This window comes from Podarcis gaigeae, assembly GCF_964106915.1.
Source record: "Podarcis gaigeae genome assembly, chromosome: 6".
In the NCBI taxonomy this organism is placed as follows: domain Eukaryota; kingdom Metazoa; phylum Chordata; class Lepidosauria; order Squamata; family Lacertidae; genus Podarcis; species Podarcis gaigeae.
In genome coordinates this window covers 22,137,346-22,425,703 of record NC_139682.1, presented here as the reverse complement: position 1 = coordinate 22,425,703, position 288,358 = coordinate 22,137,346, and the positions used below count along the sequence as shown (strand labels likewise).

General features: G+C 43.5%; 8 protein-coding genes and 4 long non-coding RNA genes across 26 annotated transcripts in view; 6 read left to right on the top strand and 6 right to left on the bottom strand.

Annotated features, from left to right (window-relative positions):
* The first annotated feature begins 44,184 nt into the window (after positions 1-44,184).
* ADA (adenosine deaminase) lies at positions 44,185-75,037 on the top strand. Of its 2 annotated transcripts, none has more exons than XM_083746310.1 (11): positions 44,185-45,168; positions 52,143-52,204; positions 53,515-53,637; positions 55,716-55,859; positions 58,171-58,286; positions 64,951-65,075; positions 66,405-66,476; positions 67,604-67,705; positions 67,934-68,001; positions 68,882-69,011; positions 71,524-75,037. In XM_083746310.1, exons 1-11 carry the CDS (start codon positions 45,133-45,135, stop codon positions 71,626-71,628), a joined length of 1,083 nt encoding a protein of 360 aa, XP_083602436.1. In that variant the 5' UTR covers positions 44,185-45,132; the 3' UTR covers positions 71,629-75,037. The 2 variants fall into 2 exon arrangements, with proteins under 2 accessions (XP_083602436.1, XP_083602437.1); XM_083746311.1 differs by lacking the exon at positions 44,185-45,168 and adding an exon at positions 47,035-47,074 and having other exon boundaries at positions 52,147-52,204.
* Positions 75,038-81,499: 6,462 nt separating this feature from the next.
* On the bottom strand, positions 81,500-106,538 carry PKIG (cAMP-dependent protein kinase inhibitor gamma). 4 transcript variants are annotated; one of them, XM_083746371.1, is made up of 5 exons: positions 106,217-106,538; positions 100,243-100,313; positions 90,861-91,040; positions 82,798-82,976; positions 81,500-82,463 (listed from the first exon to the last, which is right to left on the bottom strand). In XM_083746371.1, exons 3-5 carry the CDS (start codon positions 90,998-91,000, stop codon positions 82,384-82,386), a joined length of 399 nt encoding a protein of 132 aa, XP_083602497.1. In that variant the 5' UTR covers positions 91,001-91,040; positions 100,243-100,313; positions 106,217-106,538; the 3' UTR covers positions 81,500-82,383. The 4 variants fall into 4 exon arrangements, with proteins under 4 accessions (XP_083602497.1, XP_083602496.1, XP_083602498.1 ...); XM_083746370.1 differs by lacking the exons at positions 100,243-100,313; positions 106,217-106,538 and adding an exon at positions 91,811-91,860; XM_083746372.1 differs by lacking the exons at positions 100,243-100,313; positions 106,217-106,538 and adding an exon at positions 91,574-91,694.
* Positions 106,539-118,839: 12,301 nt separating this feature from the next.
* On the top strand, positions 118,840-131,251 carry SERINC3 (serine incorporator 3). Of its 3 annotated transcripts, none has more exons than XM_083746283.1 (11): positions 119,139-119,350; positions 121,725-121,777; positions 123,935-124,096; positions 124,951-125,111; positions 125,796-125,875; positions 126,473-126,610; positions 127,200-127,369; positions 128,058-128,148; positions 128,512-128,695; positions 129,174-129,398; positions 130,434-131,251. In XM_083746283.1, exons 2-11 carry the CDS (start codon positions 121,769-121,771, stop codon positions 130,570-130,572), a joined length of 1,359 nt encoding a protein of 452 aa, XP_083602409.1. In that variant the 5' UTR covers positions 119,139-119,350; positions 121,725-121,768; the 3' UTR covers positions 130,573-131,251. The 3 variants fall into 3 exon arrangements, with proteins under 3 accessions (XP_083602408.1, XP_083602409.1, XP_083602410.1); XM_083746284.1 differs by having other exon boundaries at positions 119,157-119,350; positions 121,728-121,777; XM_083746282.1 differs by lacking the exon at positions 121,725-121,777 and having other exon boundaries at positions 118,840-119,350.
* Positions 119,991-121,224, top strand: LOC310848008. The gene is made up of 2 exons (XR_014566127.1): positions 119,991-120,485; positions 120,554-121,224. It is a non-coding gene; the product is annotated as an uncharacterized lncRNA (long non-coding RNA).
* A 308-nt stretch (positions 131,252-131,559) lies between the features above and the next one.
* Positions 131,560-141,349, bottom strand: TTPAL (alpha tocopherol transfer protein like). 4 transcript variants are annotated; one of them, XM_083746315.1, is made up of 5 exons: positions 141,203-141,349; positions 138,097-138,551; positions 135,965-136,158; positions 135,329-135,439; positions 131,560-134,247 (listed from the first exon to the last, which is right to left on the bottom strand). In XM_083746315.1, the coding sequence occupies exons 2-5, from the start codon at positions 138,533-138,535 to the stop codon at positions 133,972-133,974; spliced, it is 1,020 nt and encodes a 339-aa protein (XP_083602441.1). In that variant the 5' UTR covers positions 138,536-138,551; positions 141,203-141,349; the 3' UTR covers positions 131,560-133,971. The 4 variants fall into 4 exon arrangements, with proteins under 4 accessions (XP_083602441.1, XP_083602444.1, XP_083602443.1 ...); XM_083746318.1 differs by having other exon boundaries at positions 141,133-141,230; XM_083746317.1 differs by having other exon boundaries at positions 140,530-141,222.
* A 14,306-nt stretch (positions 141,350-155,655) lies between these two features.
* Positions 155,656-225,752, bottom strand: HNF4A (hepatocyte nuclear factor 4 alpha). 2 transcript variants are annotated; one of them, XM_083746278.1, is made up of 10 exons: positions 225,622-225,752; positions 177,981-178,155; positions 175,397-175,491; positions 172,361-172,467; positions 169,074-169,232; positions 166,819-166,906; positions 165,454-165,609; positions 164,509-164,745; positions 163,309-163,434; positions 155,656-162,743 (listed from the first exon to the last, which is right to left on the bottom strand). In XM_083746278.1, exons 1-10 carry the CDS (start codon positions 225,668-225,670, stop codon positions 162,601-162,603), a joined length of 1,335 nt encoding a protein of 444 aa, XP_083602404.1. In that variant the 5' UTR covers positions 225,671-225,752; the 3' UTR covers positions 155,656-162,600. The 2 variants fall into 2 exon arrangements, with proteins under 2 accessions (XP_083602404.1, XP_083602403.1); XM_083746277.1 differs by lacking the exon at positions 225,622-225,752 and adding an exon at positions 186,170-186,404.
* Positions 196,309-214,657, top strand: LOC310847990. 3 transcript variants are annotated; one of them, XR_014566094.1, is made up of 5 exons: positions 196,309-196,482; positions 205,861-205,949; positions 206,962-207,025; positions 213,118-213,320; positions 214,169-214,657. It is a non-coding gene; the product is annotated as an uncharacterized lncRNA (long non-coding RNA). The 3 variants fall into 3 exon arrangements; XR_014566092.1 differs by lacking the exon at positions 205,861-205,949 and having other exon boundaries at positions 206,962-207,021; XR_014566093.1 differs by lacking the exon at positions 205,861-205,949.
* Positions 225,753-231,735: 5,983 nt separating the features above from the next.
* R3HDML (R3H domain containing like) lies at positions 231,736-245,566 on the bottom strand. Of its 2 annotated transcripts, XM_083746351.1 has the most exons (6): positions 245,271-245,566; positions 244,312-244,660; positions 241,327-241,445; positions 238,948-239,050; positions 235,068-235,183; positions 231,736-233,406 (listed from the first exon to the last, which is right to left on the bottom strand). In XM_083746351.1, the coding sequence occupies exons 2-6, from the start codon at positions 244,570-244,572 to the stop codon at positions 233,274-233,276; spliced, it is 732 nt and encodes a 243-aa protein (XP_083602477.1). In that variant the 5' UTR covers positions 244,573-244,660; positions 245,271-245,566; the 3' UTR covers positions 231,736-233,273. The 2 variants fall into 2 exon arrangements, with proteins under 2 accessions (XP_083602477.1, XP_083602476.1); XM_083746350.1 differs by lacking the exon at positions 245,271-245,566 and having other exon boundaries at positions 244,312-245,189.
* On the top strand, positions 236,109-245,331 carry LOC310847996. Of its 2 annotated transcripts, XR_014566111.1 has the most exons (4): positions 237,273-238,371; positions 238,935-239,137; positions 243,785-243,913; positions 245,207-245,331. It is a non-coding gene; the product is annotated as an uncharacterized lncRNA (long non-coding RNA). The 2 variants fall into 2 exon arrangements; XR_014566112.1 differs by lacking the exons at positions 243,785-243,913; positions 245,207-245,331 and adding an exon at positions 236,109-236,209 and having other exon boundaries at positions 237,668-238,371; positions 238,935-239,505.
* A 26,310-nt stretch (positions 245,567-271,876) lies between the features above and the next one.
* On the top strand, positions 271,877-279,120 carry FITM2 (fat storage inducing transmembrane protein 2). Its single transcript, XM_083746345.1, has 2 exons — positions 271,877-272,224; positions 273,443-279,120. The coding sequence occupies exons 1-2, from the start codon at positions 272,052-272,054 to the stop codon at positions 274,056-274,058; spliced, it is 789 nt and encodes a 262-aa protein (XP_083602471.1). The 5' UTR covers positions 271,877-272,051; the 3' UTR covers positions 274,059-279,120.
* A 4,581-nt stretch (positions 279,121-283,701) lies between these two features.
* LOC310848003 overlaps positions 283,702-288,358 on the bottom strand; it is a 222,727-nt gene continuing 218,070 nt past the window's right edge. Inside the window, exon 2 of the long non-coding RNA XR_014566123.1 lies at positions 283,702-283,865. This is a non-coding gene — a long non-coding RNA (uncharacterized lncRNA). The remainder of the gene's footprint in view (positions 283,866-288,358) is intronic.
* GDAP1L1 (ganglioside induced differentiation associated protein 1 like 1) overlaps positions 285,443-288,358 on the bottom strand; it is a 56,221-nt gene continuing 53,305 nt past the window's right edge. The window contains exon 6 of the mRNA XM_083746309.1: positions 285,443-286,913. Within this exon, the coding sequence (XP_083602435.1) occupies positions 286,570-286,913 (344 nt within the window). The 3' untranslated portion in view covers positions 285,443-286,569. The remainder of the gene's footprint in view (positions 286,914-288,358) is intronic.

The following is a 288,358-nucleotide window of genomic DNA, read 5'->3' as shown; positions in this document are numbered from 1 at the left end:
GAAATCAACAACTATCTGACTTTTAGAAGTCAGATGTTTTATCGTGTTTTTAATATTCCATTGGGAACCGCTCAGAGTGGCTGGGGAAACCCAACCAGATGCGCAGGGTATAAATATATTAATAATAATAATAATAATAATAATAATAAATAATAATAATAATAATTTATTATTTGTACCCCACCCATCTGGCTGGGTTTCCCCAGCCACACTGGGCTGCTTCCAACAAAGATGAAAGATACACTAAAATGTCACATATTAAAAACCTCCCTGAACAGGGCTGCCTTCAGATGTCTTCTGAATGTCAGGTAGATGTTTATTGCTTTGACATCTGATGGGAGGGCGTTCCACAGGGCGGGCGCCACTACCGAGAAGGCCCTCTGCCTGGTTCCCTGTAACCTGGCCTCTCGCAGTGAGGGAACCGCCAGAAGGCCCTCGGAGCTGAACCTCAGTGTCCGGGCAGAACGATGGGGGAGGAGACGCTCCTTCAGATATACTGGACCGAGGCCGTTTAGGGCTTTAAAGGTCAGCACCAACACTTTGAATTGTGCTTGGAAACGTACTGGGAGCCATTATTATTATTATTATTATTATTATTATTATTATTATTATCTGGTCAGGGAAAGCCTGGGTGAAAAAGATGTCTTTTAGTAGAACTGGGCCCAGAGCGTGGTGGGGAGCATGGGGACTCTCTTCCTAATAATATTATCGGTTAAGATGGGAATTAGGAAAAAAGAAATCCATGTGGATAAACTCAGCATCAAGAATTTCTGAAAATTCCATCCCTATTCCAAGCTTCCCCCACAATCATTGAGGCGGCAGACTTTAAAAAGAGAAAATCATGGTGTACACATTGCTCCGCAGTTCGCCCTGCTTTCACTTTCCTCTCCTTCCTCTGTTGTTCCTGTATGGATTTCTTGACTTGGAAGCACCTTGGGAAAGGGACCTATTCTCTTGTGCTCTGTAAAATACCATGCATTCCACTGAGGATATATTATAATAACAGCAATACTGTAATGGCTTTTGCATCATGATTGGTCTTAAGGCCAAACCTGATGTAAACTGTGTTTTAGCATTTAATGTGGAGATTTTAAAAAGAAGAAATAGAATCAGCTGGGGGGAGAGCTTGGAGCATGTGAGTTTGTGTGTGAATGGAGTAGGAAATTAACCCCTTCTTCCCCTGCAGTAGTCCTAAGGAAACTCCTTCATCTGAAGCTGATACTTGCTTTGAGGCAGGAGGACACCTGCTATAGTTCCAGGCAATATCATCCCCTCCCAGCTGATACTATTTGCATTTTGCAAAACCTGCTATGGGCCATGTCGCCAGACCTTCCAAATGTCCCTATTTTCCAGGGACAGTCCCGGATTTCCAGAAACTGCCTTGGTTTCTGATTTGATCTCGGAATGTCCTGCTTTTCCTTAGGCTGTTCCTATTGTCATTGGACAAATGTTGGAGGGTGTGGAGTTATGTGACCCCTGAGCTACGGAGATAAGTAACTATACAACGTTTAGAAGACATCTGAAGGCAGCCCTGTATAGGGAAGTTTTTTTTAATGTTTAATGTTTTATTATGTTTTGATATATGTTGGGGCAATCCAGTCAGATGCATGGGGTATAAATGCTGTTGTTGTTGTTGAATAGAAGATCCCTATTTTCATCCAAGAAATGTTGGAGGGTATTTGTCTCCTCCTGACTCTCCACGTCTCCTCATGCAGTTACTCCTGTACCACACTCTCAGTTCAATAAGGAGTATGTATGATCTACTTGTTGCATCTTAAACCCATTATTCTGCCAAGGAAGGAGTGGTGTACATGCTCCTTTCCTACCCCCATTTGATCTTCACAATAACACTGTGAGCTAGGTTAGGCTGAAATAATGGCAGCTGGCCCAAGGTTAACAGTGGGTGAGGGGCGCCCACAGGGCAGGCTGCGTGGGAAACACAGGTCTGTCCTCCGACAAGCTGCTGCTGTCTTCCAGTATCTGATGCCTGAGGCAGCCAGCTCACTCTACCTAATGGTAGGGCTGGGCCAGAAACATAGAGAGAAACCCAAGAGTTTCTGTCTGGAGTTAGCTCAAACTGGGGTGCATCCTTAAGAGTGGCCAAGTTGCTCTCTGAGGATCTACTTTGCAGGAGTGTCTATTTTGGCTCTGCTTATCCTCTGCTTAAATACTTACACATAAAACAAACATTGCAAAGACCACATGAGTCTTTCTCTCTCTCTCTCTCTCTCTCCAGTGTTCTCGCTTCCAAAGGAAACGATATTCCGTCACACTGCCCTGAGAACACCTCACCACGTGGGGAAGGACCATGTAACAATACAGAGAAGCATTGCCCCATATTGTATAACTCGCAGAGTTGAGGGAAAGCAAGTCTGAAATCATTGAAGAAACTCATATTATAAACCTTATGCCAACAGCCACCCTGCTGAGCTCAGGAAGCAGAAGGAAGCGGCTGTAATTTTCTGGAAATACCAAGGAAGAAAAGAGGCCAAAACCACAAATGTGAAAATAGCCAATGGCCCATACTTAAGATTTTATCAAGGCTGTTCACTGACTAAGTGTCCCCCAGAGGGATTTGCTCCCGCCTCATTAGATTTCATAGCTGCTCCGGGGAAGGCAGCCTGGGAACCAGGCAGCTTCACCACAGAATTGCCATGGCTGCTGATATCAGTTCCTTTGTGCCCTACGCTAGGTGTCATTTAATGAGGTCCCAAAACCCAGTATGGGCCAGGCTGATTCCATGTGCAGTTGCAAATCAATGAGCTTCTAGGGGGGCTCGATCATCCATTGGAAAAAGCAGTGGAGAAGAAAAGATGGGAGGTGGTACAACAGCCAACTTCGAATGTCTGAAGAGTTGTTGCTGACCAAGGTTGTGGGTTTCCTTTGAATCTTATTGCTCACCCTGGTGATGTACTTTCTGAATGTCTTCACTGTTTCGCTTTTCTCCTTAGAAAGTACACAACACAGTCCCTCAAGAAGTCACCCAGAAAAAATAGTATGTTCTTATTTTTTCCCTTGAGAGGGAACATAAAGTGGAACATATACATCACTGCAGATTACATCTAGCACCCTGGTGATTCTCTTTTCGGTGCATGGAGGCAAAGAAGACTCCACACTTTTCTCAGTGATGCAACTTGCACACTTGGTTGTGCCATATCTGACATACAATTTCATTAGATGCCTAATGAAATCACGATGTCAGTCTCTACATTTTCCATGGTGTGAAACAGTTGGACTCTCTTTCTGTAGCCAGTTGTGTAAGACAAGAGTTGACATAAGGACGAGAATCACATTCCTTTGCATCTGGAACTGGCAGTCGTCCTCCTGTGTTACTATAGAAATGAGGAAACCAGTGCAAGCAATTCAGATTCTGTGCAGTTGGCTGGCAAGCCTGTGCCCTTGGATGACGATGCCAGTTGCATCTCAAAAAGATTTTCAGCATACCCTCCGATATTTGCCAGATGGAAACGGATACACTTGCTTTACATTAAAGGAGGAGAGTATTTATTGAATGTAAGCAAGCAGTATGAAAAACAGCTTTGTGATTGCCACGTCCCTCCAAACCATTCGGGAAACCTTGACTTCAGAATTTACATTTCCCTCCCACTTAGAAAATGCAAATATTGTTCCCAAGGAAACTAAACAACATCTAGAGTTTCAAGTAAGCTTTATGAACTAGTAAGATTATTAGTTCTGGCATCGTAAACAAATAAAGGAAGATGATACTGTAATTATACTTAATGTATGTGACAGAAGCAATGGAAGCATCAACCTTGTGAGATGGTCTGGCTGCCAAGCAATCTCCTTTCTTTCCATCTGTTTCTACAGCCATCGTGGCTTGTGAGATGCAGGGAGTCCCACAACCTATGGTCTACTAACTTGGGAAAAAGTCACTGCCAGCTAACTTCCAGCTTGATACCCTTATTCTGTCTCTTGCCACCTCAAGACCCTTTGCTGCCTAGTATGAAGCACAACAAAGTGTTTCCTCACCCCCAACCCCATCCATGTACAGACAGTGATTGGGACAGTCCTATTCAGAATTCTCTTCCTCCCTTGTGGCAGCAATATGCAGAGAAAACAAGGTAGAGTCCTTTTTAATGAGCTTACTCATTCATGCTAGCGAGAGACAAAAGGATGCAACAAACCCTGACAATGGTGTTGCTCCAACTGAGCGCCTCCTCCTTCTTCCTAGCAACAGCATTTCCCTTTACGGTGGCCGCTTGTGCCCAAGTGCCTCTGCGTCCTTTGTTCCTGCACCCTTAGCGAACACTGAGTTCTAGGAGAAGGGGGGTCAGAAATACTCTCCACTGACAGCGTGTCAGCTGGCTGCTCGGCCTCCCCTCCCCTTGTCCCTAACACTTCCCAACTCCTTTGTTCTTCTGCCACTGAGCTGTGATCTTCCTCAAACCCCTGCTGACTCTGGAAGAGTCAGGAGAAAAGGGTGGGCAATCTCCACCATTCCTCCTCAATCTCGTCCCCTTCAGTCCAGTCCAGTCTCTGACAAGTGATGGGACAGCATCATCCATCGAACCCCAATGCAGCAAGCTAGCTTAGGGGACACAGGGCACACTTCTTCCCATAGTACAGCCCTCCAGTTGTTTTTGGCCTACAACTCCCATGATCCCTAGCTAGCAGGACCAGTGGTCAGGGATGATGGGAATTGTAGTCTCAAAACATCTGGAGGGCCGAGTCTGAGGAAGCCTGCCATAGTGCATAGTAATAGTAGTAGCAGCAGTAATTATTATTATTATTATTATTATTATTATTATTATACCCCACCTGTCTGGGTTTCCCCAGCCACTCTGGGCAGCTTGCAGAATATATAAAACATATTAAAGCATTAAACATTTAAAACTTCTCAATACAGGACTGCCTTCAGATGTCTTCTAAAAGTTGTTTAGTGCTTTATCTCCTTGACATCTGAAGGAAGGGTGTTCCACAGAGAGGATGCCACTACCAAGAAGGCCCTCTGCCTGGTTCCCTGCAACCTCACTTCTCGCTGGGAGGGAACCACCAGAAGGCCCTCAGAGCTGGACCTCAGTGTCTGGGCAGAATAATGGGGGTGGAGACGCTCTTCCAGGTATACTGGGTTGAGGCCCTTTAGGGCTTTAAAGGTCAGCAGCAACACTTTGAATTGTGCTTGGAAACACACTGGGAGCCAATGAAGATCCTTTAGGATGGGTGTTATACAGTGGACACTCGGGTTGCGAACATGATCTGTGCAGGAGGCACGTTCGCAACCTGCAGCATTCGCAACCCGCAGCGCTGCATCTGCGCACGCACAGGTTGTGATTCGGCACTTCTGTGCATGTGCAAAACACGATTTAGCACTTCTGTGCATGCGCGAGTGCCAAAACCCAAAAGTAACCTGTTCCAGTACTTCTGGGTTCGGCGCAGTGCACAACCCAAAAACGCACAACCCAAAGCGTCTGTAACCCGAGGTATGACTGTAGTTAAAACAGCCTTCAAGGAGGATTGGAAAATATTTGTTGACTATTAAAAAAGTTATTGTGAACATGTTAGTACACTAGCAGGCTTGGAGTAAGTTCAGCCATTAAAAGTTACTTTGAGAATAAAGTTAAGAAAAGAAGCCAAATGAGATTAGCAACTGCTTCCAGAGTTATTTCAGAAGACTTTATGCACAAGGGCCAGAAAATGAAGGAGAAATAGAAGATTTCCTTAAGAAATATGGATTACAAAAAATTTCGCAACAGAGTGTGCAGATCTTGAATGAGAAAATAACTGAGCAAGAAATAGAGGGTGCCATTCAGAATATGAAATTAGGGAAATCTCCAGGACCAGATGGACTAACCTCCAGATACTACAAAGCGTTAAAGGAATGGTTAATACAGCCGCTTAAGGAGGTTTGTAATGAAATATTAGAGGGGAGGAAGGCACCTGAATCGTGGGAAGAAGCTTTTATTACACTTATACCAAAGACTGAGGTTGATAAAAAACAGATCAAGAACTACCGCCCTATATCTTTATTGAATGTGGATTACAAAATATTTGCAGACATTTTGGCAAAAAGATTGAAGAAAGTGTTGGTGGAGGAGATTCATAAGGACCAGGCAGGCTTTCTCCCAGGTAGACACCTATCGGATAATGTAAGGAACATAATTGACATAATAGAAATGCTGACAGTTAATAGCAATACAAAGGCAGTCTTGATTTTTGTGGATGCGGAGAAAGCCTTTGACAATATTTCTTGGAATTTTATGAAGAAGAATCTCCATGGGATGGGGGTAGGCCAAAGATTTGAAAATGGTATAGGTGCAATATATTCGGAACAAAAGGCAAAATTAATTGTAAATAATGTGGTTACGAATGAACTTCTTATAGAAAAAGGGACACGGCAGGGATGCCCAATCTCCCCGTTACTTTTTATATTAGTCCTGGAGGTTTTGTTAAACATGATAAGGGGAGACCAGCTGGTTAAAGGGGTTCAGGTCGGAGCCAGAGAGTATAAATTGAAGGCGTTTGCAGATGACTTAGTTTTGACCCTACAGAAGCCAGATACTAGTACAAAAAGAGTGTTAGAATTAATTCGAGTCTTTGGTCAGGTTGCAGGATTTAAGTTGAATAAACAAAAAACCAAGGTTTTGGAAAAAAATTTAACAAATGTGGAAAGAGAGAGGTTTCAAGAAGAAACTGGACTAATTATGGCAAAAAAGTGAAATATCTGGGAATTAATATGACATCTAAAAATGTGAATCTATTTAAAGACAATTATGATAAATGCTGGAATGAGATTAAGAAAGATCTAGAAATATGGTCGAACCTGAAGCTTACCTTGCTAGGACGAATTGCAGTGATTAAAATGAATGTATTGCCTAGAATGTTATTTTTGTTTCAGACATTACAAATTGTAGATAAACTGAATTGTTTCAAGAGGTGGCAGAAAGATATATCTAAATTTGTCTGGCAGGGCAAAAAGCCCAGAATAAACTTTAAGATACTTACTGATTCAAAAGAAAGAGGGGGATTTGCCCTGCCAGACTTAAGACTGTATTATGAATCAGCAGCCTTCTGCTGGTTGAAAGACTGGCTACTACTTGAAAATGCAGACATTCTGGATTTGGAAGGTTTTAATAACATGTTTGGTTGGCATGCATATATCTGGTATGGCAAGGTTAAAGTGCATAAGGGTTTCAAAAACCATATTGTTAGGAAAGCACTGTATAATGTTTGGACTCGGTATAAGGATTTGTTGGAAAACAAAACTCCCAGGTGGCTATCACCAATGGAGGCTAAAGAGGTGAAGAAACTTAATATGAGAACTAATTGGCCAAAATATTTTGAGATTTTAGAAATAGAAAGTGGCGAACTTAAATTACAGAGCTTTGAGAAGATAAAGTCCAAGGTACGAGATTGGCTCCATTATTATCAAATAATGGAGGCCTTTAAACAAGACAGGAAAATTGGGTTCCAGGTGGAAAAATCGAAATTAGAAACTGAATTGTTAGAATCCAATACTAAGAACCTATCAAAGATGTATAGCTTGCTGTTGAAGTGGAATACAATTGACGAAACTGTTAAATCAGCAATGGTTAGATGGGCACAGGACTTAGGACATGATATTATGTTTGCTGATTGGGAACAGTTGTGGACCACAGGTATAAAATTTACGGCTTGTAATGCCTTAAGAGAAAACATTATGAAAATGATTTATAGGTGGTACATGACCCCAGTCAAGCTTGCTAAGATTTATCATTTGCCCAATAACAAATGCTGGAAATGTAATGAAACTGAAGGAACCTTCTATCACCTTTGGTGGACCTGCCCGAAGATTAAGGCCTTCTGGGAAATGATTTATAATGAAATTAAGAAAGTACTTAAGTGTACTTTTCACAAGAAACCAGAGGCATTTCTTTTGGGTATGGTGGGCCAACTGGTGCCAAGAAGGGACAGGACCTTTTTTATGTACGCCACAACGGCAGCAAGGATTCTACTAGCAAAATATTGGAAGACACAAGAGCTACCCACGCTGGAAGAATGGCAGGCGAAAGTGATCGACTTTATGGAACTGGCAGAAATGACTGGCAGAATCCGTGACCAGGAGAAAGAAACTGTGGAGGAAGATTGGAAGAAGTTTAAAGCATATCTGAAAAACCGCTACAAAATTGAGGAGTGTTAAAGTGTTAAGGGAAAGGAAGATGTATAATTACAGCTATATTTATTCTTTTTGATTTAATGCGATATTGAAAAGGAGAATAAGATAAATTTTAATTGGCTAAAAAAGTTGCTGAAAAATTCTAAAACTAGGATGCAAAAAGGGGAAGGTATGGGGAAGTCCGTGAAAAGAGGCTTACGAAAATGAGGTTAAGAAATCAAAATTTATGTTTTTGTTTGTGTTTGTTGTTGTTTGTATTGTTTGGTGTTGTTTTGTTGATAAAATTGGAAAACCAATAAAAAATTATTAAAAAAGAAAAAAGAAAAGAAGGTATAGATAAATTATGATATGCAGTAGCAAAAGATAATCATGAGAAAACCATGGAAAGGTGGGAGGGAAGTCAATTGTTTAAGTGACTGTATATAGGATAATGTTTGATTAACCATTTTATTTATGAAAAATATACAAATAAAATCTTTTTCAAAAGGAAAAAGATTTCATCTCAGAGTGCTTCTTGCTATGCAAGTTTTCTACATGGGGATATGTTTATCCATAGGAGCATTCAAAAATGTGATCCCTTCCTGTAGACTCACTTTAGTATATTGCATTGTGTTTCACCTCAAAACTTTACTGTAATATTCTAATGCATATGTAAATCTGTGTTGTTGTTGTTGTTGTTTAGTCGTTTAGTCATGTCCGACTCTCCGTGACCCCATGGACCAGAGCACGCCAGGCACTCCTGTCTTCCACTGCCTCCCACAGTTTGGTCAAACTCATGCTGGTAGCTTCGAGAACACTGTCCAACCATCTTGTCCTCTGTCGTTCCCTTCTCCTTGTGCCCTCCTTCTTTCCCAACATCAGGGTCTTTTCTAGGGAGTCTTCTCTTCTCATGAGGTGGCCAAAGTATTGGAGCCTCAGCTTCAGGATCTGTCCTTCCAGTGAGCACTCAGGGCTGATTTCCTTCAGAATGGATCGGTTGGATCTTCTTGCAGTCCATGGGACTCTCAAGAGTCTCCTCCAGCACCATAATTCAAAAGCATCAATTTTTTGGTGATCAGCCTTCTTTATGGTCCAGCTCTCACTTCCATACATCACTACTGGGAAAACCATAGCTTTGACTATACGGACCTTTGTTGGCAAGGTGAATACACTGCTTTTTAGGATGATGTCTAGGTTTGTCATTGCTTTTCTTCCAAGAAGCAGGTTTCTTTTAATTTCGTGGCTGCTGTCACCATTCCCTATTATTAACATCCCTGAATTTGGGGGTGGTGTGGACTGACAGGTTGTCCCAAGACCATTTGATTATTCAGGCAAAGGACCCCATTTATTTTTTCTAGCCAATGAAAAGAAATCTATTTGGATAATGCTAAGTGTCAGCTGGCTCTGTGGAGCATCCTGATCTCCACTTTGCTCAAAGCCCCCCCCCCCCCCAAAAAAAATGGAAACTGGTTTTGGGCTCTTATTCAGACTCAGCATTCAAAGAGATCTTTAGGAATAACTGGAGAGCAAACATTTCGGCAGCAGGTGTGTCAAAATGCAGCCTGCCTTTCATGGGGCTTATTGCACAGCTCTTGCCATAAGGTCTGTGTGCATCGTGCATCTTCCTTGCTGCCTGCAGGCAAGATACATACTGAAGACGGATGGATGTACAACTGGATTCCCTGTAACTCTCTGTTCCCAGACAGCCAGGAAGAAGCAAGGAATTAAAGCAAGGAGGTTAAATTCAATATTGCTAGCAGGAAAGCCAACAGTAAAGAATAAGTCAGCCAAAGACAAGAAAGAATTCATAATCCAGGCCCGCAGGGATAATTATTTTAATATCAGCGTATCCACCTCCTCATTCATTGCGAGACGTGCTTTCTAAAGGCTATCTCAAATCCTGTGCAGTAATTGTCTGTCCTTCTTTGCTATACCATGCCGTCACTGGAAGTCTGGACAAGAGCGAATTCCTGAACCTTGCCATCAATTAAACCTCATCATTTGATAAGCTCTGTCTGATATCATAAAGCATCAAGCAGCACAGTTGGGTTTATTATTATTATTCCTGCAAAATGTTAAAGCACGCTATTCTCATTCTGTGACTGTTTAGTCTTTTTGCATGATTGTAAAAACCAAGAGTCTGATCGCTGTGATCCCACGAGGCTTGTGTGAAGGAGCTGAATTGTTAAACACGCTCTGATCAGAGTGCAGTTCTGTCTGCCTTTGTTCCCCTTGGCAAACTTTGCTTTGAGAAAGAGCTCAGCTCCTCTCCTAAATTATTTATAGTTGTGTAGTGAATGTTGTGAGCTGGTACAGGCAGACCTCCTGTGCACCTCCTCCCCACACAGTGATGGATATTTTTTCCAGGCACCCTGTTTATATAGAGCTTTTAAACATAGCAGTGAGTCTATAATCGTAATTCATGTCTGCACTGGAAGTTATCCTTAATTCCCAGCTCAGGTGGCACCGAACTGAGCTATTTATAGAGCTAATCTGTTTCCTTATCTGCCATCTCCACAGCCTGGCCCTACAAAAAAATACTTCCTTTGTGTATCAATTGCACTAGGTTAATCCAAGGCAGGGGTCAGCAACCCGCGGCTCTGGAGCCGCATGTGGCTCTTTTACACCTTTGCCGCGGCTCCGGGGCGGATACTAGCGAGGGGAGGAGGCGCATTGTGCGCCCCGACATTCCCCACTGTGGCGGGCGCTGTACTGGCTGTGACGTCGCATGGGGGCGATGCGTGCGTTAGTCATGCACCGTCCTGACGTCACCTTCCTGCCCGCCCACCCGCTACATTGTAAGGGGCATGTACGCTGGTCACTGTTTTGAAGGGGAGTGAAGAACACACACACACAAAAAGGTGTGTTAATTTAACGTTTATTTCCATGAGGAGGAGTAATTCTGAGGAGTCAAACAAAGAAATAATAAAAAAGTGACAAAAAAGTTATTTTTATAATGATGAGTTTTGCGGCTCCCAGTTTTTTTTTTCTTTGGAAACGGGTCCAAATGGCTCTTTTTGTCTTAAAGGTTGCAGACCCCTGATCCAAGGAAATGGGTAGCACTCACTGAAAGTGCTGCGGCAAAGTGCCTTTGGAGCAATAGGGGTAGGTGATTTTAGTGAGACAGGCTAGGTCACATTGGTGTAAAATGCCCTCTATAGACAACCTTGGCTAATAAATGAAGCACAGTGTTTTGAGAAAGTCCTGTGTACATGTCCCATTAGAAAGACCATATGTGGGCAAACAGTAAAATGGGATTTACTGGTAGATCTCTGAGTCATTTGCAGTAGACCAGCAAGAATTCTGTTTAGCAACAGCTTAGCAACAGCAGAAAGACCTCCCCTCGCATTTGAAATTATGATGCTGAGATGAAGAAAGCTGAGAGGGGCAGACCTTTGTGTGCAACAAGTTCTGGTACTGCATCCAAATTTCTTGGCTGAGTTACGTGCTCACAGGCACCCTGTTTCTTAATGCTGAGAGCGTCGTCCTCCCCAGGCCACAATTTTTCACCTTGGTCTGACTGGTGTATTTCAACGTTCTATTTAAAAAGATAAAAGTAGATCTCACAACCCTGAAGCCTTCCTGCCCCTGAAAAAGACTATTCAGGCTATTCTAGGGAACTAAAATTAAATAATAAATTCTCCTCCCAAAGGAGCCCAGGGTGGGAAGCAGAAACCTAACAGCTAAATAAAACATTCTAAAAACAATTACAAGTACAGTGGTACCTTGGGTTACAGACGCTTCAGGTTACATACGCTTCAGGTTACAGACTCTGCTAACCCAGAAATAGTACCTCGGGTTAAGAACTTTGCTTCAGGATAAGAACAGAAATCGTGTTCCCGCCATGCAGCGGCAGCAGTAGGCCCCATTAGCTAAAGTGGTGCTTCAGGTTAAGAACTGTTTCAGGTTAAGAACGGACCTCCAGAACGAATTAAGTACTTAACCCGAGGTACCACTGTAAAAACGTCTAAAAGCAGATAGTTCAAAACATTATTTCATGCAGTACCCTCAGGGTTGCCCAGAACAGCATTCTTCAGGTGCCAAGTGCCTAGATAAACAGGAATGTTTTCAAATTCCTCCTAAAAGCTTAAAAATGATGGATGGAGACAGGCGCACCTCACTAGAAAGGGCATTCCACAGCCAGGAAGCCAGCACTGGAAAGGCCCTGCCATGGGTCAGCAGCACCGACCAGGGAGCCCACCCCAAGGCCTCACCTGCTGATCATAGGGTCTGTGATGACTGATATTGCCTCTTTTAGGTACTTGGGTCCCATGCAATTTCGGGCTTTATATGCTAGTACTAACACCTTGAATTGGACCCAGTAGCTCACTGGCAGTCAGTGCGGTGCTCTCAGGACTAGTGTCACAGGGCCTCACTGGGCTGCCCCGCTTACCAACCAATCAGTTGCCTTCTGCACCAGCGGCAGCCTGCAGATCATCTTCAAGGGCAGCCCCACATTGAGTGCATTGCAGTAGTCCAAGCTGGAGGTCACTAGAGCATGGACAACTGAGGTTAGGATATCCCAGTCCAGGAGCAACTAGAGCTGGCAAACCAGCCTAAAGCTAGGCAGAAGCATTATTAGCCATGGAAGCTACTTGAGACTCCAGTGTCAAGTTGGAATCTAGGAGTGCTCCTACACTTTGACCCTGATGCTTCAGGGAGACTGTTGGTCCTCCCAGAACAGGGCACACACCTAATTCCCAGACACAGGAACCTCCTGCCCACAACACTTCAGTCCTTCAGGGTTCAGCCTCAGTTTATTGGCCCTCATCCAATCCATCACTGCCTCCAGACACCTTCAAAGAATAAATCACGCCTGAACAAACTTTATTCTTGATAAACCCCATGTTGGTTAGTAGTAATCTAGATTATGAGAATCTTTACTAGATTCTCATAAACTACCGCTTTAATCATCTGTTAGGTTGCAAAGGAAGCTCTCTGCATTAATTGAGTTGCAAGGTAGAACGGTGACTATGCTCATAGTGAAATGGAGGCTGAGGCTTGCCAATTGACATTGTAGAAGCAATATCTGAACCAGGAACATTGCAGTTCATAGTTGGAGATGTAGGGAAGTGCCTTGTTCACAATAGGGATGGGCAAATCCATCCATTTCAGTTTCTTTCAGTTCCTCATTTTTCCGATCTTAAATTCAGTTATTCACATTTTCTCATTGGTTTTTGATTTTCTTTTTTAAAGTCCTCATGAATGAATTTATCCTAACATAAACATTTGCATTTTTGCCAAATATATACATTTTTACAAAGCGTATTTCCCTTAACATGTATACATTTTCTAGCAGAATGCATTCTTTTATGCAATTTTCACTAATATAAGAATTCCATGCACAGTTTGCCTTGGTGTAAATATGGTCTGAAGCTCAACATCAAAAAAGCAAAGATCATGGCCACTGGTCCCATCACCTCCTTGCAAATAGAAGTGGACGAAACGGAGGCAGTGAGAGATTTTACTTTCTTGGGCTCCATGATCACTGCAGATGGTGACAGCAGCCACGAAATTTAAAGACGCCTGCTTCTTGGGAGAAAAGCAATGACAAACCTAGATAGCATCTTAAAAAGTAGAGACATCACCTTTCCAACAAAGGTCTGTATAGTAAAAGCTATGGTTTTCCCAGTAGTGATGTATGGAAGTGAGAGCTGAACCATAAAGAAGGCTGATCGCCGAAGAATTGATGCTGGAGGAGACTCTTGAGAGTCCCATCAACTGCAAGATCAAACCTCTCCATTCTTAAGGAAATCAGCCCTGAGTGCTCACTGGAAGGACAGATCGTGAAGCTAAGGCTCCAATACTTTGGCCACCTCGTGAGAAGACTCCCTGGAAAAGACTCTGATGTTGGGAAAGATGGAGGGCACAAGGAGAAGGGGACGACAGAGGACGAGATGGTTTGACAGTGTTCTCGAAGCTACAAACATGAGCCTGACCAAATTGCAGGAGGCAGTGGAAGACAGAAGTGCCTGGAGTGTTCTGGTCCATGGGGTCACAAAGAGTTGGACACGACTAAACGACTAAACAACAACAAATGATTTTTTGGTAGACATTGCCTGGCTGGAAAACCGCTTTGCAAAATTCATTGAGGTGTGAATGAGGTAGATTTGCCTTTAAATACTAAATCAATCCCTAATACCAAGTGAGACTATTTGTCTATATAGCCCAGGATTGTCTACTTTGAGTACCAGTACCTCTCCTGCGTCTCAGGCAGAGTTCTATCCCACCACCAACTAACTGATCCTTTTAAGTGGAGAACTTGGGGATTGAATCTGGGATCTTATGCACGCAAAGCATTTGCTCTGCCACTGAGCTGTGATTCATCCCCATAGCTCTTTAGCCATTAGAGTAGCTCATTCCATGGTCTTGAGACTCAGACAATGCTTTAGCTCTTAACAGCTGCAGCCAACACAATGAATTCCATCAGAGGCATTTCAGGTGCAAAGGTATCCCTTCTTTCTATCGGCTAGCAATGGACTAGTCTGGTTCCTGGCATTGTATGCCATCTAGTGGAAGCATTGCAAAAGAAGATTTTGTTGACGTGCAAAGCATGATTGCATTTCCTCTGCTCATACTTTGAAACGTATACAAGGGAGGGAGGAGAAAGGGTAGATGCAAAACAGGTAATAAATGTGTTTCATTATTTCCTGGATGAAGAATTTAATTTATTTTCACAAACATCTTTTCCAGCTACACTAATATCATAGTAGCGCATGGTCTGGAGGAAATGAGTTTTCCTAGTTCGAAGGGATGCTATTCTGCACCTAAACTCAATTTAATTTCTTTCCCTGCCCATAAAGCTACAGTTCTTGAACCAACCTACATAGCATGGCCTTTCATGTAGAAATTCTTCTCCCCTAATCACAATTAGCTGAATTTGGTTGTTGCTCTGCAGAGAAGAGGAGAATGTGCAACATGAGTTTGAGGCAACTCCTGGGTTGGAGGGCTAGATGTGGAATCAGGGAGTGTGCTGGCTGGCATTTCATTCTGGGCAATAGCCAATCCACAGCAATGCACACAAGGAGGACCCTGCTAGCCCCTTAACAAATCCCTCAGTACATGTGTGTGTGGCTACAGGCACACTGAGGAGGAATGTGGCCAACACATGTCTCTCTTTCTTACCCATTTTTGGCTGACATTTTAAACAGATTCCTCCCATCTTTGAGCTTTTGCCTCAGGAATATCAGATTCCCAATAATGAATGCATGGTTTTGCATCTCAAAAAGACACACAACACAACACATTCATATTGAGATTGCCATGTGGTAGTGGCTGCGCGATTATCATGAGCACCTATTGGCTAGCAGGTCATGAATGATGGGCATTAGATCTGCCCCTGTCTGTGTGGCACTTTGCAACCTCTCTTCTTCTCTTGCTCTTTCAGAAGCTTTTAACTTGGCGTTTTTAAAGAACGAATCGTGCCTAATGTTATAGTTAACAGTTAAGAGCCAAGATCTGAACCAGAAGGTCTTTGAGCACATTTTGAGGGGGAGGGGATGAAGAATTACCAGTATCTCCACCAGGATTTGTTGAAGAAAATCACAAATGTGCATAAATGTGCACAAAACTGATACAAAAGGGTAGCGAATATCTTTCCTAACAGTTGTTTTTGCAGTGGTGCCGCCATATATCACGCCATTGTGCACATTAGCGGCTCAAAATGCAGCTAGGTCATTCTTTTTCTCAATTTGGATCAAAGCTGGTTTGAGAAAAGAAGTGTTAAAAGGCAGTATTTCATAAGAATAGGCAACAATAGATGCAAGATAAACATTGTCACGCGACACAGGGAACCACTGCCTGCTAAGCCCCCTTACAAAAGAAATGTTGCCATCCTGGCACCCCAAACAGCAGGCCCAGTTCCCATTTAAATTTCCCCAAGTGTTCCAGAGTGACTCTACATCATAGGCATTGTGGGAAATTAAAATGGCAGCTGGGTTCAGCTGCCCAGTGCTGTTTAGAGCATTGCTTGGAGGACAGTTTGAAGCCTACTAGAGTCCACCAAAGGAGGAGACGGCCTCCGGTTGGCCCAGGAGCCCTGCCCAATAGTGTATCAATCTTCCCACTTTAGCGTAGAACAAAAAGAAGTTCTTTATGACCTTTGTATACAACAGAGGTGAGGAAAGGTTGCCAGACTCCTTAACTCCCATCAGTCCAGAGCTAGCATGGCCAGCGGTTAGGGATGATAGTAGTTGTAAAGGTAAAGGTAAAGGGACCGCTAACCGTTAGGTCCAGTCGTGACCGACTCTGGGGTTCAGGTGCTCATCTTGCTTTATTGGCTGAGGGAGCCAGCGTACAGATTCTGGGTTATGTGGCCAGCATGACTAAGCCACTTCTGGCGAACCAGCGCAGCGCACTGAAATGCCGTTTACCTTCCCGCCAGAGCGGTACCTATTTATCTACTTGCACTTTAACGTTTTTTCAAACTGCTAGGTTGGCAGGAGCAGGGATCGAGCAACGGGAGCTCACCCCGTTGCGGGGATTCGAACTGTAGACTTTCTGATTGGCAAGTCCTAGGCTCTGTGGTTTAACCCACAGCGCCACCCGTGCCCCAGGTAGTAGCTGTGGATGTTACTAAACATCTGGGAGGCCACTGGTTCTCCATCCCTGCTGTGGTGGTTCCTTTGGAGATGTTCTTCCTTTGCCCTCCATCCTGAACATATCTGGTGGCCTCTCACTCATATACAATTTATATAAGCCAGTCCAAGAAGGGTCTTCCTTCCTCAGCATCCTGAGCCAACTCAGTAAAGATGCAGCTGCAACCTGTGTGCGAGAGTGTGTCTTGTGTTATGTGTTTGTACGATTCAGCCGAGAAAAATAAACTTTTGGTCTAGTCTGGTTATGAAAGCAACGATGTCGCCTGGAAACTATGCAAGGCCAAGAGAACATCCTGTATTGGGAGGCGGACGGGAAGGGGAGGACGGCGGCTCAGATTGAATTCAAAATCAGTGGGAAATATAATTACTCCGGCTCCAGCCACGATCAATCTGAGTAACTGAAGTGCCTGTAAAGAGGCTGAGAATGCAAAGCATGCGAAGTAATTTGTAAAAGGTGTTTGGCTTAAACGCAAAGACATGTTGTTGTTGCGTTTGCTGTGTAAGGCTGGATGGGCCTGGCTTCTAGTAGGTGGCAGCTTCTGAACCATAAAGCAGTGTTTCAAGGGTAGGAAAAGATGATGGGACTCCAGCTTGCCTGGGCACAGCATTCTCTGATCTGGAAGCCGTTTCCTGTAATCCTTGATTGTGAAAACTCTCTGTTGTCATTCAGTGGGGGACCGAAATTCACATCCACATTAAACACTTGAAACACAAAGAATCCTGGGAACTGTAGTTTATTAAGGGTGCTGGGAATTGTAGCTCTGTGGGGGTAAACTGCACCCCCAGGATTTTTTGGGGGAAGCAATGTGCTTAACCTGTGTAGTACAGGGTGAATCTGGCCACACTGCACCTGATTGGGGCACTTTTGTCTATTCCCAGTGTCCCTACACAAATTAAGCCCTAGGGTGAAGAAATATTCAGCATAGCCCAACGAATGTCTATTTATATGATGCTGCCCTTGGCATTGACATTGTCCAGTCAAGAAAACCCATAGGGTCTCCACCACTGTGCAAGGAGAGATCACACCTACAGGAAGCAGGTGGGACAAAACATATCACTCAAAACAACTGAAGAAGATGTGTCTGATTGGCACAATTTCTTCCACTTAGAACAGAAGAGCTCACATAGACATTTAGGTCTCCTGATTAACATGCCTCTGCCGAAAAGCTCCTTGTCCTGTCACTGATTTTCAGTTCTGTTTCAAATCTAGTCCTCTGTTTTCAGATCAGTTTCCAGATGGGAATAATACAATGTGAAATAACTAAGGCAGGACCCCGGGGAGGCTGGGGAATTTGAAGAATTTCTTAGTGGAATGCGGCAGCAGCTGAAGTTTCCATTGCCTGCGTCTCCAAATATGAGAAGGAGAAAGAACTCAGCACCAAGCAGACATGGCTAATGTGGAAAGCAGAAGTCTGTCTCCTGCTCCCTGGACCTTCTGAGAGGAGGGTACCTATAGAATTCAAGTGGGGAGTCTGAAGCTTGGGGGGGAGCTGAACTCACCCAACAACTTCTCTCTCTCTCTCTCTCTCTCTCTCTCTGTGTGTGTGTGTGGTTTGTTATTTTTTAAACACACACCAAAGTTGTGAAGTGGCTGCAATGGCAGGAGATGATGGGGAGGAGGATGGGTGAAGGTTGCTTGGAATTTGCTGGGGCCAAATGACACATTGCAGCAGAGATGCTGTCTCTTTCATGCATCTCTGTCTTTTTCATACCTTCACATACAACACCCAGAGAATATCCCATTCTGGACCATATCCACAGCATAGGGGCTGGAAGGAAAAAACTGCCACCCTGAGCTCCTTCAAGAGGAAAGCTGGGATAGAAATCACACGAACTATAGTAAATTGGGGAGAGCCTATATCCACCTCTAGATCCCGCTCTGGAACACCTGGTTAGCATTATGCTGATTTCCTAAAAGGGATGCTGAGAGCTAGATCAGGGGAGGAACCATGCTGCATTGGACAGGGTTGTACTAGATGACCCTTAGAGTCCCTATAATTATGTGGTTCATGTGCATGGTGCTTGGGCCAGAATTTGAATTACTTCAGCTTCAAACCCTGAGCACAGGGAGCTCTTGGAACAGACACATCACTTTCAGGTGGCTCAGAATATGATCATTTAAGCATATGAGTGACAAATAAGGTTGCCAGATCAGGAGCCTCCCAGAACCTGAGATTCTGGGAAGCTCCTGAGATCTAAGGGTGGCCCAGTGATGTCACAGGGGGAGAGCCTCTTTCACCTCAACCGCCATGTCCTTTTGTGACATCACAGGAGGCCCACAAACAACGGCAACACCTGGAGAGGCATCAGCCTGGTCTCCCTGGGCCTGGCAATTGTGGGGCACTTTGGCCTTATTGGCCATGTTAGCGATGGAGCCTGGAAACTTCTGCAAAAAGTGTGTTGTCCAACCTGAAAGTGTGCTTCCAGACTGCACATTATTTAGCAAAGCAAAGTATAGCACACCTGGAAGAAGAAGGGGCAGCTATTGGTTTGAGGCTGAAGATGGACCCTAACAGGCACTAGAATGTGATATCCAGGTGTTTATGACAAGGCTCTTTCATAGCCTGCTCTACTAACTTTGATGGATGGATGGCAAGGATGCGGCTGGGTGTTCATTTGCCAATGAAGTGCATTCCTCTGTCCTCTCTCTCTCCCCTCTTCCCATTGGACCATAAAAACACATGCTGGGAAATAGCTGAAAGGAAAGGGAGGAAGCCCTCTGTTTTCCTTTCTAAATTTGGGCCAGCTGGAGCTGTTTGAAGCATTTAAAAATAGCCATGAAGGGAACCTGCCTAGTTCCTGTTTGCTTCTATCTTCCACCTTTTTTGCCCCTCTTTGCACTCCTTGCAGCTACAAGAAATAAACTTCGGCACATAAAGCAAATACTACCAGATCTGGGTCATATTCTGAGCCACCTGAAAGGGGTTGGGCTGCTCCAATGGCTCCCTGTGCTCAGGGCTGAGTATGCTGCATGCCTGAGGAACTTTTGGAGCCAAAGTAACTCAAATTCTGGCACAAGCACCATGCACATGGTTCCTGCCCTGATCTAGCTGCCAGGATCCCTTTTAGGAAATCAGCAGAATGCCAACCAGGTGTTCCAGAGAGGGATCCAGAGGCGAATTTAGTCCTTTCACCCCTGCCCTGTTTTCATCTCCCCACCAAAAAGCTGAGGGGTGCAATTTCAAGTTCTATAACATGCATGTTTAGGGTAGCCCCATTCAGACTAGCAATAGGTTATAAAGCCCACTAGGCATAGTGATTCATAAAGACCACTATAAAGGTAATGGTAAAGAGACCCCTGACCATTAGGTCCAGTCGTGGCTGACTCTTGGGTTGCGGCGCTCATCTTGCTTTATTGGCCAAGGGAGCGGTGTATAGCATGTGGCTAGCATGACTAAGCTGCTTCTGGCAAACCAGAGCAGCACACAGAAACGCTGCTTACTTTCCCACTGGAATGGTACCTACTTGCACTTTGACGTGCTTTCAAACTGCTAGGTTGGCAGGAGCAGGGACCGAGCAATGGGAGCTTACCCCGTCGCGGGGATTTGAACCGCTGACCTTCTGATCGGCAAGTCCTGGGCTCTGTAGTTTAACTCACAGTGCCACCCGCGTTCCTATAAAGACCCATTTTGCCAATAATGACTACAATAATACCAGGCCGGCCCACTCATGATGTAAGATGAGGCAACCATCTCAGGCGGCAAGATTCACAGGGGCAGCAGATCCGGCCTTCAAGGAATGATTGGCAGCAATAGTTGAGGCATGTTCCTTGGAGGCCAGATCTTCTGCCTCCTTAGCAGCCTCCCCCAAGGCCACCTCTATAGTATAGGAGGCACTGCTGGTCTCCTGCCACCCTTGTTCCCAATATAGATCTTTATTTCCCCACTTGTTCAGTGTAGATCTTCACTCACCCCTTCTTCCCTGGGTGGAAGGGGACACCATTTTGTGGTTTGCCTCAGGTGCCAAAATGTCTTGGGCTGGCCCTGCCTAATGCTAATGGTTACACAGCAAACGCTTCTCCCTGATCCAGTGAAATAGTTGGGCTGCCCATACCAAGCCAGGTTGCATGCTGAAATAAGGGAGAGTGATGTTCCTCCTTCGGCTTCAAGCTCTTCCCACCACCACCACTCAAGTTATTTAGGAGCACATTTTCACCCCCATGAATGGTTTATCTGACCTCAAGTACATAACCAGACTCTAGCATTGCAAGAGTTATGCCTGCCAACAACCTACCCTAGAGCCTAAAATAACAGTCTTGTGTGATGCGATGTTATTAATCCTGGTGTGTTTATACGACCAAGTACCAAAGAGGTCATAAAGCAGTTACAATAAGTGCTGACCGATGGCTCATAAACCGACCCCTGTAAAAACACTGGGTGGCAACACTCTGAAATGTTTAGGTCTTTATGTGGTTTGCCACTTTGGCCTCTCTGCATGCCCTGAATGCTATCCCCGTAAAATAGTTGAAGAGATCCTGCAGCCCTGTTGGCTCTGAAGTGCAGTTAGCAGCTCATCAGAGAGACCTGGGAGTCCAGCTGACTTTCCACTCTTCAGAGATTGTTGTTGACAGTGCTTCAAATGCCCTGTGAATGATGACTATGAGCAGCAAAGCTATGAGACTGTAATATCATACTGGGAAAGCTTAGTCTTACAGGTTGCGATTATAGAAAACCATAGAATTATAGAGTTGGGGGTAATCTAGTCTAATCCTTTGCAGTGAAACAGGAGAAATAGGCATGCGGATCATTGGCTCGTGATATGCTTTTGTACTCTAGATCCTATCAGTCCCAGCGAGCATGGCTAATGGTCAGGGACACTGGGAGTTGATAGGACCTAGAGTCCAAAAGCATCTCACGAGCCACAGGTTCCCCATGCCTATTTTAAACCCATATTTCAGGTATACCTATAACATTGTTATACGCTCCCCACTTCCCCCAAGCAGTAAGAAGTTCCATGGCACAGCTATCAGGGCATGGCTCCTGCTTGGAGGAGCGATCACTAGAGACATATTGCTTTTTAACTATATTTGATTTATTTACAAATATGGAAGCAGAGCACAGGTGGAAGTCAGAATATAGGAATTCAAGAAGGGAGCAGATCCAGTGCCACACTTCAGATCTCTAGAGAGGGATCTGGCACTCCAAGATTCTTCCAGACCTCACAGGTTCCCATGGCCGGCCCAAGATATTTTGCAGCCTGAGGCAAAGGACAAGATGACACCTCACTCTATTCCCATTCCATGCAGAGAAGCAGACTAGACTGCCAGTTGAATCTTACTTGTAGCCTTATCCTACGGCACACCTGAGGAAAGCAATCTAGTTACAGGGGTGCAGGAAAGACTGCCCGGCACACACAATTCTATGCTCCCACAGGGGAGAATGCCTGGGGGCTCAGGAGGAACAGCTAGCAGACCGCTGCTGCTGCTGCTGCTGCTATCGCTTAGCACCTATCATCAGAGACAATTGTCCCACTCTACCTAATGGTAGGGCTGGCCCTGCAGCTTGCAATGAGCATGCTTGCTGTCTAAAAAGCTGGTTTTTCACACAGAGAGACCTCGGATCAGTTCCTGAGGCAGTGTGTTACTTTCACGTAGCCTTTCCCTTTGCATAAACATCCTGAGCAATTAGCCAGCAATCTTCCTAATAAAAGGAAGCTGCAGCCAGGAGTAGTTACCCATAGCACTGTGTTGTGTGTGCATATATAAATGTGGCAAATGCACCCTGCATATGAACATAGAAAGCTGTCTTATACTGAGTCTTGGTCCAGCTAGCTCAGTATTGTCCACACTGACTGTCAGTGGATCTGCAGGATTTCAGGCAAGTCGACATTCCCAGCCATACCTGGAGAAGCTGGGGTGTGCTGGTCCCGGGGGGAAGGTACTGTTACCGTAGTCAGAGTTCACAAGATGTGAGGTGAGGTCCGAAACAGGGAGCCGGGCGGGGACAGGAACTCACGAGGATCAGAAGCAGGAAGCTGGGCAGGGAACAAGAACGCTGGAAGGTCAGAAGCAGGAGGCCGGGCAGGGAACAGGAACACTGGAGGAACAGGACTGGATGCTGGCCGATACAGCTCTTCAATTATGACGTTGCTCCCGCACCCTGGGACCGGGCTGACTGACCTTTATCTTCTCTAAGGCCAGGGGCGGTCCCGGCCCCCAGGAGCCCCGCCTCTCCTGGCCTTAAGGCGAGCACTCCTCCTGGGAGAAACCAGTTCCCTTCGCCTCTCTGCCCTAAGCCTCTGCAGTTCAGGAGAGGCTGAAGGGTTACTGGGCCCCGGGGGAGGCTCACCTGTAGGCACTGAGTCCTCAAGCACCTCTGGGGCCAGAATGGTTTCACCTGGTGCCAGCTCCTGAGGATCTGACACAGGTGCAGGCTCCTCAGAATCTAGGCCTTGCCCCAGTTCAGCCGGCCCTGGAGGCGGGGACTCCTGTGCAGGCTGGGATTCCTCTGGTTTAGCCTCTGAATCTGAATCCCAGGCCATCACATGGGGTTGAACATGGGACTTTCTGCATGCAAAGCAATCTGTACAGCCAGATATAAATGTCACGAGGATCACAGTAACCTTAGATCCTTAGGAATGTACACTCTGTGACAAATGCACACTCTGAGTTCCTCCGGCTGCTTCACATGGGTTTGGAACGGGAAGTTACTCTAATCCTAATAAAATGTTGCCAATGGCTGCCAAAACCCACTTTCAGCCCCAGAGAGGTTGGTCATCAATGGAAATTTAAAATTCTGTGTCCACAAGTTGAGGTTTCCTTAACTCTTAATGTTTTCGCCCAATAAACTATGTGTCATTCAGGATGTGCTGCAAACTTGACCCCAGTGGATTCATTCATTTCCAAAAATGAAGGAACATTGGCGTTGAAACAGCACTGTTCCCAGTCATTTACCTTTTCTCTGAACCCAAGTTTTCTTGTGGACCCTGGGGAAAAACTTATTTTAGCCTAGACTTGCATCATGGTTGAGGAATGATCAAGAGGAGTGCCAACTTCATGAGAGACAGCCAGTCGTCCACAAACCGAGGTAGCTGACTCCCTAATGATCTCTTTCCAGATTCTCGACAGTTGACTCTTTTGCCAACATCCACACACAAGACAAACACTTTTAGAGTTTTGACACAGCAACAGCCAACAATTCAAGGAGTGAGAAAATATCAGCTGCAAGAAATAGGTATCATTGCCTTTCAAAGCAAAACAAAATACACACCAAAAAAATTGTCTTATTTTCTGCAGTTGTGGGGATAATAAAGGTAAAGGGACCCCTGACCATTAGGTCCAGTCATGACCGACTCTGGGGTTGCGGCGCTCATCTCGCTTTATTGGCCGAGGAAGCCGGCGTACAGCTTCCGGGTCATGTGGCCAGCATGACTAAGCCGCTTCTGGCGAACCAGAGCAGTGCACGGAAACACCGTTTACCTTCCCGCCGGAGCGGTACCTATTTATCTACTTGCACTTTGATGTGCTTTTGAACTGCTAGGTTGGGATGACAATCCTGGCTTAATTTACAGAGTTCTTGTACTATGAAAAGCACATTGAAACAGGTTTGTCTGAGTGCTTTGTCTGGTTGTTTTGTGACATTTCATATGTCATGTAAGAGCTGAAAAAAAGATTTGAACATGCAGTCCTCTGAGATTGATGCTTTTTCGCACTGCACTCCTCTGATGCTGAACTGGCTTGTTACAGGCGGCAGCATTCAGTAGTAGTCTGCTAAGCATAGCAATTGCTATGGCAGCTATCTGTATTGACCACTTTAAGACTACAATCCAAACCCCCTTTGCAATGGGCTGCAAGGGAGTTGGACTGGCTAGAGATGTCCCTGCGCTTTGCCCTGCTGACTTCAGCCCAGTGAGTGGTACCAGCATCACCCTGCAGGTGTAGAAATCCCCATTCTGCCCAACAAACTCACTGACAGGTGAGAGCACCACCCAAGTGGGGCATTCTGGCGATGGGTAGCGTTGAAGCCTGCCTGTGATGGACTGGATCCTGCAACAGCAGTCTCAAATCCAGACTCATGCAACAATTTGCCTCTCCCCCCACCTTCTACCCTGGGCAGTGTGAGCAACAGGATTGAAGACGCAGCAGTGTTTTTGACACTCTGCCATGCCCTGTTGGGTTTGGATTGCTCTGCCCACAGTCAAAGTGAGTCCATGCATCATGTCCAACGAAAAGACAATGGCACTGTACTTTTTAAAGCAGAAAACATAATGGCAGCAATCTGTCTCCTCTGGAACCTCAAGTCAGCAGGAGAAGTCAAGCATCTGTGATTTTTACAAGTTAACCACCTCCCCTGAAGTAGCCCCTGCAGCTGACATGGGTGATGAAATCTCACACACAGGTTTTGTGACACACACACACACACACACCCTCCGGAACACCCCTCTCCATTGGTGGAAAGGTGAGCACAGAACATCCACACTAACACTGGGGGGATAGCCGCAATCGCACTCTGTGCACCAACTTTATTTTCTAGAATCATAGTGCTATATATATTTGTGCTAGCAAAGCAAGGAGGGTTATTTTACAAGTGAAATATTCTGTCTATGACAGCAAGAAGAGAACACAATCTCACATAAGCAAACATATGCATGTCATCTCACAGACCACACTTGCAACACAATCATGGACATTACTGGGATTTCAAAGGTGGAATTGATGTTCGAGAGGAATTTCTGAAATGTGATGCTTTGTCCTAGATCTTAGACAAGTCAATCAAAAAATTGTGTTTTGGGTTTTTTAAAAAAAGTTTTTAGGTTTTCCTAAAAGCTCAACAATTTTGGTGGTTTCCTAAAGAAAAGCTCAACAATTCTGAGGTCTTCCTGAAAAAAGCACAACATTCAGGGTGCCCTGGTTTTTACTTTTTGAAATATGGCAACCCTATAATGCAGCCAATATAAAGTAGCAAAATATGCAAGAAGGTAAAACTGAAGTAAGCCCATGCAAAGATAAAACAGTTATATTTATAAGAATATTTATTTACAAGAACGTTTATAAGCTCATGAAAAATACCAAGGCAGTATGCAATAAATTTAGTGTAAAAAAAGGTAAAGGTAAAGGACTCCTGACAGTTAAGTCCAGTCGCAGACGACTCTGGGGTTGCAGCACTCATCTCGCTTTACAGGCCGAGGAAGCTGGTGTTTGCCAGCAGACAGTTTTTCTGGATCATGTGGCAAGCATGACTAAGCCACTTCTGGCGCAACGGAACACCGAAACCAGAGCAGCACACAGAAACGCCGTTTACCTTCCCGCCGGAGCAGTACCTATTTATCTACTTGCACTTTTGGCGTCCTTTCAAACTGCTAGGTTAACAGGAGCTGGGACCAAGCAATGGGAGCTCACCCCATCGCGGGGATTCAAACTGCCGACATTCTGATCAGCAAGCCCAAGAGGCTAGGTGGTTTAGACCACAGCTCCACCTGTGTCCCTTAGTGTAGTTAGAGTACTAGTCAATAAAACTGTTCTCATCTATCATTCCTTTTATTTATTTATTTTTAACTTCTTTTTATTCATTTTCTATAACCAAACAACAGCAAAGAAAGAAAAAGAAAAATAGCCAACACATACCAAAAAAAGAAAAAGAAAAGAAAAGAAAACATCAACCAAATCAAAACACCTAAACCAACCAAAAAACAAACATTAATTAACAATCAATAACGTTTGACTTCCCTCCATCTCGGTTTTGGGTTATGTGAATATTAAATCCATTCTGCAGTTTTTCATTTTTTAGCGTAAACACATCACAAGGGTTATATTAAACCTACTGTGATTTTTATATCTCTAGAATTTGTTTCCATATATGTTATGAATTTAGACCAATTGTCAATAAACCTTGACCCTTTTTGCTGTCTAATGTTCTGCGTCATTTTTGCCAGATCCATATACTCAAATAATTTAATTTGCCAATCTTTAACGGTCGGGGTATTTGGGGTTTTCCAATTTTGTGCTAACAGAATCCTGGCAGCTACAGTTGCATATTGAAACATTATATAATCTTCTTTCTTAATCTCCTCTCCGATCATTCCCAGAAGGAAGGCTTCGGGCTTTTTGACAAAGGTGTATTTAAGTATTTTCTTTAGTTCATTGTAGATGGAATCCCAATTTTTTTAAAGATTCCTTTTAAGTCTGTTTGAGCTGAAATCTGTGGGGAAAGATAGCTGGGGGTTGGATGGGATGACCTTCAAGGTTCCCTGCAGCTCCACAGTTCTTATGGGACCAGCCACAGCATGGCATTATGCCATGCTGCGCCTCCACAAGCCCGTAGAACAGTCAGCAATGTGCCGAATTTCTTGTGCTGTATTCCAGAATGTATACGGCACCTTGGCTACACAGAGCTTGCCTTAAAGACCCATGCAATTCCCAAAAGAGGTCGGAACATTTATTTGAACAAGAAAGCCAGAGAGCCTCCCGTGGAGAATAAAATATGACTATATGATGGCAAAAAGGACTGGCCTGTGTGGAACATGCCTGATTTGCAGCCAGTTCAGCAAGCGCATAGTGCCCTCTAATGGCTGCTTGGCACAGATACCGACAGATTCATTAGAAATGCAGGAAGTTACACTATAAGGAGACAAACCTTTGGTCCCTAGAAGAACCACTGGGAAGTGGGCCAGGTGGAGCTTCCCCATCCAGCCCAAAGCTTCTCCTCCACCCACCACTGTGAATAGGCTAGAAAAAGACCTCCTATTGTGGCCAATAAGGGAGGGTTAACCCTGCTGAAAATGCCCCACAATGGTATATTTAGGCTTGGGGAAAGACTCCAGTTACTTCCAATAGGAGTCTTTTTCAAGCCTGGTAAAGTGAAAAATGTACTGTGTGTGAGAGAGAGAGAGCGAGTAGGGGGAAGGAGACTGAGGGCTATGTGTGGCAGCATGCATACGCAGGACAATTTAGTTTGGACAAAAAGCGAGGTGACACGACAGAAGTTGACAGAATTAAGCATGGCCTAGAGAAAGTGGGCAGGGAAATTGCTTTTCTCCCTCTCTCATTACACCAAAACACGCAGACATCCGGCGAAGCCAAATGTCGGAGAATTCAAGCCAGATAAAAGAAAGCATTTTTTTTAATGCAGCACATAGTTAAAACTCCAGGTGTTGCTGCCGCAGGAGGTGGTGGTGGCCTTTAAAAGTGGATGGGACAAATTCAAGGAGGATAAGGTTACTAGCTGCAATGGAACTACTCTGCCTCCACGGTACGGGCAGTAGTGCTTCTGAATACCAGCTGCTGGAAACCACCGCATGAGGGATACGTGAAGGAGCATCTCTACCCCCATTGTTCAGCCCGGACACAGAGGTCCAGCTCCGAGGGCCTTCTGGCGGTTCCCTCCCTGCAGTGGTGGAGGACCCCTCTCCAGCACCCGGGGCGGCGCAGCCCGTATGGACTGTGCATTTGAGACATCCTGTGTGTGCACACTCCATACGGAATGCCGCACATGCGCAGTCCGTACGGGCTGCCACTCGTGCGTGGTGGCCATATGGGCTGCCGCTTGCATGGCGACTGTACAGGCTGCTGTGCGAGCGGCATCCCATACAGACGGCGCACAAGAGCGGCAGCCCGTACGATAGCGCACGCCCTCGGCTGCTCTACAGCTGGGGGGAGGCAGGGGCCATCTTGTCACCCCTCCCCGAATGGCACCTGGGGTGGCCCACCCCCTCCGCTCCCCCTACACACCTGCCTCCCTGCGAGAAGTGAGTTTACAGGGAACCAGGCAAAGGGTCTTCTCGGTAGTGGCGCCTGCCCTGTGGAATGCCCTCCCATCAGACGTCAAGGAAATCAACAACTATCTGACTTTTAGAAGACAACTGAAGGCAGCCCTGTTTTAATGTTTGATGTTTTATTGTGTTTTTAATATTCTGTTGGGAGCCGCCCAGAGGGGCTGGGGAAACCCAGCCCCATGGGCAGGTTATACATTATTCTTATTCTTATTCTTATTCTTATTCTTACTTGTTGTGCTCAGGTCCTGCTTGAAGGCATCTGCCAGCCACTGTGAAAGCAGAATCGGAGATTAGATGGACCATTGGCCTGGCCCCGCAGGCTCTTCTTATGTGAATGTGTATGCAAGCGATATGTTGCAGTGCGTGTGTGTGTGGTATGTGCTGGTTCCATTCAGTACGAGATACAACCATGCCATAGGCGCCGACTCCATGGGGCCTGAGGGGGCCTGAGCCCCCTCAAAAATTCATTTGGGGGGGCTCTGCCCCCCCAATAATTTAAGAAAATTATTACCGTAAATTTCGCTCTATAACACGCAGATTTTTTCTCCTAAAAAGTAAGGGGAAATGTCTGTGCGTGTTATTGAGCGAATGTGTGGTCCCTGGAGCCGGAGCGCAGGGGCAAAAATAGGCAAAAATCAGGCAAAAATAAGATCGGGCGGTCGGGGCGGAGGGAAGGCGGAAGCTGCTGCTTTCCTGCATTCTGCCTCAGGGTCTTACTGCCCACCCGCTTCTGTTGCTGCGTTTGCTCAAACTCAACAAAGAGCAGGGAATCCCCTGCCCTCCTGGCAAGCAGAGGGTTAAGGAAAGGATCGAGTCCTTCCTTCTAATTCTTTCCTAGTCACACTGCATGCAGGCTCCAGCCCACCACCTCCTCCTCTCCGTGCTCTAGGGACTCGCAGGCAGCCGAAAAACAGGTGGGAGAGAGAGAGAGGGCTGGCTTGGGGGGGGACTTTTGCCTTCCTTTCCTCCCCCCCACCCTGTTAAACTCCTCCCCTGCATTCTTAGGCAGCTGCTTCTCCGCACACCCCTCTTGTGCTTCTTGTCCCTTCTGTGTTTTTCCTTCCCTCCCCATTTAAAACGTGGTGACAAAGCACGGATCCACATGGATCCTCAGGATCTTTGCATTGGGTCACCCCAAATTCACCATCAGATCACATAGCATGTCCATGGCTCCATATTGCACCAAAAAAATCACGCACCCACTGTTGCCTAGGGTCACAGTGGTGCAAAAACGTGGTTCCAAAGCATGGATCCACATGGATCCTCAGGATGTTTGCATTGGGCTACTCCAAACTCACTGTCAGATATTAAAAATCTTTATAAAATAGAGAATTAAATACATACAGAATGTTAATTTTTCAGTTTCGAAATATTAGTACTAGTTTAGTACTGTATTTCTATATTACTATAGTACTGTATTAGTTATTTTCAAATACTTAAATATTTTTAGGGTGTAAGACCCAATTAAAGCCCGTTATTTACATACAGTATTACAGTATTTACATACAGTATTAGGCATACTGTATTAACTTTATTAATTGTATTAAAGCATTAACTTTGAGATATTATTTTTATTTAATGAACCCTCAGCCTTATTCAAAGTAAGCTTAAATTAGCTATTTCACTTATTAATCAAAGTGCTATTAGTGTGCGACAGCAATATTTTATGTTTTATTCTTTTAATGATAGTTTAGGATTTATTTAAATATCATTTCAGTCTTTTCAGAGCTATATATTCACTGCTCTGTAATAGTCTATAAGCATAATTGTTACTGTAAATTAAATTAGCTTTTTACGAAAATACCGTGCGTGTTTATGTTTTGTTTCTTTTTTCAAAGCCAAAAAGTGTTTCAGGCTTGTCGAGTTTCCCGGAGTGTGGAGTTATAGAGAGTCGAGTTTTCGGGGTTCTAATGTTGATCATATGACTCTAAAATACTTTTAAAAAACTTTAAAACTCACTAATTTTCATGTAAAAATTAGAAAACTTCCCGGGGCAGGACCCCGGTATGGGCCCCCCCAATATTTTTTATAAGTCGGCGCCCCTGAACCATGCCCATTTTGGACATGCCCACTTTTGTTTTGGCCATGTCCACCACATGTTGTTGTTGTCATTTAGTCGTGTCTGACTCTTCATGATCCCATGGACCAGAGCACGCCAGGCACTCCTGTCTTCCACTGCCTCCCGCAGTTTGGTCAGCTTCGAGAACACTGTCCAACCATCTCATCCTCTGTCGTCCCCTTCTCCTTGTGCCATCAATCTTTCCCAGCATCAGGGTCTTTTTCCAGGGAGTCTTCTCTTCTCATGAAGAGAAGACTCATGAAGAGAAGTCCACCACATGAGCCCTTTGCAAAAGGCTGTCAACAAGGAAATGTGGTCCCTGGTCTAACTGGCGGATGCCCCAGCGGTGTAGTGGTAAATATAGGAGTGCAGACTCCCGTCACAAGTCCTTATACCTGCCCACCCTCATTAAGACCAAACAACAGAAGTGAACTTTAAATTTCTTAATTTACAAAATTCATTGGGCCCAATCCACCCAACTAACCTGAGGCAGAGTGCAGGTGAGAGAGGAAGAGAATGAGAAACTCTCTACAGTGCACTGCGCAGAAAGAGGTCAAGTGTGCAGAGGCGGTTGCTTAGTGTGTCATCTGTACCCAGGCTTGGCTTTAAGTTCTTTCCTCACTAACCGAGAGCATTTTCTGATTGCTGAATTGATAAGCTTGTTTATCTGGTAGGCAGAGGATTGCCCAAGAGTGCTCTAGAAGATGGCATCAGTTTTCCCTGCTGTGGAAAAAAAGAAAGGGCCATGTCATGACCATAGGTATGGGTGGGAAGTACTGAGATACAAACACAGGAAAAGCACAATATTTGCTGACTGCAAATGCACCTTTGTTGTTTAGTTGTTTAGTCGTGTCCGACTTTTCATGACCCCATGGACCAGAGCACGCCAGGCACTCCTGTCTTCCACTGCCTCCCGCAGATTGGTCAAACTCATGCTGGTAGCTTCGAGAACACTGTCCAACCATCTCATCCTCTGTCGTCCCCTTCTCCTTGTGCCCTCCATCTTTCCCAACATCAGGGTCTTTTCCAGGGAGTCTTCTCTTCTCATGAGGTGGCCAAAGTATTGGAGCCTCAGCTTCACGATCTGTCCTTCCAGTGAGCACTCAGAGCTGATTTCCTTAAGAATGGATAGGTTTGATCTTCTTGCAGTCCATGGGACTCTCAAGAGTCTCCTCCAGCACCATAATTCAAAAGCATCAATTCTTCAGCGATCAGCCTTCTTTATGGTCCAGCTCTCACTTCCGTACATCACTACTGGGAAAACCATAGCTTTAACTATACGGGCCTTTGTTGGCAAGGTGATGTCTCTGCCTTTATAATGCACCTTTAGCTTATAGCAAAAAACCAATGATTAGCAGTGCTGGGATCTACCAGGCTAGAAGCATCCAAGATGGCCATATGCTACCACCAGAATCAGAGACAACATGCATCTGAATACTACCAGTTCCTGGGTGATCGAAAGCTAGAGAAAAATATGGCCCTTATTGTGCTGCTTGTGATCTTCACATGTGGGCCTGTGGGAAACAGGATATTGGATTAAATAGGCCTTTGGGCTAATCCACCAGGGGCCGCCTTCTATTCTTGTTTTTAAGACTCACATATGAAAGTACACACAGATTATGAAAGCCTATCTGACTCTGAGAGGTGTATGTTTCATGAAGAAGAGACTTTACCAATGGATGAACCCTTTATCAGTTTTGAGCCTCCATATGCCTGGTGCAGGTTAACTTTCTGACCCCAGGAAAAGCATACATCTAACAAGCATGTTGCAGGAAACAAATTGTGTGGGTTTAAGCCAGGCTATTTTGTACTTATTTTTTTATCTTAAAATAAATTAAATTGGAGGCAACCTAATGCAGAAGGTAGGCTGCCAAACAGAGTCTGACTGTTTCTGCCAACGTTGTTATAACATTTTCAAGTTTACCTGAACAGGAGCAGGGTGGGAATTCCTTTTGTTTTGTTCTGTTCCCAACTTCTCTTTGGGAAACTGCAGCCAGCATGGAATGACAGTATTTACTTTAAAAATATATTTAATACTTTGTGTGTATATGTATGTATGTGTGTATATATATATATATTAGTACAAACAACAAGAAACTGTGTTTAAGTGTTTTATTTTAGAATTGTTTTTTGGGTGGGGATGGTACAACTACAAAACTTTGAGTTTCTGCAGTCCCATTAATAGCACTGATACTTTTGTGTGTGAATTATGCCATTTAATGCTACACAGGAAAATAGGAGGCTGCCTTCTACCAAGTCAGACCATTGGTTCATTTAGATTTAGCTCCTCCCAATAAGGAGCAGGACTCAGAGAACTGATTTTGCTATTAGCACATATGATGACTTTCTTGGAAAGCAGCACTGCAGCTGCACGTTAAATGCATTTGTTCTGCTGAGCCAGCATAGTGTGTGCTACATTCCCAAAGGATGCCATTGTTTATAGCACACACAATCCTCTTGTGCAAAGCTTTGTAGTTAGGGTCAGGGTGATTTTAATTGGCCTGACCTTGATCCAAGGTATCTATTTTTATCCTTAATCAGATGTTGCTATGGCTTTGAAGGCCAGGTTGTTTTCTAAGCAAGGTTTCCTCATCTTGCTTTTTGATTCAAAGCAGAAGTGTGTGTCCACCTTACCAGAAAACCATTGATGAACAGTTCCCAGAACTCTGTTATCTGATCACAATGAATGAGTTTAAGTATGCATAGAAGAGATATGATGACTAACTAGGGAAATAGAAGCTGGATTGCATTTTTTTAAAAAAGGAGAGATTTACCATTTAACTTTTCTTCTTTCCAGCAGATCAGTGCAATCAGAAAGCTGCATAGCACCTAATGAAATCCACATCTGAATGTCTGCTACCTCCTTCCAAATTCCATCTTAAGACTGTGACTAATACAGTACAATGTCAGCCGATTTTTGTGCTCTCTCTGAACCTTGCCTTGCTTACTAAATTGAACTGTTCTGCAAAACTTAAAAGCTTGCACACACTTTTGTGACATCTTGGTTGACCTAATAGAGGAATTACCCTAATGGGGATTTTGCATTCTTTACAGAAACTAGTTAGAGCACGGGTCACCAATGTTGTGGCGGGCACTATGTACATTTGAAATTTTGAAGAAAGTGTTGTGGGTGCCAGTCATAAAACGGCTGTCATAGGTGGCATGACGTTAACACCAAATTCTCATATCCTCCAACAGGCTGTGATGAAAAACTGGGACAGCATCTTCCAGGCCACACTCCTGCAAGTGGCAAGATCACGGCCCTGAAAAAATCACTTTGTCAGGGTGAGATGGTGGTGCCCAAAATGACTGCTGTCCTCTCATAGGGAAAAACAGGATGTCCCGGTCCAGGACAGTTGATGGGTATGGGGTTTGGTATCAGACAAAATGGCTGCTGCACATGGGAGTAGCCAGGATTTTTGTGGGGGTGGATAGGCCTTTTGTTAGGAGGGGGGACCAAGCCTCAATTTGCTATGTATTTTTATTGATTGGTGGGGGGGAGCTGCCCCTCCCTGCCCCCTCCCTTGGCTATGTCCATTCTGCTGCATCTAAAAGAGCAGAAAAAGAGGCAGGACCACAAAAAGGTCCACCATCAATGTGGACAAGACTCCTACTTCAGCCACACTCACAGAGAGAAGCTCTTTACACCTCTCCCCTGTTCAGATGGAAGTGAGGGTGGGTACACAGTCCTTGAATCCAATGAAATGTGGGCATATCTGAAGGGGTATGTTGAATGCAGGAGAGGCAAAGCCAGTGCAAACAGGAGCTGATCAGGAAGAGAAAGCAGACCACTGTGCATTTTTTATTTTTGAGGGGATATTTACTGAGAACTTTCAGAGGCACCAGTTGGAGCTACTGGCGGGCACATTGACACCTATGGGTGCAATGTTGGTGACTCCTGTGTTAGGTGACAGATTGGAATGTGAAGTCCATCATAGCCCAGGAAGGTGACAGAACTGGGAGAATACTACAATGTTCCAATACCTCTGGCCTTTGGAATCTCTACTTACCAGTTATGTTGGTAATTCGTTTATTATTCTTTCTTGAGGCAATAATGTAAATAATGTGCTACTTTTAAAGCGATTGTTTTTAATTGTTATTATCTTGTAATTAACAATAACAGGAAGGTCTTGCAAAATTAGCATTTGAAAGCTTCAACAATGCGCAAAAGAAAACACCAATGAGGAGGCGAAATTGAATGCCCTTTTTTGTTCTCAAAAAATGGATTGCAGTACAGTGGTACCTTGGGTTAAGTACTTACTTCGTTCTGGAGGTCCGTACTTAACCTGAAACTGTTCTTAACCTGAAGCACCACTTTAGCTAATGGGGCCTCCTGCTGCCGCCACGCTGCCAGAGCACAATTTCTGTTCTCATCCTGAAGCAAAGTTCTTAACCTGAAGCACTATTTCTGGGTCAGCGGAGTCTATAACCTGAAGCGTATGTAACCTGAAGCGTATGTAACCCGAGGTACCACTGTATCCTCATTTAGTGCAATCTTAGAACATTGTAAAACCATAGATTAAATATGGCATCAGATGATTTCTTTTACAGTATTCAATAAAATTATTCCTTCGTATTAAAAAGATCACGGGGGGGGGGGGGGTGTACTCTAAATCCAAGAAAATGTGTTATTTTAGCCACAATGGCAAATTCCTATATTTTGCCCTGCCATTATTTGATGGAAGGTATCATAAACAATTTCAGCTTCCTTGCAAATCATGTTCTAGCAGCTGCTAACATATGTGAGATCTTTCCACATAATTTAGCAAGAAAAATACCAGATGGAGGGGAATTTCATACCGTCATTAGTATTTATTTGGCTTTTGAGTTTCCTCAAGCGTTGGTCAAATTAGAATCCCACCACCTGTGAAAGAAGTCTCCGCTTTGTTTTTGACACTTGCATCATACATATGGATCATTCTTAATAATTTTATGTATCATGGCTGGGGGGGGTGTACTATGTATTCATAATTTTGAATTGGAATCTCTGATTGCCAGGTATATTGGTGATTAGTTTATTATTCTTTGTTGTACAGCAGTAACATAAATAACATGTTAACATTTTAATCATCTCAGTTTTATTTTAAAATTATTGATTTTATATCACTGAGAGTAAAGCAGCAAAATGTTTTTGCATTATATTGTTGTTCCTGACTCTTAAATGGTTTTATAGTTTTGTTGGGTCAGGGATTATTCCCCTTTGTTGTCTTGGTTACTGCTGCAGCAAAAACAACAAGAGTTCTGCATGTGATGTTTCTATGCAAAGCTCGAATGTATACAGGATGAAAACAGTGACCTGATCATTCACAGCAACCATTAACTGGTGATCATAACAGCTTCTTTCTAGATCTGCCATCTATTGGTTTTAATAATTTGTATTACCTATAAATACACCTTTTCTCCAATAAGTCCTGACCATGGATACATGCTTCTCTCCCTCCCAACTTTATCCTCACAACCCTGTGAGATATGTGAGGCTGAGAAACAGTGACTGACCCAAGGCCACTCAGTAAGTTTCATGGCTGAGTGAGGATTTGAACCCTGGCCTCTGAGCTCCTAGGCTAGGCATAGGCAAACTCGGCCCGCCAGATGTTTTGGGACTACAATTCCCATCATCCCTGACCACTGGTCCTGTTAGCTAGGGATGATGGAAAGGCATATCAGTTTTTTGTTTTTGCACTGTCATAGACATATGCAATAACCCTTGCAGAGTTAGCCATCTACCAACCAAGGAGAAGCCCGTACCACTCCCTGAAGAATGTTTCTAGAGCAGCCTTTCTCAACCTGTGGGTCCCCAGATGTTGCTGAACTACAACTCCCATCACTCCTAGCTAGCAAAGCCAGAGCTCAGGGATGATGGGAGTTGTAGTCCAACAACATCTGGGGACCCACAGGTTGTGAACCGGTTCTAGAGCAAGAATAGTGAATATGGTGGCATCCAGGTTCTGTTGGACTCCAACTACCATCAGCCTCATAGCCTATGGTCAAAGATGGTGAGAGTTGTATAGTTCATCAACATCTGGAGGGCACCACATTGACCAACCCTGTTCTGGAGTGTCTTGTATCAAGATGTGTCATACTGTGGTATATATTCTGTAATGTTAGCATCACAGATCATTACACCAGCACTTCCAAAACGAGTTTCTATTTTAAATTAAAATTAGAGGCACACTTCACACTTTCACCTCCAACAGTTTGCTTCCCTGGAGTAAAAGTGTAACAATCCTCAGAGGAGCCTCCCCTCTACCTCCCAACACCATTTCTGTATGAATTTTGGAGGGGTAGCAATGTAACTAGGTTGTAGTGGGGAGAGGTATTAGAGTGAGGTCAGAGAAATACAATGCAATAAGAACAAGGCAATAAGAACAAGGCAAAATAATCACAGTGAGCAATTAACAAGGCACATTTGCAAGCATATTTATAGGTCCCTATAGGTTTATAGTTTCCCTATAGGTGCTACTTGAAAGCATTTGTGGCTGCTATGGGATAAAGTGGTATGGTTTTTCAGTGGGTGGCAGGATTCTGTGCTCAGGTAGGTGAAAAGCAAATAAATGTACATGACTAGAAGTCAAAAAAAAAAAATTCCTTCCAGTAGCACCTTAAAGACCAACTAAGTCAGTTCTTGGTATGAGCTTTCGTGTGGTATCTGAAGAAGTGTGCATGCACACGAAAGCTCATACCAAGAACTGACTTAGTTGGTCTTTAAGGTGCTACTGGAAGGAAGTTTTTTTGTTTGTTTGTTTGTTTTTTTGACTATGGCAGACCAACACGGCTACCTATCTGTAACATGACTAGAAGTGTGTAAGAGACTCAGTGCATGTTTCTGGGCTTGTGTTTGAAAAAGAGATGGACAGAACAAAGCCTGGAAGTAAAGTAGGAAGTGTGATAGCACTTAGCAGATCTAAGTATGTGTACCTAAGTATATGCATGCACATTTGATTACATTTACCCTTTATTGCCCCTTTTTTTCTTCCCTTCCTTTTGCTGTCTCTTTCCTGACCACAGTTAAAGTGCAGGTTGTAAATTACTCAGAGTCAGTAGGAACCTGTTCATTATTTGCTTATGCTCCAATCATGTGCATAGGCCTGCATAAATAAATAAATGCAGCAGGACAATGATTACTCACTCAGTGAAGAAGGGAGAGAGCAATTGGAACCAAACGCACAGCATAATGGAAAGGCAATCTTTTTATTTCAAGAACATGACTTCTAGTCTACAAAAGAGTGAATCTGATTCTACTCTCGGGTAGCTAATTCACTAGTTCTGGGGTCCCCAAGGTGGCAATGGTGGGACCACGGCAAACCATCCAACTTTTGGAAACCCAAAACTGGGATGCACGTCTTTCAGGATGCGTTCCCAAGTGAGTCATGTGATCTGCCCCTCACTCTCCCGTGCCCCCCAAAAGAACTTTTTCAGGATGAGAGCACAGTGCAAGATCGCAACACCCAAATGGCTGCCATGATCTCACCCGAAAAAACGGGATGTCCTGTTTTTTCCGGGCACTTGGCAGATATGCCATGGCACTCCCAGACACCCTCCCAGGTGCCCATCTATGAGAGTTTATTGTTCACTTGGTTGTTTGGGGATGGTGGCCTGTTTATTTTCTTATCTGTATATTATTTGTTTTAGGGTCTGCATAGGTGTGTTCCCTGTTGTTGTTGTTGTTTGAAGGCGGGTAGTGAGCATTGCCACCTTTTCTTCAGTTAGATGGCTATTTTGTGGTACACATTACAATTTCTTAGATTTCCAAATGTGATCCCAGGTCCAAAATGACTGGGGATCCCTGCCCTATTACTACAATACCACATGTGCCTATTCAGAAGTATGTTCCATGTGTTGAATGGGGCTTTGTTCCCTAGAAAGTGTGTATAGAATTGCAGGCCAGTAGGCATTTATACCCCACTGAAAAAGACAGCAAGGTTGAGAAGCATCTAGCAACTAGAATCACTACTCACTATTTGATGACAAGAACCAAATAGGCAAAATGAACAACGCAGATGTAGTGTTTCTTACTGTGGGGGTAGAATCATAAAGGAGATACAAAATAGTGTGGTTTGGCAGTTTGTAATACTATGCACAGCATGCTGAAGCAGTGCAGCTGAAGCAGCATGGGAAAAAACCACCATAGCAACCCTTTTAAGTTAATCATGTAACAAAATCTAGGGACTTCCTTGTCAACCTTTCAGTGCCCACTTGTGGTTTCCCCAAAAAGGCGAACTGAAACCACATCTATTTACCCAGCTTTGCCGGAACCTGCCTGTTCCTGCCTGTCCTATGCACCATCAGTCATCAGTCATCTGTGAACTGTAAACAGGTTTCACATGAGTTTGTTTTAAGCATTCACAAGAATTAGATACAAGCGCCCCATACAGCAAGGTTAAAAACTTAGTCAGATGACAAAAGCTTCAAAGCAGCCATGCACACATTTAGTCCTAGAGCACACTCTCCAGAATGGCTGCACCTTTCACTTGACAAATTGGGCCCCGCAAAGGCTTATGCCACAGTGGATGTGTAGATCTTCATGGTGCTGCAAGTAGAGCTGTCACTTATGCACCCCCACCCTCAAAAAAGGGGGTGGGGAGAGGAAAGGGAAAAGCAAGCACAAACTTGCATAAAAATTGCACACTATTTTAGAATTTAAAAGGAAACGCGTCTCGTCATAGTGTGGAAGATCTTTGTGCCTGCTTAGTCTGCTGTCCAGGTACAAATTGCTGACAGATAACTTCAAGGTCCCTTCTGTTCTCTCTTCTGATGTTTCTTTAATCTTTAAATTGGACATGGACTACTAGGCATCCCTTCAAACAGAGAATGCCTTCAGATAAAGGGCCGTTATCTGACAGTTCCTCAAACAGAGGCACATCATCTGTAATACAGCTTGTACGCCCAGCAACAGACTAATAAGGCTTCCCTTCTAGATCCCCCCCCCCCCGCCAGCAATTGTGACATCAACAAAAACAAAAATGCCAATGTTTTCAATACAAAATTGGATAAATGTGTGTATTTAAAGCACTGACATCCTTGTGAGCCTGAAACACCATCCAAAACCATTAACGAAGGGAATAATTGAAAATACAGACTAGGCTAGATGAGAAATGTGTAACCAAATTTCTTTAATTTTTGAACTTCTTGTTAAAATGGCAGCTGCTAATTTTTATTCATTTAATTTTTTTTTAAAAAAATGCTTAGTCTGTCCCTCAAAGCAAGGCTAGATACACTAACTCAATTTTAAAATAACACGTCAGCATTATAATATAAAACAATAGCAGATAAATGCAAAACAAAAATAACATCTTAAAACTATAGCTCTATTACTTCCTGCTACTCAATATCAAGTTAACATCCTGCCCAAGTCTACACTGAGCTCTGTGCAAGGCTGCCTTTGAAAGAACTGGAAAATTTATGCTGGTACAAAATGCAGCAGCAAAAGTGCCGGCTAGAATCTGGTAGAGCAATCACATAACACTAACGTTGCATCAGATTCATTGGCTGGCTCCCTATTTGCTTTTGGGCCCAATTCAAATGGTAATGATTTTTAAAAAGCCTAGGACCAAACCACCATCTTCAATTGAAGCCAGCCTCCTATCTCAGATCTTCACAGTGCTAATCCTGTTATAATTTTTTTTAAGAATATTTTTTTATTAACCGACCAATCACATCAAATCAAACCAAATTACATAAATTCCAAATTACACAGCCGAATTTTAAATTTTTGTTGGGAGTACCCATATTTCAAGTTCCGAAGGGGATCCAATCAACTTCTTGCTTCTTGCTGCTGTTTTAATGTCCACAAATCTAACCATATGATGTTCACAGTACTACCCAGTCCTTTCTTATTGTTTTTCCACATCTCTTGTTGTTATTTTCATATATTTTTCCTTTCTCTCTGTGACCTCTGATAGTCTCCACAAGCTGGTTAAAACAGTTTGTAATCCTGCATGGATTTTTTTTTTATCCAGTAGCTATATCCAGACGGTTTCCATATAACATCACTTCCATACAGCAAAACAGACTTAGCGTCATTAATCTTCACCAATCTGCCTCCTTTCTCAAACCTCTGAGGAAATTCACCAGGAATGCAGTCTGAAAACAAGTCCGTTCCTCCTCCCGGCTATAAATGGCAAGATGGCGACTCTGAATTAATTGCTGCGCCATTCCAAAAGCTCTTATTCCTTCTCGATCTCCATAAAGCATACTTTTGGTTAAAGTTTATTTCCACACAGACTTTAATCATCCTGCTTGGGTCAGTTAAACCAACGGGTCTAATGAGGAGGGGTTCTTAGTAAATCACATAGAAGAAAAGTAAAAAAGGTTCCCCCCCCCCATTCAGTCCCGTTGCCGACATACCCAGCCTTTGATGTATCTTCATCGTAAAATATTCCTGTTGCTCCAACCCGTTGTCTTCTTTCGCAGAGGTCCCTTCAATTAGCAGTCTTCACTCCCCTTCTTTACTTGAAATATGTGCATTTGCTTCTTTTGTGATTAATTATTCCAAATTGCTGCAGCTAGTGCGCTATCGGAGACAGCGTCCAGGAGAGCCGAGGCCCACACGGGGGCATTCTGCCTAGTGCCCTCACCCCCTTCTTTTGAATTTGGGGGTGATTTGTGGGGATAGCAGGCAAGGGCAGTGTTCCCCATTCCCTTGGGGCAACAAGGGAGGCTGCCTACTCCCATAACAGCCTCTTAATTACCCCGTGTGGGTCGGAGAGATGGTATTGTCGGCCATCTTCCACTGCGCCCTAGTGGCCCCCAATCCTGTTATAAATTCTTAATGTTAGAGATTTAATGGGCAGATATGCTTTTGACCCTTTCCCCCTCTTTTCTATCTCCCTGCTTTTCCCCTTCTTGTCTATGGCTTCCCCAAACAATTTTATTTCCAAAGTACACACCTTTACTCAGTGGGGTCACTTTGAAAAGGGGCCTCGAAATAAGGCAGATGTAGGTACTGTACAGTCAGTGGCGTAGCGGAGGGGGGGACACAAGGGCAGTTGCCCTGGGTGCAAAATTGTTAGGGGCGCAAAGTTTCAACACCCGGTGCTGCCTCAATACAGCTGTGCACTTTTACCACTGCATTCTGTTGAAAACCATTTCTCCATGTGAACCAGGAAATGACCTCTCCAGACAATGGAACAACTTTCCTTTTCTCATCTCTGCAGCTGCGATTCCCTGGGTGACACAGATGCCGTTAGGCAGTTGAATGTGCATGCAGGCTCCAGGAATGGCTGTAGCTGCTGAGCAAGTCATAGTTGGTAAAAGACCCTTCTAGCCACTGAGGCTACCTGAGCCTCCAGTGACAGAGCTGGATTCAGAAGCATCCCCAAACTGCAAGCCCGCTCCTTCACAGGGAGTGCAACCCCATCCAATTACACGAAACTCATCCTTAGATCTAAGTGCTCTTTGCAATTCTTGTTTGTAAAGTATGCTCAAACCACAGTTCCATCGTTCAGAAACTGTAATTAAACTGTAGTTTAACAAACCTGAAAGTCTGAAGTTTATTTGAGTTTACAAGGGAAGAAAGGAAAGGAATCATGTATGCATTCCTGATCATAATTTGCTGGACCAAGGATGCGATGTATGAACAGGGTCTTTGTATTATTTGTTTAATTTGTATTCCTGACATTTGCGGGAGGTGGGGATCTCATCTTAATTCTTGAAAACGAGGAACAAATCTAGAAAACTGATATTTACATTTAGCAGAGAAAAACTCAGAAAAAGCTTTTAATAATTTGAACTAATCTGAAGTTTAGTTTTATTCAAATCCCTTATGTTAAACATCAGAAACAAACTACTATGTGGGTAATAATAATAATAATAATAATAATAAATTTATTTATACCCCGCCCTTCCCAGCCAAGAGCGGCTAACACCGGATATAAATACAGTAAAAACATTAAAAACAAAACAAAAAACAAAACAAAACAGTTGATTAAAATATAAATTAGAATATAGTTTACAATGCAGCTTAAAATGCAGTCTCGTTTTAGTGGTAGCCCATAGATCAAAATGGGACGCAGGTGGCGCTGTGGGTTAAAGCCTCAGCGCCTAGGACTTGCCGATCGAAAGGTCGTCGGTTCGAATCCCTGCGGCGGGGTGCGCTCCCGCTGCTCGGTCCCAGCGCCTGCCAACCTAGCAGTTCGAAAGCACCTCCGGGTGCAAGTAGATAAATAGGGACCGCTTACCAGCGGGAAGGTAAACGGCGTTTCCGTGTGCGGCTCTGGCTCGCCAGAGCAGCGATGTCACGCTGGCCACGTGACCCGGAAGTGTCTCTGGACAGCGCTGGCCCCTGGCCTCTTAAGTGAGATGGGCGCACAACCCCAGAGTCTGTCAAGACTGGCCCGTACGGGCAGGGGTACCTTTACCTTTACCATAGATCAAAGCCGTAAGGGGAGAAAACGTCAAATATTCACCGGGGCCAACTATACATGGGCCAGCAAGAAGAGCCGAGGGAAAATTTATATACAAAATCCCATATAAGGGGTTCCATCAAAAAATAAATAAATCAAGAATTAATCAAGCTTGACATTTTTAGCACTCACTTAAATTGTAACTGCTACTTTTTGTGTTGTTGAATGTGCAGCATCAAACCTAAGTCAAATACCTCATTGTACATTTGTGTACAGAGATTAGTTCAAACCTGCTCATCTAGTATCATGGCAGGTGATATTTGCAGAATGTTGTCAGTGCCATCAGTATCTTACAGTCTTTTCTTCTATATGAACTCATGGAAAGCTTGTTTTGGATTTAAGACAGTATCAACAGTTATAGGAGTTCCGTTTTAAGCTTCCTTACCTATTGCAGAAAGGAATGCCACCTGTTTTTCAGACAGGGGTCATGTGGCTCATTTAAATTGGAACCATTGATGGTGATGAATGCCCTATGTAATTGTTTAGAGGCGACTGGAGGGTAGATGGCAGTTAATGGATTGAGGTTGAATCCTGACAAGACAGAAGTACTGTTTTGGGAAAAGAGGGCGAGCAGGTGGGGGGGGGACTCCCTGGTCTTGAATGGGGTAACTGTGCCCCTGAAGGACCAGGTGCACAGCCTGGAGGTCATTTTGGACTCACAGCTATCCATGGAGGTGCAGGTCAAGGCTGTGTCCAGGATGGCTGCTTACCAGCTCCATCTGGTATGCAGGCTGAGACCCTACCTGCCCACAGACTGTCTCACCATAGTGGTGCATGCTCTAGTTATTGCCCGCTTGGACTACTGCAATGCGCTCTATGTGGGGCTACCTTTGAAGGTGACCCGGAAACTACAATTAATCCAGAAAGCAGCTGCTAGACTGGTGACTGGGAGTGGCAGCCGGGACAGCGTAACACCGGTCCTGAAAGACCTACATTGACTCCTAGTAAATTTCCGAGCACAATTCAAAGTGCTGGTGCTTACCTTTAAAGCCCTAAACAGCTTCACCCTGTATACATTGTGGAGGAGTGTCTCCACGCCATTGTTCAGCCTAGACACTGAAGCCATTCTTCTGGCGATTCCCTCACTGCAAAACGAGAAGTTACAGAGAACCAGGCAGAGGGCCTTCTCGTTAGCAGTACTTCCGATCAGATGTCAAAGAGATAAACAATATTTATTATTATTATTATTATGAGTCTCTTGCTCTACCAGCTGAGCTATCCCAATTTTGCAAATTACAGTTGTAAATTTCTTAGGGATAGTTTTTGCTTTTTTTGTAAACTTCTTTTGGGGGGGGGGTTCCCTGCAATCAAGCAATACAGTCATACCTCGGGTTACAGACACTTCAGTTTGTGTTTTTTCAGGTTACGGACGCACCAAAACCCGGAAGTAACCTATTCCCGTTACTTCCGGGTTTTGGTGGTCACGCATGAACAGAAGCACTGAATTGCAACCCGCGTTTGTGCAGACATGCCGCTGCGGGTTGCGAACGTGCATCCAGCAAGGATCATGTTCATAACCCGAGCGTCCACTGTATATGTATAACAATCAATCAACCAATCAGTCAAGTCTGTTCCAGATGAGGCTAGGAGAGACCCCGTCCCCAACCCTGGAGAGCTGCTGCTGCCAGTCAGTGCAGACAATCCTGAGCTAAGGCCTCAAGGCAGGCTTGCATGTTCCTAACCGAACTCTGCACATGCTCAAGAATGGCGGAAGTATTAACCTGATTTTGTGTGCCTCTCTGGCTGGGCCTGCCCACCCTTGCAAAGGTAAGGTGAGGAGACCGCCTCAGGCGTCAGGACCCGCAGGGGCAGGAGATCCTGATGTAGATCTTTAGTCCCTCCTGGTCGCTGGTGCAACTGTTCATCATTCACCCTTTGACTGGTAGGATGGGGGCGCCATTTTGTGGCGCCAAAATGCCTTGGGCCGGCCCTGCTGTCTGGCATTCATAACCTGCACTGAACCCTAGAGGTGTTGGTGGTGAGGGTAGGGGGCGGGGGGATAAACTCTGTACAGGTATGTGTGTCAGAGATGAGCCGGCTTCGTAACCCTCGAAGCCCTGACAGCCCTGGCCGCGACCGGCAGCGTCTGTTACTGGCAGGGAAGGGTTGTTGTTTTTTCCCCGTCGCCTCAGCCGCCCTTCTCGCTGCCTCACACACCGGGCGGGCCGGTCCCAGAAGAGACCGCTGGGCGGAGCCAGCCCTGCAGGAGAGCAACAGGCCGGGCCGGCGGCCACTGAAGCCCGGACTGGCGGAGGAGCAGGAGGCGGAAGCAGCATGGAGAACAGCCCGCGGGTTTTCGACAAGCCCAAGGTGAGAGAGCTGGGCGTCCCAGAGCTCGCCGTCAGCTCAGGCGGCTTTCCCGGGCCGCTGAGGGGGCGACCACCCGCCGCCGGGCTCGCCCTGCCCAGGCACCTCCGCGGACCTGCCGGCTTCGCCAGGGGCGCTTGCTCGGCAGGGAGCGCCGCGGTGCCTCAGCGGGACTTACTCCCAGGGAAGCGCGCCTGGCGGGAGGATCCCTGCCCGTGCTTCCCTCTCCTGCCCGAGCAACTCCTCCCCACCTTCATTCCCCCCTCAACGTTATTTCTGTTTTTCTTGCCTCTTTAACGCCTCGGGGAGGTGCGCGCTTCACCTCTCCCTCAGACACCCGTTCCCAGTGGCGTAGCGTGGGTTATCAGCACCCGGGGCAAGGCAAGTAATTTGCGCCCCCTAACCCATGGATGTGCGCCCCCTAACCCGTGGATGTGCGCCCCCTAACCCATGGATTTCCCTAACCCCCAGATGTTGCGCCCGGTGCGTCCGCCCCCCCCTGCACCCCCCACGCTACGCCCTTGCCCGTTCCCAGAAACGGGGTCTCTGAAACAGATGACCCAACTCCCCCCCCCCCCCAGAAAAAAACCCGGTGGTATTTTGTTGTTTCGTTACTATTTGCTGCTTTATAAAGGTAGGTGGGCTTCCCCGCTCTGCCTTATATGGGGAAACCCCAGCCAGATGGGCGGGGTATCATGATTATTATTATTACCTGCCCCCTTCGCTTACCTCTGTATAACCACCTCTTTTTATTTCGTCTTTCCCCACTTTATTTGCACCCCACTCCCAAAACCCCAGTTCCTTTTCAATTCCTGCCTCTCCCTCCCATCACCCTATTAACTTTAATGTTACCTGCCTTACTGCTCCTGCCTGATATACCTAGGCTCCCCTGAGAAAACGACGGAATAGAAATTTAATACATATATATATATACATACAGTATAGCAAATAACTGCCTATTGCCCCCACTTGCTTCCTATCTCTTGCATTTTATCTACCGTTGCAAATGTTCCTGCCTCACCTTGCCTGTTCCTGGCCTAAGTGTCCTCTTGTCTTATCCATCAAATGATAACATTAGCGTTGCTACTCCTATGACCTTTAGCCCCACTTTGGGCATCCCGTTTGTAGGTCTGCCCAGTTTCTATCACCGAGCGTTACACAGAAAACAAGATTTTGCTTATCGGTTACAGCATTTATTTTCCGCCAAGGAGCTCAAGGATGCATAGGGTTGTCTTCCCTCCTCATTTTAACATTCCAACAACCCTGTGGGGTAGTCTAGAATGAGAGATAGTGACTGGCCCAATAACACCCAGTGAAACTTGTGGCTGAGTTACTCATCATTCAGAGCTTCCTGATACTCTACTTCTGTCTTGCTCATAGATAAGTGCTGTTTTGGCCACGTCAGGATAGGCACTCAGATTTAAGTACTGATACAGAGAGTGAGCAAACAGTATCTGGTTCATCAAAGTGTTTTTATGGTGCGACTTCTGCTTTTGTCAGTAATTCAACGAATGTAGTCTGAATCTGATTGCAATCTAGACAAGTGTGCTCTCTCTCTCTCTCTCTCTTACTACCCTTTGGGTAGTAACATGATCTTAATGTATGTTAAGACATTCATGAGTACTGTCTCCACATGGATGCATACATCCACATTTTATAGGGGGAAGTTAATGGGTGAAAATTTTGCTAAATTGCAGTGTGCTTTTTTGGGGGGGGGTGTATTTTAGCAGCTCCTGCAACCTGAACTGCACACACCAACTTTAAGCATATAACTTTGCACAAATCGTTTAGTAAAACAGCACTTTATTCTTTATTTATATCCCACCTTTTTTCTTCAAGAAGCTCAAGGTGGTAGTAGACATGGTTCTCCCTCTCCTCATTTGATCACCACAACAACTCTCTGAGGTAGGTTAGACTGAGAGGCACTGACTGGCCCAAGATCATCCAGTGAGCATCATGGCAGAGCAGGGATTTGAACCCTGGCCTCTGAGCTCGTAGTCCAACAGTCTTATCGACTAATAATATATAGATCTAATCCATTCAGCATTGATGAAACTTGCATCAGTTGCTGATGGCACTACAACTTTTTGCTGGAACCAGCTTATTTATCTTCAACAAGGCTCAGCAGAAAGAAGTAGGAGTGTTTAACAAACAAAAACCTTGGAAAGTACTTCAATCTATGCAGTAATCATATGGGTTGTATCTCTGACACTCGCCTTGTTTAACATTCAGTGACAGCACATTCTTGCTAGTGAGTAAAGTTCCAAACAGCAGGGAAGTTCCAAATGATGAGGAAGTTAAATATGCAATGCTGAATTGCAATAATAAGACATGAAGTAAGTTTAAAAATAGCTTTTCTTTTATGATTCATTGCCGTTTTGAGACACAATATCTTCACATTTTTGCAGAAATCTGATAAAACAAGATTTTACATATTTACGAAATAAGTTGTGCCATTAGTCATTACTCAGTGGGAGTAGTTAAACTTAGATCCAGATATTATGGTTAAAATGAGTTGGGGTAGTTTTGTGTTGTGCCAACTCATTTCATCCCTTTGTGGGTTTCTTCACTGCTCAAACTCAACTTAATTCATTAAATAATAAAGTTCACACAAATTCAGTGAAACACAACCTCTTTTAAAAAAAATATTGGTAGCAGTGATATTACTGCATCCCTAAAACAACATTAATTTAATTTGATTTATTAGATTTATATACCACCCTTCATTACAAGATCTCAGGGCAGTTCACAAGATAAAAACACAGGTTAAAAACAGAAATACAGGGTTAAAATAAAAACTATAAAACAATAACCCCCTCCCACAAACACATTTTAAATACTAGAATATTAATCAGCCAAAGGCCTGGTTGAGGAGAAAGGTTTTTGCCTGGTGCCTGAATATATATAATAAAGGCGCCAAGTGAACCTCCTTAGGGAGAACATCCCACAAACGGAGCCACTACAGAAAAGGTCCATTTTTGTGTTGCCACTCTCCATACCTCCTATGAAGGAGGCACATGAACATCTGGTAATCTTTTGTAACACTTTTGAAATAAGCTGAAACATTGACAACCCTTAGGAAACTGACTTTTACTGCAATGGTGCAATTGTCTGGACTGCCTTTCTCTGATGCTTCAGACTCCAAATAATATTATAATGATGACACTCATGATTGATTACAAATTTCAATAGGATATTGGAAGAGGACAGTGCCATAAGTTTGTCAGCCCTGGTTCTAAATCATAAGATAAACCTTATTGTATGAGATCAAAGGTCCATGTAGTTCAGCATCTTGGTTTATGTTAGTGACCAGCCAGATGCCTTTGGGAAATCCAGAAGCAGGGACTACAGTATTCTCTAAGCAGTTTATTATAATAAAAATGTTGACCCTAGTTTCTTAAGAGCACTTTGCCCTCCCTAAGCAGTCTCATTGACGTCACAGACTGAGGAGGAGTCATCTGCTTTCTTCTGATAAGTGGGATCAGCTGGAAGAGTTTTGGTAGTTACGTTCAGTATGCATACTGAAGAATTTGCAGTATCAGGCATCAGTGCTCCTTGTTTTATTTATATATAACATCTAAGTGAGTTCTTGGTCTTTGGCTCTGAATTTGTTTATGAAAAGATAAACAACAGAGGCATAATAATCATATGGTGAGGCTTTCAGACTTGCACTGAAGATAGACAATTGTTTGGTTACAGCTAGGAGAATTTCAACAATACTGCTTTTGATCCTCTTGATCCTTAACAATATTGCTCTTGAGCCTATTCAGAATTAGATACGTTCAATGGAACACAGTTTGTGAAATTTTATTTCGGGAATGCATCATCTAGAAACAAGCAAAAGTTTATTCTTGCTTCAGGAGTATTGTTTTTACCCCTAAATAAATTTAGTTGGTGGATTAATTAACTACCCAGCTGCATTTCTAACCCCATTTACCTGGAAATAAGACCAGCAGAGGGACACGGGTGGCGCTGTGGGTTAAACCACAGAGCCTAGGACTTGCTGATCATAAGGTCGGCGGTTTGAATCCCCTCGACGGGGTGAGCTCCCGTTGCTCGGTCCCTGCTCCTGCCAACCTAGCAGTTCGAAAGCATGCCAGTGCAAGTAGATAAATAGGTACCGCTCCGGCGGGAAGGTAAACGGCGTTTCCTTTCGCTGCTCTGGTTCGCCAGAAGCGGCTTAGTCATGCTGGCCACATGACCCGGAAGCTGTACGCAGGATCCCTCGGCCTATAGAGCGAGATGAGCGTCACAACCCCAGAGTCGGTCACGATTGGACCTAATGGTCAGGGGTCCCTTTACCTTTTTACCTAAGACCAGCAGAATTCTGTATGACTTATTCTGAGTTGCCATGGTTATGATTACACTGCAAGATTTCTTTAATTGGATGACAGCCATCTATCATGCTTACATTTTTATTGTTAGAAAATACAGCGTGTCATAGATTTGCAGTGCAATGAGCCAAATTTTATTAATGAAATAATTATAAAAGCAAAGCAATGTAATTAGAATAATTCCACTAAATATGTTTAGTCTGAAAAAGTTATGAAACAACATTTTGGGATCAAACCTAAAATCATATGCATGTTTCCAAGTATCTGATAAGAATAATTTATTAAAATTCAATGTAGCAAATTAGATTGTAAATAATAAACATGTAATTAATAAATTAGATAAAATAATAAACTGAGCTGTACCGCATTTCTCTCCCAATTTTGAACCATCCATTTATTCCATAGAGATATGTGGTAGCTGGGACAGGGCAGTTCATTTGCCATTTTCTCCCTGCTGAGATGTGTTGATAGTGGTTCCAGAAAGTAATTTCTGAACAGGCTTCATTTCATTGGGTGGAGGGCATTTTTTTCAAGCTTTGCGGTGCTCCTTTATACCATTGAGACACCCAGTCATTGTATCAATGTAAGTATGTGGTACAGTGAGTCAGTGAGCCTGGCTGTTAACCAGAAGATAGTTGGTTTGAGCCCGCACAGGGACAGCTGTGAGCAGGATTCCTGCATTGCAGGGTGTTGGAATAGATGACCCTCAGGGTCCCTTCCAACTCTACAATTTTAAGATTCTACCAGGTCATTAACAATGCACTGCTCTTCCCAGTATAAAAGGTTTGAAAAGAAGTCTATATGTATTTGTCAAGCTGTAATTAATGAAACTGGTTGAGTGGGAAGAAGTATTCTAGAGTAATGATAGTGTTGTGGACTTGCTGTGAACTTATTCATCTACTAAAACCCTTGAGGCGTTGCAACAGCTTGTTGAACACTAGCATTGCTATGATTTCACTTGGTTGCATGAGTGTCTTGAGATCACTTTGATACTTTCCCAGAGAGTGTAGTACAATTTTATCCATGCCCTATAAATACCATACCTCAGCTTGTACCAGTTTCTTTTGTTAGGAAGGGAAATGAGAGTAATGACTATGTTTACGTCTCATAAATTAGAGGCTTTCTTTGCTACTAATCTGAAAATACACTTATTAGTGAGGGGCAATTCAGTACAATAGATGTCAGGGAATCAGAGTAGTCCCCCATTGGGCAGAAACATATTAGAGAAGTCAAGAATTGGTTTAACCTACTTTATATAATTAGGTTTTAGTAATAAAGTTACTAGTAATAAAAGAATTTAATAACATGAAATTAAAACACATCTAAAATTTGTGCAAATTTTTACAAGGAACTATAAGAAAATAAATTCTTAATGTAACATAGAAATCTTATGTACTGTGCAATCCTAATGATTTGTCAGAACTCTCACAATGTGCAGCTTGGTTTGTATGAAGTTTGAGCAGTTTTCCTTTTCGTGTACAGCAGTTGAAGCATTGCATTGTGGACTTATCAGATCTAGACCAGATCAGGAAGTCTGATAGATTATACCTTCCATCTCTAGCAGCTTTTGCTATGTCAGAGGAAGGCATTGGAATTTTGAATACAGTATATCTTAATATGAGCCTTCTGCAGACTCACTGACTTACAGACAGGGTTATTGTCATGTACATAAGGAGCCACTCTGGGTTCTTTTGGGAGGAAGAAATTTCAGAAATAATACGTTGGGAACAAAGTCTGCTACTTGTTGCTGAAGTGTACCACTATTCTTAAACTAGCTGAATACATTCTATTTTCAACTCACAACCCTGAGCTGCCTGGATTGGGCATATTATAGTGAATAGTGTTCTGTTCTCTCCACTTCTCTGAGTGGTGAGAATTTCAGCATATACTAGGTTTAGTTTTCTTTGGAAAGGGGTCACTGGAAGTGTATGGTGTTCTGTAATATTTTGAGTCTATTTACAAATATATAGGTTGGGTGTAGGGGAAGGCAGGGCTTAAACATTCCAAGATCAACTGCTCTCATATCAGATCTCCAGAGGGAGAATGCCAGCACTCCAAAATGCTGTTAGCTTGCAAAACCCAAAACTCACAGACATCTCTTTACCACAAAAGGAAATTACTAGTGCACTCATGATGAGCTATGCTGCTTTTTACAAACAGGTTCAAAAGAGCGTCCATAATAGGCGTTTTCATTGGGAGCAGGCAAATGAAGCAAATCTTTGAATCTGATATGTTTGTGGCTTCTTCCTTCATAAGAAGCTGCTACGCAACCATCAGCCAAATTACTATCCTCATTTTATTTGTTTAGATTGTGTTGTGTAAGCAGAGATCAGAGAGTAAGAATATTTGGTTCTCTTTTTACATCTGAAATTTTGACACTGAGAAGTTGTTGTAATTGCAAAATAAACCAGATGCTTTGGCTAGTAAGTTTCTTTTACAAAAGCTTATCATTTCCCTATGCTGGTTTTAAATGCTACCAACTTTCAAGTTGCTTACATTTTGGAGGATGGGGAGAGAGAGCTGCTGTGCTAAACTAAAAACTATGACTGCATGCATATATCTGTCAGAAATGTCATTTTCCACTCTTAGGTCACAAGGGCTTTAATGTATATTACTATTCACATTCTTTCAACTGTTTTGCAGGTAGAACTTCATGTCCACCTAGATGGAGCCATTAAACCAGAAACCATTTTATACTTTGGCAAGTGAGTGAGTGGCTTTGGGTGGTGTTTTTCCTTTTTATTTTTTCAGAAGCTCATGCTTAGTCTGAATTGTTTGCAAAATGTTCCTTGGTCATTAATGTCTCCAGGATAAAAGCAAATGAAACATCAAAACCTTTGATCAGGCTTCATTACTTGCATTTTGTTAGTTTGATGCAATTTTAGAGAGTAAGATTCCACCTAATTGTTGTAGAACAACTAGTGTGCTTTGGTAAGGGAAATACATCAAAAGCACAGTTTTGTGCATGTGTATGTCCCACTGTGTTCAATAGAGCTTATCCCCAGATAAGGGTGCATAGGATTTCCCCTTCAAAGTTTGCAAGCTGCAGTAGTGGCATGTTTCTTATCAACTATCCCTCTGCAATTATTTTGAAATCCATCCCCAGTCAGGAAGGTGGGGGAATATGGGAGTCAGAGACAGAAAAGAATCAAGCAAGCTAAGAAGTGTGAGAGAGCCTGATTCTCTGCAGAGAACTAAAGAGTCTATTCAGAATCAAGACTATCACTGATTGGTATTGTTGTTTTAAAACTTTTTCCAGATGTGAAAATCTATTTAAAAGTTCAAAGATTTTTGTAAATAATAACCTATTATAAATATACTTCAGACCTAACTATTACAGCAAAATGGGAAGGTCATATAAGGTTACTGAGTTAGGAATTCAGATTTGCAAAGGGGACTGCTTAAGGCCGAAGTCAGATGCTTTTGTTTACAGAGATACCAGTTTCTATGAAAAAAGGAAATTTGACAGAAGAACCAGAAGTAAGGGCCATGAAACATCTGGAGTACAAGAATATCTTACCAGCAATTGTACTCCAAAAGGGGAATTTGCTATTTCATTAGCCAGCACTCAGTTAGTTTGGCTTTTAGCTGAGGATGGAGATTCTACACAAACATTTATTTAATCAGAAAGCCAAGATTCTACAAATGTGTGCTTCATTTACATTTTTTGTTCAATTGGTTTAAGAGAATTGTCCTCAGGCTGTCAACTTTGCCTCCTTCAACATAAGAACAAGAAATTTTATCATCTAAAAATAAAGACATAATTCCATTAATCACATAGAGTCACTTTGTATGTTGTTACATATGTTACAATGTATATTTTTATAGTCTTCCAGAGCATAAGAGAGGAATTATAGACACAGAAAGTGCCATCAGATTAATCAGTGACTACATGAAAAATATCTAGGGCTTTCTGACCATCAGTTTTCTTCACTGACTTACTAAAAGAATTTAGTTCAGAACTTGCCCAAGTAAGCCTACCGCAGTTGATACATGTATTTTGTTTAACATCTAGGAAAAGGGGAAAACAGCTTCCTGCAGATACAGTAGAAGGCCTTCTGCAATGTGTTAGCTACAGCGAACCTATCAGTCTCACAGAGTTCCTAGAAAAATTTTCTGTCTACATGCCAGCAATTGCGTGAGTAAAGTAACTTGCTCTATCTTTACTCTTGTCAAACCTCCCTTCTATCCCTTTGAGTCGCTGTTGATGCGTGTTGCATAGTATATGACCACCAAGCTTTGGTTTGGCCCTGATTATGTTTTCTTGCCATTAAAGCATTAGACCAAAATAGTACAAACCTTTAATTTGTGAGATTGCTTAGAGATCAGTGCCGTTATTCCCGCTGAGAAAGAAACAGCCTGGTGTATGTGACTTGCTGGTGCACAGTGACCCTGTACCCTATCAGTAGTTAATGAGTGGAACAGGTTCATAATCTATCTTCATCCTTGAAGCCCTGTGTGGGCAGTTCTAGAACTGCTGCCAGCAGGATTAGATTGATTGGGACCAGCACAATATGCTTTCAGCATAGCAAAATGATCACCAGACTACTGAACTGGTTGCAGTGCTTACTGATTTTGACACATTGGAGAAATCTCTTCCAGTACATAGATTTTTTGCATTCTGATTCTTGGAATAAATTCTGGTCCACATTAACCATCTAGATCTTAAGCGAACACAGGCTTAATTGTATTGCTGACAGGCCATATTTAGGAAAAGCACAACTACTGCTAACTTGAGAAATATGGCTTTTGGGGGATTTTGATTTGCTCTATACTCTAATAGCAAAAGGGGGAGCTTTTACTTCCCTTCCAACTAGGATCCTAATTTGCAGGGTCGTGGGGAGGGAAATACAGGACCAAGGTCACAGAGGACAACAAACATGACATTCCTTTTCCTTGAACCCTTTAAACTTTTAGTGGGTCACTTAGGGATGATTCAAAATAGAGAGCATACTACTTCCTGAAATCCAAATTAATATCCATTCAGTTGTGAAAGTAGCAACACCCTTAAATCCTTAAATAATCATTGATTAGTATGACATTGGCAGATTTAGGGAAGCGCAACCCATTTGCCCACACTGGGTGCTGAGCAATGACAAACAGTGGAAGGCCAGAAATGGGAAGGCAAATTTTGGTGTTGCACAGGGTACTGCTGAAATTTTAAAGTCTGACACTGATATGTGCCATAAGATACACAATTTGGATGAAAAGGCACACTGTGCTTTGTCAATAGCAGTGATTAAGAAATCAAGAGGAAACAGAGAGATAGTGTGTGAGTTTGAATCTCATGCAACCTCAAACACTAGTTTGTATTACATCTGAACTAGCATGGTGTGTGAATGCTAGTAACTGACTAGGCAAGCCACAATGTCTAAAAACTGGGAAGAACTGGGATGTTTCTTTTGGAACCTACAGGCTTCTTTGGCACCCTTGAAATTTGGCTGCTTAGGAAATGGAAGTGTTGGCTCATATTGTTGTTTTTTCAGATCGTGAGTTAGAACTGACTCATAACTTATGGACACTACCTTAAAATTTAGGCACTCATGAATAACAGAAATGTCACATTTTGATGACTGGTAGGAGGACATTGGCAAGTAGAGAAAGTGCTGGTTCCAAAACAGAATAAGTACACAGCCCTTATCCAGTGAATCCAAAGTACACTTTGCTTTTTATCTGTCTTGAACACTTAGAACTACAACCACTTTCTTCAGCTCCTTATCTGCAACTCTGTGTGAGAGTTAAACTCAATGCCTTACCACTTGGAATGCAAAAAGGATCGAAAAGATTCTTTGCTGCGGCTAATTGGCTACTTAAGCATCCTGAATTTTCCCATTAGCCTATGTAGCTCATGCTGAAATAGGAAAAATGTTTTTCCTGCATTAATGTGACAAACATAGCTTAGCTGCTTCATAATATTTTGGGTTTTAGAATTGGATGAGACCATATTGGCTCCTTTTATATGATTTTGATTATCGTGAGCCATTTTAAATTCGTTTGGGGAAACAGCATATAAATGTACCAAATAAAATTTTATTAATCTGTGGTCAGATCAGGCTTGCAAATTCACAAGGGTTTGAACAGTGTGTTGCTGAAGTGTAGAATTTTGGTCTGCTAAGAAGCATTAACTCCCACAGCACCGCATATCCATGTTTTGTAGAGTTTAGATTGTTAATTGACTACAGCAATTATAGAAATCAACATTTTCTACATCCACAGAGGGGACCGTGAGGCTGTGGAAAGAATTGCTTATGAATTTGTAGAAATGAAAGCAAAGGAAGGTGTAATCTATGTTGAAGCCCGGTACAGCCCTCACCTCCTAGCCAACTGCAAAGTGCATCCTATCCCCTGGAACCAAGAAGAGTGAGTACCTTCTTAAAGGTGTAAGATAACACAATATAAAGTAACCTTCCTAAGAGTGGATGGTGGCATACTACTAACTGGCAGCATGCAGTTAAGGAAAATATGATGAAAATAAGTACATCTTCAAGGGCAATGTGAAATTCCTTCACATGCCTCATTACACTCCACCCTGCACCAGGGATCAGTGCAGTATGCCCAACCAGTATTTTAGAGTCTAAATAATAAAACGTACCGGTCTCTTTGTTTAAAGGATGCTTCCCATGCATTTCTGATACATATGGTTCAACAGTGGATATCTAATTGACTTTCTTTGCATATACTATTGTTATATTTTCCCCAGAGAATGAGAGAAAAGTATGAAAGTGCACTGTTTCTAAAGTTAATATTTTAGGCTATGCTCACTTTCCTGGGAGTAAAACCTGTTGAACTCAGTGTGAATTAGTTCCACGTAAGCATGCATAAGCTTGCAGCATTAAAGTCCAATTGGTGTCATAGACAGGGATTAGGAACTGTTTAACTTTCCCTTAGAAATCAGTCATACTCGGAAATTTCATTCCCTAGTTAAAATACTTCCATGTTTTTGGATCATCCACACAAGCACTCACTCTCTTAATGGAGCAGCACATTTAGATTCTTCAGTTCACATAAAACTCTTTACTGTGCACAATAGAAAAATAACTAAACTTTCAACTATAAAACAGAAAAGGGATATTTAGAAAATTAGCCGTTGCTTGAGGTAGACAGTGAACAGATAATAAAATCCTGCACCTCAAATATGACATAACAGAGTTGAATATTAGGTTACTGTAATTAGTCAGGAGACAAAGATCTCTAGCTACCCTTATGTAGTTGCCACAACTTGCGTGCCCCCACACACCCAAATTTAAAATAGGTTACAATAGGACTATGTTACAACAGGTTGCAAATAAAAGGCACCACATGTGTAGGATAAATAAAATAAGTATTTGTGATGTGCCCACAATTAACAGAATTGTTGAGGCTTGCTTTGTGTTTCTACTTTTTTGACAAGAAAATAACCTTAGTTTTAGAATATGGAATCCACAGCTTTTGTATTTACAGAGCACACGAAGTCCATCTGCCTTTAGCTTTCCATTTTAGAAAGCAGAGCTGGTGATTTATCAAGCCTGTCGTATTTTTCCCTCCATCCCTCCTTTTCTCTGAGAATGCTGCCACGTTAGTGAGACCTCCTGCCCCGAGTACTTCATCCATCTTGCCTGTGTGAAGCAGCTGTAAGAGTTCTTGGCAGAAGTTACTCTTAGCTGAAGAAAAGAACCAGAGCTCAAACACAAGCATTTTTCTTCCCCAGCTCTTATTTAAAAATAAAAAAAATCCTTGCAGTTTTGACTGTTACAGCTACTGGTTTGAAACCCTGCAGGTGATCTTTCTAGCTCTTAATTTGTTTAGAAGAAACCAGAGCTTTGTTTGACAATACATTGCTAATTTGTATAAGGGAGTTTCGGGAGTGAGAATAGAGAAGGGAGAAAAGTTTGCTGCTATTGCCTGCAATTCCTGCCAGGGAAGACTGAAGCTGTGCATGTTAATAGATAGCAGGGAAGATGCTATTCCAGCTGGAAAAAACCCCATTTCCTTATAGAAATACTCAATGATCTACCATGGACATTACCAATATAGATGTAAAATTCGTTTGACTTAATACCAAGAATAGCACCTAGACTTTTTCTGGTATGTTTATAGTGCTTAGAAAATGTTTTGGGAACTGCTGAATCTGAACAGAGGAGACATCCTTAGCCTGATTTGGACCACTGATCCCTTGAGGACCAATATTGTCTGCTGTTGCCAACTCTGCTATCTGAGGGCTCATCCACACTTCCGCTTGCCCTGTCACTTTCTCCCTGGGAAAACCCATTCTTTACCACTGAATTGGAGCTGACATCAGTCAGGTTTTCTGTGAATTGATGTTTGCTCCAATTCAGCTCTAAAGAGCGGGTTTTCTCAGGGAAAGTGGCAGGGCAAATGGAAAACTGCTCAGACCCAAACAGAAAACTTCTCGTACTTTGCAAGTGTGGATGAGCCCTGAGATCCTTTCAAATGGAGATGCTGGGGACTGAACCTGGATCTTCTGCATTCCTGTCATCTGTTCTACCACTGAACTAGGTTTTATCTGGCAGACTTGTTTGCTATTTGTACCCAGATGTTGGTTGTACTGAGTCCTTTATAATTCAGCCTGAGATGCAGGCAGCTCAGTGATAGGATTATGAGCACTTCCTTGAGCACTGATAATAGGAAACAACGATGCCTAACTGATCTCTTTGTATTTTTCTTTGTACAGGGGAGACCTAACTCCAGATGAAGTGGTTAGCCTTGTTAATCGGGGGTTAAAAGCTGGAGAGAAGGCTTTTAACATCAAAGCCAGATCTATTCTATGCTGCATGCGCCACATGCCAAGTAATGTATTACAGGTCATCTGTGGCTCTGATTCTTACTTTATCAAATCTGTCTTGCTCACCTCTCTGCTTCCCCACCCTTTCCCCACATACTGAGGTCAAATCCTTTTGCAATATATCAGTAAGTAATTCATTATGTTTAGATGCTCAATCACAATATAACCTTGTTAACTATTCTCACTTAAGTGTAGGTTCAGGGATAGAAACCGAGGAACAAATAGAGACAGAAGGAAGATAACGTCATATAACAATAGCTAAGAAAACTTGAACAGGTTGCTAACCATTCAGGCATGAGAGAGTGGGCTAATTTTGTAGTAATTAGTTGGGAACTTTTGACAAGTATGAATTAACAGTGCAATTGTTGTGGTTGGTATTGGTAATCTTAGACTTCTTCCACAGTTGTTCTTTTCTCTCTATTTGCCATCATTCATTCACTTTCTACGCATGGTTCTAATGACACAATTAACAAATTATTACATCCTAGTATTTTCTATGTTGGCATTCTATTTTTTTCTCAGATATTAATTTCACATATATGCCGTTTATACAGCTACCTCTCTGCAATCTATTGACTCAGACCTACTGCTTATGAACATATGTTAACTTAACCTAGCCTACCTCACAGCGCTGTTGCAAAAATAAAAGGGGAGGGGGAGGAAAGCCTACACAATCTTGAGTTCCTGGGTAGAAAAGAAAGATACAAATGTATGCATAATTCAGCTATGGAAGGCACTCCCATGGGAAGCAGTGATGACCTCCAACTTAGATGGCTTTAAAAAGAATTCATGAAGGGTAAGGCTATCAGTGGCTACTAGCCACAATGGCTGTGCTCTGCCTCCATGGTCAGAAGCAGTCTGTTTCTGAATACTAGTTGCTTGGAACAGTAGGAAGGGCTATTGCCCTCAGGTCCTGCCTGCTGGCATCTTCTCAGCCACTGAGAACAATATGCTAATCTAATTCTTAACAATATCCTTAAGGCAAATAAGATGCAAGCCCCCCTTCTTTTTAATATTTATTTTATCCATGCAAGAAGTCTCAGTCATACTTTAATGCTTGTGTGTTCATTTGGGTAGACAGTCATTTTAATGATTGCTTTGTATTGGTTTTAAAAGTTGTCACCACCCTGATGTTTTGCAAAACAGAATGTAAATACTTTTATGTATTTATGTAAGTGCAGTCTGTAAATAAATAAATTTCTGAATAAACATCTAGAACTTCATCTCCTGGAGCTATTAAATTGAGGGCATATGGACGTATAATACAGAAATGCTTCTGCGTTATTTTAGGCAGATGTGGTTCTTCGAGTTCGTAATAAAGGTAAAGGGGCCCCTGACCATTAGGTCCAGTCGTGAACGACTCTGGGGTTGCGGCGCTCATCTCACTTTATTGGCCGAGGGAGCCGGCATACAGCTTCCGGGTCATGTGGCCAGCATGACTAAGCCACTTCTGGCAAACCAGAGCAGCGCAGGGAAACGCCGTTTACCTTCCCACCGGAGCAGTACCTATTTATCTACTTGCACTTTGATATGCTTTCGAACTGCTAGCTTGGCAGGAGCAGGACTGAGCAATGGGAGCTCACCCCATCGTGGGGATTCGAACCGCTGACCTTCTGATCGGCAAGTCCTAGGCTCTGTGGTTTAACCCACAGCACCACCCGCGTTAATTTCAAATAGAGTTTATAGTTCACAAGCTAGCAGCAGTGGAACATGTGGCATGTAGAGTGGCAACTGTGCCCTCCCAGTGATGGCAGAGCTGTGTTCACCAGGAAGGGCCAGGTGAGGCAGTGCTGGATCATAGAGTTGTAGAGTTGGAAGAGACCTCAGTGTCATCTGGTCCAACCACCTGCAATGCAGGAATCTTGCCCACAACTGTCCCTGGGTGGACTGGGCTCATGTTCTGCTTTCTGGACTAAACATATTTTGATCTTAGAAGATGTTTGTTGCCAGAATTTTTGGAGAAAATGGCAGGTTGGATATTAATGTCTGCTAAATGTAGCTGAAGTGTCTGAAATGATTACAGTGAGGTTTGATCTTTATTAAATGATGAAACAAATTGCCTTAATGTGTCGGAGCACGACACAGAAGGTAGTTAATTGTTAACAACATGCTAACTTATCTCTGCTCTTTGCTGAAGTATGGTTATGTAATAAATTAAGAGTCCGCATACCATCTTAATCACAGATTGCTGAGCTAACGAGAATTTTCTGTCTTGAGTTTTGTGAAAGCAGCAGTCAATTAAAGTTGGTGTCAGTGAAGCTTTGCCTATGCCTTGAAACTTTGGCAGGTATTCAAGATCTTGCTGAGCTGATTTCAAAATATTGCCTGGAACTTAGAACAGCCTCTTTACAGCCTATATATTTAGGTGCACCTAAGTCCATTCATTTGAGTGGACTATGGCATACCTAACTTTGCATAGAATTAGACTGCAAGTTGAAAGGAAGCTGCAACAGGCAGAAGTTCAGTTCAGATCAGTCAAGCCTCTTGGTTTAAGCTGCTGTTGTCTGTACTATCATCTTTAGCAAACATCTGTTTTTTAAAATAATATTGTAGTTGGAACACCTAAAAACAGGTGCTTTGCTATGTGCAGTACAAACAGCTGTTCTTAATAAAGAGCCATCATTATATCTATTTAGGTACCAGGCAAAAACGTTCCTCTATAACCAAGCCTTTGGGCTTTAACTACCTGTGGCTTTTTAGAAGTGAGTGGGATGTTTTTAATGTCTTTCTCTTTCCTCTTGGTTTCAGTGTATCTATATGGAGTTATTGTCTGTTTGGTTGTAAGTTGCTTAGGGCAAGATAAAGTGACTGCAACTTTAATAAATTAATAAAAAATGTATTTTTTCGTTATAAGATGCCCCCATGTATAAGACAACACCTATTTTTTGAGCCCAAAATTAAGAAATAAAATTATTTACATATTTAGTTGCAACATTCCGTGTATAAGACGAGCCCCAATTTTAAACTTTAAAAAATTGGGGGGAAATATAGTCTTATACACAGAAAAATACAGTAAGTGGAATGTACCATAGGACCCACTCTGTTTCAGTTTTCTACAACCTGGTCCCCTCCTAATGTTGTTACATTGCAGCTCCCATTATCCTTGAAACAGTGGCCTTGTTGGCTGGGGCTGATGGGAGTTGTAGTCTAACAACATCAGGAGGGCACAAGAATGGGTAGGGCTGCCCTATTTCTCCCTTTCATTTGAACCAGGTGCAACCTCTGTAATGGGTGATGGATGGCTGTGGATGAATAAATTTGAAGCTCAGTTTAGACAAGGCAAATATGATAATGGAAGGTTCCGTTGAGATATTTGTGGAATTGACTGTTCCTGCTAGCAGGATTGTTTTACATGGCAGAGCCAGCCAGAAACCCAGGCAACCTCCTCAGGATCACTGGCAGGGCTGGATCTGCTGGAGGGTGATCATCCCTCTGCTCTTCCACATCTGAACCTCAGGTATGGGCAGGATTGAACCCTGAAATGCTTTGGCTGCTTCACCAGATGCTGCTGCTTCTTTGGTGATCACTTGCAGCCGAGTAGGATTGTCTTCCATGAATATGGTCTTAACAGCGTGTCCATAAGTGACTGTTGAGGCCAATTCTGGATCCGTACATCCTTCCATAGTCTGGACATAGGTTTCCAGGTGGGAGTTGATCACAGTGAAGATTTGCCAAACGTGCCTTCCTCTTAGCTCACAGCTGGAAGTCACAGAATTGACTGCTATGGTTATTGTTTAAGTGATTTCCATATTAAGCTTCTGAAAATGTATTGGCATTTATACTGAGACTTGTCAGGACAGAGTTAATCCACTGCTTTATAAGGAAAGGGTCACACTTTCCTGTTAGTGTGTGGAAATCTGACAGCTCTGATATTATGATTGGCATTGTGGTTGGAATGACTCAAGTTCAGGGCCAAGATAATCTGCAGTACAAATATAGTCACTTGCATAACTAACTCCATTGTGACTTCTGTGCTAACCCTGTGCTTACTCAGAACTGTAGTTGAGCAATGAGCAATAATACAGCTTTCAAACCAGCTATGGAATTATCTAGTAACAAGCATGTCTAGAGGAAATTGACTAACAAATGTAAAAAAATAAATAATAGGAAGCAGTTGTGAGTATCTCCTGAAAATATCTTCTTGAGGAGGTCTTCTCCAATAAAGTCTAACCTAAATAGTCAAGTCTCAATTATAAGTTAACTATTGCCTGAAGAAAATATTTGAACTCACTGCTCCTTTATTTTCCTTGTGGTTGGCCCAGGGCAATAATGAAAAGAACCTTTGCAATTACAGATTAGATAATGAGATATCCTTCCCCTTGTTCTTTCAAACACTCTGATATACATGACCTTAATGCAGGGGTAGCGCTTCAGCGTAAGAAAGCATGGAAGCTGTTTAGATTAGACAACAGCAGACATAGTTCGCTATATGGATCTTTGAAGTTGATGTTTAAGATAGAAGACCAACTGTCCTCTATGCCTACGTTAAATTACATGCAAAGAGGTGTTCTTTTTGGGTTAAAAGGCTGTAAACCTCCCATTGCCTTAAAGTCTGTCTCAGCGTGAACGAAGCAATACCTACCTGTTTCAGCTGGTATTCAATAACCAAATAATAAAGGTGGAAAAGATCTAGAGTGACTGTATACTGTTTTTTTAATTAGCTGATTAGTTTTGATGGTTTGCTTTCCTTGAACAGTTGCCTACCCAGAGCACTTAGGAAGTGGTACAATAAAAAGTAAAATATTTAAACAAAACTACATTTGATTCACTAATATAGCAATTACTTGGACGTCTTCAGTTGTAAAAAAGAAAGAAAGAAAGTTTGTTGGTGTTGCTTTTTGAAGTTGGGTGTGTGCGTGAGAGAGAGAATGCAGTACTGTATACCTATAAACAGTGCTTGAAAACAGCTTCTGTCAGAACACTTCCCATTAATTGGCTTTTAGGGAAACCAGTTATATTTTTATTTCTTAAAAATTGTCTGTGTTGCTTTCAAACAAACTCAGCTAACACCCTGGGTGCACCCTGTTTATTGTATTTCAGTTTGAATTCCATAGAATAATACAAGAAAATACAATATATAAGAAATAAAAGACACAATAAATATAGACTTAAAAATCAGTGTGAAATTTTAATGTGATGGGTGTGCCATCTCCCATCTTCAACTGTCTTCAACCACAAATCCAGACATGTCATGGACTGTCTGAATGAAGTTTGGACTTCTGGTGGTCCACAGACCACAGTTTGGGAACCCTTGGCTTGGATCAATGAAATACAGTGTGTCATTTTTCTCCGACTTGTAATCATGCATAAATTATAGTGGTCCATGCACAAAGGAGTGAGTAGAGTAATGCAATAATTGACGGGATTCTAGATTTTTTAAAAAATCATGGTGCATCCAGAGTATTTGCTGAGTTTGGTTGCATGCCAAACTTATAGTTTTCTATGAAATCATAACTAGAGTTGCTGAAAACCAAGAAATGGAAAGCAGCGGCGCAGCGTGGGTTGTCAGCACCCGGGGCAAGGCAAGTAATTTGCGCCCCTAACCCCTAACCTGCCGCCGCTGCCAGCTGCTTCTTGCTGCTGCTTGGGCTGGTTGGGTGTGTTTCTCTCCCGCGCTGAGCGCTGCGCTGGGCGGCTGCTGCACTGTCCCTCCCCCAGATAGTCCCTCCCTCGCTCTCTCTCCGCTCTGCAACGCACACCTGGCACCCTCCCCCTCCACAGTGGGCGGCGACCCGGCAGCTCGGATTGGATTCGCACAGCCAGCACTGTGAGAGAGAGAGAGTGAGCCAGGTAGGGGCAGAGAGCTGCGAGTGCGCCCCCCCAAATGTTGCGCCCAGTGCAGCTGGCACCCCTTGCACCCCCCACGCTACGCCACTGATGGAAAGGGTTCTGGCAGAAACTGCTTTCCAGCAATGTTTGCAGTTATACCGCAAATCTTCCTCCCCATCCTCTCATACACTATTAAGATGTCCTCAGTATTTTAGAAGAGGCTTATCTTTATCTTCCCATCTGCTTTCTATTTTGTCTGGCAGCTGACCCAATTAAATCACACCTAACAAGATGCTTGGCATTCTCTGAACTCCTGACCTCTGGACTTCACAGCTTTTGTAAAAATAGTTATTGTTGCAAGTTTGCTTTTTTCACAGGAGGCCAGTTTTAGGATTTGTATTTTTCTCTGATTCTGGATAGCTTAGTGGCCTGCATAATGTGCTTTCAATAGAACCATGGTGTGTGTTTTTTTAATTGTTCTCTATCAAAGCAAGGTGGGCATTTCCATGCGCTCTGGCTTCCATCACAGTGTTCCATTGTGCCAAAAGCAGTTTAGTCATGCTGGTCACATGACCTGGAAAGCTGTCTGTGGACAAATGCCGGCTCCCTTGGCCTGAAAGCAAGATGAGCGCTGCAACCCCATAGTCACCTTTGACTGGACTTAACCGTCCAGGGGTCCTTTACCTTTTTACCTTACCAACAATTGCCTGATCTTCTCAGAAGGCCTTGTCAAAGGAGGGAAACTCTAGAAAACAAAGTGATGTTTTTGTATGACAAATATTTTCCTATACATGGTGTGTGTGTGTGTGTGTGTGTGTGTGTGTGTGTGTGTGTGTGTGTCATTGGCAGCTGCAGAAACTCAGCTGCATCCTTACAAGATTGTTGTGCTTTTCTTTCCAGGCTGGTCACTGGAAGTGGTGGAACTGTGTAAGAAGTATAAGAATGATACAGTGGTTGCTATAGACTTAGCTGGCGATGAGTTGATAAATGCTGAGACCTACCCAGATCATCGGAAGGCTTATGAGGTTTGTTCAGATGATATGAGTAAGGAGCCAAAAGAACAGGATTAGGGGGAGCTGGGTAGTTCAAAGCCCTCAGTGCCTGCCTTAAGACTCCCATTCCAGGGTTTTATTATCATGCACTCATGTAAAACATGCTACATCTTTTTATTAAAATGGGACTGGTCTACAGGTACGAGAACCTAATCCCAACTGCTAGCAAACCTTCAGTCACAGACTGAGACTAGAGATAAGAAATGTCTGGCTAAAGCTTTCCAAATAGAAGGTTGGTGTAGTTACTCCTCTCTGTAAATTCACTCAGGTATAAATTAATATGCTTTTGCTGGATTTTTTTTTATCAACCATGTGAACAGTTATACATAGGGTTAGAGGGTATACAGGTGCTTCACCAGTTTTAGCCAAGGACTCTTGGGTGCCACCGACTGATGCTAGGCTCTTCTGTGAAAGACTTAAGACTCTTGGGGGTGCGAGAAATACATTTTCCTCCAGACTAAAAGCTTGTCCACGCTTACCCTTTTGCCCTAGTCTTTCTAGGCACAGATCCACGCTTAAAACCTCTTTGTCTGAGCATTTCCCACTGCCCTGCAACCTGCACAGCTTCCTCTGTTTTCCATGTTTTGCCGTTTCCTCCCATTAAGATTTAAAGAGTGGGTTTCTGCAGGCAAAACTTGGAGGGTGTGCGTGTGCGTGTGCTCAGACACAAAGATTTAAAGCACAGACCATGCCTAGAAAGAGTGGAGGAATGGTGCCATAACATGTAAAAGTGGGAAGGAGATAGGGAAGGAAATGTACTGCTGCTAGGCTTATTGAAAAATCTTGGTATCATTGTTACCTTCGGTTACAATAAAGTTATTCCACCAGCATTTGAAGACGTGCCCAAGAACTTTCAAGCAGTCTCCTGTTTTAATCTCCAAGGAGCTTTTTTGCATAGTTTAATTCCACATGTTTATGTTTTAATGGAATGGTTTTATTGTGTATTTTAACAATGCTGTAATTGTGTTTTTTATTGTGTTTTTTTATATTTTGTAAACCACTTTGAAGCCTATTTTGGCATTAAATGGTATTTTGCTACAAATTTTATCATGATTGTTGTGAAGCAAAAAGTGACAATCTTTAGTTTTACATGTATTTTAATAAAATAACAAATTTTCCTCTTCGGGAGAAATACCAATTTTAAGCAGATTTTTCTATTGTGCATATTCCAGTTTTTAGCAGCTCTGCTTAGACTACAGCCAAAGAAAGATAAGGTACCAAATGCTACCTTGAGAAATTCTATGGATCTCTAGCATTTGCCAGTCAGTTTTTATTCTCTTCCTTGTGTTTCCTTTTATTCAGGAAGCTGAAAGATATGGCATTCATCGAACTGTTCATGCTGGTGAGGTTGGGCCACCCAAGGTTGTCAAGGAGGTAAGAAGTTATACTGCAGAACCAAAAAAAAAAAAAAGAAGGATGTTGTGTCATTGGAAAAGCTGACAATTGACACTGAATATACAGCAAACTGTAGAATGTACAATCTGAACAATGGGGGAGAGGGAGAAAGGAGAGCTCTGTTGTGACTGATAGGTCAAGTTTGTAATCAGAGGGGACAATTTTACCTAGACTCTCCATTTCCAGCGTCTTGAGGGTGGAAAGTGAATCCTATTTAGTTCTTTCTCCCTTCCATTCAACTTTAAAGGTGCCTAGTTCAAAAATTGCTAGACCGATTTGTGTGCAATTTTGATACTTTTACCTAGAGCCACCTCTCATATCTGCAATTTTCAGACCACAGGATGCTAAGGGAGACTAAATGATTCCTCTCTTTTTTGTTACACACACCCCAAACTGTAAGAGCTGCCCTTGCAAGAAGACTTCTGCAGCTACCCTTCTGAGATTTGGTGGGATTCGTCTCCTCACAAGGGGCAAACATGCATGTATGTTTCATCTAATTCTTACAAAAAATCAAAACAGTTATAAACTGTTCCTTTTTAAAAAAAAAAAGCCACCATTGTGTGGTGTAATTTCGCAGGAGTAATCCACTCAGGAGAGGCAAACAGAGCTGCACCCACTTCTGTAAAAAGACAAAAAAAGTTATACCAGGTGTTTAATGTCTGTCTTCCACCCACCTCTCGAATTTGATTGTGATTTAAGTGCAAGCTACATAGCTTAATCTTTCAGGTAAGAAAACTATTGCTATTTGCAAAAGACAGTGCATTGGAGATCATAAAGAGAGGAACGAATGTGTGAGCCCAATGCTTGTTCATGTAATGACAAACTAAACCATACTCTCCCACTTTTTTAAATATTACAATCCAAGGGTTTTGGGGGGTCTCCAGAAGGCCTGTGCCATACATAGTATGGCTGTGTTTCTAAATAAGCTTTTAGCAGATTGTGATAAGTATACCTTATATAATAGGAGTAATAGCTCAAAACAATTTATAGAGCTGCTCTCACTTTAATGCTGTGGGCTGTACTTATCGTGAACTGTGCAATCGAGAGTAACCTAATTAGCAAAAAGTTGATTCTACATTCCCACCACCCCCTGTCTTTCATTATAGGCAGTCAACATCCTAAAGGCAGAGCGAATTGGCCATGGCTACCATGTCTTGGAAGATGAAAGTCTATATAAACGGCTGTTGAAAGAAAATATGCATTTCGAGGTAATGGAATGTCTTTCAAGTCTCCAACTCTGTTACGTGAACCAGATAATAGCTGCAGTTGATATTAACAGAGGAAGCTGCCTTGTATCAAGGCAGACCATTAGTCCATCCAGCTCAGTATATTCTCCCTTCACTGACAGCCACTGCCCAGCATTTCTGAGTTATGAACATAGGTATTTTAAAGGGGATGTGTACTGATTCTGTTTTGTTTTTTATATAAATATACAGATCTGCCCTTGGTCTAGTCACCTCACTAGTGCATGCCAAACCAGCTTCAGTAAGCATCCATTAGTAAGGTAAGGATTTGGGTTGGGGTTTTTTTTTATATAATTATTCTGACATTACTTCTCACTTATTGGATCAAAATCACTACCCAGTTATCAGCTCAAATCCTAATACTGAGGCGAGCCATGAGGTTTAAACCTCCCGGTTTGCCATCTAATAATAATAATAATTTTATTATTTATATACTGCCCATCTGGCTGGGTTTTCGCAGCTGCTCTGGGTGGCTTACAGCATATATAGCAACATAATAAAACATCAAGCATTTAAAACTTCCTGATACAGGGCTACTTTCAGAAGTCTTCTAAAAGTTGTGTAGTCCTTTATCTCCTTGGCATCTGAAGGAAGGCTGTTCCACAGGGAGGGTGCCACTTCTGAGAAAGCCGTCTGCCTTCTAGAGCATTCAGTTAGCACTTTATCTAATTTGTCTTTTCTATAACAAAGAAAAGTAACTCAGTATGACAAGAAAATATTCAACAATATACATTGGATCTTATATTATTCTTAAGATCTGAGAAAACTTAATATGATTTGATGTATGATAAAACATTCACAACCTGCAGCACTGCATCTGTGCATGCGCGGGTTGCGATTGAGCGCTTCTGCGCAAGCGCCGAAACCCGGAAGTAACCCGTTCCGGTACTTCTGGGTTCGGTGCGATGCGCAACCTTGAAATCGCGCAACCCAATGCGTCTGTAACCCAAGGTATGACTGTACAGTGAAAAATAAATAAAAAGTATATTTGGTGTTTGGACTGTACTTTAATGGAAATTGTCTAGGAGGTTCAATACAAGTGGGATAGAAAACAGGCTTCACTATATTTTTCCCCATGAGGAAAATGCAAATTATACTCTTAAAAAAAACCTGATGTTCTTTCAATTCTGCTTTTTTCAGGTTTATGAAAGATGAAGCAAATTATTCCTTGAACACGGATGATCCACTCATTTTCAACTCCACAGTTAACACGGATTACAAAATAGCTCGTGATTGCATGGGCTTCACTGAGGAAGAATTCAAGAGGCTGGTAAATTGGTTTCGGTTTTTTGCATTGGTTGTGCTTGATCCTAAACATCTTTGCTTTGAAAAAATAGCTTACTTCCAAGTAAGCTGTGCTTCGATCTGCAGCCAAAGTAAATCTTCTCAAAGTTACTTCTCCAAAACAGAAATGGCCTTATAGGAGCTCACCATAGTGGGCATAGAACCACATCTGCAGCCTGTCCATTTCCGTGAATTGTACCCCACACCTGCACCAAATCACAACTCTAGTTTGTAGAGGTATGGTGAGATTCTTAACTGCCATATAGACAGGCGCAGTAGTCAGCTCACCACATAATTATAAGACCAATGCAGAAAGGTTACTGCTTTGTAAATGGACATCTTAATTCACAATCTGTATCTGCATATGTTCATAAACTTTGTCATTGTGTAAAGCACTGATGCACTTCAACCCATGCTCTGACTGATAGATTTAGCTCCTTACTTCAGATAAAAAAATAACCAGGAAGTGGAGTGCTTCTTAACTCATTAAGGAGTTGTTGAGAAGAGTAATTCTATATAAACTCATTCAAGTGCTTATTACAGGACACAGTGTTCTTTATTGCAGCCATTGGCCTCCTCCCCACTTCATAGCTGGAGTGTTTCCTCACCCATTCTTGAAACCATTTTTAGCTGAATTTCTACGTACCCACCCATTCAGCCCTTCCTTCTTTTCCAGAACTGTCAGTTCTTTGCTTAGTCATTTTTTAAAAAATGGGCACATATCTGCCCATTCACCCCAAGAGCCTTGTTGACTTGGTATGTGGGAGCCTGGATATAATTGTTTATTTTAAATACTGTGCCCATAAAAAGGAAAAACCAAGTAGGAAGAAAGCATGTGGATATGCAGAAAATATATTAGTGTTTGACTTATGAAAACAAAGGCACAAGGCATACAAATGGAGACAAGTGCTCAGTTTCACTACAAGCCAGGAAAAACAATCTCCATTTACAATCTCTCTGGAGAAATGTTGACTCATCTTGGCAGGCACATTACATGTCAGGAAGAAAGAGAGTGCTGAGTCACCACATCATTTAGCCAACAAGCCAGCATATGACATGTTATTTATGTAGCAGCACTACCAACATATCTGGCACTTTACAAAAAATGAGGTGATAGTTTCTTGCTTCCAGAGATCAGCAGTTAAACTGCTTCTGGAAGTCAAAACACAGAACCATCTATTGCTTGCATTGCTGCGCTCTCAGAGCAGTATTTTAGTTTTGAACAATAAGCCCACAAGGCTCCAACGTTTGTGCATCACCATGGTTTGCTGCCAGTGGTTCACACCAGCCTGACAGGTAAGGAGTTTTGGGGGACGAAGGCCACTAACAGGGCACCTCATAGTGTAGTCTGCTTCTCTCACCTACAAAGACTAACCAGGAGATGTGGCAGGTACCACCCAGCCCTTTAAAGAGGTTGAAATGTGAGCCCTTACCGCTAAGGGTCCCCCCATGAGGACAGGTTGGAAGTCCACTTGTTCCTGTCTGGGATCCCTGCATAATGCCCCAGACCAGAAGTCATTTTGACACAGACAGTAATATGAGAACAAAAGAGAAGTATAAACCTTTGTAGTTGCAATGAGGAAGGTATTAAAAACTCTGAACCTTAACACTGACAACTGAGACATGTCCCATAGCATAGGAATGACCAGTAAAGGCATAAAATTGGTCAGGCAAGGAAAACATTTGTTTGATTTTTAATGGGTCCTTAATTTATGAGCCAATGCATTTTCTCCATCCCATCAGGGAGCAGGGCTGTACTGCTTTGTCACACAGCTTTCCCCTGCCGCAGCCCTGACATCCGTATATTAGGCATGGACAACTGAAGGGAGAGAACCATGTGGATTTCTGCACACTTAGGTTTCCCTTGGAGCTGGAGCCCTCTTTTGGTGGCTGTGATGGTGGGCCGCTGGAATGAGAAGTGGGCCAAGTGATTGAAACTTTGATTTTCCCACCAGGAACCTTTCTGATTTCTAATACTCCATGCCTTGAGTGTGATCGTGATTACGGAAGCTTTGTAGTAGTGGTAGAAAAATCTGGTAATAATAATTTGCATGCTGGAGGTCCCAGCTTTAATCCCTGGAATCTCTACTTAAAAGTTCTGTGGTAGGAGCAGCACTGGGGAAATGCTACCTTTGATTCCATAGAGCCCTCACTAGTCCTGATAGATAGATGGATCATTGCTCTCACTTGGCTTAACACAGTGTTGCATCAACTGATTACCAGATCTCTGGAATATGACTGTGTGTGCTTCCTAAAGTGCTCCACTTTGCATGTCTAGTCAGGAGTAGCGGGACTTAATCCTAGCTAAGTGATCAAAGCCTAGAGACAGTCTTAAAAACAAAGGCTGTCATTTCCCCACTTAACAAAAAGCTGAAAAGGTAGGGTTGGAAACTGCATCCATTACTTTCACTTAGACTTCGCTAGTAATGCATACTAAGACACTAGCAGAATATTATACTTGCTGAGCTTCACTTCTGTGTTTGTTCCAATTTTCGCAGAACATAAATGCTGCCAAGTCTAGCTTCTTGCCAGAGAAAGAAAAAAAGGAGCTTCTCTACAAGCTGTATGAAGCCTATGGGATGGTACAAAGCACAGAGTTCTGATCCATATGATGCCGTCTACTCGTGACCTCTTTTCCTGACAACTTGATGGTAGTCAGAGACCTCCATTTTGTTTCTTTGAAGACAACGCACAAACTTAGTACTGTGTTACTATCTTGTTTATTATTACCATCCACAGAGTGGGGGCATACAGTATATATAAAGAACAGTATTCCTACAATGTTTGTGTTATATTTGCCTAGAGCACCCAGATCCCATAAATAAGATGGGTGCTATGAGTTTACATGTTTGTTTTTTTAGGCTAAAGATAATAATCTTTTCAGAGACTGGAAAGTTTGGAGGAGGGGTTGCTTCTTGTAATGGCTGAATTTACCTCTGTTTACCAAAGTGGAAGCAGGTTTTAGAGACTGGATTATTTCAAGAACCTAGTTGACCAGAAGCAACAGAGAGACAAAAGAATCTGTATATACATTGGGAAGCAAAGCATCTCTCAAACCTTTTCCTCTCTCTCTTGAAAGCTATAACTTATCTCTGGCCTTACTGAGATTTCTCTGTAATTTGTCTTCTGTATGCCCATACACTTGAAACAGAGAGAATCACAACTGAGTTTTTTCAGATGCTTAACATCTTTTAGTGGGGAATCTCTGATAGAAATGAGTATTTTACTTTATCCCTGGTTGTCTGATTGTTTGACACAGTCATAGGCTGGGTTTATTCCTTTCTTGATTCTGCTTGGCCTTAATACCAACTGAATGTTCATTTAAATGTCATCAAATTCTTTGGAGCTAATACTTAAAGAATAGTGGTTCTGATCCAAGGATTGTTGAGTGCACCTGGAAGATATTTCAAAAATGCTAGGAGCGTGCATCACTATCCAGAAGACAGTGTCAATGGTGATCACCTTGAATGCCTCTTCTGAGTCACATGCATCTGATCTGTGCATATAGGTCCCAATATAGCAAGGGATCGCTGCCGAATTGGGGCAAATTACTGTAGTCCAGATTCAGCATTATGCCTTTCCCCAAATCAGACTTGTCCAAGATGTCTTAAGCTGTGTATGTTCAAAGAACAACACAGCACTTTAAAAAGGATTGATTTGCAAAAGAAGCAAACTCCTTTATTCCAGTACACTTGCTTTGTCTGCTGCCTGCACTATTGGAACTGCTGCCCTTTCTAACTAGCATTTTTGACTAAGCTCTGTTTTATATAGCATAATGTTTTTTTCTTGTCTGTTACCAACAGTGTGGTAAATTTAGCTAATGGTGCTAAGTTATCTGGTAGATTTTCAACTGCCTGGTACACAAACCAGTTAGGCTGAACTTCTGGAATTGAACTTCATGGTCTTTTGATGCTTGTTCCCCCCGCCCCCCGCTCCATGGGACTGATTTGACTTATGCAAATACTTTGGTTTAACCAAGTTATGGTCAGTCTGTAAGTAAATACCTTAAAAACCACATGTCAGTTGTCTTTTGCAGAAATAGAAAATATAATATCCAAATCAAAGTAATACTGCATCAGCACCATGCCAGGAGGCCTCATCTCACATACATTTGTGGGATTTCTTCTAGTGATTATAATGTTCTATTTTGCACCTTTTAGAAATACTCATTTGTTGGAGAATCTTTTAAAAATATGCACAAAGTCTCCATGTATCTGAGCAGATCCTTTTGTCCTTGTGTTTCATTATAAGGAACCTGGAAATCTTGTACTTGCAAGGATAAGACTAATGTACTACAGAATTTGTCTCCTAGACTCACAGAAATCTTCCATTCTGGAACTTGAAACTCCCAAATACATGTGCTTTGATCTGAACTTCTATTCTTTCCGTGAATAGAACTGAGTTCATAGAACAGGGATTTCTTAATTCTCCCTTCCCTTTGCATATCTGCTCCTAGGGACAGGGGAGCCTTGGATGTGTTGTGAGATACGTTGTGGGGCTGCAGATGGAGGAAGGAGTTGGCAAGATTTGCTCCCCTCTTAAATGAACAGAGCAGCATTTAAAGTGGATCTTTTAAATTATGTAATTTTATCAGATTTCTAGAAAAGTGAACAGCATTTGTGAACCTTTAAAGATGCCTCAAGGTGCTTTCAGTAGTAGAGCATGAATAGTTTGTGCAGTGGCTCAGCATATGTTAAAATACCCAGGTTTTATTTATTTTACCTTTGTGCTTCATTCATAAGGAATAGTTGTTGAGGGCACAAACAGATACTCTAGCAAAAGTGCATCTGCTGCAACCACATGTTTAGCTCCCCTTCCATAATGTTTGATAGAACTTACTGATTTGATCATGACACACCATGTTTCTGCCTCCTTCCAAGCGGCAGCCAACAACATGAAGTGGCATTGTGACATCAGAATGCAGTTGAGTTCTTCTAGATGTCGTGGACAGGAGGATGGTGCCTAAAACCTCAGTTACCATTTTCAGTAACAGCTGTGCACTTAATATAAATCTGGCTTGGTCCATAGACACATGTCTTCAGCCACACAAAAGTGAATTCACACAATCGTGTTTTTTTTCTATTGACAGAGCAGGATTTCTTATCTTAGTTTAACATTTCTGGACTGACGTACTTGCTGGCGCACAATCTGAATGTGTATCAAACTGTTCACAACAAATGGAGGCTTATTGTAGGCTTCTACCCTGAGCTGAAAATGAGACTGAGGCCCTTTATAAAACGAACATATCTTTATGCTTTTTTAAAAAAGGAAAAGAATCTATATCAAGGAGCTGGACTTGCTTTAAACACTGTTTCTTTGTGAAAGGAAAGCTCTTCACAGAGCTCTTTGTCTGTTTGAGCTTATCACCAAGTAGCTCTTGAGATTGCTGGGACTAGTGGTCCTTTTTTGTCTTAAGTGTGGCCGTGAAGTGTTAGTTTTGTAGGACATAGGACATAGGAATGACACACATCTTTGCTTTCATCACAATGCAAGCAGGGCTTATTCCTATCAGGTGTATCTAGCACCAGAGATAACAAGGGGTACAGGCGAACCTGAGTCTGCATGACCCAGAGCCTGTCTATCACTGTATTTCTGATGCTGTACTACTAATTCTTCTATATAATAGTGATATAGGCTTAGGTTTACAATGTTTTTAAAAGTTCATAAACACAGTTGAGGAAATCATACAATGCCATATTTCGGTGGTTATATAGGCTGGTATTACAAAGCTTCAGACACCAAAAATATGCCTCTGATGAATGGCTTTGACGTCACTGGTTCGCATGTGAAAAGGAGACAGCCTTGCATAGCGCTTGTCTCCAAAAATAAGTTCTGAATGTAAACTATAATGTCTTATGTATAACCAGGAATATATATATAGGAATTATTTTGTTATTTTTATAATGTCAATGAAAAGTTATCCTTATAAATTTTTCTTATGTTGTTCACATCCTGAAGAACAAAGGAGAATTTTTATTTTGGTTTAATGAAATAAATTCCATTTTAACTATATGCATATGTCACTGTTGTTGTTGATTTCAAGCCCAAGTCTGCAAGATGTGATTCAATTAAAAAACAAAACTAGAAATGTTGTGCTTTTATCTCAAAGGCAGGTACTGTCACTTGGTGGAACAAGGGGATGGAGGGATGTCCAGTTGGATTCCACCTGGACTGCAGTAGCTATGAAACCTGTTATTAGATAGATAGATAGATAGATAGATAGATAGATAGATAGATAGATAGATTATCTTAAGAAATATTGTAAAATCATTGAATGTTAAGATGATGCTGATTCTGAAATTAAGGGGTTGCTAGCTGTAATCATTATGTAATATGGAAAGAATTGTTAAGAAGTTTAATCTAAACTAAGGGAAGGATTTGTTGAAGACAAACTAATTAGAGATTGGAATGCAGTAAGGAGAGGTATGAGGAGGTCGGGAAAGTTATTTTCACGAATATAAGGGAATGAAATTATACATGTGATTTTTGTTTGTTTTTATTTTTGATTTTCTTTTTTCTTTTTATACTTTTTATGTCTTTTTTGTGTGATTTTTGTGTTTTATAAAACTTGTGAAAATGTTAATAAATATCTTATTAAAAAAGAAACCTGTTAGGGCACCTGGATGGGCAAAATTAACTGTAATGAAGGAACTGTGGGCTAGACATCCGCTTAAGAGTGCCAATGCGTGGCTACATAACACAGAAGAAACGAGAACTTGTATTACTGTTCTTCATGTTTCTCAAGGCCAAATTAGATGTGACACCCAATTGCATGCCTCTTCCCCAGCAGCTGGCTGTTGCAGCTGCTTCTTTTTAAAAAATAGAAATTAAAAGCTGTGAGTTTGAGTATAGGAAAGCAACTGAGGGAGGGAAGAAAGAAAAGGGTTAAGCAGCGCTGCACACACTGTTTCCATGTCATTCTTCCACAACTACAGACTCTCGGGGATTCTTTTTACTTAGAAAGAAACCATAGGTGGATAGCCCTGGCATTTCCAGTGAAAAAGCAGGTGGTGAGGAAGATCCTTCATTGCCTGAGGTCCTAATGGGAGCTGCCATTTCTCTCCCCACACCCCAAAAGAATGATCCTGGGAAGATGCTATATCATGATGTGGTATCATTTCCCTGGGGCATAAACTCCCAACCGAAATGCCAGGCTGCTAAGCCACTGCTTGAAGCAACGGTGAAACTTTGCTTTTTGTTTCTTAAAAATAAATAAATGGGCCACCTCATATTTAATGTAAGCTCAGCCCTGCCTTAAGTTTTGTTTTGTTTTGTTTTTTGCCTGCCCCACTCCCCAATCACTGATACCATCTAACTTTCACCAGGGAATGAAGGGTCCTATGAAAGATGAGTGGGATATTTGGTCCAGCCTTCGTATAAGGCAACTTCCTTTGTTCCCATCTAGATTGGCCTGAAATAATCCCATCGGTTTTGGAATTTGCTTTGAATCTTTTGTCCAAAAAGGACATCAGTCAAAGGGAAACATCTTACAAGGGGGACCAAGTGGTTGCCAATAGACAGAGCAGATAAAACTTAGAAGAGTTTGAATGGTCACTGCATCACCAAATATTCCAGCAGGTAACACAGTACTTTGGAAAGCCAATGTAATTCAGGCCTACAGACAAGTTATTGACAACAGACTGCCTTGGAATGTGGTGGATTCTCCATTGGAGGCTTTTAAGGAAAGGTTGGATGGTCATCCTTCATGTATGCTCTAGTTGAGATTCCTGCATTGCAGGGAATTGGACTAAATAACCCTCAAGGTCCCTTCCCGCTCTACAGTTCTATGATTCTATTAAGTCTGAAACTGAATATTCACATCTTTCTATATAGCTACATATGCAAGATCCATCAACTTTTGGTTGCCAACTTATATAGTAAGGAACTAGGAAATACTATATAATCCGGATATAATAAATGGCTGCATGTCATTCAGTGGGAAATGCCTTTGGAAAACAGGATGTTACATGATTTAAAAGAGCATGATATTTCAGTACCATTGGCAAATGTTCTTCATATGTTAACTCCTCACTCAAACTTCATGCTGAAGTAGCTTGGAACCAGCTCACAGGGGATTTGGCTAAATATAATACTTAACCCAGGCATACTTAACAGGCTAGAAGTACTATGTTTAGCATGTCTCCTGCGATATCACAGTTACTAGTGAATAACCTACTGTCCCTCTTTTTCCCCATTGTGGGTTTGCATAGGAGACTGAAACAGGAAAACTCATTTTGCTGAACAGGGTAATTGCTGTTGGTTATGTCCCAGAAAGCTCTTCCTTATTGACACCACCCTCTAACTCTTCACCCCAATTAAAGGGCAAGGAGAAAGGGCAGAGACTGGTTTCTTATTGAAAGAAGTAACACAAAGCCTCTTGGCTTTCTGGAAGGAGGAGGAATGACTGGCATGTTACTGAGAGAGATTGGATTGAGTAGGCAGTTGTATTAGATGATCTAATAGTCCCACTCCAACTCTTGAGTCATGGAAGAATTGAGGTAGATCAGGTATAGGCAAACTCGGCCCTCCCTATGTTTTGGGACTACAACTCCCATGATCCCTAGCTAATAGGACCAGTGGTCAGGGATGATGGGAATTGTAGTCCCCAAACATCTGGAGGGCCGAGTTTGCCTATGCCTGAGGTAGATAGCCTGATCTGACTTCTTCAGGAAGTAGGTCTGAAGAGCTGACACAAATAGCGTTGGCAATAGATAAAGTTACATAAATGAATTACTGGTCAATTAAAAATTAACACATCGCTGGTATCCACCCAAGTGTTTTTAAAGCATATGTTAATTGGTAATCTTCTAACAGAAATGTGTCATTTGGCCTAATGTACTAGAGGACTGGACAGCTGCCAATGTAACACCAGTTTTACAGTGGATCTGGAGGGTGGTGTGTGTGTGTGTGTGTGTGTGTGTGTGTGTGTGTGTGTGTAAAACATTACATACCCAGTAACTTAATGTCTAAATTACTGGAAGATATGAAAGAAAAAAATTATCAAGCATTTAGGAGAATGTGCCTTGCTGACGAAGAATCAGCAAGGCTTCCGCAACGGTAAGTCCAGCCAGTCTCAGTAAACCTTTACAATTATTTTGAGTGGGTTCATATGGATAGGAGTGAGCCAGTAGACTGTGTGTATTTGACACTGTGTACAGTTTGGGTCTTAGCTCAAAATAATGTAGAAATAATTTCTTATGCTGATGACACCCAACTCTATCTGTTGATGGATGGCCATCCTGACTTGGCCCCAGACACACTGACCAGATGTTTGGAAGCTGTGGCTGGATGGTTACGTGGGAGCCGGTTGAAGCTAAATCCTTCGAAGACAGAGGTCCTGTGGCTGGGACGGGACGATATGGGATTGGGGGGGGCAACTCCCATCTCTTGCGGGGTGCAATTAGTGCCAGCACCGTCCGTTAAGAGTTTGGGTGTAATCTTCAACACCTCCCTTTCCATGGAGGCGCAGATTGCAGCTATAACAAAGGCGGCATTTTTTCATCTCTGCCAGGCTAAGCAGTTGGCTCCTTACCTCTCTCGCCCTGACCTAGCCACTGTGATCCATGCGACGGTCACCTCCAGACTGGATTATTGTAACTCGCTCTACGTGGGGCTGCCCTTGAGACTGACCCAGAAACTCCAGTGGGTGCAGAATGCTGCAGCGAGACTCCTTACGGGGTCCTCACTGCGAGATCACATTCACCCGGTGCTATACCAGCTGCACTGGCTCCCGGTGGAGTACAGGATCAGGTTTAAGGTGCTGGTTTTAACCTTTAAAGCCCTATACGGCCTAGGACCCTCGTACCTACGTAACCGCCTCTCCTGGTATGCCCCACAGAGAAACTTACGGCCTTCAAATAAAAACATCTTGAAGGTCCCAGGCCACAGAGAAGTTAGGCTGGCCTCAACTAGAGCCAGGGCTTTTTCGGCTGTGGCTCCGATCTGGTGGAACGCTCTGTCACTAGAGACTAGGGCCCTGCGGGACTTGATATCTTTCCGCAGGGCCTGCAAGACAGAGCTGTTCCACCAGGCCTTTGGCCAGGGCACAGCCTGACTCCCTCCCTCGGCAATCTTCATGGAGCTCTGGCACAATGGTTGCCAGTGCAGTGGCTTGATTTGAATCAATTTTATAATGAATGATTTTAGAGTGTTGTTTGTGCTGTACTTTTGTACTATTTTATTGTTGTTAGCCGCCCTGAGCCCGGCTTCGGCTGGGGAGGGCGGGATATAAATAAAATTTATTATTATTATTATCATCATCATCATCATCATCATTATCATTATCATTATTATTATTATTATTATTAAATTCATAACTGTAAACATCTCCTTTTATCCCATCCCTTAACAACAGCCATATTTGTCAGATTTTCTGTGTTTTCTTTTTTGTGTGAATGAATGTTGTCCTGTTGACCCCCCCTTTTCCATTTTTTTCTCTTCTGCTCCCTTTCCTCCTTTTATCCCCACCCCAACCCTGTTCCTGTGTTACATATGGCAATGGTGTTTTCTTTGAGAACTGTAAATTTGAAAACTTAATATATATTTTTAGAAAGAAAGAATGTAGAACTGGAACAGGGCAGCCAAAATGATCAGCAACTCTCTTATGATCAGCATCTCTCTTATTATAATGTCCAGAGCTGCTTAGTTTAGAAATGTATGGACAGACATGACACAGTTGTATAAAATTAATGCATGGTGTGGAGAAAATATAGAAATAATTTTTGTGCTCTCCCTGATAATAACCAGAATCCAGGGTTATCCGGTGAAGCTGAATGGGGATAGATTCAGGACACACAAAAGAAAGAACTTCATACAGCACAGAGTTAATCTGTGGTATTCACTTCTACATACCTAGACAGCATCTTAAAAAGCAGAGACATCACCTTGCCAACAAAGGTCTGTATAGTTAAAGCTATGGTTTTCCCAGTAGTGATGTATGGAAGTGAGAGCTGGACCATAAAGAAGGCTGATTGCCAAAGAATTGATGCTTTTGAATTATGGTGCTGGAGGAGACTCTTCAGAGTCCCACGGACTGCAAGAAGATCAAACCTATCCATTCTTAAGGAAATCAGCCCTGAGTGCTCACTGGAAGGACAGATCCTGAAGTTGAGACTCCAATATTTTGGCCACCTCATGAGAAGAGAAGACTCCCTGGAAAAGACCCTGCTGGGAAAGATTGAGGGCACAAGGAGAAGGGGACGACAGAGGACGAGATGGCTGGACAGTGTTCTCGAAGCTACCAGCATGAGTCTGACCAAACTGCGGGAGGCAGTGGAAGACAGGTGTGCCTGGCGTGCTCTGGTCCATGGGGTCACGAAGAGTCGGACACGACTAAACGACTAAACAACAACAATTCACTTCTACAGACTGTGGTGGAGATGGCCAACAATTTAAGATGGCTTTAAAATGAGATTAGACAAATGGATGGAGAACAAGATATTCAGTGGCTAGCACTAGAATATAATCAAGGCAGTATGTCTCTGAATACCAGCAGGAGGAGAGGGCTATGGCTATCATGTCATACTCATTGTCTGCTGGGCAAAACAATGCTGGACTATAGCCTTGGTTTTGATCCAACAAAGTTTTGTTCTTAGATTGCCACACTCACACAGCTAAAATCCTGTTGCTGTGAGGGGGCAGCCAGCTGCCATTTCCACCCCACCCTGCTTGAGGTGTGCACACATAGACCAGTGTTTTAATGCCCCCCAGAGGCCAGTTTGAGAATCCTGCCATATTCCATGGACAGACATGGCTGTCTGTACTCCGATCCGAAGAATTGATGCTTTTGAATTATGGTGCTGGAGGAGACTCTTGAGAGTCCCATGGACTGCAAGAAGATCCAACCTATCCATTCTTAAGGAAATCAGCCCTGAGTGCTCACTGGAAGGACAGATCGTGAAGCTGAGGCTCCAATACTTTGGCCACCTCATGAGAAGAGAAGACTCCCTGGAAAAGACCCTGATGTTGGGAAAGATGGAGGGCACAAGGAGAAGGGGAGGACAGAGGATGAGATGGTTGGACAGTGTTCTCAAATCTACCAGCATGAGTTTGACCAAACTGCGGGACGCAGTGGAAGACAGGAGTGCCTGGCGTGCTCTGGTCCATGGGGTCACGGAGAGTTGGACACGACTAAACAACTAAACAACAACTCCAATCGTAAATATCTGTCCCTGCAGCACTGCAGCAGTAACTTATATTGGCACAGGAATTGGGGTGCTCCAATTAACGCAAACGTTTTCTGGCACACTCATAGTTAAGATTGGGTTATAAGCAGTGCTTTTTCCTGGAGGTACGCATACCCCTAAACATTTTGTGATTCTAAGTTTGGCCTCACTGAGGGGCAGTATTTCAATATGAGTAGGAAAATGAGAGGAAATGTTAAGTATTTATTTTTTTAAAAAGCACTGGTTATAAGACCAAATGAAAACCCTGCAAGTCTGGGGCATAAAGTGCTAGAAAAGAGCAAAACACATGAACGAAGAACTCATTTAGTTTTAATTGCGGGGGCGGGGGGGACAACAGGTTTATGGATCTGCATACAAGTTTCACCACAAGATACAACTCTTAACAGAGGATGCAACAATTTACCAGAGGCATTGGAACTCTAGAACTTGCTTATGAGTTAGCTTGAAGTAGTGCTGCCTTCTCTTTTTAGCACGCACAATTAAACCAATTTTTGAGTCCACTGGTTTGTGCCTCTGAAATCCTATTTTCTGCATACCAGAAAGAAACAGCGACGTAAGCAGAAGTGGTATGTCTGGTGCCTCTTTCATGGAGAACACTTCCTGAACTGAACTGAATTAGTGTTGTGCAAGGCTGCACCTGCCCTTATGCCACAAAAGAACCAAACTTCATTGGTTTCAATGGCGTCCATGTTGGAGAAGTGGCTGGCGGATTATGTCCCATACTTCTCTTCACCAATCTTCACAGCCCAAAAAATATCAGCACTTCTGAGATGCAACATGTGCACAAGGGAGATAGATACCACAAGTCTCCTAACAATCTACAGGGAGATAGGAATAAATAATAGTTTATCGTGTGAGCAAAATGTACCTTGTACGATAAAATCTGAAGTCTATATATTATTACTGAAATTGTGTTTTTCCTATACAGGAAGATAGTTGCCAAAAGGCTCTCTGAGTGGCTCAAGTCACTAAACATCTCTTGGTGTGTAGTGTTGCAGAGTGAGAGAGAGACAGTTCTCTGAAGGTACCAGCTGCCACAGAAAGTGACTGTAAAAGCCAGGTGGCCATGGCAGAAACCTTTAAGTGGGGGCTCCTTATTGCAATTTGGTTTCTTAACAGATGGAAGAGCCGCAGTTGTTGTCGTCCACCCTTCCGCAGCCTAAATCAGAGCTCTCACAAGGTCGGGCTGCCGTCTTCGCTCTTAGGAGTCAGTCCAGATTCCTTCTCGGTAGCATCGGCCGAATCTTGGTTTTCTGTAAAAATAAAGGATCAAACAGAGAGTTGTGTGAATTGGATCCGATGGAAATTGATTTATTTAGCAGATAAAGCTAGTGTGGCTATTGCCAATGGTTCAGTGGTACTAGCAGAATACTAGCTCTTCAGCAACGTGTTAAGAAGTGTGAGAAATTGGATGTTAGTAGCATATACCTATGTCCCATCTGCATTACATGATGCAACTGGTATACATTGTGCAGTGATTTAGATAAGCCCTGTGTGTTTTGCAGAGAACATGTTCATCTGAGCTTCCTGATTAGATCAGCTGCCTGAGAAGCAGCTCAAGTTGGACTTGGGCAAAGAGGGACTCACCATCCCCTGCAATAGCGATATCCTCCATGGTGCTTGCCAGTTTCTCCAGTTTAAGAGCAGCTGCGTCTCCTTGAAGGTCGGGTATTGCGTTTCTCCGGCCACTCCGGTCACAGCTGATGAAGTCAGAATAGGCAGGCTCGGTCTCCATCGTCTCATTCACATTGTATGAGGCAGGATCCCTGTGTAACGGAGATGTGTACGGTTGAGAAAACGTCAAGGGGCACGAGGTCCGTTTTCACTGAACAATTCATAAGCATCATATGAAACCACTGTCACTAGCCAATGTAATCAAGGAGCCATTTTGAAATTATGCCTTTTCACTTTCTCCATATAGCTCAGGAGTTGCAAGGCAGACCCACTGCCTTAAGAGGAAATTCCTATTGGCAGACCATGTGTCCATCTAGCTCAGTAGGAAGTGCCAGATACAATTTGGAAAACAGAAAGCCTCTTAGGATGCTAGTAGAGTAAACCCAGTTCTGTATATTGGGGCCAGGGGTTGGGCACTGCATTGCTACAATTCTTCCTCCTACCTTTTTTTTTTTTTTTTGTATGAAAAGTACCCCCAGAAGACTAAAAGCAGGGGTGGAGGGCTGGCAGGGGAAGAGATTACTTTCACTTCCATTTTCACAAAAATGGGAAGTAGGAATGGGTGACTCAATGTTGATTTCTCATTTTTCTATTCTTAAGCTGAGTTCTCCACATATCCACAACAGGTGGCAATTTTTAAAAGTCCTCATGAAACTTCTTCAATTTAGTACAAATCTCTCCTAATATGCACATTTCTTAAGAAATATGCAACTTTGCCTAATATATACATATTTGCAAAGCAATGTTCCCTAATGCAGTGCATTTTTGTATGCTGTTTTCACCAACACGTGCATATTCTTGACTGGAGAATTGTACTGCAAAATTCAGAGAAGCGCGGCTTTCAAAATATGGCAATGTATTGTTCCAGAAGGCATAAATTAGGTAGATTCACCTTTAAAGGTGAACTGAACTAAATTTCTCTCCTAGTCCTGTGCATCACCTGCTTTTGGGAAAGGAAGGTAACAATTTAAACAGCCCATCTCTGCACTCCAGCCAGGCTGCGATTCCTGATTTCAGTCTCCCATGGCTGAATTTTTAAAAGCAGAGAGAAGGAGAATCGTGAAAGTGCCTGGCTCTTTCAATGTTCTTTGGTGCCCTGCTTCCAGCAGCCCCAAAGATTAGGGCACAGGGCTGGGGTGGCATCGGCACCGAACCTCAAACCTATGAGAACATGCAACACAGAAACTAAAAAAGCTGGCCACCGTTGGGAGGAATGTTCAATACACAGGTTATCGGGAGGGGCCCCACCACCCTACTAAGCTTAGCAGGTTTGGTACAAAAATACTGCCAGACATAACATCCTTTCTCCCCTGCCCTCCTTCCCCTCAAGCTCAGCTGTAAAGTCCATGATTGATGAGGAGCTAAAGGAACACAGAGCTAAAAACTGATTACCCTTGAGAAATGTATTCACCTTCAGCATTACAAAGATGCCCTTTCTCCAACTGGGGCATTCTGCCACCTCAAGAAATATTATCTGTCTGAAGTCCAAAATGGAAAGACCTGAACTGAACTCCTGAAGTCCATAGAATTCACACTGTCTTTCCTCTTGTCCAGATCTGGAATTCTTTTTTCAGGATCTGAGAATACACGCCTACATTCTGAGTTGTGGTGTTGTCCTTTTGGAGCTATTTCCTGAAACAAGCATGCTATAAACTGTGGCAAACCAACTGATCAGGTTGCTACATTGGTATGAGAAGGTGACACAGAGTTGACCTAACAGCTGTATTCAAGAACAGCAATCAGGGACCACTGAGATGGGAAAAGGGCTTTTGGGAAAGGGCAGCGCACATGCACCTAGCATTAAAAGACACCCTCGGGACTCAAATTAAAAACAAATAATTGTCAAAGCTGCAACAATCCCACCATAAAGCCTACGATGAATTGCAAAAATGAGGGAAGTTGTGAGGAGAGGACTAAAGAGAACATGTGTTTCCTTTTATTGTAAGCTTTCACAGCAGCTACTATAGATACTAGTCATTTGCTGGTTGTATTTCTGGCAACTTATATTGAGAATGTCGGGTTGGTTCCAATAACTTAGAAATGCACCATGAAGCAGCTTTCCCCCATCCTAATAATAATAATAATAATAATAACAATAATAATAATATATTATTTAGACTCTGCCCATCTGGCTGGGCTTCCCCAGCCACTCTGGGCCGCTTCCAACAAAATTTTAAAATACCGCAATATATCAAACATTAAAAGCTTCTCTAAACAGGGCTGCCTTCAGATGTCTTCTAAAAGTCTGGTAGTTGTTGTTCTCTTTGACATCTGGTGGGAGGGCGTTCCACAGGGCGGGTGCCACTACAGAGAAGGCCCTCTGCCTGGTTCCCGGTAACTATATGACAAGCTGCACTTTTTCTCTTCTTACAGTCATTTAAAGATGTCCTTTCTTTGCATCTACACACCCTATTGCCTCAGTTCTCAAACTATTCTTTTATCAGAGCACTTGAAAAATGCTGGAGGTCTCAACAAACCACTTATCAACCTTTTTTTTTTGTTTTGCACACCAACCACACACACTCTTCATATGACACTCTGGGTGCCTCCATACACAGCAGCTCACTGTGGTCTTGGTGCTGCTCATGCAAGCATGTTTTGCACCGTGTTTTCCACATGGCATTGTCCTCATCAAAGTCAGGCCCTGTATTATTTTCCTGTTTAATCTGGATTCATCATATCCATGGAAAATACATGGGTTTTGGGGGGTGGGGGTATGGGTGTGCGTGGCATTTTGATGAGGACAACATTGTGTGTACAATGTGAAAGACTTGCAGCACTGGGCCCACAATAAACTGTGATAAGCTTCTCTGACTCCTTCCATTTTTAACTAGATTATCCTCTACCCACCGTGGCTTTCACAAAGAAGTAGCTAATGAAGCTAGTCCCCCTCCCAGAATTCATGCACCATTTCCTATCATTGGTTTTTGTTTAGCATTTGATATGTGTTAAATAACCTTGATTTTAATAAGAAAAAAGGCATGGTAAATAACTTATAAATATATTTGCTGGAAAATGTAAAAGTCCTCTCAGGAGATTACTATTTAAGTAGTTCCAGAGGAACAGAGTCCAATAGCACCTTATAGAATGATAAATTTCTTGTAAGATACACTTTTGTGGGCTGCATCCTATTTTGCTAGATAGATTTTGACAGGACTCATTGCTCATGGAATATCTTTGGGGTTGAAATATTAGAGTTCTAGTTAGGAAATACTGGGGCTCCTGTTAAGAGAAGAGACAAGTCTGGTGTGCTGGACTGAGTACATTGTATGGCCAGCAGATGGAGTCTTTGGGTTATGTTTAACTCCCATTACAGTAAAACATGGGATCTTGACACGGTTCACAGGTTCTGCAGCAGGTTGTGGATGCTCTCAATAAGCAGCATGGCGATTGGCTAAGCTGTATGGGAAGCGGCATTAATCAAACAGGTTCTCACATGAAATGGTGCTTATTTGTTTTTGTTTTCAAGCAGCAAGACTGAAGTCCAAAGGCATGATCCAAAGATACATGATGCATTCATCTTGCTGTAGCTAAGCTTGAGAGTGAGGCCATCAGAATCTGATGGAAGAAATGTAGGACACCAACTAGAAAGAAAAGTTATTTTTTGTAATGTGAGGAGGGAAAGTGGCAATGTATCCCACTCTAATTCATCTGATGTTTCAGTTGATGATCTCCAAAAGCTCTGGAGCGATAGCTATAACTGAGTTTTGCTTTGTTTTTCCCTGAGGCCAGAGGTGGTGATAGAATGGAGATCAAGGTGTGAGGGGTTTTTTCAGGGAGGATTCACATGCTGGCAAATTAAATTGATTTGGAGCTCTTGGGCAACAAACCTACTTCCTCAAGAGATCTAACTTTTTGTGATATGGAAAGTTAGGGGCAAATGCAATGGAAAGGGTAGGATATCACTTGCTTCGATGCAACTTCGTCTAGCCTCCCTGTGAGCAAATTAGGATCAATGCACAATAAACAGGTCATCTGGAAGCACCCATAATGCTAAGTTGGTCCTAGAGAATAAGAGGTGTGAAGCTAGCACAAGGAGTTCTTTCATTGGCTTCACTTCTGAAATTTCAAAATTTGTCAATAGAAGCAGGTGCATATAAGAAGAGGATTGGCCACAGAGGTGTACTAGATCTGATCTGATCAGTTTTGCAACCTCATTTCACCTACTTGGCAGTATCTTGGTAACACGAGCCCAGAACTTTATCTGCAGGATATAAAGGTGTGATCAGTTCCTGCGTGCATATTTCACTGAGTGCAAAGTCACAGCCCCGGTCAATTGAAACTGAGGTGGCATTGAATATTTAAATTTTGAGCACTGGGGTTGGTATCTGCATCTAGAGATGTAGGTACACATGTGGCACTGTAGTCTAAACCACTGAGCCTCTTGGGCTTGCTGATAGGAAGGTCTGAAATTTGAATCCATGTGACGGAGTGAGCTCCTGTTGCTCTGTCCTAGCATCTGCCAACCTAGCAGTTTGAAAGCACACCAGTGCAAGTAGGTAAATAGGTACCACTGCAGCGGGGAGGTAAACAGCGTTTCCGTGCGCTCTGGGACTCGTCACAGAGTCCCGTTGCACCAGAAGTGGTTTAGTCCTACTAGCTACATGACCCAGAAAGCTGTTTGCGGACAAAAGCCAGCTCCCTCAGCCTGAAAAGTGAGATGAGCACCGCACACCATAGTCTCCTTTGACTGGACTTTGACCGTCCAGAGGTCCTTTACCGTTTACCTTATATAGAGATGTGATGCATATTTGATCATAAACAGAAAATGATATAAAACATTGCTACTGCTGCATTTTTTAAAATGAAAGTTAGAAATAAAATTCCAACCAAGCTTGATTTTTTTGTTTAAAAGTGAATTTTGCCAGCAGAATTTTGCCAGCAGAATCTTGGGATTTGGGTAAAGAAGCTAAGAGACGACAGCTTAGAATATGAAGGATCACAGCTTCAGGAGGAAGGGTGAGCAAATATGTCGGTTTCAGTTTCTCATTCAGCTGGGCTGATGATCATTAAAATGGCAACTGTGATTCAACGTGCAAAGAGATAAGCCAGGTAAAAAGTGATGTATTGTATTGCCAAGAATGTATTGCCAAGTGATGTATTGCATTGCCAAGAATGTATTGCCAAGAATGTTGTTTCTGTTCCAAACTTTACAGATTGTTGAGAAGACGGAGTGTTTCCGGAAGTGGCAGAGAGATATTTCTAAATTTGTCTGGCAGGGCAAAAAGCCCAGAATTAAGTTTAAGATATTAACTGATGCGAAAGAAAGAGGGGGCTTTGCCCTGCCAGACTTAAAGTTGTACTATGAAGCCACAGCTTTCTGCTGGCTAAAAGACTGGCTACTTCTCGAGGACACTGATGTCTTGGATTTTGAAGGTTTTAATAACTCTTTTGGTTGGCACGCATATTTATGGTATGATAAGGTTAAGATCAACAAGGCCTTTAAGAACCACATTGTCAGAAAAGCAGTATTCAATGTCTGGACAAAATACAAAGACTTATTGGAAAATAAAACTCCAAGGTGGCTCTCGCCTCTGGAGGCTAAGGCCCGAAAAAGACCCAATATGGAGGCCAAATGGCCAAAGTACTGGGAAATACTAGAAAAAGATGGAGACAATTGGAAATTGCAGAGTTTGGAGAAAATGAAGGATAAAGTGCGAGACTGGTTACATTACGCTCAGATTAAAGAAGTCTTTAAAAATGACAAAAAGTTAGGGTTCCAGGTGGAGAAATCGAAGTTGGAAACAGAACTGTTAGAACCTAAGACTAAGGTACTTTCAAGAATGTATAACTTGCTGTTGAAATGGAACACACAAGACGAAATGGTTAAATCGGCCATGATAAAATGGGCACAGGATATTGGGCATAACATTATGTTTGAGGACTGGGAAAGGTTGTGGACCATTGGGCTGAACTTCACTGCATGTAATGCTCTGAAGGAAAATGTAATGAAAATGATATATAGATGGTACATGACCCCAGTTAAACTTGCCAAAATATATCATGTGTCTGATAATAAATGTTGGAAATGTAAAGAAAATGAAGGGACATTCTTTCACCTCTGGTGGACTTGCCCTAAAGTGAAGGTCTTCTGGGAAATGATATATAACGAGCTGAAAAAGGTATTTAAGTATACCTTTACTAAGAAACCAGAGGCCTTCCTTTTGGGTATTGTCGGCCAGAAGGTGTTAAAGAAGGACCGAACATTCTTTATGTATGCAACAGCGGCAGCAAGGATACTCATCGCTAAGAACTGGAAAACTCAAGATTTACCCACACTGGAAGAGTGGCAGATGCAGCTGATGGACTACATGCAATTGGCCGAGATGACTGGCAGAATCCGAGACCTGGGAGAAGAGAGGGTGGAAGAAGACTGGAAGAAATTTAAGATTTATCTACAAAAATACTGTAATTTGGTTGAATGTTAAGAAGGATGCTAGATCATAAATAATTGACCACCACTAATTTAGATTTAAATTTGATGTTAAGTGAGATTAAGGATAATATAAACTTATTGGAGAAGTGTTAGATTATATTTAAACGAGCGGATACAAGAATGTAAAGATGATGATAATTTGTTTGAAAAAAATTCTCTTTAACGATGTAAGTGGGAGGGGGAGACGTGAGGGAGTCCAAAGAAGTTATGAAACTTTGTTACGACACAAGTAATGTTGTTTATTGCTTATGCTTTATTTTTAAAAAATTTTTAATAAATATTTTATAAAAAAAAAAGTGATGTGCATCCTGAAACTTCATAGATGTGCTAGTGAGGTTTGAAGTGGGGATGATGAGTAAGGCTATCTTGGAATAATAGTAGATAGCTTGGTGGTAACGGTGGCCTAGTATATAGCAGCTGTGAAGAAGGCAAATTCTGTGTTCAGGATCGTTTGGAATAGGTTGCCACACCTCAAAAAGGATACTGCAGAGCTGGAAAGGGTTCAGGAAAGGGAAGCATTTGCAAGACAAAAGACAAGTAAGAGAGGCCATGATAGAGGTCTGTAGAATTATATGTGGTGTGGAGATAGATGGGAGTTTTTCTCCTTCTCCCATAATACCCAAAGTCATTCAGTGAATCTGAATATTCAAAGATTCTGGACAGACGGAATGAAGTACTTCCTCACATAGCACACAAAGTATGGAATTTGTAACCACAAGATGTAGCAAGCAACTTGGATGGCCTTAAGAAGGCCTTGGGAGTTGAGGGTACCGATGGCTACAAGCCATGATGGCTGAGTATTACTCTCAGGCGTTGAGTAACACTCCAGTTGCTGCTCATGCCCTGCTTGTGGACTTCCCATCGACATCTGGCTGGCCATTGGGAGAAGAGGGTGCTGGATGAAATGGGCCTTTGCTCTGATGCAGAAGTGCTCTTCTGATACTCTTGCTAGCCAGCCAAGTCACAGGGTCTTTGAATGAATGCTCTAGCTTCCTCTCTTAACCCCAACCCTAGCCAGACTTAACAAGAACCAAATCAGACCAAAGATCCATCCAGTCCAGCATTCTCTTCCCCATATTGGCCAACCAAGTTGTTACAGGAAGTATATAAGCAGAGCCTGATTTTTTCCGCCCCATTTTCCCCTCCCCATGGCCCTGAGCATGGAAGCTCTGTCTAGTTAACATAGCTAATAGCTATTGATAGATCCATTCTCCAATGGTACTTTTTTTTAAAAAAAAAGCCATCTACAGTGGATGCTTGGGTTGCGAACGTGCTCCGTGCAGGAAGCACATTCGCAACCCTCAGCGCCACATCTGCGCACGCACGGGTTGCGATTTGGCACTTCTGTGCATGCACAAAGTGTGATTTAGTGCTTCTGCGCATGCGCCAAATCTTGGAAGTAACCTGTTCCGGTACTTCCGGGTTCGGCATGGTGCGCAACCCAAAATCGTGCAACCCGAAGTGTCTATAATCCGAGGTATAACTGTAGTTGGTGAGTTCCGTAAATTAATCCAAACCTTGCTGTTCTACCCTGCCTTACCTCTTGCCTTTCTGATTCTTTTGCTGCTCCTCAGCTTTGCAGTGAAGACATATACCCTGTGCATCTAACATGTCTCCATTCATGTCGATGAGGCATTTCTGGCATTGTTTGAGTAAGGTTACCTTTTTTTTCTCGGCCATTCCGAATGTTAAACTGGCAGGCTCAGCAGTCCTGGACTTACTACAGCGAAGGGGAATTGGGAAAAGCATTAACAGCGTAACAGTAGGTTTGCAGCAACCCTGTAATTCAGGCTAACCACCTATTCTCCTTTTTAGAATCAGGAGCTCCTGTCTAGCACAGCCCAGTGTGTTTATGCCCACTGAAATCCCGTTGATAGGGGCAACTGGAGTGTATGGAGATATACTTAGGGAGCTTCTGTTTTCTTGATAAGCGCTCCTGCTCTCTTCAGCTCCACACTGACTCCAACCACCTGTACTATCTACTCCTTGCTTGCTTTCTCCCTTCACTTCAGGTTCTGACTGGCTCAGTGGATGTGAGCCAGAGGCCCTACATCTTGTGCCACGACAGCCATGTGCCAGTGGCCATTTTTAGTTCCAGAGAAGGGTGGCAGCTTAAACTAGGCTTTAAACTCGGCCTATAACTGGCCTAATGGGGAATGAATGTGTGAAGCTGCTCCCCTTTGTTCCCATGCGTACCCCTCACCCGTTATCTAATTCCAGCAACTTCCTTCCCCCATTACTCCTCCCACATACTCGCTTTTTAAATGACCTGGCAGTTAAAGATCTAACAGCCTCAACTGTGAAACAGACATGTGCAATTCTTTCTGCTCTACAAGTTCTGAATGGAATCCTTCGCCCCACTCAGCCTTGTCAGAGCAGAGGACATGGCGGGATGGAGTGAGAAGAATGGGATTATATTGCCCCACCAATATCCAATCGCTTGGGTGGTACAAGCTATTAAAAGTTCTTCTCAACTCTCTCTTTTTTGACCTGTTTCCCCAAGGGAGGCACATGTGGACTGGCATGCGTGCACACCAACCATTTAAAGCAGTGGTTCCCAGTTAGCTAAGTACTGTGTACCCCTTGTTTTTCAAAAGCCAAGCCATGGACCCCCTGCTTTTGAAAATGTTATCCCTCTGGTAGTCTTGTGAATAGTGCCACCATACCCTCCAACACACACCCGGTGCAAAACCAGGATGCACATCTTCCGGGCCATGCTCCCTCCCACATGAGTCATGTGACCTGCGTGAGAGCACAGCCCCCCAAAATGAGATGTCCCAGACAGTTGATGGGTATCTGCCACAGACCCCGTTGGTGGTTGACCACCAATTGGGAGCCACTGATTTAAAGCATTGAAGGGTTGGAAGGCTCACAAGAGAAAGGCTTAAGCACCCCCTTCTTTTCCAATATCTCCAGTCCTACCTGCCATTTCAGGTTGAAAAAGGATGCTGAAGTTGTGGAAGGTTTGCAGGCTGTGAAGGACTTGCTCACAGATTTATTGGCAGCTGCACGAATGATGGTAGCTAGGAATTGGAAGGGGCAAGAAGACTTTAAAATGGAAGGATGGTGTAAAGAGGTGTGGGATATTGCTATTAATGATAAATTAACATGTGCCATTAAGGTAAGATGGGGAATACGCAGGAGAAATAATTTCGAGGCGATATGGACAGTGTTTGTAGAATTTGTACTGTTAAAACGGAAAGGGGCCAAACCATTGCAAGAGGTGTTGAAATTTTGGGAGGCTGGATAGTTAACAATGGAATGGTCCTGGGGGTGGGGTGCACATTTTTATTCTTATTTATTTGTGATTATTACTTTGTAAAAAAATAGAAAAAGAAAAAAAGGGGGAGAAAAGAGATATGCAAAATACAATAGTAACAAAGGGGGGATGCTGAACTGATGAAGTATACTACTTATCTGCATGTAATGCCCAATTTGGCCTTGAGTGTCCTGGGGAGGCCATTTATTTAATTTTTTCCATGCCTAGGTTTTTTGGAGATGTGGATTTCCAATAGATGCTGTTCACTTCACAAGATGCCAAGAAAAAATGGGACAGGTGGCATCCAGATTTTTTAAATATTTATTGTTATTGTATTTTTTAGGCTGCCTTTCAGGCTATAACCCTCACAAGTGGGTCTACAAAATATATGAATTGTGTAATCCATTCATGATTTGACTGTGCATATATTATATCCTTATCTCGGCTTTTTCAGGTGAAACAACAAACGTTTGTGAACTGCCCTCAACAGTCACAGGCATACTGAATCTCCGGTGAAGATACAGTTAGTTTATAAATTTGCACAACTATTTGAAAAGTTGTGAACAGCATTTAAAAATAGCTGCCCTCCTGCCCTTTCCAGCAAGTGTTCAGACCTTCCCCTGGAGCTCTTGAATGATTTAAAGTGTACAGATTACTTACTTCTAAGATCTTATTTGATGCAAGTATTGGATATCAAGAAGACCTCTGGGCTGTTTTTCATTGTGGCTACTGTGACAGTATTATTCGAAAGAGAGGGGGAAATATTAGGGTTGTGGGCCTTTCCCCAAGATACCAAATTTCAAGTAGAATCACTACAAATTTTCCTGTTAACATTTCACTAGCAATAGCAATTAAAGCTATATGGTTATCGTGTTCCCTGGAGATTTTATTAGTAGATGATTATCCAGGTATGGAAGGAATTACTGCATGTCAATCAAGTGGGTAGCACCTGGTTTACATATATGTAAGTACCTGAATATCTGTAATGCAAACCGATGAATATTATTCACATTAACATGAACCACTGAATAATATGACTAAGCTTATGGCGCATATAGACTGAATGCTTTATATCGTATGCCAGAGGCAGGCAGACCTCAGAATTGGGAGGGATCGTGTGTGTGTGTGTGTGTGTGTGTGTGTGTGTTGGGTTTTTTTTTTTACTAGAACCTAAGATCTGCCAACTTGAGACAAGCACAAACTAGCCTCTGAGCACATGCTCAACCCAGGAATTTGCATACAGTTCCAAAACTGAACTCACAGCCCTGCCACACAAAAACCCAGTACTGCAAATGATTCCGAGATCTACTGGTAGATCGCTCCGGAACTACCTTCTGCCCAGTGGCGTAGCGTGGGGGTGCAGGGGGGGCTGGCCGCACCGGGCGCAACATCTGGGGCTTAGGGTTAGGGGGCGCAAATCCATGGGTTAGGGGGCGCAAATTACTTGCCTTGCCCCGGGTGCTGGGAACCCACGCTACGCCACTGCTTCTGCCTACCTCAGCACCCATGGGCTACTCATTGTTAGTGGGTGTTAGGGGCAGCCCATCCTGTTTCACCACCTGAGGCAGAATAGGAAGGTGAGGTCCGCCTTTGCCAAAGCCTTGCATACCCAATAAACACACAAGACGTAACTGGCTGTATGTTTGAAAAAATAATGTATACTATTCATTGTATTGTATTGAATTGTAGATTTCAACAGAAGAAGCTCATAAAGTTCAACGAAGAAAGTAGAAGACCCAGTGGATCAGTTCATTCTCTAATCAGTTTCTGCATAAGGTCCATATATGTGAAAGTGTCTATTCCACCTCTCTGTTCATAGAGTCCAACAATCCACACGAAAGGTTGTTGCAGTTCCACAGAATCCTTTCACAGAGTCTAAGCCTTGTTTCGCCGTCGACTCTATATTGGAGTCTATGAACAGAGAGGTGGAATAGACACTTTCACATATATGGACCTGATGCATAAACTGATTAGAGAATGAAATGCTATGCTATGAGGTTAAATATTAACGTTTATATAGTGCTTTCAAGATGCCAAAAACACTTCAAATGCACTACAAGAGGATTGTTTCACCATTTTATATTCTGTTCTTTATCATAAAAACGGTTGGTTTATGTTTTTCGAGTTGCTTCGATCAGAAGGGGCAAAGGTTCAGCCGAGATGTTTGGCACTAAAGGGGAAAAGGAAACCTAAAGCCTTAAAGGGGACTGGGGGAGTGGGAAGAAACCAAATAAATTATGAGGACGATAAATGCAAATAAAACTGTGCTTCTGATTAGCTGACAGGTTTGGCAAGCGCTGGAAACGAGGTGTATAAGTAGAACGGACAAAGAAGAGAGCTAGCTCTGTTTACCTGTGAGGAAGCCCCATTGAATTCAATAGGACTTGCACCTGAGTAGACATCGTTAGATTGTCTTGTTAGAGTGCTATTGAAGAAAAAAGTACAGAAACCAGAAGGAAAAAGCCAGAGGACTGCAGCAGATTTTCCAGGATCAAAGTTAACACTGAAAAGCCTGGGAGTTGCTTTAACACTTAGTCTAAACTGGGTATCAGGATGTGTTTCCCTGTGTAGTTTGCATTTGTTCTAGTGGTTAAATGTTCGTTTTTATTTTTATTTTACTAACAACTTCACAGCTGTTTAAATTGTTGCCTTATAGAAACCTTTAGTAAAAGCTAAATTTGGTTTGTTTGCAGATATTTTTTGGGGGTGGTGGTGTTGAACATATTGGAAGCATGCAGTACTACGAATAGTGTCTCTCCCCCACCCCCAAAAAGGAACAATTAGGCCCCTAATTGCCTTACCATACTATCCAGTTTAGGGAGCTGGTTGACCCAGGAAAGAAATTAGTCCGGCAGGAGCTAAAGATATCCACTGGGTGGCGGTAGTAAGGACCACAGGAGAAATGACACATATTTCCCCTCCCTCTCGTGGTGCAGCCTGCAGCCTGTGCTTTTCACATCAACCAGCATTATCCCCATATTATCATTATCCGCATATTAGAAATATGGGCAGAGCTCTGACATGGAAGGTGAATGCAGGCATCAAATGTGCGCCCTGCAGTACGGTCCTGGCTTTGCAACTTGGCTTGCGCAGGTAAATACCAACAAGTTATCAGCGTTAAATGTGTCTCTAGGAAAATGCATAATAAGCACGATTCGCACATGAACCCAAAAATGTGAACATGAGAGAGATGAATCTTTTCACGTGAGTCAAAATGTGTGTGGTCCTGAAAATGTGCTTAAGCCCAAAAAATTCATATCCACAAGCAGAGAAATTGTCAAAAGGGGCATTTTATTACAGCGGGGTAGGAAAAATAAAGTTTCAGTCACTACAATCTGATAAATGCAGTACAAATTATGGGTGAGTTTAACCTTAATATGCTAATACATTCATATCCCTTGTTCCCGTTGCCATCCGTCTGTCTCGAGAGACAATGGAGTGCGTCTCCAGGGGTGAAGTCAAACCACGATGTTAGCAGCACCCAAGCGACCTCCCCAGGGCGCAAGCCTGGGCAATGTGTAGGGAGCTCACTCTCAGTGATGTGGTCCAAAGGAAAGCAGAGTGTTATGTACTGAAGTTCTCACCCTGGGCCAGCAGGGGGGATACTGTAGATAGTTTTCACTCAGGTCCACATATGCAAATAAGGGATTGAAAGTGACATTCAGTGATTGGATAGTTACAGCAAGTTGTTACAGTTGCGTTGTAGTGGAGTTCTATATAAGCAGGCTGGCTGAACCCTTCAGTTCAGTTCTGTTCTGGCCTGTGAATAAACAAGAGCTGTTTGAAGAATCACTGTGTCGTCTGATATGTTCACCCACAACAGAGCAATGTGCCTGGCAACAGTTTGGCTTCAGGAGTTGATGGAAGGAGATGCTCAAGGCACCATCCAACCATCTTAGGGACTCCACTCCGAATCTGTGTAGGTGTTACTCCTTAGCCTTTTCTTCTCCCGAAGTTATCCCGAATGGTCATAGAGGTTGAGGATCAGAGTTTTCCTTCTCCTAGATGGGCTACCTCTCACTTCCTCCTACAGCACATGCATAAGCAGAAACTTCCTTTTTGACCATTGGACCCACTATTGGTCTTGTCCACTCAATCCGCCACAGGGGAAATCCCTAACTCACCAAGAGTTTGAGATCTATTAGCTATCCTCAGCTGGTTTAGCCAGCCAGTTGACCCAGGGTGTGGCTGCTGTTGCATGCTGACAGCTTCTAGGAGCTTTAGGTGAGACCCTGGTGCAAGGTGGGGACCAAAGGTGGACAAGCATCCTGGAGAATTGAATGCTGGCGGAGTCATCGGGGTTGCCCCTTCCACATACCTAATGCATCAGGCAGCCCGGCCATCTTTTTAATTTAAAAAAACATTAAAATGGTTTTTTTTTCTTTTTCATTTTAATTCCACATGAATATTCTTGTGTTGCTGTTGGTTTGTGGCCTTATTCGGTTTTCTACAAAAGAAAACTTTTTAAAGTTCATAAATATTCTAGGGATTGTGGAGAAGCTTGGGATAGCATCCTTCTCCCTGTGTGCTCTTCCTGAATTCTGCAGATTTGCAACTTTCCAACAGCACATTTATTTTGCGTAGGAGATGAATTTTAAACCATTGGTAGGGAAATATATATATTTTTTTAAATTCAGCTTTTATAAACATTTTAACAAGAAAAACAAAATCTTTACAAATCTAATTTACCTTCCCGCTCAACTTCCCTCCCCTCCCTTCTGTGGATATTTATTTCATATCTTTTTTTTTTACTGTATATCCAATTCAAATATATTTATAATTTTCCCTTTATGTTCCCCTGAATTGTCTCTTACTGCACATGTTTTTATCAATCCCGCTAATGCTTTTAATTTGTTTCCAATGTGTCTTCAAATAGTCAGTCCATTTCCTCCATTCTATTTTTAAAAGTCTCTCTTCTTGATTTCTTATTCTTCCATTACTGTAATTGCCAATCTTCCTTTGTCAGAACTGTTTCTTGCTTCCATCTTTGGGCATAAATCATTCAAGCAGCTGTGGTAGCATACATAAACTTTTTTTTTCCCCTTTTCGGTAGGTACTTCACCAATTATTCCTAAAAGAAAAGCTTCTGGTTTCCCCCCACAAAAGAAATCGGAATCATCTGTAGAAAGCAGAAAACTTTGTTCTCTCTGCAGCTCTCTGTAAACAGAAATAAAGTAGGACCCAAGAGGGTGTCACTATGGAATGAAGTTATGCTGAATTGCAGCAGGGAGCATTCTCCTCTCCCAAGATGCTGTTGTTTGTCTTCCTCCATCTTCTTGGTTTTTTGTTTTTGTTTTAAAACAATGCTTTCATTTTGTCTGAGCTCCTTTGAAGGCGCTGGAAAATTCCTGATTTTCTCAGGGATGTACAGTAAATACCACATGTCCAAAAAAGACTGTAGTGTTCCTCAACAAAGCAAGGGTGGGTTAGGGTAAATTCCAGCAGTCTTGCCGTACTACATACAGTGGACTATTCATTAGGCAGAGAATTCAGGACTATATTTAGATCCCTTGCTTCAGTCCTAGTGCAGTGCTGCAAATGAGTGGGACAGATGATTTGACTTGGCAAGAACTGTCCGATGCAGCATATAGAACGAATAAGATATGCATGCTTTGTAGCACTCACCACATCGCTAGTGCTGGGTTTTTACTCCCATGTTCACACGACGTTATCCAAAATGCATATGTCTCTTGTAAAAAGGTAAAGGGACCCCTGACCATTAGGTCCAGTCATGGCCGACTCTGGGGTTGCGGCGCTCATCTCGCTTTATTGACCACTTCTGGCAAACCAGAGCAGCGCACGGAAACACCGTTTACCTTCCCACTGGAGTGGTACCTATTTATTTACTTGCACTTTGACGTGCTTTCAAATTGCTAGTTTGGCAGGAGCAGGGACTGAGCAACGGGAGCTCACCCCGTCGCGGGGATTCGAACCGCTGACCTTCTGATCGGCAAGTCCTAGGCTCTGTGGTTTAACCCACAAAATACTACAGTGGTACCTCGGGTTAAGAACTTAATTCGTTCTGGAGGTCTGTTCTTAACCTGAAACTGTTCTTAACCTGAAGCACTACTTTAGCTAATGGGGCCTCCTGCTGCCGCCGCCGTGCCACCGCTGCACAATTTCTGTTCTCATCCTGAAGCAAAGTTCTTAACCAGAGGTACTATTTCTGGGTTAGCAGAGTCTGAAGCATCTGTAACCCGAGGTACCACTGTACTGTTCAATGCAGTTTCTCAAACCAACTTAACACCAAGTGGAGTCCTTAAACCAGAGGTTTTCAACCTTTTTGAGTCCTCGGCTCCCTTGACCAGCTACATTCTTTCTGCGGCACCCCTGTGGGTCTCAGGAGCCCAGTTACGTCACCCCTTGCCCACAGAGCTGGCAGCCTCTCACCCTTTTTCGAACACCCTCCCTTGTGAAGTGTGCCCTCAGTCTCCTCTCCCCTCTCCTTGGGAGTCCGCCAGGCAGCAGCTGTCGTTGCCCCTGATCTCTGAGCTGCTCCCCTGCCCTAAAGAGAGGTGCCTCTCCCCACACTGCCCCCTCTCTGGGGCACAGAGGATGCCCCCAGCCTTTGTGACCCAACGGAGAATGGCCAAAGGGATTTGGCTGGCTGGAAACAGTGTCCGGGCTTCATATTTTTTCCTTTTTTGCACACAAAAAATGCTCAACAGCTGTTATGTCTGGCTGTCACACAGCAAGCACAAGTAAGGCCAGCGCAACACCTGGCTGCCTGCTGGCCCGCCTGCCCTCCCACTTGTTTGTCTATTTGCAATAGCAAGGGCTGGTGGACTGGCTGGATGAGCTCCCCTTACTTGTTTGTTAGCTTGCTTGCTTGCTATAAGGCCACCATCATATGATGCTTTCATTTTGTTTTAAAGACAGTTCTTATGGGCCTTGACAGTGCTTCATTTCCAAAAAGGAGTCAGTTTTTATGCATCCAGTTGCTTCAAACTGCCAAATATGAATATCTGCAATAGTGCAGTGCTTGCACACGCATACAGCCACTGTAATAATAACATTTAAGGTCTTATAAATATCATAAATGTTCATAAATGTACCAACCAAGCACGTACATAGATCAGCACAGGAAGAAAGTCCTGAAACCATTTTGACTCCCAAGCTGACCAAATGTTTCTCTGCAAGGAGGGAGGAGGTGAAAAAAAACCTTCTTTGTTACAGGAATTAAGTATTCACCATATCAAACGAATGGGCAGACTACCAGGAAAGGCAATCAGATAAGGCATTATTGGATAACCTGACAGACAGGAAAAACAACAACATTCAAATTTCTGTTGTAGACCACCTTTTCTGTGATGTATGTATGATGCATGGAGGGGTGGTCTTGAGCTCCAGGGCAAGGAATTAAAAATATCTACATAAGGGCAGGCAAACCTTCGTTCTGGATCCTCCTCCTTTTCTGCATGTGAGGGGAGCACCCTGTTGCAACAGATCAATAAAGATCAGGCTTACTAGCTGCTTTGCTTCTCAATATTCTCTGGTTGGCCTCTGTTATTTTCTCCTACCAAAAGGGAACCGACGTAAGGACTCTATACTGGCTCTTGGATACCCCATAATGTGAAAAGGGGAGATTTTGTTTATAACACCACCAACTCGTGTGTGTGTGTGTGTGTGTGTGTGTGTGTGTGTGTGTGTGTTGGGAACATACCTTACTTAATTCATTTTCCTTCTGCTGAGGACAGGCATCTACCTCCATGCACCAGAAGGCACCAAGTAGTTCTGGAGAGGAAGTAGAAAGGAAAGGAGGATGAATGTAGTCCTTAATCATTAGCAAACACTTATTCTGGACCCTTCTGAGGACTCTGTGACCACAAGTGTGAAGGGAAGGGAAGACTTGAAGGGGAACTGGAAGGGAAATGGAAAATTTGAAAGATACGTCGTGGTTGTATCCAGCACTACAGAATCTCCCCTTCCTCTCCTCCCGCTTCCGCTTCCTAAAATCTGCTCTGGTTAGGATATTTTAGCATTCTTGCTGGGTCAGGGTGGATAAGATACTGTGCAATTGCTGCTACTAGGGCCATATCTGCTTTAGAAAGTTATACTGATTTTATATCATCTTAGCATCCCCTAAGAAATCCCAGGAATAATACTTTGGTGAGATACTGAGACGGGACGCAGGTGGCGCTGTGGGTTAAAGCCTCAGCACCTAGGACTTGCCGATCGAAAGGTCGGCGGTTCGAATCCCTGCGGCGGGGTGCGCTCCCGCTGCTCGGTCCCAGCGCCTGCCAACCTAGCAGTTCGAAAGCACCTCCGGGTACAAGTAGATAAATAGGGACCGCTTACCAGCGGAAAGGTAAACGGCGTTTCCGTGTGCGGCTCTGGCTCGCCAGAGCAGCGATGTCACGCTGGCCACGTGACCCGGAAGTGTCTCCGGACAGCGCTGGCCCCTGGCCTCGAGTGAGATGGGCGCACAACCCCAGAGTCTGTCAAGACTGGCCCGTACGGGCAGGGGTACCTTTACCTTTACCTTTTTGAGATACTGAGAACACTCATGACAATATGTACCCATCTTCCAATTCCAAAGAATCGCGGTTATACTGTATCAGGTAAGTCTGTAATGTAGAGATTCTGTTTATTTAATCATGTGGCAAGATGGTGTAGGAAAACTTTCCCACTAATGTCTTCTCCTTATTTTTAATTCTGGCTTGGAAAAAATGGACTATATATTCACTGATTTGTTTTGTTTTATTTTATTGCCCCCTGGGTTCCTTGCGAAGTATGCAAATAAGCCTGTTTCCAGCTGAGTTGTCATTCTGGAATTTCCCTAGCAGATGGACCGAGATCCGGAAATGTCTTTGGTAAGTTAGCTGAAAATCAACACAGTGAAGTTCATAGAAAAATCCCCGCCCCCTCCACGGTTTTAACGATTTTGGCTTGTATTCAGCACTTTAAAACTTCTCTGGGTTTCCTTGTTTTCAGCTGCTTGTTCCCAATGTTCAGTCAATATATTTTCTTTGGTTTCTGACAAGTACTAGTGTAGTGCAGTCTTCCAGAGCAAGGATGTGATCATCGCCACTTTGTTTTGTTCTTAATCAAAGTTTGATCTCCGGAATCAAAAGAAAGCTGGATATAATCCTTCACATTTCAAAATCTAACAAAGCTGTCCTAAAAAGGACAAACTGGTTTTAGGTCAGCAGGTATCAGAAGTACAACTATATCTGGTTACAAAACAGTGCCAGTTCCATAGGTATAGATGGAGGATGTAACTGTTGTTATCTGAATTTCTACGATGGAACAAATGACCTCAGTACAGATGCTCCAGAAGTACAGCTGTCCAACAAATGCTACGTAGACTAGTTTTTGTTCCAAAGAGGAAATCCTATAAAGATATAAGTCATGGTGATGGCAAGATCTGAAGGTCATCATGACATCTCTTGTTTCATGGAATAAACATTGGAGGAGGTGTAGGCCAGGTCATTAATCTGTTTTGCTATTTCTTTCTCTAGTGGGCATCAATACTTGACACTTCAGAGAAAAGGTATACCTATACCACATACTTTAATAACCAGGCATATTCCCTACGAAAGCACTGGAAACTGCAATCCTATGATGGAGAACTGGAAGCTCTAACAAAGAATCCTCAGGTGCTTCATGGAACTACAATTCCCAGCATTCTTTGAGGAAAACCGTAACAGTTAAAAGTGGGAGGAGATATGGAAGGTGTCTGTAGAATTTGTACCGTTAAAATGGAAAGGGATCAAACCATCGCAAGAGGTGTTGAAATTTTGGGAGGTTGGATAGTTACAGTGGAATGGTCTTGGGGGTGGAGTGCACATTTTTGTTCTTATTTATTTATTATTATTATTTTGTCCAAAAAAAATAAAGTGGGACAGAAGCAATACAGTCATATCTCAGGTTAAATATGCTCCAGGTTGAGCGCTTTCGGGTTGCGCTCCGTGGCGACCTGGAAATAACGGAACGCATTACTTCCGGGTTTCGCCGCTCAACCTGACGTCATGCCGGTCAAAGCGACGTCACGCACATGTGCGGAAACAGCGAATTGTGACCTGCGCACGCGCAGATGCGCAGGCGCGAGTTACGTTCGCTTCTGGATGTGAACGGGGATCCAGAGGTACTACTGTATAAGTGTGGGTATTCCTAAAGAGAGTATTAAAATCCTTCAGAGGCTCATGAAAGAATATTGATTGATTTTATCTATTTATATCCCACCTGTCCTCTAGCTCAAGGTGGCATATATCATTCTCCTCCTCATCCTATCCTCACAACAGTCCTGTTAGGCGGGTTAGGCTGAAAAATGGAGACTGGCCCAAAATTATCTTGTGAGCTCCAAGGCTGAGTGGATATTTGAATCTAGATCTCCCCACTTCTAGAGCTCCTCCCTATTTCTGTCCATCACATGATCTCTGGGCACGGGGGTCCTAGAGGTCCCACCATTTGCCCGGGAAACCCCACTGTTTACTACTGAATAGGAACAAACATCAATTGGGTTTTCTGCAGATTGATTCAGCAGTAAATAGTGGGATCCCCCAGGGAAAAGGCAGGACAAAATAAAAACCTTTCAGACCCATGCCTGGAAACCAGGGCCAGATTTAGGTTTGAGGAGGCCCTAAGCTACTGAAGGTAATGGGTCCCTTTATATGTCCAGCTGTCCTTTGTCAAAAACAAATTGTCACTGTTTTTTTGTGTTGAATATATGCTATATGGTAATTTATGGACCTAATGGGTATCTAAAGCCATTTGCACATGTTGCCATGCAACCAGTCCATGCAGAATGTAGGCACCCTGTATATAGAAATGAGCAAACCAGTGATATTTTAGGGAGCAGGCTAGCAGACGGGGCCCATTACTTGCATCATAGGAGCCTACACAACACAAAACACTGTTGCTGTATGTAGGTTTTATTTTATTTGTTTTTTATCTTATAATTTGGAAATCTACATCTAGGTTGTTGTTTTTTCTTTAATTTTTTTTGGGGGCCCCCAAGAGAGTGGGGCCCTAAGCTATAGCTTGTTTAGCTTATACGTAAATCCGGCACTGCTGGAAACCATGGGACAAATAGAAAATATCATGGGGCAAAGAGAAGCGTGGGTTAGCCCCTACTCTAACACTGGGTTTCATGGTGAAGTTTATTCCAACCTTCCGTTAACCAGTAGCAGCAGCCAATAGACTTCTTTATGAAAATTCGCACCCAAGATTGAAGTCATCCAGTACGTGTCGTGTGGTGTTCTCCATGGACTAGTGGGGATTCAAACCCTGGTCTCCCGAGTCCCAGTCCAACACAGTAAATCTCAGCCCTCACGAGTGGTTCCCGAGGGTAGACATTTTGAGAATTTGGGGCCTGATTTAAGAGTACTGAAGAACTCAAGCTTGCACACTATATTTTTTTTTGTGACATTCTGGTTGGCCCAATGTGGGTTTTTCTCATAGACCAGGGGTCTGCAACCCACGGCTCCGGAGCCGCATGTGGCTCTTTTACACCTTTGCTGCGGCTCCGGGGCAGATACTAGCGAGGAGAGGAGGCGCATTGTGCGCCCCGACACTCCTCACTGTGGCGGGCGCTGTACTGGCTGTGACGTCGCATGGGGGCGGTACGTGCGTTAGTCATGCACTGTCCCGACGTCACCTTCCCGCCCGCCCACCCGCTACATTGTAAGGGGCATGTACGCTGGTCACTGCATTGAAAGGGGGCATGTACGCTGGTCACTGTTTTGAAGGGGAGTGAAGAACACACGCACAAAAAAAGGTAACTTGTTAATTTAACGTTTATTTCTATGAGGAGGAGTAATTCTGAGGGGTCAAACAAATGAATAATAAAAAAGTGACAAATAAGTTATTTTTATAATGACGAGTTTTGCGGCTCCCAGTTTTTTTTCTTCGGAAACAGGTCCAAGTGGCTCTTTTTGTCTTAAAGGTTGCAGACCCCTGTCATAGACCAACAAGGCTACCTTTACTTTTTGACTGTCATGTGTTTGCAATACCATCAACAGGGATCTAGCATAAAGGGTAAAGGTAAAGGGACCCCTCACCATTAGTTCCAGTCGTGGCCAATTCTGGGCGTGTGACGCTCATCTCGCTTTATTAGCCGAGTGAGCCGGCGTACAGCTTCCAGGTCATGTGGTCAGTATGACTAAGCTGCTTCTGGCGAACCCGAGCAGTGCACGGAAATGCCATTTACCTTCCCACCAGAGCGGTACCTGTTTATCTACTTGCACTTCGTGCTTTTGAACTGCTAGGTTGGCAGGAGCAGGGACCGAGCAACGGGAGCTCACCCCGTCGCGGGGATTCGAACTGCCGACCTTCTGATCAGCAAGTCCTAGGCTCTGTGGTTTAACCCACAGCGCCACCTGCATCCCCCAGCATAAAGGGTACTAAGGTGCTTCTCTAATCACAGAAATTATTGAGGCGGCCTAAACTTCAAGGCCAAAGGACCCATTACTTTTTCCTACAGGCATTAAGATGGATATAGAGAAGAGATAAAACTGTTGAAGAGACTCAAATAGGTGAAACACTGGACTGGTCACACCTGGGTCTAATTTGCACAGCCAACAGATCTCTGTAGCAAAGAGCCTGGTTCAGTGACTGAACCCATGATCTGGTGGTCTGTATGAGGAGGGTTCCAGTATTTTGGAGAGCTACTACAAGTCAGCCACTACTGGGCTTGACAAAACAAATATCTAAGTAAGCAGCAATTTATATTCATACATAAGAACTGTATATAAGAACTTATAAGACCTGTAACTTGTTGAATTAATGCTTGAGCTTGCTTTTTCCTCCTCCCTCCCATTCCTATTTCCTTACGTGCCATGTCTTTTTAGATTGTGAACTTTGAAGGCAGGGACTGCCTCAGTACGGACTTTTGTAAGCCACTACTCTGAGAGTCTTTTTGGCAAAGGGGCAGGAATTGAATGCCATAAATAAGAAATTATGATATATAATACATCTTTGCTAGCTTGCTAGCTACCAGGAAGAATTGACTTTTTCAGTTTGAACCTCCACACCAACCATTCCTGCCTCTTAGGCCCAACTTTTTGCCTCCAGTCCATTGTGAACATCACAATGTTCTTTCTCTTCTCAATCACTTGTTAATTGGTGGTGACAGTTGTTAACATTCACAACAGGTGAAGCAGCTTGACAACCAATAGTGTCAATATTCTTAACCATAAAATTGAAAAATTCCTCATTGTCCAACTCCTTCATTGGCAGAATATGGTGGTCATTGTGTAGCATGTAAAATACAATTATTTCCAGAGTCAAAAAAAACTCATGCGCGCACACACAAATACAATACATGCATGAAACTAGTAATTTTAATAATAGTTGAATTTCAGTTTTGTAAAAACTTCACTTTATTTTCCCTCGACTGCAAAATATTTCTCACCTTTCATTTCACTGTTGCTCCCTTCATTTAATCTTTGATAAATCACTAGAACATTGCTTTCTCCCACAGCTGTTATACATTTCGTGGTGAAGACAATTCTGCCACACACCGAAAAGTTCACATGGAAGAAAAGATCTTTTAAACAAATGTGTTCTAGGGAGGACCCCAGCCAATCACTCAACTCACTCCTTCACTATATAACACCATACATTTTGTGGTATAAAAGCGACGGTTTCAACGCAGCTGCTGCCTACCATTGTTCAGAATGCGAAGTTATACTTACAGAAGATGGCTCCAAGCTCCAACAGCTCTCAGTGTGGCGAGTTAGGAACCCCAGCTGTTAAAACTCAAGGCTCGAGTGCAGCTCGGTCACCCACACATTCGCCCAAGCGTGAGTGTGCTGGGAATGTCAAAGGGCCAGAGCAGACAGCTTAGTCACAGTTTCAGACTTCCAGTTTCCTTGCGTTAATAGCTGCTAAATGCAGTCGCACTTCTAGGGCTCAGGAGGCGTTTCCTCACTCCCTTCCCTTGCCAAGTAAGTCCCTGTTTGTTGTAATCCAATGCTCGGCCTCCGTGATGTCAACCAAGCAGCTACTTGCTTGGCTCCCATCTCCCTGCACACAGGAGGGGATCTGTTTCCTTTGCTTTTGTTTAACTTCGCATTGTAACCTCATCTCCCAGCAGCTGTGGGCTGAAACATCCTTCCTTCTGTTTTCTGTTTGTCAAAAGAGGCTTCCTACTTTAATACACCCACTGGCTGTTGTTTAGGTGTAGACAAACGTTTATTCTCAAGGAAGCTATGGGCGAAATCAAGGCATATTGTGGGTGGAATGCATCTCAGACATTTGCCAATTAAATAATTGCTCAGAGTCCTAGCACCGACCCCTCTCACTCTCCAGGCTTCAGCAAGCTATCAGCAAGCCTGGGGAGCCCACGGGAGTTCCCGCAGGGCTCCCTCGGCTGCGGATAGCAGCCTGCTGCCCGGCACGCGGGGTGCCCTGAAGCAGAGTGCCTTGCCGCCGGGCAGATATCTGCAGCCTAGAGAGCCCTGCGGGACCTCCCGCAGGGCTCCCTCGGCTGCGGATAGCAACCTGCTGCCAAGCGCACGGGGCGCCCTAAAGCAGAGCGCCTCACCGCCGGGCAGATATCCGCAGCCGAGGGAGCCCCGCGGGAGGTCCCGCAGGGCTCTCTAGGCTGCGGATAGCAGCCTGCTTCCTGGAGCGCGGGGCGCGCTGAAAGCAGAGCGCCCGGCGCTTCGGGAATACATCTGCAGCCTGCTGCACGGAGCGCGGGGCACGCTGAAGCAGTGTGCCCTGCGCTTCGGGCAGACATTGGGCAGCCCCACAAGCTCGGGGGACAGCGGGGAGGTGCAGCGGCGTCATCCCGCTGTTCCCCGACCTGGTTTGGATTCCCCAACCTGGTTGGGGGGGGGGAAATAAAGGGGATTTCCCCCCTTTATTTCCCCCCCCCAAAAAAAACTAGGTGTGTCCTATGGGCCGGTGCGTCCTATGGGACGAAAAAATACTGTGGGTTTTTTTTAAAAAAATCAATGCAGCAAATGTGGTGATGTCACCTGATGACATCTGATGTCACCTGAATTAGTGGAAATTCTGTCCAGTATCTGCCTAATTTACACTTCCTGAAACAATATGTGAACCGAAGCACAGCCCTCCTTCAAAATTTTCACTTCTCTGAATATTGCAGTGCTATTCTCCAAGCAAAACAGGTGTGCAAGAATGCCTATTTTAGGGGGAAGTATGCATTGAAAAAGCATAAAAATATCATGCATATTAGGGAAAATATCTTGCAAAAAGTGTACATATTAGGGGAGATAATTATCCGTTTTTGTGAGGACTTTTTCAATGCAATATTTTACAAAAATGCAGACTGATGCAGAAATGTGAGGAACTGAACTTAATATTAAAATGAGAAACTGAAATGGCCTGATTTGTACATCCCTAGTTCTCAGACTAGCCTGTTGCCCCTTGGACAGAAGACTCCCTGCTCTCCAAAGTCATCTGCTTTTCTTTCTGGAGAAGTGGCTGCTTTTCCAGAGAAGTGGCTGCTTGAAACCTGTCATGAAATGGAAACTAAACCCTGGATTGCTTTCCAAGCCTAGCAAAGAGGCTGTGTTAAGTGCTGGCTGCACTCCAGCTGTATAATTGGCTTCATACACAGCTAGGATCCAAAGGTAGTGAGATATCCTTTTACACTTAATTGCTCTCAGCTTTTGTGGAGTTAGCTGGTATATTGTAGTGATTATGCGTTACAAAGATGTCGGCTGGCAACATCAACCGTGCCGTTTGGGAATCCCTGGCAGACGACTGCAGTGCCTGGCAACAGACTGTCAGGTCATGTGTCCACAACAGTGACCAGAGGAGAAATGACTGCTGGGAGGAGCGCAGAGAGAAAAAAGGCCATGGCGCACCTGTATCGGCAAAACCAGACGCTTTCATCTGCCCCAGCTGCAACAAAACATGTCTCTCCCTTATTGGTCTCTACAGCCACAGCAGGTGCTGTAACTCTCCAACGGTTTCACCCCCGAAAGATGCGCTTCTGCATTGTCTCCCAAAGCAGACAGATGCCAACTCAACTCAATGTGAGCTGGGCGGTTGCTGTTTAAACTTTCCCCTGAGCAATAGGTGGCTTGAGGTAGGTTATCTATTACAGTGGTACCTCGGGTTAAGTACTTAATTCATTCCGGAGGTCTGTACTTAACCTGACACTGTTCTTAACCTGAAGCACCACTTTAGCTAATGGGGCTTCCTGCTGCCGCTGTGCCACCACTGCATGATTTCTGTTCTCATCCTGCAAAGTTCTTAACTCAAGGTACTATTTCTAGGTTAGTGGAGTGTGTAACCTGAAGCGTATGTAACCTGAGGTACCACTGTATCTCAGCTGTGGGGGATGATAGTAATACTGGCTGCTTTGCGGAGCTGTTCTGTGAAGATCGTTACTGTTAAGTTGTGGGCAAACCTATCAGACGACACAGCAATTCTTCAAACAGCTCTTCTTTATTCAGATGCCAGAACAGAACTAAGTTGAGGAGCTCAGTCAGCCTGCTTATATAGAGCTCCAGTACAGCAGTTACTGTAGCAACTTTCTAAAACTATCCAATCACTGAACATCACTTTTCGATCCTTCATTTGCATAACTATCTACAGTATCCCCCTGCTGGCCCAGGGTGAGAACTTCAGTACATAACAGTTACATTATTATATTGTTACACACATCCTAGTTCCCTGAGTGGTGAGCAGTGCTTAATTGGAATCCATTTCCTTTGGAATGAGGGAACAGGAAGCTATTGCATTTGGTAATTTGGTAATAGGTGTATTTATTTATAAATACAGGCACCCCCCCGACACCCATTAACATGGGGATTGTGTTCCAAAGCACCGCACACGTTGGTAAAATCACATATAATTGAAACTCACTGAAAAATTCTGCAAACACCCCCTTCTGCCCCCACCCTGCTCCCATTCTGCCCTTTTAGTGACTTTTTCACTTGGGGAGTCATAAAGGTAAAGGGGACCCCTGACCATTAGGTCCAGGCGTGACCGACTCTCGGTTTGCAGTGCTCATCTTGCTTTATTGGCCGAGGGAGCCGGCGTACAGCTTCCGGGTCATGTGGCCAGCATCACTAAGCCGCTTCTGGCGAACCAGAGCAGCGCACGGAAACGCCATTTACCTTCCCACCGGAGCGGTACCTATTTATCTACTTGTACTTGGACGTGCTTTCAAACTGCTAGGTTGGCAGGAGCAGGGACCGAGCAACGGGAGCTCACCCCGTCGTGGGGATTCGAACTGCTGACCTTCTGATCGGCAAGTCCTAGGCTCCGTGGTTTAACCCACAGCACCACCCGCGTCCCTGGGGAGTCATAGTTGACCATGATAAATTGATTCAGGGGGCGCTGTTTATGGGTTCCTATAGGGATATTTATTTTGACGGGGATAAATACAATGGTACCTCTGGTTATGTACTTAATTCGTTCCGGAGTTCCATTCTTAACCTGAAACTGTTCTTAACCTGAAGCACCACTTTAGCTAAAGGGGCCTCACGCTGCTGTCATGCTGCCACTGAACGATTTCTGTTCTCATCCTGAAGCAAAGTTCTTAACCTGAGGTACTATTTCTGGGTTAGCGGAGTCTGTAACCTGAAGCGTATGTAACCTGAAACGTATGTAACCCAAGGTACCACTGTATTAGTAAATATGAACTCATTAAAAGTGCAATGCTCCATTCTACATCTTTGCTCTGACGTCCCCTGTCCCCCTTCCTCCAAAACCTCCTGTCACCAACTGGAGTGTCACAGATCTGTCTTCTTCTGGCAGAGAGCGGGGGCAGAGAAAACATTTGTTTTAGCTCAGTCTGTTCTGTTCTTCTGCTCTGCAGAAAGGAATGGACTGTGATAATCTAATACAGACCTCTGTTTAGCCATAGAAATTCTCAGCCAATGCAAGCAGGAAAAGATAATGTTAATCAGATTAGTTGCCAGGAAAACTTCCAATGGAGAAACAGAATTTCCCCACAAGTGTGGTATTTCCACCCAAACCCAAGATACAATGGTACCTCAGGTTACATACGCTTCAGGTTACAGACTCCGCTAACCCACAAATAGTGCTTCAGGTTAAGATCTTTGCTTCAGGATGAGAACAGAAATTGCACTCTGGCGGCATGGCAGCAGCAGAAGGCCCCATTAGCTAAAGTGGTGCTTCAGGTTAAGAACAGTTTCAGGTTAAGAATGGACCTCCAGAACAAATTAAGTACTTAACCCAAGGTACCACTGTAATGATATTTTAAAATTAACAATACGGGAGATGACTCAAGTCATTTTTTGTGCCTGGGTCAAACAAATCTCAGTGTCACACACAAACACCGGTGACAACTAACAACAGGTTATCTCTTAATGGTATCCCACAATCTGTTCTATCCTGTGCTAAGCCTGGCCCTACACAGTAGAACTATAGAACTATTGTCCTTTAAGATGTATTTATTTAAAAGACTTATGAGCCACACTTCAGGGAAAAAGTGCACGAACTGAGCTCCTGCAAGTATCATATGATGTTCACTCCACATCTGGTCAGAGTCAAAGCTTTCAGTGTGGCAGCACCTGTGATCTGGGACTATTTCAAATACATGCTACCCAGACACGTAAGCAGGTTGTGTACACTGGTTTCAATTTTTGCTTATTTTATTTGTATATTGATAATTGTTTTGCAAGAATTTCTGCACCCCACTTTGATTAAGCAATGTGACCCAGAGGTTCCCAGGTGTCTAAGAAGGAAAGGAATTACTGGTACAAAAGTGCCATCTTGGGTTTGTAAGTTTTTGTCACCAGGGAAGTGTGGACGTGCAAAGAGAAAAGATGGTCACTTTTGAAACTGCCCTAAAGACGACTCCAAAGAGCTCCCCGCCCCCGCCCCAATGTTTACTCTGTCAAGTAGCTATTTATAGCTCTAATAATCTGTGTGGAGATAAAACATTTGTGGGCCCAAATGCTTTCCATCTCTCGGGAATTTCATTCCACAACTATATCCCAGCTACTTCCCAAAGAAAACTCCCTCCCACACTGCTTAACCAGATTTTTAAAAAAAATGTGCGTCTAAGATCATTATTATTATTATTATTATTATTATTGTTGTTGTTGTTGTTGTTGTTGTTGTCACCTAATACAAACAGTCTCTAGGCAACTTATTATTACCAATAGTATTATTAATTTGGTTTTGAAGACTATAAAGGAGAGAACTTTTAAAATTTATCTGCCACAAAACATGTTTCTCAAATTTCAGTGTTCATCATTCGTATCTGGAAGATATGACACTGAATTGTGTTTGTTCTGAAAAAATTGTTCTACTTGATTTCACTTCACACTTTAAAATCAAACACCCCATAAAGCACGTTGGTATAACATTTGCTGTAATAGCACAACTGTAAGGCGATATATTTTTTATGTGCTATTTTTATGTTTTGTCTTAATATCTCACCCAATGGTGTTGAGCACTGGGTAATATCCTTTTGCTTTTAAAATAAAACATGAAATAATAATTCCGAAATATACACCATTCTGTATTGATAGAGTCACAGAACTGTGAGGTTGGAAGGGCTCCAACCTTCTGCAATGCAGGCTCACTGCATATTTTACTAGCCAGGGCTTGTATTCAATGCTACTAGTGTTGAGATCAGCATCTTAAAAAGCAGAGACATCACCTTGCCAACAAAGGTCCGGGTAGTTAAAGCTATGGTTTTCCCAGTAGTGATGTATGGAAGTGAGAGCTGGACCATAAAGAAGCTAAATATAAATGGTTCACAGAAATATAGCAAGAGGGCAGTAGAAATTAGGCGGATCTAGGTAAAATAGTTTGAAAAGCAATGACAAAATTAGACAGCATCTTAAAAAGCAGAGACATCACCTTGCCAACAAAGGTCCGTATAGTAAAAGCTATGGTTTTCCCAGTAGTGATGTATGGAGGTGAAAGCTGGACCATAAAGAAGGCTGATCGCCGAAGAATTGATGCTTTTGAATTATGGTGCTGGAGGAGACTCTTGAGAGTCCCATGGACTGCAAGAAGATCCAACCTATCCATTCTTAAGGAATCAGCCCTGAGTGCTCACCGGAAGGATAGATCGTGAAGCTGAGGCTCCAATACTTTGGCCACCTCATGAGAAGAGAAGACTCCCTGGAAAAGACCACTGATGTTGGGAAAGATGGAGGGCACAAGGAGAAGGGGAGGACAGAGGATGAGATGGTTGGACAGTGTTCTCGAAGCTACCAGCATGAGTTTGACCAAACTGCGGGAGGCAGTGGAAGACAGGAGTGCCTGGCATGCTCTGGTCCATGGGGTCACGAAGAGTCGGACACGACTAAACGACTAAACAACAACAACTGAACTTATTTAAAAATCATGTGTAATGCTGATTACCGAGTGGAATAACTTACCTCTGGTATTTTTAAATCTTAATTAAATGACGTAAAACAGTGTTGGAACACTTTTACATTTCACGTACTTTTTTAGTTGGCTGTGCTAAAAACACACCTACTCTCGTTGAACACCAATGGCTAACCAGCAGGCGGTGCAGTCGCAACCGTTGTACTCACACCTGTATAGACACATTTTAGGGATGTCGCAACACGAATAACATTTATCGATATTGAAATATTGTTGGTGTATCAATGTGCCCCGTGCATCAATGTGCCCCGCTTCCCCCCTACATCCAGTATCTGGTTCGGTCTCCTGTTCTTGCAGTGGCCAACCAGGTGTCTATGGGAAGCCCAGAGGAAGGCCCAGCAACACTCTCCCACGGTTGTTCCCCAATGACTGGTGTTCAGGGCATCCTGTCTATTCACTCACTTTGGAGAGATCCTGCCAGAGTGCCTCGCAATCATTTTTTCTTTTCACTACCCTGAACAGTTTGTTATCAGCAAACTTGGGATTCAGCTATACAGCTGCAAATAAAACATTTTAAGTGCAATATACAATGTGACCCTAGATGGCAATGGTGAGCCTTGTGGAAAATTCAATGTATTTTTAAAAAACGCTTTAAAAAAAACATTTTCAGAATGGTTATTATATTTGTGTAGATTCCACACACCAGTTCATTCAACATGAACAAGTTAAAAAGCACATGCCCAAATACAGAGCTTCGAGGCTGAGTGGGGATTTGAATCCTCTCACTAACCACTACGTGGAATTGGCAAGTAGTAACAGTGACAAGATACATAAAACAGATCCACAAGCTGAAATGCAGACATGAGCCAGTCTGAATTTTTCTGCGGTGTACTTAGAAGCATTTCTGGAACTTTTGGCTTGGAACCAAGCCAGTTTTGGGTAAACAAGCCCAACTGCAAGAGTAATACTTCGTGTTGATATTGTGGTCAGGAGTGTTTGACTGCTAAATTGTTCTGGATTTAGGTTTTGATTTTAATCACTAAGTAAGAGGGATAAGAGAGTAGAGGGCGAGGAATGAGAGAGTCCCCAGATGTTGTTGAACTACAACTCCCATCACCCTTAACTAGCAAGGCCAGAGCTCAGGGATGATGGGAGTTGTAGTCCGACAACATATGGGGACCCAAAGTTGAGAAACACCAAGTTAAACAATTCCCCCTCATCTTAACAAAATTAACAAATTTAGCAAAAATCATGGGAAGAGATGTGACTCCTAAGGAGAGCATGTGAAACTATTTCATGGGGGCGGGGGCGGGGGAGAAGCATCCTCTTTGCAAAAATATAAACAACTCAAAGAAGTGCTGCATATTAAGTGCTTCCAAACATTCCTTCAAAAATCTGGAATCTAAAATGTCAGTTGTGATGCCAAGGACAGCGTACATGATTAAATTACTTACAGGGGCAGGGTGACTATTAACTGTTTAATTGGTTCTGTTTGGAAAGATTAGAGCGATCTGAAAAGCAAATGAAAGACCAGCATTGTCAAAGATAAAATGGCCATTGTACTGTAGTTATTTAAAACCCGATGCTAGTTCTACGTTTGTTGTAAACTGGCATAAGTGCAGCCTATGTCATGTATTGCCTCTACACATACATTCTACTTAAGTGGAGAATTGCATTGCAAAATTTGGAGAATTTTGAAAGATGGCTTTGTTATAGTTCTTCTATTGTTTCACAAAGTATGAACTAGTTTTTAAATGTGAAATGAATTGAATTTCCCTTCCGTCACTAATTAGGATTCTCATGAAAGAGTTTTGAATATACCGTGCTTTAATTAGGGTTGCCATATTTCTAGAAGGAAACACAAAAGTTGTTGAGCTTTTTGGCAGGAAATCACCTAAAACGTTGTTGAGATGGTTATTTTTAAAATATCCCCCGGATACTATTTTCACCATTTGAATCTCAAGACGTATGGCAACCCTATTTTAATGCAAAAACATATTATGAACGAATATAGATCTAAAAGCACTAACAGCAGAAATTTCAAAGCTTTAATTTTTGCATCTTCCCTTCATTCTACAATTGACTGTGGATTGGAGCTCAGTTCATTCTGTCAAATAGGAATTCCTGTCTGACAAGCTATTTATCACAGGGTTCGTAGATTGGGATAACCTTCTGGCATATTCTGGTTCTTTTCCCACAACAGTCAGAAAGCTGATTTCACCCTTATCTCTTTTTAAACACGTGCAGCTGGAGATGATGCAGAACAGAAGCAGGATGCCTTGTGTTGTTGGGAAAGAGCCATTAGAAGGTTCTCTGATGATGTTATCTTTGGAGGCATTTCCTCCAAGCATTTGACAGAACGGCTCTTTCACCTTTCCAAGCATGCTGTTCATCAGGACTAAGGTGGAAATCTTATGCACACTTCTCCATTGAACACATTAATACTTACTGTAATTTGATAACCATAGTATCCACCATTTAGCTAGGACATGAGTGAACTTCATATCAAATCATATCTGATTGCATTTATTAAACCATTTGGATTTTTTTCTTTTTCTTTTTGAATCCATGTCACTTTGTTATGAAAATGCCAGCCCATACTTCTTTTTTACACTGCATTTGGATTTTTTCCTCACTACAGAAAATGCAGTAAGTAAAAATAACCCATTTTCTATCAGTAGTCACTGCTGGGTGGAAGCTCTTTAGATGTCAAGGCAATGAACAACTATTTTGCTTTTAAAAGACAACTGTAGGCAGCCCTGTTTAGGGAAGTTTTTAATGTCTGGTGCTGTATTGTTTTTAATATTCAGTTGGAAGCCGCCCAGAGTGGCTGGGGAAACCCAGCCAGATGGGCGGGGTATAAATAATAAATTGTTGTTGTTGTTGTTGTTGTTGTTGTTGTTGTTAGTGCTCTGTGAATGTGCGGTTTTTCACGTGTCAGTGGGTGGCCTCTTAACACCATTCGTCCACTTCCCACTTTTTAAAAGAATAGGACTTTTTGTGGTTTGCAAAGTGATGGGAAAATGCACTGGAAAGCGTGGGATGAACAAATGGCTAATGGTAAGCAAATAATTGTTATATAGCTGCCTCACAAATGATTCAGAACGAATGTTCAATAGAGACTGGATATAATCTAACCTGCATAGGCGTTGTGCAAGCAAATCAAGATGAATGCTCAATAACCAGGTCATCTGGAGGGACCCTAAACACCAGTTGATGGGGAGCACAAATGGGCAACAGTGCTTTCGCACCCAGGTCCTGCTTTCTGGGCTTCCCAGAGGCATGTGGTTAGTCACTGTGGTAACAGGATGCTGGACTAGATGGGCCTTAATAGATAGATTATTCAAGGTGTTTCTTATGACTGCCAATAGTTTAACGAAAGCAACAATGAACACCCCCCTTTTCTAAAGAAGGTTGCATGATACGAAGGGTGTTTAAGGGAGAAAAGAAGAGTGGATTTTTGTCTTAAACGCCATTCTGGGGCTTGAACATGTTCTTTAGAGGTACACTGTTCTTTAACTGGGTATCCCCCATACACCATGAGCCACTATTTAGCATCTGGGAGGGATGGTTGGATCTCAGGACTCTCAACATATTATGTACAAGCAATAACAGAAAGGAGATTGTAACTAAGGAGTGTAACCACACACAAAAAAGTGTTGACTTCTTTTTGGTCTAAGATCTTTAACAGTACTGGAGACCTACAGGACCAATTCTCCTGATATGTCCCACGGAGGACCTTACGTGCTTGCAAGTAACAACATCCTGAAGATTCCGGACCCCAGGGAGATTAGACTGGCCTCGATCAGAGCCAGGGTCTTTTTGGCCGTGGCCCCAGCCTGGTGGAACGCTCTCTCACAAGAGACCAGGGCCCTGCAAAATTTGACATCCTTCCGCAGGGACTGCACGACGGAGCTGTTCCGCCAGGCCTTTGGTCAGGGTTCAGTCTAACTCATTTTCTCTTTGTATAAGAACAAGCACGAAGGAGGTTTCCCAGCCCACTCACAGGTCCTTATAATATCAGTGGAAACAGTTGGTCCTGGCGAGTATTAATTGTTATGTATTGAAGTTCTGACCCTGGCCACCAGGAGTATCGTGCATATGGTTTTCACTCAAGTCCACGTCAGTTACTTTAGGTGGGAAACCCTGGGTTGTTGTTGCTACAATGTTAACAGCCAGCTGCCTATAAAAACAGGCCGGCTGAGCTGTTTGCTGTTCAGTTCAGTTCTGTTCTGGCCTGTGAATAAACAAGAGCTGTTTGAAGAATCGCTGTGTCATCTGATATGTTCACCCATAACTTAACATTAATCACTTTCAATTTTAACCTGAGGATTGTCATTTGTCCCGTTTTAACTTTAACTTATTTTAATTAATTTTGGGATGCATTTTAATCGACTGATTGCTTGTTTTATGCATATTGTATTATTTATATGATGCTAGCCACTCTGAGCCCAGCTCCGGCTAAGGAGGGAAGGGTACAAATAAATTATTATTATTATTATTATTATTATTATTATTATTATTATTATTATTTACTGAGCTGCACATATTTCTGAATTACATTCCAGTCATATGGCAGTTATCTGGTGAACAGCACAAATGGCTGCTGCAACCTTATGATGGCATAAAGGGTACTTACTGGCAAATGAATGTTTATTATGGAATCGCCACTGTTCCTGCATGCAAAGGTGTTTGTTTGTTTGTTTGTTGCAGCACCCACACATTTTGCTAGCCCAAACTTCTCCAACCAGATTTAATCCAGATTTACCATTTCTGTGGGAAATCCAAAAAGGAAAACTGTTGCCAGAGACCAGCATGAAATACCAGCATGAAAACTGCTTGCAAATTGAGGCCACTATTTTAGTGGCTTATGAAACATTTGACAACACAAACACACTTTTATATCATAAAAGTTGTTAACAAATTTTGGACACACTTTGGGCGGAGATTAGTTCAAAGGTTTCTGTACCTCCAGGGGAACAAGCCACCGGGCGTCGCATTACAAGTGAGCAGAAATGTGAAAGCAACTTTTTATCTATCTATCTATCTAATTTAAATTTTATTTATTTGGTTTTCCAGATTAAAATTTTACTTTGCTTTTGAGGAATACTGGCTGAAGCTAAGGAGCAACTGCAGAAATAACATTAAGCCTTGTTAACAGAGAAATCTGAGGGCTCCATTGGACAAAAAACAAGGCACCAGCCAGGAATACCAGAGCAAAACAGCAGCCAGTAGGCATGGTTTTTATTGAAGACTATCATGACAGGACTCCCACCTGCTACAAGGTGGAACAAGATGGAAGCCCCGAACAAAAGAGCACCCAAACTCTATTAGCTGCTAATCCCGATATTATATCCCCCCCAAACTACATCATGGTTACATCTTGAAAGGAGAGGTCTGGTGGCAGTAATCTGAGCATCCTGGACCCTGCCCCATGGTTCTCCTTGACCTCCACCAAGCACCCATCAAGTGTAACAAAAGAGATATTTACATTTCCCTGTTTCCCAGCCAAGTTAATCACACCCTTTTGTCTCATCTGAGTTTGTTATTTCTGGAATGGCTACCTGTCTGGCACTCAAGTATCAGGATGCCAGGAATTATCCCTCAGGCAGAGGGGCTGCTGAGTAGCTGAGCTCACATGTCTATATGAATTTCTGAAGTTTTCCCAGTGAGCCAGTACATAGATACATTTATCAGTGAATTCTTACATTTAGTATTGTGCAGCAAAGGCCCTTTGAGTAGATAGAAAGAAGCTGTGATGAAGTGTTTTGTGGGGACAAATCACAAGTCACAAAAGTGATTGTGCTGATTTTTGTAGCATGTGCATGATATCTGCTGGAGGGGCATTCCCCCCCCCCCCCCCATTCATAAATTCCTGCAACAGTCTGCAGAGCAAGGCAGATGACGAAAGAAGTGCCTGGTCCTGGGTAACGCCATCCTTCAGGCGCAGCCCATCCACCAAGCAAGCTCTAAAGAGGCTGTTGCCAAGGGAACCGTTCGCACCAACGACGGCTAGTCCCATTGAAGATAGGCATGGGGGGAAGGACCCTTCTCCTCCGTCCCACCCCCTCGAAGAGACCAAGATCTCTAATAGGCCAACCGCTGACAATAAACGCTTGTCCTTTAAAAACCTTATAGCCAATCAGCGTCGCTCATGGTCATGCGTCACCGCCAACCTTGCTGCACATCCCTCCTCTCTTGTTTTTTCTTTTCTGTTTTTGTTTTTTTCCCTTTTCCGGCCTCGCGACAGGCTGGGCCTCGCCTCTCCATTGGTCGGCTGCTCAGACCCCACCCCGATGATCGGGCCTGCGGCGCCCGGCCAATCAGCGCGGCCCGGAAGGGTGGCGGCGGCGACCACAGAGCCAACAACAACAACGGCGGCGACGGCAGAAGCGGCTGAGGCGGCACCAGGCCCGGGGAGGAAGGCGACGGAGTGACGCGGAAGCGTCCACGCGGGGGAAAGCAGAGAGCGGAGGGGCTGCGTTGCCGCCATGGGGGCCGTGCTAGGGGTTTGTTCCTTGGCCAGCTGGGTAAGTACCTGAGGGGAGAAGGGCGGGTAGGCCCCGCCGGGAGGCGGCTTCCGGACTGAGGGAAGTAGGCCGCGTCGTTCCCCATCCCCTGTTTCCGACCTCCAGTGGGTGTCAGGGTTGCCGCCGTTTCCCACAGAGGCTGAGGGGGCGGCCTCGACAGACGTTCCCAGGTGCCTTTTGCGGCTCTGGGGTTCAAAGCGAAACCTCCATGTCTAGGAGCACTATATCTCTCTAAATACCGCGACAAATTACTCGTTGTCCAGGTTTGGGGACTCGCAAGAGCCCTTGCCTGATGGCTGCTGGACCTAAACGGACCTTGATGCCACATTCCGAAGCCCGTTTTACTCGCGAGTAAGCCCACTCAAGCTCACCGAGGCTTGCTTCTGTGTAGATATGCTTTCGTTTCGCCGGAACCAGGCCAATCCAGTTTAGTTTGTATAATCGTGCCTTTCTTCGCTTCAGATTTATTTATTTGAATTTGTATACCACTCTTGCTCCAAAGGGATGCGGGTGGCGCTGTGGGTTAAACCACAGAGCCTAGGGCTTGCCGATCAGAAGGTCGGCGGTTTGAATCCTCGTGACGGAGTGAGCTCCCTTTGCTTGGTCCCTGCTCCTGCCAACCTAGCAGTTCGAAAGCACGTCAAGGTGCAAGTAGATAAATAGGTACTACTCCGGCGGGAAGGTGAACGGCATTTCCATGCGCTGCTCTGGTTCACCAGAAGTGGCTTAGACATGCTGGCCACATGACCTGGAAGTTGTCTGTGGACAAACGCTGGCTCCCTCGGCCAAGAAAGCAAGATGAGTGCCGCAACCCCAAAGTCGTCCGCGACTGGACCTAATGGTCAGGGGTCCCTTTACCTTTAAGCCCCACTCAAGCTCACTGAGTCTTGCTTCTGTGTAGATATGCTTTCGTTTCTCCCTGTTAGGCCGATCCAGTTTCGTTTGTATAATTGTTCCTTTCTTCACTTCAGGTTTATTTATTTATTTGGATTTGTATACCACTCTTCCTCCAAAGATGGTGGTTTGCAACATAAAGATACAAAGTTCAGCACACAAAATACATAATAATAAGAAAAACAAACCAGTAACACTTCCCCCTCCCACCAACACATTTATAAGGCCATGTAGAATGTTGGTCAGCCTAAAGATATTGTGAAGGTGCCAGACAAGCCTCCCTTCAGAGAGTATTCCATAAAGGGAGAGGGGAGCCATCCTATTCTTATATTGCCACGCTCCAGAACTTTTGTGGTGAAAAAAGGCCTCAGATGATGATCACAGGATCCAGGGCGTTTTGCAATACTGGGCTTCCCCGGTATTACAAAAATGAATGAAAACTAGTAATGGCAGGTTAACATCAAATTGGAAACAGGATGGGGTATTTGGATCTTCACTCTTGTAATATGGCAGTGGTTCTCAAACTTCTTTTTGTGGGATACTTTAGAATTGCTTTTTTTGGCATATGTTTAATATTTCTTATCTATAGCTTTAAAAAGAATAATTCTGGAAGTGGTTGCTGTCCGAAACATCGGATTTTTTTGGGGGGAGGGCTGTGTTTTTTAAAATTATTTTTGCCTACTGTTTGTCTTTATGGCAAGGAAGGAGAGTTCATTTGGACTGTGCTTCTCTTTCCTCTCTTTGCCAAGACCTGTGATTTCATCTCTAGGAATGATGTTGGTTCCTAATCCAGGAAGTGCTGGCTGAGTCATAACCTTCTCAGCATGTTGACAGCTAGCATTTATCCATGAGCTTTTTCCTGTGTAAGCAGGTATTACAAATCCAGTATTAGGTGACTGTCCTTTTTTATCAACTTTCTTGCTCTGGCCCCATTTGGCTGTTGTGGATGGGTTTAGTAGATCAGCCTAAATTTTTATTAATTTTTTTTTGGGGGGGGGGGGACTAGGATCTCTACAAGCACAACTGTGGTATGTTCGAATACAGAAGGTGTGTTCATCTGCAGTAGCACTGAGGCAATTAGAATAAGCAAGCTTAATTCAGATTAAGTGATGGTAAATAGGCAACATCTCTTTAAATAAGGGAGAGCTGTCATAGCCAATTGAACAAGGGATGATTTCATATTTTTTGTCATTAGAGAGGGCATGAAGCTTAACATTGCAGCTATAACTCCCTCCAAAGTGCATCCAAATATTAAGACTTTTTATTACATAAAAATAAGCTTTTTTTGTGCTGCCAAGTTATCAAACGTTTCATAATTCACTGAAATGATGGCATCCATTTGCAAAGCAGTCCCTTGTGCTTGAAAGAACAGAAAGTTGTACGGAGATATTCCTCAGCGTTTCCATGACCTCTCAGAGTAGTGTAGAAATGAGTTACCCTCGCCACCACCAGTTTGAGTTGCCTATTTTTCTTTTTCCAGTAGTAGTTTGGAGTTAGTCCCTATCAAGAGAGAGTTATGTGCATATGTGCAAGGTATTGTGTTCCTTTGTTTTCAGACATGAGTAAATGGAGTGTGTGTGTGCATGAACCTGAGGCATGAGCCGTGGGCATGTGCAACTAACAATAAACATGCAGTACAATAGTTTTACAGCATCCACTTCATTGATTCTTAAAGTGGCTGCCGGGATATTCCAATGTACCTGTGAGAACTGATAACATGCCACTAGAAATAAGTTTACAGTGGTGCCTCGCAAGACGAAATTAATTCGTTCCGCAAGTTTTTTCGTCTTGCGAGTTTTTCATCTTGCGAAGCACAGTTTCCCATAGGAATGCATTGAAAATCAATCAATGCGTTCCTATGGAAACCGCCTTCAGACCAGGTCCGGGGACAGTCTGTCCCCCGACCTCTTCTGAAGGCTGGGGGGGGGCAAGGGCTTTTCTTCCCACCCCCAGCATTTTAAAAAACCCCGGGACAGCAGAGGACTTCTCCGCTGTCCTGGGGTTTTTTTAAATGCTGGCGGGCGGCAGCGAAGGCTTCGCTGCCGCCCGCCAGCATTTTAAGATCGCCCCGGACAGCGGACTTCTCCGCTGTCCCGGGGCGATTTTAAAGCCCCCCAGGAAGGCAGGCGGGGGGCAAGGACCTCTTCTGAAGGCCGGCGGGGGGCAAAAGTCTTTGCTCCCCCCCGCCTGCCTTCAAAAGCCGTCCGGGATAGCGGGAAGTGCTTCCCTGCTATCCCGGACCGCTTTTAAAATGCTGGCGGTGGGGAGCAAAGCCTTTTGGGCCCCGCCGGCCTTCCTGGACCTCTTCTGAAGGCCAGGGGGGAGGGGAAGGCTTTGCTCCCCACCGCCAGCATTTAAAAGAGGTCCCCGGAGATTTCCCTATGGGCTTTCTTCTTGCGAAGCAAGCCCATAGGGAAATTCGTCTTGCGAAGCAACTCGCAAACGGAAAACCCTTTCGTCTTGCGGGTTTTCCGTCTTGCGAGGCATTCGTCTTGCAGGGCACCACTGTACTCAAAAGCTGCTGTAAGACGAAGGCACTCATCTGTTCAGGTAGCAACCCATAGTGTATCTGCATGGTTCACTGGTCTGCCTTTGCTTATTTCCAGCCAGCTTTCCACTAGGAGTAGAATTAGCAATAAAATATACGTTAAGCATCACATTCAAGAATAAAACAAGATGGATAAACTATAATCAACAATTTAAATTGGAACTAGCTGTTGCTTTTTTCCTCTTAAATCAGCCAAAAAGGCTGCCAGAAATTGACTGTTCTTTTTATGAAACATGAGACTTAAAGCGCTTGTTTGTGGATGTACCAGTTTGAGTTTTCTTTATTTTCTTGTGACTGCACAGATATATAACTTTTTATAAAATATTTTAAAATATTTCAATTTTATTTTTGTATGGCTCTTAAGAGTTTTCTACAAATCATCTAGTTAGGGGTGCTCCTTGATCCAGTGTGCAGATGGGGTCAATAGCAAAGGGCACAATTTTTTAGCTCTGGCTGGTTCCCCAACTACAACGCTATCTGACAAAGCTACAGTTTGAAAAGCCATTTTAAATTTAGAGAATGGTTTATCCGTAGAGAAATAGCACAAACCATTCTGAAAATCTGTCAGCCATTAAGGAACATGTTGTGGTTTATGATTATTTTACGTACACAATTTGGACATAGTGCTAAACCATATACTCTTTCTAAAAACTAACTAACTGGTTTATAAGGTGGTGATAGATTCATGGTGGTGATAGATAGATTTAGTGGGGCGCAGGTGGCTCTGTGGTCTAAACCACCAAACCTCTTGGACTTGCGGATCGGAAAGTCGGCAGTTCAAATCCCCATGACAGGGTGAACTACCTTTGCTCTGTCCCAGCTCCTGCCAACCTAGCAGTTTGAAAGCACTCCAGTGCAAGTATATAAATAGGTACCACTGTGGTGGGAAGGTAAGTGGCATTTCCGTTGCGCCAGAAGCGGTTTCGTCATGCTAGCCACATGACCTGAAAAGCTGTCTGTGGTCAAACACCGGCTCCCTGGGCCTGAAAGCGAGATGAGGGCCACAACCCCATAGTTGCCTTTAACTGGGCTTAACTGTCCAGGGGTCCTTTACCTTTTAGATTCATGTGACTCTATACACAGTATGTACTTTGTATGTAGGAGTTAACACTTAAGATAATATTTTCATTTCCATTCTACAGATACCATGTCTGTGCAGCGGTGCATCATGTTTGCTGTGTCGCTGTTGTCCCAACAGCAAGAACTCCACGGTGACTCGACTTATTTATGCCTTCTTGCTTCTACTAAGTACTATTGTTGCTTGTATCATGCTGGCACCAGGAATGGAAATGCAGCTGAAAAAGGTACTGAGACTTTTTGTGACGTGTGTTTGTAACACAAGTCACGGTGCACAGATTCACCTACATATCATATGGCATGCAACAGAGACTGAAATAAGAGATGATAGTATTTTCATTAAACTCTTGCTGTAAGAAGGGAAGGGCAAGTGGATTGTTTGACTGGACTCATATTCCAGTGTCCTATCTCAGCTAATATCGGAAGAATGTTCCATGTATAAGCTGAAGATCTTTAGATTTATTTTGCTAAGCTTCAGTTAGCTGCCTTATGCAATCTCTCTTCAAATGCTATTTCACTAGGATTCTCTGGTGTGCTGCAATACTAGTCTTTCCCTGCTTAGGTGTGTACCTCTTTTGCATGTTGGTGGTTGGGGCCCTGGGGCCTTCAGCTGATCCTACTTTATTCTGTTCAATTAAAGATGAGTTTGTGTTATGTCACTGCATTAAAATCATACGAGTTGGAATGGTCACCTAGTCCAACACCTTGCAATGCAGGAATCCCAACTAAAGCATCCATGACTGATGGGCATCCAACCTCTGCTTTAAAACCTTCAGTGAAGGAGAGTCCACAATCTCCTGAGGGGTTATGAAACTTCTAGTCTGTCTGCCATAACACAGGGTGATTTAAGTATAGTTTGTGGGCTTTATGAAGCCCCAAAATACTATAAAGTGGGCCACCCATTTGGTAGTGCAAAGAGAACATCAGCTTTCATTTTTCATCAGCATTTCAAATCTTGTTGAGCAATGGAAGCATATGCCGAAAGTTCAGTAAAATGTTGTGTTGTTATTATTTTGTAAGGTGCCTTCAAGGTCTGCTTCAGCTGAGAAAAATCTTGGGATTTGTTGCTCTCTTCTTTCAGGTGCCTGGATTTTGTGATAAGGTGGTTCACTGTGAAGAATTGGTTGGATACAGAGCAGTCTACCGAGTCAGTTTTGCCATGGCGGTGTTTTTCTTTCTCTTCTCACTAATCATGATACAAGTGAAATCAAGTAAAGATCCAAGGGCTTCTGTACATAATGGGTAGGTTGGGAATGTGGACTGGTCTCTTCTTTCCTCTGCCCAGAGCATTAAACTCATAAGCACAGAAAATGGCCAAGTGAATATGTTCATGTTTTACTGAGTGGGAGCTAGTGCCCCCGTGAGGCAAACTAGAGGTATAACCAGTAGCTTCTACTTTTAAAAAAAGATACTCATAGACTAACAGCAAAGTCCAGTTAAATATATTCTAGCATTTGTGGGGCAGGGCGGGCTTTATGTTCACTGGATACTAGGCATTAAGTGGGCAGCTTTGATGGGGCTTCCCTTTGAGATGTTAACATAACACTTCCATTTGGGGCTCATCAGTCCTTGGCTCCTGGGTGCTTCCCCATTCTCCTGTGAGATGGAGCAGGCAGGCCTTGGTGGAGATCTGGGACCATGTTCTCACCCCTAGGTTAGGGTCTCTAGGAAGGGATCACCAGGGGGTTATTTACCAGGAGCAGGTGAAACGTACAGTGTCTAAAAAGACAATATGTCATGAATATCTTGAAGTAGACATGGGGCTTCCTTTTAGCTAAGTGAGATTAAGATTGCAACCCAAGTAACTATGCAGGCATATACGTGACCACCTATCTTTATAATACTTTGGCACACCCCTTAAAGGTGTTTGACTTTGTTAGCTTAAGAGAAATTATTCTAATCAGTGTTCTGTTTTTTTAAAAACAGGTTTTGGTTCTTCAAAATAGCTGCCATTGTTGGCATCATGGTTGGAGCATTTTACATTCCAGAAGGACCTTTCACAACAGGTAAGCATTGATGGATGAGGAAATAGAATTTCCCTTAGCTGTTGCTATTAAGTGAAGCATTTGGTATTCAATAAAGTGTCTTATTAAGCGTTGATTCAGTTGTGCTCATGCCTCGGGGGGGGGGGGTGACATATGAATTCCTTAGAGTACTCGCAACTATGGTAACAGCTCGTATTTTACTGAACTGTTCTTTTTAAAAGAATTGGGTTCATGAAGAGCTGGAGCTTATTAAATGCAAAAGTTTTTAGGAGCATATACGTTTGCCCACTCACTTAGCAGATAAAGGGCTGGATTCACCTAATGAGGTCTGTAAGCCGAAGTTTACACAACAGGACTTTCCTCCTTTTGCCCTGTGTACCCCTGTTACCCAAGAGTGACTCGGGGGGGGGGGTTCAGGAGAACACCAAGAATAGTGTACAGAGGACAGAAAGCGGGGATGGTTCTGTCTGGTAAGCTGAAATGCTTGTGGGGAGGAAACATTCATCATAGCAAGATGCTGAATTCCACCCAAAGGCTCTATAACTTCCTTTAAATATATTTAGCCAGAGGTTGTCAAAAGTTAAGAGGTTGATTATAACATTCTCCTTTTCTTTCTAGCATTGTTTGCTATTGGCACTTGTGGCGCCTTCTGCTTCATTTTAATCCAGCTGGTACTGCTTGTTGATTTTGCGCACTCCTGGAATGAATCCTGGGTTGAACGAATGGAAGAAGGAAACTCAAAATGCTGGTATGCTGGTAAGTGCCGTTTAACTAGTGAGTAGCAAAAATAAGCAAGAGGCAAGACGTTTAGTATGAAATAGTGTTTATTGGCCAACGTGTCAGCATTGTTGATAAAAGAAGTTCGGGCCCAGTGAAAGAAATGGGATCCACACAACATCTGCTAAACACTGTTGCTTAAATGCTATCACTGTAGCAAGGTGTGTGTTGGGTGTTGCATAAGAAGTTGTGACATTCGGAATGAAGGATATGTCATTTAAATCTTAACTTTGCCAACGTCTTGCCTGCCTCTGAGCAAACCAGGTAGCTGCTCTTCTTTCATTACGGAGGAAATACGTGAGATGTTGGTGTGATTGTATAGCACTTTTGAATACTAAATGTGTTTATTAGTAAATAATTGTGAAGGCAGCCATATAAGCTAAGAAAATGCTTTATAACTAATTTGTGGTATTATATTATGCAAGCCCTGCGGAATGTCAGTATTTCCCATGGAGGAGAGGGATAATATTTCCTATTTGAAACAGAGTCTTAATCGGTGTTCTGATAATCTTTTGAAAAACTGCATTGTAATTTAACAATTGAACGTTGAAATGTGCTTTTCCTTTAGCTCTGTTGGCATGTACTGGCCTTTTCTACACCCTGTCCTTTATTGCCGTTGTGCTCTTCTATGTCTTCTACACAAAACCTGATGCCTGTACTGAGAACAAGTTTTTCATCAGTTTTAATATGCTTGTCTGCATTGCTGTGTCAATCACATCAGTCCTTCCAAAAGTCCAGGTATGATGAATTCTGCATTGGATTATTCTGAGGGATATAGGTTAGGATGACTTATTCGGGCTTGTATAAATATCCTTAGTTAGATGTGGTTTTTATCTTGCAAACACTCAGGAGAAGTAGGTGAGTGTGTGGAGCAAAACAGACTATAAACCCTTTGGTAAAGCTGTATAACACTTGCTGATATTGCTGGAGGGAATGGTGGTCATGTAATGTACTGTTTTGGTGCCACTGAACTACAACTATTGAGGATCAGTATAATGTTTAGCTGATTGCATTGAGACGCAACATGACAGCAGACATTTTATTCGAGGGCTGGGGAACACAACTAGCAAGATTGCATAGTCTTTCATAGAAGAGTTGCTTGCAAGAAACAGTTTTGGATATTGAAAGAATAGTCTGGAGGCTGTACTAAAATACATGAAATAATATATGTAGGTAGGGGTGGCATGAGAAAAGTAACTCTTGCCCATGGAAACTGAAATATTTCTCATGAAATATTTCTCATCAGTTCCCCAAGTAGTTCTTGTGTCTCTACTCATGCTTCATATTCCCCTCTGTACAGAAGCCTTAAGTTGTAGTGAAAGTGAAATCTTTCCAGTCAAGGCTAACCAACATGGAGTTAAACAAAAAAGCGATCTACATGTTTCAGGTACAGTTCAGTTATATAAAATTTGCTTGTCTCAAACAGGAACACCAGCCTCGTTCTGGCCTTCTCCAGTCTTCTATCATTACTCTCTACACGATGTACCTCACTTGGTCAGCCATGTCCAATGAGCCTGGTAAGCTTTCATAAGCGCAGATAATTGTGCCTTCAAAACAATAATGGTAGTGGAGACAGTTGCGAAGGAATAAAAATATACTGAATGTTTGAGTGTATTAGGAATTGGAACCCTGCAGGCTTCTAAGAGATGCACAGTTTGGTTAAGTATGAAGGCAATAAATAATCTCTTGTCCGGCTACTTCACATCTGGAAATCATATATACTTTTTGAGTTCATGATGGGGGAAGAATTAGATCGAATTCCAAGTTTTTTGTAGAGCATTATCACTATGACAGGCAAAGAGATTCTGGGTTTATTACTAGGCTATAAACTCTCCTGAGAGTGAGCACTATTTTATAAATCTGTGAAATTTATTTTCCAGAACGCATCTGTAACCCAAGTCTTCTGAACATCATCAGCCAGATAGCTGCTCCTACTTCCATCCCAGCAAATGTAACTGCTGTTGTACCTGTTGTTCCTACACCTGGACCACAAAAGCTGCAGTGGTGGGATGCACAGAGCGTTGTTGGACTTACAGTCTTCGTACTTTGTCTCTTGTATTCCAGGTAACATTTGATCTCTGTAGTTTCAAAACTTCAGGCAGATTCTTGAGAATCACATCTTAGGTTTAGGCGTAATGAACAGGTAGCTGTTGTGTTTTGAATCAAGGTAAACATTAACTAGACCTCAACTATAACGGAATTCCATGAATCTCTTCCCAGCATGGCTGGTGGTCAAGAAAGTTGGGAGTTGTAGTCCATCCATTTCTAAAGGGCCATAGTTTTCCCACCTGTTCTAAGGATTTTTAATGTATTTTTTACACTTGTAATTCATTCCTCCTCCCAGAGTTGAAAGCAGTGGTCTCGTTTCCAATCAGCTTACGTAGCCAGGTCTACATAGCATCTGTGGTAGAATTGCATTACATACTTATAGACTCAGGTGTTCTTGGGCACTTTGAATAAGGCTAAACAATTTACTGGTAGATTTCAACTTTCTTATTCAATCTGAAACATTTAACACCCTCTTCCTTGAACTGTTTTGCAGTATCCGATCTTCCAACAACAGTCAAGTGAACAAACTGACTCTGTCGACAAGTGACAGCGTCATTTTGGATGATACTACCGGAACTGGTAGCGATGTAGAAGATGGAGAAATTCGCCGGGTCCCGGATAATGAAAAGGATGGTGTCCAGTACAGTTATGCCTTCTTCCACTTCATGCTGTTCCTTGCCTCCCTGTATATCATGATGACTCTTACTAATTGGTACAGGTAAGAATAGCCTAGTGGAGATTTAATCAGATAGTATAATATTTTTGCTGACAAGTACAGTGAGATTATCATAATCTCAAATATTAACTACTATTTTTAAATTTACTTTCTTAAAAAATGGGAACCTAGGAATCTGCCTTATACCAAGTTGGACATTTGTCCATGTTGCTCAGTATTGTGCACACTGACTGGCAGCATCTTGCCAGGCTTTCAGATTGTCTTTCCCAGCCTTGCCGAGAGATGCAAGGGAAACTCTCTGATCTTCCACAATTACTGAATAACAGTATTCTTTGACTGCTTTAATGCCGAGAGCTTTACATGCATTCTCTGTAATCTTGCGACAGCTTTATAATGAAAGTCAGTTACTTCCATGTGTGTGTGGCTTACCTAAAGTCACCCTGTGAGTAAAGCCAGAAGCTTCCAGCTCTCAATGTGATTTGATATGCTCCTTCTAGTTATGTATCAAAATTGTAGGACTTGCGTCTCTATAAAGTAGGATGGGTACTTGGTGTATCTGAGCCCTTTTTAGTGTTCATAGATAAAGATGGTTATCTGACTGTAATTAATTCTTAAGTATCTAATGAAGTATATTAGTAGTCTCGTTTCTCAGCCTTGCTGATTGAATTAAAAGAATTATCACTGTCTCTAGAATGCCTGAGTGTACAGTAAATATGCGCATAGCCAAATTAAGTTTGAAATCAAGGTAGTGGCATAGTACCTGCTTCAGTCTGTATGACATATCTTGTCATACAGCTGAATCTCTTTTTGTTTTTCCTGTTAAGCCACTGTAATATTCCAGCTCTATTAACTCATTAAGCCAGATAGTTCTCTTATGCTTCAAACTGCATGACATCTCATCAACTGCTATCCCACTCGGGCACTGACAGGAAGAAACAGTTGCTTTCATGGGACTTACTTCTGAGTAGACACTGTTACAATGCTCCTGTTAGTCACCCTAACCCCTAGTTTCTTGCATGAATAAATTAGGCTCTAAGTTATGGCTTAATTCATTTTTACCATTTATTCATTCCACAGCCCTGATGCCGAATTCAAAACTCTGACAAGCAAGTGGCCAGCTGTCTGGGTGAAGATCTCCTCCAGCTGGGTTTGTCTCCTCCTCTATCTGTGGACCTTAGTGGCACCTCTTGTCCTTCCTAATCGGGACTTCAATTAAACGATAATTTCTCTGAAAGCATAGAAACATGAAGTTCCTCTCTGCTGAAAGCCAAATGGTCTGTATTGCTTCTTGGAGCCAAGGCTCCAGCCATTTCTCCTGCAACATATACAGATGAATAGAAAGCTGCTAACTTGTATAATGCTTGATGCAAAAAGCTAAGCTCTGTACATTTTGATATGTTTAAATGAAAGCTAGCTTTACCATTAGTCTACCACAGCTGTGCTGTTCGATACCGTAAAAAAGCCAGAGGTATAAACAACCGAGTTGAAAGAAAAATTGCTTCAGCTTAAAGTAATATATTTTAAAGTTATTCTAATGCTTCAGTATATGGAAGTGAAAGCCATACTGCAGGTGTACATTCCACTTCAAGAAAACATGTTTAAGTGGCATTTTAACATACAGAATCTGTTTTTCTCAATGGAGCAGCATGCTATGTAGTATGGGAAGTTCAAATCAGCAATTTTTGGATCACTGTAGAAGACCAATTTTATAGAAAAGTTCTACTGAACTTTAGTATTTGTCAGTTAATTCCAAATGAAGTATCTACTGTGCTTTAATTAAATTATATTAAAATAATTTGAAGTGCTTTTTTTGTCTAATATTTGTGATGTGAGTAAAAGCCAGTGCATCATTTTGTCAATCTTGGCATTTGCACTATAAACATGTTTGATTAAAATTACCTGTTCAGCGTCTCTTTATTTTGGGCAGAGGTATGATAAATCCTGTGTATCATTCAAACCAGTTTAGAGAAATCAATTCATGTCTGGAAATTGGGGTAATGAGCACCACAGAATGGAAGATGAGTTGTTCTCTCCCTGAGCTGCTTTTTAAAAATTTAATCCAATCCCCCCCCCCCCCACTTCACATACCTTGATGGCTTTAGAAGGCAGTCAAATCCCATTGTGTTACTGATACACTTGGAATTTAAAATGGACTTAACAAGGAAGCAAATATTGTCTTGAAATAATGATGAAAATAATGAAATATTGTCTTAAGGTAGATGGTTTAATATCCACTCATGCATAAAGTTACAATTAAACTATTCCTTTTATAAAATGCAATATAAAAATAAATTCTCACAGGTGTATACTGTAACCAAACACCTGACCTCTACATACAGCAAAAGGCAAAACAAATACTGAAACAATTTACTTAGCAAAATGCCAAAACTGACTGACGGAACAGTAGAAATAAAGCACCTCAACTACTATTCTGGAAAAAACCTCAAATATTTTAATAGTGCCTGTCAAGCCCACTGTATAAATTCAAGTATCTTTCATTTTCTGTTAGACTTAAAGGCAATTTGACAGTTGTGGTAGGTTACCAATGTCTCTTTCTTAAGGCCTGGTACTGTTTCAATACGACCAAATAATTTCTTTAATAATGATTGAGGATACATTAGATATATTAGCTGCTAATATCTCTACTTGAAAAATTAGTGCATTAGTATAAACATAATACCTGAACTTTCTGTAACACTATACTAGCTGTTTAATTTGCCCCAAACTTAGAGGGACAGTTTAAATTAAAAGATGAGTTTAGATCTTTTTCTGCACAATAATGAACTTCATCATTCAGTATCACGTGTTTTCACACTTCTTACATGCACAGGAGCTACCTGTGACTGCCAGAAGAAATATTTACACCTAGTATATCCATTTCAGAACACTTGTAAAAAGCTTTGAGTAATAATAATAAAACCTGTTTCAAATGCCTATGATGGCCTATTTTGATAACATACCACATAGTATAATCAATGGGGCCTCTAGTTCAAGCACACAAAATTGCTTCATCTTTTGGCAATACAGAGGCAGGTGGTTATGCTTTTTTTTTTTTTTTTAAATGTGGGGAAATACAAGTTTGGCACTGACAATACAAAAAGTCCACCAGCTGAAAACCTTATATTTACAATCAGCACCAGTTTCTGGTCTGTAGTTGGCACTAAGTAAAAGCCTCCACAAATAGCTCCAACCATCTAGTTGAAAGTGCTAAAAGATGAGGTGGTAATAAGTGTTGACCTGCCTCCCTCTAAACATGAAACAGTCAATTCAATCTCTACAAAGGTTTCAGGCTGAAGTGCTGGATGTCACAAATATCTAAGTTAATCCACAACTCAAGACTATGAAAGAAGAGGAAGTTGCGTACATAACTCCAAGACCAAACACACATGAGATAAGCCACGAATAAAAGGAAGACATAAAGCACTAATGCACATTAACAAGGACAACCATGAAGGACGGACGGAAAGTGACCTTTGTAAAAGGAAGCCAATTTAGCACTGAGGTCCAACTGATAACACCCCCCCCCCTCCACACACACACTGAACGGAAAATAGTTACATTTACAAAACAGAAATTGTGCTTGTAAAATACCCTGTCCATTTGGTTTACAGAGACTCAGAAATAAACATGTCTAAACACACATCCTTGCTTTGCTGAACAGACATCTACAACTATGACAGTTTCTGTATTACCCCCCCCCCCCAAGACCTATGGTAATAGAATTCTATAACTAAGGCAGGGTATTAACTGGCAGCTAAGCTAATAAGCAGAATTACCTGTCCCTTTCAGTTGGTCCTGGTACAAATTCAAGTATGGGCATAAAAATTGTGTACAGATTCTTTAATGCTTTCTATTAGGCAGAGTGAACATGTGCTTTCATTGATTTCAGTGGTTTTAAGGATACCCACTGCATTTGCAAACCCTGTCTGCAAGATTCAAGTCTAAGGTTTGCATCTCAGTGGCAACACACCCCCTACAAGAGAAGAGAATATGCTTATATGTGGAAATAACTGAATAATGATAGCGATAATCAGAGCGTGTCAAACCAAAGTGTATCAGAATGGCAGCCCGACATTTACTCCTAGAAACTAGCCTGCCGTAAAACAGCTACCATTATATCACACAACCAATATAATTTCTTCTCTAGGGAAAGTCAGTATAATGCATTATGACACTTCCGCTTTGTCAAAACTGTTGGCCATTTTAGCTCTTTCCAGCCTGAGAAAGTCTAGCACTTTGACCCTAAATTTGCTCATTTGGAAGCAGGTCTCATTAATTTCAGAGCAACTTACTTCCAAATAATTGTGCTTAAAACCTTGGCGTTAGCAACGTTCCTTAAGTCACATGACACATTTAATCGTAGGAGATGCGGCTGTTTGCAAAGGGTCAAGAAGCCACAACATTTATGGTGCCTCAAAACTGCACCCTTCACCTGGATTGCGGTAGAACTTCACCTTGCTCCATGGCTTCCCCTTTTTAATTTGCTTTGGTTCCAATGTAAAGTGCCTCCCTCAGCTGTCTCTACCCCTAGGCTACAGTCTACCTAAGAACAAGGCAGAGTTCGGAATCCCTTTGTAAACAGGAAGGTGACCTTTTGGAAGCTTTAGCTGCTATGTTAATAGCAGGAATAGAGTTGCGTTTTCAAGCTTCGCAAAGAGTCATCACATTGCTTCTCATCAATCTCCCCAGTCAATAGTGGGTCAAGAGGAGAAGAGTCATTGGAGGGAGCCAGAAGAGAAGCATCATACAGGAAGTCATCCTCTGAGGCCAGCAGCAGCTCATTCCAGGCGGAGATATCCAGTTTCCCTGCAGTGCCCCCATATTCTTCAGGTAGGATCCATGGTGGAAGGTTGTGGTGAAGAGAGCTCAAGTCTGACCCATGAAGAAAAAACTGAAAAAGAAAAACCCAGAAGTTTCAACAACACGGGTTCAGTATTCTTGAAATAATAATGTGATACCTCAATTTCAAGAAATTCAGAGTATAATTCACATTGTGTATCCAAATAACTGTGGCAACAAGAGACCAGGCTGATCCTAATATTAAATTGTGACCCACCCTGGGGCCTGCTGGTGAATGGCAGGAAACAAATTTACCATATTGAGCTCCCGTTGCTCAGTCCCTGCTACTGCCCACCTAGCAGTTTGAAAGCCCGTCAAAGTGCAAGTAGATAAATAGGTACTGCTCCACCTTCCTGTAGAGTTTGGTAAATGGTGTTTCTCTGGTGCGTAACACCAGAGTCATCCACGACTGGACCTAACAGTCAGGGGTACAGTGGTGCCCCACAAGATGAACGCCTCACAAGACGGAAAACCTGCTAGACGAAAGGGTTTTCCGTTTTGGAGGTGCTGCGCAAAACAAATTTCCCTATGGGCTTGCTTCGCAAGACGAAAATGTCTTGCGAGTTCCTGCGGGTTTTTCCCCTTCCCCCACTTTTCCTAAGCCGCTAAGCCGCTTATCAGCTGATCCGCTGATAAGCCGCTTAACAGCTGATCGCTAAAAGCCGCTAAACCGCTAATAGCGCTAATCCGCTAAGCTGTCAATGGGCTTGCTTCGCAAGACGAAAAAACCGCTAGACGAAGAGCCTCACGGAACGGATTAATTTCGTCTTGCGAGGCACCACTGTACCTTTACCTTTACCCACCTGGTTGCAACAGCCACTACTCCTCTGCCATTGTAAGTTGTGCAAGGTGGGAGAAGATAAGAGGAGGCCCCTTCCAGCTATGCCAAGTAGAATTCCATTGGTCACAATTACACTACAGATATATGCAACTTGCTAGTCTGACCTCTATGAATGAACAACAGCCTGTCTGCAACATTAGCCACTTTCGTTGCGTCTTTTGGACTGTAAGCTTTTGGTGCAAGGGTTGTCTTGTGTTTACTGATGTTATGTAAGCTGCTCTGGCAGCATTTTCAGCTGACAAGCAAGATTAAAATGCTTTAAATGAATGAATAAATAAAAATAGCCACTTACCCGATTTGCTATTTTCTCTTTCAGAAAGGGTTTGATGATGGCAAAAATGCCCTTGAATATTCGAGGTTCATTTATAATATTGACAGCTTTTATTCTAATAGGAAAGCCATCCTAAAAAAACAACAACACAATACCAGTCAGGTTTATAAATACTGGTTACTTTATGAATAGCTTTTACCAGTTTTCAAAAACACACATTTAATTTACTGATGTATGAACTCACAATGGAACAAAAATAGCTCCTTACAAAAGATCTGTAGGCAGCAGGCACATTTGTGAAGATTCAATTTTTTTTATTTTTATATATATTTGTGAAGATTATAGAACAAATGTGTGCTGTTCATTCTTTACAAGGTAACACTTTAAAGTACACACACGTCTTATCCAAGGTGAAATATAATATTTTAAGAGATGATACCGATTACTCGAACCTTCATAAGGATCTCTTATAATTAAAATCCAGGTTTCTTTCAAATGAAAATGAAGACTGTTTCAAAGCTAAACTATGCTCACAAAGATATTCCACTCCTTTGTTGAAACCCACCCATTTCCATAAGCACCTGTGTCAAGTGAAATGGCTTTTAATATTTGTTGGTTATATAATTATTTTTTCCCCTTTATAGATACAGATCTTACCTGAAGAATTCCGATCACTTTTTTGCCTATAAATGGACCAAAATGAGATGCCTTAGACAAGCTGACTCCCTTGTAGTCTGCAAGGATAACAATTCCATTCACCTGGGTCTCTTCAGACTGAATGAGCTTTTCTAATGTTAAGTATATGGCACGAATATTTTCAGTAATTGGGTAGTTACTTGGGATCCATCTGTCTATGGTTATAAGACAGAGATGATAAGTTGCAAAGCTGAATAAACCAACAGTACATTTCAAAACTGAATTTTCTATTTGTCTTATAATGGTTAGTCATCCTTTAACAGTCTCTGTCCTAATTCACATTAGTTCTTCATTAAATAAAACCCGCAGATGCTTCAAGAAGCTGATCTTTTCGTATGCTTTGTGCTTGGACTTCTGGATCAAAACAGGGCGTATATTTAAGGACAGGTGATGTTCATTTTCCTTGGGAGAAAATGATGTATTATTCAGTATGGGAAAAGGTAGAACAGTATGGGTAGAACAAAATCTCAAGGATGTGTAGCAATAAAGATTTTAATGCTCCAACCTATTTCAAAATACAGTTGTTGATTATTCAGTTGGTTATACAGCAGCCTCAAGAACAAAACTTTGCGCTTTTTTAAGTGCCTCTCTTAAAGAACTGTATTTCAAAACACCATGCGATAATAAAATATTTATGTTTGTGTATCCTCATGATTTCATCTCTCTCCCACCCACCCAATTACCATTAATGGTATTTTTTGATATCTCAAATTCCATGCAAACAATTTTAAAATAAAAATGTAATACTGAGTGAATATAGATACTGGAGCAAGTAATAAGACAAACAATATATATATACCCACTACTAACTTTTGTTGATATCTAATTATATCCCTCTCAATACTAAAGGAGAAAGGTGAGTTTGAGCCATGAGGCAAGGGGGTAGGACATTTTATTATTTATATCATTTGTTTATTGCATGAAGTTTATACACAGCTTGTGTGTAAAAAAACCAAAAAACCTCAAAACAGTTTACAAAAAGATGAATCAATAAAATCAAGAACAATTCACAACAATAATTTAAAACATACAAAAGTTAAAATACTTAAACAGATTAAAATTATTTCACTTGGCTAGGTTTATCAAAACAAGAATGCTTTTTTGCAGGCACCCAAAAGAGCACAGTGAAGGCACCTGCTTGATCTCAACAGGCCGGGAGTTCCAAAACTGCTTGCCTGGTTTTCTCTCTCTGACCTCAACACCTTTGGCATGGTGTTGGCCAAAGGTCAGGACAAGATGACTGGAGGTTTAAATTACTAAGAGGCCAAATTGTCAGCCTCGATCCATAAAACTGTCGTCACCACATCTTTTCTCCTATGTCAATGAACTGGACCCAAAACATAACAGCAGTAGATTAACCAATCAGGGACAAATAAATCCCAGCTACTTTCTTTAGCAGTACACTGTCCAAACCATTCCATTAGAGATCAAAAATATCATACTCCTTTATGGTCTGTTTAAGGCAGGCCTACTCAAAATCGAGTTTCTTTCAAAGATATGTCTGCACCAGTGTTTTAGCTCACAACTGTAATTTGAAATATTTTTGGTGATTTCCTCAATGATAATATATGCCTGAAAATACTATATGTAAGTACTGAGGATGTTTGTTTTTGTTAGCTCATATATTATGTTACAACATACTATATTAGCATTGAAAACATATTCTGTCTCCTATGTACAATTCAGATTTAAGTAACAATTTAAAGTGTTACTTTAAAAGACTGGTGTAACAAGAAGAAAAAGTAAATATTTATGGAAAGCCAGGAAGGAACAAAAGGAAATGTCCTCTAGAAATTATATAAGTACAACAAATAACAACAACAACATCCCATCTCCTCATACAGAAATTACAGATAAAAAAATGTGTTCTGAAAACTGAACTCCCTGAAGTACGTGAATTAATGATACAGTTCTCAAGTCATTAACTGCATTTCACTGGATTATGCAGTAATATTAGTAATAGGGGAAAGAAAGAATAAGCTTCAAATGAAATATTTGTATCTTTTTTAAAAATACAAATTTGGTAGCAAGTCACAAGAAGCAATCCTAAACAGTTAACCAAAGGCAGGGGGAAGAAGTATTAAAAAAAATACCTGGGCGAATGCAAACAACATGGCGTCCTTCAGTATCTAAGTGAGAAAGCACAGTGACAAAACCAGACTCTAAGGCAGGCTTTATAGCAGACGGTTTCAGGTTAGTAAAAACCTCAGGCCAACTCCTCCTACAGCAGTGATAGTTCACAAGGAGCTGAAGTGCCCGATCATAATCAAACTTCCGGGCTCTAAGGAACCTGAGCAAGAAAGCGTCATCTAAACATGTTCCCAGGTTAGGATAGTCTTTGCACACCATGTCTCTGAGGGCTTGAACATCTCGAAGCCGCCACTCAGGTTTTTCCTGCAGCTCTTCACGTGCCTTGGCGACAAGCTCAGCGGACAATGAGCACACATACTTTGGCTGATCTGGCAGGACCTCAATCTCTGACAGAGATCCCACAGAGGGACTTGGAATGGTGCCATCACCATTTCCTGACATTGGTTAGTGGGAAAATCTGCAAGGAAGATAAAAAACCAACAACATAATACTATGAACAAACAGCATCTAGGAAAAGTGGTCGGAAGCGTCTACCTAGTCTTCCATATAAGTCTTAAGAATTCAAAAATAAAACACCTATTTATTGGTTCTATTTCGGCTTAAGAATCACTTTGAAAGACTCTTTATAGTCAGCTCTGATTCAGAGCAATGTTTGTACAGGAATAGCTCCACCTACCCCATTGCTTATTACAAGATACTGTTAGATCTCACCTACCACTTAAATTTGCATATAAGATTTCATTTCAACTTCAAGGGGAAGGGTGCTTTTCCACTAAGAAATGCAATATTCAGAAAGAGATGCAGAACTCAATTTGCACGAATGGTAAGCCAAACTACTGCTTAATGCAAACACATGAGCATGTGGCCTCAAGTCTCTTCCTCAAGAGTGTTATAGGAACCTAAGCTCATAGTTTGCCTCATTCAGACAAAGGATGAGCTGTAATCTTGTTCTTGGTTTACAATTTATAAGAACACAAGAAGAGCCTGCTGGATGAGGCCATCTAGTCCTGTTTTCACAGTAACTGACCAGGTGCCTATGGGAAGCCCACAAGGAGGACCTGAGCACAGCATAACAGCATTCTTCTCCATGGTTCATCTGGAGCGAGACAAAATATGAGCCTGGGTTTAGACAACACATTAAACCAAACATCCCTGATGCAAGAGAGAAAGGGAAAGCATGTGCTATTTAAGAGCAGTATCCAATGGCTACCTATGAGTATCATGCCAAAATTTATGGACAAATCTGTTGTTATTGTGCTGGGGATCAAAGCTGTAACTATTCCTTGATAATGTGAAGTGTTAAAACTTGTCAAACCCAAGGTTATGAGCTGACAGGGTGGGGGGAAGACAGGTGAGGACAAAGGCAGAATTACAACTGCATGTTACAACAGTCCCTCATAAAAACACAAGACAAGCCCTGCCGGACGAAACCAAAGGTCCATGAAGTCCATTATCCGGTTTTTCATAGTAGCCAATCAGACATTTCCTGGAAGCCCACAAGCAAGGGCATGCAGGCAGCAACCCTCCAACACTGAATCCCAGAATCCAGGAGTCAAACAGAGCTATGCTTCCACCGAGCATTTAGGTGCCATATACCTACCATAACTCACAGCCAATGACAGGTGATTTCCTGCCCATTAATCTGACTAGCCGCGTATATCTAAAGAACTTGCACCTTAAAGAATCTGGGAACTGTAGCTCTCTGAGGGGTAAAAAAACTACAGCCCCCGATATTCTTTTTCTTGGGGTGGGTAGGTGTTGCTGCTTTAGATGCATGGCATATCACTCCTCCCAATTTCGTACACATCAGGATAGAACCAGACCAGGGCCGGATTTAGGTTTGATGAGGCCCTAAGCTATTGAAGGTAATGGGGCCCTTTATATGTCCAGCTGTCCTTTGTCAACAACAAATTGTTGCGGTTTTTTGTGTTGAATATATGTTATATGGTAATTTATGGACCTAATAGGTCCATACACAACACAAAACACTGTTGCTGTATGTAGGTTTTATTTTGTTTTTTATCTTCTATTTTGGAAATGTACATCCAGGTTTTTTTCCTTTAATTTTTTTGGGGGCCCCCAAGAGAGTGGGGCCCTAAGCTATAGCTTGTTTAGCTTGTACGTAAATCCCGCACTGTTTAGATGTACGGCGTGCCCACCGCCACCTTCTCTGAAAGCACATCTCTCCTCGCAATTTTGTACACATCAGGCTGGATCCAGGCCACGCCAGCCGCAATTCCGACCCCACCGAAGGCAAAATGAAGCGAAGAGCGACTCCCAAGCCCCATATGCATAGCTGTCAACGTTTCTCTTTTTTTAAGGGAAAATCCCTTATTCCGTTTCCCACCCCCAAATACTTTTTATTGCTTTTTTGTAACAACAACAAATAAAATAAATACTCTTACATTCAAAAAATTTTACGTCTTCTTATTTACCCTGCGCCTTATTGCGCCCGGACTTCCTTCCATCCCTTCAACGGTTTTCATGTCTCAAATATTTTCTTACAGTTTATTTACACTCCATCCACATCACAAGATTTACATTAATCCTGCTACAGTTTTTAAATTCTTACAATTACTCCGTATACATTCAACAAATTTACTCCAATCCTTTCGGAACTTTGCTTCTTTTTGGCTCCGAATCTTATAAGTCAATTTCGCCAATTCTATGTATTCAAACATTTTTGTCTGCCACTCCATTAAAGTTGGGATTTCTTGGGAAATCCCTTATTCCGAATAGGATTCCTCGCAAGAAAAGGGAAAAGTTGGCAGTTATGCCCATATGTTTCAATGGAACCCAGGTAATTGGCTGGATCCGGGCTAGTTACTGGCCTTGAATCGCCTGTCAGTTTCGTAGAGCGGCCCTTTCCCCGCTCCCACCCGAGGGAAGAAAAACTCTCCCTCCTCGCGAGTAGCCTTTGGAAGCCTCCAGTTCCCTGGGAAACCGCGCGCGGCTTTTGCCGAAGCGACGTCCAGGAGGCAGCCCAAGTCCTCGGCTGGAGCCCGGCCACCGCCCGCCAGGCCTCCCCGGACTCCCACCTCAGGAGGGGCAGCCGGAAAGCAGACGCCGACACCTCCCTCCCGCCCTCCGGTCTCCCCGTCCCCTCACCGCAGCTCCAGCTCCACTGGAAACTGAAGGGACACTTTCCAGGAAGAAAACCCGCTCGCGACCCGGAAGCACTCGCGTGACATCACAAACCTCGGCCCGCCTTGAATGAACCTAAGAACGCGCGGGTGGGCGGAGGGTAAATTAAGTGTGTGACTGGGCATGCGCGGAATTCCTGGAAGGCGACGCAGTGGCGGAGCAAAGGGCCGCAGTCTGTTGGTTCGGAGCCGTAATTCAGGTTCCCGATGTATGTCAGGGCTTAGAATCCACCTTGCGCGGGGTCAGGGAGGGTAGAGGAAAGGACGGGAATCCAAGCTCTAATAAGGTAGAGTTAAAGAAGAGGTAGGGTTTTGTCTTTTTTTTTTATTAAAAAAAGGATCGCAAGTGCTTTGAAATGACCCTTCTATATATATTTTTTATTTTATTTTATTTTATTTTATTTTATTTTATTTTATTTTATTTTATTTTATTTTATTATTTTATTTTATTTTATTTTATTTTATTTTATTTTATTTTATTTTATTTTATTTTATTTTATTTTATTTTATTTTATTTTCAGAAAAGAAACCGGCCAAAGGGCGATTCAGAAAAGACTCCCCCATGGCACTTTTAGTGTGTTTGCTCGTCTTTGTACTTCGCACCTTTAAAGAGTTAATTTAAGGGCAGGGTTGGATATGTTGACCGGATTCTGCCGCAGGGCTTTGAAACATGACCTAAGGCTTTTAATGTAATCATGCAATATGCGCGGACTCCATAGGTGTTATGCAAAAGGAAGCTTCTCTTGTTACATTAAGGCTCAGTGCTTGTTTTCATTACCCCTTAAAGCATTCTTCTCCACCCCAGTTGTTTTGGACCACAACTCCAGAACATCTGGCCCATCAGATTGTGGAGTGAAACATCTGAAGTCAGTGGAAGACCTACAATTTTGGGTCCCTGAAGACCTGGGCGTAGCCAGTATTTATGTTGGGGTGGGGGCAGAACCTCAATTAGTTAAGTATTTTTATTTATTTATTTACTTGACCCCCTTGGCAACGCCCATGCCCTGAAGCTTGAACTGTTATGGGGGGGGGGGCCCTTCGCAACCAGCAACAAGGTCTGAGTAGCCACTGTTATCTTCAATGGGGCCGCCCTATGTCAGGTCACCACAATTTATTTCTTTTTTAAATTTCAGATTGTATTGGATTACCTCATATTACATGAAGCACATTTTACAAAATACTCATTTTCTGGTTTTTCCTAGCAACATATTCAAGTACAGTTTCATCATATGAGAGCTTTCCTGCGATGTCATTTTCTAAAGACAATATACATAAAGAATTTAAGCACTCTTTAGCAGAACAGCCAACTTACCGTGACATCACACCTTTGCAACATCTGTGCTACTGACTCTCAAACGTCGGGGTTGTTGAATTATATACAACCAAAAATTAATCAGTTTGATTTTGTTAAGTGATGTGGACAGTGGATTAAGGGCCTTGAAGCTTAAGCTTCCTTAGATAGGGCTACCATGCACCCGGAATTTCCCGGACATAGATGGTATTTTGCTGCCGGAAACAGTGTCTGGGCGGAAATTGTAGAAAATGTCTGGGAAAATCCAGACGTGTTGTAAGTGTAGAATTTGCTCTCCCCCCCCCCCAAAAAAAGAAGAAGCAGCTCAACAATTATCCCCTCCCAAAAAGGGGGGGAAAAAATCTCAACAAATTTTGTATCTGGGTTTTCACTTTTTGAAATATGGCGATCTTACCTTAGTTTCATACAGTCATACCTTGGGTTGCTAATGTGATCCGTGCGGGAGGCACGTTGGCAACCCGCAGCGTTCACAACCTGCAGTGCTGCATCTGCTCATGTGCATGACGCAATTCGGCACTTCTGCACATGCGCGTGACGTCATTTTGTGATTCTGCGCATGCTCGAGTGCTGAAACCCAAAGGTAACCCATTCCGATTCTTCCAGGTTTGGTGTGGTCCTCACCCCAAAAATGCGGAACCTGCAGCGTTTACAGCCCGAGGTACGATGGTGGTAGATTCAGCCCTGTCTGGAGAGCATCGTGGGTGGCAACGCCAGCTGTAATCTGTTCCTGTTAGTTCACTTAAAACATTTGACCAGCAGAGGGTGCCAAATGCACGTCACAAATTGAAGCAGAGCTGCAAATGCGTACAATTCTCATACAGTATACAGTGGTACCTCAGGTTAAGTACTTAATTCGTTCCGGAGGTCCGTTCTTAACCTGAAACTGTTCTTAACCTGAAGCACCACTTTAGCTAATGGGGCCTCCTGCTGCTGCCACACGATTTCTGTTCTCATCCTGAAGCAAAGTTCTTAACCCAAGGTACTATTTCTGGGTTAGTGGAGTCTGTAACCTGAAGCATATGTAACCCGAGGTACCACTGTAGACTTACTTCTTCCTGTAGGCTAGATTTAAATTCGCTTTTAGGCTCATCCCAAAATACTGAATGAATGACACCATAATGGCAGGCCTAGAAGTAACCCAGAGGCCTGAAGAGCATAACATAAAAATGGTGTTTAGTAGAGCTGGCCGATCCTCCGTTTCATTGTCTGTAACCGGTATGGCGTTCACATCACAATAACCGGTTTCAGACTTTTTGAGCTGCCGATACATTGCGGCTCCCCAGCTGCTGCCAGCTCAGTGCACTTCCTTCTCGCTGCCTGCCTGTGCTGTGATGGCAGCAGCCAGGGAGCTGCAATGTATCGGCAGCTCCATTCACCTTCGTCCAAGCAACAGGCTGCATCTTTCCTCTTGGGGCGGTCGGCCACTCCAGGAGGAAAGAAGCAGCCCACCAAACAGATGCATGGAGAACATGCTTTTCAGGCTCTGTGGCTTGACTGTCGCCTGCTTGCCTTCACCCGGGAGGAAAGACTGCATCTTTCCGCCCAGAGCACCTGACCGCCCCAGAAGGAAAGTTGAAGCCTGCCTGCTTAGGCAAAGGCAGACACCTTTGAGGGAGGCCTGATGCATTTCCAGCTGGACGGGCGTCAAAGCATCCTTGAAACGCTCAGCTGAGGAGAAGGAAGCCTCTCGCCCCCCCAGCTGAGTGAAGTTCTGGTGCTGTGCTCCCCTGCATTCACTGTGGCAGGGAATCGTAGAATTGGAAAGGACCACGAGGGCAATTTAGTCCAACAATGCAGGAATATTTTTTTGCTCAGTGTGGGGCTCGAACCCAGAACCATGAGAATAAGAGCCCTGTGGTCTACCAGCTGAGCTATAGAAGATATTTGATGGGAGGGGGAAAACTGGCGAGATCCAGATTGATTGTTGTGGGGGTACTTTGTGATTTTTAAAAGGAGGACTCTCAGATACACACAAACACACACATGCACTTTGCGAGGCATGCTACAGGAGAGGGGTCTTAACTGTGTTTGATGAATGCAGTGGTTACGGAATACAGCGGTACCTCAGGTTACATATGCTTAAGGTAACAGACTCCGCTAACCCAGAAATAGTGCTTCAGGTTAAGAACTTTGCTTCAGGATGAGAACAGAAATTGTGTTCCGGTGGCGCGGCGACAGCAGAAGGCCCCATTAGCTAAAGTGGTGCTTCAGGTTAAGAACAATTTCAGGTTAAGTACGGACCTCCAGAACGAATTAAGTACTTAACCCGAGGTACCACTATATCGAGGGCAGAAATGCGATTGTGTGTATGTGATGGCAAACTTTTTTTGTGGCAGCAGGTCAGCAGCACTGAGCGCTGGGGGAGAGAGTCCTTTTTGGGAGTCCTCCTGATGTTCCCCGAAGGAGCAATGTGCATGATGGGCGTCTGCTAATCACACATTGACTTGTGAACCTTCTGAGTCAGCAGCCAGCAGCTCTGCTTAGTGTGGTGTGGCAAATGGTGTCCTTGAGGTCTTCTGATGCGGCCTTGAAAACCAGACAGGATCCTAAATGTTTCCAAAACATGGCAGCAGCACTCTGCAGTTTCAGACTCCTTCACTGACCGCAAAAAAGTAATCATAAACACCAGGACAGAACTGAAGCCTGACTCCGCAGAAGCGCCACCGCCTCCTCTTAAATAAACAGGAGCATTAATGGGGTTTGGCTGAGTTGCTTTGATTAATTTTTGAACTCAAGCAGACGATTTGGACTTTTTCATTGGGTGAAATTTTATCACCAAGGTCAGCTTTCTTATATATAAAAAAAACCCCTCAAAATATACTTGTAAATACATTCAAATGATCTTCTGTCTGGTCCCAAAGTAATCACATTTCATTCCATCAGTAAAGGTAAAGGTAAAGGTACCCCTGCCCGTACGGGCCAGTCTTGACAGACTCTGGGGTTGTGCGCCCATCTCACTTAAGAGGCCAGGGGCCAGCGCTGTCCGGAGACACTTCCGGGTCACGTGGCCAGCGTGACAAAGCTGCATCTGGCGAGCCAGAGCTGCACACGGAAACGCCGTTTACCTTCCCGCTGGTAAGCGCTCCCTATTTATCTACTTGCACCCGGAGGTGCTTTCGAACTGCTAGGTTGGCAGGCGCTGGGACCGAGCAGCGGGAGCGCACCCCGCCGCAGGGATTCGAACCGCCGACCTTTCAATCGGCAAGTCCTAGGCGCTGAGGCTTTAACCCACAGCGCCACCTGCGTCCCCCCATCAGTAAAGACATCCTGTTAAAACATCCATAAAATGTTCAATTGCTTTAAACAGATTTGTTTTCTTTTTCCCTGCCACCAAGGTAAATTCCAGCATCTGAACACAATCCATTTAAATCCATGGGGCTTGAAAACCTGGGTGTGCACATTTTAGGAGAGGCAAGCCAGTCGTTGGTGTGTTCAGCATCATAATTTGCACACCTGATACCCACAAATCACATACAGAATGTGCCAGTCTCCTTGCCAGTTCCCATTTATTGATTATTAACATTAAATCTGCTGTCAGCCCTTTCACCTACAGCTCTCAGGTCAGCTTACAACAATTTAAAATTCAGAATCAAAAAGCATTTAAAACAGATTAGTCACAGAAATGGAGTGGCCCTTATTATTTATCATGGTTGTTTATTTCATTTATGGATTGCTGCAGCCCAAAGTGTGCAGGGCACAATTGCATGTACAAAACCACTGGGCAATCTCCAGTGCACTTGTGCCGTTTGCTTGAGGATTTATACTTGTGCAACAGAACTTCCCGTCACCACTCTCCTCCCTTTGCGCCTGCCCCAAATCTTCTCTGGAGGAGGGGGGAAGCCCAGAACAGATTTATGGGGTGTATCGTATGTGGAGACCAGGGAAAGCTCCTGTGAGCAAGCGTGACTTCTTCCACTAACAGAAAGAATAATAGATTTAAAGTCTCGTGCTCTACCAATTGAGCTATTCCAACTGAGCAAGGGTTACCTAGCGCTCCATTGTTTACAACCCAATTAGAATATTTGCATAAATAAGTGTGTGTGTGTATCTGTAGCGCATTTACAACACCACCACCACCACACATATAAAATCAATTTAGTTCCAATACAAATGACGACTAGAACAATTCCTAGTTTCTTTTATTGGGCTAAGAATTGGCTATTTCTCTCTCTCATTCCATCTGACAAAGTTTCATGAATTCAACAGTCCATGTGCCACTTCATTTACCTGAGCCACCAGGCGGTACCATCCTATGGATGCTATGATGATCTTAAATACAGAGCAAGGCTATAGACACACCACATGTTTAAAGTGCATTCTTCCACCCAAAGTATCATGGGAAGTGTAATTTGTTAAGGGTGTTTGGAATTGTAGCTCTGTGGGTAAACTACAGTTTCCAGGATTTAGGGAGGTGCCTCAAAAGTATGGAATATTCAATACGAAATATTATAACGAGAATTATCTTAGTTACAGAAAACCCTGGAAGGCTGCCACCAAACTCAAGCCAATTCTGAGCCTCGACCTGCCCACCTTAGGAAACAAGAATTCAGGATTCGCCCCTTCGCTCTCTGCAATGCATGCTGATTATCTTTATTGCTGGACTTGTTATTTTTGTTCAGTTTTGAGATTAAATATCTTCCCCAGGCTTTCTCTGTTTGAAGATATGCCCAGCTTTCAAATCAACCACCTCCCTATGGTCGTAAAAGGTTTTATTGCTAATGGTGGAGAAGCTTTTGTTTTGTTTTTTAATGAAGAAATGAAAACCGAAGATAATTTTCCCAGGCTGAGAACCTGACATGAGTCAAGAAGTGAAGACCATTACATGGAGCCCATTAAATATAAACCAACTCTGGCTGCCCTTCGTTTACAGCGCCATTCATCCATATGTCCCAGGGCTGATGTACAGCTCAGAATGGTGAGCTATATTTTATAAAGGCCTGGCAACAGAACATGAGCGGGAAAGATTTAGAATGGGAAGCTCCCAGAATCACATCCATCCTGGCAGGTCATAAAACAGTGCTTTCAGCCCTAGCAAATGAATTTGGCACAACTGGAAAGATGGTTGTAGCTCAGTGGTGGAGCACATGTTCTGTATCCAAAAGGTCCTGGGGTTCAGTCCCTGGTCTTTCCATTTGAGGCTGGGGGAAATGGATGCCTGAAATGTAGGTAAGCCATTGCAAGTGAGTGTCAACAATGCTCGGACTAGCTTAGTACTACACCAAGTGATCCATGCAGGGTGCAAGTGCCGGGAACTATAATGGCCCATAGACAAAGGGGCTATAATGAGCCATAGACAAGAGCATGGATTAAATAAGTCCACAACTTTATTGGTAACAGGTTAGGTGTGGCCCAGAGCAAGGATCCATCAATCAGGCGATTCGCCTGGTGGGATAACTGGAGGAATTGGCAGCACCTTCTGGGGCTGAAAACGAAGTGTCCATCAACAGTAGCACTTCAGTTGGGTGTACACGAAACGTTGCCTATGTTTCCTGCAGTCTGAAGCAGTGCTAGATATGAAAGCTAGCAGCTAAATCAATGGCACCTTAAACCTAAGTTATGGGTGCAGCAATGTAATGTCTAGGCACGCTTTCTTATATATAGCAAGAATTCAAAGCTGAAAATGAATAAACTGCAGCTAAAATATTATGTCTATTTTTTACATGGTCTAGTCCAGGGCCGGATTTAGGTTTGATGAGGCCCTAAGCTACTGAAGGTAATGGGGCCCTTTATATGCCCAGCTGTCCTTTGTCAACAACAAATTGTTGCTTTTTTGTGTGTTGAATATATGCTATATGGTAATTTATGGACCTATTAGGTATCTAAAGCCATTTACACGTAACAAAATAATGTATTTTATCAAAATAATTGTAGAACTGAAATACAATTAAGAAGGAAGTATATTAATAGTGGAAAATTTTGGGGGCCCCCAAGAGAGTGGCGCCCTAAACTATAGCTTGTTTAGCTTATATGTAAATCCGGCACTGGACCTACCCCTGCCCACCTCCCAAATATTTTTAAGAGGGTCTCTTCTCCAGTCTTCGGAGAGTAGCTGGAAGTGGGGAGGCAGAAAAACGGCCCTCCTTTCCTGCCACTCTGCAGTTTTAATCTGAAATTTTTGGCGCAGGACTGTGCCCAGAGCTCAGAAATTGCTTGCACTAACAAATTTCCCTGTCGCAAAATGCGCCTAGAACAATGGGAGTTTCGAACACTGGACTGAAGTGATAGAATTTATTCTACCTCATTCTGTTCCATTCTGTTCCACAGCCACAGTAAGGCTGTGTAGACACAATACATTTAAAAGACATTCAAAGCACACACACACACACACACACACACACACACACACACAATTCTTGGGAACCATAGTTTACCCCTCAGAGCTACAATCCCCAGCACCCTTAACAATCTGCACTTCCTAGGATTCTTTGTGTTAATGGGGTGGGGAGGGGAATGTCCTCTGAATGTCCTTTAAAGGTATGGCATGTCCACAGTGCAATTTTTCTAGAAAAAGAGGTGCCGGAACTCACCACGAACGCCTCCTCTGTTCTCTTATAATGGCAACGGTGCCCACCTGAGAGGTGCCGGAACTGAGTTCCGGCGAGTTCCGTCTGGAAAAAAGCCCTCCATATAAACAGGTTTCAGATATGGAAGTACACTGGAGCTGGATTCATGGGTGCAGAGGTGGCCCATCCCTTGCAAATGATAGTTTTGGCCAGCAGCTTTAAACAAATCTAATCCACAAACTGCTTGGCATGAAGAGCCCATTTTAGTTCTCCAATATTTTATGGCCTACTGCTGTAGCATCAGAGACCAAAACGCAGAGTGTAGGAAAACATCTCGTGAAAGACGCCACAAACACAGCGCTGACAGTTCTGCAGCCCAAAGGCCTCCACAGGCAAACCTAAACACTGCCAGCCTCTGTTTTTACAGTGTTGTCTTGCAATCACATTAATGTTTGGCTTCTTCTCCAAAAGGCAGACCATTATTTTTTTTTGCCCTCTGCAAAAACTGGACCTAACAAAACACATCTGGTGAGCGAATGTGCCGTTGAGCTAATGACTTTCCTTCTGCAGTAATTTGCAGAGTGTCAATTGACTTGTTCCCAAGGTTTCCTGGAAGGATTATTAGTTAAAAGGATTGGGGGAGAGGGGGGGTTAAGTTGAACCAAAATGAACATGTCTTTATTGTCAGCAAAAACGTGTTCCCGTTCTTTTTTCTTTCCGTGGTGTCATTTCCAAGAAGCAGTTTGCATTGTATTTCAGAAAATGCCTCCTAGCTTCAAATATTTAGGTAAAGGTAAATGGACCCCTGACCATTAGGTCCAGTTATGGCCAACTCTGAGGTTGCGACACTCATCTCGCTTTATTGGCCGAGGGAGCCGGCATACAGCTTCCGGGTCATGTGGCCAGCATGACTAAGCCACTTCTGGTGAACCAGAGCAGCACACGGAAACGCCGTTTACCTTCCCGCCAGAGCGGTACCTATTTATCTACTTGCACTTTGACGTGCTTTCGAACTGCTAGGTTGGCAGGAGCAGGGACCGAACAACGGAAGCTCACCCCGTCACAGGGATTCAAACCGCCAACCTTATGATCGGCAAGTCCGAGGCTCTGGTTTAACCCACAGCGCCACCTGCGTCTTCAAATATTTAGTGTCACATAAATAAAGTTGCTTAGGACAAAGGGATCCTTCTTCACAAAATACATCATCCTGAAACTAGGTATCAGAATCATCATGTTGTACATATGGACACTCACAGATCTTACAGATGGAACTGAAATGTATCAAAAGACCTTTGTTGACATGGAGCTCTTAGGACTTGTCAGTTAGGGGATGTCAGATAATTCCGACAGAAACAGGGGTGGAAATTGCTGCTGTTTGCTTATTTGTCTCATGTCCAGAATGGAAATCAATCCAGTGACTATGACTGGCATTTGCTGCTGTTTGTTCTTAATCCAGAATTGAGGACACAACCCAATTTGCACGGCATTTCCGTTGCACTGAAATGAATGGTAAGGGATAACATAATAATGCAACTAATTAACTAATTCATTCACGGAAATTCTTCCCACAGCGGACAGCAAGGCAAATAATGTTATTTGACGTGCTTTCGAACTGCTAGGTTGGCAGGAGCTGGGACCGAACAACGGGAGCTCACCCCGTCATGGGGATTCAAACCGCCGACCTTCTGATCGGCAAGTCCTAGGTTCTGTGGTTTAACCCACAGTGCCACCCATGTCCCAATAGCGGAGGTAGAACATAGCTATTGTGATTAGAAGTCACAAATAGCCTTATGTACATTTCATCATAGCTGTAAGCTTTAAGTAAATTCTGTGGTGTTCATGTGAACTCACCCTTAGGTTCAGAAAGTAGCCATGCCCTATCACTCTTGTAGAACTCTGGCGGGTCCTTTGCATCTCCCAAGGAATCCTGGGAGCTGTAGTTTGGTGAGCCAACGTGAAAGATCTCTAACCCCAGGGTACTGATTTGTCAGTGTTGATATCCCCTATAAATAAGGTCTGTGGTTTAACAGAAGTCAGCGTTATTATACTGTATGTGATGGTGCTGCTGCTGCTGCTTACAACATACACACCCACAACAAAGCTGGGAATCTTGTGCTGTGATTTTATGGGCCTGAGTTTTGATTTGCAGTCCTAGCCACAGTGTTTACTCTTGAAGGTGAGTCTCGCCTTTCCATAAAATATGAGTTAGACAGGAGCTCCAAAACTCACGCACAGAACTTCCTCCTTAGCGTAGTTCCTCGGAAAGGACGGGACACCCCCCTTTTCTTCTCTTTTTTTACAGAAGGCAGCCCATTGTCACCAAACAAACTGTACAAAAATTGAACTGCATTCAACCTTGAAGGAACTGAGCAGGCTGGTCCACGTAAATGCCTGTCTCAGCACTGCCACGTCTCTGGGCTGTCCCCAAAGCCTCTCAGTTTTATGGCCATCAGGCCTTGGAATAGGTGTGGGTTTTTATAGCAGTAATAGCTGGTGGATTTTTTTAAAAAGCATAATATATGGGGCTATAAAATGCTCTCAGCGGCACCAGATTCCACGAAGAAGTTTTAAACGATCATAGAGGTGGTGGAGAAAGTTCTGAAGCCTTTTAGAGGAGCTCACTCAGGAATACTTAAGGGAGAAAAGGAAGAAACGCTGTTCACGTCACAGTAGTGTATAATCCTAAACACCATGAGTGCAATCTAGTTGAAATATTGCAACTCATAAATTTCAATGCAGGGTCCCCCGATTTCCCACTGAAATCAGAGAGACTTAAGTGCTTAACTTGACCTGTGCTGTGCCTCATTTTCTCTGATAGGGAATTTTTATGGATTGCTGTATATATATGATTAGGGACGCAGGTGGCGCTGTGGGTTAAACCACAGAGCCTAGGACTTGCCAATCAGAAGGTCGGCGGTTCAAATCCCTGCGACAGGGTGAGCTCCCATTGCTCGGTCCCAGCTCCTGCCAACCTAGCAGTTCAAAAGCACGTCAAAGTGCAAATAGATAAATAGGTACCGCTCCGGCGGGAAGGTAAACAGTGTTTCCGTATGCTGCTCTGGTTTGCCAGAAGCGGCTTAGTCATGCTGGCCACATGACCCGGAAGCTCTACGCCGGCTCCCTCAGCCAATAAAGCGAGATGAGCGCCGCAACCCCAGAGTCGGCCACGACTGGACCTAATGGTCAGGGGTCCCTTTACCTTTTTATATATATGATTGCTATTCAAAGAAGCTAAAGGACAAATGATATCAAATGGCAGTGGTCCTTTTAGAGAAAGAAATGTTATCCCTGGTAAATGGAAGCAGAGAGATGAGAGTGGGGATCCTTAAAACGTACTTGGACGCTTCAGGGGTGTGGGTGGGTGGGTGGAGCCACTGAGGGGGACAACATGGAGCCAGGAATTATGGGAAGGGCTACAGTCTTCCTCTTTGCCCGCTGCTTCTCCATTCCTGATTGCACACATACCTGAAAGTGGCTTGTCTTCTTCAAGAATGATTATGGTCACGTCCACACCAGACATTTAAAGTACCATGATTCCACTTTAAACGGTAATTGATTTCTCCTAGAGAATTCTGGGAGTTTGTTAAGTGTACTGAGAGTTGTTAGAAGGCTCAAAGAGCTACAGGTTTCCTATGAAGAGGGATGGAGTGTTAAAACACTCTGCAGTTCTGGGAGGGGAATAGGGAGTCCCCTTGCGCCTGCCAGCACCTCTAAGGGACTACAGTTCCCCGAAGAAGTACTTTTAAATATCTGTCCTGAATCTTCCAACATTAATCTTCATTGGATGGATGCTCACCAATTCTAGTGAGAGGGAGGAAAACTCTTCTCTGTTTACTTGATAGTTTCATCAACTTCACCTCTTACCGTTCTCTTAACTACGAAGTCACAAACAAATGCTGTAGCCTTTCCCCCAAAAGGGAGTTGCTTCATTCTGGACCTAAGTTGAAAATGGATCCCCACCACCCCATTTGCATGCCGCTTCACTGGGGTACCCCTATTCCTTAATGCTTTAGCCCCCATGTTGAGGCTAAGGGGTCATTCCGTTTCTTGAAGAGGTCATCCTTCCAACCGTTCATGCCCAGAAAGACAACCAACTCCACATGCAGCCCCTCTGTTCCTTTTCAGACATCTCCAGTGAAATTGTAGTCAGTCACTGCTGGATCCTACTGGAGCACCAATGGCTGCTAGTCTCTCACGGGCAAAGTCCCAGTAGCAGTAGGACCATGCCGGTCAGTGATGCTTTGCCCTTGCGATCCTGCTCCCTTAACCACCACGGCTGCATCTCTCTTCTGTGGTTCAGTGCACATGTTTTGCCATGTCCGACCGACGGCACACAGAGGTCTTGTGATTGGCGAGGAGGGGGTGAAAACTGTTCACAACCTTTCCTAATCTTCCGTGCGTTTCTTCACTTTTACAACTGGTAACAAATTAACTTTCACTTTATCTTCCTTTTGTGCTTTGTTGGCTCTATCCTGCCTTGGCGTCATCCACTTAACCCAACCAGCTATGCGAAGGATTAAGGCAGGCACAAAAGCTACTTGGCTCAGGTTAGTGGTCCCACAGGACGGGTGCGTCTGTCTCAGTCATGCAGGTACAGATGTCCTTGGACAGGGACACTATCTCATCACATTTATATCCCACTTCTCTTCAAGCGAGCTGAAGGTGGCATGCTAGGAGGCTTTCCGGGCGATTTGATCCAGGCCCAGGCCATCTGCCGAGCCCAGTCAATGCTTTTAGACCATTCCCTGGAGCCTCAAAGGTAGAACCCATCAATGTGTTCCAGGATTTCAGCTTTAAGTGAAGAATAAAAATACAGTGGTACCTCTGGTTATGAACTTAATTCGTTCTGGAGTTCCGTTCTTAACCTGAAACTGTTCTTAACCTGAGGTACCACTTTAGCTAATGGGGCTTACCGCTGCCGCTACACCACCGCAGCGTGATTTCTGTTCTCATCCTGAGGTAAAGTTTTAATCCAAGTTAGCCGAGTCTGTAACCCGAAGTGTTTGTAACCTGCGGTACCACTGTATCTTGTCACACCAAGAACCCTCCTAGGTTGCCCAGGTCTAAGAAACAACAGAGGCGAGGCTGGCCCTACCGTTAAACAGAGCGAGGGGGCTGCCTCAGGTGGCAGACACTGGGGCGTGGCCGCAAAGTGTTGGGAGGACACAGCTGTGTGTGTTGTGCATGGCCCTTGCCTGCTGCCCTTGGGTGCAGTGGAGGATGCTGTCCTGATGCAACATACAGAAGTGCTGCCATCTAGTGCTTTGCGAGAGCCAGTGTGATGTAGTGGTTAAGAGCAATAGACTCGTAATCTGGGGAACCGGGTTCGCGTCTCCGCTCCTCCACATGCAGCTGCTGGGTGACCTTGGGCCAGTCATACTTCTCTGAAGTCTCTCAGCCTCACAGAGTGTTTGTTGTGGGGGGAGGAAGGGAAAGCATAATGTAAGCCACTTTGAGACTCCTTCGGGTAGTGATAAAGTGGGATATCAAATCCAAACTCTCCTTCTTCTTCTCAAGCAGGAAAATTCCTGAGCAAATGCATTATTGATCCATGTCTGAGTTGGTCTGTAGCACCCATGGCTGAAAGTACTTGCATGCACAATTGTGGGGGGGGGGGGGAGAAGGAGGTGTACTATTTCTGGGCCTTCTCCCCGATATAAACAGTTGGGGGACAGTCAGTCATATGGGGCCTACCGCCCAAAGTGGTGGAGTCCAGATCCACGTTGACTGCCTCTGCTGCTGATTTTGAGAGCCAGGCCACAGAAAAAGCATTCCCATTTCCATGAAAGGGAGAGAAAAGGGAAATGTCCCTTCTAAGATGACATCTACTGGCTATGGTTTATGGAGGTGTATTCAAGAGGGGGTTTTTTTGGGGGGGAACTGTATCCTGAAAACTTCTGAGCTCACAGGCTGCACCTCTGGTATTTTGTAGCCTTTTAGCAACACTGCACCCTTACACATACAGATTGACCTGGGAACAAGGCGTGTTGAAAATGGAACTTGCTTCTGAGTAGACAGGTATAGGGTTGTGTGTTAAAGCTCTGTCTGTCTGTCTACCTATAGCTACATGTCTCTTTTCTTTCTGGTCTAAATCCACTGATTTACTCAGACCTTCCAAGTGTCTTAATTTTCCAGAGGCAGTCCCGGATTTACAGAAGCAGTCCCGGTTTCTAATTTGATCCTGGAACGGCTTGCTTTTCCTTAGGCTGTCCCTGTTTTCATCACAGAAATGTTGGAGGGTATGGTGTTTTGCAACCCTCTAGCCAAGGAGATAACTACAAATTTAGAAGACATCTGAAGGCAGCCCTGTATAGGGAAGGTTTTTTTTAATGTTTAATATTTTATACTGTTTCTATATATGTTGGAAGCCACTTGAGTGGCTGGGCCAACCCAGTCAGATGGGTGGGGTATAAATAAAAAATATTATAAATCTTAATAATATTATTATTCTTAAATAGGATGTCCCCATTTTCATCAGAGAAATGTTGGAGGATATGTTTACTTACTGCACTACATTGGCTCACAATTTTTTTGGGGGGGGGGCGGCGGCGTGGGAGAGGCAGGGAATCAATGTACAAAGTTTCATGTTACGACACCTATCTGTGAAAGGTTAGAAAACATTTTGTATTTATTTTTCTTTAAAACACTAATAAAAGAAATACAGCCCTCTCTTTTCCATTGGAAGGCAGTAGTCAACAAACATTAATGTACCATACTAAAAGATTTCTGGCATGTAGTAAATCTACACCCCAAATACCTTCTTCCAACTATCCCTACGTATAGGAAATGTTGCAGCTGGAAAAAGAATCCTGTAATTTACACTATTCACATTCAATTTTGCAATTACAAATAATCAATATGGTTTACACAATAATTTAGGGGGGGATGATTTGATTCATCATTACAATAAATTACATAGCATAACGCAGTCGTGTCTGGCAAACATTAGAATACTTTGACACCCGAGGTCTGCTGGCAGGGTTTTGCATATGAAGTAAAGGGACCAATCCCTAAGCAGATGTAAATGAGATGACCTCAGTTAATATCCATTGGTCCGTTTATTCCAGTCAAGGATCCTGACTGAGGTCTCTTTTTTTGGCAGTTGGAACTATTCTTACAAGGAGACAACTCCACAGAATTCGCAAAACAGCTAATATTTTCCCCGAACTATAATCCCAGTTCTTGAATTCAAAGGGATGGCACTCGCTTATTATCTACCTTCTACAGCAGTGTCTTTCCAACTCTTCCAAGGAACCCCATGATACTTTCACACAAAAATATGCAGCGATGAACATAACTTCCACGAAAGAGGGATGGCACCTTTGGTCATAGCTCAGTGGCTTGGGCCCATGCTATGCAATCACACAGAGAGGTCTCAACTTCAATCTTTGGCACTGTCATCTTAAAGAATCTCAGAAGCAGTTGCAGCAGAAAAGCAACGTCATTACTTCACCCCTTCTGATCTTTCCCTGTCCTGCACATCAGGGGTGGATATAGGGCATGTTCTCAATTCACATAGGGTGATAGGCACAGTAAGGTCTAGTCTGTGGTGAGGAATCTCCAATTTGTGGGGCAGTACAGTGGTACCTCAGGTTAAGTACTTAATTCGTTCTGGAGGTCCGTACTTAACCTGAAACTGTTCTTAACCTGAAGCACCACTTTAGCTATTGGGGCCTCCTGTTGCTGCTGCGCCGCTGGAGCCCGATTTCTGTTCTCATCCTGAAGCAAAGTTCTTAACCTGAAGCACTATTTCTGGGTTAGCGGAGTCTGTAACCTGAAGCGTATGTAACCTGAGGTACCACTGTATTGGACCTCCAGGAGTTTAACTTTGGTCTGTGAGACTACTTTTAAAAAACCACATCCACCTGCCAATCAGCTGGCACCACTCTGATGAGGGGTAACACCCAGGGCTTTTTTCAGCCAAACTCAGTTCCGGCACCTCTCAGGTGGGCGCCATTGCCATGGTAAGAGAACAAGGGAGGCATTCATGGTGAGTTCCAGCACTCCCCCCCCCCCCCCTAGAAAAACAGCACTGGTGAAATCAGCTAGAAAGTGTAGGGGGTGTTGGTTTTAGGAACTGCAGCAAGACTGAAATCCTGCTCAGTTTGGTCGCCTGCAAACCAGAGGTTCAAAGAGCAGCACAGGCTGTTTGCAAAAAGGCTTTCAAATAGCCTCAAACAGTGCTTTAAAGCCCCAACAGTTCAGGCTAGTATGTACCCTATTTGATCTCAATTTATTATTTATACCCCGCCCATCTGGCTGGGCTTCCCCAGCCACTCTGGGCGGCTTCGAACAAAATATTAAAATACCATAATGCATCAAACATTAAAAGCTTCCCTAAACAGGGCTGCCTTCAGATGTCTTCTAAAAGTTTGAATAATAATAATAATTTATTGAGTTCAGGTCACTGGTCAATCTGCTTCAGTATTGTCTACACTGCCCAACAGCCGTTCTCCAAGCTTTCACATATGTATCATTTCCATGTCTACCTGGGGAAGTTATGAATGTGCTCTCCCACTGAGCTACATACCTTCAGCCCCAACATTTGAAGATTATTATGGGCTGCCTGCATTCTGGACACATTAAATTGGATGTTTCTTCTGTAAAATTAAGGGACATGTCAGTATCTATTAGGGTTTCAGCAAGAGAAAGCAGATGAGGGCAGGACGTCATTGGATAATGAATATTGAATTTGGACTCTGGGAAAGGTTCTGGTTTACAACTTCTTTCCCAAATCCAACACTTCAGAATACCTGTACACTCAGGCCTTTTTCTCAGCAGGAACTTGCAGGAACTCAGTTCCGGCACCTCTCAGGTGGGCGCCACTGCCATTATAAGAGAACAAGGGGGGAGTTCATGGTGAGTTCTGGCACCTCTTTTTCTAGAAAAATAGCACCCTGTACACGTTTGGAGATGGTTATCCCAAGATAAACTTTACTCTGGTCTGCACGTACTCCAAGGAATCCAAATAAGTTTCAGACACCCTTCCTTGCTAGCTGCCTTGGCTCCTAACCTTGAGAGGCATCATATCTGGTGTTGCAGAACGAGACTTTAATTATTCTGTTTCCATTAACTTTCTCTGGCTGGAACAGTTTCCAGCTGAGGACTCAGGACAGACAAGGACACGGAGTGCAGTCTATTCCCTGGTGCACCATGAGAGATGGAGAGAAAATGGAGACTCTGGCAATGATATGCAGCCACACAGAACAGAAGTCAGAAAAACAGCTGAAGGAAGAAACTTAATCCTGGATGTTGAGAATAAGGCATTCAATAGAGGAGGCTCTGTTATCTGCATGGCAGGCAGAAGTTCAACTGGTGAACTCCATACCACATACAATGGTAAGGCAAAGAGCCTTCTCTGTGGTGGCACCTTCCTCACCTTGGAGATTAGGCAGGTACCAAGTGTCAGATGCTTCCAGCATGCTTTTAAAAGTCATTGATTTGCTCAGGCATTTCCAGAGTATTATTGCCAGTTTTTAGATTTTAGCACCTTGTTCGTCAAACTCACAGATGACACCAAACTGAGAGGGGTAGCTAATGCTGCAGAAGACAGAATCATAATTCAAAATAACCTTAACAGATTGGAGAACTGGGCTCAAGCTAACAAAATGAATTCCAATAGGAATCAATGTAAGGTTCTGCACTTAGGCAGGAAGAACCAGATATAGGATGGGGGACACCTGGCTTACTAGCAGTACGTGTGAAAAGGACCTAGGGGTCTTGGTGGACCACAAGCTTAACATGAGTCAACAGTGGGATGCAGCAGCAAAAAACCCTAATGCTATTCTAGGTTGTGTCACCAGAAGTACTGTGTTCAGATTAAGGGAAGTAATATTCTGCCTTGGTCAGACCACACCTGGAATTCAGTGTTCAATTCTGGGCACAATTTAAGAAGGATGTTGACAAGCTGGAACGTGTGCAGAGGAGGGCAACCAAGATGATCAAGGGTCTGGAAACCAAGCCTTATGAGGAGCGCTTGAAGGAGCTAGGTATATTTAGGTTAAGAGGAGACTGAGAGGAGATAGGATAGCCAACTTCAAATATCTTAAGAGCTGTCACATGGAAGAGGAAACAAGCTTGTTTTCTCCTGCTCTGGGAGGTACAACGCGAACCAATGGCTTCAAGTTACAAGAAAGGATATTCCAACTAAACACCAGGAAGAACTTTCTGGCAGTAAGAGCTGTTCAGCAGTGGAATGGTCTCCCCTGGGAAGTTGTGGACTCTCTATCCTTGGAGGTTTTCAAGCAGAGGTTGGATGGCCATGTGTCATGGATGCTTCAGGTGAGATTCCTGCATTGCAGGGGGTTGGACTAGATGACCCTTGGGGTCCCTTCCAACTCTACGATTCTATATTATTTGACTGATATATTTTATTACTACGTTATCTTTTGTGGTTGTCAATTGCTTTGGTACTCTCTGGAGTGAAATACCATGAAGAAATAGTTCTATAAAATAAATATTTTCAGCAGCCACCCTGGGCCATTTCACATGAGTGTTTCTGAGATAGAACAACCACCACGAGCCACCAATGTGGTATCTGCATGCACTAGTGTGTCCACCAGAACTTCCTATGGTGTTTTTGGAAGGCCTCAGTGAATATCCCCTCAAAAATCCAGGACACAAAGGACCGTTTGCTCTTCCTGCCTCTCCTACATCGAACACACACCATTAAACATGGCCACATTTCATTGGATGCCGGGACTAGTCACCCACCCTCCCACTTGTTTGAAATTTAAGAGACTGCAAAGGACTTCCCTCTGTGTCTGAGTGTGGCAATGGCAGATGGAGGTGCATTTTTTCCATTGATGGGGCAGGGACAACATCACATTACTTTGTGGCTCTGCCTCTTTTTCTGTTCTTTTAGCTGTGGGTGCCACTTTGTGTGACATTTCACACCCTTGTGAATTTTGCAATCGGCACCCACAGCGCTTTCTCAAAATTCCCAGTGTGCTCACTAGCACCAAAAGGCTGGCAACTCTTAAGTTTCCTTTAACGAATTTGTAATCTCACCCTATAGTTTACCACATAAACACTGGGCAGGGGAAGTCACTTCATAGGGATTCTTGCATCTCTGAAATTGTCCTATGGATGAGGCCTGCCTTCTCCAAGAAACAGGTAATTTTACTCATCAGAGAAGAATTCAACTATTGTTATGCTTATCCTGAGATAAAAGAGAGGCAAATCACGAGCCCCTGATCTTTTCAGTAGCCTTTGATTCTCTTTCAACTTCAGTTTCTTACTTGCTCCTTGAATGTGCTAAATGAATCAGTCTGAGGAAAAATCAGGGCTTCTTAACTGAGAATAACTGATGGTGTAAACATGCCCCCAGGGTGTGGTTCAGGGTGCAGATAATGGCATTTCTCAGCTGTGTTTTAAATACAAAGGAAATTCCACAGTAGTCAACATGCAGTGATACCTCTGGTTAAGAACTTAATTCGTTCTAGAGGTCCATTCTTAACCTGAAACTGTTCTTAACCTGAGGTACCATTTTAGCTAATGGGGCCTCCTGCTGCGCCACTGCCGTGCGATTTCTGTTCTCATCCTGAAGCAAAGTTCTTAACCCAAGGTACTATTTCTGGGTTAGCAGAGTCTGTAACCTGAAGCACCTGTAACCTGAAGCGTCTGTAACCCGAGGTACTACTGTATATCACATGTGATGTCGGCGTGACTTTGGCCTAACTGCTTAGATTGAATTAAAAAATTATCCTCACACAGAACGAGTCCAAGCCCTCATGCTTGCTGTGGTAAAATTTTAAAATGGGAAAGTAAGTTAATTTCCTTTTGACATCTCATCGGATCTACGGCATTTTTAAAAGATTGTCAGCTGCATATTCATTGGAATGAGGTCCCCAATCCTTGCGTTGAGGGAAGGATCGATGACTCAGTGGCAGAGCACATGCCTTGCATTGAGAGGGTCTCAGGTCCAGTTCCCAACATCTCTAATTAAAAGGGACTCTAGCTGTGGGATTGGGAAAGATTGTCTGCATCAGGCTTGCAGCATAATACTAGGCTGGAGAGGCCGATGGTCTAACTCTGTATATGGCAGTCTATGTTGCGTTCCTATGAGCTGCCACACACAGTGGGTGCATCAAGATGGTTGCCACTCACAACTGGGAATACTACCCAAGGGGCACGGCAGCAAGGGCTTAAGATCAGGTAGAAACTTTGCAACTAGAGGAGATGGTTTGCATCACAGTGCAGTCAGAGTGAATTCTGGCAAAAAGTGCACTTGGTTCATGCTGACCTGGCTTACCCTTGGCAGCGCCTAGGCCTAGGAGAAAGGTTCGCTGGTGCCAGCCCTGAACCTGCGTCACCTTCAGATCTTCCCCTCATTTGTTCTCTATAATTCCCAACAACGTAGCACCTGGAATCATTATGAATAGGGACGAGAAATGGACGAGACCAGTAGTGGGTCGCTTGATTAGGAGATTCACTGAAGCAGAGGAATCTGGCATCATTAATGCAACTGAATTATCTCTTGAATGAAGGATGACATTGAAATCGACATTTGTGTAGCACTTCCACATACAGGCATCCCCTCAAATAAAGGGATCCTTGGCTCTGTTGCAGCAAGAAGGCAAATCTTACAGTCTCAACAAGGACTAGACAAATTCAAGGAGGACTACTTTATCAGACATGGGACCTCCATGTGCAGAGACAATGCGCATGAGTAGCAAGTGAGGAAAAGAAGAGCATAGCCAAGAGAAGGCCATCCACTTTCATGCATCACTTGTGAGTCCAAGAGGCATCTGGCTGACTGCTGTTTGAAGGAGAGAATGCTGGACTGGATGGATCTTGGTCTGATCCAGCAAGCCAATGCTTTGTTCAAACAAGCTGCTACTTCCTCATAGAAATCACCAGTCACCAGGTGGAAAAAGCACCACCAACTACTTTGGCCACTGAATTTTGTTTATTTCTGAAGATCACCAGAAACATCTTGTCCTGGCCCCTGCTTCTGCTACTGCCCCAAGGCAGTGAGTGGAACTGTGGAGAAGGCAATAAAGAGGCTGTACTTCTGCAACATACGGGTCAAACTTTCTGCCTCTTCCGTAGTGTGGACCACCATGCCTGCTTGGGATTGTCACGAGAGGACTTGTAGCTATTTAGAGATCTTGCAGTGAAGGTGTTCACCCCACCCTTTCATTCAGATGCCTTTTTTTAAATAAAAAAAAAGTTAAGATTTGAAGTGAAATAAACACAATAACATTGTGTAACTCAGTGGCAGTGATGAAACAAGCATGTCAGTGCAATAGTCAGCTACAGATCTGAAATTTGGGATCTGTCTCTATAGGATAAAGACTTCCACCAAGGCTAGTTCATTCATTCTGCAATGCTTGGGTGCAGATGTTCTCCACAGCCACATGAAGAGTCAGCTTTGGGAAGATGGCTTTCTCCCCATCCAAATTCCAAATAACAATTTGATGCCTTTGTGCCCTGGGATGCCTCTGTGAATAGTCAACCTCCAGAGTGATCAAAACGGGAATGAGAAAGGGTTTGTCTCCCTCATCATGGTCTTTGTGGCATCTGATACATTCATTTGGCTGGATGCTAGATGACCTCTTGCTTCGTGATGGCGGGTTGAGGGATTGAACTAGGCTGCTTGGCCACAGTTGCAATGGCCCCAGGAAGCAGTTTGTATTGTTCAGCTCCTGAGCCAGCGGGTGGGGAAGGCTGGGGAGTTTCGGGAGTGGCTGTTGAAAGAAAAAAATGATGTTTTATATTATATATAAAAGGCATTGTACAGGATCAGTTAGAGTATAAAGGATCACATCAAAAGAAGGTTAACAGTGCAACCCAATGCATGTTTACTTAGAGGTAAATTCTACCAGGTTCAATAGCATTTTCAAAAGTCTTTTCTTTACTTTTGATTAGATGTACATGCCAAATGTTGTTATGTACTTGTGCACTCAGGTAGCCTCTTTAAAAGTGGGGAAATAAAACATTACTCCCTTCTGCTCTTGTCCGATCAGTATTAGAATGCTTTCCTTTTAAATATTTCTTCTTCTTCGAAGGCTGTGTGTTCTCCCTCTTCACGTACTCATGTAATCATGTATACCATCCTATGGGGTTTTATTGTGTTTTCTAAAAAGTCTGACTGAGGCTCCTTCCTCTTCCTTTCCTACTGGTGTTAGGGAGAGCAGAGCATTATGGGAGATGTTGCTCCCATTACTCCAGCAAACTGATAAATCTGCATACTAGCTCCACTTATTCAGAACACACACTAGAGAGCTGCTTCTCTTGTGCAGGAATACTCACACAGCTGCCCGTTGTGCATCTGAGCAGGCATTGTGTTGGCCACAATCACGTTTGTCCCCAGGTTCTCCTGGATCAGGTGCGGGTGAAGAGCATGGTGATGAGCGTGAGGAGTGTCACTCGATGACCCTAAATTATATATATCATTCTAAGTATTGCATAATATATGGATATAGTTCTTCTTTTTTAAAAAAATTAAAATGCAGTAAAATGGTTACATGCAAAATTCGATGAAACAGAGAATGCAGCACAAAGCAATACATAGTGTAACGATACCAATTCCAAAGTGGCTCAAAAAACCAACAACCCAGTTTAATTGATTAAAAACCTGAGAAAATAATATAGGTGTGTTTTTTTAACCACCTGACTACAGTGGTACCTCAGGTTAAGAACTTAATTCGTTCTGGAGGTCTGTTGTTAACCTAAAACTGTTCTTAACCTGAGACACCACTTTAGCTAATGGGACCTCCTGCTGCCACCGTGCCGCCACCATGTGATTTCTGTTCTCATCCTGAAGCAAGTTCTTAACCCAAGCTACTTTTTCTCAGTTAGCAGAGTCTGTAACCTGAAGCATCTGTAACCTGAAGCGTCTGTAACCTGAGGTACCACTGTATATTATATGAAGCAGGCACCAGGCAAATGTCGCTTTACATGTTGTAAAAACACTGGCAGTCTGTACAGGTTCTCCACAGACAGGTCTGTGAGGCTTGTGGGAGAGCTTTGATTTGGTGGGAGATTGTGACCTCTGAAATGGAGACTCAGCAGATGAGGGTTGCTTAACCTGTCTATCCCCTCTACTGCTATTCTCCTGCAACTTCTCGCCCACTTTGTTTTGAATCATGTCCATCCTCAGCGGTTTGGCAGACCCAGTTCCCTACAGTACATCCAGCTTGTTCCTAACTGAGTTAAATGCACAGGATCCCTGTGCTAAATGGAATTGGGTAACACAAAATGCTTGGATTTTCCAAAGACCCTGAAGCCTGTTAAGGAGAGGTCCAGTAAGCATATCGGGATGGATGTTCATTGTCATATAACGGCCTCATAAATCGCTCGTGACCAATGCTCCATAAAAACCGGACATATAACCACCATGTAAGTTTTGTGTATGCTAATCAGGATAGATGCTGAATAAGATGGTCATCTGGAGGAGCCCCTGAAATTCAATAGCCAAAAGACCCCGCTTCCTGTAGGGTCAACACTCACCTCCTAGCAGCATCTCCTGCAGAAGGTTGTCGATCTTGGCCATGCCAAAGAGCTTGACAAACTGGATCTGCTCAATCATCTGCCAAGTGATGCTCTGGAGGGTGGGCAAGAGGAGGAGGAGTTCCCCAAAGCGTCCCCGTGAATCATACTGCCGGTCATTGATGTAGTCTTCCAGGCTGACCTGAACTTGGTACCGCATTCGCTTGATCTTGATGGGGTCACTCAGCCCTTTAGCATCTGGGGGAAACCGTAAGAAATTACGGACTATGGCATTTCTCAAGAAAGATGCAGTTTCAAGTGGGCCAGTCTAGGTGGTCTCCTGAAGTTCCTTACTTTGCTCAAACTCCTTTGGCAGGCACTGGGGAAGGTGTGCCAGTTTCATTCCTCATCCTGCACTAACACAGACTTTGCATGGGTTCCGATTGTGTAAGAGCAAATAGAGGGACGCTGCGACAACTCCGGCTTATGAAACAGGGTGAACAAATGCAACACAGGACACCTGTGCCTCAACTAGTTATCTATCATCCTTACCTAGTCCCATTTTAGAGCCATCCAAGATGGCAGCCATCACTACATATTCCAGATTTTAACTATATGTTGTGTGAAGAATTATTTCCTTTTGCCTGTCCTGAATTTCTCCCATTCAGCTTCGCCAGATGTTCTGTGTTCTAGGAGAAAAACACACACCTCTCTATTCCCTTTCTCTACTTCCCTCACCTGCACTCATGTTGAATGGTTCTTATTCATGAATAAACATTATAGGAGGAACTTGGCCACAAGGAAGGGCATTGCTAGACAATACAGTCCTATATTCTGCGGAACCTTCATTTAAATTTTCTTCCCCACACATTGTAGAAAAGCAATTCCCCAGCCGTGTTAAAGGGGTTGGGGCATGGAAGCAACCTCAGATGCCTCTTCCAAGGTCCTGAAAAATTCGGCACCTACCTGGATCAAAGAAGATGATGGCTTTCAAACATGCGTATTCGTTTTCGTCAATCTGCAGCTCTTGGAACGTGAGCACTAGCTCATCCAGGATGCGTACAGCCACACGGCTGATCTCCAGCAACTCCGGACAATTACGGGGGATTATGTGGTCATTTCCTGCAGGAGAATTGTTTGTTTTAATTAAAACCCAATTCTATCAAAAATCGTCACTGTTCACTATTTGTAATCCACAACCCATTCTTCTTCTTCTTCTTCTTCTTCTTCTTCTTCTTCTTCTTCTTCTTCTTCTTCTTCTTCTTCTTTCGATTTATATCCTACCCTTCCTCCCAAAGGAGCCTTGGGTGGCATACATAGCAATAATAAAACATTTTTTAAAAACCAACCAAAAGAAATTTCAAAACATTCTAAAAACACTTTAAAACATTCTCAGCCAGCATCTCAGGGTTTCCAGGAACAGTGTATTTCAGCCATCAAGTGTTGCTTTGTGGGGGTTAGCTCAGGCTGGAGACAGAGGGGAGATGGTTCTCTATTTTCCAGAGCTGAAGGCAGGAGAAAGAAACTGCAACTCAAAATGTCTACCTATGTCCCACTTTTACCTCTGGTGAAAAGTTCTTACAAAGTTGGACAAAGGAGTGATGCCTTTTGCAACACACATTCAGCTCTTAAATCACCCTGCCTAAATATACCCTCATGTTATAATGTTTGCTTACAGAACTGTAGAGATAACTGAAAGCCATCAAATCAGGCGTTGGGAACCTTTTTGCACTCGAGGGCCACGCTCCCTTTTAGGGGGCCGCAGCAAATGTGCCCCTTACACCTTTGTGTACAGTAGGCTAGTTTCACACACACACACACACACACACACACACACACACACACCCAAGCAAGCAAGAAGCATTATCAGAGTTCAATGACACATTCCAGCCTGGCAAAAACATCCAAGGGGGCGGTACAAAGCAGGGCTGGAGAGGGGTGTGACTCAGGAAGGTGTATGGCCTGGGAAAGGTCCCAAGGGCCAAACAGAGAGGGCATTTGGCCCCTGAAACTGAGGTTTCCCACCCCTGCAGTAGGTGACAAAGAAACCTGAAAGATTACCGTATTTTTCTGTGTATAAGACTATATTTTTCCCCTAAATTTTTGAAGTTTAAAATAAGGGGCCGTCTTATACACAGACAGTGCATTTTCTTAATTTTGAGTCCCAAAATTCAAATAAGGGGAGTCTTATACACAGGGGCATGTTATACATGGAAAAATACAGGACATTGCCTGCTTCCTTCCAACCCCCCAGGCTGAAAAAAAGCAATACAATACAGTATTTTTAACAGGAGGAGATGGGTGGCATGTTGTTATACGAGGCACTTTTACCTAGGAGTAAGATGTCTTTGTACACCATCGACCTCTTGGCAGCTCCCAGTAGCAGGTGCTCCCCTGCATGAGCCCGTAGCAAAGCCACCTGGAGGAACAAAGGACTATTATTAGAGGGCTGATGCAAGAGGAGGACAGATGGCAGGGCAGAGGGAGACAGAGAGATGATCACCTACAGAAGAAGAGCGCAGAAATTGCAGCTTGCTGAACTACTCCTTTGAAGACCACATGATTGAAAGGATCACAATATAAGCCAGGCATCTAACGTCATGACCCCTATGGAAATTTGTTTTCTGTGAGCGCGAACACGACACAGAGGAATAGCAATTCCTGTGGAATTTGCTTGTTAGAGCACATGCACAGCTCCCCGCAGAGAAGGGGATCAATGAAGTCTTCTTAGTTCCTTCCCCTTTCTCTGCTGATGTTTGCCTACACAAGCATCCCAGGCATCACTTACAACAGTAGGCTGGTGAGCACTTCCTATAAATTCCCATATGGGAAGTACTCATCCTTCTGTTTTTCAGGAACTGGCACAGTATGTCTCATGTTCAACAGGATATGGGGGGGGGGCTCTAAATTGCTCGGTAACGTGGCCTGATCTTTCATCAGCTTCTGGGGACTAGTTGTTGTTGGCACCCGTCTGTCTCGATAGACAATGGAGTGCACCTCCAGGGGTGAAGTCAATCTCCTGCATAACCAGCACTGAAGTGCCCTCCCCTAGGCGTAAGCCTGGGCAGTGTGTATGGAGATCCTAGGCTGCCCAGATGTCAAGACCCCCTTTCAGCCTCACTGATATGGTCCAAAGGAAAGCAGAGCAATACGTTTGGCACCAGCTTGGCTGCAGGAGTTGCCGGAAGGAGGCGTACAAGGCGCCATCCAACCGTCTTACGGACTCTACTCCGGATTTGTGTAGGGCTTACTCCTTAGCCTTTCTGCCCGCAAAGCTGTAGAGGTTGAAGACTAACATAACAATGATAGATAGCCACCTTCCTCACTCAGTGCTAGGATGTTTGGGGACCAGAGTTCTCAGAGCAGGAATAACTGGTTGGAACAAAGGCCCCCGGAACAGAGCAGCAGGCAGATGCGTAAGTGAGAGGTGCTCAACCACCCCCTTTGCAAGCTTGTTCCCAGGGTCCAGGGAGCCTGAGCCTATTGCAGAGGGGGAAAGAATGCTCTGTTGAGCCCTACGCTGATCCTACGCTGAGGGCACACATGTGCAAAGGTGAAGGTGGATTGTGCCTAGTTCGTAAACAAGTAAAATAATGCTGGCCCTCCAATCCAGAGGTTGGGATCCAGCGACATTAGGGCTCTCTAAGGGAGCCATAAGGTCGCTCAAATGGCCACATGTTGGACTACTTTCCCCAAGTCTAGCATTGTAATTAATTTCTCTGCTGACTGTGGACATCTTGCTGTGATGAGCAACCCGTGGTTGTTGTTTTTCTCTTAAACCCTCTACTCTTGCTCTGTTGTTAATGATTGCATTCTGTCACTTTATGCCCTTCAGTGATCCTCAAGAATGTTCTGTATCTCCTGTCCCATTTCTGTTTTTTAAAAGAAGAAATCTGTGGAAACTAAGGTTAATACTAAGACGCAGTGTGGCATGGATGCTTCTTAATGTCCAACTGGGACTTCAGCTGTGCAGCAAACAACCACTAAACATTAACCAAAGGATTTGGGAAAGGGTGTCTTTATAGGGATGGGTCCATCTGTATACACTGAACAAACATGAAGAAATATCTTGCGATGAAAGAGCTGGAGGAAAGAGGAGAGAACATTATTTTCTGGAGGTTTAGATCTCACCACTGGGAAGGAACGAACTTAAGGAAAGGAAATCTGTACAAAAAGAGTTCTGATTTAAAGGTACCCTGATGTTAAACAGACACAGCTTTCAAAACAAAATGGGGGCCCCTATCAACCCACTTTGCTCTGCTGTGCAACTGTAAATGCAGGCGCCGCTGGCAGTAAGGACATAATCCTTGCAGCCCAAATACTCGACAATGTCTGCTTGCCTCACAGCTTGTTTGCACCAATCATTTTCAAGGGCTGGTTCTGCATTAGTTCAGCTTTGACGTGCATGCAGCCCCTGTGAGTCACAGTTCATAAGTATTTTATCAACTTAGGTTGTACAATAGCTGCACCCTTTCCTGGACACGGATAACTCCGCCACAGTCATTCACAATGGGCCTTGCACTGAATTATTAGAAATGGAACAGGAAAACCAATGTTTAGTTTCAGCTAGGATAAATAGGACTCACCTGATCATCTAGAGGAAGCTCACAGAAGGCCGGGATGTACTTGGCCCACTCCACTAGCACTAGCAACTGCTGCTTCATGGACTCGCAGACGTCTGCAATATTCGCGATCTTCTTCCCTCTGATATCACCACTGATCACTGAAATTGGTGACGATGATATCTGCAGGGGGGAGAAAGAGGTTTTACCTAACATTGCTCAGAGGGAGAGGTAAGCTGTAAGGAAGCTGCACAAACGACCAAATAATAATCGAAATCTGTGTGACAAATTTATGTGAGAAACTGTAACACCTTTCTTTTTTGCTGTAGAGTTTGCTATGTTTTTGCTGCAGAATTGCAAAGGCTCTTGCCCTCTAACCAAGGTCAAATCCGTTCTCCATCAAATACCATGATCCACAAACAAGCTAGGTTTTAGATTTCCTCTCCCCCACCTCCCTATTTCTTCAAAATACTCTGCTAGCTAGCCTTGTGGCCAGCAAATAAGAGATGGAAAGGTGGGATGAGGAAGCCGTGGCCTGCATGGCCAAGGTGGATGACAGGTGGTTGAAGTTGAAGTCTAGCCAATATCTGGAAGGTCACATCCCTGTTCTAATGCTAAACCCATTTAAACTGAAATGCCGCTGCATTCATCTGTTTGGGATTTGGCTCCGGTTGCAACATCTTAAAGCCAAATGTTCTTGGAGCACTTCTAGATGGTCCTAAAGGGAAGTTCACACAGAAATGTTTCTCAGTTGATGAGCACAGCACAGCATCCAGTGATGATGTGTGTTGTGTTTGTGAAATGGCTGCTGAAGATTGCAGACAGAGCCTGCATAACATTTGTTTGCAACACTGATACACAATGCTTCCCAGCAGAGGCAGTTCACATTCAGCAGGGAACCAGTTGAGCCATAACTGCTACAGTGATGAGCTATAAAGTCATGCACGTGATGTACAGATCTGCTTTTATGATGGGAACCAGAAGTGCAATTCAAGTTCTAGACGGATGCTTTGGGCTATGCTTCCTCCCTGTTGGGTGCCTTCCAATCCTGGCTAGTCCTGAGCAGCAAATACCCAGATACGAACCAATATAGTTCAGTATTTAGAGCAGGGGTGGGTAGAATTCAGGATTGCACAATCTGCTGTGGTTTTCCCTAGAGCCCTGAGATCCATCAGCCAATGAGAGAAAGAAGGGAGCTGAGTGACAGAGAAAGCACTGTGCAAAGTGGCCATCAGGGGAGTGTGAACGTGCATCTTCTGACAGATACATTAAAAAGTGCTAAGTATCAATCTCAGTGAAGAAGAATGCCCTTTTTCAATGTGTCGGTTTGCAACAAAGAAGTCTGCCTGCATGCATGGTTTGCAACCCCTGCAAAACACTCTGAAATCCAAGCCATCCTCCCCAGGCAACTGTTCTCTTCCTGTCAGCTATTTCATTTGCTTGTTCTTTCCTTCCTTGCTCTCCCAAGACTATATTTCTCCTATTCCTTCTCCCATGTTAATGCAAAGTTCCCAGTTCCGTTTGGGAAAAAAATGTGGCTCCAAAACGACCTAGAAAGCAATCCCCAGCACCACCTTAATCTTTCCCAAGCAGTTTTATCTGCTGCAATCTTGGCAACTCTAGAAAAGTCATCAAATAAGCAATGCTTTACGATGCCATGCGATAGTCTTTATTGTCATTGTCCCATACAGAACAACGAAACTGAAAAAATCTACATCAGACATTCAAAAAACCAACAAGCCTGCTATCCCAGCCTGGTTAGCCCCCTCAATACTCTGATACCCCATAATTAATACAGTATACTCCCACAGAGACTACCTTACACTGCGTTTAAAACCAAAATCACATTTGAATAGAAACTATTTCTCAGGCGGCTAGTCCTAGTCTTTATAACCCTGTACCTTCTTCCAGAAGGCAGAAGCTGAAAGAGATCATTTCTGGGGTGCGCACTGTCCTGCACTATTTCTGCAGCTTTCTTATGGCAGCTGGAAGCATAGATTTGATCCAAGGTGGGAAGAGTGCACCCAGTTATTCTCTCTTACAGTCTTTACAACAAACAAAAACCTGGCTGTTTGGTATAGTGAACCTGCAATACAATAATGCTGATCCTGGATGACCCCGGACCAATGGGGAAGAAGTCCCTCATCGGTATCTGCCCAGTTTGGGGGCCTTTCCCAGAGTTCATATTTTCGGTGCAGTCAATGCACAGTTGTTATTTGTTTCACTCGAGCTAAGCACCTTCCTTCCCTTGAGGCAGCACTTCTGTTACATTTTCTCGGACTCCACAGGGCAGCATTTTGCACCTTGGAAGCTGCTGACAGCATATGCGATGCTATGACTGAGATGGGAAATGTGGTTGTACGAGTACTGTGTTGATCTGTTGGGTATTCCCTTTGTCATCTGCAATCCATCAAACTGGAAGCTGTCTGGCAGAGACTAAACTGTGCAACTCAATACTTTTTTATTAAGAAGTAAACTCAACTGCAGGCATAGGCAAACCTGGCCCTCCAGATGTTTTGAGACTACAATTCCCATCATCCCTGACCTCTGGTCCTGCTAGCTCGGGATCATGGGAGTTGTAGTCCCAAAACATCTGGAGGGCCAGGTTTGCCTATGCCTGCTCAACTGTATGCAGTGGTGCTTATTCCCAAATAAATGTACAGAGTACTGCAGCCGAAGAGGCTTATGATGCCTGAAAGTGGCTTTCAATTTACAGGTTTCTGTTGAAGAGACCACAGGCTCCTCCAGACAACCTCTTTATTCAGCATTCATCCAGATTTGCTTGCACAAAGCTTACATCAGGCTTTCTCAGCACTCCAGATGTTTTGAGACTACAATTCCCATCGTCCCTGACCACTGGTCCTGCTAGGTGGGGATCCTGGGAGTTGTAGGTCAAAAACTTCTGGAGGGCTGAGTTTGAGGAAGCCTGGCTTACATGGTGACTAGACTACATCTGGCCTTTATAGAGCACTCATTCCAATTGGTTTTACGGGGAGGTTATATAACAATGAGCATTCATCCTGATTTGTTTGCAGGGTGTTTTTACATCTTGCCATTAATCATTCATTCATCCCACAGTTTCCCATGTATTTCCACTCCACTTTCCCAACCAAGAAAAGTCCAATTTTTGAAAGCAGGTTTGTTCTGCTGGGCAATAGAGCCCTTTAATCCACTTTAACTGTGAGAAACTAACATCTGGGTATGTGTTTGAATCCGTCCCACAAAATACTGGTGGTCTGGAGGCACCCCCCGAACTGGAAAGAAGACTAAAATGATTATTATTTCACTACATTATAAAATAAAAGACGTACCTGTTGTGAGAGAACTTCTGCTTGCAGTAAAACGTTAATGGACGGCAAGCTGCTGTCTTCATAGCTGGATCTCCGAGTACTGATTCGGTCGCGTTCGTTCTGTACAGCTGCAAAACCAAAACAAACAAAAAATGATCCCAAAAATGAAAATGCAAAACACTTCAAATTACTATCAGAAGCACAAGACAAAGCAAGAAGCTGTCATCACCTCATACATTTTTGTCACTGCTTTTAAACAACATAATAACATTTTAATACAACATAATAACATAACAATTGGTAGAGAATAAGACTCTTCATCTCAGGGTTGAGTCCCACATTAAGCAAAGGATTCCTGCATTGCAGAGGGTTGGACTAGATGATCCTCATGACCCCTTCCAACTCTACAATTCCATGATTCTAGATTTTAATTTCTGTAGTTTGGAAAAGTGCAAAGGAAACGCAGGGGGTGATGGTGGCGATGCCATCCTCTGCCCTATCCCAAGAGCGATTTAAAGTGGGTAAAAGTAAAAGAATGGAATATATGTATGAAACATCCAGATAAATGCATGCCCTTATTCTAAGGAAGTCAACTCAATGGGAATTGTCTTCAGATATTTGAGTTCTTAGTTTAAAAGAGCTCTCTTCATGCTGCACGCTATGTTATAAACTTCTGCCATCTCCAGGCTACAGTCAATTTCAAGCCATGCATTTAATCCACATGGTACCCCAACCAAAGAATCGTGGGGACCATAGTTTACCCCTCACAGAGCTACATTGCCCTTAAGAAACTGCAGTTCCCAGGACTCTTTGGGGAAAGCCATGTTCTTTAAATGTGGATGTGACCATAGTTGGCTTTCTTTCCTAAATCAATAAACTCCAAGCACCACTTCCTTTGTAAGTGTTCCAAAATGTTTTGATCATTTTAAGCGCACCGGGGAACTGTGTTCTAGGATCTTTTAAGACACGTAGTCCACTTGCGACTTCCTGGGAGGTTAGCCAAGTTTGCCGAGTCATGGAGTTGCCTAAACTATCCCCTATGATAACTCCACAATTAATGGAGATATCAAACAATATCTGATTGTTACTGTTACACCTGTGCCTCTCCAGATTTATTTCCTAGTCATATCATTCTGCTTGATAATACGGCTATAATGAGGCTGTGCTGAAATTAAAACCCTGCAGTCAGCGGCTGTTAACAGAGGCACTCAAGGTTACGCCATGCGTTATCGGGATCCACGCAGCTCTGTCACGGCATGATGTATTCTGAATGTTTACTCAGTATTTAGCTGGTCACGGACCTAATGTAACTTCTATTGAATATTAACAGGCAAATACAAGTTGAGTAGGCACTCCAGAGAGAAAAGAGAAAATTCCCCAGTCCTTTGCACAAACCACAGTAATGCTCGAACCCACTGATGCAACTATAATAACTAATGTTGTGGAAGGAACATGAATCTCCAGGGTTTGGGGTTAATGACATTAGTCTGTTGCAGCAAAAGTGACAAGAGAGCCTCCTGGCACCTTTAAGACAAGACAGATTTATTCCAGCCGAACCATTTATGGACTGGGGCCCAATCTAAAGCACAAAAACTGTGCCAAAAAAAAGTACCTTGTGGCTTGTGAAAGAACTAACGTATTTATTACGGCATAAGCTTTTGCAAGACGGAGCCCCCTTTATCAGGTGCGTTTGGGCCAGAATCATAACAAAATAAAAAGAGCCCTGTTGGGGCAGACCGAAGACTAACTAGTTCAGCATCCTGTTTCTTGTAGCGGGCAACCAAATGTCTTTGGTGAGGCCACAGGGAGGACATGCGAGGAACAGCAGTCTCCTACTATTGCTCCACAATGGTTGGTAGGAAGAAGCATAAAGGTAAAGAGACCCCTGACCATTAGGTCCAGTCGTGGCCGACTCTGGGGTTGCGGCACTCATCTCGCTTTATTGGCCGAGGGAGCCGGCTTACAGTTTCCGGGTCATGTGGCCAGCATGACTAAGCCGCTTCTGGTGAACCAGAGCAGCGCACGGAAACGCTGTTTACCTTCCCGCCGGAGTGCTACCTATTTAACTGCTTGCACTTTGACGTGCTTTCGAACTGCTGGGTTGGCAGGAGCAGGGACCGAGCAATGGGAGTTCAGCCCGTCGTGGGGATTCGAACCTGCCAACCTTCTGATCGGCAAGTCCTAGGCTCTCTGGTTTAACCCACAGCGCCACCCGCATCCCCAGGAAGAAGCATAGAGTCGTCCTTTTAAAGCATCTAAGATGGACTTCATTGCATTTCGTGGGAGCAAATTCTACATTTGAACTATGCACTGTGTGAAGAAGTAGTTTCTTTCTTCCATTCCTAATCTGTTGTGAACCGCACTGTGATCTTCAGATGAAGGGCAGTATTAAAAATTTAATAAATAATGAAAAATTATACTTGGAACTTTTTGTATAGTAGATATCAAATATTCAAACCACTTCTTCTGCACCATATTAGTAATTCTCACAATAGTCCACTTCCTCTCGAGAACTGAGTTGATATATATCCCAAAATATTGCATGCTCCCCACCTCTAATCCTCAGAAGTTGACAAAGGTTGAAACAGTGATTTGGGGAGCTTCTATTGGAATTGCATAACAATCCCTTCAGGTGCGAACTGGCATGGGTGTTATTGTCTCAGTTGGTTTGGAGGCTCAGTTTGTAATATGCTGGATGATGGTTGTGAGCAGGGAAATAGGTTTCCCCACCCCTGAAGAAAACTATTCATTTGCTGATCAATAGTTGTTGAATAGGTCAAATGCTAGTGTAGCATCAAGGAGAAAAACTGCTCTCCTGCCTTCAGGCTTTGTTGAAAACTGAGCAGCAGCTGGCACAGCAAATGGTCTGAGAACACCTGGTGCTGCAGCACTGCAGAAGTTAAGCAGGTGTGGGACTGCAAAGACGTGTAGGCAAAGGAGTAGGCATTTGTTTCATAACCCAGTGGCCTACATGGCTGGTTTACAGACTACGCTGCCTACAGTTTGGGCACACAATAAGAGGGAAGCTGCAGTCAGTGACACACAAAGAGACCTCACCTTCTTTCTTCATTCCTGCTCGAAAACATTTCTTTAGCCTGCAGTATCGACATTGGTTTCTTTTGTCCTTGTCTACAACACACTGCCTGTTAAACCTGGTAGGGGTGGGGTGGAGAGAGAAAGGAGATAGAATCATGAGTTTAAAAGGGAAACACCATTCAGAGTCTTAAGAGGGTGAATCGAATTAGGCGCTATAATCGCCCAAGTACTGATCAGCAACCCAAGGAATGAATAAGCAGGAAAACTATAGTAACTCTGGGCTCATCAACACTTTGGCTTGAACTGAATTTTGATCATAAAGGGACCCCTGACCATTAGGTCCAGTTGTGGCCGACTCTGGAGTTGTGGCGCTCATCTTGCTTTATTGGCCAAGGGAGCCGGTGTACAGCTTCTAGGTCATGTGGCCAGCATGACTAAGCCGTTTCTGCGAACCAGAGCAGCACACGGAAACCCCGTTTACCTTCCTGCTGGAGTGGTTCCTATTTATCTACTAGCACTTTGACGTGCTTTCGAACTGCTAGGTTGGCAGGAGCAGGGACCGAGCAACGGGAGCTCACTCCGTCAAGGGGATTCGAACTGCCGACCTTCTGATCGGCAAGCCCTAGGCTCTGTGGTTTAACCCACAGCGCTACCCGTGTCATACCCTGTACTGATTAATTCCCCTGGAGCTGAGAACTTTTCTCATTGTTCCGTGGCTGTGCCTTGCTAAAATCAGATATTGCGTGCCCGTAGAGGGCCTGCCCCCCACACTCACAGCAAAAAGGGAGGGATAAAATAAATGGAGAAGACAACCGTCTGGGATTGAAAATGGTCATAACTTTATTGATTTCAGATATAGGGAGTCTTGGCAGAGGCACTGGGCGTGTATCCCTCTCAGCCCCCCGCCCCCAGCTGCTGGGTCTGAGACAGGACAGGGTTTATTTGGGGGTTGATCCATTCCAAAACGCAAGTTTAAGTGGATGGGCCCCAAATGCTGAGGGAAGCTCTATGGCCCACTAGCCCTATGCAACTGGCTTTTTGGACAGAGACTTCCCGCCAGACCCCTCTAATGGGGTACCCTGTTATTGTCGCCACAGGGGAAAAAGGGAAGTGCAGGGGAAATTCCTTCCTGACCCCAAATATGAAGACCGTCAAAAGACCACAGCGAAGCCCTCCTAGCTGAAAAGGAATTGGTTAAAGCACCAAACAACTGGAATGAAGGGAGGGAGAAGGGTGGGTGACACTCCTGGCTGACTGGATGAGGAGGGGAGGGTCGGCCAGGAATTACAGTTGCCGAGCAGACCTGAGTGAAGCCTGCCTCCCTCAGGTCTGTTCATCAAGCCACACGTCCCCTAAGGCCACTGCAGTTTTGCTCATTTGAATCAGCGGGTTTGGCGGGAAGCTGTGAGCCTCCAATGGCGGCTGAGGGAGACGTGCAGCACTCAAAATGGCGTGTCAGCATCCGAGCAGCCGGGCCACAAGCACCGGTCACTGAGGAAGTATGGTAAGTGGCCATTACCCACTGAATTGGATCTTATCACATGTGCAAAAATACTGAGACAATCCCTGCTCCAAAGCATGAAACTTACTAGACCAAGAGTTACCAGGACTTAGGAATCACCTACACGTCTGCTTTCCCTGCTGCTTTCCCCCTGGGGAAAACTGCTGCTTATCAAGGAATCAATTAACTGGGTTTTCTCCTGATTGATACTTGCTCTGATTTAGCGCTAACAAGAGGGTTTTCTGGGAGAAAACGGCAGGGTGAAGGCAAAACTGCTTGGACCCAGGTCTAGAAAGCACAGGACAAGCAGAAGTATGGGCAAGCCCTGACTCTGAAGCGATTCCTCCGCTGCAATTTTGTGGAGTGCTCAACACATGTACAAAAAGCAGCATGTGTTGGATAGAGGACAGGCAGGGAGAAAAAACAGTAAGGTCAAGTAGGACAGGTTATAACCTAAGGAATGAGCCTGTCCCTTTAAATGTTTGGAGAAAGTGAGAGGTAATGTAGATCCAGCTGCTACTGCCTCTATTCTTCACCAGTCCTTTCAGCCATCTTCCTCTTTTTTCTCCTGCCCTAATGAGCAGGACTCCACTACCTTCTACTGCAAAGAAGAGAGAAGTGGGAATAAAGGACAGAGGGGGCAACTGGGCATGAACACCAGGAATTAAGGCTGCAGTGCTGCATCCACACATACTGACAGGTCTCTGCTTTACTGTCTGGTCGCTTTTTTTGCCCTGACACTTTACCCGTGAAAACCTGCTCTTTAACACTGAATCGGAACAAATGGCAATTCAAGTTTCTGTAGATTTCTGTCTGCTCCAGTTCAGCAGTAGAGAGTGTTTTTTCACAGGGAAAGCGCAATGGCAAAAAACAAGAACACTAGGACACAGTGCTTTAAAGCGCCTAGAAATACACCACAAAAAGAAGTCTGGATGAGCCCTTTTTTCCAAGGAAACGTGTGGGATTGCTCTGTCTCTTGCCTTCCAGTTCCTTGTAGCACTTATAGATAAATTCTCATTCCCTAGGTTATAACCTGTCAACCCAAGCTGGGCTGTCTCACATATTTTAAGGATCTATCCGCTGCCCCCGCCATCCCCCCTTTACCTGCAGGAATACATGTGATTCTTTCTGACGCTTCTCCTGAAAAACCCTTTGCAGCCGTCACAGCTGGAGGCCCCATAGTGTTTCCCCGTTGCACGATCTCCGCAAATGGCACACAACGCACTGGCCCCGATGCTGTTGGACGCATTGAGGTTTGCTGCTTCAGAAGGGGAGGTGTCTGTTCAAAGGGGAGACAGGGAGGGCAACTGTGAAACAATTGGGAATGGGTTCAGATCAAAGCAGGAAATTACAAGGGCAGGCCCTACAAAGCATTATTATCCCAAGTGGGCAGGCGGTTCAGGCTGACAGAGCAACTTGCCTTGGGCTGCTTGATGAGCTCCGGCAGAGGTGACATCTTAATCCAAGTTCAATCTTTGCAGCCCCCTTTTCCTTCCAAAGGGAAGCCCATAGCATACCAAAATAAATACAACAATACCAAAAATCAATACGATAATATCAGGCAGCAAACCAAACGAAAAGCAATGCTGTAACAACGCATAAATAAAATTTCAATTCAGTATCCATGGCAGTGGTTCTCAAACCTTTTTTTTTCTCTGGGCCACACTTTCAGAATAAAAATTTGCTTGCGCCGCACCTAATTTTTAATTGATGAGAAATGCATTGGAAAACAAAAAGAATCAACTCCTAGCAGTGCTTGATTTATAACATAGAATGCAACTACTTTATAATATGATCGTGGGACATCCAGAAAATACAAAGCAATGCTGCTACCCAAAATATAATATTGATTGTGTTCACTCTTCCTGCCGCACATGCCATCCTCTCTTGCCACACCAGTGTGGCACAACACACCCTTTGAGAGCCACTGATCTATGGGAACAAATCAAGGAATCAGATCAACTGAATCCCTGCAATATGGACATTTCATATTAGTCCTCTTATCTTTGCCTCTGTCCTTCTTCCCTTCCCCTAATTGTCTCTCTCACTGTCAAAACCTATGACTGTAAGGTCCTTGGGGCAGGGCCCTTTTATTTTTATTCAGCACTGAAAAACACCACATATACTGGTGGTGCTAGATACACACGAGTGCCAATACTCCCAATAATTTACTCCTTTTGGGACCAATACTTCTCACTAGCTTTGAGTTGGCAGTTCCATTATGATGGCTAACCCAACACTCACTCCTTTCTGTACAGGTTTGTTATGGCATATTGGGCTCTTCCAGAAGATTCAAAACCCATTCATTTCCCCTTGACTACTGTTCTTGAGCTCCTGCTGATCTAGTATCAATAGGTTGTGACGCCATCCCTGTGGCATGGAAAGGGGAGGCGGCCCTAGCTGCTTGTGTGCGGGGTGGGATATTTGCCTGTCTCCCCACCCACAACAGCTCTTGCAATTTTACACCTGTTTACCAATAAGCATCAGGATGGTGAAGATGCAATTGAAGACGGCAGGCAACAGAGGAGGTTAGGGAGGGTTTAGCTGGCAAAACTGAAATCCTGATAGCCAGCTCCATTACATCTGAACTCTTTAATCTAGAAATTAAGAAACTGATTGCACCAAGTAATCTAATAATACAGTACTGGTACCTTTACCTTTTTACCAGGAAAATACAGAAAGATAAAGAGGTTTGTATAATAAATCATAACATTTCCTCTATTTCCAAGACACTACCCCACAAAACAAACACGCACAGCTTTGTGCCATTTTATTGTTTTGCTAGCATATAATGCATGTTGTATTTATTTGTATGAAACATAATATTTAAAAATATGATATCTAAATGTTAAATAAACATGTCTTCTAGGTGACAGGAAGCTGCACATTTTGAAATTAAAGTTTTTTACAATCTCGCCACTCCATGGCAATCTACAGGAAAAAGTTATGTCTTCATGTAATGCATAACAACCAGGGTCCTTATTTTTATCCGACAAACATTGCAGGGGTCAAAGGAGGCTCTGAAATGGTTCAAATGATTTCTGTTACTGGACCAACATTTCTGATAGGGAAGCAAGCTTGCGAGGGCCACAAAACTAACTTCTCGCCTGAACAGCAGCTTTGTACAACTTGAGAGCTTGCTGCCATAACAATATCAATTGCCCGTTGTGATGCGTTATATGAATTAGTTGAGATACTTGGTACTGTGGCGATTCCACCCCCCCCCCCCACCTCCCCCCAAAAAACCCCTTCTCTCAAAGAATTTACAACGAGGCTTAGTTTTCTAGGCTGAAAGAGGTTAAGATATGAGCTATTTGCTGATGGGAAGTTTTCAGGCTTCTGCCGGATAAGTTAAGCCAGGAAAAGACAGACTTCAGTCTAGTGGGACTTAGAGCCCCTGAGTAGTCCCTGAGCAAAGGATTTGTTGTAAGTACTGGAACTAAGCTGATCTCACACAAAAACCCATTCCTAGTTACCCCAAGCTTTGTTCATCCCAGCAGCCTAATTTAGAGTGTGCGCATCGTTTTGTTGTTGTTAGAATTGGGACTGATTGACAGAAATTCCTGCCAGCCTGCTGCAAACTACCTGGAGATCTACTTGTAAAGGTAAAGGTAAAGGTACCCCTGCCCGTAGGGGCCAGTCTTGACAGACTCTGGGGTTGTGCGCCCATCTCACTCAAGAGGCCAGGGGCCAGCGCTGTCCGGAGACACTTCCGGGTCACGTGGCCAGCGTGACATCGCTGCTCTGGCGAGCCAGAGCCGCACACGGAAACGCCGTTTACCTTCCCGCTGGTAAGCGGTCCCTATTTATCTACTTGCACCCGGAGGTGCTTTCGAACTGCTAGGTTGGCAGGCGCTGGGACCGAGCAGCGGGAGCGCACCCCGCCGCAGGGATTCGAACCGCCGACCTTTCGATCGGCAAGTCCTAGGCGCTGAGGCTTTAACCCACAGCGCCACCTGCGTCCGATCTACTTGTAGATCCCAATATATCTTCTGCCCACCCTGACTTAGGCTGTTCTTGGAAAATCATTTCTGAAGAACGTTGGGAGCCACTTTCCTCAAGGCTTGGGTCTTGATCCAGCCTTGCTAGCTTGATCAGAGCTGTTTTATTATTTATATTTCTAAGATGTTACTGGAGTCTTCCTTACAAAGTCTAGAGAAATATGGCTTGTTGTAGTGCCACATGAAGCAGTCAGAACATCCTCAGAAGATTTAAGAGTGCAAGGAGATTCATATTGCTTCACTGCAGGGGGTTGGACTAGATGACCTTCGGGATCCCTTCCAACTCGACAATTCTAAGATTCGTTTATTCTATGATACGGGAGCAGGTGGCCCCCAAAGCAATGAAGAGGGAGCACCATCTGGATGTGTCAGGAAGAAAAGGAGGCCTATTCATTTTCATGAATAGTGCTCACTGGAAGTGCTCACTGGAAGGACAGATCGTGAAGCTGAGGCTCCAATACTTTGGCCCCTCAAGAGAAGAGAAGACTCCCTGGGAAAGACCCTGATGTTGGGAAAGATGGAGGGCACAAGGAGAAGGGGACGACAGAGGATGAGATGGTTGGACAGTGTTCTCGAAGCTACCAGCATGAGTTTGACCAAACTGCGGGAGGCAGTGGAAGACAGGAGTGTCTGGCGTGCTCTGGTCCATGGGATCACGAAGAGTCAGACACAACTAAACGACTAAACAACAACAACAACAAATTCATTTTCATCCTAATTCTTAATTCCAGCCTGCAATGAATCTGAACAGTGCTTGCGGCCGTTGCTGTTGTGACTGGAAACCGTATTAATCTTGTTTTAGAGCTCCAACATACTCAAACACACATGCACACTTCTCTTTGTGCTTCTAATGAAGCAGATCTCACAGTCCTCAAAAGTTTATGTCACAGTAAATCTGCTTGCCGATGTCACAAGGTACTTTGTTGCTTCTAATTACATCAGTTTCCTGGGGGGGTGGGGAATCCACATAACTGAGAGGGATGGCAGAGGGGTGGGGTGGGGAGGTCGAAAATAACTAGAATCAAGTTCACTTCTGAAAGAAAGTTCAGAAACAAACAAGTGAGCAAGCTCCCTGGTTGTTGGTGCATTACTGCAAGAAAGAGAAGGTTTGTGCTGCACTGCTTTCCTATTCTTAAAAACACAACTTCGTAGAATTTTGGAATTGGGAAGGGACCTTGGATGCCACCTAATCCAGCTGATCAGTGCAGGAATCTTGGAAGCACAGCAGCAGCTGTAACAACAACAACAACAACTAGCTCCATGGTGGGTGGAGGTCTGTGGGTGAGGAGAGGACTGATTTCTTTACCGTAGCCACCTTGCAAAAGCGGCCTCTGACAGTCACACCCAAATGCCAAAATGTATTTTGGAGAAACCTGCAAAGTTTAACCAGAGACCACGCTCTTGTGCTTCATGCTTCCTGGGTGTGGGAAATGAACATACGAAATAGAAGCTCACTGTATGACTGCTTTTAGTTGTCTGAAAAGCTAGTCTGCACACAGTCCTTAAAGCACAGTTTTTTTCCATCACTACAGATGGACAAGTCAGTCAAGTTCAGTTTCTCTCACTTTTTGTAAAAAAAAATAATTCCCAAAACTCCTGTACATATTTCTCCAAATCTCTGCAATATTTTTTCTGCAATATAATGCATTTTAATATGTTATTTTAACTAATATATGCTTTCCCCTTATATATGCAATTCTGTACACACAGAGGACAGCATCTCAAAACACAAAAAAGTGTGAATTTCAAAGGACAGGATGTCTTTTGGTTTGTGTGCAAATTAGGTAGGTTTGCAGAAAAACAAGTTTCTCCCCCACCCTTACTGGTTGTACACCATTAGCTTGTAATATGACAATAAGGGCAAGGGTTAGGAATGCAGAATTTTGGAAAATATAAAAATGTTGAAAATTAGGGGCATAGGACAAGAAGAGAAAATTTAGTATTTAATTTAAAAGAGAGTGCAAAGCTCTGTTGTTGTTGTTTTAAAGGATGGGTGGCATGTCTTTGCCTACATTGGAATTTTGCTAGGATTGCATAATTTATCATACAGCAGCTTTCTCTGCTGGGTTTTAGAGGAAGCATTTAGAAATGGCTAAGACACCCAAACTAAGAAAACCCTGTTGGTTATCGCTGAGTGGAAACTGCAGGACAGTAATTTTCTGCGAAACATAAAAGTACTTTGTTTGTATATGATGCCTTTAAAATGCATTGTAAACTGCTTGGAGGTTCTCCCACCTCCTAAAATATAAGTGATATATATGATATTGTCTAAGTAAGTAAGTATTTTGAGAAACTTCCTAACCGGCAGACATGGTTGGCAGTGAAACAGCCTCAGGCAGTGGTGTGCTCTCTGTTTAATCAGAGGCTAGATGGACACCTGTCAGGGACACCATAGGTGCATCCTGCATTGTAGTTCTTGCATTGAATGGGGGTTTGCCTTCATGAGCTCTGTGGTCCCTTTCAACTCAGATCCTGCAACAGGGGTGGGGAACAAATAGGAAGTGTGAGGATCAAGATCCCAGGAAGGGGATAGGCAGGGCTGGCACAGGGATTCTGCACTGCTGGTTATGCCACTGCCACACCACCCAGGGCCAGATTTAGGTTTGATGAGGCCCTCAGCTACTGAAGGTAATGGGGCCCTTTATATGTCCAGCTGTCCTTTGTCAACAACAAATTGTAGCTGTTTTTTGTGTTGAATATATGCTATATGATAATTTATGGACCTAATAGGTATCTAAAGCCATTTGCACATATCAAATAGGAGCCTATACAACACAAAACACTGTTGCTGTGTGTAGGTTTTATTTTATTTGTTTTTTATCTTATATTTTGGAACTGTACATCCAGTTTCTTTTCCTTTTAATTTTTTTTGTGGGGCCCCAAGAGAGTGGGGCCCAAAGCTATAGCTTGTTTAGCTTATATGTAAATCCGGCACTGCACCCACCCACTTCCTCCTCTTCTTCTCCCCCACTAACAACAACGCTCCTTCTCCCCCCTCTCTTTTTCTCTCCCTCCCTCCACCCCCAGCTTTCTTCTTCTTCTGCCATTGGTTTAACACAGGTGTGAAGAACCCGTGACCCTTCAGGCGCTGCTAAACTACAACTCCCATCATCCCAGACCATTCGCCATGCAGGCTGGGGCTGATGGGAGTTGGAGTCCAGCAAGCTCTGGAGGGGCACAAGTAGCTCATCCCATTTTACAATATCCCACAGTATTATGTACAGGTTTGAATTGGCTCATGGCAATTAAATTTCACACAGCAACTGGGGGGAAAGATGCTCCAGTATAATGTTGTTGCCCCAAACAGGGTTGGGTTATATTCCAAGGCTATGATATATTATTGTACATTTCAAGTATTAATATTCCACCCTCAGAAGTAAAAATAAAAAATAAAATAAAAAATCCATGATAATATTGCCACCTTCCCAGTGTTAAGGCAATCAAAAATAAAGTGTTAAAAAAAACCCAGACAACCAGGCAAATATTCAATGCACGCACTATAGAGGAGACCTGTATGCATATTCAGAGAATTGGTATTGTGCTTATTAAATAATGACAAGTGCGAAGTATGAAACCCTTTCTCCTTGTAAAATCACTCAGTAAAGACCTAATAGGTGTCCGTATTAAGAAAATTTGAGTAGAGAAGATATCGTTCTGAATTTCAGAATCAATGTAAGGCATGCTTCTGAATTACACTAAGATTAGCCATTAGCCTGTTTAGAGAATCCACGAGTAAACATGCCAAAACACAAATCTTGGGTCTTGTGAACAAAAACAAATCCCCAAACGTTTTAGGAGTGGAATAAGCTAATGACTCCTATGGGCTAAAGCAGCTGAAGGAAGCAGAAATGTCAGCCTGCAGTACTTCTTCATTTCTTGCTATAAAACATGCTGAAGCTGTTTGCAGTTTGAAAAGCTGCAAGGCTACAGTATTATTTTGGCCTCACAGTCTATGCACACACTGGCATTTTCCACCGCGAAATGTGACTGGCAAAACACCCCAAAAGGCTACATACACACTTGACAAGGTAATCCAGGAATTTGTGAGGTATCTTACGCATTTGATCCGTGAGGAAGGAAGTTTCTGGATCAAATTTGGCCTCGGCCACAAAATCATTAGGTGCACTTCAGCCAGACAATGTTTATTAGCTCCAGCCCTGCTACCTGCAATATGGGAATAATAATCTGGGCCAACGGTGCAGCGCTGCTCTAAGGATGAGCTCTTTGGCCTCTCAAAAAGCGCTGGATATACTGTAAACAGCAAATATTATTATGTGAAATAAGCACACAGTGGCCCATCTCTATAGCACACTTCTGTGTAAATGTACTTGCAATTAAGTTCTAATGTGTTCTGTGGGGCTTACTCCCCGGTTTGTGTGCATAGGATTGAAGTAGCAGATCTTTTCCAATCCTTCCTGAATTCTGAACCAGTATCCCTCTAAGTCAGTGGTTCCCAACCTTTTTTTGGCCATGCCCCACCTAAGCATCTCTAAAATCCTGGTGCCCCCTCCCCCCGGGACATTTTATTCAAAAAGTGAACACCTATTCATGTGGAGGAAGCCTAAAAGGCCATTACCTATTAATAACTCACTCTCAAATCCCCCCCCATTCAAATTGCCCCCCTGCACTGGCAACATGAAGCAATGTATTTGGCATAAAGACAAATTCTGTTCCTAATGAGTCCTTGTACCGCAGAAGTGCCTCTAGGCAGGAAAACTATACTGCATTATCTAATCACATCCCTTCGAAGCCAATCCCTTCAGGAGACAATCACAGACACGAGTTGGAAGGGATGCCGATGCAGGAGCCCCGCTGCCAAGTTCTTTCCGATTCTAAATTATATTTTTTCTCAGAATTTAAACCTCTTGGTTTGGGTCCTACACTCCGGAGCAATGACCTAGCTCTCTGCTTTGTTCCCTTCCCTCTATATGCTCACTATTCATGCAACCTTCTGGGGTTCTTTCTATGCCTTCCTCTGACAGATATGTCATGTGGGAGAAAACCCGTAATACTCTACAAGATTTCTACGCCGCACCCATCCCTGGAAAAGTCACCCGGTTCGAGCTAAGCGGAGCACTGGTCAAACAAAATCTTGCCATAAACAGGCAGGGAGCCTGGAGAAGAGCCTCCGCCGACAGGGAAGGTTTTCCTTGGGACAACAAGGAAACAGACATGCAGTGAAGCCTCCACACCATCTGGCCGCCGCTGCCTGTTTGCAAATGCGCCTCTGAAGGTCAGCTGTCCCTTGCCCAAAATTTAACAGAGAAGAGCAAAGTTCCGAGTCGGACTTACCGTTGCCTATTGCCAAGACTTGCATGTTCTCAAACTCCAGAGTTGTGTATGCCGGGTCTAAAGCCGCACTATAATCTGCCATCTCCATGTCTATCAGGGCTTTGGAAAGGCGCATTATCATCAGCAAACACAGGCCAGATTGCAGTGATTCCGCAGCCAGAGGTTATTGGCCCCTCAACCTCTCCAACTGATTTTGCCGGCGTCCCCTATCTGTTGGCCTTTATTTCAAATATTTCTCTGAAAGGATCTGCTGAGCTTCAAGGCCTATACAACCCAGAGGGGTGGAGGCAGGAGGCAAGGGGGGTTAATCTTTAATCATCTCACTGGTGCGGACTGCTCTGCTCAGCTCCTTCTGTCTTCCTCTCTCACTTCAATTTTGTTTATTATTTCTTATTAGTCAACGGCACAATGCTGTTCAGGTTTGAGACAGGTGTAATAGGTATGCAAGTGATCTATGCCAACCTTTCTCAGGGTCTTCTGTACCTCATGCCCAGCTGTTAGGATTACCCAGTGCTATTTTTCTAGAAAAAGAGGTGCCAGAACTCGCCACAAACACCTCTCTTGTTCTTTTATAATGGCACCTCTACCTGAGAGGTGCCAGAACTGAGTTCCGGCTGGGGAAAAAGCCCAGGGATTACCTTACTTATAGTTAACGTGCCAAAGAATTGGACGAACGGATCTGGAATATTAAAAAAGCACCGATTTCTCTATTCCTAGCTTGCCGCCATTTCACCAATCTAACTCTTTCTTCTCTCACGCCCTGTTGTCTCTCTGTTTGGTGAAGGTCGGCAGAATTGTAATTCCTGCTCTGTCATACACGGGCCTTTCGTTTTACTTCCCTATAAAACGATGTTTTACAGGCTGTGACTTCACTGTAAACAACTCCCACCCCATGGCATTTTTTTACCACACATCTTTCAGGGCCAAGCGAGCCCTGAAATGTCAAAGTGGGTCCTCTCCATATTCCATCATGTGATGATACTTCGCTTGGACAAGTAAGATCTTCCTTGTAGTCCCCTCCCACAGGTACTGTTTAGCATTTGGGCCAAATGGCATGTGACACTCAAAATCTACGATCGGATTGCTCAATGTCTTTTTTAGAAGCTTGGAAGCTCCTGCGAGAGGCTTGGAGCAGCAGTGCTGGGGAGGGGGCTCTGCTTAGCGCTCCCCCCTGTGCCATTTTCCTAATTGAAATTCTATCCACCCTCCTCAACCTGACTGCTAATAGCCTTGGCAGGTACAGTGCAGACACCTGCACTTTTACTCCAACCAATTAACAGCCGATTCAGATTCCAATAAATATGCACAGAAGTTGAGTTGTCTACATACGAACATGTGTTTTCTATCATGCAGGGAAACACAGGTTTTGAATATTGGGGTGGGGGGCAGGTTATGCCAAAAGAAACTAGAAAGCCCATGCAGTGCGGTATTGGACTAGGACGATCTGGATGCAAATAATTGTTCTGTAATATTACCTATCTGCACCATTGCTCACTTCAGAAGCATAATCACTGCATTGATTGTGAAAAGCAAATGAATAAGACCTTTGGCTATTTGGCTTGATCACTATCAAACCATGAACCTCTTCTGCAAGTGTACCAAAAGTAGCCTTTACAGACCCTCCAAGTGTCCCTGTTTTAGAGAGAAGTCCCTGTTTTAGAGAAGTCGTCCTGGTTTCTGATTTGATTCCGGAATGTCCCGCTTTTCCTTAGGATGTCCCTGTTTTCATTGAAAAAATGTTGGAGGGTATAATGTCATCCAATCCCTGAGCCATCTGAAGGCAAACCTGTATAGGGTAGGTTGTTTTTTTAATGTTTAATGTTTTATTATGTTTTTATATATGTTGGAAGCCGCCCAGAGTGGCTGGGACAACCCAGTAAGATGTGTGGGGTATAAATAGTAATATTATCCTTATGGAATAGGATGTCCCTATTTTCATTGGAGAAAGTTGGAGGGTATGCCTTTATGCCCCATTTAATGTTTGTGGATATTATGCTGCCTATGCATCATTGATTTGACATTCAAGTGCTTATTCCTGCATTTGGGGCAGAATCAACAACTACTAGATTTGTACATGTTCTTTCTCAGACTCATAAGACGAGACCCTGTTTTACATGTTTGGATCGTCTATATTTATGCTTTATTTGCTTTTATGTGTTTTTATACTGTTTTTCTGTTTTAGTTGTGCTTTTTAAATATTTTAATTATTATGGGCTGGATTTAACTAACTGATGCCACTAGGACCTCCACTAGTGCAACAGGATTCCTCTTGCACTGACAGAGCAATCTCCTTTGCACTACGTTAAATTCCTATCATAGTGTTTGTTTTCTAGACAGTACACAATGTAGAGATGTTGTCCTAACCAAAAAAATAATAATTAAGTGGTATATAAATGATTTTAAATAAATAAAATTTCTCTCAGAGTCTGCACCACTCAAATCAATCTACCATACATTCCCATGTATAAGACAAGGTTTGTTTCCTTAAAAATCATTCAAAAAAGTGGGGGCCGTCTTATACATGGGTAGTGCATAGGGTGGATGTTTGATTGGTTGCTGCTGCGGCTGTCAGCAACTATTGTGTGTGTTATTGGTTGCGGCCTCAATGGGTGGTGTTGATTGGCCGACGCTGCGGCAATTGGTCGGGCCGACGAGGGGACAGATGGGAGGCAGATTTTGAAATGTGTGTGGGTGAGCGATTTTCGGCATTCCCCACCCTAAAAAAAGCTCAGCAAACCTCGGTAATACCCCCCCCCCAAAAAAAGCTCAACAACTCTGAGCAATCCTCCACAAAAAAAACGCAACTTACCGTATTTTTCGCCCCATAGGGCGCACCAGCCCATAGGACGCACCTAGTTTTTTGGGGGGGAGGAATTTATTTCCCCCCCAGGCGCGGGGCTGGGGCGGGGGATTCCCGAGCTTCCCCCTACCCCAGCCCCGGGAACAGGATGCTATCTGCAAGCCTAGGGAGCCCGGCGGGAAGTTGCGCTGGTCTCCCCAGGCTTGCGGATATCTGTCCCCCAAGCTTGTGGGGCTGGCGCTGGGGAGAAGCCCGCTTTTCCCAGCGCCAGCCTCCAAACCAGGCCGGGGAACAGCGGGATGGCGGCGCTCCGCCTCCCCGCTGTCCCCCGAGCTTGTGGGGCTGCCCGATATCTGCCCGAAGCCCGGGGTGCGCTGTGCAGTGCGCCCCAGGCTTCGGGATGCAGGCTGCTATCCGCAAGCCTTGGGAACCTGACGGGAACTCCCGCGGAGCTCCCAAGGCTTGCGGATAGCTTCCTGAAGCCTGGAGAGTGAGAGGGGTCGGTGCGCACCGACCCCTCTCGCTCTCCAGGCTTCAGCGAAAGCCTGCATTCGCCCCGTAGGACGCACACACATTTCCCCTTCATTTTTGGAGGGGAAAAAGTGCATCCTATAGGGCGAAAAATACAGTACTGTTTTCCATCACCCCTTATTTTCCGAAATTTCAGTCCCCCAAAATAGGAAGCGTCTTATACATGGGGGCATCTTATAGATGGAAAAGTACAGTACATATATTTTAGTTAGAGCGATCCAAAGTCCCATTAAAGGCATTCACAGTTTCTTCACACAGCTGACTGGCCTTGTGCACAAGTTTCTGATTAGCAAGTATGGAGGGAACCCCAGAATTAATTGCCCTTTCTCTGCTACTTGTTTTCATCTCAAGCTTGGAGAGATATCATTATATGCAGTGAGTTGGTTTTCAGTGGCCTCAACTGGGGAGGACTTTTATGACCCACTGGAAATTCTGTTGTGTAACCATCACAGATTAATAACTGTAAATCAATTTATTGTTTAACAGCATCAGCTGAATTGCACTGAAAAGCCAGTAATAATTAATGATTATGGCAGTTTTGTTTATTTTTTTGCAACCATTTTTATGATTTAGTTTCCATGGAATAAATTAATGACCCTGAACTAGTTTTCAGCAACTCTTTGCTAGGTAAACCAGCCACTGATTTAAATCCTTGGATAAATCTGGTTTCCCAAGGGGTATTCTCCAACCTAACAGCCCCCCAGTTACCAACACAGAACTCAAATGAAGAACATGGCAGGACAAGTGGCAGCGGCCCTGAGATTGGGGAGGGGGCAGTGAAAGAATCTGAAAAAGCAGCCATATACTAAATGGAGAGATTCTACTACCTACATCTGTTTGAAATACAAGTTGGTTGGTCTGGAACCGTGACACATTTTTAGGGAACAAAGCCCCACCTAGAAATCTGGTGGGGTCAGGTCTGAGACATTATGCTGCAAACCTCTACCTATTCTCAACCTCTATCTATGTGTAAGTAAACCATATATCGTATTGGCCTGAATATAAGCCACACCTGCAAATAAATGGCCCCTTTACAATTGAAGGGTAAAAGAAAAAAAGACAATACCCAGGCTGCTTCCGGGGGGGGGGGGGGAAGCTGTGCCGCTTTTCCAGTAGCATAAGGTCTCGAATACACAGTAAGCCGCACTTTAACTTTTCAGGGTCTGAATTTGGAGGGGGGGATGTGTGGCTTATACTTGGGCCAATAAGGTAACACAACATGCCAGTGGCTCTCCAGTAAAAAGGTAAAGGACCCCTGACTGTTAGGTCCAGTCGTGGACGACCCTGGGGTTGCGGCACTCATCTCACTTTACTGGCCGAGGGAGCCGGCGTACAGCTTCTGGGTCATGTGTCCAAAGGAAACCAAGCCTAGGTAGCCCTCGAACCCTTAAAAGTCTCACCATTTGAAGAAAATGTGTTTGCATAGCACTTGTGTGTAGTGATATATTGGATGCATCCAAACTAAGTGAGTTGCTTTCAGTTAGCCACAACTGAGATCGAGGGGACAGGTTAATCAAGACTTAGGCCCTGTTGATTTCCGTGAGAACTATGGGCAACTAATGTAATCTGGATCCAAACCATGGGCTGGATGAAGTAGCTCATGGTTTTCAGTGAGAACAGGAAGCCTATGATTCAAGGTGAGGGTCCTCCCACCCCCAGACATCCTTTTTATTGGGCATTCAAGAATACTTCTGCTCATGGTGCCATTTGGAAGGTTCTAGGCCAGGGGCTGTCAACCTGGTCCCTACCGCCCACTAGTGGGCGTTTCAGGAATCTAGGTGGGCGGTAGGGTGTTGTAAGGCGCAAGCTGAATCCTTCCATCAAGCACTGGTGAGCGGTAAGGAAATTTTACCATCCAGAAAGGTGCATTAGTGGGTGGTAGGTATAAAAAGGTTGACTACCCCTGTCTAAGGGACACGGGTGGCACTGTGGGTTAAACCACAGAGCCTAGGACTTGCCGATCAGAAGGTCGGCGGTTTGAATCCCCGCGACAGGGTGAGCTCCTGTTGCTTGGTCCCTGCTCCTGCCAACCTAGCAGTTCGAAAGCACGTCAAAGTGCAAGTAGATAAATAGGTACCGCTCTGGCGGGAAGGTAAACGGTGTTTCTGTGTGCTGCTCTGGTTCGCTAGAAGCTGCATAGTCATGCTGGCCACATGACCCGGAAGCTGTACCCCGGCTCCCCCAGCCAATAAAGCGAGATGAGCGCTGCAACCCCAGAGTGGGTCACAACTGGACCTAATGGTCAGGGGTCCCTTTACCTTTACCTTTACCTTTACCTTTACCCCTGTTCTAGGCAAACCTACTTTCAACACTGTTTATGCACAAAAGTACCACAAGGGATAAGCAGCTTGGTTTCCAACCAGTGCATGTTCCATAACTTCACACAAATGTTCTGTTATTATCCGCCCCCCACATTTTCGTTGGGCCATAGTACAAGAGTGCCCCTCCAGACAGCAACAATGCAGAAACATTAAGAACATAAGAAGATCCTGCTGGATCAGACCAATTGCCCATCTAGTCCAGCATCCTATTCTCACAGTGGCCAACCAGATGCCTGTGGGGAACCAGTGAGCAAGATTCAAGCACAAGAGCACTCTCTGCTCCTGTGGTTTTTGGCAGCTGGTTTTCGAAAGCATTGCTTCCCCCAACTGTGGATGAGGCAGAGCACAGCCATAAATAGCCCTCTCCTCCATGAATTTGTCTCAGCTTCTTTTAAAGCCATCCAGGATGTGCTCATCATCACTGTGTCCTGGGGAACTGAGTTCCATTGTATATGCACTACCTGGAAAAGTGATTTCTTTTCCCTGTCCTGAATCTTCTAACATTCATCTCTGTTGGATGCCCATGAGTTCTAGTGTTATGAGAGAGGGAGGAAAAGCTTCCCCACGTCCAGTTTCTCCATGCCGCACAAACTTTTATAAAGTTCTGTCATGTCACCTTGCCTTTTCTCCAAACGAAAATGTCCCAATCACTGCAACCTGTCTTCATAAGGGAGTCACTGCACTCCCTTGATCATTGGGGGAGCATCACAAAACCACCAATAAAGCAGAATGATGTGTTGGCGGTCTAGTATAAATCCACCACGAAAGCACTACTATTGTGACAATGGCATGTTGCAGAATACGCCAGCGAAGGAAACAGACAAACAATGGAGCGCAGACTGCCCATGGGAACCTCACACAAAGCACAAACATAAGCTACACTCATACCACGGCCACATATTTCTTGAATGTAGTTCCTAAACTAAAAGCAGCAATACTGAGAGGCCTGGTTGAGAATTACTATCTTCCTTGTGGGGGAAATTAAACAGAATAGCACTGCATGGCCCCTGAGAATGCAGGTCATTTGGAACAAACCAATGCTTTCCGATGGCTATTTACATGGATCATTTTAATACCACGCACTCTATGTGCACTTAATGAGTATGCAAGACTATTGCACAGTTAGGAAGTTCCTGCGTCCGTGTGTTCCACCCATCCATGTGACCTCACTGAGAAGATAAGAGCCTTGCTGGATCAGACGCTCCTTCCTACTTCTTCTCTCCAGGAGCTGATATTCAGGGGCATATGCTGTCTCTAGAAGTTCACAACAACAACAACAACAACTTTATTATTTATATGCCACCCATCTGACTGGGTTGCCCCAGCCACTCTGGGGGGCTTCCAGAAAAATATAAAAACACCACAAAACATTGAACATTAAAAACTTCCCTATACAGGACTGCCTTCAGATCTACAGTGCTACCTCAGGTTACAGACGCTTCAGGTTACAGACACTTCAGGTTACAGACTCCGCTAACTCAGAAATAGTACCTCGGGTTAATATTACCTCTGCTTCAGGTTGAGAACAGAAGTCGTGCGACGGTGGCATGGCAGCAGCGGGAGGCTCCATTAGCTAAAGTGGTGCTTCAGGTTAAGAACAGTTTCAGGCTAACAACGGGCCTCTGGAATGAATTAAGTTCTTAACCCAAGGTACCACTGTATTCTAAAGGTTTATCTTTTTGACATCTGGTGGGAGGGCGTTCCACAGGGAGGCGCTAATACCGAGAAGGCCCTCTGCCTGGTTCCTTGTAACCTCACTTCACTCAGTGAGAGAACTGCTTGAAGGCCTTCTGACCTGGACCACCTGGCCACTGTGGTTGGTGCAATTGCAGCGCACCATGGTTGCACAAATCATGACTTCTGCCTCTCTGTTGGTGATGGCATCTGGTGGGTGACTATCAAGGACATAAAGGTTGCTCCTTGAAATAACACGGCCAGGTTATTTCCCCTACAGCTAGGAGCCTGCTAAGCCAATAATTCATTTGCTTGATAGAAAGGAACAATGGAGTACGAGATGGTCAGGGAAGGGGAGAAAGAGCTTTAGCAGCCCCATTGAGGGATCTTCCACCTCAATCTGGGCTCGGATAGAGTGATCCCTATGATTAGATAAACGCGTACAGACATCAAGTTAAATATGTGCAGGATTTGCCGTAGTGTCTAGTACAATATCGTAAACCTCCGGCCTATTTTGCTCCGTTCAGCAAAACAAGCCTTTTGCTCAAATAAACTCCTTACGAAGGAAAGCAAAAATAGCTTCTTCGCCCCTACAAGGTCTGCGGGAACCAGCTCCGGAAGGATTAAGGATGCTAGAAATAGCAAACGAAAGAAGTGTATGCACAAGGGTATCGGGGTGGGGCGTTTCTTAAGGGGAACAGAACGATTAAATACCTGGAAATTGCCAAAGGGCCATATTTAGCCTTTCTCCTTTAGTGCTGATGACTCAGATGTATTATTGCTAGTGTTTTCAGCCTAGCTTCCAGGGAACAGGCAACTTTCCAGAAGTGGAGGCTGCTGGATTAGTGGGAAGGGGGCACAGTGACCACTAACTTCAGATTGTCCTCAGTGACCCCCCTCCCCATTCACCTTCTTACTTAGAACCAGTCCATTGGGGGGCAAAGCCTGCCAGATTCCCCTTCCTTAGTTGTTGCTCTTGTAGAACTCAGCAGGGAGGGAGACAAAACTAGAACTGGTTGGCTTTGACACCACCTACTGTTGATCTCCCTGCCTTCCACACCACCAGGTGCAGTGGGGCACCAGCCAGTTAACTTTTCTTAGCACTATGAGGCAGTTTGATGCAGGAACATGATCCTCTGCTCCCATACTATGGAAGGGAGCACATAGCTGTACCTTTGTTCTCCACTCAAAACAATAACAACAGGGGAGACATGCACTGTCTCTAACCTAGATGGAAATGTGAACAATGCATTTCTACAGAGTGGGTAAATGGCTGCTGATCTATAGCCTTGCCTGTGTTTAGTTGTGGTGTGTGCAGTGACATTACAAGTTCTGGTACCAAATAGAGACAGGACAGGAACATGGCTTAGGTCACCTCCCAGAAAGAATCTTGGGAACTGCAGCTTGTTAAGAGTGCTGTGGTTCTGGTGGTAGTAAACTACAGTTCCCAGGGTTCTTAGGCGAAGTCGTGTGCTTTAAATGTATGGCGTGAATGTGACCTCGGAAGAAGTTCACAGTTCAGTAGGAAGAGTGAGCAAAGCTGTTTCCGGAGGCCCTGCACTCTCCTCAAGCTTTTGAAATTTTAACTACCATATACAGTGTTGCCTCAAGTTACATATGCTTCAGGTTACAGACTTCACTAACCCAGAAATATTACCTCGGGTTAAGAACTTTGCTTCAGGATGAGAACAGAAATCGTGCTCCAGCGGCGCTGCGGCAGCAGGAGGCCCCATTAGCTAAAGTGGTGCTTCAGGTTAAGAACAGTTTCAGGTTAAGAACAGACTTCTGGAACGAATTAAGTCCTTAACCTGAGGTACCACTGTATGCAGTTTCCAGACACAGTTTTTAACTGATAGGAAATGGCAGGTCACCCAACTGGGGGTGAGGGACACAGGAAGCGTCCTTGGGAGAAGAAAGAAGCATTTCACTTGCTTTTAAAATGCAGTATTTAATGCTGTCTACCACCAACACTTTAAAAGGGGCAAGACAAATTCATGGAGGAAAGTTCTACCAATGACTATGAGCCATGGAAATGTCTGTACAGAACTTCTGTATGCTGCCACTGAATATCCAGCTGTTGTGGAGCAACATCAGCACTGAATGGGGTCTTTGTACTTCTGCTTTGTGGGCTTCTTTGAGGCACTTGGTTCACCATTATGGAAAGCAGGAATATTGCATTACATAGACCTTTGGTTTGACCCAGCAGGGATCTTTTAATGTTCTAATGCAGGGGTAGCCAACTTGGTGCCCTCTAGATGTTGTTAGACTACACCTTCCATCCTCCCTGACTATTAGCTATGCTGGCTAGGACTGACTGGAGTCCAATAACTTCTCGAGGATGCCATGTTGACTAACCCATTTCTAATTGAAGTCTTGCTATGCAAACTACATGGGCAATGTGAAAGTGGGAGAACTGACCCTTTTCACTAAGGTGGGTGTTGGAGTCTGCTTCAGAGGCATTTGGGAGAAGTTCGTGTCTCTCCTGATGTTCCATAAAGAGGCCTTCCTTGCATTTAAAATCATTTGGATTTTCTCTTGCTTCTGTAGAGATGAATGTTTAAGTGTACATGTGCAAAAGCTGCCTATTTGAGGCTATTCAGTCTTCTGTTTACTAGCCCATGTGGTAAGCCAGTTTGGGCAGGAGTACCTGAGTTACAAGAATCACGCCAGCACAATCATCTCAAACCGTCCCTTCTGCTTTTTCACACACACACACACCCCCTTTGAAATTTCAAATTCCAGTTTGTGGACAAAGTCCTATCTATCTGAGAATATAGATCTCCGACCACTGACCAAACTCCATTCCAAGCAACTACCTAGTTATGCTTCTCCCCAGGCTCTGACATTCAGTGCTTGGAGCTGCAGGAAAGGTTTGAGAACCAGCTATTCATGCCTGAGCAGCTGTGCACCTTTGAAGAGTGGATCTGGGGGCCCATGTTTTGTGGCTATGGAAGAGGATAACCTTCTGATCACCAGTAACCAACCAGGTAGGAAGATCCTTGTCGCCTGTAGTTCCAAAAAGCCTCTAATTCAAAGGAAAGAGCCGAAAGCGTCTATTGTGCTTGAAGTATTCATTTTGGGCCACTGGTTAAGATTAAAAAAGGAAAACAATGTAGAAGGGTTTGGCTACTGAAAGCCAAAGAGATAGGAAGCAAGGAACTCCAGTTGGAGACATTTGATGTAGTTAACAGATAACTCTCCAGAACAGCTTTCTCGCTCTCATCCCTTCTGATTCTCCCCAGATTAGTTCAAACTTACTTTTGTGCTAATCATTTCTCGGCCTGTTTATCTTGCATTAAAAAATTAACAGAGAATAGTTTACTGCATGACTTGCTAACAACTGCAAGAAATGGCACACAAAGCTGCCAGGCTGAATTCTGAGCCCTTGTGCAAGATCTTGCTTTGGATCTAGGCAGCTAAGTTTTCCAAAGTTTTTAAAAAGAATGATTATTCCCTCCCCTCTAAAGTCAATATTTTGTTCCTGCCCCTTTTCCATGACCTGAGTATATATTTGCTCTCCGGCTGTTTCCAAATGAAGCAGATAAAGCCCGCAAAGGCTTGTATTTTGTCAGACATTAGTAAACAGGGATCTTCTTTCCACACCATCAAATCCCGTTTGCCTTTTGCCTGAATTCATGTCTTAAATGATTACAGAGCAGTTCCCTCCCTTCCCCCACATGTTAATAACCACCCCTGTGGAATTCAGCTGAATCAGAAGGATGAAGCACATTTATGGATTACTAGCCAACTGGAAGAAAAGGAAAAAGCAGCAGATATAGGTATCCGGGGGGGGGGGGGTACATCCATGCTGCAGCTCAGAAAGGGGTCAGGTATGCAACTGGTGCAGAACCCGGGCAAAAAGTTCAGGCAAACAGAGGCTTCAACCGCACTGGTTATTCACATGACAGACAAGCAGCGCCAGCCCAGCAGAACAAGTTCACTCACCTCAGGCAGCTGCTCTTCAGTGTTATGAAAGGGCAGCAAATCGTTAGTTGTTGGATTCACTTTATTGCATTTTTACTCCCAGGGTGCTAAAACAACTTGATTAGCCTTGGGTGACATGCACCATGACTATGACACTTCCTGTTTTGTTCCCGGCAGCAAAATATCTTTGGCTTGTCTTACAGATAGGAGCCACTTCAAGGCCAGTGTAGACTCCTCTACAATTTTTATGCCTGGCTTCCAAATGCTAGTGAAAATGCATGTAGAAAATATAGGTCCACCTTTCCTGGTGATGTTCTGGATTAGCACTCCCAAAGCTGAACCAAGAACTCGGGAATCTGTTTTATTGATGTGCCTAAAATCAGAGAGCACACACAGGAGGTCCCTTTGCACCCCCCCCCCAAATATTTGAGGGGTCTGGGTCCCCCCAAAATTTCATGGGCATTCAAATGGTGTGTGCATGCCACGTTATGCAATCGATTATGTGGGACGGGGCTTACCTGCCCTCCCCCAGTTTTATTAAAGTTGGAACCCCTGCACACACACACCCCCCACACACCCTGTCAATGCACTCCCTGCATAGACCTTCCTGTATCAGAAACAAGCAAGGCTGCCAACTTTTTATCTAGCAGGGCTCCTGTGACTAAAACAACTGCACGACAAGCAGGAAATCAGCAAGCAAATATTTCCCTTTCACTGCAGGGTTGCCTCCAGGCTGTCAGCATTTTGCAGGGGGGAGTGAAATGAATACTGGCAATTTAGGTTTGCACAATTCAAGTAGATTCAATCTGTTGCCCTAGTGCAACAAATCCCCTTAGAAATAAATGATGGAAATAAATGATGGGGATATGCACTGAAAAAATTGGGAGGGGGGAATCAATGATTAATAAGTCAGGATGCATATTCATTGTCAAATAACCTCCCTGCAAACAAACAAATCAGAATAAATGCTCAAGAAAGACCGGACATAATCTAACCTCTGCATAAGCTTTGTGCAAGCAAATCAGGATTGAATGCTCACTCAGTAGGTCATCTGGAGGAACCCTGTTAGAAAAAAGCTTCACCAAGTAAATGTTGTGCTTGTCATGTAGTTGTTGAAGAGCAGCCCTGCTAGATAAAAAAAAAGAAAACAGCTGGCAGCCATGAGATGGAATCCCTCCCCTTCTACACTCCATTTCAATGCAAGGTCAACTCGAAAAAGTAAGGAAATATTTAAGTGTAAATGCATTTCTGATACATGGGATATTAGTTGGTTGCTGGAAACTTGTGGGGAATCCACAGTCAATTTTCCTGACGTGGAATTGGATTTGCATAGCCATTTGACTATGTACACAAACAGCAAAATCATCATACTTTACTCATAAGGTCATTTTCTATGGGAAGGATGAAATCACTATTCACAGTCAGCCCCAACAGCTGAGTTGCTGCTGCTTAGCAGGAGGGAGAGTGGCGAGTTCAGTGTGGCGCAAACGGAGCGCTCCTGCTGGTGTGTTTTCACTATGCGGACCTCCCACTAAGCAGCAACTCAACTGTCAGGATGTCAAGTGAGCATTGCTACCTCACAAAACCATCTGTTACTGAGTGTGGCGGCTATGGGGGCTTCCATGCTGTTTCTAGCTGGGATTCTGATGCAAAATTAGCATTTGTTCTATTTGTTCTTTAGATGTCTGTTTGCACTCTACCTGCTCTGTTTTTATGGTGATAAATATTACAAAAGACATGGTAAATCTACGATGCTCATTTCATCCAAAAGAACTCTCTACCTGAGGAAGATGAATATTTTGGAAGCTTAAGGCATGGCCACATGCATCATCTAACTACAATAACTAGGTAAAGGTAAAGGGACCCCTGACCATTAGGTCCAGTTGTGGCCGACTCTGGGGTTGTGGCGCTCATCTCGCTTTATTAGCCGAGGGAGCCAGCGTACAGCTTCCAGGTCATGTGGCCAGCATGACTAAGCCGCTTCTGGCGAACCAGAGCAGCGCACCAAAACGCTGTTTACCTTCCCGCCAGAGCGGTACCTATTTATATACTTGCACTTTGACGTGCCTTTGAACTGCTAGGTTGGCAGGAGCAGAGACCGAGCAACAGGAGCTCAAGTTCTAGGCTCTGTGGTTTAACCCACAGCGCCACCCGCGTCCCTAACTTCAATAATATAAAATAACTACAGCAACCCTATAAGGCAGGAGTGAGGAGCCTGTTTGGCTTGGCGGACCAGAGTTTTATCTCGCCACCCACACTGATGACATCAGGTGATTGATAGGTAAGCTCACCTGTCATTGTCGACTCACGGGGTGGAGGGAGGGACCTGATTTGCCACTTTGTTCCACACAGGGAAGATGCTGGGAAAGCAGCTCCCAACAGGATCAAACTCTTGGGTTGTCAGTTGATGAATGAAGACTTCCACCCTGCTTCTGCAGGGGTAGGGTTGCCGTATTTCAAAAAGTAAAAACCAGGACACCCCAAAAGTTGACTTGCCTAAGTTCCAGGACAAAGCACCATCAATTCCACCTTTGAAATCCCAGTAACGTCCAGAAAAACCTGGGCGTATGGCAGCCCAATGCAGGTGACAGTTTTGCCAGCACCAAGCGGAAGGTGCATCATTCTATTATTACCCTGCATTTTACATGGAGGTGAGAGAGACCAGCTTGATGAAAGCTGCATAGCATATCCCCTCCCCACAACATTTCAAGAGGGAAAATTGGGGCAACCCCCCAACACTGTCGCTCACCCACTTCCTCCTCTCCTTCCCCCCTCCTATCATTGTCCTCTGGCCTTCACCGTTGCCGCCTCAGGAGATGCTGTGCTGGTCCGCACAGCCTAGGGGAAGACACAGCCGCTGTCTCTGCTGCTGGCACCAGCTTGCATAAATGCCGCAACATAAGGAGGAAGAAAAGTAGCAGGGGCAAGTTTATCCCCCCCCCCCCCGCTTTTTTCAGTGTTAACTCACTGACTTGTGCCACAGTGTGGAACCAAAAACCACCTGTCTTTTGGCCCTGCGTTCTGGCGTGGCCAAAGGACAGGAGCCAAAACAGGACATCCCCAGATTGGAATTAGAAGCTGCTAGGGCAGCTTTTATAAATTTGGGGTGTCCCGCTTGGAGGGCATAGCATAGTGAGTTCATGGCAAATGAGAGATTTGAATCTTACGCTTCCCGATTTGTAGCTCAGCCTCTTAGCCATTACATTACACGCCAGCTCTTGCCTCAGTTGTATTAAGGCTTGAATAAATGAAAATCCTTGGGTAAATTAAATTAAACATCACCCATCTTCTTCAAATAGATAAAAATGGTGTTGTGGTAAGGAGAGAGACCACACTGAACCAATTAATCAGTTTGGTAATTGGCCTGGGCAGCGTATTCGGGAATGGAGCACTGACTCCTTGTGTGATAGTGATCCCCCCCACCTTTCAGGTCATATGACTGGTCACTATCCTCTGACATAGTTGTTTGTTCCAGTGTTGAGTTCCTGTGCATTATCTGCTGATCTAGCCTTGGCTGTCTAGACCAATTCTTTCTAGGAGATTCCTGTTTACCTGAAGAGATGTGGTGTTTGCATCTCTTATAAGCAGGTGACCAAGGAAGTGTCAGTGCTACCACAATGACCTTAGCACTGTTTCTTGCAGAGGTTACAACGGCATTGCAAACTTAAACCAGTTTTATGCCTCTTTGACCATCACTGCTTGCTGAAAGTAGGGCTGCCAACTTGTGATTTCATCCTTGTTTTCTAAAATACTGATTATGACTTCTCTGGGCTCCTTCAGAGCACAATGCAAATGGAAATATTAGTAATAGTAATAATGTCTGCAGGGTCTGGGTTTCTGTAAATGGTTCTCTCATTTTGATGGCAGTCTGGTTTTTTCCTTAGAGACCATAATGCTCAGCTGACATTAGTTATAACTAAAAAAATAATAATCATGCACAGAAAGACCAAGAGTAATTTTAGGTTTTAGCTGAAAGCCATGTGTGGAGAACCTGAATTCTGCCACCACACATGCAGTCTTTCCCCATAAAATTTGATTTATAGGTCTTTTATAAATCTCATCTGAAACCTTTCTTTCTTGAACTGTTCTGTTTGGAAGTCGAATAAACACACAAAAGATGCCCTCTTTGGCTGTTCATGACATTATCAGAATCAACCTACGAAGGGGAACTAAAACATCCTCAAAGTGCTGGACGTAATCAAAGGCCCAGAAATAAACAAACACTACCTGAGAAAGGAGAAAGAACAGGAAGTGTCAACCTTGAAAAATATAGGCCCCATTCACACATCACTGTAAGCCATTGTTAATTCTTAATGGTTTACCCTGGAAATGCACAGTGCTGTTTTCTAGAAAAAGAGGTGCCGGAACTCACCATGAACACCTCCCTTGTTCTCTTATAATGGCAATGGCCTATAGAGTTATGAAATGTTAAGATATAGAGTTAAGATAAATGAAAGAGGGTAAGGATTTGCTGATTTGATTATGTAAATGGGAATACAAGAAGGGGAGGTGTGAGGAGGTCAAAAAAACAAGCAAATGAGTTTAAAGTTATGAAAAACGGATTTGTTTTTTAATTTTTTCTTATTTTCTTTTTGTCCTTTGTATGTTGTATTTTTAATTTTCTTTTTTCTTTTTTCATGTATTTTTGTACTTATGTTTTTGTAAAACTTTAATATATATTTCATATACATATATATATATATATATATATATATATATATATATATATATATGCAGGTTTTGGTGTCCTCGGGTGTCTTCCCGTGTAAAAGTTGGGGTGTCTAGGCGACGTTTCGACGAGGTCTCACTCGTCATCTTCAGGCTGGTGCTTTCGGCTTCTTGTTACTGGAACAGAGCGGGATCTCAATGTTTGAGTTCCTATAAATACTGTAGAGGGGGTGTGGTGTCTAGCCTCCAATGTTCTGGGCAGAGAGGAAGTTCCCAGGCTAGTGTGCCTTTTCTTCTTTTGTTCCTTAATTACTTGAGAGATACCTTGAGTGATTTCTTGAGTGATATCCTGAGTACCACTTAGGTGGGTCATTAGGTGTGGATTAGTTGCTAAAGTCTTTGTGTCTTGACCTCTTGAACTTTGTGAAGAGTTTTCCTGAGAAGATGGCTGTATTGCACTTAGTTGTGCTTTGGCTTGGCTTCGTGTATAGGGGCGAGCTGTGGTTTTGTGGCTTGTGTCAGCCAGATCTGTGTAGGGATGCTGCACCCCCCTGCAATCCCTACACAGATCTGGCTGACACAAGCCACAAAACCACAGCTCGCCCCTATACACGAAGCCAAGCCAAAGCACAACTAAGTGCAATACAGCCATCTTCTCAGGAAAACTCTTCACAAAGTTCAAGAGGTCAAGACACAAAGACTTTAGCAACTAATCCACACCTAATGACCCACCTAAGTGGTACTCAGGATATCACTCAAGAAATCACTCAAGGTATCTCTCAAGTAATTAAGGAACAAAAGAAGAAAAGGCACACTAGCCTGGGAACTTCCTCTCTGCCCAGAACATTGGAGGCTAGACACCACACCCCCTCTACAGTATTTATAGGAACTCAAACATTGAGATCCCGCTCTGTTCCAGTAACAAGAAGCCGAAAGCACCAGCCTGAAGATGACGAGTGAGACCTCGTCGAAACGTCGCCTAGACACCCCAACTTTTACACGGGAAGACACCCGAGGACACCAAAACCTGCATTCCTGTACCCGTGAAAATCTACGAAAGCAAATATATATATATATATATATATAATGGCAATGGCCCCACCTGAGAGCTGCTGGAACTGAATTCCAGTGATTTCCAGCTGAAAAAAAGCTGGAAATGCAGATGGCTTCTGATCTCCTCGCCTTTAGCCAGCAGGAGCAGCAAACCACAACTGATGACTTAGCATTTCGTCTCAACCAGAGATTGTGGTTTGCTTTACTCAGACAAACCATGATCAGGAAGCCAAGATGAAACGTTGGCTTTGCATCATGGTTTGCTTGCAGCGAAACAAACCAGAACCCGTGGTTCAGTCATAACAGTATTCAGGAGTGGGGCATTGTTCATGCTGCTTAGAGGGAGATGAACAAAGTGGGAGCCATCCTTGGTTCTATGGGAAACCATCAACTATGGTTTACTGCAGGGCAGGAGAAGCTCACCTAGTGGGGCTGAGCTTACAGCAATAGCCTCCTGGCAGCAGCAGTAGCATTGCTGTCATTTCTCAGCAGGAGTGAGGCGGCAGCAAAGTTGGGGTTCCACTGACAGGAGTTCCAGATTGGCTCCACCGGAGCATTGAAGAGCCCTCAACATCACTGCCTACTTGGTGCCCCCTCTCCCAGTAATCAGCAGCAATGCTGCTGCTAGGAAGTTACTGCTGCAGCTTCACCCCACTGGAGAAACAGTTCTTGCACTGTGGCAGCCAACATGATACCTTCCACATATTTTGGAATTGAACCCCCATCATCCCACCCTGGGATGTTGCCTGGTCTCCTTTGTACTGCCCAGGACTCCTGGGAAGAAGGGCAGAATAGAGATCTCAAATCCTTGGCCATGCTACCTGGGGCTGATGGGAGTTGTGATCCACATTGGCTATCCCTGGTTTACCATGGGATAAGGTGGTCGCTGTGAACAAGCTGAGCAGCAAACCATCTTTTACAATGACCACTCCCCGCTTAAAACGGGAGGCGCCCTTTGCGTGGACGCGTGCAGCCCCTAGATCTGGAGCGGCTCCAACAGCATAGGCTTGGCTTTGCCTTCCCTCAGGTGGGACACCTGGAGGTCTCCGCCTACCTCAGTCAGTTGTCCAATCCCACCTGGGGGAAGCGTTGCCAAGGAGACCAGGCCAGGTAGGGGAGGGATTACCTGCCCACACAATAGAGGGAGGATCTTACCTGGGAATCCTCACTTGGCTCCAGAGCTTCTCCCACCCTACCCACCCTTAGTTAATGTCTTATTTTGTAGGTTAACTTTTCTTCACAGGTTTTGCAGGTTAACTTTTCTTCACAGGTATGCGGGCGCTGCTACGTTAAGGTCGCTGTTAAAGGGCCGGAAAGGAATTTCCCTGCATTGGCAGGTTTCGCCTTTCCCGTAGCAAAACGTCACAACTTTGGCAGTATCAGGCCTTGGGTGGAATCCTTTTGTCCATCTTCCTCTTTGCGGCGGCGATACCAGGGTTCCCCGTTAAAGGGGTTTTCTGAAGGGAGGCTTTGACCATACGCCGAAAGGTCGTCATTGCTCTCCCCTGCGGCGGCGGCGTTACGGGGGCAGCTATCTCTGCTTGAACATATGTTCTCCAGAGCCGGCCCATCCCCCCCCCACACACACTGGATAACCCTGATGCTCCCTAGGTCCCCGGCTGGGGACTGGGGAGGGAGAACGCCCAATGCCTGAGCCAAGGTCTACCCACATTTGAAATTTAATAAAGTTGTGGCCAATTTAATCCCATAGCACGTTGTCTTGAGTCCACATGACGGGGGGACCGCACGGGATCTGGGGACTCCGCCTGTCCACGCAATGGATACACCTTTTCAGCACCGCCTTCCAAACAGCTTATTAATGCTCCAGTACAGAATTTTGTAATAACGATTACAGAAGTATCTTTGATATGGCTACCTTCTTGCTCAGTTACAAGAAGATTTAAATATTCTCTGGTGGCACGTAAATAATAATACTCCTGGTCCCCTCCCCCCACTGAAAAAGTGAAACTGCCAGGCTGATTGCAACTAATGTCACCCAAACCTTTCTTTCCAGGGACAGAAGGCCAATGTTGAAATCCCTGTGTTCAGATATTTCATCCAAGCAATTCATTCCTCTCTTAGCCTATCCACCCAATAAAGTTTTGGTAGGGGAAAAGAGGAAGGGGATTTGAGGGGTCATGGAGTGTGGACAGATATAGTGTAGGTTAGGCCACAGAAAAACAGAGGATCAAGTACAGGCACCCAAAAAACACGTAATATACCCCACAAAAAAGGCAGCTCCACAGACTGATACAATCCCCAATGCATTTCAACAGAACCCTTTGTCAATAGAAAATTTCTGTATAAACAAGAACAAAACGATGCTTCCCGGTTTTGGGGGAAATGGCCGTGGCTTATTTCCAGTCCAAATCTGACAGGAGCCAAGTTGTGGGCCGTGGGCAGGAGTCACCCCTCACTAACTGCAATGCATCTGTAAAAGGGCCAGTGTGATTACAAATCATTTTGGAGCTCTCTGAAATTGTTAGCCCTGGGCCGAAGTAAGCCTGCGGGACTTCAACCATCATTAATCTCCAATGAGGAAGAATAGGAAAGAATTATATGTTTATTTCACTGAAGACAGCCCCTTCCTCTGAAGCATTGGCATATGCTGTGAAGTTGTTTAATCTACTTATTTTTCCGGTTTTCTTTCCTGGGTTGCATGGAGGCCGGGATAGTAGATTAAAACCTTCTACCTCTTCTAACTACCGGTAATCACGCAGGTGTGAATGAGCTACCCAAACAACTTGCAGGGTGGGGGAAAAAGCCCATGTAACCCAAAGCTGCTGAGCCATCTTGAATGAAAGAGCATGTTAGTAGCATAGTATTTTGATCATTCACCACTTGGTTCTCCCAGAAACCATCCTTAGTTAATGCCCCATTCTGCCATAAAATAATTAAATTATATTACAACCATAAAGTGCATAATTTAAGTCAACCAAGCATTTCAACAAATTGGAATATAGTGGCAAGCTGAAGCCATGAACCTTTATAAATCAATCATCAACTGATAAACACAGCAATGATTAACTCCCAGAACTGGTGTCCCCAAAGTTGGTTTATTGAAAACATGCTGAGGGCGGATGATATTGGGTAAGTTAATTGTGGGAGGGGGAACGTTGGCGGGGCATAAACCTAGCATGTGTTTGACGTGATCTGGCAGGGGGGGAAAGCCTAGTGTGAACTGTCCAGAGATCTCCAGTGTTTTTCCTTCTTCTTGCATGAGAATAGTGACTATTACTTGGCATCTCTTACACAGCCTTCCCTGACATTACTCAGCAGTGCAGAAGCTACAACATCAGCACAGTTCCTTCCTGTACAACTAGGGTGCCATCAAAACCTCTGGATCATGTGGAAAGTGCAACTCCAAAAACTGGAGCACCATTCCCATAGGAAACCGACTCCCTTGTGGTGGTCCGGAGCTTCTAAACAGTGTGGGAAGCAGTCATGCAGTCATAGTGGCTCCCTCTACCCTCAGGGAATTGCTGTTGCTCAGTAGTAGAGCATCTCAAATTCAATTAGAGCTGATTCAATGGTGCTGATAATGCCAAAGTTGTAGGTTCAGTCCCCATAAGGGACAGCTGTATATTTCTGCATTGCAACGGGTTGGACTAAATGATCCTCAGGGTCCCTTAGAACTCTGCAATTCTATTATTCTACTTGGAACACTAGCACAACAGGCAGAGGTTTAGGTTCAGCTAGACTTATTACCCCTGGGGTCTCTGTTTTCAAACTGCAGGAACGAAACATAAGAGATTATTTAAATATGTAGCCTGAAGCAACTATACCATACGAATATTCTAAATGTGTTCCTCTTCCCTTAGGGCATGCCAGCACATGATTCATTCTGAGGATGATGTGCTAGAATGAAATCCTTACACTCTGTAGGTACGAAAGGAAATTATTACCAGATTGTTACGGGATGCGCAGCCGATGTAGGCCACAGAATTTGGATCCTGAGTCATAAGAGCAAAGGATTACCTGATATTTCTAGGGATGTGCCCTATATGTGCACTAAAGAGCAGGAAGGCATCAGCAAGAGATATGTCGTGGAATCGGACCATGGAAAGGAAATTCATTTAAAGAGACAGCTACATAGGGTTTTTTTTGTTATTTAAATGAAGGCTCTGGTTCTAAATTTGCAATATTTGGGGTGCATGGGTGGATAACACATTTGCCCTGAGGACTCACTCATGAAGCCTTTCGGCAGCCTTGCACAAAAGCTGCTGCCATGGGAATACCTCTTACAGAAGAGGTAAATTTAGATCTACTCCCATGTGGTTTGGGTTCTCGTCCCCCTCAATTGAAACTTTCTAAAAGCTGAGAATTCAGTCACATCCATTATACAAGCAATGATAGCTTTAGGGCAAAGAGAAGATGCTTGTTTCAGTGAGCAGTTCGAAGGGGGTTCTGGGAGATAGAGACAAAATGGGTGAGTAGCTTCTCCACAGTTCCAGGAACCTCAAACATCTAGAAGAATCTGAAGGCCAAATGGGTTATTGTGATATGTTGGCTTCAGAGAATGTTTGCCCAGAAATTACCGGACAATAAAGGAGCAAAGAAAACTTCCTGCTAATCAGGTTTGAAAACTCAAGAGTACTAATCCTCACAAAAAAAAGCACCAGGCTTGACTCTTCTTTGATAAGTTTAAAGCTGTTAACATGTTTGAAAAAACAATGAATCTGGGTGCTGTTTTCTCCTATGGGGAGGGGACTTTGAGAGGGAACCCCTCTGGGTGTTTCCACATGTAGCATTAAAATGCAAAACATTCCCATGCACTAAATATTTGGGTGCATGTGTGAATGTTGCTGATGTGGGTGGAGAATGAAATTTAAAACTGAAAGATACATTCTAACCAATCAAGATTTTACTTTCACATTTCAGATTCTGGGAGCTTTTCAGTGACATGCACGGAAGTTAGATGTACAACTTCAGGCAACCATTTGCACAATTTGCTTGGTTAAGCTCTGGCAACACTTGAAGGAGGGAAAAACACCCAGTAATACTTTTTCATCCCCAAAAAGGCTGATGGTCAAAATTAAAGTCCTAGTAGGACCCAGTACCTGGTGTTTCCTGAAGGAAATCATAGCCATTCATGTTCCAGATGGACCTGATGGTTCTCCAAAGAGAGAAAGAGAGAGCTAGAGGAGCCTCACACCCCGAGAGGGACTTCTGCCCAGCAAGCAGCATAGGGGTTCTGAGCAGGGAGCCATGTTCTGTCTGACTAAGCAAAAGAGAAGCCAGCTGGAGTGTGGGCTGCAGGGCTAAGATAATCCCCTTAATGCCAGTCACAATGAGATTTGATTGGAGGCAGGAGTTCATGCTGTGGAGTTTAAGGAGTGCTGCTGAGTGCTGGAACAGGTTTCGTAAGGTAGCCCCAAGAGCTGTGCTACTGTGGCCATGTCCCATGACCACTCTGTGCTGAACAGACCACTTTTCCAAAGTGGCTGCTGCTGAATATGCACTCGCGTCTGCATGTGATTCATGTGGAGTCAAAGAGTTTAAATGTAATAAATACATAGCATGTCTGCAGCACTTTATCTCAGAGAACAGCCACACCAAACGTTTAAAGCACAGGGTTTCTCCCAACGAATTTGGGTCTGTTAAGGGTGCTGGGAAGGTTAGCTCTGTGAGAGGTAAACTTCAGTTCCCAAGATTCTTGTAGGGGGAGGCATGTGATTTAAATGTTTTGAGTGGATGTGGCCAGTTATATTTACATACCTTCCAACATTTCTCTGATGAAAATAGGGATGTCCTATTCAACAAAACCAAGAAGTTTATTATTTATACCCCACCCATCTGGCTGGGTTGCTCCAGCCACTCTGGGCAGTTTCCAATATATAAAAATACATGCTAAAACATTAAACTTTTTTAAAAAAAAATAACTTCCCTATACAGGGCTTCCTCCAGATGTCTTCTACAGGTTGTATAGTTACTTATCTGCTTGGCTCAGGGGTTGCATAACTCCATACCCTCCAACCTTTCTCCAATGACAATAGGGACATCCTAAGGAAAAGTGGGATGTTCTGGGATCAAATCAGAAACCAGGATGGCTTCTGTAAATCTGGGACTGGAAAATAGGGACACGTGGAAGGTCTGATACTGCTGTTTGCATGTTCAGTAGGTGTGCAAAGCCACTCTGTTGTTTGCACATAAAGGCTTCTCACATGCTGGCAGAATGAGTTGCAGGTGAGGGAGCTAGACTGTGCAGCTGAATTGCACTGATGCAAAAGGATGCTCTGTTGTGAAAATGGCTTAACTGGTGTTTTTTTAAGGGTTGGGCTGAATTCAAACCAGCCCTTTATCCACATCCCTAGGGTTTCCCAGGGCCCACTGCAACCACACTGTATATTATTGTTCCTAGTTTCCCATCCCAAATGCTTTTCGACAAGGGGAAGAATTTGACTTGTGTGTCTAGGGCATCAGCACTTCCAGTTTTTGATGATATACAACAATACCGAGAGCAGATAAGGCAGTTCCTTTCTCGCTTACTGGAAAGCTTTCTGCTGGCATGGAGATGGAGATATGCCACCCAAGCCAAACACTTCTTTGCAGGTGTACATGCAGGTGGGGGTGCCATGGAAGTTTTTAAGCAAAGGCTGGATGGCCATCAGCCATGGATGCTTTAGTTTAGTTGCTATTCCTGCATTGCAGGGGGTTGGACTAGATGACCTATGGGGTCCCTTCCAACTCTACAATTTCTTGATTCTATGAACCCTCTTTTTGCACAAGCAAGCTGCAGTCTGCAGAAAGGGGAAATGAACGCTGTTGGAGTGTAATGATTTGGAAATGAATAAAATGTGGCTTCTGTGCAAGGGGATGAATTGATACTCCAGAAGGTGTGAAAAAGGAATTATTCAACTGAAGACACCAACAGTGCAAACTTATGCGCACCTAGTCCAAAGTCAATCCAATTGAGTTCAATGGGGCATGCTCCCAGCAGGTATATGGGTCTATGACAGCAGCCCAACACCACAGTTCTTTAAATCCCTATTCAACAGTAAGTTTCCGAACACAATTCAAAGTGTTGGTGCTGACCTTTAAAGCCCTAAACGGCCTCAGTCCAGTATACCTGAAGGAGCGTCTCCACCCCCATTATTCTGCCCAGACACTGAGGTCCAGCGCCGAGGGCCTTCTGGCGGTTCCCTCATTGTGAGAAGCAAAGCTACAGGGAACCAGGCAGAGGGCCTTCTTGGTAGTGGCGCCCGCCTTGTGGAACGCCCTTCCAGCAGATGTCAAAACGATAAACAACTACCTGACATTCAGAAGACATCTTAAGGCAGCCCTTAAGGCAGATATTTTACTGTATTTTTGGTTTCTATGGAAGCCGCCCAGAGTGGCTGGGGAGACCCAGCCAGATGGGCGGGGTATAAATAATAAATTATTATTATTATTATTATTATTATTATTATTATTATTATTATTATTACTATTATATAAGTCTCACTGAATTCAGTGGGGCTGCTCCCGGGTAGATATATGCACATTCCATGAAGCCACATTGCACTAAATGGGACTTACTTCCCAGTAGGCATGCATAGGATTTTACTGTAAGGCTGCAATGCTTTGCACACTTACCCAGGAGTAAAGGTAAAGGGGCCCCTGACCATTAGGTCCAGTCGTGACCAACTCTGGGGCTGCGGCACTCATCTTGCTTTATTGGCTGAGGGAGCCGGCGTACAGCTTCCGGGTCATGTGGCCATCATGTCTAAGCCACTTCTGGCGAACCAGAGCAGCGCACAGAAACGCCGTTTACCTCCCCACCGGAGTGGTACCTATTTATCTACTTGCACTTTGACGTGCTTTCGAACGGTATGTTGGCAGGAGCAGGGACTGAGCAACGGGAGCTCACCCCGTCACGGGGATTTGAACTGCCGACCTTCTGATCGGCAAGTCCTAGGCTCTGTGGTTTAACCCATAGCGTCACCTGCATCCAGGAGTAAGCCCTATTAAACATACTCAACTCACGTACAAAGAGGTGAATCTCGCTGAACACAACGTGGCTTCCTTCTGAGTAAACACATTTAGAATTGCAGACAGAAAACTCTTCTTATTCCAGTATGAGCTATGTAACTATGCAAATGAAATTACATTTTTAATATTAGAGTTACTATTTTTGCAGTTACCCATGAGTGTGCTTTATTGTATTGTGATTTTATGTTTTACTGTTGCAGAAAGATGGGATAGACATTTTAATAAATAAGGAGTGCAGAAATCCATGGATATTAGTAGGCATGGTCCTTGCCAAATGTATGCAAATATTCATTTAACGTGCCTATTGGCAGGAATATGTTTTAAGTTAAATGCTACTAAAAAGTAGCTGGTAGGGTTCCTCTCTCAGCTTCCTTTTGTTGACTTCTCATCGCCCCCTAGTGACAAGTCATTGAATCCAAGTAACTTTCCCTTTTCCATGAAAGGCGACTTCAAACTGCAGGTACAATACAGAGCCACCCCACAGTTGCCTCTTATGATAAACTCAGGGATGTACAAAATATGCACAAATATGTCAGGTGCGAAGATGGTCTGCAAGCATGTGAGACTCAATATAGTTCTGTGTCTTTCCTGCTTGTTGCTCACATTTTTATGGCGAACATAGCAGGTTTTTTAAAAGTAAATCCTTAATAGCATGCGTGTTATAAGTGTGTGGTTTTTTCCACTGGATGCCCATGCACAAAGAGCATAAACAAGCTGCTGTCAAGTCCTACTTATTAGTGTTATAAAGTAGTCATGAATTTGCAACCGTAAAGCCTCTTACACTCGTCTTGAGCTGCTGCGATGTCATGGAATGTTCACAAGTATTTAAAGTGCTCGGGAAACAATCTGTTGGAATATTCATTGTCCATTTTGAGGAAGGAAAGGGAATGCCAGTTTTGCCTGGAGATATTATTTGTGGGCCATGGGGAGGATAGCAAAGAGCCCCCAGACAGTAAAGAATCTAAAAAGTCATTGAGTGGTGCTGAATTTTACATATAAATTTTAAGTGGCCAGCCAATTCTTTGGCTACAGACTGGTACAACATATTTAGTACTGCTGTTAATTAAGTTTAGTTTTTTTCTGTGAACGCAGGAAGCTGCCAGTGCCCTTTTTCACATGTTACGCTAAGCCAAAGCATGGCTCAGCGAATGTTCAGGCTCCCACAGTGGAGATTGTGACTGCTTTACTCCTCCTCTGGTCATTCTACTTCTGCACTGAACTCAGCCATGCTTTGGCTTAGCGTGTTGTCTGAACTTGGCTCTCTCAAACAAACCACAACTATAAGCCAGGGGTGGGCAACCTAAAGCCCATGGGCCACAAGCAGCCCACAGGGGTCGTTTAACTGGCCCACAAGCCGCCCCCAAACCAAGCCACCCACTCAGCAAGTCCCCCACATGCTGCACTAAACTGGCGCAGCGTGGCACGGGGACTCACTTTCGCAGACGCCGGAAATCGCGGGTGCGCGCAATCTCGCCCACTGAGGGATCTCCACTGGAGTGAACTGGTCCAGGCAAGGTAAACCTTGCCGACCCCTGCTATAAGTGATAAGACACGCCTTGTTTATGGCTTGTGGTTTGTCTGGCGAGAGTTAAACCACAAACCCGGGTTCAGATGCCAAACCATGGCTTCACACAGTGCAGCACAGCAGCAGAGCCACCAAAGAGGAGCAAAACAACCGTTATTTCCTCTCTGGGAACCCACATGTTTGCTCATTCACATTAAGCTATGGTTTGGATTCACGTTACACGTAAACCGGGCCAAATGCTGTCAACTGCTTGATAGTGACACATGGATTTTGAAATAGGTTAGAGCAGTTCTACTTGCCTTAATCTTAAATGATCTCCAAAACTGAAAAGGTGAGCGGATATAACTCTCTCAAAACACACTGGGAATAATGTCTTTTCTTACACAGGTGACTGCTTTTTCCTGTATATATATATATACAGCTGTGATGTCTCTCTCTCTCTTGGAGTACCGTCTGCTGTTATGACTCTCAAACACTCAAGAGAATCAATGCTGTCACCAACAAAGCCAGCCCCACCTATGAGGCAGCGTGAGGTAGCTGCCTCATGAAGTGGAAGCTGAAAGGTGAGTGCTCCTGCAGGAGCCCCACCTGCCCTGCCAACTGTGCTGCCAGCAGAGAAGTGGAAGATAGTGCTGGATGGCTCCATCATTGGTGCTGCTCTGCAGGAACCACTGCACAACCCAGGTAAGGAAGACTGCAGAAGGGCTGCATGTTCCCATGTTAGCAGAAGGGGACACACTGCCCCCTGTTCACCAAGAAAGGAGAAGTTCAGGTTTGACCTGAACTTAACCTGGTGAGACTACCATTATTATTATTATTATTATTATTATTATTATTATTATTATTATTATTCTGGCCTTTGTCTAAAGATCTCAGGGCAGTGTTCAACACATTACAAAACATTCATAATAAAAACCTGTCCATTAGTCTGGAGTCCCAATGGATATTGGAGGTTTAAAAGGTAAAGGGACCCCTGACCAATAGATCCAGTCATGACCGACTCTGGGGTTGTGGTGCTCATCTCACTTTATTGGCCGAGGGAGCCAGCGTACAGTTTCCAGGTCATGTGGCCAGCATGACTAAGCCGCTTCTGACGAACCAGAGCAGCACACGGAAATGCCGTTTACCTTCCCGCCGGAGCGGTACCTGTTTATCTACTTGCACTTTGACATGGTTTCGAACTGCTAGGTTGGCAGGAGCTGGGCCTGAACAACGGGAGCTCACCCCACCATGGGGAATCGAACCGCCAAACTTCTGATCGGCAAGTCCTAGGCTCTGTGGTTTAACCCACAGCGCCACCCGTGTCCCTATTGGAGGATTACTGCTCTGAAAAAAATTATTCCCCCAGCAAGCAGAAGTAAAATCAATTATGCAAACACACACACAAAAACAACCCGCAAACGAGCTGAACACCTCATTTAGATCACAGAGATGGGCTTTTCTTGGTAAAGAATTTTGGTTTTCCCTCTCCACACATCACTGAATAGCTCCAAACTGCCATTTTCTCTTACATTCTCTGCATCCCAATTCAGGAAAGCAGTTTTGAAAACGGACCAAGGAAGAAAGGGGATTTACGGACCATGAGCCTATTCACCCCAGAGTCATGGGTTCAAGCTCCACGATGTGCAAAAAATTCCTGCGTTGCAGGGGGGGGAACTAGATGACCCTCGTGCTCCCTTCCAACTCTGCAATTCCACGATTCTATGTGACATCATTCCTCCTCTTTAATCAGCCCTGCATTTTCAAAGTCTACTCCAAATGACAGCCACTGCCATGGGGTATATTTGCTGCGGGAAGAGATTGCAGCTACACCCAGCGAGACATGCAAGGCACTCAGACATGACACGTGCTTACAAATCTCTTGTCGTGGAGGTATAATTTTCCAAAGACTGTAAGGAGAAGTTGGTGACTGATTAGCAAACGCACATGGAGTCAGTCTTGGGAGGAAGGAGGCCGGTAGGCCCCAGCCGACAGTCTCCATTAGGAGCTTGGGGCTTTGAGCCATAAACCCGGTGAACCAATCTGTGGCGGGTGTCATTTATGTGTCGGCAAACACTCTTAGCGAGGTCTAGTTATTGATTTGGACAGTATAAAAAGGCTGTTGTGCCACTTGTTCAGGTTTGCGCAGGTTTTATGACTCTTGTTCTGAGGAGTGTCAATCTGTTTGGTTTTGCCTTATTCGCTCAGGTCTCTTGTTGACATTGGCTGAGCTAAGTGGTGTGTTTCCACGCCACTCCAGGAAGCCAAATGTTTGGCTGCCTTGTGCTCTGCCTCTACTCCTCCATCCTCCCAATTCCTTGGAGGTTACCTACTGTGTGACACACCCAATCCCCAACCTCAGGTTTTCCAGGCGGAAGGTGGGTGAAAGGTACATTTTCCTTCAGAGTATGAAATGGTTACTCATTCTAGGCATTCAATCTATGATAACTGATCAATGGAAGAAACAGAGGCTTTATTAGACCCGGGTCATGGAACATCAGGATGGCAAAATCCCGGGAGAGAAGCAAGGTCAGCAGCAGCAGTGAGCCAAAAGATAGAAGGGGAGAAGCAAGACAAGACAGAGACTAGGGAGGGGAGCATTTACTCACAGATTTTTCCGACCTGTGAATAGCATGACTACTTTTTAGTAGTTTCTCAGGATTTGAGCATCTGTGAGCAGGGTAAAATATTTGCCCATTTGGAGAGATGGCAGAGGGCATTGCCCTCACTCTGAGCTGGCTTCATGGTGTCATAAAGTCAAATCTGTTTGATTCAAGTAGGTAGTTGTGTTGGTCTGCAATAGTTAAAATAAATTAAATTGATTCTAGTTAAAGACTCTTCCTAAAAACTCCCTAAAAAGAATCAAGTCTTCAAAAAAGTTATATGATCTAAGAAAGTCTTTAAAAGAAGCCTTCCAAAAGAGTTTTAAAATTATAATGTAGCACCTTAGAGACCAACTGAGTAGTTTTAGGTATGAGCTTTCGTGTGCATGCTGAAGAGTCTTTTTAACTATCTTCTAAAAGAATTGTTTTAATCGAATCTGTTTGGTTATGTGATGTCGCTACAGCAAAAGAACTGCACTGATTGGTAAACAAAGAGACAAAGAGTGAAGAGAGGTGAAAAAGGAAAAAGGGAGGGGATGAGAAGGTGCCATCAAGGCATATTTTGGAACTCCTGAGAACCCACATTTTCACATGTGAACATACAGTGCAGTCCTAGCAGAGACTGAGTAAAGAGAAAACAGGTGCTGGACAGGACCAGGATCAGCAAAAGCATCTCCTCATTACACAGAGACAAGACAGCAACCCTGATGTGAACACTTTTTGTTGATGCTAGACCTTGCAAGATGACCTGCTATGGTCTGCTGATACTGCACAAGAGGCTTCTTTTACTGGTCTGACTAGCAGAACTTGGCGGAGGGGCAATGCACAGAGTGACTACTTCCCTGGCCTTCCTCCAGTTTCACGTTAAAGTGATTCAAACCCTAACAGAATGGCTGTTTTGCTGGGAATCTTAGGTGAGATACCGATATAGTGGAAGTTGCCCCCAGTTCCAGTCACCACACAGAGGCAGCTTAAGTTCCCAAATAGTTTACTGCTGAATAATAATAATAATAATAATAATAATAATAATAATAATAATTTATTATTTGTACCCCGCCCATCTGGCTGGGTTTCCCCAGCCACTCTGGGCGGCTTCCAACAAAGATGAAAAATACACTAAAATGTCACATATTAAAAACTTCCCTGAACAGGGCTGCCTTCAGATGTCTTCTGAATGTCAGGTAGATGTTTATCGCTTTGACATCTGATGGGAGGGCGTTCCATAGGGCAGGTGCCACTACCGAGAAGGCCCTCTGCCTGGTTCCCTGTAACTTGGCCTCTCGCAGTGAGGGAACCGCCAGAAGGCCCTCGGAGCTGGACCTCAGTGTCCGGGTGGAACGATGGGGGAGGAGACGCTCCTTCAGATATACTGGACCGAGGCCGTTTAGGGCTTTAAAGGTCAGCACCAGAAGAAGAACAGGCTTCAGTATTCCAGTTCTGGATGTTGATATATACAAACAGCTTGTAGGCTTTGGAGATACAGATATATGTATATACAAGTACAAAACATTTCATAGAATCTTAGAGTTGGAAGGGACACTAGGGGTTATCTAGTCCAGGGGTCAGCAACCTAAGGCCCATGGGCCAGAAGCAGCCCGCAGAGGTCATTTGACCAGCCAACGAGCCACCCCCGAATCGAGCTGCCAGCTCTCGCGCTGCACTAAACCGGCACAATGCAGTGCAGGGATTCACTCCCGTGGCGCCGAAAAGCGCATCTCTGCGCTTGATCATCTTGGTTGCCCTCCTCTGCACACGTTCCAGCTTGTCAACATCCATCTTAAATTGTGGTGCCCAGAACTCGACACAGTATTCCAATTGTGGTCTGACTATGGCAGAATACAGTGGTACTATTACTCTATTACTTCCCTTGATCCTGGACACTATACTTCTGTTGATGCAGCCTAGAACAGCATTAGCTTTTTTGCTGCTGCATCACACTGTTGACTCATGTTAAGCTTGTGGTCCACCAAGACCCCTAGATCCTTTTCACATGTACTGCAAGTAAGTCAGTTGGAAGGGACCCTGTTGCTCCAGCAATTCAAGACGCACCACATACTTCAACTCATGGATTGACCCTAACGCATAGACAAAGAACCCGGCACACTAATGAGCTGAAGTGCCTTCATCACTTATATAGTCGGCACTGGCTGTTGCCCCATAGCAACTGGCTTGGCTCACATGCACCTGTTGGCTTCTCTCATACATGGGACCATTTGTGCTCATGAAGGAAGCCCTTTCCTCCATGTCCAGTTCCTCCAGGGGTCAGCAAACCTTTTTAGCAGGGGGGCCAGTCCACTGTCCCTCAGACCTAGTGGGGGGGGGCGGACTATATTTTGAAGATGAAAAACTGAACGAATTCCTATGCCCCACAAATAACCCAGAGATGCATTTTAAATAAAAGCACACATTCTACTCATGTAAAAACACCAGGCAGGCCCCATAAATAACCCAGAGATGCATTTTAAATAAAAAGACACATTCTACTCATGTAAAAACACACTGATTCCCGGACTGTCCACGGGCCGGATTTAGAAGGCGATTGCGCCGGATTCGGCCCCCGGGCCTTAGTTTGCCTACCTATGCTCCAGTCTATTTGACAGCCCTTAGTGGTTTTTGCAATTATACAGATGAGCTCTTTCAACTGTCGATAAAGGGGACCTTTCTATGCCAGCTTCATCACCGTGCACCCAATCAGTTGTGCAAAAGAATTGGTATCTTGGATTAGGCTGGAGGTCCATGAAAACTCAGTGCCAGATGAGCTTGCAAGCAGGACAGGACAGATATAGCCATCTCCCATTACTGTCGCCAGCATCTCACACTCCGAGAAACAAGTTGGACCTGCGACAATTTGCTGTGGTGTTCAGTTCTTTGTTCATTGTGCCAACCCATCAGCCATGCCATCTGCAGGATACTCCGTTCTTTCCACCCTCTCTTCTAGTTATTCAACACTACTCAGTAAGCATTTGTTGGCCACTGAGCATGCTTAGTCCTCATTGACCTTTTTGGGGCTAGCCCATCCTTTAAGGTTTCCCCAAAGCCTGCTGATGCCTCTCTCTTGTGCTTGGATGGTGCTGTTTGGGCTCCCTAAGGATCTGTATATGGAGATGAGTTTGCTATTAGCCTAAATCATGATACTATTTCTGAAGATGAGAGGCTCAGTTGTAGTGGTCAAGACTTTGATAGGCATATCCTCTTTGAATTTGTCTCATCTGAGAGAATGACATCCACAGCAATGGCCACAACATCATCCTATGTCCCCCAACACTACATCAAACAGGGAGATTTTGACATGAGGGAAGTGTTTTGAAACAAACCACATCCCATGTGCATTCTGATGTGGTACAGTCCTGTGAAAGGATTGTACCATGTACACCACCACATATTTGAACGAGCAGAAATAGAAGTGGAATAATAAATGGGAGGAGGGACTGCAAAGAGAATTAACTACGCAGCAAGTATAATTTTTCTGATATATGCCTCTCTCACTAAACGTAGTACCTTAACACTGCAGCAGCTCTTATAATTTCTTCAAGATACTGATCTTGCACACTTTATCGCTACACCAAGCTCTCTGTGCTTGGCAGATGCATTGTTGCCGCACTGATAAACATCTGCAATTAAGGATCAATTGTATCATTGGTTTTCAAAAGGACCCTTCCTAACAGGGTCACCATTTGTTTTGAAGTTCCCAAAATTACTGAGTACTATAAAGGAGCTATCCTTCCTGTGCCATTTGTGTATGTACCTGTGGATTAACCTGTAGCAGGCACTGTATAAGGACTTTATTGACAATCGCTGTGGGATTAGCAGCGTTTACCCAGCGCTTGAGTTGCAGCAAGTGGGAAGGACATGTCTAATCCCCATCTCCTTGTGTTGCTTGCTCTCTTTCCCTGAAGCATGCAGATTACTGCTGAAAACCACACTGTGTGAGAGACGCTGAACACAACATGGTGGGATTTGTCCTCATTGTTTATGTCCCCCTCCACCCAAAGCATTTGAATAGCTTGCAAATCCTGCGACAGCCTTGCAAAATCCACAATGCCACCGTCACACACACACACACACACACACACACCACCACCACCACCACAACAAAAAGTTACTAGACCAAGAACATTTTACTTTAGGATTTGCTCCTGGCAAACAAGCCAGGAAACAAACCAGCATCTCTCCTGGGTAGGGCAGTCATTTGATTACACTGTTGCTTCCCCACACATCCATTTGAAAGTCAACTCTGCAGCAAAGCGTGTTGAGCAGTAAATGTGGTTTCAGTTGTGAGCTAGATACATGGCAAAGGCATCCTTTGACTCCTTTCATAATGGATCCAGTCCATCCATGATCCCAGAATACCAATGTAGTTGTGTGAATTAGCTGGGGATTGAGAGTGAGAAAGGCAAAAGTGATGAACATATGCTTCTGCCTTCAGAATACGAGAAGAGCTGAATCAGACCAAGGATGTATCTAGACCAACATCTGTTTTCTCATAGCGGCAGATTAGATGCCTATGGGAAGCACACTTGCCCTCTTCCACTGTTTCTCCCCAGCAACACGTAGTCTAAATCATACCCTCCTTGTCCATCAAGCTTGGTATTGCCATCTCCTCTGACTTGCAGTGACTCTTTGGGTTCATCTGAGATTCTTTCAGCTGGATTTGCTTAGGATTGAACTTGGGACCTTCTTGAAGAAAAACACGTGCTCTGCCACTGAGTTATTGCTCTTCTTCATATGGGTTTTTGGTGTTAACATGGGTTTTATGGTCTGTTGCTGCTGCTGCTTTGCATCCTGGGGCAATTAGCAATGTCTGTCTTGCAGCTGCTCAGAAATTGGTTCCTCAATAGCACTCTGAAGAGTTCAGCCTGACATTAGCTCATGCAGAACAGAGAGGTTCCTTAATCCTTTTCCAAATTCCGCTGGGCTTTAGGACTTATGGAGTCCCTGAATCCATCCTCTGTTTTCCTTCGTCTTATGTTTGGATAACTTTGTAACCTAGCTATTTAGAAGGACTGCCCTTCCCTCTGCCAACAGTCGGTTGCTCTTCTGCATTTGCTCCCATTTCCTCTTTGTTGTTTCCTCCCTCTAAATCTTTAGACTCTGCTAGACTTGGCAGGCTTTTTCTCGTGGCCAACATTTAAACAAGAAAAGTCTGAGGAGGAGAGCGCACCCTTTGTTTAATCACTTAAAACAGATGGGGAAGACGTGGCTGGCTGGTGGCGTGCAAAGCAGTCGTTCTTCACCAATCCAGCAGATAGAAATGACAGCTGCCGCCTGAAGAGAGCATGTTTCCATCTGGGGTGGCAGCTAGATTCAGAACATGCACCTTAAACATACCCTCCAAGTGTCCTGATTTTCCAGGGACAGTCCCGGAATTACAAAGCCATCCTGGCTTCTGATTTTACCCTGGAATGTCCCTTTTTCCCCTGCCAGTGCTGCCACCACCAAACTCATGGAGGAAGATGTGCTTGTTCTGAACGGCAACAGCAGTGAGGGAGCATCCCATTGCCTCTCCATGGCTGCTGCTTCTAGTCTCCTCACTTGGGCAGCTTTTAGCAGCTGCTGGAGTGCAGGTGAGGGGGAGGCGAGGCTGCCACAACCATTGCCCAGTCCTGTGTGCCATGTCAGCTCTGAGGGGCAGACAGAGGTCGGGAAGAAAGTGGGAGCAGAGTGGAGCGCAATGAGTCTTTTTTAATGCTTTGTGCATCTGGATCTAACCTTGTCCCTTTCTAAAATTTATTTTTTGGTGTGTGTTTTTCTTTTCGTAAACCAAAGAATAAAATTAAATAAAATTGGGACTGAGGGATTTTCTCAGGACAGTGAAAGGAATATGTGGTGTGTCCCATTGGTGAAGTGGTGGTAGAAATGATCAGGGAACTGGGACAAAAAATGGGGTCGGGGTCGAGGAGCATCAGTTGGGGGGAATGAGAAATGTTCCTATTTTCATCTGAGGAATTTTGGAGGGTATGACTTAAAGAGATGTGCAGAATGCACAACTACAGCAGGTGCAATCTCCTCCCCCATGCAGTGCACTGAGTGAAAAATCCGCATGTGCAAAACCTTTCCCTTCCACGCACCCCTAAAGCTACAGTAACTCAGCCCGAAATTGAGCCAGCTCTTTGCTCCATGGGCCACCCCTTTCCTCTCCTGCAATCCAGGCTTAGAGCCAGTTTGGAAACCGGTGATGATACCACTTAATAAATGGTGCTTCAGCCCCAGCAAATCATTTTTATGTTGGAAGCTGGCGGACAGCTGCTTCCTTTAATTCAAACAGAAGTGGACATGGTGACCTGACCATTTATTATTTCACAGATCATTCAGGTGTTTGCAGCAGCCACTGCCAAATGGACTTAAAGGCTGGTGCTCATTGTCAGAATGTGTCTATAACTGAGGATCCATTCCACTCATATAAAATGCATGCAATGGTAAAGTCCACAGGCCCTGACACGTTCAGTTGACAGAGACTTCCTGCTACCTGATGTAAAATTTCTCTGCCTGGTCACCTAGATGCAATTAACCACTCCTGTACTGGAGTCTGGTCTGTTAACCCCTTTATGTCTTCACATCCTAATTTGAGGGAATCAACAGTAGCACATATCTGGCATTCAGTTGCTGCTGCTTTGTTTTATTGGTAGCGTCTCATACATTTATTGGTTTTGCTAATTTAGTGAACGTTGCTCTAGCTTAACTTAAGCCTATTAATTTTGATGGGTCAACTGTGAGTAGAATTTAGATGGAGACTTGGTTTCTGTGCTGGGCAGGGAAAAGGGGTTCCTCCTTCCCTCACTAGGGATGGATAAATCTGTCAGTTTTGGTTTCTCTCAATTTTTCATTTTTCCACTATTCAGTTCTTCACATTTCCACATCATGATGCAATTTTTAAACAATTATCCTGTAAATTAATCAGCTTTTTAGTGCACGCTTCTTTCAATATACACATTTTTTATGAAATGGTGCCTAATGCACATATTTTTGCCAGCATTTCCCTCTAATACACTACATTTTTAATGTTATTTTTCACTGTTGTTATATGTGCTTTTATGCAGTTTCCTTTAATCCGTGCATTTTTGTAAACATATGGTTGGAGAACTGCATTGGAAATTCAGAAAGGTGTGAATTTTGAAGGTAAGATGCATTCCTGTTCACATATTGTTTGGGGACACGTGAATTAGGTAGATTTCCATACAAATGTGAACCAAACCTAATTTCTCTCCCAACCAGCATAAAAGAGCAGTGGAGTAGCAGAGGATGGACAGAATATTCCATCGCTCTTCCAACCAACCAACCAACCAGCCACTCAACTCACCTAAATGAAATACATCTGGTGATCAGCCGAGTGGTTTAAAATAAGACTGACGCCTTATAGACATCTTAACAGGCTGAATAAAGCAGGATTGCAAATAAAAAATTCATAATTCGAACCTATGCTGAGTGATCAATGCAAGCTTTCGTCATAGTTAAGTATAACTGAAGATAAAATGCTTATGCATTAACAAAACATGGGGTTTATAGCACTAAATATCAGGAAGTCTCTCTGTATAGTACAGTGGTACCTCTGGATGCGAATGGGATCCATTCTGGAGCCCCGTTCGCATCCTGAGCAGAACGCAACCCGCGTCTGCACGCGTGCGCGGGTTGCGATTTGCCGCTTCTGCGCATGCGCGTGACATCATTTTGAACGTATGCACGAGCTGCGAAACCCGGAAGTAACCCGTTCCATTACTTCTGGGTCGCTGCGGAACACAACCTGAAAACTCTCAACCTGAAGCTACTTTAACCCGAGGTATGACTGTATATGCATTCACAAAATGCTGGGAATGACTTTGCCTGCAGGTTTGCCAGAACCTTTAACGTCTTTGAGTCCCTACACCTCTGTAACAAGACTGTTGAGATCTACAGCAGACATGACCTTTTGAACCCATGGGAGGTGTGACTTTTTAATCAGCCTATGCTAACTTCCACCTGCGTTGCGCCAGACTGAGTTGGTTGTGTACATGTCATTGCTGATACCATCCCCTGAATTTGGTGGAATTCAGATTTGGGTGCTGGGTTGCAGCCGGTAGCTTTTCCAAGTGGTTGCAATCTGGTATCAAAACTGAATCTGTGTTCTTAAGCATGCAATAAGCATGTGTATGATTACCATCTTAACCTATGGCAGCCTGAGTGAAAGCGAGGGCTGGCTAACAAAACAAAACAAAAAAAACCACAGCTGCTGCAGGAAAGCACGATCAAATTAATATGGATAAGGCAATGCCTATTGTTGAAGTAAGGGGGTTTTTTTGCATTGCACAGAACTCAGCCTCCAGCTGGGTGCTGGATGCTTTAACTGTGGTCTGCCTACTGTAATGTTATGGTGAATTCAAAATAACACTCCATCCATGTTGAATCTTGTGTATATTTCTTTTAGCTCGTCACAACAATCACCCTTAAATCCTCAGAAAATGATCTTTAAAACTTTGGGAGCCAGTATGGCGTCCTGGAGAGTGCTGGACCAGAATTGGGGTGACCCAGGATCAAATCCACACCCACAAAGCTGGGTGACATTAATCCCATCACTGTAGCTCATCATAATTTACTTCATAAAGTTGCTGTGGAAATTAAAAGGGAGAGGGAAAAGAATCATGCATACTACCTTGACCTCCTTGAAGGAAAGATCATGACCAGCTTGTCATTATAAGAACTAGTGTGTAACTTAAAAATAAGTGCCTGGGTTTGCTTGTTTCCTCTTCCCTCCTCATCCTTTTTCCTTTTGTGTGGTGTCTTTTAGATTGTAAAACTTGTAAGCAGTAACTATTTTGTTTTCATTGATCTTATGTTAAGGTCACTACTCTGGGTGCTCTGTGGTTGAAGTGTTTCTATACTCAAGCCTGGAAATAAAGAAAAGTGTGCATCTGTGGGGAAAACATGCAAGAGTCAATTCTGAAATACCTAGAGGTTTTTTTTCCTGCACTTTCCCTTAAGAGATATTCTCTGTTAGGGGTAACCTGGCCAGGCATCAGACGCTTAGTTTCTCAGGCCCTCAAGTTTCAGGACCCAATGAACCAACTGCTCATTTGGGTGTGTTGAATTTTTCAATGATCAAATTCCCCAAATGAGGGATGCTAAAAAGTTGTAGCATGACTTGGGAATTCAAAAGATAATTTGGTTAAATTAATGTAGTTTAGTTATATTAAAATTTGACTAAAATTGCATAGAAACTGTTAAAAATTATTTTGAAGTACTCACAGTTGTATTAGATTTTATTTCCTTATTTCTTTAGCATTACCTGACATTTTCAGAAGGTAAAACTAAAAATCTTTGTTTTCCGAAAGTAGCTTATGTGCTTCTTCATCAAACCTAGACTTACCAAGCTAAATGCTGTCCAGCTACAAAAATAATATCAGATTTGAATTCCTCACACCCCAAACCGTATTTTTAAGACCAGTTTCAATCCATCTGATAAAAGGGATCTTCACCTAGATTACGGTCTGGTATGAGCTGCAAACACAGGATGATGTCTGCAGACATAGGAAAATATGCTGAGAGAATATTATGCATGTGTTGTATTTGAAACAAACCTATCAGCTCCACAATGTTGGTAGATGCTTTCTAGCTCATGGATATATGACTGAGCCATAGATGGGTGTTTATATTTTACCATCACTAAACATATTTTCCATGCATACAAATATGGGGATTGCCAACTCAGTTCTGCAAAATGCAATTGGGGGAGCGGGACTTTGGCCCGTGGCCCTGAGAACACTTCATGCCCCTCCAGAAAGTATCCCTAACTGAAGATATCTACTGAAAGGTTTCTACCTTTATGCTGACAGAACTTACAAAGGAGTCTTAGAGCTATCTCACTAGATCCCTACAAAAAACCAGCTGCCTCCCATTCATTAACTAAACTTGCGTCAACTAAAATATCTCTTGGTGTTACTATGTTCAGCCACTTTGCAAAGCTTTGTGAGCAATGGATCTGGGTCAAGTCCTTCTGTTTAGTATCAATTTCAACTCTTCCCTTGGAAACCTTAATTCTCTCTCAGGCATCAGACTGCACAAAGAACGAGGGAAGAGCCTCCTTTTCCAGTTTGCACGTTAAAGGCTCTCCCAGGCCAGCCATTTGAATCAGGACATTTCAGCCTGAAAACTTTTGCTCACACACATAATCGAAAAGAGAGAGGCTGTTTTCTCTTTTTTAGGAAGGGTAACTTCTGACTGAAGACGACCTGAGGGGAAGCACGTTACAATGAAACACACCGCGTGGTTAAAGTGTTTAGAGACTGGGGGGAGGGGGAAATAAGGCTCCCCAGATCGACAATGTGTGACTGGCATGCCCTCATCATACACAACGCTGCCCATAATCTCTCAGCTTCTCTTAAGGCTCTCTCTCATCAGCAACAAGGAAAGAAGATGGTAACCTGCGTACTCACCATATGGCGCCTCCATCTTCGCACTTAGCTGTGCGATTACATTGACCATTTCTCATCAGTATAATTCTGGAGAAAACAGAGAAAGTGTAAAATTACAAGAAAAGCTGGGTGAAGGAGGCGGGCGGAAGGGTGAGCAAACCTGCCTCCTCTGTTATCTTATTGATTCACTTAATCAGGCCTAATGTGGGTGGAGATGTTAAATAGTAACCAAGCTCATATGGAAACCAACCTGCAAGGTGCTGTCTGCCACTGTAGCTATAGTAACTGCTTCCAAGCTTGAAACTCAAACATGACTTTATGGCACACTTTTGGGACTCCTACCGACACCTAGTTTCAGGCCTTGGGTGACCCCATTGCCGGGCGATTGCTTTCCTTCTTATTCCTCCAAGACAAGAGGCTAAAGGGAAGTAGCCCCGGAGCCTGGCAAGGCAGAGAACTCTCCTTTGGGAGCTGTGAACTAGGTCAGTTTCACAGCTGCAGAGACACGGGGCATTTATTGCCCTCGCCAAACAAACACGGAGAACAAAGGCTTTGTGTCTGTGCGTGCACGCGCTTGAGGCCCTGCACGCCATCATTGTTGATGTGCCGTGCGTACATACCCAGGTGTACATTTTATTATATGTAAAAGCATAGAGGGTTGTGTATTAATTCATGGCAGCGTACATGTACAGTGTAAACAGAGAGATCTGGGTGTGTAGTAAATGTGTGTGGTTGAGGATAGGCATTTCTAAGGACCGGGGCTTATGTGTAGGTGTATGTACATTCTATATATATTTATTTTAAAGTGTATAGTGACCTTTACTCAGACTCCTGAAGGAGATTACATCAAAAGAGGATAATTGAAAAAATGAAAATGACACACATTTACCAAATAATAATAATAATATCCCCCTCAGTAAACTGTAGCAGCAGGGGAAATAATTTAAACGTGAGAATAAAAATGTCTTTGCGTGGTGCCGAAAGGATAGCAAAGTTGGTGCCAAGCAAATAAAACAAAATTAAAAACTCGTACCAAAGTTAAATTCCAAAGGAATGCCAAATGGTTAGGGCAGTCACAACTGTGGATTAGCTATGACCTGGGGGTGCTTTTGCACTGACAGTTATACACAGATTTACTGGTGGAACTCTGGATACACTCTTATTGTTGTATATTCCATACTTGACAAGTTGTGTTCCTGGTGTTAAATTATTCCCACTGGAAGATTCAATTTCAGTATACTGCTTTTATTTTGGGGGGGTGCATGAAAAATACGGCATAGATGACAATTTGTTCTCTCCTTCAGGGCAAACAAGTTTGGGTTAAGGTGGCCATTTAGTGCGACACCAAAAAAGAGGAAATGCATCACACCCCCCCAAAATGACAAAGATTTGCATAAAATTTGTATATGCTGATCTATACAATGTGTATATAATAGTGGGGAGTGCCTGGCACTGCCTAGGAATGACTAGAAACCAAAAAATATTGTGATTTTTAAATGGATAGGGCAATTTATGAGTTTGAACCCATCACGCCAAGCAAAGTCATGCCAAAGTCATGTTTTGGTTCACCATCTTGGTTCAAAATGGTGCCTGGCACCCAAACATCAACAGAGACAGCTGTCCGCACCTCAGGAACCCTTCTGCTGAGTTTGACAACAATATCTCTGGAGGCAGCCGGACCTACGCCAAAGTCATGTTTCAGTTTGCCATCTTGATTCAAAATGGTACCCGACATACAAATGTCAACAATGACTGCCACCCACAACTCATGCCGAGTTTGGCGGTGATATCTTGTGAGGTGACAAAACTTTGCGAGAACAGACAGGCCAACAGGCGGACCACTTACCAAAATATATAGTAGATAAGAATTTGGAAATCATTACTACAAATCAAATATAAGTGCAATATATCTTGTGAAAGTTGGGAAGTCTGTAACTCATGTGCTGCATCCCTCCCCTCTGCCTCTGACCCTCCACCTGCATCCGGTTCCTGTTGGGTTCCCTACAAGGGAATGTAGCCCTTCTGCTGAAAATGGTCCCCCTACAACAATTTTCATGGTGTGCCCTCCCTGGTATCAGTACAGATTATGGATGCTCTTTAAATATTTTTAATAATAAACAAGCATATATATCAATTACTGCTGAGATAGAAACACAATAGTGAGGCCTGAGGAGATTATGATGATGCCTCCTCAGCTGTTGCTGTTGGTTATGGACTACTTGTGACATCACAAAAGCCTGAGTGGATATAAAGGTGGGCCTGTTCCTCTACCCTAGCAGAACACAGCAGACAACAGCTGTGACCTTCAGCACTGCCTGGTCTTCTTCTTCCACTTGGAGAACAAGAAGTGGCAGATGGACAGAGGCAGTGGAATGCTATGGAGTGAGAGTAAGGCAAACTTACTTGCTGAGCAGGATCGTAGCTTGAAGATGGCTGATACCCACAAGTGGAAGCTGGCTTGTGTCTAGTAATGGACCTAGCAGAAGCTGGCAAATGTTGGTAGGTAGAAGCCGGTGGAGTTCACATTAGTGAACCAGCGGGTGCCACAAGGTTGAAGCAGGCTGACGTTGTGGATGTAAGCTGGTTGACATTCATCTTTTGAAGCTGGTTGACAAGAAGCAGGTGGATATCTGTGGGGCGTAAATGTGAATGGAGAGTGAAAGATGAGTGAATATGTCCGTTGGCATTCTTCATGGATGTTGGCAGATGTCTGCTTGTGTATATGAATGGGAGGTTTCGAACGTGGTTCAGGCGAATGGAGGTGGGAAGTGGGGCACATTGATACACGGGGCACATTGATACGCTAACAATATTTCAATATCAAGATTTCTTTTAAAATAATTTTTATTAAGTACAAACCAAGGGGAAAAAATTAGAGAATACTGTGTCTCTTTTCATATTTACTGTTATTTATACCTCTATAAAATGCTATTCACAATAAAGGAGTGAAATGAAAGATAAGATATCAGAAAAAAGGAAAAAAGAACAAAGAAAAAATAAAGAAGTAAAATAAAAAGATCATAGGTGAAAACTTTTAAAAGTAGATAAGTATTCACTATACATAGCCATTTCCCATCTATATTTATATTCAATTGTATAATTTCATCTTGTCCTTATCTACCTTAAATAAAGTGTTGTTTCTTTAAAAAATGTTATTTGTGTTGCAACATCACTAAAACGTGTCTATACATGTGTGAGTACAACAGTTGTGACCGCGCCGACTGCCAGTTAGCCATTGGTGTTTGACAAGAGTAGGTGTGTTTTCAGCGCAGCCAACTAAAAAATTACGTGAAATGTAAGAGTGCTCCAACGCTGTTTTACGTCGTTTAGTTAAGATTTAAAAATACCAAAGGTAAGTTATTCCAGTCTGTAATCAGGATTACATGTGATTTTTAAATAAATTCAGTGGATTTATTAATAATTGTTAGTTTTTTTGAAAATGTCCGTTGGGACACTTTGATACACTAAGACACGGGGCACATTAATACATATAAAAGTGCCCTGCTAGTATACAATAGTGCCCCAATATACAAGTTTGCATGAAATCTCTAAACCCATTTAATTTGAAAAGAAAAAAAAAAACCTGTTGTTTACTATGTGGCCAAAGTCATTTCTAAATATAATATGGCCGATTATCAAGTGTCATATCTCAGGAAAAAAACAGGATTTTGTATGTTTGTCTTCCCCATTGTAGAAGATAAGGCAGGCGTTGATTTCAAGGATGTTGTTTTGCTGTTGCCAAAACCAAATTTCCCAAAGGGCACATCTCGAACATCATCTCTTTATACTTTTTCTATTGACGTAAGTGCATATAATAATGTGCAACAGAAGCTAAAGGTTAAGTAATTATCTTATTTTTTTTATAAGCATTTTGTTTAAATTACTAATCTTTGACTACCTAATGTGAGATCTTATACTTTTTAAGTTTTTCCAAAGTTGTTTTTTTTAAATGGATAGGTGTTTGAGGAAAGATAATATAAGTTTTGATGTTTCGTTAAGAAAACCTGCCATAAAGTCTATGATAAAGTTTTGATACGTAATTTAGATTTTAAATAACAAATTGTAAGGCTGATTATGATCTCTCACAATAATTTTTTTTTATTAATTAAACTTTTGCAAAAAATAACCATTCTCATACAATTGACACTTTGTATCAAAGTGCCCTGACCAATGTATCAAAGTGCCCCGTAGGTGGGGCAGAATGATACAAACCCCTTTTTTACTGAAGTTCATTATATTCTCATTATCTTCTAGCTTTAATGGTTCTTTTGATTGCTATTATAATATTGATTAGTTATGGCATGCATCAAGCCAAAAATTTTATTATTTGACTCATTTTTGTTACATAAAATATGAGATTGAATTTTTCTGCATCAATCTGCCCCACTTCCCCCTATGTGAATGTGATGTTTGAAAGGAAACCGGTAGATATTTTTGAATAGATGACACCTGTGGAAGTTTGCAGGCTGAAGTTAGTAGCTGATGTTGCCAGGAAGAAGCTGGTGGAGGTAACTGGGTGATGCTGTCAGATACCCCTCATTTTGTGTTTGGAGGTGTCTGAAGTCAGTGAAGCTTTCTCAAGACCACACTTAAAAACACTGAAGAGAACTACAGGGCTTCCTGAAGTGAGATGGGCTTTCATTCTTCTAAGTACATCTACCTGTACTGTCCATTCTTCAAGAACAGATACAGTAATGGAACGTCAAATATATGAGTTTATGGGGTGACCCCCCTCCCCATTAGTACACATGAAGCATAGGCTTTAAATATTGTTAATAATAAACTAACGGCTGAGGTGCCCCCACAATTGTCAGGCCTAGGGAGGCTGCGCTGATGCCTCCCTAGCTGTTGCCATTAGCAACAGACTGCCTCTGATGTCACAAAAGGACATGGCAGTTGAGGAGAAAGGCAGTTATTAGGCAAAGCAGGGAGGATGGCAAGAGCCCCAGTAGAAGGGAAATCAGGGCTGGCTCCTTCCTGTCTACTTGAGTTGCCAACTTTTTGCTTTCTCTCGACTCCTGTGCCTGTCACACCTAAAGTAAAGGTAAAGGGACCCCTGACCATTAGGTCCAGTCGTGACCAACTCTTGGGTTGCGGCGCTCATCTCGCTTTACTGGCCGAGGGAGTTTCTGGCCAGCATGACTAAGCCACTTCTGGCGAACCAGAGCAGCGCACGGAAATGCTGTTTACCTTCCCGCCGGAGTGGTACCTATTTATCTACTTGCACTTTGGTGTGCTTTCGAACTGCTAGGTTGGCAGGAGCAGGGACCGAGCAACGGGAGCTCACCCCATCATGGGGATTTGAACCGCCAACCTTCTGATCAGCGAGTCCTAGGCTCTGTGGTTTAGACCACAGCGCCACCTGCATCCCTTGCCTGTCACACCTACATAGCTGTAAAAAATCAAACAAACCCTAATTTTTGTCACCTATGCCAAATAAACATCTTAGTATCCCATGGGTTTTAAAAGTTATATTTTAGTTGAAAGAAGCCCGCTGGGTCTTGTAAGGTGTTCGCTTCAGGATCAATGTGAACTTTTATTTATGTATTTAATATAATCTAATACAGATCTGGTTTGTAGAGCCAAAAAGTGTTCACACACACACACTGACAATTGGTTCTATGGTCAAACTGCTCTCAACATCAATAAGTTTCAACTAATGTTGAACCCAAATCTACCCTCCTGTAACTAAAGCCCATTAGGTCTAGTCCCACTTTTTGTGTTGGATCTTGTCTATGCAACAGTTCTTTGGGGATTTAAAGAATGCAATTAAGTCCACCACTCCACATAGGACTTACTTTTTAAATACCCCTGACTATCATCATTGCCATCCTCTGAACGCTTTCCATTTTGTCCATATCATTTTTGAAATACATTGCCCAGAACTGAATGAGAGTACTCCAGAAGAAGTCTGACCAGTGCAGACCGAATTGGAACTATTATTTCTCCTGACTTGGAAACTATGGTTCCATTAGCAAAGCCTGCAATCCATTAGTCTTTTCCTTGCAGCCTCATTGCGCTGCTGACTCATGTTCAGCTTGTGATCATATGTCTTATGAATGAAGGTACCTGCTTGCAGTTGGTGTATAGGATTATTGAGCTACATTTTCAAATAAAGAAGAAATATGCAAGTGCTTTGGGAACCAAAGAATTTATTGCAGTCTTGTGAAGAAGAAGAAGAAGAAGAAGAAGAAGAAGAAGAAGAAGAAGAAGAAGAAGAAGAAGAAGAGGCCTACTTATGGAAGAATGAATGGGATGTTTACAGTAGAGATTTGAACATACAGAGAGATTTGAGCACCCTGTTTCCTTAACCATCCCCACAAAGTGGGGCCAGAGTTATGCCAGCCCCATAGTTTTTATAGTAATGCCATCCCACTGATCGCTTTATGAGTTGTTTAACATAATAACCAAAGAAAGAGGCTTTAGTCAACATTTGCTAAAGAAACTTTGACTATATTAAATGCTTTGGGAGAACGCAGTAATCAAATTTAACAATTATGATGATTACATAGACAGGAAAGATTTAATCAGATATGAAAATATGCTAACAATAGGAGGAATAAATTATGAGAGCATCACAATTGCTTTAGAACTAGTCAGGAAACTGGATGAGGGACGCTGTGAAAATGGTTCATGTGGTGCCTAAATCAGGGTGAAGGACCTGTGGCCCTCCTGATGTTGGACTAGTATTCCTGACCATTGGCCATTTGGGCTGGGGCTGATGGGAGTTTGATAACATGGAGGGGGTGTGTGCTACAGGACCTAGATAGTGGTGAGTTGGGGTCAAAAACCACCTATTTTACCCAGTGTTAGAAACTGAGATATGAAAGCTAGGAGCTAAATGGCACCTTAAACCTAGGTTATGGGTGCAACAATGGAATGTCTAGGCGCACTTTTTTATAACGAGAATACAAAGCTGAAAATGAATGAACTGCAGCTAAAATATTATGTCCATTTTTCACATGGTCTAGTCCTCATCTGAAGACTGCAAAAAAAAAAAAAAGAAAGAAAGAAAGAAAGAAAGAAAGAAAGAAAGAAAGAAAGAAAGAAAGAAAGAAGCCATACTTCCAGTCTTCTGAGAGTGGCTGGAAGTGCGGAGGCAGAAAAAGATCTTCCTTTCATTCCACTCTGCAGTTTTAATCTGAAATCTTAGGCGCAGTACTGTGCACTAATGAAATTCCCTGTCACAAAATGTGCCTAGAACAGTGGGAGTTTCCAACACTGCTTTTACCTTGAAAATGTGCTGATTTGTTTTCTAGCTGCAAGGAACACCGAGAAAAGCAGCACCAGAGCAATTATGTTTTGATATAAACAAAAACTGAGAAGCCCTTGAAATGGGCTTCCATTTAAAAAATGGAAAAAAATATATTGTAAGAACACACAAATACAGCAAAGTTTAAGAACCTCTTCCCTATAGAAAACTATTGCAAATGCAGGCCCTTTATATATATAGATAGATAGATATACCTGTATATAGTCATGAGAAGAAATATACTTGAAACTTTATTAATCTATGGGAGAGGTTCCAAATTAAAGGGAAAGAGCAGCAGCCAAAGACTTCATGTGCATAAATAATCAACTTATTTTACAATTTGCTGTACACTGTGCCACGCTTCTGCACTTCTGCCATTTCCAGAGGATCTATGCTGGCGCTCAGAGCCCATATGCCTGGTTCAGAACCAGCTCACTTTATTGGATTTGAGTCCTGAGTAACACATGTTGTTGCTGCAGGTTCCTCCGTAACTAGGTGGGCAGGCTGAGCAAGGTCTCCCCATTTTGTAAGGTGCTTCTCCTACCCAGTTTCCCCTGGAAAGAGAAAAAGAGGCATGAGGCTTGTTTGTTTCATTGCTGGACACTTGGATGTCACACGTCACTCTTAGCACACTCTTCCAAAGGGCTGCCTACCCACCATACACCCGGCTATCTATCATGTTCTTATGCTTGTTTCATTGTTCAGTTGCATAAGAGTTACCTGATCTCTGAGGAGTCCACCTGCAGCTCATAAGAAGAGCCCTAATAGATCAGACCAAAAGTTCTCCTCGTCCAGCATTCTGTTTCTACAGTGGCCAACCAGATGCCTCTAGGGACCCAAGCACCAAAGTGTTGAGGCTCCAGCCCTTTTCGTTTGTTGATGCCCACATTTAAAGAGGTAAACTGCCTATGATTTTGGAGGTAGCATATAGCCATCATAACTAGTAGCCACCACTGATAGACCTCACTCAATGTTAATTTGTCCTATCTCCTTTTAAAGCCCTCTAACACAACTACTACGGTAAGTTCCATAAATGAATTATGTTTCTGCATGAATCACTGATCTGCGCATGCCTAGAAGAGCAAGCCTAGACTAATAACTGAAGCAACAGAGAGTCATGTCTGGAGGTAACTGAACCTGCCGCATTTAGGTAGGTAGCTGTGTTGGCCTGACGCAGTCTAAATAAATAAATAAATAAATAAATAAATAAATAAATAAATAAATTGTCCAGTAGCACCAACTAAGTTTGTTCTGGGTATAAGCTTTCGTGTGCATGCACACTTCTTCAGATACAGAGCACGCAGAATTGTGAGCGCGCACGGCCACTATTTCCGGCACCGCAGAAGTGAGTCCCCATGCCGCGCTGTGCCGGTTTAGCGCAGCGTGCGGGGACTCATCGAGTGGGCGGCTTGGTTCGGGGGAGGCTCAGGGGCCAGTTAAGCAACCCCCGTGGGCCACTTGTGGCCCATGGGCCTTAGGTTGCCTACCCCTGACCAAGATGAACCTGTTGCATGTCTGTATCAGGAATGGTGCAGACACACAGTAGCATTTACCCATGCGCAAGAGAGATTGACTTGAAGGAAGCACAACAATAAATCAGGCAGAGATACTGTGATCAGCCAACTTTGGGAAAGGCTGCATTATCTAATTTCCTGTATCTGGTGCACAATTTGCAAATTTGGGCTTTAGGGTAAATTAATGTGTGCGGACATCTACCCAGCTATACCAAAGAACATACTACATATCCCTCCTTGTATTGAAAGAATGCCTCAACGGCTATCTCTTTCTCCTCTGGCCAGCTCTTCCTATCCAATATTGCACCTCACGAATTGCTTCTACACATACCTCCCACCCCACCATTGGAACTCTCATGTGAAGTTTCAGTTTCTCTATACCAGAGATGGGGAGACTGTAGCCCTCCAGTTGTTGCTGGACCAGAACTCCCATCATCTGTGACCAATGACCATGAGGGCTGGGACTGTTGAGAGTTGGAGTCCAACAACATCTGGAGAGCAGCGCATTTGCCAGCCCTGCACTAGACAATTCATCAGAAAATGGCCCACAGTCCACCAGTGGGCTGCAGTCTGCATTCTGCTCTTTACTGTACTAAACAGCTTTCTGTACTAGGTAGCTTTCCAGCTTTCCACCTCTACTCTGCCCCAAAGTTTCTGTCTTTTCCAGGATGAAACTGCACCCCCCCCCCCAGTTTACTTACTTGATGGCATAATTGCACACTAAGTAGATTGCTCGGGGCCACGTGCTGCCCCACACATTGATGTTGGTGCACGTATGGAGGGCACAGCCAATTCGGTTGCTAGAAGCCCACACCATCTGTTTGAGACACATTAAACCAGTTATTATAAGAAAATGGCAATCCTGAAACCAGAATATTTGTCCTTCTTAGGACACACCCATGATTATGGGATTTTGCCTTAAATATATGAAGGCATGGTCTATCAATGACTAAAAAAATTAAGTGTCAGAGCTGCATGTGTGTCGCTTAGGCTTCACTAGCCTGGTGCCTTCCATATGTTTTAGCCTACAGGTCCCATAGTAAAGGTAAAGGGACCCCTGACCATTAGGTCCAGTCGTGACTGTCTCTGGGGTTGCGGTTCTCATCTCACTTTATTGGCCAAGGGAGCCGGCGTACTGCTTCCGGGTCATGTAGCCAGCATGACTAAGCTGCTTCTGGCGAACCAGAGCAGGGCACAGAAATGCCATATACCTTCCTGCCAGAGCGGTACCTATTTATCTACTTGCACTTCGTGCTTTCTAACTGCTAGGCTGGAAGGAGCAGGGACTGAGCAATGGGAGCTCACCCCGTCGCGGGGATTCGAACTGCCGACCTTCTGATCGGCAAGTCCTAGGCTCTGTGGTTTAACCCACAGCACCACCCACGTCACAGCTCCCATAAGCCCCAAGCAAAGCATCTGGAGCATGCAAAGGCTTGTGTAGCTGGACAGTCTTTTTGAAAGCCACTCACAAAATTGCTAATTGCATGAATGTAGATATAAAGCTGCCTTATACTGAATCAAAAGATCGGTCCATCCAGCTAAGTATTGTCCACACTGACAGCAGATCTCTAGGGTTTCAGACAGGGAATCCTTCCCAGCACCAAAGCAGATGTGCTACCCCAGATCAGCTGGATATAATTCTTAATTTTTAAGAAGCAGGTGTTCTTTTTCCCCTTCTTCCTCTTCCTCTTCTTTCAAGTCTGCCTCCTGTCTCTTCACTGCCATTTCTCCAGACACAACACACTGGAAAATGGAGAAAAAGGTGTCTAGGAACCAGACAGACACCCAGACAAATATGTGGGACTGGATATTTCCAGAGACAAGAGCAGAATATTCTGGAGCTGTGAGGAACACTGTTCATTATGGGTTGGAAATGCTTTGCCGCAGACCAGGTGGGAGAAGGCGGTTTTCCACCTTGGGCTGGCCACTCATACTTGGGGATGAGCAAATGAAGGAGATGTATTCACCGAGGTGCCAGATGTTTCAGAAACATCTTGTCACCACAGAGATGACTCACTGCGAAGGAGGCAGGAAAGGGCTTTCCCTTTCCTTGAGGTGCTGTTTGTTCAACACCAGCTACTCTGTGAGAAGGACCAGGAGAATCGGGCAGGCAGGCAAAGGAGCCCCAGGTGGACCATTCTCTCCAACACCAAGGGTCAACTGATATCAAGGGCACCTCCAGACTGAAGGAAGTTTGCCTTCCCAGGTGTATTCTGCAACATGTCATTGACACAATCAAAAGTACATTTAGTGGTGGATTTACATATACTGGTCTGTCTACAGATCATTCTGCTTTAGCAATAGTTCTGTAGCATTTTTTCCAATGTAGTCACATTATTGTGATCTGGAGAAGCACTCTTGTACACGGGCAGACCTACAATTGGGTGTCTCCTTTGCAACCAACAAAAGGTCTAGGTAACCACTGTTATCTTCTTCAGTGGGGTTGTTCAGTTGTGACAGATTGTCGTAATTTTATATATATATATATATATATATATATATGCAGGTTTTGGTGTCCTCGGGTGTCTTCCCGTGTAAAAGTTGGGGTGTCTAGGCGACGTTTCGACGAGGTCTCACTCGTCATCTTCAGGCTGGTGCTTTCGGCTTCTTGTTACTGGAACAGAGCGGGATCTCAATGTTTGAGTTCCTATAAATACTGTAGAGGGGGTGTGGTGTCTAGCCTCCAATGTTCTGGGCAGAGAGGAAGTTCCCAGGCTAGTGTGCCTTTTCTTCTTTTGTTCCTTAATTACTTGAGAGATACCTTGAGTGATTTCTTGAGTGATATCCTGAGTACCACTTAGGTCGAAACGTCGCCTAGACACCCCAACTTTTACACGGGAAGACACCCGAGGACACCAAAACCTGCATTCCTGTACCCGTGAAAATCTACGAAAGCAAATATATATATATATATATATATATACACATTTCAGATTTTGAATAAAGTTGCTGTACTGGATTATTTCACATGTCAAAGTCAGTGGTGTGGAATAAAAACTTCCTATGCCTTACAGTTTTCAAGTTATGAGATGGAAATCTCCAGCATAGAACCGCTGAACTATCAAGAAGTTCAGTTCTATCACTTGCAACCTGCCTCAAGTTAACAAGTTTTTATGTTACTGTATGTTAATTAACTTTTAAGAGGCCAGGACGTTTGTGACATCATCGCCACTGGTTTGTGAATGGTCACTGTAATTACTTTATATCCATTTAAACTTTAACACAATCGCCACAGTCTGTATTCTTGCATTCCATTTCCCTCGCTGCTAACATTTTCATGTTTATATAACTGCAAACTTAGGATAGAAGTCCAGGCATCTGATGAAGTGGATTCCAGACCATGAAAACTTATGCTACAACAAATCTGTTTGGCTACAGTTTGCCCAGATTATATTTTGCCCTTTGCGGAAAGGATTCAGGCACAGGCCAGAAATTTAGGTTTGCACAATTGAAGTGGATTAATTTGCACTGTCGCCTCAGTGGAACAGATTGAGGGAAAAGCACTGGAAAGTGTGAGGTGAAAAAATGATCAATGGGAAGACTATATGCAACCCAGGATGAATTCTCAGTCAGGACCAGACATAGTCTAACCTCTGCATAAACTTTGTGCAAGCAAACCAGGATAAATGCTCAATAAAACCCCAAGGAAGCCCTATATGGTGCAAATATATTCATTGTCATTTTTGTTTTTTTAAAAAAAGCTAATATAAAAAACCTCACAGATACTTGTGGTTTGTTAGGGAATGACAGAGGCCATGAGATGTTAAGTAGGATATTCCTGAGTCATGAAGAGAAGCTGTTTGTCTAAGTAACAGATCCTCATCATAGTGATTTAAAACATTCCATGTCCCTGTGTGCACCATTTCTTTTTCTTCTTCCAGCCATCTAGCTGAGCTGGAACTGACAGCCTTTCCTGTGCTGGATGGGACAATGGAAAAAACAGGTAATGCTTTCAGAAAAGAAGCCGAGTTTTAGACAGTGCATTTGGATTGTTTGCAGGCAGTGGTGAGTGGCAATATAAAGGACCAGGGTTGGCAATGATGGAGGTAGAAATACTTCTCTTTAGTATGAACCAGCAGCCATAGAACAGGGTTGGGGAACCTGTGACTCAACTTCAACTCCCATCAGTCCCACAAAGTGTCTAGGGTTTGTGGGAGTTGTGGTTTAACAACATCTGGAGGGCCAAAGGTTCACCACACCTGCCCTAGAGCATGGCTGAAGACGATCTCTTGGGAAGCTTCCTTGTTCCTGAACCTCTGCCCCATCTCTCTTGCTGAGATATGCACCGCTATGTTGGTGCAGCATCACAGTTAAAAGCAGGGGCTATTGTCCCTGGTCCCCATCAAATCTCTCCCACCAACTCTCTTGGTCTGCCTTAGGCAAAACATTATCTTTCATTCTCAGCTCACAAATCTTCAGTATTGGGGGAGGTGGAGATTGTTGGCCTCATTTAGGTTTGTTGTAGTGATTCTTGAAACAAGGGGTGTGAAGCATCTAAGGAAAGTGCTATTAAAAACAAATACGATTTGTTACCTGAGCAACAACCGCTGTTTCTTTGTTTCTTACAGGACTATACTGTACCTGGGTATAATGGCTGCAGACAGGGCCGCTGCATTTGGAAGGGAAGGAGTAATGGTGCTTCTCATAATACCAAGATTTCACAAGGTCCAAAGCTGAACGGTACCTATAGAGGGTCACACACAGCGCAAATGTGAAGAAACATGCTATCCAAGCACAGATGCCCCAGGCCCAAACTATGTGATGCAGGAAGGTGAGGAGATACCTCCAACCGCCAAAGCTTCCCACCCCTTCCTGCTAAGCACAGAGTTGAATAGGATGCATGACTGACCTGCTGGGAGCCTGAAGGGCCCTGCCCTGCTTCTCCCCTCCTGGCTTGGGACAGGGCCTGACAGGCTCCATAAAGGAGTGCTTCTACTGCTGCTGGGCAGAGAAGGCTCCGTTTTTGTTTTTAAACTGCTTTTACAGTGGTACCTCGGGTTACATACGCTTCAGGTTACATACACTTCAGGTTACAGACTCCGCTAACCCAGAAATAGTACCTCGGGTTAAGAACTTTGCTTCAGAATGAGAACAGAAATCACACGGTGGCAGCGGGAGGCCCCATTAGTTAAAGTGGTGCTTCAGGTTAAGAACAGTTTCAGGTTAAGAACAGACCTCCGGAACGAATCACGTACTTAACCTGAGGTACCGCTGTATTTTTTCTATATGTCCTTTTAAATTGTGGTTGATTAATACTGTATTCTTAGTTTTAGATTTTATGATTTATGTGGAAATTGTTTTCCATTTGGCTGTGTACTTTTTTGATGTGTTTTATTTATTGTTTATGACTTTTGTTATGTTGGTAATTATGTAAATCTTGTCATGTTGTAAGCCGCCTTGAGCATTGTTTTAACTATGGAAAGGCAGCATACAAATAAAGTGATGATGAATGAATGATGAATGACACAGAATCATAGAAGTGTAGAGTTGGAAGGGACCCCAAGGGCCATCTAGTCTAACCCCCTGCAATGTACATGTCAAAAACAATGTCTTTGTGTTAGTATCTCCCCCCTCATTGCAAGAGGCAGCCACTGAAGTGGGGGGAAAGGGCAGAGGAAACCTAGGCATTGATATTATATGACATGTATTTATCAAAAACACAGGTGGACACACAACACACTGGTGTGTCAAGTCATCTCTGGTAACATGTAAAAAAGGTAAAGGTACCCCTGCCCGTACGGGCCAGTCTTGCCAGACTCTGGGGTTGTGCGCCCATCTCACTCAAGAGGCCAGGGGCCAGCGCTGTCCGAATACACTTCCGGGTCACGTGGCCAGCGTGACATCGCTGCTCTGGCGAGCCAGAGCTGCACACGGAAACGCTGTTTACCTTCCCGCTAGAAAGCGGTCCCTATTTATCTACTTGCACCCGAGGGTGCTTTCGAACTGCTAGGTTGGCAGGCGCTGGGACCGAGCAACGGGAGCGCACCCCGCTGCGGGGATTCGAACCGCCGACCTTTCGATTGGCAAGCCCTAGGCGCTGAGGCTTTTACCCACAGCGCCACCCGCGTCCTGGTAACATGTACCTTGGACTTAAATGACTTTTTTTTTTAACCATTGCTGTGATAAAACAGCACTTCAATATGTATAATCAATGTTAAGGGAAACTAGTGCAAAAGGGGTTCCTCAAACTTGCCTTCTTCTACACACTCCCCATGCCTCCCTCAAATCCACTCTGGCAGGAGGAGAGGGGAAATCACTCTGTCAGGCAAGTAGAAATTATTTCACAGATGCAGCAACCTCCTTAGTGCTACACTGAATTCCACCCATAATATTTGAATGAGATGGAGGCAATACTGAGGTTGATGGCGTGCTTGCTTCCTTTGCAGTACACATGCCCGTTTTTTACATTGTGCACTGTTTAAGGTAAAGATAAAGGGACCCCTGACCATTAGGTCCAGTCATGGCTGACTCTGGGGTTGCGGCGCTCATCTCGCTTTATTGGCCGAGGGAGCTGGTGTACAGCTTCCGGGTCATGTGGCCAGCATGACTAAGCTGCTTCTGGTGAACCAGAGCAGCACACGGAAACGCCATTTGCCTTCCCGCTGGAGCGATACCTATTTATCTATTTGCACTTTGACATGCTTTCGAACTGCTAGGTTGGCAGGAGCAGGGACCGAGCAACGGGAGCTCACCCCGTCGCGGGCATTCAAACCGCCAACCTTCTGATCAGCAAGTCCTAGGCTCTGTGGTTTAACCCACAGTGCCACCCGTGTCCATGGTGCACTGTTTAGAAATCCCTTAAAACAAATATAGCCCACTTGATCCATGAAAAGAAGGGCAGGACAAAAGACTCTCTCGGCTGCTTAGAGGTATACTTGCAGTGGTGTTCATTTGCACAATCAGTGCAACATCTTTAATGCAACATCTATAGACCTAGCATTCCCAGAAGACACTGCTTACCTGCCCGAGTGAATGGCAAGGTTTTGACCAATGAATTTCATCAGTTGTGGAGGTCCATGGTCCCATATACACTGTTTTGCCCAGGCTTCTGCAGATCTGGCAAGCCTCTCATCCCACACCTAGTCGATATGAGGCAGGGGGGTGGGAGGGAGAAAGAACACACAACAGTGAGTTACTGCTGCTCAAGGTAAAACAAAGTGCTCAGTCAATCTCTCAAACACTTAACAAGATATATGCCATACAAGCAAGGGAAATATCATAAGCATAAATGTTTTTCCTTGGAAGATATAGTGTCATAGGCTAGTAGATTCAGAAATAGCAAGTCAAACAGCCCAGCTTCATTTCAGACTAGGAAAATACCTGCCTAATAGTACTTCATCTGAAAATCTTCCAGCACTTGGAAATCTAGCATGTCAGTCTGACATGCCCAACGTTCTGCCTGATATGCTCACTTTCCATGCACAGGTGGTCTTCTCACATGGGGGAGCATTCAAACATGCTTAGCCTCTGTTAGTATTGTTGTTGTTTTAATTTATGCACTTTCATAGATGTTCAAGGTAATTTGCAACCAGACAATGAAAACGAGTCAAAATAGGGTTTAAAAGAATACAAATAAACACCCATGGCGAACTGTCTGAAGTCGTACAATGCTATTTGTGCACACATCAGTTCTTAAGCGCTGCTTCAGTTGTCAGGTGGTCTGTTTAAATCCGCCCAATGAGGATATGGCAAAGGGGTCACGACTACAAGCTATACCCCCTGGCCCTGCATGCATGTGGCAGCAATACCGAGAAAGAGATGCTATGCACAGAGATATCCTGGACAGCAGGGGTTTAGAAATCAGGGGTTGCAGGAAATTGTAGACGCATTACTTTGGGGGAAGGAGGGTTCCAGCAGGGTCTCCATGCAGAGGCCATGGAGAAACTGTCTCCAGAAATCTGTCTCCAGTTATCTGTGCAAAGCTGTGAGCTTAGACAAGTGCAGGGGGATGAGAGCCAGGAGAAATGGGAAGGTGGTGTGAAGGTAGATTTCTAGAGACCATGGAGTTGTGACGTATATGTCTGTGATGACATGCCACTGCTGTCACAGCAAGATCAAATGTGGGAGAAGCTTCCCGTCCTTCTTGTACTGTAGCACAAAGGGGTGGATTTTTTCTGTCCCTCCTTCTCTCCTTGCCCTCACTCCAGACACTTCGATTACTTGGGATGCATAAAAGGTAGTAATTTCTAATGTGACTATTGCTGGGGCAGCTCCTTGCCAAGGCACCCTAGAGACGCCTCTGCCCCTATATCAGCGTGCTATGTCCCTTCTCATGCACTAATTAGATTCAAGCATGCTAGAGTTAGATGGATTTTATTTTTATTTCTTTTATTGCATTTATATAATACCTTTGTCTTTCAAGGATCCCAAGGTGTTGTACATGGCTCTCCTCCTTGCAACAACCCTGTGAGGTAGGTTAGGCTACGAGATGGTGACTGGCCCAAGTGCACCCAGTGAGCTTCATGGCTGAGTAGGGATTCGAACCCCGCTCCCCCAGCTCCTAGTCAAAAATTCTAACCATTACGCCACACTGGGACCCCACGCTATGAATCTGACTCCCAAAAAGTGGTGATATGCAATTAGCTAAAGAACAAGCCTAATGCGGAATTAGAGGGATGCGGGTGGCGCTGTGGGTTAAACCACAGAGCCTAGGACTTGCCGATCAGAAAGTTGGCGGTTCGAATCCCCGTTGATGGAGTGAGCTCCCATTGCTCGGTCCCTGCTCCTGCCAACCTAGCAGTTTGAAAGCACATCAAAGTGCAAGTAGATAAATAGGTACTGCTCCAGCAGGAAGGTAAACGGTGTTTCCGTGCGCTGCTCTGGTTTGCCAGAAGCAGCTTAGTCCTGCTGGCCACATGACCCGGAAGCTGTACGCTGGCTCCCTTGGCCAATAAAGCGAGATGAGCGCCGCAACCCCAGAGTCGGCCACAACTAGACCTAATGGTCAGGGGTCCCTTTATCTTTTTTAATGCGGAATTATCTAAGACACTGAAGATTTTTCCCTCAGGCAGTATTGCAATTTTGTGCCGGAACTGTTGCTAAGGGCATTGCCAAGGACACTCTGGGCTATCTGAAGACTCTGCTCTCTGCTGCCTCCTTCCCTCCCCTTCCTTTTTCCAGAGAAGAGCTTGAAACGGGCTTCATTGAAAGGTAACTTGCTCTTACTTCAGTAAGGACCTTGATATTTTGAAACTGTGGGCTTTTCATTTCATTTTTCTGTGTTTATAAGTCTCCACCCTGTAACTTTAAAAAAGAATGCCATTTGTGGGCTGCATTATTGAAACGCAGGAGGATGCTTTACTGTGCTCTGTAAAAACAACAACACCTTTTTCTCTGAGTGTGTGTGCCTTGCTCTCATCTCTCAGCGAGCTGTACTCTTTGCAAAGAAACCTTTTGCTTTCTCTATCGTTGTCTTTAGGTGCTTGAAACTCAGAAAGACATAACCTCATCCCACATTCGCCGCTCAGCAGAACACCAAACAAAACAAAATCAATAATCTAGTGTGCCGCTTTAAACAAATTCCTGTGGAAAAATTGCTCTGCTTGAGGTACATTCTTCACAAATACTTAGCTGCAAGGCAGCCCAACCACTTCTTCTCTGACACTGTTGCTCCTTTCCTCCTCCTTCAAAGTATATGTGGTAGATTTTCAGAAATATGAATGACAAGGGAAAGGCCTTAGTTCATTGGTAAGAGCATCTGATTTGAATGCAGGAGGTCTGAAAAACTGGAGAACCATTGCCAGTTGGGGTAGACAATACTGAGGTAGATGGACCAATTGTTTGACTCAGTATATAGCAGCTTTGTATGTTCCTGTAGCATTGAGGTGCTGATGGATGCAAAAGCATCAAAGGAACCAAACACGTGCCATATTTACTTTGCATAACATCTCAGTGGTCATTGTTCCTTCCCACCCACCATCAGAAGCAAGCACAAAGGAAACTCACCATATATTCCATATTAGACGCTGGTGGAGACACTTGTGCCCGCACTTGGTTGTGGTAGTCCAAAAGCGCGCTCATATCCCGGGGGGAAATATAACGTTTTCTGCGAGTCCTTGGTACACCCAGGCCAGATGTATGGCCTGCCTCAGTGCTACCAGTTGGGTAAAGGACCTCAGTAGTATTGGGCAGCATGGAGGAACTGGATTTCTGCATCATCCAGAAGACCGAACCAGTAAAATATAAGTGCACATGCAAGAGAGTCATTTTAGGATTTGCACACTTTTTCCTTCTGAGTCTCTAATTTTGATTTCGAAGGGCAATCGATATGGCAAATATTTTTTCCTTCCGGCTTCTGTGTGTATACAAAGAAAAGAAAGAGATTCGGTTTTATTTGTTGTCTTTCCTTTGGGGGGGGGGGGAGGAATGCCATCGGAGATGGAAAAGGCGATTAGAAAGACACCCAGAGAAAACTTTACTCAGAGCAGGAGTGAATGAGTTTAGCTAGGCTGCATTTATACAGAGCTAAATTTCTAAGACCAGCTGTGAAATCTCCAGAGGTATTTTATTTATTGCTGGTGTTCTAGAAAAGAACCCCCCCCCCCCATCTTTGCAGGAAAAAAATCCCATTCCAAACATATGCAGGGACCTGTCAGAAGGGTGCTAATTAGTACCATTTTCTCATGGTAGCTTCACCAACTTCCCACGGTTTTTGCAGATATTCAGTCCACCAGGCAAAGCTATTGCAATAAGTAAGCAAGAAGAAACCAGTAATACATTAAAATAAAATGTTGATTAAGGAAATCAAAAGGCTAAAGGATTCTTTTCCATTTGCTTCATTTCTAGTCAGAAAGAGGACAAAAATAAAAATAGCAAAGACTTTTTAATCTCTTTTTTTTAGTCCTAGAAAAGTCTTCTAAGATAGTCCTTAAAGAAGCTGAGATGACATTTCCCAGACTACATACCTTGAAGGCTGAGCCAAGAACAGCTGAGAAATGTTAGTTGCCGCTGCAGCAGTAAACTCAGAGACTGACCTTTGCAAGCAACCTGCTCTCAGGGACATGTGGCAGAGAGATTTAACACAACCAAGCCCAAGGAGTCTTTGATGGCAATCTGACGCAGAAATCCGCATCTGATCTTTTCCCTTCGGGAACGTCCTCAAGTTTGAAAAGGGTCCAGCTGAGCAATTTATGGCCTTTCCCCTGTGTACACATGGCTCCGTCTCTCCCGAGTGTCTCTGCTTGTTGTGAGGTAGGGGAAGCTGCAAAGAGCCAGTAAATGGAAGCCTATGCCTTGAAAGTTGAGAGCAGTTTTTCTCCAGGGGCAGCATGCATTTAATTTAGGAGAATTTCTGCACTTTGGGGAAGGGACAAGGCTCATCCGGTGACAGAGTCTGCGAGCAAAAGGTCCTGGGTCCAGTCTCAAGCATCTTCAGGTACAGCTGGGAGAGAACCCTGCTTGTAACGGCATTGCCATTCACTGCTGAGAATACTGAGCTAAATGGACCAATAGTATGACTCGTTATAAGGCAGCTCCCTGTGTCCCTAGGGTTGTTGTCAGACCTAATGCAGGAGAACGTGCATGTCTCCAGCAGTGGCAGGTGACACAGGACAGAGTGGCAGCAGTGTCCTCCCCAGTGCCAGGCCTTGGTGTCTCAAATTTCAGAGGTGCCATGTGCGGCACCACCTTCCATTGGACTTCACAGTTGAGGCACCTGTTGCAGCACGCCAGAAGCTCCGCGACTGAACTAATTGCTTTCCCCTAGATCTGCACTTGGTCATTCCAGCAGTAGAGGTATTGCATTTCCTGGGACGGGGAAAGGCATCGCTGCTGATCTGCCCCTTCCTTCAAATGCTGCTGTTGCCACCATGCACATTGCCAGGACTCCTGCAGAGACATCCTTTTCATTGCACTATGACGATCTGTGCTCAGGGTGCTTGTGGGGGTGGTCATGTTGGTCCTGCTTTCAGTACAGTATTTGCTTGGAAAGAAGGAAGGAAGGAAGGAAGGAAGGAAGGAAGGAAGGAAGGAAGGAAGGAGGGAGAGAGAGAGAGAGAGAGAGAGAGAGAGAGAGAGAGAGAGAGAGAAAGGGGAGGGAAACAAAGACAACTTTTGTTTCATTTTGGTGGGATTTTATTGGATACATTTAAAAGAAGAAACTTTGCCTTTGTCTCTTCCACAAGACTCTCAATAAATTTGGTATAACTAACATCTAATCAATTGAAAAAAATTATTGGCGTAATGTAGGGCCTTTTATTCTTCGTACTCCTTGTGCCTCTGATGGTTTTGGTTATAGGTCTATGTATCTGTATATCTTGCAAGTCATGTGCGGCATACCTCTTTCTCGTTTCTTATGATGGTACCCTCCACACACCTGCCTGCATCTTATCACAAATATCTGGATAAGCAAATATATAATTTCTTCTTGTGAATGTAACATCCCATGCCAGCCTCGGTTTGGTTCAGTTCAGTTTTTATGTGTTTGTCTCATGGAATTCTATTTTGTTATTTGGCTTATATGGATAAAATAAAATAAAAAATACTTCAAAAAAATTCTTTGATTTTCACAGCCTTCTTGGACACCGCTTTTGATTTTTATAACTCTCTTGGACAGGAATCGTTTTGGATTTGTCTGCTAGCCCTCTCTCCTGCATTTTATACATTTTGTGAACCTCTGTTTTAGTTCTTTTAAATAACCTCCAAACTTCCTGAAGGGACTGGGCTCTCTAACTGTATTTAATGATTTATAATCTCTCCTGGAAGGAGACAAAATGAAGCCCAGCACATGTCGCCACTGAAGCCTGCAGTATCACAATGTTATGTCCATTTAACCTTCCAAACACATTACGTTTGAGAAGAGAGTTTTGGTTTCTGTTTGACAGCCTGAGTGGTCTGGATCCACTGGGCCCCAGCTGTGGATGTCAGTCACTGCCATAAAGCAAGCTAACTTGAAAGCATCTTATTATGGGCCTTTGTCTTGGGCGCAGATTGAAAGGGCTGCTTAATCAGCACCCTGCCAGACAATCTACATTCCAGGAACTGGTAGGTTTTGTATCCCTGCCAGGTGTAATATCCTGCAGCCCAGACTGTCCTGTTTGCCAAAGCACACGGTATCTGCAGAGAGCGCTTTGCGATGAGCCAAAAAGCACACACAGTTTGACTGGAGTCAGCAGCCGTCCCCAACCAATTTTCTTTTTTAATGACCGGAGAAAGAGAGAAAGAAAGGAAGAGGAGATAAATCTTCAAACTGGCTAACCATGCCCCTTTCACATTGGCCAGTCATCACACCACGAGGGCTCAGTGGTTGACACACAGGCAGAAACAATTGGCTTCTAATATACAAGGTTGTCTCAGACCTGGCAAGATGGTAGGTCCTGCCCAGAAGTGTCAAACCAAAAGTCCGTATAGTCCAGCCATTTGCGTCCAACAGCAGCCAGCCAGCAGTTTCTGGGAAGCTCACAAGCAAGTAGAAAAACAATGACCAGCAAAGGCCCAGAAAAAATTAAATATGGATACCAAATGGTTGAGATATTATGACTTATTAATAGAGGAAGAGGAAGGTTATAAATTAAGACCATTTGAGCAAATTAAAGATAAGCTAAATTGGCTACATTACCACCAGATTAACGAATTGTATAAACTGGATAAGAAAAATGGTTTTTCCTTGGAAAAATCTTAGTTGGAGATGGAGTTGTTAGATACTGAAGGTAAAAACTTATCTAAAATGTACAAGCTTTTGCTGGAGTGGCATACGAAAGATGAACAAGTTAAATCGGTGATGATAGATTGGGCAAGACATTTAGGACATAATATAATGTTTGAGGACTGGGAAAGATTGTGGAAGAAAGGGGTGAAGTTCACTGCATGTACTTTGTTAAAGGAAAATATTATGAAAATGATGTATAGATGGTATTTGACTCCTGTAAAATTAGCAAAGATGTATCATAATTGTGATAATACATGTTGGAAATGTAAAGAAAAGGAAGGAACATTCTTTCATATGTGGTGGACCTGCCCCAAGGTGAAAGACTTCTGGGAAAAGATTTATAATGAATTAAAAAAAATGTTGAACTATACATTTATAAAGAAACCAGAGGCCTTTCTTCTTGGAATAACAGGTTCAGAATTGCCCAAGAAGGATGTTAATCTATTTTTGTATGCCACAACTGCGGCTCGTATTTTGTTTGCTAAAAAGTGAAAAACTCAAGAATTACCAACAGTAGAAGAATGCCAGATGAAGGTGATGGATTTTTATGGAGCTAGCCGATCTAACCGGAAGAGTCCGCGACCAGAAGGAGGAGGAACACCACGAAGAATGGAAGAAATTTAATGATAATTTAGCTAAATTTGTTAAACTAAAATAACTGGAAATAGCGTCCAGATACTTAATGGGCTTAGGATTGTATTTATGTTAACTGATAAAATAGTATGTCTAATACAAGAAGGAGAAGATTTAAAGATGTTAATGTTTAATTTAAAGGGTATTAAAATTGGGATTTGGAAAACTGTTATAAGGATATGCAATGAAATTCAACTAAGGGGAAACGAGGAAGTCGTTTTACAAAGTAAATAACTGTTATTTTCAATAAGGTTATGATTTATGTTTGTTATGTTTTGTTTGTTTTATGTTTTTGTTTGTTGTTGACATTGTAAAAACTAATAAAATTGTTGCTGAAGAAAAATAACAACAACAAAAACAATAACCAGTGCCGGATTTACGTATAAGCTAAACAAGCTATAGTTAGGGCCCCACTCTCTTGGGGGGCCCAAAAAAATTAAAGGGAAAAAAACCCTGGATGTACATTTCCAAAATATAAGATAAAATAAAATAAAACCTACATACAGCAAGTGTTTTGTGTTGTGTAGGCTCCTATGATGTAAGTAATGAAACACAAAAAACAGTGACAATTTGTTGTTGACAAAGGACAGCTGGACATATAAAGCGCCCCATTACCTTCAGTAGCTTAGGGCCTCATCAAACCTAAATCCGGCCCTGACAATAACTCTTCCCTGTTATTTGTCCCCAGCATCTGGTACCCTAATTCTGTCCCTAAAGTTCAGTTCACTTATCTGCCTGCTGATTATACTAGTAAATAATGAGACCATTTTTTATCCCGTCCACCCATTGGTTGGCATCCGTCTGTCATGGGAGATAATGGAGAAGTGTGCCTTTGGGTGTGAAGACAAACCATTGGAAGCTACAGTGCCTGCTCTGGCTGTTGAGACCGATGCAGGAGAGACATGTTTTGTTGCAGCTGGGGCAGGTGAAGGTGTCTGGTTGTGCTGCTGCAGATGCACCATGGCGTTTCTTCTCTCTTTCCCCCCTCCCAGTGATCATTCCTCCTCTGGCCACTGCTACAGGTGCGCAACCTGACTGTCTTCAGGCCCTGGAGTCATAAGGATGGGATTCCTGCACAGTGGGGTCAATGTTGCCAATCTTCATGTCACATTTGCAGGCATCTTTGTAATGCACATTCCCTTCTTTAATGGATCCACTTTGAGAAACTTGAAACTCTGTAGTGTTTTCACATACAAACGAATGTTTCCAGGGAGGAGATGTTGTTGGAACTCAGGTGTCAAACCATGAAACTACAGATGAAGCCCTCATGGGATTAAAGTTGATGCTCCCTGTAAGAATCAGGGACTGTGCTGAAAATTGTGGCACTGGGCCTCTACAGTGAAGTTGAACCAAGATGTCCCGAGGGTATTTGCTGGATCTCACAGGATTGTGTGGACAGGCGGAGTCCCCCAAACCCTGGGCGCCCCCCTCATGTGGAATAACAACTCAAGACAACGTGCTATGGGATTAAAATTGGCCACAACTTTATTATGTTTCAGATGTGGGTAGACCTTGGCTCAGGCATTGGGCGTTTATCCCTCCCAGTCCCCTGCCGGGGATCTGGGAACATCAGGGTTATCCAGTGTGGGGGGGGATGGGCTGGCTCTGGAGGACATATGTTCAAGCAGAGAGAGCCCGCCCCTGTTACGCCGCTGTCACAGGGGAGAGCAATGACAACCTCTAGGCGTACGGCCAAAGCCTCCCCTCAAAACCCCTTTAATGGGGATCCCTGGTATCGCTGCCACAAAGAGGAAGGGGGCGTGGGTCACCACTGCACGCCCCCCCCCCATTCAGGGAAGATAGACTAAAGGATTCCACCCAAGGCCTGATACCACCAAAGTTGTGACGTTTTGCTACAGGAAAGGCAAAACCTGCCAATGCAGGGGAATTCTTTTCTGGCCCTTCAACAGCGACCCTGATGTAGCATCGCCCACATACCTGTGGAGAAAAGGTTAACCTGCAAAAGAAGTCTTAACTGAGGGTGGGTAGGGTGGGAGAAGCTCTGGAGCCAACTGAAGATTCCCAGGTAAGATCCTCCTTCTATTGTGTGGGCAGGTAGTCCCTCCCCTTACCTGGCCTGGTCACCTTGGCAACGCTTCCCCAGGCAAGATTGGACAACTGACTGAGGTAGACAGAGACCTCCAGGTATCCCACCTGGGGGAAGGCGAAGCCAAGCTGTGCTAATGGAGCCGCTTAGGATCCAGGGGCTGTGCGCGACCACGCAAAGGGCGCCCCCCGTTTAATGTGGGGAGCGGTCATTGTTTTAGATACATTTGTTTTTTTATTTTTTATGTAAATATTTATTGGCTTAAAATACACCCATACAACCATACAACGAAGGTAAGTATTACCGAGTTAAATACAAAAAGGGAAAAAAAGAAAATATATTAAAAAAAGAAAAGTTTGAAGCAGAGACAAGTAAATGATAAAAAAAGGAAAAAAAGACCAAAGATTTATACGACATTATATCTATCAAAATAAAAAGATTTTTTGCAAAAAAACTTCCAGTCTTTCTCGTTATACTTTTTCTGTTGTCATGATATTATTGCGCAGTTTTGTTTTATATCCTTTTTCTTACATTCCACTATAATGTTTATTTCAGTTATCTACATTTGTTTATTGATTTCACGTGATTTCTTTGCTGGCCCTCCGCCCCACGTTGAACCTTAAATCTTGTTAGTGGTCAGTGTTTTCTAAACCACCAAGACAGAAACATGATGTCTCCTGGCCAGTGTTTCTGTTACTCCATGCCAACTGGCGTCCTGTCATGTATCAGGTATGGAAGCAGAGGCTGCAAATGTGAACATTTCACCTCTTCTGTGGCTTAAAAAAAGAGTGAAGAATGTCAGAAATGGGGCAGGCGAAGGTGAGTGGGGTGCAAAGGATTCAAAAAATCCCAAATCTAAGGCACCACCATTTCCCAGATTTAGGGAATGCCACTCTATACCTAATGACCTACCAGACATGATTTGTCTGTGACCCTAATAATAATAATAATAATAATAATAATAATAATAATAATAAATAAATTTTATTTATATCCCGCCCTCCCCAGCCGAAGCCGGGCTCAGGGCGGCTAACAATAATCAAATAATCAAACAATCAAATAATCACACATTCAAAATATTCATTATAAAAATTAATTAAAATCAAATTAATGGCAACCAATTAAGCAATATTCTGTGCAGGTTGCCAGAGGAGGGAGTCAGGCTGCGCCCTGACCAAAGGCCTGGTGGAACAACTCTGTCTTGCAGGCCCTGCAGAAAGATGTCAGGTCCCGCAGGGCCCTAGTCTCTTGCGACAGAGCGTTCCACCAGATTGGAGCCACAGCCGAGAAGGCCCTGGCTCTAGTTGAGGCCAGCCTAACCTCTCTGAGGCCTGGGACCTTGAGGATGTTATTATTTGCAGACCGTAGGTTTCTCTGTGGGGCATACCAGGAGAGGCGGTCCCGTAGGTACGAGGGTCCTAGGCCGTATAGGGCTTTAAAGGTTAAAACCAGCACCTTAAACCTGATCCTGTACTCCACCGGGAGCCAGTGCAGCTGGTATAGTACTGGGTGAATGTGATCTCACAGTGAAGACCCCATAAGGAGTCTCGCCGCGGCATTCTGCACCCGCTGGAGTTTCTGGGTCAGTCTCAAGGGCAGCCCCACGTAGAGCGAGTTACAATAATCCAGTCTGGAGGTGACCGTCGCATGGATCACAGTGGCTAGGTCAGGGCGAGAGAGATAAGGGGCCAACTGCTTAGCTTGGCGGAGATGAAAAAATGCCGCCTTTGTTATAGCTGTAATCTGCGCCTCCATAGAGAGGGAGGTATCGAAGATTACACCCAAACTCTTAACGGACGGTGCTGGCACCAATTGCACCCCCGCAAGAGATGGGAGTTGCCCCCTCAATCCCATATCGTCCCGGCCCAGCCAGAGGACCTCTGTCTTCGAAGGATTTAACTTCAACCGGCTCCCACGTAGCCATCCAGCCACAGCTTCCAAACATCTCGCCAGTGTGTCTGGGGCCGAGTCAGGATGGCCATCCATCAACAGATAGAGTTGGGTGTCATCAGCATACTGATGGCAGCCCAGCCCAAAACTCCGGGCAAGCTGGGCGAGGGGGCGCATAAAGATGTTAAAAAGCATCGGGGAGAGAATCGCACCCTGAGGCACTCCACACACCAAGGAGTGGCGCGATGACAATTCCCCCCCAAGCGCCACCCTCTGTCCCCGACCAGAGAGAAACGAGCGCAGCCATTGAAGGACTGTGCCCTGGATCCCCACGTCGGCAAGGCGGTGGTCCAGGAGTTCGTGATCGACCATGTCGAAGGCTGCTGACAGATCTAGAAGAATCAGCAGCCCTGACCCGCCTCGATCCAGCTGCCTGCGGAGATCATCTGTTAGGGCGACCAGAGCCGTCTCGGTCCCATGGCCAGCGCGGAAGCCGGACTGGAATGGATCCAGAGCAGATCTAAGTGGTTTGGTGCCTGATTTTCCTCAATTTATTGGATTAACTTTATTGAATAAGCCCAAATTCACATGGGGGAGCATTGAGATTAGTGTTGTTTCAAGGTAGCATGATGTGGACTTCACAAATCAAATGGGAACACAAACAAGTGCAAACACTGTAAACTCTGGAGGTGGCAAGTCCCGTGTGAAATTCCCCTTTGGTAGATATACTCATTTAATCTTCTCTTCAATCTAGAAACTGATTTTCTAGATCTATTTCACTTGGGGTTTAGGCCATTTTAGCACAGCAACTGCTTTGGTCACCCTGTACGATGACTTCTGTTGGGAGAGAGACAGGGAAAATGCATCATTGTTAATCCTGATTGACCTCACAGCAGCTTTTGATACTGCCGACCATGGACTGCTTCTGGAGTGGCTGTCCAAGTTAGGGGTTGGGTGGCACTGCTTTGTGGTGTTTCCGGTCCTATTTGGATGGTCGTTTCCAGAGGGTGATGCATGGGGAGTGTTCTTCTGCCCTGTGGAGCTTTCAATTTGTGGTTCCATAGGGTTCAAGTCTGTCCCCTAGGCTGTTTAACATCTACATGAAACCACTGAGTTGGGTTACCCAGAGTTCTGGACTATGTTGTCACCAATATGCTGATGACACACAGCTTTACTTCTCCTTTACATTTGCAGGTGTGGCAGTGGATGTGCTGGACCATATTTTTTTTATAATATTTTTTATTAGTTTTATGAAATACAGAAAAAAGAATAAAGAGCATATTATAAAAGTAGAAAAAGAAAGTTACAAATTTTCTTGTTCTTTTTTCCAAATCTACTGGACTTCCCCACGTCCTCCCAACCCTGCATTCTCTGTGATACATAACATCTGCAATTTGTTAACTTGTTTCAATACTTATTGTACCTTCCATTTTATCATGTTACCCAATTTCAAATATATTATGACCCAAATCATGTACGTTTTCATTTTAACACAATAAAGTTGTTTCATTATTCTATCTCTGACTTCTTGTACCTTAATTTCCATTTCTTTAATTTAACATTACTGAAGCTAGAATTTCCTAAAAGGTGCGTTTTTTTAACATTCATACAACGGATGTGCTGGACCATAGTCTTGCCCCCGATATGGATGGGATGAGAGCCAACAAACTGAAGTTCAATTCAGCTAAGACTGAGGCACTATTACTGGGTGGTTACACTCCTCTGAAAAAGCGGGTTCATAACTTGAGAGCACTTCTGGATCCTTTGCTGTCACTTGAGACTCACGTGTCCTCAGTGGTGTGGAGTGCCTTCTATCAGCTTTGGCTGGTGGCCCAGCTGCAATGCTATCTGGGCAGGAAGAGCCTAACTACTGTTGTCTATGCCCTACTAACCTGTAGGTTCGATTACTGCAACATGGTATACATAGGGCTCCCTCTGAAGATGGTTTGGAAACTTCAGCTGGTGCAGAATTCGGCTGCTCACCAGGGCAAGACGGTTTGAGCATATAACGCCAATCCTGGCCTGACTGCACTGGCTGCCAATTAGCTTCCAGGCCCAATTCAAAGTGCTGCTTTTGACCTATAAAGACTTAAATGGCTCAGGACTGCAATACCTCAAGGACCACCTCTCCCCATACGAAATGACCTGGGCCCTGTGATCATCATCTGAGGCCCTGTGCCTTCCCCGCAAAAGGTCCAGAGGATGGGCAACACAAGAACTGGACTTTTCTGCAGTGGCTCCTCATTTGTGGAATGCTCTCCCCAGAGAGGTTTACTTGGCACCTTCAATACATAACTTTAGGCATCAGCAAAAATGTTTCTCTTCAACCAGGCCTTTGGCTGATTAACACACTATGAACTTTTAAATTCATGGCAGTGAGGTTATTGGTTTGTGCTTGTGTTTGTTTTTATTGTGTTTCTTGTGTTCTCATTTTGTATTTGATCTTCGGATGAAGGGTGGTATACAGATTTAATAAATAAAACAATAATAATTATCTATAATCTTGCAAGGAAAAAGAGTTCACAGTTTATTCCATTGCCGAACTGTTCCTACTCTTACATCTATCTCTACAGTGGAACCTCGGGTTGCGGATGCAAGCCGTGACGAAGGCACATCCGCAACCCACATCCTGAAGCGCCACATCTGCGCAGGCATGATTTGGTGCTTCTGTGCATGCGCAAAGTGCTACTTAGTGCTTCTGCGTGAGCGGCGAAACCCGGAAGTAACCCGTTCCAGTACTTCCGGGTTTCCTGCAGTCTGCGACCCGAAAACACATAACCTGAAGCATCTGTAACATGAGGTATGACTGTATATCCTTTCCTGGCATTTGCTACAACTTGAATTTTCCTGAAAAAGGAGAGGCAGAAGTGTTGTGTGGACAGTGGGTAAGACGGCTAATAAGTCTTCTGGCTACTTGTCTGGAAACTCGGTCTGCAGGAACTTCTATTTTATCTAGATCCACCTAATTTCTACTGCCCTCTTGCTATATTACTGTGAACCATTTATATATAGCTTTTCTTCCCTACTCAGCTATTTTCTCTTTTCTATTTATTTCCACTTTATTTTAATTATAGTCTAGCCAGGAGAGATCTTTTCAAAAGACCCGGTTCAGTGGGTTGGTTCCACTGAAATTTCAGGGCAAAGCTAAAATGCTCAGCTTTGGCTGGGTTATTCCCTATATATGCACTAGTTGAATACTGTCCTGATGATTCTAGTCGCTCTCCCCAAATCCATTGGTGTCACCTGATGCCTGTGGACTGGAGTCAGTAAATCGTGCACACCTAGGGCACATTTTTGACCTTGCTGTCAAGTATTACTTCACAGTTACAGCCCTTCCCTCCAGGTGTCCTGGCACACAGCAAAGGCATCTACTGCTGAAAGTCCCCACCCCCCTCCTTAAAAAAATTATATTTTCACTTAGTATAGAGTGTTCTTGCTGTTGTGTACTGGCAACAGCAAGGACCACCATAGCTCACAATTGGAAGGATTTTCATGAGGTGATATTAGATCTATGATATCAGGGAGTGTGGCAGGTTGCAATTTTGGAAAAAATAATAATAATGCAAAACTTGAGGGTTGCTTCTGGGCCGAAAAGAGGGCACTTTTGAATCAAGTTGGTTTCCATTTATTAACTTTGCTAATGCACTATAACATGGTTGATTTCTGCTATCAGCATAGGCTCACCAATGGACATACTAACTGATTTTTGCTACTATTTAATACCTACTGTATGTACACCTAAAAGGAAGGACAAGAGAAATTGACTGTTGTGGTTTTTTTAGCAGTACTGAATTTTGAAACAATGCATTTTCACTACTTTGGGTGCATATTTTTCATTTACTGCCAACTTACCTTAATTATCTGTATGTGCTGTTTAGCTGGAGATATATCGTGATATTGAAAACCAGTTATCGCCCAGCCCTACAATATATAAAGATATCTGTGGAAGTCTTATAGCAACCAGTATGCCAAAATATACTTTAAAGGTGAGATCCCACCCCCATACAGTCTGAAGAAATAAATACTTGAAGGGAGTTGGATACTTCTTTTTTGAGTTTTCTTTCAATTTTGTTTTGTTTTGTTAGCATCAATAAATATTTTGCGTGACATTAAAGGGAGATAGTTACCACATGCCATAGAAATCATCCTTTACTGTTTGCTGTTTATTTTTTGAGTCTACCAAGTTTGGAGTTTATTCATTCTGTCAATAAGAGAAAAATCTAACAAGTTCAAAATAAGAAACCACCAGATCCTGAATCATTCCAAACATTTTTTTTTTTAAAAAAAACTGAGCCCAACTTTTTTACACAAAACTATCTAAAGGTGGCCGTTAGCTGACCTCAAAACTTCCCCTGTATTTCTCTCCCTTTACAGACAAAAATATTAATAGATTATTTCATTGACTGCATCCAAACCATTACTCTTATAGGCAGTGGCTTAGTAATAAAGCTCAGCAAAGCATTTGACAAGTCATGCCTAGAATACTCTGCAGCATTAGCTGCTGGCTTCGTACCTTCCTGATCAAAGGCTAGTTTGGTGTCCCAGCACAGACTCAACAAAGTGAAATCAGGACACCCTGGCAGCCTTTAACCTGCAATTTTCATGCTTGAAAGGAAGTGTGCCTCAGCTTGCGCTGTGACCGCTGTATAATTAATTTGCTCAATTTCTTTCCAAACCCACAGTTAAGACAGAAAGTGACCTGCAGGCACCAGTTCAGAAGCAGGGTGGTTTTTTTCGGGGGTGGGTGGGTGTTCTTTCACAGTTATGCGCTTGTTATAATTGTTTCTCTTTTGGCTCCCGTCAGCAACCATGCAGGTTTCTCTGTATTTCTAAAGTTCCCTTGCCCTAGACAACCAGGTACCTGAAGGAGTGTCTCCACCACCATCGTTCTGCCCGGACGTGAGATCCAGCGCTGAGGGCCTTCTGGCGGTTCCCTCACTGCGAGAAGTGAAGTTACAAGGAATCAGGCAGAGGGTCTTCTCGGTAGTGGTGCCCGCCCTGTGGAACGCCCTCCCATCAGATGTCAAGGAAATAAACAACTATTGGACTTTTAGAAGACATCTGAAGGCAGCCCTGTTTAGGGAAGTTTTTAATACTTGATGAATCATTGTATTTTAATATTCTGCTGGAAGTCGCCCAGAATGGCTGGGGAAACCCAGCCAGATGGGTGGGGTATAATTAATAAATTATTATTATTATTATTATTATTATTATTATTATTATTATTATTATAGGAAATCAGCCCTGAGTGCTCACTGGAAGGACAGATGCTGAAGCTGAGGCTCCAATACTTTGGCCACCTCATGAGAAAAGAAGACTCCCTGGAAAAGACCCTGATGTTGGGAAAGATGGAGGGCACAAGGAGAAGGGGATGACAGAGGACGAGATGGTTGGACAGTGTTCTCGAAGCTACCAGCATGAGTTTGACCAAATTGCAGGAGGCAGTGGAAGACAGGAGTGCCTGGCATGCTCTGATCCATGGGGTCACGAAGAGTTGGACACGACTAAACAACAACAACTATTATTATTATTATTATTATTATTATTATTATTATTATTATTATTATTTAGCCACTGAGGAGTCACATCATGCCAGGGAATGCCCTTTGACCTTTGCTACATTTGTATATCACACTGCAAGCTGTAGAATTTTCTTTCTCTAGCTACAATAGAAATAATTCTTTATATTTTGTTCCTTTGTAAAACAGTAGTGCCGTGGAGATACTTAGTGGCAATTCTTCCTCCTTTTAAAACTTCAGAGAAGCGTGGGCCGACTAATTGTGTTGTAAACCTGCCTCTGTCTCCAGCTTTCAGCATCAGCCAAACCTCACACAGGCATACTTCCCTATTGGCATATTGGTATCAGTCCTACTAGGACGGTCCTAGCCTGTAGCCTGACATTACATTCAGCCAGGTGAGGTGCAAAAAGGCCTGCCCAATTGTCTCTAAGGCAACAGGACAACCTCTTTGAACATGTGACTGGCAATGCAGTAGGATTGCATCAAAGTGTGAAAGTTGCGATCCTACTGTACTTAACTGATGAGCTAAGGATATTATCTTACAAGGAAACTGCCTGGTTGGTCCAGTGGCCATTTCTACTACATTCTAAGTCTCATTGGGATGGAATCACAGGCCTGGAAGAGACCCACAGATATATTCCATACTGACACCCCCCCCCCCCCGAAACCCTATGGCAATATAATTAAATCCAATCAAAAGTCAGTAAAGAGGCAGTCAACAGGAATGCCAGGTCTACACTGTGAACCAGAAAAAACAGTAAGGAAGACACTTCGGTAAATAAATGGATGCACATAGAGAAAGTGTGATACAGAAGTACACAGAGACAGCTGCATTTCAGTGACTTTAATGCAAGTTTTTCAAACCAATGCAGTCATGGAAATAAACTTCTCTTGATCTGTAGCATCCAGTCAACTCTAATTTTTCTCTGTTTGGTCATGTGCTCACACATATGATTGAAAAGAAAGTTAAGTGTGCCTTTCATGTATGAACTGGCCCTTGCCTCTCATTGCAGTTCTGGCTCGAGGAAACGTTTTGTTTCCATGACTTAAGCTTCTGCCCTGTAGCCCTTGAAATGTGGCAAACAGCCCAATCCTATGAATGTTTACTTGAAGCAAATAAGTCCTATTTTATTCAGTGTGACTTCCAAGAAATTATGCATAGGATTGCAGTCAAAGACCCAGCATCCTTTTCTGGCAAATCCCAAAGTGCTTCTGGTGTCTGGTACTTTTGCAGACATGACATCACCTTTTCTATGCCAGCATAGCCATCGGATCGACGTCCTCTGCTTTCAGCATTTGTACACAGCTGGGAAGAATATACACACACTTTTGGCTACTGGAAAAAAATGCTGTTTAGGATATCTGGAAGCTATGGAACCAGTATATTTTATGTCAGGGTGATTTTCTGGTGATGTAGAAAATAAATAAACCCAGAGCTGCCAGCCTATTTAAAAAAAATGTAGTAGATACATTGTAAGTTTAAATTGATTAATCAATAAATCTGCCTTTTAATATTTTTTAACCAATTATATACTACTCATGATTCAATAATTAGCTGCCCAGAGTGGCTGGGGAAACCCAGCCAGATGAGTGGTGTATAAATAATAAAATTATTGTTGTTGTAGTTGTTATAGCTGTGGCTGGGGAAAACTCAGCCAGATGGGTGGGGTATAAATAATAAATTATTATTATTATTATTATTATTATTATTATTATTATTATTATTATTATTATTTTCTTCATAATTCATCATGACCTAGTTGCTCATCTGTTGGCAGCCAATGCAAATCACAATCTCTCTCTCTCCCCATTTGCAATATGGGAGATAATAGCACTTTAGAGGGTTGTTGCAAGCATGACAGCTAGATAATACACATAAAGTGCTTTGGGCATCTGAAAGCTCTATACCTGTGTTTTATTACTTACACCAAGTATTATTATTACTTACACATTTGTAATGCATTTTGCAATGCAATGCAATGCAATTAGTTTGAATGAGTGTTGTTTAACTACTCTCGAACAAATCTTCAAACATGCTACCAAGATGTTCTATTGGGATTTCACTGTTTGTTCCTATCAGTAAATATGTCAATACTGAAGCATGAGCACATGCTGTATGGGAGAAATTACACAACCCTAAGAGCAAACAGATAGAAGTCAACAAGTCATGAGGCAAAACACATGCATGCCTGACATGACCTTAAACGAATCTTAAGTAAGCCTATGTTTGTAAAAAGCAAAATAGGATTCATCCAAATAAACCCATAAAAACAAATGCACTTTATGCATGTATACATAGCCTGTCTGATTTCATGCTCTAATCGGTTTACAAAGTATAAAATTGTGTAGAATCAAACACCTAAAAACTAGGTCTTTTTTCAGCTGGAACTTGCCAGAACTCAGTTCTGGTATCTCTTAGGTGGGCACCATTGCCATTATAAGAGAACAAGGGAGGTGTTCATGGTGAATTCCAGCATCTCTTTTTCTAGAAAAATAACACTGCTAAAAACAAAGATAATCCCTTGAAGGTGTTACTAAATTATCTGGAGAGCTGTACTGGAAAAAACCCAAATGTTGAAATTATGATTACTGTGTTATTGGCAGCAAAAATGTTTATAGCTTATTATCGGGAAAATGATATGAGTTTTACTCAACTAACTTCTGCTTAGGGAACTACTTCTCCTCACTGCTCCTCAGTGCTCCTCACTGTCAAAAGCAGTAGCCCCCAATCTCCACCTTTCTCCTCACCCTATAAGGTCTTCAAAATGCAGTATATTGCTTTGCAAATGTCCCTCTCCCTGTAGTCAATGAAGTGAAGGTGAAGAAGCTTGCAGAGAGATGATGTCATGTCACAAGTTTTGTAAGAGCACAATCCAAAGATCTGCAGCAGCTTTGAGTTTGGATTTGAGGCTTCCACAGAAGTCTCTCCCAGTCCAGCAATGGTTGTAGTTATCATTCCAGTTGGTAAAGGGTGCTTTGAGCCACTGAGGCAACAGGACACTAGACTGGATGGGCCTGCAAACATATCCCCTTATTTTGTGCACCTTCATCTCTGCTATTTATGCAACTAGCAGACCCTGTGTAACAGTTTTCGTCATTTATGGCACTAATAATAATAATAATAATAATAATAAAAATAGAAGTAAAAGAGGGACAATGGAGCTGGGCTGTTTTTCAAACAATGAAAGATAGATCTGATAGCCAAATATGGAAATATCACTGTTATTCACCAAATTGCAGTCTAAAATAACATCAAGTTGGATATGCTGTGGTCTCAATTTAACTGCCTTTCAGAAAACAAAAAATAACTCTTTAAAGTTTATGGAGCAACTGGGTTCATGCTAATGTCAGCAATGATGCTTAGTTCTTCTCTTTTTACTATTAATTCCTCCTCTGGAAAAAAAGGAGTATTTTTCAACTTTGAAAGATGTCAGGCTAGAGCAAGCAAAGTGATATGCTTATTTCTCCTTATAGACTGATATGGTCAATTTGAGAAAGGAAAATTCCGCTTTGGGTGCTAATCTGTCATATCTTTTAAGGTGTGCAAAAAACTTCAAGAAAGTTGATGGCCCAGCAGGGTTGGTTTATAAAACCCAATGAATAATTCTGTTCACCCACCTTGAAATGACAGAAAGGGTTGACCAGCTCTTGTAAACATTTACATATTCCTCTCAGTTTAAATAAAAATCTAATTTGAGCCCCCAGCTTTGAAGTAGAGTTCAAAGCCCCAGCACCTCTGAGATCTCTGGAAAAGCAACTGGCTCTCACAAGCATGCAAATATGTTGCTACACAGGGAACAGAGCCATCCTGCAAACCTGGGGATTTGGCTGGAAGCCTTGAAGCATTTTCTGGCACTCCTGGCTGAGGTAAAAACAGAAAAAAAGCTATCCCAATCTTCCAGTTGTTTAGAACCTGGAAAATAACACACAGAGGAGCACAACACATTCATGTATTCCCTATTTACCAGTCTCTGTCTTCTGGAACCTGTATTTGGTAAAACACAGAAAGGTGCTTTAAACTGAGCCAGCCCTTAAAGGTAAAGGTAAAGGGACCCCTGACCATTAGGTCCAGTCGCGGATGACTCTGGGGTTGCGGCGCTCATCTCGCTTTATTGGCCAAGGGAGCCGGCGTACAGCTTCCGAGTCATGTGGCCAGCATGACTAAGCAGCTTCTGGCAAACCAGAGCAGCGCACGGAAATGCAGTTTACCTTCCCGCCAGAGTGGTACCTATTTATCTACTTGCACCTTGATGTGCTTTCGAACTGCTAGGTTGGCAGGAGCAGGGACCGAGAAACGGGAGCTCACCCCGTTGCGGGGATTCAAACCTGCTGACCTTCTGATCGGCAAGTCCTAGGCTCTGTGGTTTAACCCACAGTGCCACCCATGTCCTGAGCCAGCCCCACAGCACCATCTAATTCAGTACTGCCTACACTGACAGGCAGACTCTCTCCTGGGTTTCAGACAGCGAGTCTTTCCTAACCCTACCGGGAGTTGCTGGCAGTTGAACCTGTGGTCTTGCAGGACCAGGCATTGGGCTTCCCATACCCAAACCCATATGAATAAGAGACCAAAGAGACTGGTTTTGGTTCAAAATAGGCCACAGCTTTATTAAATACAGATGAAAGAGGTCTGGCTTCCGCATGGGGTAATCAAAATACTTCTGGCCCACCGGCTGGAAGTGACGCGTGGTCAATCCAGGTGGGATTTCTAAGACCTACATCAAATAGGGTGACCCCAGCAGCGACCGCCATCTGGGGGAGTGCCGTTGGCCCTGGCCCCACCTGGGTGCTTCAACATGGCCACTCCCCCCGGATCCTTTTAATGGGATATCCCAGCGTTTGGAGGGGCAGGCGGAGACTGCAGCCTACAAAGGATTGCCCCAGTGCCCAACCAGTTGTGACGATTGCTATGAGGTAGGCAAAAACCACTGGGTCAGAGCCAATAAGCCCAGTGGGCAAATTCCTACCTGGCCCCATAAAGAATGGCGATGACCGTAGCCACAGCAAAGTCATTGACTATCAGCTTAAACCAAGGGTGGGTGTATGGGGAAACCCGATGGAGGAACCAACAGGCAGTGCCCCAGGTGTAGGCTACTTAAATGGGCAAGGGGCAGATCTGAGGGAAGCTTACCTGCTCCGTCAGCTCTGCCCCCTGGCACAGCCCAAGTCCCAGCCTGCATCCCCATTTGCCAAAGCAGGGTGCAGGCTAGGATCTGGTTCCAGATAGGCAGTGGGGCCTATCAGGAAGGGCACTGAAGTTCCAGCTCCCTCATCAGGGCCCCAGTGAAGCCTCTTCTGTCCCACAATGGCGCCACACCAAGAGGGGTGAACGGATTTATGAATGGCAAGCTGCTGATGTAGAAACAGAACAGAAAACTATTATGTACAAGCATGCACTAGATTATGCCAGATTTCAGCCCCGACCAGAACATGATGCCTTGGGCTGATGGGAACTGTAGTTCAACACATTTTGGGAGGGGGTACCAGGTTGGTGTGAGAAGAGAAGACTCCCTGGAAAAGACTCTGGTGTTGGGAAAGATGGAGGGCACAAGGAGAAGGGGACGACAGAGGACGAGATGGTTGGATAGTGTTCTCGAAGCTACCAGCATGAGTTTGACCAAACTGCGGGAGGCAGTGGAAGACAGAAGTGCCTGGCATGCTCTGGTCCATGGGGTCACGAAGAGTCGGACACGACTAAACAACAACAACAACAACAACCAGGTTGGTGAAGGCTGACGTACGATGGCTCAGTCTGTGGGATGATGACATCATTTCTTTGTGACTCCCATCACTGATTCACATCATTTGCTGCTGCTGCTGCTGCTGCTGGGGGCAGGAAGGAGCCCCATTTGATGATGCATCAAACATGGGTTTAATGATCCTATATGCCAAGATGGAGAAACACAACATGGGAGTGTTGCTTTTGGTGTTAGGTCCATGATTTGTGTAAACTGTAGGTCTACCTGGAGCTTAAGCTTGTAGAAGTATGTGAGCTAAGAAACTGTTTGTTCTTAGAACAGGTCCATACAAGGAAATGCTCATGAGATATTAATTTGTGGTTCATAAAAACTGACCATCGAGCAGCCCATTCATCATTCCTTAACTTGAGCCATTAAATACCAGGCAATGCAAACATTGGAATTTATCCAGCTACTATTATTGGAAGCTAGATTATAACCTTGTATCAAAGGAGGTGAGGCACAATCAGTTATTTTCCAGATATTGACTGTGCCACCACTGTCTTCAGTTCTGCTCCACAAACATAACAATAATAATGTTTGTTCATATCTACAACAATATTGCAATGTGTTCACACTGTTCCCTTTTAATACAATCGGAGGCTGTCCGTTGCTTTTACCTTCCGTGACACACCTTGCTTACCTCACTAGAGATACCGGTACATGTTTTTCAAAAGAAAAATACTGTCTGAAGCAAATATGAGGCAGGCATCTTACAAACCTCTCAGGGCTTTCTCTACAGTGCATATGTCGTATGTCTGTTGAACTGGGCACTGCAAACCACTAGATATCTAAGGCCACGTTTCCGCAGAAAAACTTACATCTGTAGAGGATATTTTCCAAATTCTTATTCTGGGGCTGTCAGTATTCAGTAATTCTACCGGGATTTCAAAGGTGAAATTGACATCCAAGGGGATTTCCGAAAGGCAACGCTTTGTCCTGGATCTTAGGCAAGTCAATTGAAAAATTGTGGTTTGTGGCGTTTTTGTAAAAATAATAATAACAACAACTTTGGGGGTTGTCTAAAAGAAGCGTAATAACTTTCTGGTTTTTCTAAAAAATAAAAAAGGCTCAACAACTTTTGAGGTGTCCACAGGGTGAAATATGGCAATTCTAATTTATACAATAATTTGTGGTGTTATAGTATCCTGAAATCTGCCCAAGATTTCAAGCTTACATGTCAGCTTTTGTGACAAATTAACATGTAAGTTTTGGATCTGCTAAAATTGATTTTTTTTGTTGTCCATGTTATGGTTACTGCTTCCAAACAACATCTCTGACCATTAGCTCTTATGACCAGCCTCACTGCCAGTGGGTGGCCAGGCCAGGCTCTGGCCAAGAGCTCCAGTGGCTCAGAAGGGCTCCTCACCAGGCTGCTCCAACTGTGCTCCCTTACCATCTTCCTTGCTGGGCCCTGGGCAGCTGTTTTAGCATTGCTTCTTCCAGGTGGGAGTTAAGCTCAGCTCCCATCCAAAGTAGCTGCCCACTACGCATTTAAATTTGATCAAAATACATTGCCTCGCCCCATAGATCTATGAAAATATAGATAGCTTTCATATAGATGTCTATGAAATCTATATGGGCCAGGACATTGCATTTGGGGTAAATTAAATTGGCAGGTGGCCACCACAGATGAGAAGTGAGCTTGGCTCTCCATTCAAAACCAGGAGACCTGCCTGCAATTTGTTCCAACGGTTACCTGGGAGCAAGGAGGGTGATTAAGTGGTGTTGCCATAAGGGGGAAAGCAGCGGAGTGTGTGTGTGTGTGTGTGTGTGTGTGTGTGCGCGTGCCGACTCACTGTGTGATAGTAACAGTTCATTAGTTTCATAATTTAAAGGGGGCTAATTCAATGCTGTTTAGCATTCAGTCCTATGCATACTTCTTTCAGAGAAAGCTCCATGCATGGAAGTTACTTCAGAACAAACATACATTACTTTATAATGCACATATTAAGTCCCATTGAGTTCAAAGAGAAAATTAAGCATGTGCTTAATTCCGCCCCCCCCCCCAATATAATCAATGGGACATAAATATGCTTTACTTTGGCTGGGTTGTGCTCACAATCTGTATCTGCCAAGTTTCTGGACTCTCTATATCCTGTCCACGCCCTGAAAATCATCAAGCAGAAGTTTTGGATGCAACTCCTGATACAAATGCAACATTTTAAAGAAAAAATCAAAGTCCTGGAAACCATGAATTTTAGTTTTGGCGACAGAACTAGTGGTGGTAATTCTGACTGGTAGTTGCTATATTTTTCACAAAATGTTGGAAGCCAACATTTAGTTATTTTTAAAATCTAGACAGAGTGGTGATGCCAGAACTGTGGGTAAGGGATGGCAACTGCCTGTCAAGTGGGTTAGGGAAGCCTGCGTGTCTCCCTCTTAAATATTGCAGGTTTATTTTCTGAAGGATGCAAAAATATTTTTAAAAATGCAAACATGAGGTAAAAGGCGTTGTCCTCAAATACATCATCTGGGAAAGCGTTTCTGCATGACTCTCAGTAAGGTACCTGTATTTATTACAATATCCAAACAACTTTCCAAGCCAGACATCTATTATATATGGCAGCCTGTTTAAATGAGAAAAATCACTCTTCACAAATTCTGCTGAACCACCAGCAGAGACTTTATTGCAGTGATGGAAACACAACCCCAGTAAATTGCATATTTATAACTTTGGAGGCTGAAAAGTGTTGGGGAAATAGGAAATTAAATGACCAAATTAAATTTGCAAAGCTAACCTATGGAGGATGTTTGGGGAGGGGAAAAGGTTCAGAGGGAGGGTGTACGATTACTTAAATTAGTCAACACACCCCTATTAATGTCACCAGAACTTGCTTGCTGCTAAAAACCTACTGAATTCCATTCAACCATCTTTGTGCATGTGGTGATGCTTTCCTAGGGAGCCATGAATTTAGCAGCAGACAGAAAGACATCCTCCTCCATGTTATGACCCCAAGTCCAAGCAAGCCACCTGGCCACTGACACAGAAGGCAGGGGACAAATTGGGCCAGGAAAGCAAGGGGTTGTAGACTTTCAGGCCAAGGCTCTAACACCAAGCCTGCACCCTCAAAACCAGGGTCACCTTGAGGCCAGGACCTCCAAAGACTGCAGCTACTGAGCCCAATTTTACCGAGGAGTCTCGGTGCATATCCTCACCCCATGGGCTTCACACTGCAGACAGAGAGCCCACTTGTCAGTGCCTTAAACATGCCCTGAACCAGTGTGAAAGGGCAATAGTGTAGAGTGCAGGCCAGAGCGCTGCCTCTTTAAAGCATTCCACTCTGCAGCAGAGACCGAACCTGGAAGGTTTACTTAGGGATACATAAGGGCTCAGCTTGGCTCCAGACCACAGGTGCATTCGCTTTAGTTACTTGAAGCACAGCAAGGTCATTTTTCACAGCAGCATTTCAAGTCACATTTGCAGGGATGTCTTCACCTAACGCACATGACTTTTTTTTTTTGTTTCATTGCCTCTGCAACCCTCCTGGAACTCCTATTCTTTAAGATATCGTCTCTGCTTGCACACTCATCTTCACCTGTGCAGTGACTGTTAGGGTACGTTCACATTGCCATTTACTCTGTATCCTGTTTCCTACCTGGACTGAAGGTGGTTTTTTAATGTGTTTTTTAAAAAATTATAAAACACTTTTTCTTTATTAGTGCTGCTGGAAAAGGCAAATCCCCTGAGGACACTAGCTGAGGTGAGCCTTCGCTTTTCAGGGAATCCTCTTAAGGGATTCTGACATTGGAGTTTTGGTTCTCAGAGCTCCATGGTGAATGTCAGGGTAGTATCAGCCATCTTTCTTTGGTAGTCTTCAATGAACCGCTCATTCTGAGCCACCGTGAAGTGATTCTTCCAGTCCCCAACTGTCCCTTTCCTCATGAATGGGGAAATGGACAGGTCCATGACCGAGAGGGGCACGCTAGCCCGGCTGGCCATTGGGTTGTCTTTTATGGCTTCGAAGGAAGTGTGGCAGACAATCTTGTCCACGGTCGCCTCATCCAGTTGCTTCCCTATGAATTGCATCACCTTCTGGATCTCACGCTTTGGGTCCTTTTTTATGAAGAAGAAAAAAATGCATCCAGCAACAATATTTGTTGAGGAATGATAAGATCTATATGGATTGTGGCTAATGTTGCATGAATACATTGGGCGCAGGCTAAGTGGTAATATGAACATATCCCACCTTTGAGTAGGTTGCCTGCTTGGAGTTCTCTGAGGTTCTGCAACTCCAGCTTGGCTTGATTGCCTGGCTTTAGCTGGGCCTGTCCCCTGCCACTGAACTTCTTTGGCCCACAGGCTCACACTCACAGTCAAAACAGGACATCCCATGTTCCTTTAAGGTGCTTTGAAAAAATATAACAGAATAAACATAAGATATACAATCTACTTCTTCTGAACATCCCATCACTGACATAAAGTATGTGTTGTCTGGGTGTGAATAGGTTATAGATTGCACTGGACTAACCCGCTGAATGGAACTCTCGTGGAAAATCTGAAAAAAGTTCAAAGACAGCAAGCAAGCAAGGTGCACCCTGTGTATATACACTGTGTCTCTTTTTGTTTCAGATGTTCACAGGAGTTCACTAGGGGCCTCAAGTTTAAGCAATTTCTATAAAATCAAAACAAGTGCAGTCATGCACTCCATTAAAAAAAAATCTGCTAGTCCTGTTTTGCCACAAGCAAGGTTCCCTCCCAATTTGTTTCAAATTTTGGATGGTTTGAGGGTGGCAATTTCTGTCAAGCTCAAAAACTAACATATGGTACTTGTAGAATAGCACCACCTTCTGTTTCCTTATGTAACTGTGAAGATACAGAAGAAGAAAACAGAGGTGAGTGACCTATCATTTCTTAACCCTTAACATTGCACAAGGAAGATGCTAAAACAGTCTGTGTGTAACATCACATTTCTCACTGCTCTTTATTACATGTTGCTGTTGGCTTAAAGCACTGTTGGCTCAGCGACTTTGGTTTTGTAAAGCTGGAACAACCATGACTCTAGGAACTGAGCTTTGCCTGTCTAGGTTTGCAATGGGAGAAGTGAAGTGGCAACAATTAGCTCCGCACACACACAGCTTCTGCCCAGTCTGGATTACAGAACCCAGACTTTATGGTTTAGCAGTCATTGTATCTACGGATGCAAACAAAAGTACCATTGAGTTGAGTGGGGATTACACCCACATAGCTGTGCACAGGATTATGACACTCTCCCCTTGTACTCTTGCAGGAAGGAAAAGGAAATGAAGTTGTTGCTGCCACAATCAATCAGTTGAGTCCGCCAAGGTTGGTGTTACTTTTGTGAAGAATATATTTGTCATTTCCTCTGGCAGTAGCTTCTCTCTAGAAGACAGATGCTGAAGCAAGGGACAAACTGATCCTTTGTAAACGTATGTATGGTAACTGAGGGCTGCCCAGATTGATGGATGGAGGAGAGGGACAGGGTGACAGCTTCTTTGTCTTTCTCATTCCATAGAGAACACAGCAACAGCTTCCATGGTGTCTAAGGCTGCAATCCTGTGCAGTCACATGGGACTTAGTGGGATATACTTATGCATAAACATGCATGCAGTTGGACTGATTATGTGTTGTGGAAGGAAAAAGATATACTGCCCAAACCCCAATTTCAGGCTGTTGTTAACATTAGTAAAGCCTTGCATATAACCAGTGCTTTTTAAAAAAAAAAAGTTTAGGGGTACTCTCATTTTCCTACTCATATTGAAATACTGCCCCTCAATGATGCCAAACTTAGATTCACAAAATGTTTAGGGGTATGCATACCCCTGCATCCCCCCAGAAAAAAAGCCTTGCATATAACTGTTCCTTTGAGATATGGCTGCGTACAAATTGTACTTCACTGTAAATTGATTCTGCATTACTCTGCAGTGTGTCCATTTGAAAACAGATAAAGGCAGTTTCAGCCATCAGAGGGGTGTCCACACCTGTCCAATGACATTGTGGATGGGCATATATGAAGACCACAATCACCACTTCCTTCTTCATTCACCTAGGGCATATGCAGGATGGAAAAGTTGTGGATAAGCTAACTAACGGGAGTGTGTTCAAATGGGTATCAAGCAACCCCACCAACCTTTGTGGACAACAGGATCTAGAATCAATCTAGAGGACGAACATGAATGATCTGGACTGATGAAAAACTACATTTTTTGTGCTACAAATGGGTTAGTGTGTACACAGCCTCAGTTGTCACATCTCAGTGTGAAATGTATAATTTACCACCAGGTTGGAGAGACTCTGTTCCCATTGTTAATAGCACTGAATGACAGACCCCCTGCAAAGATTTGCCTTTCTACTGGAAATTCTAAGGCGGAACCTGTTTTGCTAAATAAATCAGTTGTTGCAGCTGAATAAACATTGCCTGAGTTCCTCAAACTGAACTCAACTTGATGCAATGCTGCATATAATAGCATTGTGCAGCTGTGGACAGACCACCTGCTGTGTAAACTGAGAGTTATTAGGCAGATTATTCTTCCCTACATCTCCATGGGGAGAAAAATGACAATTACATTGCAATCTTACCCACGTCTAGTCAGAAGTAAGTACCATTGAATTCAGTGGGGCTTACTCCCAGGAAAGTAGGGTTATGATGACTACGGAGCCCCACCAAGGTGTATATCATTCGTCTTTGTCTCTATGACCTTTTTAAGACCCCCTCCATCTATTAATTACTTTTCAGGAGAATACAAAGGAAGCTACCACACACTTGTCCACACACTAATATATATACCACTTGATTGTAAAAAGCAGTTTACAAAAAGAATAGTTTGTTATTATTGATTTAAAACATCATTCCCCTAAGCTGCACCTGTAATAAGAATAATTACTATTACACTTGTGCCTGCAGTACACGCTGTTTCATTTTATACAGAAAAGGTCTGTTTTTTCTCCCAATCATGTGCTGCCCCTCTGTGGAAAATTGGTGTGCATGCATACATTATTCTGTGTACTTTCTTCTCTGTGCTCTTTCTAGCTTGGTACAGTGATACCTTGGATTAAGAACTTAATTCATTCTGGAGGTCCGTTCTTAACCTGAAACTGTTCTTAACCTGAGGTACCACTTTAGCTAATGCAGCCTCCCGCTGCCGCCACCGCACGATTTCTGTTCTCATGTTGAAGCAAAGTACTTAACCCGAGGTACTATTTCTGGGTTAGCGGAGTCTGTAACCTGAAGCGTCTGTAACCTGAAGCATATGTAACCCAAGATACCACTGTATATATAATTTTGTGAAATGCATTGAAGTGTGGATGCACCACTGATATTGGCAGGGACATACCTATCTTACTCCTAATACATTTTCCTCACGTTGCATCTGCTTCTGCATAGCCATAGCGCATTGAACAAACATTTTGAGGAAGCAGTCCATGAGGACTTCATGCTCTGTGGTTAATGTCCAGTTGAGAGGCCAGACGCCAAAGACGGGAAGAGGAAAATTCAACAGGTGTAGCTTGTCATACAATTAATTGCGCATTGAACATCTCAATCAGTGTGGAGATTAGGTTGATGCAAAGGAGAACAGCTGTCAAGAGTAGTGTGGAAAGGGGGATTTCAGAAAGTGAAGTTTTTGGGACTTTGCAACTTGGCTAACAGCATCTGGGGCCAGGCAGAATAAACCTGCACCTAACAAAAGCTCCTCCTTCTACACAATGATTGCCGCCAATCATTTTGACACATGATTTCGCTCACTCAGGGCCGGCCCTAACATTAAGCAAGTGGGCAACTGGGGTGAGGTAACTGCACAAAGCGAACACTTTTGTGCACACAGGCAATTGTGCATGTTAAGAGTGCAACCTCTCCTACTCTTCCTTTTAAAAATTCATTTATTTATTAGAGAAGCCTGCTCCTCCTATACATGCTTACTCAACAATAACCTCCACCTAAATCTTAACATCAGTGAACGCCTCAGCGTGACGAAAACAGGCCAGGGGTATTCAACGCCCTGCGCAGGCGCAGACGGGAGGCGCCTAAAGCGACGGTTAGGAAGACTTCGCCGCGCGCGGGAGGCAGCTGCACGCGCAAGCCGAGAAGGCGCCTGCGCAGTTGGGAGGGGAAAGGACAGGCCGACTTGCGGCGGGGCGGGGCCCGAGCGACGCGAGGCTGTGACGCAGCACGTCGGCCGGGCATCCTCTTGGCCGGCGGTCACCGGCTGGCCGCCCTCTGCAGCGGCGTCGAGTCCTCCTCGGAGCCTTGGCGATGGAGTACATGGACCGCTCGGCGCGCTTCTTGCGCCCTTACCTGGTGCGCGACGCGGCGCGGAGGACGATGCCTTTGGGGCTGTTGGGCCTCATGCTGGGCGGCTGCGTCATCAAGGAGTGGGCGCCGCTGCCGGAGACCTACATGAGCAACAAGCGCAACCTGCTTAACATGTGAGGGGATGTGAGGAGAAGGAGGAGGGGCCTGGCGTTGATTGACAGGGATGGGAGGGGGCTGAGAGGATGGGGCAGCTTGACATGGGGGGGGCACTTTAACCTGGGGGGGTGGGAATCTGAAGGGAGGGCAGGGCAAGGGGCGTATCTTACCAGGAGCTGTTGCATGAGGAGGTTGTTGCCCTTCTGCAAATAAGGGTGAGACCCTGTCAGAAAAAGCGGCTTTTGTTTACTGGGGTTTGATTTTATTATTTAGTAGCAATGTAGCCAGCAGTGAAGCAAAAACCAATAAATGCAGTAACCGCTTGCCTAATCCCAGATGTGGAGAAAGCGTGCTGTCTTGATTAAACGGATTATCTTTCTAGGTGTGGCAGTAATTTTCGTGATGGTAGTGGATTCTCTCCTGGCCACGTGCATTTAGGAAGCTGAGTCCATCTAGTTCATCCATGGCTGGGGGGGACTTTGGCCCTCCAGATGTTGTAGCCCAACAACATCTGGAGGGCCCAGGGGTTTCCTTTTCAGTAGCTTTCCAGGTTTCGGACAAGGGTCTTTTCCAGCCCCACCTGGAGATGGTGCAGATTGAACTTGGGAACTTCTGCATGCATGTGCTCTGCCATTAAACTCCAGCCCAAATTTAGAAGCATTAGCTGGGATGCTCTTGCATATGTCCCTCTTGCTGCAGGTCATTCTTGATCTGTTTCCCAGCTTGCTCCTCCTAGATACCTTTAGCTTCCTTTGAACTAATTTAATTTCTGAGAAATATTTCATTTTGAATTTTCAGATTTCGAAAATAAATTTTATTGGGTTTTATTATGCTAGCCAAAGGCCATGGCAACATCCAAAGAAAGGAAAGGAAAGGAAAGGAGAACAACAACACAACATTCACTACATATGCAGTAAAACCATGGTCAGTTTTCAAATTAAACAGGGCACTTCGATTTTCAAGGCTGTTTACAACTTGCACCTATATCAAATGAGATAGTTTTGTGAGATAGTCAAGAGTTTTTTAAGGCTTGTACCAGATCCTGGACACTACTTTAGTGCCTCTTGTGTGGGAGGATCCATAAGTGTTTGGTACAAGCCTTGTCCAAAAGATTATGAGAATTAACTAGGATGGATTTGGCAATATGCAGATGGTATCATTTTGTAACTTCTCTGAGCGCATCTCTCTTACCTCCCTGGAGCTTAGAATATTTCTTTTCATTTTCTCACTGGCAGGTATTTTGTTAAAGTTGCCTGGGCCTGGACCCTTTGTCTGCTGCTGCCTTTTATCGGCATCACTACCTACCACGTCACCCGGAGCGTTGCGGTGGTGGTTCGACGTCTCAGTGCTTTGCTGGTTGGCACTGCCATTTGGTATTCATGCACCGGGGTGTTCCTGTACATTGAGGACCTGACAGGCAGCTGCTACAAATCTGCGGCCATTGATGTACCGCTGAAGGAACATCCCAACAAACTACAGTGCCTAAAAGCTGGTGGCTTCTGGAATGGCTTTGACATCTCGGGACACTCCTTCCTTCTCTCATACTGTGCCCTGATTACTATAGAGGAGTTGGCCGTGTTGCACATTGTGAACATCTCCCAGAACTCCAGAATGCACACTGTGGTAAATGGCTTTTTCCTGGCCCTGAGTTTCTTGACCATGATTTGGTTGTGGATGTTTTTTACCACGGCTGTGTATTTCCATGACTTCTCCCAAAAGTTATTTGGCACATTGGCGGGTCTCTTGGCTTGGTATGGAACATACAGGTACTGGTACCTAACTCCCTTGTCTCCTGGACTTCCTCCGGAAAGAACTAGTTGGAGTTCCCGAAAGTCCAACCGTAGCCTATAAAAAAAAAAAGAGTGCCTATGAGTCAGATTTTGTTTTAAAGAAAATTATTTGCTTGATAACTAATTTTTAAAATAATTATTTTCAGTATATTTAAAGGGAAGGGTTGAAGACAAAATGTTTTTTGATTCTGTGTAGAGGTTTGGATTTATTTCCTCATAAAAGAAGGCTGCTGTTGGAGTCCTACTAATCATATGACAGTTAACCTTTTTCACTAATTCAATGACAGCGTTTGTGATTGTGTTGGCAGTGAAGTCTAAATTCCTTTAACTGGTGGGGCAGGGGAATGCATTCTCAAGGTTGGTTCGTTGGCTATGGAAGAAGCTAACATCTTACACTACACAAAAAAATAGAACTTGTTAGAAAAATATTAACAAACAGCAAGGGAGAAACCAATGTTGGTTTGGGCAGATTACTGGCTAATGGAGCTCCCTAGACCTGTCCTGGTCATGGCACACCACAATTTTATTTTTTATCAATGCTGTTATGCTCCTAAGTCAAGGATAGCTTGATGCAGACAAAGCTTTCTGTTAGTAGCTCCCTGAACCAATATGTTAAGGTAAAGGAGGGTTCTCTGCTTAGTCAGTGATAGTTTGAGCCACTTGTGGATTAACAATACAGAAATGTGGCTATAAAACAACTGTTAATTCTGTGAATAAGCATCTATTCCAGCTGTTAGATGCTTTTAGTCTCCAGTTCTGCCGATCCATCCTTTCAGACTACCACAAAATGCATTTCCAGATCATTTTCTTTAGACAAAACAGCTTGCATAATCCAACCTTTGTGTTGGTATTTATTTTTTCCATGTGATTAAAAGCCTTTGAGTATCTTGACATTTACTACAGTAGCAATGTAATATCCTTGATTATTGCAACACACTTTATATTAGTAAAGCAGGGTGTTGGCTGCAAGATTGCTGCACTCACATTCTTCCCTCTTGCCTTAATCTGTTTGATGCTGTAAGATGTCCACAGTCTGCAGCAGAAAGGCAGTTTGTTCTTTTATGGGGACTAATGTTCTTTTTATATTGATTCCATCAGCTGTTTCTTGGCATTGGGGAAAATGTATAAATGATCTTGTTTCAAATGAAATTTTGTAGATGCTTTATCAATGACACTAACTTTAAAACACAATCTACTTTTACATAGTTTTACTACATTGCTTGCTTCAGCTCTGTGACTTGGCTGTCTGCTTTGAAGAAGAAATGCAATTATTTTTAATTCTGTTTTTAAACAAACAAACAAACTTGCATCTTAGCAAATGGTACTGCTTTGTACATTAATACCCAGGGGTCTACTATCCTTCTGGACCAAAGTCTGCAGTCTTGCAATGGAATTTTCAAGAAGTGGTTTGAATCTTCATATTAAGTATATGATGTTTAAGCTACTTAAGGTGGTATACTTAACACTAACAGCTCAATCCTAAACAAATTTACCTTCTTTTTTCACAAGAATAATTAGATGGAAGTTACTCCAGAAATAATCCAGTGGTGCTTATTTGGATTTTTAGATCCAAAATCCCTTTAGCAGTTTCTGTGCATGAAACTCCAGGATGCTTTAAAAAAATTCTTCCCAAGTTAAAACATGTCTTGCATGAAAGAACATGTAGAATGCAAATATTCATCTCATTGACTTCTGTGGGGTTGAGATGACTTTTGCAAATATGTCAAATTCAAATGACTTCCAAATGGCAGATTGGGGTTGATATTCTCACAGTATTCTCACGTATAAAAACAGTTTGGTGCCTTCCTCAGCTGTTTGAATATCCGTCAAGAATAACTTTAATGAATAACTATAGCAAACAATTAACAGTCAGCAGTTGGACTGAACTAAGATAAAATGACTACAATTCCCCAAAAGAGAATTGGGAGATGGGTATCTGATGGCATGTGTCATTTAGAGGACATGGAAGCAGCCTCACTTGATTGTATTTTTAAGTTGTCCTGTGGATCCTTCTGGAGTATAATTCAGATATTAATAAATGTGACTTTACGCACACATGAAGGGCAATTTCCATGCCTGTGGGAGCCCTTTTTCCCTGCCAGTGTAATCATGGCAACCATTATTGCTGTAACCAGTTTAGCAGCCAAGTTCATGCTGACTTTCCACTCAAGGAAATTGTCTCTTGAGGATGCTTCAAGGCAGCTTGCAGGTGGTAGAAAAGTGCTAAGTGAGAACAGATCCCAAGTATTATTTGTTTCTTTTGTTGGCATCTTGTAAAAGTTCTATAAGCTGTAAGATTCGGTACATTTATTTTTTATGTAATATTAATGTTTTGCATCTGTATTATTTTTTTAAAAAGACAGCATGCACTGATATATTTCATTGCTATTATTTATCTGCATGCATTTTATTTGTGTGCATACTTTCTTCTGACTGTATGTGCTAAACATTGTCGGTTGCATGGCTGAATTTCATTACACACAGCATCAATGTTGGTAGTCAGCAAAAACCCTCCTGTGGTTTATGTTCTCTTTTGTCCTCCATGGAGTAATTATTTGGAATTCACATTCACTTCATATCATATTTTCTTCTTGTCTACTCAGACATGAAGACCTGCTTCAATAGCTATTGACAATGAGCAGAAATATCTAGCAGCCTTCATTATTTATCATTATCATTAATAAACTGCTATCTCCACTAGCATTAAGTAGAAGTGACTAACCTATGGCCCCTGAGATGAGTTGGACTCCAACTCCCATCATCTCTGATAATTGGCCTTGCTGGCTGAGGCTGATGGAAGTTGGAGTCCAACAGTGAAGGGCTACAGGTTAGCCACCTCTTCATTAAAGCAGCGTCTTCATCATACATTAAAAATGTTTATGTAGGAGGATTTCATTCCATGTAAAGGATCAGAAGCACTGGAACTAAATATTTTGCTGCATTTCAACCAGCAGCTTGTGCCACAAACAGCTGCTTCTTGTCTTTTTACTGTCTTCAGTGGAGAGCAGGTTTGTGGTCCTGTTGACATTGACTCTCTATAAAGCTCTGGGTATCTCATAATTTAGGTTCTTTGGTGCAGATTCATGACTTGGAAGTAAACAAACATACGGTATTTGCATTCTGAGTTGTTGTGCCAAAGCACCTTTAAGCTGCCTTTTCTGAATACGACATGAGTTGAGGCTGCATGCAGCGTGTTTGGCTTTTAAAGCCTATTGACAACTGCTGTTATATAGTTCTGATCTATGAAAACAATTTAGAGGTTTTTCCATTGAATTCCTCAGGAGTGGGCTGCATCCTAATTTTGCATGGCTCACATTGACAAATATTTGCTGGTTTGGGAATCTTACCTGGTTTAATCAGCTGAAATATGAACCAGCCTTCAAACCATGGCATCATATCCTGGTTTGTTCCAAAGTGGTTAACCATCGTTTCACTGTTAGAATTACATAAGAAATTTATTGTTAACTGAAGATTTTGTGGCTTGTTTCCTCCCTTGAAAGGAAGAACAAAGGGGCTACGCACACATTTACAATCCCCATTCACATGTCAGCGTATTAAGCCAAAATAACGATTGGCCAAATGCAGCCATTGTATGCCTAAAATGTAAGTAAGGGATGGGGAACTTGGGACCTTCCACATGTTGGACTACCAGTTCTGTCAGCCTCAGCTAGCATGGCCGATGGTCAGGGATGATGGGAGTTGTAGTCCAACCACATCTGGAGGTCACCAGTTCCTTATGCCTGATGTAGATCATATTGCTTTTTTAGCTTTTAACAACATGCACAAAATATTCTAAATAAAAAATGGTACTTAAAAAATAACACTATATATAATATATAGATACCGTATTGACAATGTATTAAGTAAGTGCCTATTGCAAACCTTTAAAAGAAAAAAAATGGGTTTTGGAAAGGTCATGCTTGCTTGTATGTAGTCATGAGTAGTAATTATTTCTGATTCTAACCACAATTTGGGACTAGGCCCCAGTGATGTAACTGGGATTTACTTGCAAAGGTACACATTCAAGATTGCATCATTAAAAGAGCCATGCCATGAGGTAGGCAGGTCACGTGGTTAGTTTTTGGAGAGGAGCACTGGGGTTCAAATAGTTTTTAAAAATAAAAAGCTGTGGGGAATTTAGAATGAATTATGTTGAGATTAACTGCTTCTTTGAGCAAAATGTATGGATTTAAATTATCCAGGCAATTTTTGAGAGTGCCCAGCTTTGGTCTAGTTTTAGTGAACATTTGAACAGCCGCATGATGCTGATTCATCTGGGTGCATTCATGTGAAAATTGCTCATTTGGACAAAATGCAGCATCCCAAAAAACACTCCTGTGAATTGTAACGATTGTTGTACCCTCTGCAGATAACTCTGCCTGGATAGTTCAGATGAACAAAACATCTTCATTTGTACGTGAGCCTGGGAGTTGCTTCCAGAGCCATCCATGCATTGTAACCATTATACTGGAAGTAGTCTTCAGTTTCCCATCTCAAAACAATAGGACAGCATGACAGGCAGCTCTATATAATATAAATTGAGGATGGGGGAGCTGGTATTCTTCAGGAAGAAGTCGTTCCATTTATACATTATTGCAGAAGACCTGGCATGAGGAAGGATGTGTGCACTTTTTTCTTGGTTTGCAGACAACCGCCTGATTTGTGAACACACCTAGTCTTGGTATATGGAGCTACAGTATTCAGTGGACTGGTGAAATGCTGCATGATTGTCCTCTTGTGTCTTTGCTTGCATTTGAGTCAGATTCCAGCTGGCTTATACTATGCATTATGCTAATAACAATCTCTCGAATTCAAGGGCACTGAACCTTCTGCCCAATGGTCTGTTTCTTTGTAGGAGGAGGGATACTTAATACAATATAATTCTAACCACTGAAGTATAAATAAATTCACCCCAGGATCAGAAGGATTTGACATATTTGGCAAAGCAAAAGGCTGGATTTGAAATGGATTTTTGTTAAAGACCTTGTTGCCGATACCTGTTTTTTTTCCCTTTTAAAAGAACTGATGTATTTTGAATGGAATGATGGAAACAGCAAGTATAATCGTGACAATACTGGGCAAAAACAACATTGTCTTGTCTCAATAAAGTTAGTTCAATGTAACTCCTGTCATTTTCATTTGTGCAGAAATTATGAAATGTAGAAAATTTTTTGAGATTGCAAAATATATCCCATATTCTAATAGCAAGCACATTCTCTTGATCTTGCTCTTTATGCAGCCAAAATAGCACATTCACTTATAAGAGACATGCTTCACAGTACTGAAGGAACCACAAGTTTTGTAGAAGTGCAAACCATCGGGGGGGGGGGGGGCTAAGCGGAAGATGCCCCTTGCACAAGAAAAACCCAACTCTGGACCAAGCGTGTTGACTGGATATGGAATTTCGACTGACTGGATTTGGGACCTGAACAAGGCAAGATTTTGTTGGAAGTCCCACTATTTTGCTTCAAATGCAGTTTATTTTGTAAACATGACACTATAGATTATATTAAAGGTGTAACACAGTAACATTTCAATGCCTGCAAGCCCAAAAACAATTAAGGAAACCCTGTTGAATTAGTCTTACATGCACATGTTTACTTGGAAATATCAGGTTGCATATTTCGATTGACTTTACTTAATTCGGTAGGTAAGGTTGATAGACAAAATATCCTTCTAGTCATTGAGTAGGCAGTTGAATCTTGTTTGGATTGTCACTGATTTCACTCCCCTTTGTCCCAGTTTATTGGATGTATGAATGTCATACGAAGCAGATGGGTGTCCCTAGATGCACAGCCAAATTTTCTAGGGACAGAAATCTGCTTCTTTTCTCTTTGGGGTATGTTGCTTGATTGAGTGCTGATTGGTGGCCTGGCCTTTTTGGATTGCCTATTATCTGCCTTTGTATTGCATCCTGCAGGAATGAAAGCTTAACATCGCTCAAGCTGGCAGTAGAACATTGAATTGTTCCCTAGAAAATCAGGAGGCTGCCAGAAAACTAGAACAGGGCACGTCCGGAATGTATGGTGGTTGGAGCGGCTTTCTAAACAGAAGATGCTTAAGCAAACACACAGTTTTTCTCCTTCCTGCAATGTAGTGTGCTGTTAAGGGAGTCAGGAGGGGGTATTGCATGACTCTACAGATTCTCTGGTGATCAGGTTGCTAAAATGGATGAGAATCTTGGATAACCAGAATGCAGTTCAACTGAATTCCACATAAAGGCTCGAGGGGTGGAAAATACCTAAAATGTTAAGATGATTAGAATGGTGATTTAATGGAAGATTTGTTAATAAATCAGGCCCCTGAAAAGTCTCTCTCTGGAAGGTGGGGGCCCTTCCTGAACAATGTGGGTGGGGTGTGAGGCTCAAAATGACTGACAGCTGGGGGGAGAGGGTGGAAGAAACCTTTCTTCCATGAACTTCCTTAAGTTCACACTGGCTTGGAGATTCCTGCATTGTAGGGGGTTGGATTAGATGAACCTCGGGTTTCCTTCCAACTCTACATTTCTATAATGTTTAGAGTGGCAGCGAGCAAGTTCCCCTAGGTTCGGATAACCTATGGTCAGCTAATAGGATGTACCGGTAACCAAAAATGCAAAGGAGTAACTAAGATGGATTTTAAGATCTTTGAGTGGATCAGCATTTGCTTGCAGGAAGCATGTTTCTCAGCCATCTACAGACTTGCAAAGTTATATTTATGGTACTGGGTTGTTGCACTGGGTGTGGCTGAAACAGCTAAATACTTGATCTAAACACCATTGGTTAATAGACTATGATGTAGAAAACTGTCATCACACATGGCCAGTGTGTGTACAAACACATCTGCTTAGTTCCAACCACCCTAAAAATAGAGATGCAGCTGGTGGTGGATTAGCATGCACACAAAAAATGTGTTTATTTCTGTTCACATGGTGTCTTATATCTTAAAGAGGGGAATAAATGCCTCTGGTCTTGGTACTGCATCTCAAGGTATCAGCATGGGATCCTGTCTGCATGGTGCTCCACACTGTATAGATAAAAAAATCTTGGTTCTGCACATCTAAAGCTATGAAACTATTTTACCATTTCTCAAACCTTGCCACAAATAGTAGTTCTAAATCTCTTAAACCAGGCTTTCTCAAACTCAGCCCTCCAGATTCCCATCATCCCTGACCACTGGTCCTGCTAGCTAGGGATCATGGGAGTTGTAGGCCAAAAACATCTGGAGGGCTGAGTTTGAGGAAGCCTGTCTTAAACTGAGGCTGTGTATACACACCATATATTTACAGCCCTCTACCCTGAATACAGGGGAAGTATACTTTCCCCCTCAAAGCTATAATTCCAGCACCCTTAAAATAGAGTTCCCAGGATTTGGGAGTGGGTGTGTAATTTAAATATATAGTGTGCATTCAGCCTTCATCTTAGTAAGCTGTTTGCCCTTCCCAATCTAACTTTAGTTCTCTGTAACAATGGTTAAATTATATGTGATGCTTGCTAATCTAGGGATGGGGAGCTGTTTTCTATTTCTGGATTACTCAAAAGAAACACCTGTTGTTTCTTGCTGTTCAGAATTGGTTTACAGGTTATTTGTAGTTCTAGGAGCTCTGTTAAGTCTCCTCCATTTTAACCACTGTTCCGGTGTATTACTGTGGTTTTAGCCTGCCCATTATTTTAAATAAAGAAATATCAGTGTGGGACAATAATGTAATAGATTTGCATGCACAGCTCCATCAGTTTTGAGTGAACTCTTAGACAGTTTGAAATGTAGAAGAGGACAGTTTAGGGACAGATTCTTGAAGTGTGTGTGTAAGTGTATTTTGAGAGATTTGGCTGTTATTCCCAGCAGAGCCTTTTGATAGCATGTGCCTTTGGGTATGGTACTTAAGAGCTCTTCACAGTTAGATGAACAAACCAGTTAAACAAGTTTTTATAACTTCTTTATCCATTAAAAGTAGTGGGAGTAATTGTTGGAGTCTATGCATGTTTACTCAATCCCACTCAATTTAATAGGATTTAACTCCTAAACAAGAGTACTGTACAGGTAACCAGTAGCGTAGCGTGGGGGGTGCAGGGGGGGCTGGCCGCACCGGGCGCAACATCTGGGGGTTAGGGTTAGGGGGCGCAAATTCATGGGTTTGGGGGGCGCAAATCCATGGGTTAGGGGGCGCAAATTGCTTGCCTTGCCCCGGGTCCTGACAACCCACGCTACGCCACTGCAGGTAACCCCCAATTTGTGCAGGTTGTTGCGTTCCAGGTCATCATGTGCAATGGTGCACATACTGAATGCATGTAAATCAGTCGTTGGCTGTACATATACCCATAAAGTTAGCCCATTTGAACTCAGTGGTATTCATGTCTGAACGTGCATGTATCAGATCCTACTGTTCATGACCACCAAGACCATATTTTAAAAGAGTGCTATTCTTAGCAAGAATGTCATGTTAACCCCTAGTCCCAATTAAGGTGGCCATGGGGCCATATCTTGCATGGCATAATGGTTAGCGGAGGGCAAGGGGTCTTGCTCGAGCTTGGGAGCCTGGGAGAGGGAAAATAAAAAATTCTCTTAGGGTTTCACTGCTTTAAAAAATGTGTGTCGCAGTATATATGCCAAAAATGCCATGACAGTGGGCATTCAGGTGGCTGTGCTGCTAATCTGAGATGAAGACCGTTGCCTTAAGTAGCTTTCTTGCACATCTCACCAATCACACAAGGGCTCCGACAACTGCGGCTGACTGAAGAACAAAGGCAGGCTGAAGCTGACCTAGCATTCAGGAGGGCCAAAGGAAAACCAGGAGCTACGGTAATTGGTATTCAGAGCCCTGGTACTCAATTGGGCAACCCTCCAGCTGGGGCAGGAAGTGCAAAGAAGATCAAATTGAGCCCCTGCTCCCGGAAGTGAGGTTGTCTGCGAGGGTCAGAAGATGGCAATAACATTGCAAATGGAAGCTGCACTGAAGCTGGAAGGCAAAGCGGGGAGGAGCACAAGTTCAGATGGGGCTAAGGATGATTCGGGGATCTGCTGCAGCAGTTTGCCTGATTCCTGGAGTGAAGAACAGAAAACTATACCAAATATGGGTGGGTGGGGAGGTTGCAATGGAGAAAGCACCTATAATTTATACAAAGCTGAGTCAGACCATCTGGCTGAGTTTTGTCTACACTAACTTGCAGTGGGCCTCCAGCATTTCAGGCAGGTCTTCCCCAACCCTACCCAGAGATGGCAGAGAATGAACCTGGGACTTTTTGCATTCAAAGCATATGCTGTACCTGTTGAGCATCCGTCCTTCTCCCAGCTAATTAAAATAACTTCAATAAATTTTGCAAAGGTTTGTATTTGGGGGAGTGGGGTTGTGGGGAGAGCAGTAGGAGGGTTTACAAGTTTTAAATGCAGTTAATGTCTCTTATCAGTCGCTGGTGGGAGGAGAGAGAGACAACCCACACAAATGATGAGAGCCAGTGTGGTGTAGTGGTTAAGAGCGGTAGTCTCGTAATCTGGAGAACCGGGTTCGAGTCTCCGCTCCTCCACATGCAACTGCTGGGTGACCTTGGGCCAGTCACACTTCTTTGAAGTCTCTCAGCCCCACTCACCTCACAGAGTGTTTGTTGTAGGGGAGGAAGGGAAAGGAGAATGTTAGCCACTTTGAGACTCCTTAAACGGAGTGAAAGGCGGGATATCAAATCCAAATTCCAAACCGTTAACAAAAAATGGCCTATGTCCCCCGTCCCCCCCACAATTCACAATGCATTCAAAATGACTCTGCAAAATCTGCCTTTCAGGCCTGTGTCAACATGTTCTCGTAAATATATCCTGGAGGGAAACAGCAGATGTGAAATCTAAGACTAGAGATCTTTAGCGAAATGAGGAACAATGCAATGGCTGGCTTGTCAACTAGCTTGTTGTGCTGCTACGGACCGGCTGGATGTAGAGGAATGGTGGGAGGCACCAGCTGGGGGGAAAGACAACTTCCTTCCCTACAAACCCTCTCAGATGCTAGGATTGGCAGAAGGGTCCCTTTTGGTGGCAGCGGTGGAGCATATGCCTGACGGCTCGGTAGGCTTGGGAGTCGCAGGCGTGCGGCGCACCAAATGTCACCCCTCTCAGTGAGGGCGCCCGGGGTGCTCCGCCCCCACCCAGTGGCGTAGCGTGGGTTGTCAGCACCCGGGGCAAGGCAAGTAATTTGCACCCCCTAACCCGTGGATTTGCGCCCCCTAACCCTAACCCCCAGATGTTGCGCCCGGTGCGGCCAGCCCCCCCTGCACCCCCCTATCCTACGCCACTGCCCCCACCCCCCTATCCTACGCCCCTGGTTGGTGGTTCATCTGTTCTCAAAGGCACTACAAAACAACAGCAACTGACTTTTTGCAGTGAGGGAGCTGACAAGGTCACATCCACACTATATGTTAAAAGCACTTAGCTTCCACCAAAGAATCTCAGAAACCATACAGTGGTATCTCAGGTTAAGTACTTAATTCGTTCCAGAGGCCCGTACTTAACCTGAAACTGTTCTTAGCCTGAAGCACCACTTTAGCTAATGGGGCCTCCTGCTGCTGCCGTGCCGCCGGAGCACGATTTCTGTTCTCATCCTGAAGCAAAGTTCTTAACCTGAAGCACTATTTCTGGGTTAGTGGAGTCTGTAACCTGAAGCGTATGTAACCTGAAGCGTATGTAACCCGAGGTACTACTGTAGTTTGTTATGAGTACTGGGAATTGTCGCCCTGTGAAGGGAAAACCACGGTTCCCAGGATATGAGCAGGGATGGGGGTAAGCCATGGCTGTTAAATTGATATAAATGTGCTTTCAGTGTATGGTACGTTCGTAACCCATGGATATGCATGGAAAAGTGGGGAAGGACGAATGATTAAGGGTAACATGTATAAGCACTCTGCAAGCAACTAGGGATGAATGCAGGGTGAATGCTTATGGTCATATAACTGCTCTGCAAACAGATCAGAATAAATGCTCAGTAGAGAGCATTCCCCATGCAATCTAACCCCTGTGTAAGGTTTCTGCAAGCAAACCAACAAGAATGCTTAATAATTGCCTGGAAGAGCACTGAAGTCGAGGAAAAAACATGCATCTCTTTGTTAATAGAGTCGTACCTTGGAAGTCGAACAGAAACCATTCTGGAAGTCCGTTCGAATTCCAAAATGTTCAGAAACCAAAGCGTGGCTTCTGATTGGCTGTAGGCAGCTCCTGCAGCCAATCGGAAGCCGCGGAATCCCCGTCAGATGTTCGACTTCCAAAAATAGTTTGCAAGCCGGAACAGTCACTTCTGGGTTTGCGGCTTTTGGGAGCCAAAACGTTCGAGAACTAAGCTGTTTGAAAACCAAGATACGACTCTACTTCCTATTCATGGAGTAAAGCATGGCAAATTCTGAGGCTAAGCCAACCCCTGACTACATTAAAGTAGAAAAAGGCACCGTGTGTGCAGACACATTTACTCCTGGAAATGAGTCAACTGATACTGAACACATTTAGAAATGTAAAGCCATTACTCCTCCCATATGGTTTATTTAGGTTCTCAGAGGGTTTTTAAGCATGAGTAGCAGTGATGCTCATTACTCCTTCCAACATGCAAAAGGCACAAGAAAGTGAGAAAGGTGATTTTCTGTGCAAAGTGTTTCTAAGAAAATACACAGCAAAAAAGTGACTTAAAAAAAATGCTCCTCAAGGAAGGAATGGCGAGAGGAAAGGAAGAAAGAAATGAAAACACATCCTTTGGAAATGGCTTGAAACTTATGAAAACAGTCATGTTGTTAGAGTCCGGCAAGGCTCCTTTGGTGAACGATGCTTGGCAAATTCATGAAAGGAACTTGAGGCAAACACCTCAGTAAGACAGAAATTCATCTGTGAAATCAGGGATACAATCAGAAGAAACCCACTGGCTGTCAACAATTAAAAAAGCAAATTAAAAAAATATAGAAGTAGAAAGTGGATACATTCTAAGCGCAAGTCGATTAAAAATGCTTGATTGAATGGAAATGATGGTATACAAAGAGAGAAAGAGACACAAATAATTCATTTCCACCTTAAGCTAGAACTTCACAAACTACTGTGGTCTGACTGTGTTCATTCTATTTCTGTTGTGTGCGTGTCTGTGTTTTGTTAAAAAATAAGCCTATGTCATCATCACACCACCACCACAGCTCTTAGGAGAGAAAAGTCCCTGCAATTTGCACCTGTGGGAAAAAATGTGCTATGTGGCTAACAAACATTGGAAAAAATGTAAAGGTGCAGAAGATAACCCCGTCTTTCCATTTTGTGTTGTTGGGGGTGTTGTTGCTTCTCTTCTAATGGCGCTTTCCTGTGCTAGAGGGCAGTTTTGCTCCACAGCGGTTGTGTAAGCATTAACACAACCACTGTTTACAGTTGTATAATACTTAAACCTAAAAAAAAGGCATTGTACAAGGTGAATTTTTGTTGTCGTCGTTGATTCGCTTTCCTTGCAGTATAGGTTTTTCTACTTCTAGACTATGGAATGTTACATTAACAATATAGTTATTCATATTGGTTTCAAATTTCATTACAGTTACTGAAGATTCATCATGGTTTCACACAGCACAGAGACACCAAACTAAACACCAGAACAGCCAGCATTAGATGTATTTTTTCTTTAGATACCAATACGCAAAATACCCCATCCCCCCTAGAGATCCCATGAGGAAGGAGGCTCCGAAAAAGGATGGTGGTTTCCGCTTGACCAGCCTAAAGGCATTGGGTACCACTGCCGAGAGGAGGGTGGTGTGTATGTCTCCCAAAACTTTCCTGAAGGCAAAGCGTTTTTGTATCCTTTCAAAGAAGTTCTGTAGGTTGGGTCTACTGCCATCTTCCCAGTATTTCTTAGAGAGTCCTAGAAACTTGAGGCGATGCAGCGTGGCTCCCAACAAGATGTCAGCCAAGGTGAAGACGCACCCACAAAGCCAGAGTTCACACTTCTGCCCTGGAGAGCAAAGACAACACAGAAACAATATATCAGAAAAGTTTCGTCACACCTAAACACTTAGGAATGGAGACAAAGTCCAATCTTGGAGCTTATTGACTTCCATTTTTGGCTGATGTAATGCATACCCTCCAGTTTTGTTGTTGTTTAGTTGTATGCATTTTGTCAACTCTACACTTGTTTTCCAGTGGATAGCCTTGTGTCCTACTTTACAGAGGACAGTCCTCTGTAAGGGTGCCAAAGGGCAGTTCTCCATTCCAAGGTCCATCTGCTATAAAGTAGGCAGAGCAGAGGCCAAATCAACTGAGCAGGCACATAGGGCACCCAGTTATGGTTAGATGTACTCGATTGCTATCTGAATTACTAAATTTGCATATATGCATATCAATCAACACAGAGATTTTATGTAAATTGACACCCACTTTTGTCGTCTTTTCGGCGAAGCCTAACTGGCCACTCTAGATTTTCACCAAATTTGGTACAGAGATAGAGAAAACCAGCCATTCCTTGCAGCCTACATGGTGGGCAGCTCTTCAGTTTGGGGCCAGTTGAAAAATGCAGGGGCAGAGACAGAGGGATTTTAATTTGCAATTAAAATTTAAATTTAATCAGAGGTCATTTGTCTGGTGTGAAAACTCCTTTAACCGGTACTAGAACAAGAAGATAGGCAGGGAAGGCTTCCCTTTCCTGCTGTGTTGCCTCTTCCCCTGCTGATCTTAGCAGAATTTGATGAATCTAGCAACAGCATTTGCAGCAGACTTTGAAACTGTGAAGTCATTCATCATCAAAATCTTTGTGGCGTCCGGTGGCAATTCTGAAGGTTATGGGCCTTCCTAATCCCCCAAAAAGGTGGGATGTAATTTCAAACAATTGCAACACCTTGTTTGTTTGTTTTGGTTCTCAAAGCTAATCTTCAGCCCAAAGAAAAACCTGCAGTGAGGCAGTGGAGAGGGGAGCCTTCAGGGTGAGTCATATGAGGACTCAATAACGTTTCCTCTCTTTGGAACAGAGCAATTAACCCCACTATGCTGGCGAATTTGTTGGGCTCTTTTCTCCCAGCCCAACCTTGGCAGCTGGAATCCAAGCTCTCTATCGGTTGCCAATTAGCTCCCCACCCCCTGCAAAAGTGAATACTAGCCTACAGCCTGCACAGTGAAGCCTTGTTGTCAGGTTTCATTCCCAAAGGGAGAAAATTTGCCATGTGATACACAGACACCCCACTTCCTGAAATTAAGGGTGTCTCCGTACTGTACTTTAAAGAAAGTCGCCTGCTCCAAATAAACCTTAGAATCCTTAACAAGCTGCACTTTCCTTCTGTTTCAATTTATTAATATTTTGCAATTTACATCAATGTCTCTAGAAAGGCGATATAAATACTTGATGATGATGCTGATGATGCTGATAATGTTATGAGTTTGGTGTGGGGAAAAAGCTGTATGCCTAGA

Coding starts and splice junctions, on each gene's coding strand:
- ADA (XM_083746310.1), top strand. CDS start 45,133: ATGGAGAACAGCCCGCGGGTTTTCGACAAGCCCAAG. Junction 65,076..66,404: donor ATCATCGGAAGGCTTATGAG/GTTTGTTCAGAT, acceptor CCTTTTATTCAG/GAAGCTGAAAGATATGGCAT. Junction 66,477..67,603: donor CACCCAAGGTTGTCAAGGAG/GTAAGAAGTTAT, acceptor CTTTCATTATAG/GCAGTCAACATCCTAAAGGC.
- PKIG (XM_083746370.1), bottom strand. CDS start 91,845: ATGCCAGTCCACATGTGCCTCCCTTGGGGAAACAG. Junction 82,977..90,860: donor AAGAATCAGAAAGGCAAGAG/GTAAGGCAGGGT, acceptor TCCGTTACACAG/GGATCCTGCCTCATACAATG. Junction 82,464..82,797: donor TATCGCTATTGCAGGGGATG/GTGAGTCCCTCT, acceptor TTATTTTTACAG/AAAACCAAGATTCGGCCGAT.
- SERINC3 (XM_083746282.1), top strand. CDS start 119,312: ATGGGGGCCGTGCTAGGGGTTTGTTCCTTGGCCAGCTGG. Junction 127,370..128,057: donor CAGTCCTTCCAAAAGTCCAG/GTATGATGAATT, acceptor TGTCTCAAACAG/GAACACCAGCCTCGTTCTGG. Junction 129,399..130,433: donor ACTCTTACTAATTGGTACAG/GTAAGAATAGCC, acceptor TTCATTCCACAG/CCCTGATGCCGAATTCAAAA.
- TTPAL (XM_083746315.1), bottom strand. CDS start 138,535: ATGTCAGGAAATGGTGATGGCACCATTCCAAGTCCCTCTGTGGGATCT. Junction 136,159..138,096: donor TGTTGTTTGCATTCGCCCAG/GTATTTTTTTTA, acceptor TTATAACCATAG/ACAGATGGATCCCAAGTAAC. Junction 134,248..135,328: donor AAGAGAAAATAGCAAATCGG/GTAAGTGGCTAT, acceptor TTTCTTTTTCAG/TTTTTTCTTCATGGGTCAGA.
- HNF4A (XM_083746277.1), bottom strand. CDS start 186,290: ATGATAATGCGCCTTTCCAAAGCCCTGATAGACATGGAGATGGCAGAT. Junction 175,492..177,980: donor AATCACATGTATTCCTGCAG/GTAAAGGGGGGA, acceptor CACCCCTACCAG/GTTTAACAGGCAGTGTGTTG. Junction 163,435..164,508: donor GCAGGAGATGCTGCTAGGAG/GTGAGTGTTGAC, acceptor TATATAATTTAG/GGTCATCGAGTGACACTCCT.
- R3HDML (XM_083746351.1), bottom strand. CDS start 244,572: ATGACTCTCTTGCATGTGCACTTATATTTTACTGGTTCGGTCTTCTGG. Junction 235,184..238,947: donor TCTGCAGCCATTATACCCAG/GTACAGTATAGT, acceptor TGTCTCAAACAG/ATGGTGTGGGCTTCTAGCAA. Junction 233,407..235,067: donor GTGTGCAATTATGCCATCAA/GTAAGTAAACTG, acceptor TTCTCTTTCCAG/GGGAAACTGGGTAGGAGAAG.
- FITM2 (XM_083746345.1), top strand. CDS start 272,052: ATGGAGTACATGGACCGCTCGGCGCGCTTCTTGCGCCCTTACCTGGTG. Junction 272,225..273,442: donor AAGCGCAACCTGCTTAACAT/GTGAGGGGATGT, acceptor TCTCACTGGCAG/GTATTTTGTTAAAGTTGCCT.